Source organism: Capricornis sumatraensis, chromosome 4, assembly GCF_032405125.1.
Source record: "Capricornis sumatraensis isolate serow.1 chromosome 4, serow.2, whole genome shotgun sequence".
NCBI classification, from domain to species: Eukaryota; Metazoa; Chordata; class Mammalia; order Artiodactyla; family Bovidae; genus Capricornis; species Capricornis sumatraensis.
Window position 1 is genome coordinate 18,364,841 of NC_091072.1, and position 248,930 is coordinate 18,613,770.

Genomic DNA, 248,930 nt, shown 5'->3' on the forward strand with positions numbered 1-248,930 from the left:
CATAGTGTAAATGCCTGAAAGTTCGCCTTTTTGATTTAATACCAGTGTCTGACATTAAGCTTTGATTGTTGAGGCATTCACTTCAATAAACACATTGCCAGCTACGTAACTGAAGAGCCAGGCCGCCCCACCCCTGAAGCTCCTCTGTTCTATTTATTTTTATTGGTGCATAGATGCAGAGAATTTCCTTTGTTTTAGAGATCTTCTGTTGACTTAGATAACTGACCCTATTTGCTTGTTTTGCCTTTTCCATCTTTAATTCCCACTCTTTAACATTTAAATTCAACAGGAGTGAATCTGTGAAATCCTAGGTACCCCACCCTCAGCCTCCAAAGAAAGAATTCCAGGCCCACGTTGACTCTGTCTACCAGAGAGCTTACTGCGCAGTTCCATGTGTCCTAGACGCCATGCGCCGTCTAGGACCTATTGGTAACAAACTTTGTTTTTCAAAAGTTCCCTGATAGCTGTTGCTGACTGTAATAAAGTATATAAAATGTGTGTGTGTGCTCAGTCGTGTCTGACTCCTTGCGACCCCATGGACTGTAGCCTGCCAGGCTCCTCTGTCCATGGAATTTCCTAGGCAAGAATACTGGAGTGGGTTGCCATTTCCTAGTCCAGCTGATCTTTCTGACCCAGGGATCGAACCCGGGTCTCCTGCATTGGCAGGCAGATTCTTTACCACTGCACCACCTGGGAACCCCATACAAAACACAGACGCTACCATTTTAAGTGTATAAATCCATGGCATTAAGAATATTCAGTGTTGTACAACCATTCACCACTATCCATTTCCAGAATTTTTTCATCTTTCTGAACAGAAACTCTATATCCGTTAAATACTAATTCTCATTCCCCTCGCCTCCTAAACTCCTCCTTGATAACCTCTGTGTGTCTTGCAATCATAATAAGATCCACAACAGCCGGTGTAACCACACTGTTGATGCTGAAAGGAGAAATGTCTTTGTTGGCTCCCCTGGGAGTGCCCCAGGCATCTCTAGCCCGTAGATCACTATGGATAGGTGAGACCAACAAGAAACCGCCAGCCTCTGATGGCCCCAGAGAAGTCAGCTCCCTCTTCCACTTGTCAGATGTCAGTCACTGCTTGCTCACATCCCTCTCTTTGTAGGCTCAGCCCTACGCAGTTTTGAAACCCATGAAAACTCAGTCAGGCAAGAAATGAGAGCTTTCCCCAGTAGTGAGTAGGAGCATGGAAATAATTGCTATACCAAAGATGCAGAGACTCCTGATGTGAGCACTGAGCAGAAGCCTGCCTCTGATCCTACCCCCAGCAAAGAGACACTCACGTGGCTTCCAGGTATAGCCAGTCTGTCTGGTTTGCCCACTAGAGTTCTCTGCCCCCAAGCAACTTCCCCAGTGGGAATGAAGCTTGACCCTGAATCCGTGCTAGGTAGACCATAACTCAGGTTCCCTTCACTAAGTGTATTCTGCTTACTTCCCTTCAGTCAGTCAGTTAAGTCCCTCAGTTGTGTCTGACTCTTTGCGACCCCATGGACTGCAGCACACCAGTCCTCCCTGTCCATCACCACCTCCCGGAGCTTGCTCAAACTCATGTCCATTGTGTTGGTGATGCCATCCAACCATCTCATCCTCTGTCGTCCCCTTCTCCTCCCGCCCTCAGTCTTTCCCAGCATCAGGGTCTTTCTCGATGAGTCAGTTCTTCGGATCAGGTGGCCAAAGCATTGGAGCTTCAGCTTCAGCATCAGTCCTTCCAATGAATATTCAGGACTGATTTCCTTTAGGATGGACTGGTTGGATCTCCTTGCAGTCCAAGGGATTCTCAAGAGTCTTCCCCAACACCATAGTTCAAAAGCATCAATTGTTTTGCACTCAGCTTTCTTTATAGTCCAACTCTCACCTCCATACATGACTACTGGAAAAACCATAGTTTTGACTAGACTGACCTTTGTTGGCAAAGTAATATCTCTGCTTTCTAATATACTGTCTAGGTTGATCATAGCTTCCCTCCAGGACTCTTGCTATTCCTTGCCCTGACTCTACTCTGAGTCCTCCCTGACTTATAAATCTGGAAACCCATCTGACACTGAGAATCACTGCTATCCAGAAATCCTGTGCTGTGCCCAGTTTTCTGAGTCAAGTTCCCCCTCTTGGAGAGTACCCATTGACCTAGAGTAACCTGGAGTTTGTTCCATCTCCATGGACTTGTTGATTTGATGGCACATCTCTTTTCCAGAGAGAGCGTGTCCTAGGGGTTTCTCTACAGCACTGCCACTTTCTGACAGTGGAATGTCCCAGCATGCTGTGCAGCACGGGCTGTGGATTGTGACATGTGATTGAAAGAATATTAGAACTGGAAGGAATCTTACAGATCATCTTGTTGACTGTTCCTCTACCTTTTCTTTGAACCACACAGGGAAAAACACAAATAGCAGTGGGTGTCTGCTCTTTACAGACAAGAAAACAAGCCCAGTAACTAAGTGCCTTACCAAAGGTCTTAAAGCAAGTTAGGTTTAAGAACTAATTGCCTAGCATTTAGTAGATTTTATATATCATTAACAGTTGGATCTTTTTTCTGGTGACTTGAGCTTATTACTGATGAGAATTTTCAGAGTTAGTGTGCACAGAATTAAATTCAACTTTTAAAATATCTGCTCATCTCTTTCAGGGATCATGCTAGGAACTGAAACTATAATATTTAAGACAGAATTCTTTACTCCTGAGGTTTTAAAAAAAACGTCAGTGTGTTTAACAACTCCTGCATAGAAATGGTAACCTTGATAGACTGATGGTGAGGGTCACCATTTTCCAAAGATTCAGATGAATAAAGCTAATACAGAGCATACAAAGAAGATAATAAAAATGTGCATGGATTCTAAGGTATTTTAGCAATTTGGTTCTAAACCAGAGTCTTAAGCTGTACTTTTCCCAACTAGTTTTTTCAAAGAATGAAATAACATTGTACATTTTTCTCAGTCTCTTATCTAAAGAGCAAAAGACTGACTTTTAATAAAAGCTAGCAAGATAAAAATGATAAGAAGTGATTGAAAGAGAGCAGGATTGAGAACAAAAAACAGAGATGAGACTGATGATTGAATAGAATGGCTTGAAAAAAGACAACAGGGGATCGCAGTTTAATAAAAAGAGAGGCTAAAAGAAAGATGCTAGGACATTTGTTTGCTTGGACTGCCGCACGAGAACACCACACACTGGGTGGTGTAAACAACAGAGATTTACTTTTTCAGTGTTCTGGGGACTGTAAGTCCAAAATCAAGGAGTTGGTAAGATCAGTTTCTGCTAAGGCCTCTCTTCCTGACCTGTAGACACCTGCCTTTCCACTGTGTCTCTGTGGCTTTTCCTCTGTGAGTTCAAAAGAGAGAGAGATCTCTAGTGTCTCCTTATTAGGACATCAGTTCTACCAGATCATGGCTCCACTCTTTTGACTTCATTCAACCGTTACTACCTTCATAAGGGCCCAACCTCCAAATATAGTCACATTGAAGGTTAGGGCTTCATATGAACTGGGGGAGGGGAGCGCATTTCTGTCCATAACAGGCTCTTGTTCAGCATGTTTTCAATAGTATATCCACTAAACTTACTCCTTTTCCTGAAAGTTGTCTCATGTATTCGAGGGAGAGACAACAAAGAATTAGTGTTTGTCGGGGTAACAACAACTCTGCCATCCTTGCACAATGTGAGTAATGGGCTTGTCAGCCCCCAGGGAGCATGCGATACCTGAATTCATCTCCTATTCACATAAATGCGATACAGACGATTTGCTACTTGTCATATTCCATGACAACCCACTCTGCACTGATCAAACCAATTATTAACAACTCTCAGCCATACCCATAATTTTGTTCAGGCCTGTGCTATCACTGAATAGCTTAGTTTTATTTTCTCTTCGGGCAATACTGTGAGTTGTCTACATATGGTTATATTGACAGCATATAGGATAAAACTGATGCAATGGATTCTTTGTATCTGATACAGTAGAAAAAGGCAAATACTGCAAAGGCCATACAAACCCAAATGTTAAAAACTACATTTCTTCTTGAGCATCGAAGTTAATAAAAAAAAAAAATTCTGTTGGTTATTTTGTGAAGCTTTTTATGTAAAATTCAATGCTGTAAATATTAATATTTATATGAACAAATAATAAATATCGATCAACTATGCATTTATCTCAAGAAACAAAAAACAACTAAAAGAAAGTAGATAAAGGAGTATTCTAAGCCATATACTAAAATAGAAACCATAAAGGAAAATGTGGACCGATTTGACTACAAAACTTATTTTTAAACTTCTGGAGCAAAACAGGTCATAAATAAAAATCAGATACAAGTAACAAACTGGGAAAAATACATGTAACATGGTAAAGATATAATTAAAACACTTGATATATACAAATGATTTTCAAATTAATAAAAATCAGCAAACACATCAATAGAACAATAAATGCAGATCAAACTAAAAATTGACAGAAACAGAAACTAACTAACAAGCTATTACAAAGATGGAAAATACAAAATCCATATTTGACAAAAATACAAATCAAAAGAAAATGAAAATAGTTTGAATCTATGAATATATGAATTTAAAGTCCAGATTTTGCCAGGAGCTGACATGGGAATGGGGAAGTTGACCTGCTCATCTACTATTGATAAAAGTGTAAACTAGTGTAAATTTTATTTTAGAAGGTTGTATTGAATATTTTGTCACTCTTATTGTTTTCCAGTCACTAAGTTGTGTCCGACTCTTTGCGAACACTGAATATGTGTTTTGAATTTTAAAATACATATTAACTTGCTCAAGGTGGTGACCTAAGCAAATGTGTTTCTCTCTCATATCTACCAGATACGCACTGAAGAATTAGAAAATACATAACAGGAAATTTTTTTGCCTGATGAGGAAACTGAATAAGAAACCCATTGTCCAAAATCAAGGCCTGATTCACAGCTGAACACCACCTCCCCCAATGGTTTCTAGGAGGAACTCCAAGTTCAGAGTGAGTGAAAGCTGAGATAAGTCATGGAATGAGATAATTTAATTAATTGTACTGTTTATAGATAGAATACCTAGTGGAGGCGTTTGCTTGCAAGTTAGATATAATCAGAAAAAAACTCTAAATATGTAAAAGGGGAAGACTGCCAAGGAGAGCACTGGAACCCAAGAGAGAAGTTAAATGAAACCCAGGGAAGCTTTGCAACCCCACAGCAGACACAAAGGGAGAAAGCAAGTGGAGCAACATGCTGGGCATGAAATACACAATAGCACTCTGATGCCACGTCAGGGCTTTCTTGCTGCAGCAAATAAGGGACCTAAGCTTAGCTGGCTTCTCCCACCTGTGCCATCTTCACCCCCTCTGAATGGAATCCTGTCTGTCAGCACGTTCCTGACCACTCTCCTATGGTGAGAAAAGCCATCATGCAGGTGCCCTGGGGTACCTGGGCCAACCTGAATGCTGCATGACCAAGTCTGTCATTGAAAAATATACATGAACAAGTTACCCAAAGCAGATAGTCAAAGCAAAACAAGAGCCTGAAGAAAAGCTTTAAGATAAACAAAATGGAACAACCCACTCCAGAAGAAACGGGTATTTCATGAATACAAGAGGCCATAAAACACTTCTAATTATTGTTCTCAAATCTGAAGACACAAAGAACTTGAAAAGATTCAAACTGCCATAAAATTTTTTTGTAAAGGATGTTGAGAAAGGAGAGTTCTTGGAGATTAAAAATGTTTATCACAAAGGTTTATTTGAGAATTATAAGATTGACTCAACACTAGAAAATGAATTCATAGTGTGTATTACTAACCTAGTAAAGAGAAACCTTAGGTTATCTCAATGAATAGGGACATATCTGGATAAAATTCAAAATTCATTTCTTATTTAACAATTTATTATTGAATGAAGAATACAAAGAGAAAAGGTAAAATACATTTTGACATGAGAAAATGTCCGTGATACATTATTAAGTGTGACTACAGAACTGAATACAAAGTGTGCTCATATAGATCAGGGGTTCCCAACCTCAGCCCCGTTGACATTTTGGGCCAGGTAATTCTTTGTCGTAGGGGGCTGTCCTGCACGTGGTAGGATGTTTAACACCATCTCTGGACCCAGTACATCAAAGGTCTTTAGTATTCCCAATGGTACTTCTCTCCTGACCCAGAAGTGACAACCAGCAAGTCTGCAGACAATGTCGGATGTGCCCTGGCGGTCACAGTGACCCTGGATTGAGAACCACTAATATCGGTCTGGGGCTTCCCAGGTGGCACAGTGGTAAAGAATCCGCCTGCCAACGTGGGAGATGGAAGAGATGCAAGTTCAATCCCTGGAGAAGGAAACAGCAACCCACGCCTGTATTCTTGCCTGGACAGAGGAGCCTGGTAGACTACAGCCCACGGGGTCGCAAACATGACTTAGTGACACTTAGTGCTAACACTTAGTCAGTAACTTAGTCAACATCTATACAAAGTGCAATATAGCTGTAGGGACGAGTATGGCCCTATCTAGATCAAAGTCCTAAAAATGAACATTAAGAATAGTGGAAGATGTGTGAGCCTTTCCCACAGACTGATCTGGATCCTGTATGAATTGACACAGGCACGGGAGTTGGGGTGGGAGTGGAAAGTGGCTGGAATTGCTGTAATTAGAGAGCTGATGGTTTACAGTTTTTCAAGCTAAGAATGCTGGATCGCTATAATGGACAGGTTGCTCTATACAGTACTGTGGGCACAGCTGCCCTCTACTGGAGAGAATGACAATTTGCCCAGGTTCATTGAAACTGGAACTAATTTCTCAAGTATTCATTTTGTTGCTGTTTAGTTGCCAGGTCATTTCCAAATCTTTGCAGTCCCATGGACTTTAGCCTGCCAGGCTCCTCTGTCTGTGGGATTTTCCAGGCAAGAATACTGGAGTGGGTTGCCATTTGCTTCTCCGGGGATTCTTCCTGACCCAGGGATCAAACCCAAGTCTCCTGCCCTCTGGGCAGATTCTTCACCACTGAGCCACCAGCTAAGTCCCAAGTACCATTTAGCATTTAACAAATATGGCTATCTTAGGTTCTGGGTTGAGCTTCAGGGATACAGATATGGGGAAAACACAATGCCTTCCCTCAGATAACTCACAGAAAATTGGGGGAGACTTAAGAAAATTGATGCTTGCTGTACAGGGTACAGTGCTAAAATAGTAGTAGGCACAAATACTAGTAGATTACAGACAAAATATTCTTTATATTCTACTTTGGCTTATTAACTGGTATGACCCATGTTTAAACTCTCATCTGACAAAATTATCCAGAAATTCCTTAATTTTTACTTTGGACGTGGGGTGTTGAAAGATTTAAAAAAGTACCAGTTAAATTTGAATTTCAGATAAATATTACACAGAACATACTTCAACTGAAAAAGTACTTGTTTATCTGAAGTTTAAATTTAACCTGGCCTCCTATATTTAGGTTTGTTGTTTGCTGAATCTGACCACCTCCCTAACCATGATTTGTCTAAGGACTCCAGGAACTTAGTAAGTGCGATGCATGCATGCATAGCTCAGTCGTGTTCAACTCTTGGTGAACCCACAGGCTGTAGCCCGCCAGGCTCCCCTGTCCGTGGGATTCTCCAAGCAAGAATACTGGAGTGGGTTGCTGTTTCCTCCTCCAGGGGATCTTCCCAACCCAGGAACCTGTGTCTCTTTCCTGCATTGCAGGCAGATTCTTTACCACTGTGCCATCTAGGAAGCCCTTGGAAGTAACAGAGGGGCCACTTTTGCTTCAGGAAGGCTACCTGGAGAAAGAACTCAGTGATCAGCATGCTGGTGAACTGTTTCTGGTTTCTTCTGCAGCCAATGGGTCTGTCATAGCCAGCACCACTCCTGTTACTCCCAACCTCTGCACCCCTGCTTATGTTTGTGATAGAGCCACTGATCATCTAGCTTCTTAAAGATGTAGAGATTCTTCAAGAGGAAAGAGTCTTTTTCTCCAGTTTGATGTCCCAAGCTTGTACTCCTTAAAGCTACACAACCCCACTATAACACCGGAATAATCCCACATTGTCTGGAAGAGCTTCCACATTCAAGCCAGGCTGAGTATAGAAGCTGGCCATTCTCACCACAGTTCCCCATCCTTCATCCTGTGCTCATCCTTGGGGGTCCTTCAGGGAGCTGTCCTTTCAGCATATCCTAGTAGTGACATCTAAGTTCATTAGAGAAGTTTTATATTGACCTTAGAGTTAATCAAGGCCTCCATCTCTTTGCTCTCAAGTAGCTCACTTGTTCTGGACTAAATCTGTACATATTCTTCCCAGTATCAAGATTTTCACACCAAGAGGGTAATGGAAATTGCAGCCATTTTTAAGTCATGGAAGAGTTACCACTACACTCTTTCTGTAAGGAATTGGGTGCATATTTGCCATAATTACACAATTACTCAAGTGATTATATATGGAGAAGATGCTGAAAAGTTTTACATGATAGATTTCTTCCCAGGAAATTAATAACCATTCAAGAGAAAATATTTCTTTGGATTTAAGTCAACAGCATTTGTTGAGCAGCTTTTTCAAGTGCCTAGCACTGCCCTGATGGAGGAGGCAATGACACCCCACTCCAGTACTCTTCCCTGGAAAATCCCATGGACGGAGGAGCCTGGTGGGCTGCAGTCCATGGGGTCGCTAAGAGTCAGGCACGACTGAGCGACTTCACTTTCACTTTTCACTTTCATGCATTGGAGAAGGAAATGGCAACCCACTCCAGTATTCTTGCCTGGAGAATCCCAGGGACAGAGGAGTCTAGTGGGCTGCTGTCTAAGGGGTCACACAGAGTCGGACATGACTGAAGCGACTTAGCAGCAGCACTGCCCTGAAACTACAGTAATCATCTTACAGAATATCAACGACCTGAACTTATGAAGGTTATAACATTGTTAGGTGCTAAAAACTTTGACAAATAAACTACCTCTACTTTTGAAATTTGGTTAAAAAAATTAACTTATTCTTTTCAAATTTCTGTTCGGTGTAGTATAATGGAAAGTGGGTTTTAGAGCCAAAGCTCTTAGATTTGAAAGCTTGCTCTATCCCTTATTAGCCGTGTGTGCTTAGGAAATTAGCTGATCTGAGCCTCAGATTCTCCAACTGTAGAATGAAATTAATGTCACTTTTTCAGGATTGTTGTCAGAAAAAGATAAGAATATGTAAAGGGCACAGTTTCTGATAACACATACAAAATGTAGTGTCCCTCCAACATAATTTACTGAAGCCCTTAAGGACTAGAAAATATTCAACAGAAAATCGACTTGATCTGACTGAAAGTGTCAAAAGTTAGTTTTATCTTGTCTCTATGTTGGAGAGAGAGGGAGAGAGGAGAACAGACCAACATTTCTTTTTTTTTTGGCAGTGATGTGGCGCATGCAGGATCTTAGTTCCCCAAACAGATATCAAACCCACGTCCCCTGCACTGGAAGCGCGGAGTCAACCACTAAACCGCCAGGGAAGTCCCCCAGACTGATATGTCCTGATACAAGGATGTTTGGGGTGAAAACCCAGTTAGATAAATTAACTATCCATGAAATATACCTGGAAATTGACACTGTCTTTCTGTATAGAAAGACATTGAGTCTTTCAATAACCCATTTCTCTTCAATCTAGTTTCACATGGAGTACAGTATGTGGGGAGTAAGGGATTTCTTACTAGGAAGAAAAGAATATGATTTACTTAAAAATATTTAATAAAGTAATAGCTATATGACTTTGGGCAAGTTACTTAACATCTGAGACCTCGGTTTCCAGAAACACTAAAGTACTTGCCAACTCTTCAACATGAAACTTTTCATGCCTGGGAGGTAGATTATACTTGAAGTTCACCGTTACCTTGGTAAAATCTTATTGTTAACCCTACAGCCTTTTGATTAAAAAAAGATACCTGGTGATACCTGGTGGCTAGTGACATCTAGAAAAGAAATCAGAGTTAATCTTAGAAATTATTTTTAAAGCACCTATTTAAAGTTAGAATAGAATTTTAGAATGAAACAATATTTCCACATTTAGGATGAAAGGTATAGAATAAAGGAAAATTTCATCCCAGTAACAAGAGAGACAGAATGAGCTGACAATATTTGAGGAGTTCCCCGATAGAGCAGATGTCAATCAGCAACCAACTCAGGAAATAAGAAGTCTGTTGACTCAAAGGAAGACAAGTCAGGCTGGAAGAAAAATGAAATCCTCACCTATATCCAGTGAAATTTAAGTAGAAAAAGATTCATCAGGATATTTGTTGCTTTCAAAACTCACCTCATAATCTGGGTTGTGGAAAATAATTCTGTTGGTGTCTGGGCCAGGAGACTTTCTGTTCATTAAGAAACAGCAGAAAGAGGCTTCCCTGGTGGCTTGGGGGTAAAGAATCCACCTGCCAATGCAGGAGACATCAGTTCGATCCCCGATTTGGGAGGATCCCACATGCCAGGGAGCAACTAAGCCCGTGTGCCACAACTATTAAGCCTGTTCTCTGGAGCTCAGGAGCCATGCCTACAGAAACCCGAATGCTCTGGAGTCCATGTTCCACAACTAGAGAAGCCACCACAAGGAGTGGGCTACACACCACCACTAGAGAAAGCCTGCACAGCAATGAAGACTCAGCAGAGCCAAAAATAAATAAATTAATGAATTGTATATGATTGTATATAAATTTCTTTTTATAAAAAGAAACAGCAGAAAGCGGACAAACTGACGCCTGAAGTTATATGGAAAAATAACCCAGATTGTTCTTGTTGATATCATTATTTTCTTTGCAGGTAAACATCTTTCAAAACCAAGAGATTTAGAATTAGAGAATGAGCTTATGGTTGCCACAGAGAAGGATCGGAGAACAGGATAGTTCGGGAGTTTGGGATGGACATGTACACAATGCTATATTTAAAATGGATAACTAACAAGGGCCTGCTGTATAGCATGTGGAACTCTGCTCAATGTTATGTGGCAGAGTGGATGAGAGGGGAGTTTGGGGGAGAAAGTTTACATGGATATATACGGCTGAGTCCCTTTGTTATTCACCTGTCACTACATTGTTAATTGGCTATACCCCAATACAAAATAAAAAAGTTTAAAGTAAATAAATAAAGGCATGTGATGATTACAGAAAACAAGAATTAAGTATAAAAATGTTTAAGAGAATTTTGGCACTTTAATACATCTACCTGATTAGTCTTAGGAATGTAGTTGAAACTGTATAATTAAGTAATCAATGTAGACTATAATCATAAACTTAACTCTTAAGCTCACAATGAGTTGCCTTACAAATCTTATTATTCAATTTATAAATGTAGTAAATTATAAAAATTACTTTAAAGGACATTTGTGAAACATTTGGTCCCATTTGTAAACTTAGATAATTGAACTCACTTTTGAGTTGCACTCGTTTTTTTTTTCTATGTATTAGTTGTGTGATGAACTTTCCCCAAGTATTAAATAATTTTTATAATGCTAAAAATTTAAACATGAGATTATAACTCAATTGCTGTTGTTCAGTCACTAAGTCATGTCTGATTTTTTGTGACCTCATGGACTATAGCCTGCCAGGCCCTTCTGTCCATGGGATTTGCCAGGCAAGAATATTGGAGTGGGTTGCCATTTCTTCTCCAGGGAATCTTCCCATCCAAGGGACTGAATCTGCGTCTCCTGTACTGGCAGCCAAATTGTTTACCTCTGAGTCATCAGGTCAATAGACTGTGGTAAAAAGTAAGCCGCTGCTGCTGCTGCTAAGTCGCTTCAGTCACGTCCGACTCTGTCCGACCCCACAGACGGCAACCCCCTAGGCTCCTCTGTCCCTGGGATTCTCCAGGCAAGAATACTGGAGTGGGTTGCCAATTCCTTCTCCAATGCATGAAAGTGAAAAGTGAAAGTGAAGTCGCTCAGTCGTGCCTGACTCTTAGCAACCCCATGGACTGCAGCCTACCAGGCTTCGCCGTCCATGGGATTATCCAGGCAAGAGTACTGGAGTGGGGTGCCATTGCCTTCTCCGAAAAAGTAAGCAGGGAGAAATAGAAATTGAATTAGTAGTCAAGTGGAAGAAATGGCAGAGTTTTCATTTTTTATGATTAGAAAGAACAAATCCTATTATTGTTTAGTTAACAAAAGTATCTGTAGCTGCCAAAACATTAGAGGAAAACGAAAGAAAATGTAGTCCATGTATCAAAAGATATAACACAAACAAAAACACCCCAGCAAAAGTGTGTGGAAAATAGCATCCTCACCATTAAAACCTCTGCCTGATTTCTGCTCCTCCTCTGGTGCCACCCAGGGTGATATGTGACAGCAAAAGAGATGGTGAAGGGCTGGGAAGCAAGGAAAAAGTGATTTTTGTCCTCGAGCTATTAGGGCCAATCCTTCCAGTTCATTTCCACAGATTCCACAGAAAGAATATCTAAGGAGTTGAGACCAAAGCCACAGGAGAGCCTCCTCCCGTCTGCTAAGGTCCGGTGTTACCAAAGGAAGGAGCCCATTGCCCTTGCAATCTGACCAGATCCTAGGATCCCGACCTAGGAATTCATCCATATAGACCAGAGGCACAGCTGTGACACGGACTCACTTTCGAGCCATTGGCCCCTGAGGCAGGCAGCTAAGAGAGCAACCTCTAGCCTGAGAGACATTCTTGGAGCCAGAGCTCCACCCAGCTCCCGAATATGTGCCTGTCTGCCGTGTTTTTTGAAAAGACAACCCAGGTGTAACTTTTGGCTTCTAGCAAGACTAGGTGCTTGGTAGCTATCAATCTAAATTTGAGGTCTAAGTAATCGTACAAAGTAACAGCATGGATGGCAAGTCCTTGAATGTCTATGATTCAACAGATTAGTAGTTTCAATTCCCCAGGCAGTTATGAAATGGTCAAAGAGACCAGGAGAAGTTGACAGAGAAAGGAAAGTTTGGTCCACATGCTTCACCCATTTCTGGTTGCTCCCCTCGTGGGGACATTGGGTCCCTCTTGGCACTGGCAGGTCAGTATAAACCCACTACAGCCTCCCCTTTTGGGCATACCTTCAATTGTTACGAGGCGTCTCGGAACCGCAAAGCCGGGATTAACTCTAGTTTTGCACTTGTTTTGTGCATCTCTGGCTTTCAGTCAATCACTCATGCAGGCACACCAGAGAGTCAGTAAAGTAGAATAGAAAATGTGTTTACTAGGAGAACAAAAGAGCTAGAGCTCGAAGTGTCCTTCAGTTCAGTTCAGTCGCTCAGCCGTGTCCGACTTTTTGCGACCCCATGGACTGCAGCACACCAGGCTTCCCTGTCCATCACCAACTCCTAAAGCTTACTCAAACTTATGTCCATCAAGTCAGTGATGCCATCCAACTATCTCATCCTCTGTCATCCCCTTCTCCTCCTGCCTTCAATCTTTCCCAGCGTCAGGGTCTTTTCTGATGAGTCAGTTCTTCACATCAGGTGGCCAAAGGATTGGAGTTTCAGCTTCAGCATCAGTCCTTCCAATGAATATTCAGGACTGATTTCCTTTAGGATGGACTGGTTGGATCTCCTTGCAGTCCAAGAGACTCTCAAGAGTCTTCCCCAACACCACAGTTCAAAAGCATCAATTCTTCAGCACTCAGCTTTCTTTATGGTCCAACTCTCACATCCATACATGACTACTGGAAAGACCATAGTTTTGACTAGTCGGACCTTTGTTTGCAAAGTAATATCTCTGCTTTTTAATATGCTGTCTAGGTTGGTCATAGCTTTTCTTCCAAGGAGCAAGTGTCTTTTAATTTCATGGCTGCAATCACCATCTGCAGTGATTTTGGAGCCCTCCAAAATAAAGTCTCTCACTGTTTCCATTGTTTCCCCATCTATTTGCTATGAAGTGATGGGACGGGATGCCATGATCTTAGTTTTCCGAATGTTGGGTTTTAAGCCAACTTTTCACTCTCCTCTTTCACTTTCATCAAGAGGCTCTTTAGTTCTTCACTTTCTGCCATAAGGGTGGTGTCATCTGCATATCTGAGGTTATTGATATTTCTCTCAGCAATCTTGATTCCAGCTTGTGCTTCACCCAGCCTGGCATTCCACATGATGTACTCTGCATATAAGTCAAATAAGCAGACAATACACAGTGACAATACACAGCCTTGACGTACTCCAAGTGTCCTTACCTTGTCTTGAAGATCCTGGATGAGCCCCCAAGATGATAGCTTATGGTGAATGGTGAACAGTGCTCCCAGATTCATGGTCTCCAAAGAAGATTTAACTCTGGGACCGACAGTCTCAGTCACTCAGAACTTAGTGTCGATTTTATTTAAAGTGAAAGTGACAGAAAAAGCTTCTGACATAGACATCAGAGGGGGGCAGGAGAGTACCCGCCTCACTAGTTGAAGCAGGGCCTTATATACTTCTCAACTAGCTGCTGAGAATAGATAAAAAATACTTCAAGGTTGCGAGAATTTTGCCCAGACCTTTTCCCAGTAACATACATCCTGGGACGACATCAGCATGAGAATAGCCAGAAGGAACAGCTTAATCGAGAGCTCAAGGCTGTGGAAGTTTTCCCCAGGCCTTCTCCTGTAATGTTCATCCAAAGCTCAAAAAAGACATGTCCTTGAACTAGAGATACTGCTGCCTACAAGGCCTACTTATCTAAGGCAAAAGAATGTGAAAAAGAAAGAATGTTCACCTCCTCCTCAAAGGGGACTTAGGCTTGAATTCCTTATCAACCTGCAGAAGTTAACTCTCTCAGCATCACTTGGGTTTCCTGTTCCAAAATGAATAGAGAAGGATTGTGCAGGCCCGTGAATGGAAAGTTAAGTTTAAGTGACTGGACTGGAGTAGCTAGATTCTATGATCTAGATAATCCTTGAATCTGGCTATAATAGGCCATGGTGGCTCAGACGGTAAAGTGTCTGCCTATAATGCAGGAGACCCAGGTTCAAGCCCTGGGTTGGGAAGATCCCTTGGAGAAGGAAATGGCAACCCACTCCAGTACTATTGCCTGAAAAATCCCATGGACAGAGGAGCCTGGTAGGCTAGAGTCTATGGGATGGCAAAGAGTCGGACATGACTGAGCAACTTCACTATATATAATTAATTAATGCAAGAAGTCTTTAAAATCTTGTCATTTTCATCCCTCAAACTTGTTGTGAAGTGTTTACTACCTCCAAGCACAAGCTTCAGCTAAGGCAGTTGGTCTTTGGCTGTCTAACAAACACTGTTTTTCAAAAACTTTTTGAATTACAGTCATCAAAAATGTACCAGAATGGCCCCTTCTGCGGATGCCTGGAAACTTATTTTCTTTTTCTTTTTTAAATATTATTGTTTTTATTTTTATTTTTACTTTATTTTGCTTTACAATACTGTATTGGTTTTGCCATACATTGACATGAATCAGCCACGGGTGTACATGAGTTCTCAATCCTGAACCCCCCTCCCACCTCCCATCCCATATCATCTCTCTGGATCATCCCGGTGCACCAGCCCCAGGCATCCTGTATCCTGTATCGAACACAGAAGAAACGAATCGCCAGTCTATGTTCGAAACTTATTTTCACAGTGCCCACTCTACTCAGTTCTGTGGAAGAGAACCCAGGCCCCCAACAGAGTGGAAAGGATGCCAGTAGCAGGCATAGACAATGATCTTTATTTAAGGTCTACTGTGTGCTTCCCTGGTGGCTCAGACTGTAAAGAACCCGCCCGCAATGCGAAAGACCTGGGTTCGATCCCTAGGTTGGGAAGATCCCCTGGAGAAGGGCATGGCAACCCACTCCAGTCTTCTTGCCTGGAGAATCCCGTGGCCAGAGGAGCCTGGGGCGGGGGGCGGCTACAATCCATATGGGTCTCAAAGAGTTCAACAGACTAAGCGACTTTCACTTCACTTTCACATGTGCAAATAGCGTATGTGGTGAACACCCTTTTCACGTTGGGACACTGAACCCATGCTCAGGGTCCAATCGCCCCTTCCCCCCACCCCCAATACCGCCCCCCTCCGCCCCCATCCTCAGGTTCCGCCCCCATCCTCAGGTTCCGCCCCCGAAGGCTGGCTCCTGTCTGCGCAGGCTCAGATGTGACATCTTCGGGGCACAGAATCCTCCGCGTGCGTAGGTACACGTGTCTGAGGAGCGCCCGCTTCCTTCCTGAAGCTTCTTCGGCTGCAGGTTGGTGGAAGTTCTGTATCGACTGTATAGCCTCGAAGATTTGGATTCTGAAGAACTGGCCGGGCAAAGGATGTTCAAGGTTTGTGGGGCAAATGTGGCGTTTGTGGAGAGGCGATTTAGAAGCCACCAAGGTGCCAGGTTGAATTCAAGAGAGAATGTTAAATTATCACGAAGTTCAGCATTTGGACCCAAAGGTGGGGCCTGCGAGGGGAGTGAACGCCCCGATGCCTAAAGTGAACTTTTAGCTTCTCTTGGGTGACGCCGAGGCAGCGGGAGGGGGAAGGCCCATAGCTCGGACGCGGCCTCGCCCGCGCCCGGAGAGCCGCGGTTCTCTGTCGCCCGAAAGCGGTGAAGAGCGCCTGGAATCCTGCGGGCCTTGGGAAGGAAGCCACTCGCGTTCGTCGCGGGCCGCAGAGGCTGAAGTGGGGGATGGGTGGGTGGGGATTGTTGGCGGGGGGGGGGGCATCCTGGGGGCGGGGCCGAGGCCGCTCTGGTGGGCGTGGCTTCTCCGGGCACAGACCGCCCCCTCAGGTCCACACGCCGCCCCCTCAGGTTCACACGGAGCGCGAGACGCCGAAAGCCGCCCGAGTGACAGCTGCTCTCGAGGCGCCCCGAGGCGCTGCGGCGCTGAACCGCCCGGGCCGCTTCGGCCGTCCGCGCGCCGCGTCGCCTCGGGGCAGAGCCCGCGCTCTCCGGACGATGCCCGCCGGCGCTGGCCTTCCGCTGTCTCGCTGCAGGAGCGGGTGGACTTGGGGTCGCTCGGGTAGGCGAGGGCGGCTCGGGAGCGGGGCGCGAAGGGCGTTCGGGCACCGGCGAGGGGTGAGCAGCCCCGCCGGGCGGGCGGACCTAACGCGCACGGCGATGCGGCCGCCGCGTGTCCCGAGCGACGCGGCCGTTGTAAGGGCTGGGTGGAGTGTTTGCGAGGCTGCTGTGTGGTCGGTAGTTCTTGACTCCTTGATTCAGTTCTCTGAACTTCGTGAAACGCCTAAGATCCCACGGTGGTGTGGGTGCAAAAACGTCTCCCCACTGCCAGGTAGTTTAGTTTGAGCCATTTCCTAAACTCGCGCCCACTTAGATCTTTCAAGGCAGTTTCCATCCTTCCCTTGCTTAGGGTTGAATTTTCTCCATTTGTTTGGAATGCTCAATATTCCAATTAGTTTCTCAGTATTTATTTGATGTACTTGGCCGCCGTCATGGCTGTGTGGAAAGAAACGACTTAGTAGTGATTGATGATGTTACAGAAAACCTGCTGAGGTTGTTGGTAACTGCAAGTTCCCTCAAGTTTTCAAAATTGTGGATTCCAAGTGCAGTGTGAAGCATCCCAACTGTGAGTGCATTATTCGCTTTTGGGAGCGACAGATGAATATGGGACTCTTTCAAAGTATGAAATCAGAGTGGCACAAAATTATAACTAAATTTTTGAATTCTCTTTTCGACAGTGTGTCGTGTATGTGTAGAGGGAATAGAAGTAGTACAGGCTTTAAATGTTTTTGAGTTCAGGTTTAGAAAACTGTTAATTTCGTTTATGAGATATTCTTAAAAGGTTTTAGGCTTCATTCAGAAGATATTGTTGATTGGAAAGGAGGGTACCGTTTTAACATTTGAGGCCCAAGGGGACTGGAGGAGTGAAGTCAGAATTTAGAAACATTTTCGATACTCGTTCATTGCTCAGTTTCTTAAAAGCTTTCAATTAAAACAAAAACAAGTCTGCTTTATTGCCCAGATCCTTAAATAGCCAAACTTTACTGAAACATAAAGATGTCAAAATTTGGAGAGAATGCTCAAGTATCTTGAATACCCATGCACATTTTCCTTTTAAAAAACATATGGAAGAATTCATATGACTGGGGGGAAAAATAGGAATTATCTATAGAGTTGTTGAACAATGAGAAAAAAATAGCGTAACTTTTGTTTACATTTTCTGGAATTTCTACCTAGTGGCTAGTGATAATATCAATTTTAGTATAATTTTTAGCCGTTTTTTACTTTTATCATTTAATATGTTAATGTTTTTACCACTTTGCAGTATATACATATGGAATGTTGTACACCTGAAAGTGATATGTCAATTATAGCTCAGTGTATGTCAAGAATATGTAAAAATTACTTTATAGAACCAGTAAAATATAGTACTTTTGTTAATAAAAAATATTGTTGCATTTTTACTCAATGACAAGTTATATGAGAATCACTTTTTTTCTGGTACACTTTTTCTCTAGTACAACTAGTGTACATGGGCACTTTTAAGTTGTAAAATTATGTTTTATTATGCTGAAGGCATGGACATGAGTTTGGGTAAACTCTGGGAGTTGGTGATGGACGGGGAGGCCTGGCGTGCTGCGATTCATGGGGTCCTGAAGAGTCAGACACCACTGAGTGACTGAACTGAACTGATACTGAAGGCTATCATAATGTGGGCTTCACAGCGGTAAAGAATACACCTGCCAACTCAAGAGATGGGGGTTCTATCCCTTGGTCAGGAAGATACCTGGGAGAAGAAAATGGCAACCCACTCCATCCCAGGAAAGATGGATGTGGAAGCCTGGCGGGCTACAGTCCATGGGGTTGCAAGAGTCGGCCAGGACTTAGTGGCTAAACAACAATAATCATACTATACTTGGGTTGCAGAATCTTAAGTTTGGGAAAATAGTCACCATTTTCACAGTACTTAATTTTAGAAAACTGGCAATTACGGTTTTTTGGTAAGCATACTACTTTGGTTTGCTTTTCTATGTTCCTGTTTCCTTTCTCATTTATTTAGAAATATCTGTACTTCATTGAAGGATGATTTAGAGGGTTTGAAATGCCTGCACTTTTTCTGTTGGATCACAAACCATGACTGTGTTGCACAGTTGAAATTGCTTTTCCTTTAAATCTTTGTTTTATTCCATTCATATTTTGTTGCTTATACTTATTATTTTAAACAGTGATTTTTTTTGGTCCAACAATTATTTCCAGAGCAGCAGTATTTTATTTGTTGATCTGATGTGTCTATTTAAGTGATGTTCTTGGGTGGTTGGTTTTTACTTTGTAATGCTTTGGTTTTTAAAATTAGTCAAGTAGTAGAGTTAGAGTGTCAGAACTTCTATAGAGATCTCTGTTTTACATGGTTAGATAAAGTTGCACAAGTTAAGCGAAGTTTAGAAAAATTTAAACACATGCATAGAGAAAATTTGATTAAAGATCATCCCTGAGGTCTGGTAGCAACTCTGTATGCTTGAAATGTGTAATCCACATAATGCAAAGCCTTTGTAATTACAGCACTTCAACACTAATGATAGCTGCTCCTGAGGGTCTGTCTTTAATTACAACAGCTGAGACTCTGGCAAAGCTCTTGCTACGGCTTCCGGCAGTGTGGCTGTGAACATATCAATGGTTCAGTCCTTATCAGAACCTAAGTTTCCTTTTTGGATAGCTTTGGTAGTGCTTATTAGACCCTAGATACACACAAATTTTTTTTTTTTAAGTGTCTTCAAGAGGCTTACTGTAATTCAACTTGAGAATTTTGAGGACAATACTGCGTGCTGGCTCAGACGGTAAAGAATCTGCCTGCTATGCAGGAGGCCTGGGTTCTATCCCTGGGTCGGGAAGATCCCCTGGAGAAGGGAATGGCAACCCACTCCAGTATTCTTGCCTGGAGAATCCCACGGACAGAGGAGCCTGGCCGCCTGTGTGGGCAAGTCCATGTGGTCACAGAGTCAGACTTGGGTGAGCGACTTTCAGTGTAATAGAGAAAATCACTGATTTGAGGGTCTAGCTTGTCCGGATAGAAATAGCAAACGTCCCAGGTGAGCACATACTCCTCAAGTGGGGGAAACACTTTCCTTTTGCTGATGAGGATGAAGTGGCGTTTCCTTTACAGTTTTCTAAGCAAAACCTTATTAGCGCTGGTATATTTACAGGTTGAACAGCAAAACTGCGAAATGTGGGGGTAATGAAAATGGGTAAGTGTCATTTTCTTATATTAAATCCGCAGGTACCATCGTAATTGTCTCATTTAAAAGTTTTAAACTTGGGATACACGGATGTCAGTGAGTACAGAAGTTCCTAATTCTTTGCCAAAAAAAAAAAAAAGAGTGAATTGTGTTCATTTTTTTGTGGAGAAGATATATAGCTTAACAGACTTTCTAAAAAGTGTGAGACTCCCTCCTCCCAAAATAAATTTAGCAGTGAACTTGAGAGAGGTTATTTTCAGAACACGTTTTCGGTGTTATAAGCTGAAATAGCTGGTTAGTAGCAGAGCAGGAACCTCAAGCCTAGGTTTCTGACCGCCAAGCCTTTGTTTTTCTCACTAATCCACATTTATTGCACCTTCGTGTGACCTCTTGTTTTGATAAGGCAGTGTTCTGTCCTCTGACTTACAAGTAAAGCCTGGTTTAGAGCGATTTTTAAAGCTCACATGAGCATTTTAATGCTTGATCTGAACAGAAACTATGAGCAAAAAATGAATATCATTCGTAAAGGAAGATATGCACAAATACTTCCTAATATAGATGAAAACATTACCACTCCTTTGTGCCATTAGTAATTGAACAAGTCCAAAAGGGACAAAGCTTTTGTAAAGTCAGATTCTTTGTTAGTAGAATTACAGATTGTAGTGGTGGTCAGGGAAGTCTGTAAGCCCTTTTGACCTTGAAATGACAATCTTGTTTAAAGTTTATACATCCCTTAGGTTCTGTGGGGTGTGTTCGTATGGTATCATATTTAGCCAGGGAATAGGAAGTAGCTTCAATGAACACATTTTAAACATTCCACAATCCATCTCTCTGTCTTTACAGTACCCAGATTTTGTGTTTGCAGGCATCTTTCAAAGCCTCATCCAGTCAATTAAACTAAGTATTTTAGTTTCTTCAAATACTTTGCGCCTATCCATCTGAGGCATTTAGCCCCTAAAAATCCTTGTTCTTTCTTAAGGCTGAAAAGAGCATAGGGCTTCACAGGTCAATAAATAATGTAACTAGAAGAAAAAGGATGGAGGAATGTTAGATGTTTAATATTCAACTGTAAGGATTAAAAAATTACACTTCTTAATGTTAAATATACGCCAGTAATAGCCAACACTTACAGAGCACTTGAAATCATTTTTCTGGGTTGCATATATTAATTCAGTTAACCAGTACCATAGGAGAGTGTTGATTAACTGAATTAACTTACTGGGTATTTTAAAATATTTTTTGTTTATGTCTTTTTGTCTTTGCCGGGTCTGTGCTGCTGTGTGGGCTTTCTTCCCTCCAGCTGGGGCTGGTGGGGCTCCTCTCTAGTTCCGGGGTGTGGGCTCCTCACTGCAGTGGCCTCTCTTGTGTGGCACTGACTCTAGGTCTGAGGGCTCAGCAGTTTGGGCTCCCGGGCTCTGGAGTAATCGTAGCACTCGGGCTTAGTCGCTCCATGGCCCATGGGATCTTCCCTGATCAGGGATGAAACCTGTGTCTCCTACACTGGCAAGCAGATTCTTTACCACTCAGTCACCAGGGCAGCCCCCGAATAGATACTAATTTTCCTGTTTTTATATATGAAGAAGCTCAGGCACAGAGAGCTTCAGGTTAAGTGGTCCAAAGTTCCGCAGTTAGGAAGAGGCAGAACAGGATTTTGAACCAGGTGATCTGGCTTTACCAAATTGCTGGTAAAAATGTATTTATCTCTGATCTAGGGCATGAGTTAAATAATAATCTCTTTAAAACAATCTGTATGAACTATTTATGCTGATTTTTTAAAAGAATTATTTGCTACAACTTTGCTGAGTCTGAAGAAAAGCTAATAGCACATTATTCTGTTTTGGTCACTGTGGTATTTACGGACTATCCAAAAGTGGGACTGAAAGTCTAACAAAAGAATAACATCACAGAAGTCAAGAAAGCTGATCCAAGTTCACTTCTATGCCTAAGGTGCTATGACTTGCATTCTAGTTCCTTTTTACTGGGAACTCGAGAATATTCGAGGTTTGCCTGCAGGTTTCTTAGAAGCCTTTTAAGTTTCTAGTCTGTCTGAGTCTATGTCTGTCTTCCCTCTCCTCACTGGTAGACTACTTGTTTGTTCTTTATATATTAAAATCTATTCTGATGTTAGTAAGGATGCACATTTTATTAGTTTGTTGCTAATGTGAAAGAATATTGGATAATTGCTGGTTGTTACCTTCTCAAATTTAAACATGGGAAAAAGATTAATTTTTAAGTGAATTGTTTGCCTCTTTCATGAGAACAGTGGATAATTAAATAAATTTATTTAGAAGTTATAATTGTGTATTAGTGTTTTCTGGACATGACTCCATTACAAATATACATAGTTTAGTATTAACTATTAAAAAAAATTTCTTTACCTTGTGTTTCTGGCCTCAGCTGTACATTTCTTACTTTGACATTCAGTGGACCATATTAGGTGAATATGATTGGTGGCTATATTTTCCATACCAAGAAGTGTAGAAAATTAAACTATTGTTGAATTCTTTGGACCAATAAAGAAAGATAGCTTAATATTCTTAAACAAGAGGAACATCTTGAATAGCAAGAATGATTCAGTGGACAGTTCATTGATCTAAGAGGGCAGTCTGAAGAATCTCTTGGTTTTTAACTAGAAAACAGGCCAGTGCAGGAGGAAAAGTTGATTCAGCATTGGTTCAGTTCTAGTTAGATACTTACCAAGGGATGCCTCACATCTAGTTATCTTTCCTACATAAATAAAAATGAATTGTGTGGGGAACTTCCCAGGTGGTCCAGTGGTTAAGAATCTGTCTTCCAGTGCAGGATACTCAGGTTCAATCCCTGGTCAGGGAACTAAGATCCCACATGTCACCAGGGCAACTAAGCCCACGTGCCACAACTGAGATCCGATGCAGCCAAATAAATAAATATTAAAAAAAAAAGAATTGTGTGGATTTTAGATCTGACCAATTTTAGAGATTATTTTGTTATTAGAGAAAGTAGCTCATAATCTTTCTACCAGGATTATAGGATGCTTTTATTGTTATTTCTCTTCCACAGTTTTTTTTTTAGCCTCTTGAAAATTGTATGTCATTATCATTAGTCATCTGATTATTACTTCGTATTTCCCTAATGTCTTTTAAAAAGTCTCATAGCCGTAATAGATTACCTACTAATTTTAATCCCTGTGCTTTTCAACAATTCCCTGACTTCTCTTACAAATAATTTCCATCTGCTGAGCAGAGAATGCACTCAAGATTGGGGTTATGTTGATCCATGTTTCATCTTTCACAGTCTGGTAACACAACTTACATGTTTTACACTTTTCAGCAAAACATCTACTTTCCAGGACTTTGGCTAAGCAATCATCTGTCTTCTTGTTTCTGCATAGAGAGGACAAGAAGTAACTTTAAGCAGGCAAGGTGGCAACTTTCTAGCTGTTGTCATTGACTTTCCACTGTATTTACAATACAGTATGTTTCAGTATCTTAGAGCAAGGCATTCTTTAATACTTGGGCTCACTAATAGTAACAGTTACTCCCAAGTTGTATTTATCTAAAAGTATTATAAAACAAGGTTGATATGGACGATAAGGGTAAATAATCCAGTTAGGTAATCCAGGTTATTTTCCTTGTTATGCAGTAGGTTTCAAGTTATCATTTGCTAATTTACTCCATAGTTGAATGATTCTGTTTGGGTCTAGCCAGTCAGAATTTGGCATTTGAGAAGACTGAAGGAAGGACTAAGGACTGGAGGATTGAGTTAGTGAAAGTTGATCTGTTTTCTCATCTTTGTAGCCAGAATGACTTTGACCTCTTTGTGGAACTTGATCTATTTTTCTCAAAGCTTCTAGACTCTAAAGGGAAAGGAACCAGGGGACTCCTAAGCCTTGGGGACTACTTAACTTTAATTATTCTCCTGTTGAAAAGCAGCTGAACTGGAAGTGCTCTTTCCCCATAGCCCAGGCTCTTGGGATAGTCTTTAAAGCATGTAAATTACTTCTAACTTTACTCTCATTTGGCTGCATATAATTAGGTAGATACAGGATTTTCCTTGGACCCGAAGGGAGAGCTTGTCTCAAATTTTTTAGAGAAGTCCATCCGTATAATACAGAATATTAAAACAAGATTTGGATTTCTGCATCACAATTATGGAAATATTTGAGGACCCGTTTTTGCTTCTAGTTTAGGAAATCCCTCAAATTGGAGATTTATTGATCCACCGTAGACAGCTGATCACAGTTTATCATGATAAAATTGCTTAAAAGGTAATCTCTTTCTTGCCTATTATCTTTGCCCTGAGGGCAACAGACTAAATCTGAGCAATAAATACAATTGAAATAAGTCTTGAGGAATGTACTGGCAATCCCTAGACTTTTCCTACGTGGAATGCCCACATTTTTTTGTGCTTGATCGTCTAGATTGGGGATTCTCAAAATGTGCTTCCTGGACCATCAGCATCACATGGGTATTTACTAGAAGTAAAAAATTGGGAGCCTCAGAATACTGAGGTTGGAAACTCCAGAGATGGGACCTAGGAATCTGTTTTAATAAGCCCCCTAGGTGATTCTGATATATATTAAAAGTTTGAGAACCACTGGTCCTAGATCATCTGGGATAAACCACGGTTTTTTTGCTTTGCTAGTCCATTGCTTTCAATCTATATACCTTATTACTCATGTGGGTGTTACTGTCTAGGTGTACTCCAAGAATAGACAGCCTGTTATTAGTAATACACTGATTGTTGGTGGATTTCAGAGTTCTTCTCTACTTCCTTATCTTTCCTTCTTGGTGAGTGCCTGGAACAAAGTAGCTGCTTGTTAAATACTTGTTAAATGAATAATTGCCTCCCTGCCCTTCTCTGAAACAAAACCACATTCTTATAAAATTTCTTTTGGATTCGTCCTTTACAGGAGCATTAAGTCTGAAAGTGAGGTTCCCAGTTAAGAGCATTTCTTTCACCTAATAGTGATATCAGTTAAGAGATTGCTAACACTAAAAAGAAGAAAGAAAAGAATGGTTCTTATGTAGCTGATTGGATGTTTTCCTCAGCATTATCTATCAGTAGATCTCAAATTTAGCTTACATCAGAATCACCTGGAGAACTTGTCGAGTCACGGATTGCTGGGCCCAGCTCCAAGAGTTTCTGATTAATAAGTCTAGGATCCAGCCAGAAGATTTTCATTGCCTGTACATTTCCAGGTGATACTGACCCTGCTGGTCTCGGGACTGTAATTTGAGAACTGCTGCCTTTGGTTCTCCAAGACTAGAAATACAGGTCATTTCATGCATGTGAATATTTATTCCTGGTGTTTGCATAGCCAGTGATCTGTAATTGGAAAGTACATGTACTTGGCTAACAAACTTACTGAAGAGTATTTTCCTCCCAAAGGTGTTGTTAAGATCTTTTTTCTCAACACAAGACTTTCTTTTTTTCAGACTTCTTTAAAAACTACTTTAAAACTCACCTATTTAGATGACTGCACTTAATTGACTGAAATAGAATCTTTACCCAAATCTTGCCACACTGATCATTTCTCTGCTTTTCATCTCAAGCTTGGTTGAGAGTTTAGCTAAGCTACTCCATGGTATTTCTTGTTGGCATCCATTTGGTTTGGCCCAGCAGCCAGCAGTGACCTTAAACTGACACTTGTCCCCTCAAGCAAGTGCATACCCTGCGTGGTGACACTCAGAGTCACAGGAACATGCAGGTTTCTGACAGGACTGCTAGTCAGCTGTGCCCTCTCCCTCCCACTGCCTTGCCCTCCTGTGCCCATGTGGCTTACCAAAACCCTGGTCATTTGGTTTGAGTTTATCAGTATAGGCTTAACCCAGGAAGCGCTTCAGTTCAGTCGCTCAGTCGTGTCCGACTCTTTGCGACCCCATGAACCGCAGCACGCCAGGCCTCCCTGTCCATCACAACTCCCGGAGTCTACCCAAACCCATGTCCGTTGAGTTGGTGATGCCATCCAGTCATCTCATCCTGTCGTCCCCTTCTCCTCCTGTCCTCAATCTTTCCCAGCATCAGGGTCTTTTCAGGTGAGTCAGCTCTCCGCGTTTCACACAGACACTAAGGAAGGCATGTGCCTCAGGTCTTGTCTCTCTGTCTGCTCTCTGCCTTGACCTCCCCTTGTGGTTCCTTAAGGCTTGTCAAGTACTTCCTCTAGGCCTTGTGAAGAACGAACTTCTTTATTTCATTTCCTCTTGTGATCTGCTGTTGAACCTTGGCTTACCACCCAGCTCCCTGTGCTCCACTTAACGTGTTAATTTGACAAATTCATAACACACTTAGTAATTTTCCAGTGTAATTTTACACCCAAACACGTGTTGTTTGTTTATCTTCTGGAGTTGATATTTGTTCCTCTGTTTTCTGTTCTCTAATACAACTTCCCAAAGAATGGGAAAGTTGACATTTCTTTCATTTGGGTTTTTTCCCACAGCTGAACACAATTTTCTAGTATTTCTTAGCATCTGAAACAGATTAAAATGAGGTGAAACTGAGCCTTTTTCCCAACTCTTTTGTAAGACATTTTTTTCTTGCTAAATTGTTGTAAAGAAAAAAATCTCAAAAGGCTCAATGAATACAGAATTCTTAAGTTTATTGTTGTTTTTTTTTTTGTTTACTTGTTTGTTTCTTTGCTTGTATGTAGGATCTCAGTTCCCCAGCCAGGAGTTGAACTCAGGCCCTCAGCAGTGAGAGCTGAATCCTAACCTTGGACCTCCAGGGAATCTCAAGAATTAAGTTTAATAGAGAGTTTAGTTAGATGTTTTAGCCATACCCATTCAAATCAAATGCATGCATCCTCTGCAGATTCAAGTCGGAGTTTCTATCCTAGATAGCTTCTAGTAGAGAAAAAAAGTCTTGAAGACACTTCTGTTAATAGTTTTTCTCTTAATAGACTGTCTTCCATGAATTTGTGGAAAGGCTTACCAGATCCCTACCATCTTTGTAAAAACCTGTGGCTGATGTTGCTCTGTAATTTCACTGTCTCCATACCAGTATTTTCTTGTTCCAGGGGTTTATTTGCCATTCTTTTACTCTTCCAGAAAGCCTGGGACAACTCTGTGCAAAAATCATAATGTTAACATCCTTCCTTGAGCAACATTCTTGATCAAATTAAAAGAAAATTGGAAATGTTTATGTATTTTTTAGACATGCCAGTCATATTAGTTTACAAGTTTGCTTCAGCTTCTTACTGTTGTACTGACTTAACAATTATATTTTAACTTACTGTAATTATAGTAGGTAAACATTTGCTACTAATCATTAACTTCCAAATGTACATATCCATATAAGTGTTACTAAATATTTCATACCATTTTTTATATTCTTATGTGACTGCCAGCTCACACTTTAGGATGAACCATCACTATCAGATTGCTCAGAATTTCTATTACCTAGATTATTTAGCATTTCATTTTATGCACTAGACTCTCATCCTTATTGCCTTGATACTTCATGACTACTCAAGGGCTTCCTGGATAGCTGAAATGGTAAGAATCTGCCTGCAGTGTGGGAGACCTGGGTTTGATCCCTAGGTTAGGAAGATCCCCTGGAGCAGGGAATGGCAACCCACTTCACTATTCTTGCCTGGAGAATTCCATGGACAGAGGAGCCTGGCGAGCTATAGTCTATGGGGTCACAAAGAGTTGGACATGACTGAGCGACTCACACTTTAACTTTCCTGATTACGCGTACCCTTGATTATTTGTATTCTCTCCTTTTATTTGGGCTTCCCTTGTGGTTCAGTTTGTAAAGAATCCGCCTGAAATGCAGGAGACCTGGGTTTGATCCCTGGGTTGGGAAGATCCCCTGCAGAAGGGAACGGCTAGGTCCTTCAGGGCAGACTCCAGTGTTCTGGCCTGGAGAATTCCACGGACTGTACAGTCCATGGGGTCACAGAGTCGAACACAACTGAGCGACTTTTGCTTTCACCTTGTATTTATTTTGGTCTCTTGGGCAATGACACTTAATTAAAGCAGTTGGGTGAAACATAGGCAGTAAATTCAGTAAAGGGTAAAATTTTCTGTTTATACACTGAGTTTTAAAATGTGTAGTAATGGGGAATTCCCTAGTGGTCCAGTGGTTAGGACTTGCATTTCCACAGCTATGAACCTGGGTTTGATCCCTGGTTGAGAAACTAAGATCCCACAAACCGCATGTTGCAGCCAAAAAAAAAATTAAAGTGTGTGGTCATGATTTTTTCAAAAAGGGATCTATGGTGTCTGTTTTAAATACATTTTTATATTCTTGAATGTTTAATTTACTGAAAGAAAAAAATGTAGATTTTAAAGTTAGTCAAAAATTTTGCTGGATGTTTTCACTATGAAAAGATATCGTATCTTAGAGAGGGCTTCCCTGGTGGCTCAGTTGGTAAAGAATCTGCCTGCGGTACAGGAGACCCAGGTTCAATCTCTGGATCAGGAACATCCCCTGGAGAAGAGAATGGAAACCCATTAGACAACATGTAGCATGGACCCGTACTAATGTATGGATTAGTGACGCGTAGCTACTACCATTTAATCAGTAGTAGTATCCTGAAATCTAAGCATAAGTTGGTATTTCATAGTAAGGGCATAAATAGTATTATCTTGAAATTAGGGTTTAAATGGCTCTAGAAAGAAATTTAAGAACTGGTTGAGATAATGTAGTAGTTTAGAATCCAGACATCAAGCCTGGACTTGAAAACCAACTTCACAGTTGGGTAACCTTAGGCAAGTATTTTAACTTTCCAAGTCTCTGTTTTTTCAGCAGGAAAATGGGAATAATACTATAGCCAGTGGAAATTGCATGAGATACTGTATATAAAATACCTACACAGAGCACAGCGTGTGTCACAGCTGTTCACAGTGACTGTTAACCACAACTGTGACATAAAACTATCTGTGTTATTTAGTGTTTTGTGCTGTTTGTAAAAATCCAAGGGCCAGCTCATCTGTTGTCGCAGTGTCGTTTTCCCTCCTAGGTGGCTGGTGGTGAGCTGATTCTGAAAAGCAGGTGAGAAGGTACTGAAGGGGAGAGAGAGACTTAGTGGGGAAAGACGAACGAGGGAGGAGAAGAGACTGCAAGGGTGTAAGAGAGAAGACACTGAGACCTGCAGAACATCAACCCCTCTTCTCCCCAAACAGGAGGGAAAGGCAGGCAGAAACCAGAAGGAAAAAAGTGAATGAAGAGGACAATGAAGAGGTGAGTCTGGAAGGAGTTAATGACTGTAATTCTCTACATATTTCTGCCTTTCTTTTTTTGTAGTTACTCCTTTGTCATTTTTCATGTATGAACTGAGTCTCAGTCATAACCATATTATGGTAAATTCCATTGAAGAGTGATAAGTATTTCAAATAACAGCTTCACTGCTGCTATTACTTATAATACTGTATCTACTTTTTTGAACCCACTTGGATAAGCTCTTCTACTTTACAATTCATATACATAATTGGCAATAAAAAAAGATACCTGAAGTTGGAATATGTTAAAGTATATACGCATTTATCTTTTGCAGTGAATATTTATTGGGTACTTATTTTGTAAGGAACTATGGTTGGTGCTGGAGATAGAAAAATGGGTAAATTGTAGTCCAGTGGAGAAGACTAGCCCATACAAAAGTGACTTTAATTTAACAAAGATATTGCATTTTTTAATAAGTTGGAAAGTCAGGTCAATATGCAAATATCACTTAGAAGATTTGTGGTATTCAAGATTTGGAACTGTCTTTTGAATCAGAACATAAGCAGAATAGGAAATTTAGTTCTTTTGTGTCCAGATTTTTTTCTATTTTTACATATTTTTAATCAAAAATGGTATTGCCACATTTCATCACCCACATATTAATCAGATGGGTTTTAAGTGATATTTAGTTGATTCTAAAAACAAAACGTCTCACATGATGGAAACTGAACCAACTGTTGACATTTAAAAACTAAAAAAGTGCCATAGTCATAGACAGAAGTGCTCGAGGCAAATAGATTTTCTAAGTCACTTGAAAGTTAGAGGAGGGATCAGGAATGTTTAACTTACGAAGCTATCAAACTTTTACGGCTTTGGCTTGCATACAGTATACAATTTCTTGCATATATATGGAACTAAAGAGAAGGTGAAATTAAGTGGAAGAGAGAAAGGCACAGTTTATAATACAGCCTTAACCCTTCCTGAAGCGCAGATGAAGACAGTAAAGCGTAGGAACAGATATGTATAGTGAGTGGCAGGATTGGGACAAGAAATCCTTGTCTGCTGATCTCGTTTCATGCTCAGTTGCTCAGCTGTGTCTGACTCTTTGCACCCCATGAACTGTAGCCCGCCAGGCTCCTCTGTTCATGGGATTTTCCAGGCAGGAATACTGGACTGGTTAACCATTCCCTTCTCCAGGGGATCTTCCCAACCCAGGGATCAAACCCGCGTCTCCTGCGTTTCCTGCATTGGCAGGCGAATTGTTTACCACTGAGCCATCAGGGAAGCCCTCAATCTCTTGTATATCATAAATACTGATGAAAAAAAATTCTTTTACAAACCAGTTTCATAAGATTTAGAAGGAAAGTGAGCAGTTGGATTAAATCATGAGTGTGAGCTGTCTAGCCAGGTTACCCTCAGCTTTCGTAACTGGGGCTGGCATTTAGATTTTTTCCTCATATTTTAACTGGTCACAGTGATCAGTTCTGGACTTTTTTTTGCATTGGGGAAAAATTGTTTTTTCAACCCTGGTTAAGTCTTCAAAACAAATCTGAGAGCTTCTCTCAGATTTTTACCTGTTAACATTCTATAGTATGTTTATTAAGGTCACTCCAAGGAAATAAGATTTTATTCTCTAAATAGTTCAAGATGGTAATGTTCTACTGTACATTTCTAGGAGTTTAAAGATATAGTGTGTTCTAATGTCTGATACTTAATTTTGATAACAGCATGCTTCCCGGGGAAGTGGCTGGTACGGGCACTGATTTCAGAAGTACACAATTCTGTTTGTCTAAATCTTTTAAACCTAGTCAAACAAGTAGAGCTGGTCAAACAAGCAGAGCTATTCTCTTGGGAGTTTTTGGCTTTTTTTTTTTTAAATCATCCTTGTTATTTTCTCCAGTGAGTCCAGATAGCTTCTAGAATTACTATGTGGTTGTTTTAAGCTTGTCTTGATTTAGAATAATGCCCTCTGGGGAAGTAGGACTCAACAGATGGCCCCTGTTCTCCAAAAGGATTTGATGATATCCACATGATGCCTTTCTGAAAGATTGAGATTTGGCAGTGACAAAGTAAATATGATGAGTGGAAAGAAATGAGAAGATAGTCCTAATGGCCATTTTTAAGAAAATTAAAAGCAAAATAAAACTATTTTTGAACTTCCTTTGCTGTTTTATTTCCAATTTGGGGTTAACTTTATATGAAGAGGATGGAGATGTTATAGAAAACATTTTTGATTCCATAATTTCCACCTTCCCAGGTGTGGTGCTAGTGGTATAGAACCTGCTTGCCAATGCAGGAGAATTTAGAGACACAGGTTTAAGCCCTGGGTTGGGAAGGTCCCCTGGAGGAGGGCGCGGCAACCCACTCCAGTATTCTTCCCTGGGGAATCCCATGGACAGAGGAGCCTGGTGGGCTACAGTCCACAGGGTCGCAAAGAGTTGGATACGTCTGAGCGACTTAGCACACCTTCTGTGGATAAGACTGAGGGGCAGTTTACCTAAACACAACTGTATGATGCACATGCTGCATTCAGGCACCCCAGATGTCCTGCTCTGCTCCCAAGCTCTAAGTTGCCCATTGCTAGACCCCAGGTTGAAGAAGAGCTCAAGAGAGAATTAAGAATAGAACTTTCTAAGTTACTACAGTGAAATCGAGCTTTCTTTAAATACATGTGTTCACACGGTGTTGACATTAAACCTTTTTTTTGGCCAAAGTATAGTTATTTTTAATGTCCAGAGTTTATAATTCAAGGGCCAGGGGCCAGAGCTTTCTCCTAGACCCAAGCTTATAAATTTGCAATAGGCTTTAGAGGCCAGTAGGGATATTTCTTGTCTAGTTTGGTTTCTGGGAAAACTTCATTCACATGCTCAGTGGTTGTCTGATCAGATGGAATTAGTGTTCTTCATCTTCTCCAGCTCTTTCTCATGTCCTTCGATCCTGGTCTCTGAGAGAGACAAAAACTCAGCACAGTTTTTCACATCTTATTCTTCTTGAGCATCCACCTGGGCAGTATATTTATTTTCTGGTTCAGAACCTTCAGGGCCTTAAGCTTCTCAAAGTCGTCTGCCAAACCAGCCTTGGCCACGTTGGCCTTACAGTAAGCCTAGCCAGTGGCAGGTGGCTTCTCAGGCACAGGAGTCTGCCTGGAGGTGAGAGTCCCACCCCCGGACTTCAGGGAGTTAGTCGTGGCCTCCTGCTTTCAGGACATGATCTCCCCCAAAACTACCCAGTCAGTGGTTTCTAGAGCAAGTTTCTGCCTAGCCACCGTGAGATCTTCGTGACAAACAGACCCTAGGCAAGGAGCCTAAGTCTTTTCACTGCCGCCTCTGTTGCCAGGAGGACCTGGGGCTGGGCTCTGACCAGATGCGCCCTGCTTTCAGGCACACTCCCGGCCTTCACACCCCTTCTTTGCTCCTGGGCTTGACCCCACTTGTGGTGACATTCTTCTCACTGGTGGGCTCCTCTGGCCAAGGACATTAAACCTTTTGAACAATCTCTAGAAATATCTACTGAAACATGTGACATGTAATCATGGTTTCATGGATGTTGAATTTTGAATTAATTAAGAAGAAATGATCTGATTTTCGGCCAGATGCTTATGCCCAGGTGGCGTGAGTGGTAAAGAACCTGTCTGCAAATGCAGGAGATGCAAGAGACGCGGGTTCTGTCCCTGGGTTGGGAAGATCCCCTGGAAGAGGGCATGGCAATCCACTCCAGTCTTCTTGCCTGGAGACCTGTGGACAGAAGAGCCTGGGGGGCTACAGTCCATAGGGTTGCAAAGAGTTGGGCATGACCGAAGCGACTTAGCACGTACAATCCTGCCCATATTAATGGGCAAATAAAGGTCCATAACCTTCTTTAGGTGAAAGAAGAGATTATTTAACAGATGGCTTTTAATGATAGCAACTTAGAGGCATTCTCTGCCCTTCAACAAAATTTGGTTTCAAGCTTCCCAGCCCATGAAACCAATGTATTGTTTGACTTTCTCTCCAATCCCCTCTCCCCAATTCAAGAGACATGTATTGAAAATCTGTTTGCATAAAATTAGGTGTTAACCTTATATATTTAACATATCTGTATGTTAACATTATATATTTCTTTCATCTGAGACTTTTCCTTCCCATCATATAGACCTTTGCTCTCTAATGATCAGTGCAACCTGATGTATTGGAAATCTTGTAAAAATCCTCCAGTATTCTGATTTTCCCTCTTAGTGTTCTATTTGTTCATTGTGACATCACAAGGAATGTATCCTTCTGGTTTTCTGTCATCTTCCTCTTCCTTTCCATGGGCGTGGATCCTTTTGCGTTTGGCCTCCTCAGTGTAATGTTTCATTCCCACTTGGGAACTCATTACCAGAAGCTGACACTGTTCTGGAATTGCACACACTCTCTTAACCTTTTTAACCACAGTCTTTTTTCCCATACCTCCCATTTCATCTGTGCCCTAGTCCCCTTAGCTCCACCATCATCTCTGTCCCTTTCACCATTGTATTTTTAATCTTTTGGCATATTTTTTAATCATTATTGAAGCTGGATTTGTTCATGGTCACTCAGTTCATTAATAATTTTTCTAACATTGTAGATTTCCTTTCCCCTGAAATGCCGAGTAGTGCTCGAGTGTCATAATTAATTCTACCATAACAACTTGAATTTTTTATATTATGTTCTCAGGGATCTAGTCTTGTTTTTTAAAAAATAACCATTTGTGTTGGCACTATTTAATAAATAAACCATCTCTTTCTTAACAATTTGACAAGATACCTTTATGTATTAAATTTTCATATGTGCTAAATCACTTAGGTCATATCTGACTCTTTGCGACCCTATGGACTGTTGCCCGCCAGGCTTCCTGTCCATGGCAAAAATACTGGAGTGGGTTGCCATTTCCTCCTCCAGCAAATCTTCCCAGTCCAGGGATTTAACCTGTGTCTCTTACGTCTCCTTGTATTGGCAGGTGGGTTCTTTACCACTAGCACCACCTGAGAAGTCCTAAATTTTCATAGATACTTAGATTTATTTCTGGATTCTCTTCTGATTCTGCTGTTTATGTATGTCCTGAGCCAATACTTTATTTTTTGTTTATAGTAACATAATAAATTTTAATAACAGTTAAGGATATTGGCTATTCTCAGGCACTTGTTCTTCTGCATGAATTTTCCAATCATTTTTTTCTAACTGGAAAAAAATTTTTTTTCCAGGGATACATAGAAGAATTGTGGTAAATTCGTGTCTTAAGCTTTAGCAGTATTTTTAAGATTTTTTTTTTTTGGCTTTTACAAAGAAACAATTTTTGTCTTTTGTTTGTTTTCTCTATTATAAGTTTGTTTGCTTTCTCTAATTTTAAATGAGACTTAATGGAGAGTGAGTTAAAAGTTAAGAACTCTGTAAGAGAACACACTACTCAGGAGACTGGGAGAGAGGGGAATTAACACAGCACAATGGCAGCAGTCCTTGAAAAAGTAGATGTCACACTGTTTACAAAGCAGTGAGTGAGACTCTTCCCCAAACCAATGATTCCTGTATCCTGACAGCCTAGAAATTAAAACATGCACTTGTAACTTAAGTCTGAAGTTAAATCAGTATGTTCATCCTTCTATGTAATGTAGGGCTATAGAACATTCTTAGCTCTATCCCTCTGAACTTAATATGTTAGAAAATAAAATATAAAAGTAGACCGTGAAAAGGAAATTTCCAGTAACCTAAGGTATAATTAGTGTTTAACTTTTGTTACATTACCTGCCAGTTTTTTTTTTTCCTTGCTGAATTTACATTGTGACCCATGGTATTTCCATCTCATAGAAACAAGCCAGTCCTGCTTAAAGCGTCCCAGACTGTCTCCTCATGCATTCTTTTTAGTGAAGAATTGCGTGACAACCCAGACCTTGAGTTTAAAGTCACACATTTACATTGAAAAGCTGTTACTGTGTGTAGTTCTTATAGTGGGCAGGTAGGAATATGGCAAGAAGAGTTCCTTTCCAGGTAAATTGTAGTGAGAAAAGATTTATTTAAACTTTGTTCAGGCTTCTTTGTCTAATCTCTGTTTCTTCAAGATTTTGTTGCTTAAATAAATGCACTTAGCGGTGAACACTTTTCTTTTACATCCTAGCTTATAGTTGTTGTTCTTTTAGCCTTAATTTTCTTTCATATACAAAATATTACTACTTTATATTTAGCATTAGTGATCTAGACAATTCCAAAAGACAAACATTGCTTATAAAAAATGTCAAGTGTATTCCAAAAACTAAATGATACATATAGCCAAATACCAAAAGAACATAAATATTTATATGACAGTAACAATCACCACCACAACAAAAACAAACTTTCCCCCATAATCTCAGGATGTTACCTGGATCTGTGAGAACTCCTTGACATATGATACCAAAATTCATGTTTTTCCATCAAAGTGAATACTCTTTTTCTTTCTGAAAGATGTTATACTGTTCTTCCTAGATACTCTGATTCTTATCAAAGTTGTCACCATATTTAATGGCATAACCTTATATCTTATTTTTCAATTGAAGTGTAATTTATAGTATTGTATACAGCAATAGAACCTAGGTCTATAGCATAGTGGTTGAGTATTTTTGCAGATTATATTCCATAATATGTTATTACAAGTTAATGGGTATCATTTCCTGTCCTATACATTATATCCTTGTTGCTTATCTGTATATGTCAGTTCAGTTCAGTTGCTCAGTTGTGTTCAACTCTTTGCAACCCCATGGACTGCAGCATGCCTGGCCTCCCTGTCCATTGCCAACTCCCAGAGTTTACACAAACTCATGTCCATTGAGTTGGTGATGCCATCCAACCATCTCATCCTCTGTCATCCCCTTCTCCTCTTGGCTTCAGTCTTTCCCAGCATCAGGGTCTTTTCAAATGGGTCAGTTCTTTATATTAGGTGGCCAAAGGATTGGCGTTTCATCTTCAGCATGAGTCCTTCCAATGAATATTCAGGACTGATTTCCTTTAGGATGGATTGGTTGAATCTCCTTGCAGTCCAAGGGACTCTCAAGAGTCTTCTCCAACACCACAGTTGAAAAGCATCAATTCTTCAGCACTCAGCTTTCTTTATAGTCCAACTCTCACATCCATACATGACTACTGGGAAAACCATAGCTTTGAGTAGATGGACCTTTGTCATCTTAAGTAGTGTCTCTGCTTTTGAATATGCTACCTAGGTTGGTCATAGCTTTTCTTCCAAGGAGCAAACGTCTTTAATTTTCAAGGCTGCAGTCACCATCTGCAGTGATTGTGGAGCCCAAGAAAACAGTCTGTCACTGTTTCCACTGTTTCCCCATCTATTTCCCATGAAGTGATGGGACCGGATGCCATGACCTTAGTTTTCTGAATGTTGAGCTTTAAGCCAACTTATTTACTCTCCTCTTTCTCTTTCATCCAGAGGCTCTTTAGTTCTTCACTTTCTGCCATAAGGGTGGTGTCATCTGCATATCTGAGGTGATTGATATTTTTCCCGGCAATCTTGATTCCAGCTTGTGCTTCTTCCAGCCCAGTGTTTCTCGTGATGTACTCTGCATATAAGTAAAATAAGCAGGGTGACAGTATACAGCCTTGATGTCTCCTTTCCCTATTTGGAACCAGTCTGTTCTTCCATGTCCAGTTCTAACTGTGGCTTCCTGACCTGCGTACAGATTTCTCAAGAGGCAAGTCAGTTGGTCTGGTATTCTCATCTCTTTAAGAATTCCCCACAGTTTGTTGTACTCCATGTGGTCTATGTGGTTTGGCATAGTCAGTAAAGCAGAAGTAGATATTTTTTCTGGAACTCTCTTGCTTTTTTGATGATCCAGCAGATGTTGGCAATTTGATCTCTGGTTGCTCTGCCTTTTCTAAATCCAGCTTGAACATCTGGAAGTTCATGGTTCATGTACTGTTGAAGCCTGGCTTGGAGAATTTTGAGCATTACATTGCTAGCATGTGAGATGAGAGCAATTGTGTGGTATTTTGAGCATTCTTTAGCATTGCCTTTCTTTGGGATTGGAATGAAAACGGACCTTTTCCAGTCCTGTGGCCACTGCTGAGTTTTCCAAATTTGCTGGCATATTGAGTGTAGCACATTCACAGCATCATCTTTCAGGATTTGAATACCTAAGCTGGAATTCCATCACCTCCACTAGCTTTGTTCATAGTGATGCTTCCTAAGGCCTACTTGACTTCGCATTCCAGGATGTCTGGCTCTAGGTTGGTGATCACACTATTGTGATTATCTGGGTTGTGAAGATCTTTTTCATATAGTTCTGTGTATTCTTGCCACCTCTTCTTAATACCTTCTGCTTCTGTTAGGTCCATACAATTTCTGTCCTTTATCGTGCCCATCTTTGCATGAAAACTTTCCTTGGTATCTCTAATTTTCTTGAAGAGATCTCTAGTCTTTCCCATTCTGTTGTTTTCCTCTATTTCTTTGCATTGATCGCGGAGGAAGGCTTTCTTATCTACTTGCTATTCTTTGGAACTCTGCATTCAGATGCTTATATCTTTCCTTTTCTCCTTTGCCTTTCACTTCTCTTCTATTCATAGGTATTTGTACAGCCTCCTCAGACAATCATTTTGCCTTTTTGCATTTCTTTTTCTTGGGGATGGTCTTGATCCCTTCCTCCTGTACAATATCACGAACCTCCGTCCATAGTTCTTCAGGCACTCTGTCTATCAGATCTAATCCCTTTAATCTATTTCTCACTTCCACTGTATAATCATAAGGGATTTGATTTAGGTCCTACCTGAATGGTCTAGTGGTTTTCCCTACTTTCTTCAATTTAAATCTGAATTCGGCAATAAGGAGTTCATGGTCTGAGCCAGTCAGCTCCCGGTCTTGTTTTTGCTGACTGTGTAGAGCTTCTCCATCTTTAGCTGCAAAGAATATAATAAATCTGATTTTGGTATTGGCCATCTGCTGATGGCCATGTGTAGAGTCTTCTCTTGTGTTGTTGGAGGAGGATGTTTGCTATGACCAGTGCATTCTCTTAGCAAAGCTCTGTTAGCCTTTGCCCTGCTTCATTCTGTACTCCAAGGCCAGATTTGCCTGTTACTCTGGGTATTTCTTGACTCTCTACTTTTGCATTCCAGTCCCTTATGATGATAAGGACATCTTTTCTGTGTGTTAGTTCTGGAAGGTCTTGTAGGTCTTCATAGAACTGTTCAACTCCAGCTTCTTCAGCATTACTGGTCATGGCATAGACTTGGAGTACTGTGATATTGAATGGTTTGCCTTGGAAATGAACAGAGATCATTCTGTCGTTTTTGAGATTGCATCCAAGTTCTGCATTTTGGAGTCATTTGTTGCATTTTGTACTCATTTGTTGACTATGATGGCTACTCCATTTCTTCTAAGGGATTCTTGCCCACAGTAGTAGATACAGTGGTCATCTAAGTTAAATTCACTCATTCCAGTCCATTTTAGTTCACTGATTCCTAAAATGTCAGTGTTCACTTTTGCCATCTCCTGTTTGACCACTTCCAATTTGCCTTAATTCCTGGACCTAACATTCCAGGTTCCTATGCAGTATTGCTCTTTACAGCATTGGACTTAATTCCATCACTGGGCACATCCACATCTGCGTGTTGTTTTCGCTTTGGCTCCGTCTCTTCATTCTTTCTGGAGTTGTTTCTCCACTGATCTCCAATAGCATATAGGGCACGTACCTCCAGTAGCATATTAGGGAGTTCATTCTTCAGTGTCCTGTCTTTTTGCCTTGATACCCCATACTGTTGATGGGGTTCTCAAGGCAAGAATATTGGAGTGCTTTGCCGTTCCCTCTTCTGTGTCGTAGTTTGTGAATCCCATACCCCTCATTTCCCCTTCTCCTTTCCCTCCCCCTTTCCCTCTCCCCTTTGGTAACCGCAAGTTTGCTTTCTCTATCTGTGAGTCTTGTTTCTGTTTTGTATATATATTCATCTGTATTTTCATCAAAATATGAGCTATAGACACTTCTTAACTTTTGCTTGTAATCAAATTAATGATTATTTACAAAGTCACAGGACTGAAGGTATATACCGAAAAGCAGTCGTCCCTTGCCCCAGTCTCTTCTGTTGCTAGTTTTACTTCCTAGGGGCCGCCAGCCTCAACTCTCAGAGGTACTCTCTTGGCTCTTCTCCACACTCAGAGATAGTGTGGGTTTAGTAGTATTTCTTGACTTAATCAATTATGGAAATTATCCATTGATAATTGGAATCATGCTTTAATCTTTGTAACTTGATTTGACGTTTTGTTTCGTATGACGGTGGTTCATTCCTTTTCACCCATGTGTTGTTATTTCCTGTCATATATACTGCAACATGTTTATCTGCTGGTTGGTGATAAAACATTTTAGTTGTTCAGTGACAGTGCTGCTTTGAACGTTCCTCTACTTGCCTCTAGGTAGATATATGCAAGAGCTTCTCTAGGGCAGTGATTCTCAGAGATTTTAGTTAGAAACCGCTAACATAATTAATACCATAGATTCCCTACTGATTAGAAATAGCAACGTTAACATCTTCACAGTCATAGGATTTTTTGGACTTTTTCCGGACCACAGTGTCCAGTGTTTATTTTTGAGTCAGTGGCACAGTTTCAAGTTGCCTATTATTCATCATCCCCTTTCTTATTAATAGAACCTGGATTTAATTGAGTAGTTGTGTACCAAGCTAATTATAATTACTGTAACTGTTAACTAAATTTTAATATTCAGTAGTGCCATTTTTTTTGGAGAAGGCAATGGCACCCCACTCCAGTACTCTTGCCTGGAAAATCGCATGGACGGAGGAGCCTGGTGGGCTGCAATCCATGGGGTCGTGAAGAGTTGGACACGACTGAGTGACTTCACTTTCACTTTTCACTTTCATGCATTGGAGAAGGAAATGGCAACCCACTCCAGTGTTCTTGCCTGGAGAATCCCAGGGATGGCGGAGCCTGGTGGGCTGCTGTCTATGGGGTCGCACAGAGTCGGACACGACTGAAGCAACTTAGCAGCAGCAGCCGCAGTGCCATTTTTCCTCCTCCAATCATTTCTTGAAATTTCCTTGATCATTCTGTTTTTTCTTCCATATAGCCATTAGTATTATTTTTGTCACCTTCAAGGTTGAATCCACTTTAAGACTGAATCAACTTTAAAGGCTTAATATGAGAAGATTTTTGCCTATTCAATATAATAAGTATTCCTTCTCAAAAATTAAGTGTGAGGATATTCTCCTTTTAAGCAAAAATTTTATAACCCTCAAGTCTTTTAACAAGTCTTCATATCAGCCCAGGCCATTTTAAAATTTATTCTTAGATATATTTTTTTTGTATCTATAGGGAGGGAATGAAGGGAGTCTTCACTAAGAGTGAAGGAAGTCTTCCAGTTTTTTAGAGGATATATATTTATAAAGATAAGATTTAAAAGATAATAAAGGTAGAAACTGATAAATCTCCCTCCTCCCCATTCCTAAATTTTCTAGTGTTCTGTTCTCCACAGGCAGCTGTTTCTCTTGGATAACTCATGCACATTTAACAAGCACTCTTATAGTTCTGTTTTTATTATGGCAAAATGCAAACATATGTCAAAATATTAGAACAGGTGCCTAACAAGGCTTCTGGATAGTTAATATGCAGGCATCAGTTTCACTGAACGTCAGTTTGCCTAGTTGTTGAGTGCATTCAGTCTGATGCCAGACTGCCTGACTTTGAATTCAAGATTCAACACTTTCTAGCTTTGTGTCTTGGGAAATGTAGTTTAACTTCCCTGGACTTCTTTTTCTAATTAAAGAGAAAGCATATTTCATAGGGATATAATGAGGATTAAATGGATCAATCTATCTAAAACACTACTAAGTGCTGTTATTATTGTCAACACTGTTTAAAACATTAGCAGTGAATAAAATGTAAATTTGAAAAATCCATAGTATACCATGTAGTGATTTAAAAATCATAAAGTGCCTTGGAATAAATTCTTTAAAACACAATTGCTGTGGCTAGGACTTCCAAAACTGTGTTGAATAAAAATGGGAAGAGTGGACATTCTTGTTTTGTTCCTGATCTTAGAGGGAGTGCTTTCAGCTTTTCACTGTTGAGTATGATGTTAGTGGTCTTGATGTGGTTCCATGTTTTAAGTCTTCAGCTGTAGAAGATCTTTTCTGGTAGGTCCCAGTCTTTTTTTATTAGTGGTTATTCTGCAGATAGTTGTTATTTTGGTGTGCTTGTGAGAGGAGGTGAGCCCAGGGTCTTTTTACTCTACCATCTTCAGCACTTCTTTCTTAAAGATGATCAAAAGTGAAAAAGCACCAATCTAAAGGAAAATCTATAATTTTGACTGCATTAAAATTAGATCTTTTTGTTTAAAGAAGTATAACAGCAAGTTTTAAAAACATGGGAGAAATTATTTGCAACAAGTATACTTGGTCAAGAGTTAGTCTCTCTTTTCTTACAAATACATTGAATAGAATAAACAGCTTTACAGAAAAGTGAGAAAAAACTTAAACAGGCATTTCACAAAGGTTTTCACCAAATGACCAATAAATATTCCCAGGAGATGACTGATCTCATCAAAAACCAGAGTAGCACAAACTAACCACAATGAGATATGTGCATCATATTGACAAGAATTAAAGTTTGCCAATATGAATGTCAGTTAGGGTATTGAGCAACTGGAACTCATATGCTTCTGTTGATAATATAAAAATGCAGTATACTAACAGACTGAGAAGTTCAGTTCAGTTCAGTCGCTCAGTCGTATCTGATTCTTTGCGACCAGGCTTCCCTGTCCATCACCAACTCCCAGAACTTGCTCAGACTCATGTCCATCAAGTCGGTGATACCGTGCAACCATCTCATCCCTAGACTACACAAAAATTAAAGTTTTTCTATGGGAGGAAAATGCTGTCAACAAAACTAAAAGACAAAAATGCTGCAATACTGATGACAGAAGTTAATTTCTGTGTATATAGAGTCCGTACAAATCATTAACTAAAAGACCATTTTAGCTGAAAAATGAGAAAAAGATTGGAACAAGTGATTCAGAGAATAAACAGGATGACTCAATCTCACTAATAATGAAAGAAATGCTAATTGAAACCACTGAGTATTATTTTTATTATTTACAAAGATTAGTTTGGTAAAATACTAAAAGAAAATTTAAGATAATATTTTTAAATGTATCTTATACAAGTAAAACTTAAAATAAAGGCCAGGTAAAGACAGGTGAGTTGCTGAGAGACTAAGAAAACATGCCTGAGCAGTAGCTGTAAAATCAGGATTATGAAGTCACAAAAGGCAGGGCATTATTTCAAATCAGGCTTTTATTTCAAGAAGAGACTGGTCACCAGTTTCAAAGGTAGAGGGGCCAAGTAAGCTGTGAATCAGAAACGTTCTATGTGAATGAGAGATTGATGTGGAAACCACTGGTGACTGAAGACTGCTGTTTAGGTAGAGTAATGGAGGTACAAATAGAAGTAGATTGCGGAGAAAGTAGGAAGTGATCTCAGTTCAGATCAGTCGCTCTCTTTGCGACTCCATGGTGATCTAGAGAGGGGCAAATCTGACCCTGGTGGGTTTTGTCTGTTTTGCTTTTTACTTGATCAGGTGTGAACCTGGTTAAACATGGGGGTAGATACAGAGAAGCAAACTGGGTGGGAATGAAATTCAGGATACAGTGGAGAAATAATTGAAAACAATGGGAATGTAGGAGAAAAAACCCTAAAATGGAAGTTATAAAGTCTAGTTATTATCATCCTGATTCTTTGATACTTAGTTGTTTCATTTACAACAGGGGTTGGCAAAGTTTTTCTGTAAAGGGCTAGATGGTAAATATCTTAGTCTTTGTGTGCCAAGGGTCTCATATTTACTCAACCCTGCTGTTCTAGTCGGAGAAGGCAACGGCAACCCACTCCAGTACTCTTGCCTGGACAATCCCATGGACAGAGGAGCCTTGTAGGCTGCGGTCCATGGGGTCGCTAAGAGTCGGATACGACTGAGCGTCTTCACTTTCACTTTTCACTTTCATGCGTTGGAGAAGGAAATGGCAACCCACTCCAGTGTCCTTGCCTGGAGAATCCCAGGGACGGGGGAGCCTGGTGGGCTGCCGTCTATGGGGTCGCACAGAGTCGGACATGACTGAAGCAACTTAGCAGCAGCAGCAGCTGTTCTAGCAGGAAAGCAGCCATAGACAGTAAGAGTGGCTATATTCCAGTAAAACTTCCTACAGATCCTGAAATTTGAATTTCATATAATTTTTCAAGTGACATGAAATAACTATCCTTGATTTTTGTTTTTAACTGTTTATCTGTGAGCTCTACAAAAACTAGTAGTGGGCTGGATTGTACAGGCTCTATCTAGTTTGCCAACCCCTGATCTATAAAATGAAAAGTTGGACTAAAACATATTTCATCTTGACATCATATTGTCCTAGCTGGGGGATTCTTGACTTAACCTCATTAAATGTGTATGTAGTTTATCATGTATAGATCTGATTGAACCTTTTATCAGAATTCTTACTTTGAACTATTTAGAACTCTGCTGAAGAATTTAGAATGTATGTGTTTGTGACTCAAGTTCCAAGACTATTTATTCATCATTTATTTACTCATCAGATACTCTTTCCTGAGATTACTGAAAAAGGGATGATCTTTGCTATACCTGCATATCACCATTACAATAATGTCTTTAATGTTTTATAATAGACCTACTGTTTACTTAAGTATACTTGGGGTGGAAAGTAAGTAGAAAATCAGTATTACTTATAAAAATCAAAAACATAATTGTAAAAATTAGATGAAAGTGTCATTTGCCAGAAGATCCTGAAACTGAGACATTGTTTCTTTTTGTTAAAAAGAGATTAGTAAACTTTTAGAGATGTTAAAAGTAAGTTAGCAAGCTAATGTGAAAGTTTGAAAGAGAACTGAAAAAAACTTTCCAACTGGATGCTTCATTTATTACAGTCATCTTTAATTGCTTTATACTAGGAAACCTAACTGATAGCACTTGAGTCTTATTAAGAAACTAGGGACTTCCCTGGTGGTCCTGTTGCTAAGACTCTGAGATCCCAATGCAGTGGGCCTGGTTTCGATCCCTGGTCAGGGAACTAGATCCCACATGCTGCAACTAAGACCCAGCACTGCCAAGTAAATAAATAACTCTAAGGCTCTCTAAGTCATTCAATTGAAATACGAAGTTATGTTATTAAGGATTTTTGGATAGTAATCAGGTAGAAGACTTTGGAGGTCTGTGTACTGCTGCTGCTGCTGAGTTGCTTCAGTCGTGTCCGACTCTGTGCGACCCCATAGACGGCAGCCCCCAGGCTCCCCCGTCCCTGGGATCCTCCAGGCAAGAACACTGGAGTGGGTTGCCATTTCCTTCTCCAGTGCATGAAAGTGAAAGTGAAGTCGCTCAGTCGTGCCCGACTCTTAGCGACCCCATGGACTGCAGCTACCAGGCTCCTCCATCCATGGGATTTTCCAGGCAAGAGTACTGGAGTGGGGTGCCATTGCCTTCTCCAGGTGGTCTCTGTAGTAATCTATAATTCATAACCAGTGGTCTCAAGTCCTTAATTTTTAATGATAGTCTTAGGAAACTCAGCACAAATATTCTTTTAAGAAAACTTTACAAGGCCTGTCTTTAGACTGTCTATTTGACATAGAAGGGATTTATTCCTTTGCCACTGAGTTGCCTCTGAAAAGTGTGTTAGGATTCATAATCCCAGCACAGTCATGCACTACAAAGTATTCAGTAAAGTAAGTTTTCTAGAAAATTGTTAGAGGAAATAAAGTTGGTTAATTGCAGATTGAGAATTAGAACCATTATCACTTGACTTTGAACCTTCTTCGCAGTACTGCTTCTTGATGAACTCTGTAAGTTGTTTCCATATTATAGGCTTCAGGCTATCAGTTAACAGTTCATAGTATGCAGTTGTTTTGTACCAGCTTCTGCAACCATGTGAGGTATGGATACTATTAGGCTCAGAGAAGTTAGACTTTTTGCTGCACACAGCATATCTAATTAATGGTAGAACCAAAAATTGAAACATTGTGATTTTTTACCTGTTTTAAGTAAAATTCATTCTTAATCTGTGTTGCTGCTGCTGCTGCTAAGTCGCTTCAGTCATGTCCGACTCTGTGCGACCCCATAGACAGCAGCCCACCAGGCTCCCCCGTCCCTGGGACTCTCCAGGCAAGAATACTGGAGTGAGTTGCCATTTCCTTCTCCAATGCATGAAAGTGAAAAGTGAAAGTGACATCGCTCAGTCATGTCCAACTCTTAGCGACCCCATGGACTGCAGCCTACCAGGCTCCTCCATCCATGGGATTTTCCAGGCAAGAGTACTGGAGTGGGTTGTCATTGCCTTCTCCATATTATTTGAGTCTAATCTTTCTCTTACAAGCCAAAAATCATTCTCTTTCACTCCCAGAAGTTCTCAAGCCCTTTTCCTTTCCCTTTCAGCTTTTTAGTTTTTTTATACTGTTTATGTCTTGTCTTCTGCCCTTATGAGCACCTCCAGGACATTGTTCAAAGGAGGCAGAGATAGTGGTATCCTTGTTTTATTCTAAATTTAAAAGGAGTGCATTGGATATTTACCAATTTACTGTAAATTTTTGGCAGATAACTTATCAAGTTAATGAATGCTTTCTTAAGACTTTTTAAAATAATAAGTGAATTTTGAATTTGATTGCTGATTTCATTTATTGAGATAATCACTTTGATTTTTTTCCTCCTTCAATAGGTTTATATTAGTAAATAAAACATACATATTAAATCTCTCTTACATCCTTGGATATACTTGGCTTGCTTATGATATATTAATATCATTATTTTTATCTTTAGAATCAATTTGTAATAACTGATTCAACTTCATTTTAATGTGATAGGATGATGCATTATGTTAATTTCTTCTTGCAACTTTAGTAAAATAATTTTTTCTAGAATTTATTGTTTTGTATAATCTTTAAGTGTTTTGGCTTAAAGTTGTTCATAATATACACACCCTTATGATCTGTATGAACGGACATTTTAGTTGTAGGGGAAGCTTTTTGGTTTTGGTTTCTTTGTTTGATCTTCAGTTCATTCATTCATTCGTTTTAGTATCTGTTAAGGACTTACCAAGTTCAATGTCCTGTGCATTAACTATTCTTAAAGTTTTTAGTGTTGATTTTTTTTTCTTTACTCTCACCCAGATAATCCAGGACCTTATAGGACAGCCATAATATGTGGCTGCATACTTCCTGATTTTATTTTTGCATATAGAAAAATAAACTATATATAAATATACAGATAATGATTATAGGACTGTTGTATATATTTCACAGTATAGTGTGATGTATCTTTGCCTCTGTATGTAAAACTAAATAATATAAATGGATATAGGACTGTGATATATGAGCATGAAGAAATTATAAATTTGTTATCACTTTAATGTGGCTGATTTGTTTGGGTTGAATTTAAAGATGTATTATTCTTACTTGAAAGGTTACCCTTGAAAACTTGCTGGATACAACTTAATGAAGAAAGTTGAATACTGTTGTTCCCTGAATATTCATCTTTCATCAGACAGTTTTTAACATACATTTTTTAGCCACTTTGTGGCTAAGTATTATCCCAAGCACTGAGGAACAAAATGAGTAAATCTCAGAAGTCTTTACTGTAATTCTACTAGGAAAACATTTTATAAGGAACCATACAGCTGAAATATTACCCACCTTATCTGAAAATACAGTTTAACTGTAGTTAAAGAAAATATTGTCACAGGATGAAGTTCTTCAAGTAAAGTATATTCAACGTGGTTGTATACCCTTGTGTGGAGTAGGTATAGATCACAGTAAAGAGGTTTTTGTAATGTGAGTTATTCTATAAATTATTCTTTTTTGCCTCATGAAACTTCCATGGAAGTCTTGACAAATATTTCTGGAGCTGGTATATCTTAGGGGGATTCTTGTTAGTAGGCACCACCACTGGTGTGTCTCCATGTGACTGGGTGAGAGAAAGGCTGGTTTTCTTCTCTTTCTAGAGATCTCATTCCATTCCCTATTTTGAACCATGTTTGTGAGATTGAGAGATCACCTTTCACAAAGAATGAAGGAGTATGGATTGGGAGGGTAACTGCTTGTGAACCTTCTATAGAATCTTTTCCTTTGTGACCCTTCTGTAGAATTTTGGCAGCTCTTAATTTGGAATGTGATGTCATATTTGTGACTCTGGGTTTCAGGAGGCCCAGATCCATATTATGAAATGGCATGAAAAATATATCTTTGCATATATTTCTCTGTGTGTGGGCACCATAGGTTTCCTTTGATGTTGTGTTTGAGTTCTACTTGGAAGGTTAATTTTAATGTATGTGTGTATGTTTGGGGAAAAGGTTGAAAGGAGGAAAAGGAATAGTGGTATGGCAATATATAACGTCTTAATCCATTGGTAGTGATGCTGTGGAACAATAGCGGTTGACTGTTTTAGCCCATAAGTTGTAGGGATACCAATGCAGATTTACAACCTTCATAAACGTTTTTCCAAAAGCCAACGTTCTAGTTTAGAGAATATGTTAAATTCGCAGAAGCCCATAGGAAAAATGTTTTAAAAAATAGGTACTTGGCAAGAATCTTACCAAATGTTAATAAATATTGTTGTTTAGGAGATATTCGGAGAAGGCAAAGGCAACCCACTCCAGTACTCTTGCCTGGAGAATCCCAGGGACGGGGAGCCTGGTGGGCTGCCATCTGTGGGATCGCACAGAGTCGGGCACGACTGAAGTGACTTAGCAGCAGCAGGTGTTATTACGCTTTTTAGAAACACAGAAGGTTTAAACTTCCAGGAAAATGTCTGTTAGAAACTACAAAATAGGGACTTCCCTGGTGGTCCAAAGGCTAAGACTCTGTCCTCCCAATGCAGGGGGCCTGGGTTCGATCCCTGGACAAGGAGCTAGATCCTATATGCCACAACTAAGACCCAGTGCAGCCAGATTAAAATAAATAAATAAATGAGTAAAAAAAAAAAAAAAAACTAGAAAATATTTTAAATAGTATATAAAATCTAAAGTTAGTTCATTTTTATTTTGAGTGACCTGCAAAATGAGATTGAAATCTGTTGTTTGACTAAAAATATATCTTTATTCAATTCCATATAAGAACTTTTAAACAGTTTTACTGCCATTGCCTTTTGTTATTTATTGACCTTTTGTTTAATAACTTTGGGTTGATTTTAGGCCACCAATAAAATGGAAATGAAAGAGATTGCTAAATACAAGAGTCTATGGAAAATGAACTCAACCAGTCAACCTTTATTTGTAACTAATCCTTTGAAAAAATTCACCATTCCCAAGATCAGGAGGACAGCTGGGAAAGGTAATAATTCTATGGAATATGGGATTATTTCATAACTATTACTGCATTCTCTGATCTTAGTTCATGCTCATCTTCAATTTTGACTCTTCATAAAATTAGCTTCAGTTAGGCCTTTAATTCCTTAAACACACATGTACTTTTTTCCCACACAAAGTAAGATAGACACATGTCTCCTATCACTCCCACTAAGTACACAGTTAAAAACACTGGACATCACACATAAACAAGACTTTGAAGGGTAGAGAGAGGAAGATGAGCCTGTGTGAGTCTCAAACTGGATGACCACAACTGAGAAATGCCATCTCTTACAGACACAAAAAGCCCTAAGAAAAGTCTGTTCTGTTTTGCCAAGGACTGGGAGTAGGGTAACTTAGAATGTCAACCTATTTGACAGTGAACACTCTATTCCTGCAAAATACCTGGAGGAAGAAACAGCAGAGTGTCTCTTCCTTTTCTCAGCAAAGTGTGAACGGAGGGCCTAAACGTCCGCCTCCCCCTCCGCCCGTGCCAGTGCCTTTCCCTGCATGGACCGTCATATGGCCCCCTCTCTGCTGTCCCCACAGTGTCTGTGGATTTCTGCTCCTGCCCTGTGGTGAGGAGTTGCCGGTGGGGATGAGACACTCAGTGGGAGCAGAGTCAGTGAAGACCAGGAGGGGAGCCGAGATTCTGTCACACACACCGGTAACGGTAGCGGTCCCCCTCCCACAGTGTCAGTGGAGGCTGAGTCAGGAGCATCGACTTCTCCTGATAACAAGACAGCCGCCTGCCCCGCCCCAACCCCACCCACCCCCCGCCACCCCCACTCCGACCCACCCCCAACCCTCACCCCCGTCACCACCAGGGTGTCAGTGGAGACCCTGTGGAGAGCCAGTACTTCCTGGTGGTAAAGAGTTAGTCTCCCCACCCCCAGCCTTCTGCTACAGGCACAGTTACCCCTGTGACTTAGTCTTAGTAGAGGCTTATTACCACAGAAGATTGACTATGATCTAGAGTCTCTTCGCTCAGTCGTGTCCGACTCTTTGCAACCCTGTGGACTGTAGCCTACAAGGCTCCTCCGTCCATGGGATTCTCCAGGCAAGAATACTGGAATGGGTTGCCATTTCCTTCTCCAACAGTATCCCAAATGACCAAAATATTTAAAAAATCATCTTACCACCCATCAGGAAAGTCTCAACTTGAATGAGAAAAGAAGAATCAACAAATGCCAGCAACACAATAAAACAGATGTTGAAATTATCTGACAAGGCTTTTAAACCAGTCATCATTTCTACCAATTAAAAAATTAAAGTCATTCTAATGATGCTTAAACAACCAATTACAAACACTTTTGAAACAAATGGAAAATTGCAAGAAAGAAATGAAAAATGTAATAAAGAACTAAGTAGAAGTTTTGGAACTGAAAAATGCAATAATTGAAATAAAAACTAATTGGATGGGTTCCAGAGAAGAATTGAGACGATTTTGGAAAGAAGTAGTGAATTGGACGATACAGTAACAAATTACCCAGCCTAAACAACAGAGAAGACATCAAATAACAGAGCCTCAGGAACCTGTGGAACAATAATAAAAGACCTAATTTCTTTGTTCTCAGAGCTTCAGAGCATAGAGCTGAAAGAACATTTGAATAAATACTGTCTGAAAGTTCCCCAAACTTGGCAAAAGGCATAAACCTATACAGTCCCAGCTGGTGCAGTGGTAAAGAATCTGCCTGTCAATGCAGGAGATGCAAGAAATGTGGGTTTGATCCCTGGATTGGGAAGATCCCCTGGAGAAGGAAATGGCAACCCACTCCAGTTTTCTTGCCTGGAAAATCCTGTGGACAGAGGAACCCAGCAGGTTACAGTCCATGGGATCACAAAGAGTCGGACATGTCTTAACAACTAAACAACAACATACAATCAAAAGGTCCCATTTTCCCTTTTCCCATTTTATCTTAAAGAGGATAAAGCCAGAGAAGTCCATCACAAGGCACATCATAATCAAACTTCTGAAAATTAAGAACAGGAAAAATCTTGACAGCAGCTAAATGTTTTTATTGGGGAAAAATTGAATGGCAGATATTTCATTAGAAACCATGGAGCCCAGAGGAAGTGGCACAACATTTTTTAAGTGCAGAAAGAAAAGAAGTATACCCAGAAAAATATCCTCAGGAGGAGAACTGAAATAGACATTCTCAGATAAAGTAAAACTCAAAATTTTTCACTAGTAAATCTTGGTGTAGAATGGCTAAACAAAGTTTCCAAGCAGAAAATGACAAAAGAAGCTGGGAACATTAGGAATGAAGGAGGGACAAAGGAGAGGAGAAATACAGGGAAATACAATTGACAGTCCTCCTCTTGAGTTTTCTAATTTTGTCTGACAGTTGGAACAAGGACAGAGGAGCCTGGTGGTCTGCAGTTCATGGGGTCACAAAAAGTTGGACACGAGCACATGTACACATAGTTATCTCAGAATTAAAAGTTGTTTATAAAGACATTATGGATAAATCAAAATGGAATTTTAAAAATGTTCATGTAACCCACAGGAAGGCAGAAAAAGTGAAATAGAGAATTGAACAACTGAGGGGAAAATAAACAGTAAAATGGCAGGCTTAAGCCCTATTGTATCAGTTATATTAAGTATAATTTATCTCATACCAGTTAAGACGTTTACACAATGGATTGAAAAAAAACCCATGACCCAAGTATAGACTGTTGGCAAATGCACTTTAAATATAGGGATATAAGTTGGTTTAAAGTAAGTGTATAGAGAAAGATAAGCCATGCAAACAATCAGAATAAAGCAGAGTGGCTATTTATACCAGTAGACTTCAGGGGAATGAAAATTCCAGGAACAGAAGGGGATATTGCATAAATCCACTAGTAAGATGCAGGAGTCCTAAATATGTATCCCTAAATGACAAAGCTTCAGAAGCCGTGAAGCAGCACTGATAGAACTAAAGGGAAAATGGGCAAGTCTGGAATGGCAGCTGGTGATTTCAGTACACCTCTCTCAACAACCAGTAGAACTGCAGAGACAAAAAAAAATCAGTGAAGATATAGAAGAACTTAACTCTTGTCAACTAACAATATCTGACGGACATTTGCACATTATTATGACATTATACTCCACACAACAACAGTAGAACAGACATTCTTTTCAAGAACTAATTTGATGTTCATCAAGATAGATGATGTGTTGGGCCATGAAACACATTTCAGCATATTTAAAAGAACAGATGCATTGGAGAAGGAAAGGAAAACCCACTCCAGTGTTCTTGCCTGGAGAATCCCAGGGACGGGAGCCTGGTGGGCTGTCGTCTATGGGCTCGCACAGAGTCGGACATGACTGAAGTGACTTAGCAGCAGCAGAAGTCAAATAATCTGGAAATTAATGATAGAAAGCATTAGATAAGTCTTTGAACACGTAGAAAGTAAACAATACATTTCTAAATATTCATGAGATTTCAGAAATATATTGAATAAAAAAGGAGACCAAACATCAAAATTTGAGGGGAACAACTGAATCATGACTGACAAATTTATAACACTAAATACTTCCGTTAGAAAATAGGTTTCAAACAAGTAGTCTAAGTTTCCTTCTTAAGGAACTACAAAGAGAGTAACAGGATAAGCCCATAACTAGCGCAAAGAAAAAAAATGAATTAAGAAGCTGGTTGCAAAGATAAAAAAAGAAGTTGATAAACCTGTAGTGAGACTGACAAAAAAAGACACAAACTACACCTCTCAGAAATGACATAGTATATCACTACTGAGCCACAGAATTGGAAGCGTAAGAAGAGAATATTATGAATAGATCTAAGTACATAAACTTTACAATTTAGATGAAAGGGCCAGTTTGTTAAAAAGTACAAATTACCAAAACTCACACAGTACTAAATAGACCATTTAATAGCCTTATAACTACAGGCATTCTTCATTTTGTTGCTCTTCACAGATACTGTGTTTTTTACAAATTGAAGGTTTGTGGCAACACTGTATCAGGCAAGTCTGTTGATGCCTATTTTCCAACAGTAATCACTCACTTTGTGTCTCTGTATCAAATTTTTGTAATTTTCACAGTATTTCAAACTTCTCTGCTGTTACATTTGTTAGTGATCTTTGATGTTACTGTTGCAAAAAGATTATTCACTGAAGGCCCAAATGATTGTTAGCATTTTTTTTAGCAATAAAGTATTTAAAATCAAGGTTATATAAATTGTTTTTTAAACATAATGCTGTTACATACTTAATAGACTTTATTGTGGTGGTCTGGAGCTGAACACACAACGTTTCCAAGATATGTCTGTATTATAGAAATTGAATTCATAGTTGAAAAAAATCTGTTGGAAAAGAAATCCCCAGGCCCAGATGGTTTCACTGGAGAGTTCTAGTCAACATTAAAGAAAGGAGCTAATACAAATCCTTTACAATTTTTTCTATAAAATAGAAGAGGAAAGAATAACTATTAGTATAGTGTTATCCTGGAGAAGGCAATGGCACCCCACTCCAGTACTCTTGCCTGGAAAATCCCATGGATGGAGGAGCCTGGTAGGCTGCAGTCCATGGGGTTGCTAAGAGTCGGATACGACTGACTGACTTCACTTTCACTTTTCACTTTCATGCATTGGAGAAGGAAATGGCAACCCACTCCAGTGTTCTTGCCTGGAGAGTCCCAGGGACGGGGGAGCCTGGTGGGCTGCCGTCTCTGGGGTCACAGAGAGTCAGACACAACTGAGGTGACTTAGCAGCAGCAGTATCCTGGTACCAAAGCTAAACAAATGTAATACAAAAAAAGAAAACTACAGACCAATACCCATCATGAACCTTAACACACAAATTCTATACAAAATATAAAGAAGTAGTATTCAGCAATGTATAAAATGAATTATATATTATAACCAAGGGAGTTTTGTTCAAGGGATACAAGACTGGTTTGGTATCTGAAAGTCAGTCTATATTCACAAGACAAGGAATAACAATCAAATGATCATATAAATTTATGCAGAAAAAACTTGACAGAAAGCAACATTCATGATAAAGACTCAGCACTCTAGGAATACAGAACTCAGCTTGATTGAAAAGAAAAATGTAAAAAATACATATAGCTAACCTCCAGAAGGAAAACCACAGTCCCAGAAAACCAACCAAAATGATCACATGGACCACAGTGTTGTGTAACTCAATGAAATTATGAGCTGTGCTGTGTAGCACCACCCAGAATGGATGGGTCATGGTGGAGAGTTCTGACAAAACGTGGTCCACTAGAGATGGGAATGGCAAACGACTTCAGTATTCTTGCCTTGAGAATCCCATGAAAAGTATGAAAAGGCAAAAAGATACGGCACTGGAAGATGTGCCGCCCCCCCCCCCCCAGGTCAGTCGGTATCCAGTATGTTACTGGTAAAGAGTGGAGAGAGAGGCTCCAGAAAGAATGAAGAGGCTCAGTCAAAGCCAATGATGCCTAGTTGTGGATGGGCTTCCCTGGTAGCTCAGTTGGTAAAAAATCTGCCTGCAGTGCAGGAGACCTGGGTTCAGTCCCTGGAGAAGGGAGATCCCCTGGAGAAGGAAATGGCAAACCACTCCAGTATCCTTGCCTGGAAAATACCATGGACAGAGGAGCCTGGTGGGCTGCAGTCCATGGGGTTGCAAGGAGTCAGGCAACTATCACAGTGGTGTTGAGAGTAAAGTTCAGTGCTATAAAGAACAGTATTGCATAGGAACATGGAGTCTTAGGTTCATGAATCAAGGTAAATTGGATGTAGTCAAACAGGAGATGTCAAGAGTGAATGTCAACATTTTAGGAACCAGTGAACTAACATGGATGGGAATGAGCAAATTTAATTCAGATGACTATTATATCTACTATTGTGGGCAAGAATCCCTGAGAAGAAATGGAGTAGCCCTCAGAGTCAACAGAAGAGTCCGAAATGCAGTCCTTGAGTGCAGTCTCAAAAACGACACAGTGATCTCTGTTTCAAAGGCAAACCATTCAACATCACAGTAATCCACATTCAACACCACAGTGCCCCAAACTGTTAATGCTGAAGAAGCTCAAGTCAGACAGTTCTATGAAGACCTATAAGACCTTCTAGAACTAATACACACACACACACGCACACACACACAAGATTTTCTTTTCATTAAAATGCTAAAATTTAAAATTTCATTAAAATCATTAAAATGCTAAAGTAGAAAGCCACACCTGGAGTAACAGACAAATATGGCCTTGGAGTACAAAATGAAGCAGGGCGAAGGCTAATGGAGTTTTGCCAAAAAAAATAAACAGGTCGTAGCAAACACCCTCTTCCAACAACCCAACAGATGACTCTACACATGGACATCACCAGATGATCAGTACTGAAATCAGATTGATTATATTCTTTGCAGCTGAAGATGAAGAGGCTCTATAGAGTTAGCAAAAAAAAAAAAAGACCTGGAGCTGATTGTGACTTCAGATCATGAGCTCCTTATTGGAAAATTCAGACTTAAAAGAAAGTAGAGAAAACCACTAGGCCATTCCAGGTATGACCTCAATCAAATCCCTTATGATTATACAGTGAAAGTGAGAAATAGATTTAAGGGATTAGTTAGGTCTGATAGAGTGCCTGAAGAACTATGGATGGAGGTTCATAGCATTGTACAGGAGGCGGTGACCAAAACCATCCCCAAGAAAAATAAATGCAAGAAGGGAAAATGGTTCCTTGAGGAGGCTTTACAGATAGCTGAGAAAAGAAGAGAAGCAAAAGACAAAGGAGAAAAGGAAAGATATACCTATTTGAATGCAGAGTTCCAAAGAATAGCAAGGAGAGATAAGAAAGCCTTCTCAAGTGAACAATGCAAAGAAATAGAGGAAAACAATTGAATGCAAAAGACTAGAGATCGCTTCAAGAAAATACCAAGAGATACCAAGGGAACATTTCTTGCAAAGATGGGCACAATAAAGGACAGAAGCGGTATGGGCATAACAGAAGCAGAAGATATTAAGAGGTGGGAAGAATGCACAGAAGAACTGTACAAAACAGGTCTTAGTGACCCAGATAATCACTCACCTAGAGCCAGACATCCTGGAGTGTGAAACCAAGTAGGCCTTAGGATGAACCTAGTGAAGGTGATGAAATCACAGCTGAGCTATTTCAGATCCTAAAAGATGATGCTGTGAACATGCTGTACTCAGTACACCAGCAAATTTGGAAAACCTGTGGCCACAGGACTGGAAAAGGTTAGTTTTCATTCCAGTCCCAAAGAAGGACAATGCCAAAGAATGCTCAAACTGCTGCACAGTTGAGCTCATTTCACATGTTAGCAAGGTAATGCTCAAAATCCTTCAAGCTAGGCTTCAATAGTACATGACCAAGTACTTCCAGATATACAAACTGGATTTAGAAATGGCAGAAGAGCCGGAGATCAAATTGCCAACATCCTTTGGATCACTGAAAAAGCAAGAGTTCCAGAAAAACATCTCCTTCATTGACTACACTAAAGCCTTTGACTGTGTGGATCACAACAAACTGCAAAATTCTTAACAGTTGAGAATACTAGACTACCTCGCCCACCTCCTGAGAAGCCTGTAGGCAGGTCAAGAAGCAACAGTTAGAACTGGACATGGAACAACAGACTAGTTCAGAATTGGGAAAGGAGGAGATCAATGCTGTATATTTTCACCCTATTTATTTAACTTATATGCAGAGTTTATAATGAAAAATGCTGGGCTAGATGAATCATAAAGTGGAATCAACCAGAAAACAGGAAAAAGACATGAATAGTCATTTCACTAAAGAGAATGTATAGATTGGCAAATAAGCACAAAAACAATATTCAATATCTTAGCCATTAACAAAATGGTAATGAAAACCACAATAGGGGCTCCCTTTATTCTTGTTAAAGCAGCTGAAATAAGAATAGCAATGCCAAAAGCTAGGAAGAATAGGAGAAGCCAGATCAGTCATGCAACCAATGGAAGCGTAAGATAGTTCAGCCACTTTTTGAAAAAGTTTAATGGTTTCTTGAAAAACTAAACATAAAACTACCATATGACCCTGCTGTTGTACTTCGAGGCATTTATCCCAGAGAAATGGACGCTTAGGTCCACACTAAAACCTATATGGAAATGTTTATAGCAGCTTTATTTGTAGTACCCAAAAATTGTTAATCACCCTGATTTCCATTGAGTGGTTAAAGTATGATGCATCAATACTGTAGGATACTTAGCAAGTTTAAAAAAAAAAAAGATTTACTGTATCAGCAGCTTAATTGAATCTCAAAAGCAATATGCTGAATTTAAAAAGCTAGTCTCCATAGGTTATAAATATTAATTGTAAATATAACAGAACTTTATTAAAGTTCCATTTACAAAACATTCTTGAAATGATGAAAGCATAGAGATGGAGAACAGATTGGTAGTTCTAGGATTTAGAGGCAGAGAGGAGGAATAAGGTTATCAGTATTACTATATGTAAAGGGGTAGAATAAGAATGATCTTTGTGGTGATGGAATCGTTGTGTATCTTGATTATAGTGGTTGTTATATGAATCTACACATGTGATAAAATTGCATAGAACTACCCCCACACACATAAAACTAGTAAAATATTAATGAGATCTGTGTATTATACCAATATCATTTTTCTGGTTTTCATATTTCATTATAGCTACATGAAGTGTTTACACTGGGGAGTTTGGGCTAAGAGTGTATATAGAGAGCCTCTATAAAAATGTCATATGATCTATATTCACTTAAACATAAGTTAAACAAGCACACATGCCCAAAGTCATATATCTTATGAAATGACCAAATTTTGTAACGAATTGTTAACAAATATTAAAGTGAAAATTAAATGGAAAGGAGGTGAAGAATAAGTTGTTTTAGAAAAACAGAGGTTTGTAGTATTTTGTGTTAGTTTTGCCACTGTCTTATCCTGTTAATACAGAGGACCATTGTTTATGTTAGATTCATGTATACAGAAATTGCCTTAAGTTATATATATCACTGATCCTCATTATTCACAGATTCCGTATTTGCCATATTTTCAAATTCTCCTACTTGCTAAAATGTGTTTGTAATCTCAGCACCAGTACTCAGCAGCAGCACTTTCAGTCATTTGCAGGCATATGCAGAATGGTGAAAAATTTGAGTCACTTGATGCACTTTTGTATCCAGATGAGACAGTGCTCCGCATCTTATTCCAGCTGTCATCTTATAATTAAGTGTCCATTTCATCACCTGTTTAGTGCTGTGTTGTTTGCATTTTTATTGGTGATGTCACCATTTAAAATGGCCTCCCATTTTAACACTAGAAATGCTGTCTAGTTTTCCTAAGCTCAAGAGGTCTAAGATGTGCCTTACAGAGAAAATGCATGTTACATAAGCTACACTGTAACATAAAGTTACAGGACTATTGGCTAAAAATATGGCACATTCAGAAAAAGGAAAACAAAATTCACCAACTTGTACATCAAGCCTCTCCAGAAAGTGTTGAAGGAACATTTGAGTACCTTTCCTGTGGAGAGAATGGAATCTACATTTGTAGATTCATGAGATGACCACCACTAAAAAGCTTGTAGGCAGCGTTGTTGGAAGGTGAAAAGCCAAAGAGACATTTGATCATGGCACCAAGGGTCAGGAGAATGTTAAGCCCTTCTTGGCTAGAGCTTGCTGGCTCCCACGTTTCAGAAGGTGATAATGAACAGGAGACTGGGGAAGAATTTCAAAGACACCTGCTAAGTGTTTTACAGGAAAAGGTTATGTGGCAAGTTTCCAATGAGACTGGCTCGTTTTACAGAGATGTTGGCAGGCAAGCTTACTGCACATGGCATTCCAGTTATCAAAAATGTCACCAGAGGCCTACAGGAACCTAACCCTGTATTTCTACTAAGACTAATATTAATAGTTCAGTATTCACTGATTCAAGGTTGGCAGCAACTTTAATATACTGTAACTTCCACAAATAACAAGAATCAGCTGTATTCCCCAGTTTCCTCTGGGTCCTTTTCCTTAAGGGTTTTGATTCTTTAATGCATCTACTTAATATAACAATGCTTAAAACATTGCTCACTGTCCTCCAAAAGACTCATGCCACCATATCAGTCAAGAGTTAACAAAGATGTTCTGATATTATTGCAAGTCAAAATAACCAAATAGTTTACTAGTATATAGGTTGCCTTATTTGGGGGAAATACAACAAATGTGGTTTGTGTAATAATGTATGTTGTAGAGCCTGTACATCTTAAGTTGAAAATGAGTCACCTATATACCATCTAGTATATCTGTGTCAGCTTTTAAGAACTCCCAGTAGGAAAGTGGAGTAAGACAAGGTTCCTATTTTCATTTATACTGGGTATAGGAAGTCTGTATTACTGTTATAAAGTCTTAAATATAAATGCCTCCAGATGTTAATGAAACTTCCAAGTACTTGGTTATTTTGTGTCTTATACATATCTATAGTTGTCATTGTGCAGATGTACAGTGATGTTATTTTATTTTTTATAACACCAAAAACATTTTGTATTACGGTATAGCCGATTAGCAATGTTGTAGTTTCAGGTGAACAGTATAGGGTCTTAGCCATACATACACATGCATCCACTCATCCCCCAACCCCTCTCCCATCCAGGCTAGCACATAACATTCAGCAGAGTTTCATGTACTGTCCAATATGTCTTTGTTGGTTGTCCATTTTAAATATAGCAGTGTGTACATGACCTTCCCAAAGACCCTAACTATCCTACAATGATGTCATTTTAAACACAAATAACCGCTTACCCTTTTCTTTATTTTTAGTTTACTTGTCACCTTGTTACACCAATACTAGAGAGTATAGTTTCATACATGATACTCTCAACGAGTGCCGGCTTGATGTAAGCACTGACCTACAGTCTTCATGGCAGTTTGGGGATACAAAACTGATTCACAATGAGGGTCTAGAAAAAAATTTTACTTCTAAGAGGTAAGTTACTGTGACCCAAAGATGTTTGAGATTTTGTTTGCTTTTTCTGTGAGGTGTTTATACAAATTTTTTATTTCTGCCATTTGAGATTTTATAAGTGTTACCAAGAAAATAAGTACCGAAGTGTTTTATTCATTATTTTGTTGCCATCTCATAGCTTTTTGTAACAGTGAAGAGGTACATGTGAGATTTGATTAGTAAGTTTTATACATTATTGTAGCCAGGTTTCAGACACACCCTTCTAATTTTTTAATCTTTGTAAATTTTTCAGAAGCATAACATCAGCACATTAATTAAATAGCTATTTTGTAGATGCCTTGTGCCTCTTGCATAATATAAAACAGCATTAAAGTATTTAGAATGTACCTTTTTTTCTTGATTCAGTCCTTCAGAGACTGAGTTGATGTTTTAATCTGGCACAGTTGTATCTGGCTGTTTCCAACTATCCCTCTAGAGCCACAATTTCTGACACTTAACTTTTAGAAAGTACCCATTCTCCGACTTCCCTGGCGGTCCACTGGTTAAGACTCCGTGCTCCCAGCGCAGAGGGCACTGATTCGATCCCGGGTCGGGGAACTAGATCCCACATGCCGCATAGCAGGACCAAAAGAAAAAAAAAGTGCCCCTTCTGTTTTGAGGAAAGACACATTCCATTAGGTAATTTTGATAAGAAAAAATAACAGGACATGGGAAGTTCTCATTGTAAACATTTTGTATTTATAGGTACAGATCTTGTGTGAACACGGTTCAGCATTTTCATTTCCTGAACTTGCTTCCTTCACCATTTTGCATTTTAAGTTAGACCCTAACTGTAGCTTGATGGATTCACATTGAGAACTCGTTTCGGAATGTGTTTGATCTCTTTATTTTGTTTTAGAATCAGTTCTTCTTGACTCAAACATGCTACCCAAATTGGTATCAGTTGGGGAGAATGGATAGAAATGACAGAATTAGTTCATGGCATAGTCTTTCCTAAAAACCACAGTTTTGAGCAAAAGTAGAATGGACTGACTATATGCTGCCCCCACCAGATTGAAATAATGGTTTGATCAAAAATTAATTCTTGCATTGTTCCTTGATTGAGTTATATTAGGCATTTTAATTTGTGTCCTTTTTCACAATCCCCCCTAATACTTCATTTCAACCATTTATTTCTCCCTGTTAACATTACAAAAGAGTTAAAACAACTCCCCAACTATGCAAGACCTAACAGAACATTCTAAATGACTAATAGGTGTAGGATTTATGTATTTGCCCAGTTAGACGAACTCATTTATATCCCGTAGTATTTGATACTCATTTTACATTGGTTTTGTCTGATTTCCTTACTACATTATGAGTTTTATCTTACTTGTTTTTGTGTCCATTGTATGGAACTGAGTCTGGCAACACAGTGGGCAATTAATTGTTAAATTAAGCTACATTTTAATGTCATCATTTTAAATGAGTGATGCTAGAAGATACCCTTAAGTAGCCTTAAGGCATAGGTTTTTTTTTTTTTTTTTAAGAATGGTTAGTGGAAGAGAAGAATAGGATAGACAGATAAAAAGAGAAAGTGTTAATAACATTGACTTCCTCTAGCTTTTCTTTTTGTTGTTCCCCTTAGAGGAGTTTATAATCTCTATCTTATCAAAAGCAAGTAGTTCCAAAAATGCACCAGTCTCCATTTGTCATCCACATTGCATCTACTACTTCTCAAGTGTGAAATCAGCAGAAACATGTTAATCATCTAAATATATGTGTATCCAGTCACTCATTGAGCATTTCAGTGCCTACTGTGTCAGAAAATGTATTTAATTCAGTTCAGTTCAGTTCAGTTGCTCAGTTGTGTCTGACTGTGACCCCATGGATTGCAACATGCCAGGCTTCCCTTCCATCACCAACTCCCAGAGCTTACTCAAACTCATGTCCATTGAGTTGGTGATGCCATCCAACCATTTCATCCTCTGTTGTCCCCTTCTCCTCCCGCCTTTAATCTTTCCCAGCATCAGGGTCTTTTCAAATGAGTCAGTTCTTCATTTTATCACCCTCAGAGAAAAATGAATGTTTTCTCCTCTTCCTAAGAGTCTTGAGAGGTGTTTAACTGGTCTCAGTGGATAATAGAGAACTGAATTCAGTTCTTAAGTATATTGCCCTATTTGTATCAGTTTGACCCCTTTTTGTTTTAAGATAATTCTCCTTTAAACATTTCAAATTTTCGTGAAAGGGTATCATTTTAAAGATTGTCAATACCTATCTTGACACTGAGGTTGAATTTGTACTCGGCATCTCAGTTTACATTCCACCCCAGATGAGCAGACTGAACCACCCATGCTTAATTTCATTTACTATATCAATGATTGGTTCCAAGATGAAGTAAAACTAAATCAGTTTGGGCCAGTGACACCCTGGAAAAAGGGGTAAATCCTCTCTGTCTTTTTGGGAGGATCAGTTCCTGGAGGTTTACTGTATTCCTTCAGTGGAGTCTTGTTTCCCTGACTCTCCACAATCCTGTATCCTTGGTTAGGTGTCTGCACACTGAAGAAAAGACTTTATGGACTGACTTTGCTAAGAAAAGACCTAGTCCCCTGTGAGTGGGGACATGCTGAAGATTGCTGTGACACTGGGTTAATGGTGCAGAGTTCCCTGTGAAGGGGCGTGTGTGGCTACATGTCTCAGGGATTGTGGTGTAACTCATTGGATTAAGCCATTGGGATCCACAACACTGACAACTGTGTGATCTTTGGAAAGCACTGCCAGGCGTCTGCAGAGGCTCCGAGGACTGTTGGGGTTCTCAGTGACACCTCCTTGTCATAAACGAGGGAGAGCACCAGAGCAAGCAGCAGTAGTGGGCCAAGCTGCCTGGTGTGCACACTCTGGGCCACACAGGCCAGGCACAGGTACCTGTGTGGTGACGGAGCTGGTTATAAACACACGTGTAGCCCTGGTGGCCACAGCTGGTATCAAGGCAAGTGCCAGTGGCAGGGGTGCTGACGTCTATGGGGGTCCTGGCTGTTGGTGTGCAGCACTATGACTACTGGATCTTGCCACAGACACATAGCTGAGGAGGCCCGTGATGGGGAAATCCAGGTGCACCAGACGTATCCAGGTGCATAGCTGGAGGGGCTAGCTGCAGGTGAGCTTAGAGGTGCGGGCCAGTGACTCAAGACAGGGCTGGATCTGGACCCACATGCTCCTGGCCCTGGCTTTCAGCAGGGTCTCACCATGGTGCTCACATAGCAATTTAGGTTGGTGACAGTTGTAAGTACACACTTGGAGGGACTAGTACCAGGCACCTATGTGGTTGTGGGTGTCAGTTCAGGGTGGTGTGTTGCACTTCTGCAGTAGAAGAGGCACAGACTGGCTGCTGGTCGGGGATCCAAGAGAGGAGAGGGTAGGGAGGGACTCGGGAGACAGGCATCAGCAACTGAGAATACTTGTGGACAGAACCTGGTGAAGTTTGCAGGGGTCCAGGCAAATCTGTGCTGGCTTTTGGTTTCTTTGGTGGTGAAAGTTGTCAGGGTCATTTGTAGAGCAGGTCACTGGGAAATACAGTCTCTTGCTGTGTGGCTGCTGGGTAGTCCCTGCCTTTCTTCTCATTCCTAGCATCAGTATATGCCCTGGCTTTGCCAGTATATTCATTTCAGTTCAGTTGCTCAGTTGTGTCCGACTCTTTGCAACCAATGGACTGCAGCATGTCAGGCTTCCCTGTCCATCACCAACTCCCAGAGCTTTGCTCAAACTCATGTTCATTGAGTCGGTGATGCTATCCAACTATCTCATCCTCCGTCATCCCCTTCTCCTACCTTCAATCTTTCCCAGCATTAGGGTCTTTTCCAATCAGTCAGTTCTTTGCATAGGTGACCAAAGTATTGGAGCTTGATCTTCAGCATCAGTCCTACCAATAAATATTCAGGACTGATTTCCTTTAGGATTGACTGATTTGATCTCCTTGCTGTCCAAGGGACTCTCAAGAGTCTTCTCCAAGACTACAGTTCAAAAGCATCAGTTCTTCAGCACTCAGCTTTCTTTATGGTCCAACTCTCACATCCATACATGACTACTGGAAAAGCCATAGCTTTGACTAGATGGACCTTTGTCGGCAAAGTAATGTCTCTGCTTTTTAATATGATGTCTAGGTTGGTCACAACTTTTCTTCCAAGGAGCAAGCGTCCTTTAATTTCATGGCTGCAGTCACCATTTGCAGTGATTTTGGAGCCTAAGGAAATAAAGTCTGTCACTGTTTCCACTGTTTCCCCATCTATTTGCAATAAAGTGATGGGACCGGATGCCATGATCTTCTTTTGCTGAATGTTGAGTTTTAAGCCGGATTTTTCACTCTCCTCCTCACTTTCATTAAGAGACTCTTTAATTCCTCTTTGCTTTCTGCCATATGGTTGGTGTCACCTGCATATCTGAGATTATTGATATTTCTCCTGGCAATCTTGATCCCAGCTTGTGCTTCATCCAGCCCAGTGTTTCTCTTGATGTACTCTGCATGTTAGTTAAATAAGCAGGGGGACAGTATACAGCCTTGACGTACTCCTTTCCCATTTGGAACCAGTCCATTTTTGCATGTCCACTTTTAACTGTTGCTTCTTGACTGCATACAGATTTCTCAGGAGGCAGGTAAGGTGGTCTCGTATTCCCATCTCTTTAAGAATTTCACACAGATTGTTGTGGTCCACACAGTCAAATGCTTTGGCATAATCAGTAAAGCAGAAGTATATGTTTTTCTGGAACTCTCTTTCTTTTTTGATGATCCAACAGATGTTGGCAGTTTGATCTCTGGTTCCTCTGCCTTTTCTAAATCCAGCTTGAACATCTGGAAGTTCTTTGTTCACATACTGTTGAAGCTTCGTTTGGAGAATTTTCAGTATTACTTTGCTAGTATGTGAGATGAATGCAATTGTGAGGTAGTTTGAATATTCTTTAGCATTGCCTTTCTTTGGGATTGGAATGAAAACTGACCTTTTCCAGTCCTGTGGCCATAGCTGAGTTTTCCAAATTTACTGGCATATTGAGTGCAGCACTTTCACAGCATTATCATTTAGGATTTGAATACGTCAGCTGGAATTCCATCACCTCCACTAGCTTTGTTCGTAGTATTGCTTGCTAAGGCCAGCTTGACTTCGCACTCCAGGATGTCTGGCTCTAGGTGAGTGATCACACCATCATGGTTATCTGGGTCATGAAGATCTTTTCTGTATAGTTCTTCTGTGTATTCTTGCCACCTCTTCTTAATATTTTCAGCTTCTGTTAGGTCCATACCATTTCTGTCCTTTATTGTGCCCATCTTTGCATGAAATGTTCCCTTGGTCTCTCTAATTTTCTTGAAGAGATCTCTAGTCTTTCCCATTCTATTGTTTTCCTTTATTTCTTTGCATTGTTCACTGAGGAAGGCTTTCTTATCTCTCCTTGCTATTCTTTTGAACTCTGCATTCAAATGGATATCTTTCCTTTTCTCCTTTGCCTCTCCCTTCTTTTCTCAGCTATTTGTAAGGCCTTCTCAGACAACAATTTTGCATTTTTGCATTTCTTTTTCTTGGGGATGTTCTTGATCACTGCCTCCTGTATAATGTCATGAATCTCTGTCCATAGTTCTTCCGGCACTTTATCAGATCTAATCCCTTGAATCTATTTGTCACTTCCACTGAATAATCGTAAGGGATTTGATTTAGGTCATACCTGAATGGTCTAGTGGTTTTCCCTACTTTCTTCAGTTTAAGTCTGAATTTTGCATTAAGGAGCTCATTATCTGAGCCACAGTCAGTTCTTGGTCTTGCTTTTGCTGCCTGTATAGAGCTTCTCCATCTTTGGCTGTAAAGAATATAATCAATCTGATTTTGGTGTTGACCATCTGGTGATGTCCATGTGTGCAGTCTTCTCTTGTGTTGTTGGAAAAGGGTGTTTGCTATGACCAGTGTGTTCTCTTGGCAAAGCTCTGTTAGCCTTTCCCCTTCTTCATTTTGTACTCCAAGGCCAAATTTGCCTGTTACTCTAGATATCTCTTGACTTCCTACTTTTGCATTCCATTCCCCTATGATGAAAAGGATATCTTTTTTGGGTGTTAGTTCTAGAAGATCTTGTAGGTCTTCACAGAACCATTCAACCTCAGCTTCTTCAGCATTACTGGTCAGGGCATACATTTGGATTACTGTGATATTGAATGATTTGGCTTGGAAATGAACAAAGATCATTCTGTTGTTTTTGAGATTGCACCCAAGAACTGCATTTCACTCTTGTTGACTGAGTGCTACTCCATTTCTTCTAAGGGATTCTTGCCCACAGTAGTAGATATAATGTTCATTTGAATTAAGTTCGCCCATTCCAGTCCATTTTAGTTCACTGACTCCTAAAGTGTCAGTGCTCACTCTTGCCATCTCCTGTTTGACCACTTCCAATTTACCTTGATTCATGGACCTAACATTCCAGGTGGATCACAAAAAACTGGAAAATACTTAGAGAGATGGGAATACCAGTCTACCTTGCCTGTGTCCTGAGAAATCTGTGTGCAGGTCAAGAAGCAATAGTTAGAACTGGACATGAAACAACAGACTGGTTCCAAATTGGGAAAGGAGTATGTCAAGGCTGTATATTGTCATCCTGCTTATTTAACTTATATACAGAATACATCACGAGAAATGCCAGACTGGATGAAGCACAAGCAGGATTCAAGATTGCCGGGAGAAATATCAGTAACACAGATGACACCACCTATATGGCAGAAAGCAAAGAAGTTTTAAAGAACTCTTGATAAAAGTGAAAGAGGAGAGTGAAAAAGCTGGCTTAAAACCCAACATTCAGAAAACTAAGATCATGGCATCCAGTCCCATCACTTCTTTGGAAATAGATGGGGAAACAATGGAAACAGAGATTTTATTCTGGGGGGTTCCAAAATCACTGCAGATGGTGACTGCTGCCATGAAATTAAAAGACGCTTGCTCCTTGGTGAAAAGCTATGACCAATCTAGACAGCATATTAAAAGGCAGAGACATTACCTTGCCAACAAAGGTCCATTTAGTCAAAGCTATGGCTTTTCCAGTAGTCATGTATGGATGTGAGAGTTGAACCATAAAGAAAGCTGAGGGCCGAAGAATTAATGCTTTTGACCTTTGGTGTTGGAGAAGACTCTTGAGAGTCCCTTGGACAGCAAGGAGATCAAATCAGTCAATCCTAAAGGAAATCAGTCCTGAATGTTAATTGGAAGCACTGATTCTGAAGCTCCAGTGCTTTGGCCACCTAATGCAAAAAACCGTTTGGAAAAGACCCTGACGCTGGGAAAGATTGAGGGCGGGAGGAGAAGGGGATGACAGAGGATGAGATGGTTGGATGGAATCACCGACTCATTGGACATGAGTCTGAGCAAGCTCTGGGAGTTGGTGATGGCCAGGGAAGCCTGGAGTGGTGCAGTCCATGGAATCACAAAGAGTCACAACTGATTGACTGAACTGAACTTAGATCATAAGAAAAACCAGAAGAGAAATTAGGAAAACAGAAAGAAGTTTCTTCTGACTGTTAAGAATATACCTTAACAATCAAACATAGAGATCTTAATGGTTTATAGAGCCTGACATCAGGGTGAAAACATGAGCAGGAAATAACAACAGTGGAGTTGAAAGTTAAGGCTGACATCTCTGGGAAAAGAGAAGTGATCATGATCTCATCAGTGAGTCTTGCTTGTAATTTTGCTGTGTGTTTTGTTGCCATGGCTGTCTACTGTTAAAGGTGAATTATTCTTGCATATAAATATTAATATTTGTGAGTGGTGTCCCAGGAAATAATAAATATTAGTAGCATGTGGTGTTCAAGAGGAGTTTTCCTTTGATTTGTATACACATTACTTTCTAGATTCTATAGCTTCTCCATTGCTGATAATCTTTTGGAATTACAGCTCTGTCCTAGTGACTGAACCACGCTTGTATCACCGGGTGTCGCAGTTGCTACTGTTACTACTGCTGAGCAAGCCGTGTAGAACTCCTTACCTAATACACCAGTGTTTCAATAGTTCTTGTGGAATGTAGGTGAGATTTCAGGAGTTTAGATTATAATTTTTGTTTTCTATCTTTAGCAAGCTTGAAGTATTTGCCTTCTTGAAAATTCTGTTGATGGTCTCCTTTAACTATTCACTGTTTTGCTTTAGGTCAGAGATGCGTGAGAGTGGAAGGCATGGCAGAGAACTTGAAGAACATTTCTGCTTTTTAGCACTTCGTCAGAAGGATGTGGCAGAGATATATCACAATGGAATGAGTACCAAAGCATCTTCATTGAGGATACTAGGAAACCCTCTTCTTGGAATTTATATATTTAGACACATTGATGTTGCCTTGAATTATGCTCATAGTAGAAGCATTACTGTAGAAAGTATTATCATGTTTAAGGTTGGTAGCACAAAAGAACTGTTATATTCAGTTTGCTTTAATTGACCTAAACATTATTTTACTTTCAGTATGAATTATTGTTTTAAACTCACATTGTATAAAATAAATAATAGTTATCATCATCATCACCATTTGAAATTTTCCCCTATTTTTGACTCTAGTGGGTATGCAGCATAAAATCTTCAAGTAAGCAAAGGCAGGCTTTATCATCTTGGTTTCCTAATGTATATTTCTTGTTCTAATTGACTTTATTCTCTTTCTCTCTCTCTTTTGTTCAGACTGTAATTAATATCAGAGTGTTTTCAGTGTCTTTTTCCAGAACATTGGTGTTAATAATTCTGGTTTAGCTAAAGTTATTAAACTCCTATTTATTTTAATTAACAGTGTTAGACAATATTAATTACTTTGTTTTGATAATTTTACTATCTTATATAAGATGTTAGCATTAGGAAAAACTGGGTTAGAAGTATATAGACCTCTGAATTTTTTGCAACTTTTTTGAAAGTCTGAAGTTATTCAAAATTGAGAAAAAAAAAATCAGTCTTACAGTTGAATTGTAAACATCAACAGACACAAGTAGGCTAAGATATACTTTTTGGTTAATTGCAGCTTTGCCAAGAGTACTAAAATCACAGTAGGTAGACAAGACCCTCAGTTATGTAACTTAGGATGTGTATACATCCACATAAAACCAATGGTTCATTTGGTATTATTTAGTTATTTTTAGATCTTGGGTATTATCAAAGTCATAAAGTATAATTTATATTAGAATACTGATTTTAGGAAATTTGGAACATACTCAGAAGCTCCAAAAAGGCCATTGATAATGATAGTTAATTTTTTTGTATATCTATACTTCATCTTCTGCTCATATTCATGGATATGCATTGTACAATGGTCATTAAAATACATTACTACTTTTATACTGTATAACTTTTTTATTGATTATAAAATCAATATTTTCCATACCATTCAATATTTTTTGTAGTATCATTTTGGATGACTATATAATATTCCACTGTATAGCACTACCATAAATTTTTTACCAAATTTTTCAAAGTTGGGATATAAATTACTTTTGCTTTGTTTTGTATTTTCAAGTAGTACTTGGATTATTCATGTAGGTACATTTTATACACACCTGTGATTATTTGCTAAGAATTAATTGATTAATTCTTATGTATCCAGTTAGGAGTCACAGGTATGTGTACACTTTAACAGCTTTTGATATGTAATGCCCAGTTGTCCTGAGAAAGGTTATACTAACTGCCATTCCTATCCAAAGCATGGGAAATGTTTATTATCTCTTATCTTTACTATCTCTGTGTATTATATTTTTTAAAAAAATATTTGCCAGTCTAATATGTGATAGTTTCTCATTGTTAGTTCAGCTTTTTCTTTTTCATAGTTATTGCTGAGCTTAACATTCCACACGTATTCACTGATAATGAGTGAACTGCCTATTAATAACTTTTGCTAGATTTTTGTTTTTTCTGTTTTTCTAATTGATTCATCAGCATTATCAATTCGTTAAAGTGAATCTTGAGAGCAAGGGTTTTCGTTGTATAATGTTTTATCACTTAGTGCTTTCTTTTTTAAAATAAAAAAGTTTTAATAAACTTTTAATTTTGGAATAAATTTAAATTTTCAGGAAAGTTATAAAGATACTACAGACAGTTCCTATATACAGTTTTCTCTAATGTTACCATTTCAGGTAACTATGGCAACTCTGTTAAAACTAAGAGTCTAATAGTATATATATACACGTTTTTGTATTAACTGCACTTTTACCCACCTTTTATCACTTAATGGTTCATAGATTTTTAACATTTTTATACTCATTTTTTAAAATTTACTTTTTAATTGGAGGAAAATTGCCTTACAACTGTTGTGTTGTTTTCTGTGATACAATTTGATCATTTTTTTGTTATGTACAGAAGTTTTGGACTATTTTACAAAGAAGCATGGTTTCGGTTTGTGGGTTTTGGCAATATGGTTAGAAAAAAATTCTCTTTAAGAGTAGATAAATATTTGTATTTCTTTCTACAGTGTTTACATTACTTAAATATTTAATTTATTTGGTATTTATTTTGGTTTGTAGATTAAGAGACAAATTTAATGTTTTTCATGTCCACACCATTTAGTGAATAATCTGGTTTTGCTTCATCTGTTTCAAATGATGCCTTTAATATTATGCTGTATTTTTATAGCTTCTTGGACTTATCTGGACTTTTTACTTTGTACATTTTTTTCCATATCTGCCATTTTTGTGGTAGTATTCTTTTAAAAAGTACTTAATATCTGGAAGTACGTGTCACTTTTCCTGTTCCATCATTATTTCTGATTCAAATATTTTTTTCAAAAATTCTGTAGGTTATTCTTGTTTCATCTTCCAGGGAAGTTTTTAAACTAAAACTCATTTCTATAAATGGATTTTATGAAATTTTTGTTAAATTTTGTTACTATAGTCTTAGAGTTTGATATAGGGAGGAATTGACACAATTCTGATAAGTCATCCCATTCATCTGGGACATGAATTATCTCCCCATTCTAATTTCTTTCCTTAAAATAGAAGTTAGTTTTACTTTCCTGGTATGAGAGTTTAAAATGTTCTGGTATATCTTTATTGACTTTCTTTTTACCTTTTCCTCCCCAGGTTCTTTTTGGAAAAGTGAAGAAAATTCAGCCTTCACTAGATAAAAGCAAAGTTTCTTTGGATCCTTCTCCTAATTTTGACTGCCATATGTCAAGAAATACACCTTCTCTAAAGGATACCATTGAACTACAAGCCTACAGTTCAGCAGTATGTTAACTTTTTGATTCACTTGACTATTTGAAAGTCACTGGCCTCACATTGTATGATACAGCTCTTAAAACAACTGTCCAAAATATTAAGTGGAAATCTAAGCTTCTAGATTTGCATTTAATTTTGATCCAAGTAGCTAGTTTTATTTAAATGTTTCATATTAATGCCTAGCTTGCAAAAGAAAGATACTTTGAAATAACCTTACTGATCCTTTGTACTTTGTAAAAGGAGAAAAGGCTTATGTTTTAGTCATTAGATAGTAGAGTAATTATTAAACAGTAATTTTCTAACCTTTTAACCTTTTATAGAAGATTAAATTATAAATATCATTATGTATAATCAAATATATATGATTAAATGAGGATATTTTAGAGGATATATATATATGCTCCCACATATAAGATGTATTAAGCTATTGTTATTTTTCTAGTTGGCTTTTCCTCCCAGATGAAATACAGTATAGTGGTTCCTAGCATATGCAAGGCATTGCAGTTTTAATGGAGAAATGCTTTTTTATTTAAATATAGATTGTATCTGTTTCTGCTGACATTCAAAGCCTATCAAGGAAAAAATATGTTGTGGAGAAAAAAATTCATCTTCAAGAAAACTAGAGTTGAAGAAGACAGGGAGAGGGGAGATGTACAAAAGATGGTTAATAAATAGCAACATGGAGTTAAATAGAGTTTTAAAATAGAAACTTATTCAAGTCTGTAAAAATTAATCATCATAAAAATGTTCTTTATCTTTTAGGTATATTTGTATGAATATAATATTCTTTCAAAGCCAGTAGATAAACCTAGGCAGTGTCTTCCATATGCAATAGTAACAGTAAAATTTATTGGTCAGAAAGTAGATAATGGACACTTTATGACATCTTTGAGATCCCTCTCAACAGGATTTCCTAAGAGAACTGGTAAGAAACATATATTTTTCTACTTTAGTAGCACCTGTGGTGGTCTTACTGCTGAATATTATTTTCTAATACATCATGAATCTCTAAACAAAATAGGTGCGCTTTCCCTGTTTTTGATTTTATGTATCTAGAATTAATGCTGTAACTACTTTTGTTACTTCTTTTTCTCAGCGTTATGTTTGTGTGATTCTTCCATGTTGATATATAACCATATTTCACTCATATATATATATATATATACACACACTCACACACATAATATTCAATTTTATGACTATACATTATACCTCTGAGTATATTTGGACATTTTGTGGTTTTCTTCATATTCCAAGTGTTGCTGTTTTAAACATTCATAAAAGTGTCTCAGTGCATATGTGCAAACTTTTCTACAGAGTATATATCTACATCAAGAGTGTACCACTTAATCTAGAAACAATGTAATGGTTTTCAAAAGTGGTGGCATCAGTTCAGTTCAGTTCAGTCGCTCAGTCATGTCCGACTATTTGTGACCCCATGAACTGCAGCACACCAGGCCTCCCTATCCATCACCAGCTCCCAGAGTCCACCCAAACCCATGTCCATTGAGTCGGTGATGCCATCCAATCATCTTATCCTCTGTTGTCCCCTTCTCCTCCTGCCCTCAATCTTTCCCAGCATCAGGATCTTTTCAAATGAGTCAGCTCTTCGCATCAGGTGGTCAAAGTATTGGAATTTCAGTTTCAATATCAGTCCATCAGGTTACCTTAATTACTCTCTATCATTGCCAGCATGATATACTTAAAAATATATATATTTCTGCCAGACTCACAGATTTAAAAACAAACATATGGTTACCAAAGGGAAAGGTAAGGGGGAGGGATAAGTTAGGAGTTTGGGATTAACAAGTATACATTAATATATATAAAATAGGTAATCAGCAATGACCTACTGTATAGCCCTGGAAACTCTTCTCAGTAACCTATACAGGAAAAGAATATGAAGAAGAATGGATGTATTTTTATGTATAACTGAATCAGTTTTCTTTATATCTGAAACTAACACAGTATTGTAAATCAGCTATACTCCAATATAAAATAAAAATTAAATTTAAAAAGTTTCTGCCAGCATAATGAGTGGGATATGTTATCATTATCAGCTCAAAAGAGAATATTTACCCATTAAAAGCTATTATTTTTCTTTTTCCCCAAGTCCCACACTACCCCTAAACAGTCACCAATCTGCTCTCTGTCTCTAAAAGCCTATTCTGGCCATTTCATATGAGTGAAGTCATAAATAGTAGCCTTTTGTGACTGGTGACTTTTGCTTAACAGAGTTTTCAGGGCTCAGGCATGTTGCAGCATGTATCAGTACCTCATTCCTTTTTGTGGAATAATATTCTGTTACATAGATACATTACATTGTGTTTATTCATTCATCAGTTGATGGCCATTGGGTTGTTTCCACCTTTTAGCAATTATGAATATTTGTGCTAAGAACTTTCTTGTACAAGGTTAGGTGTAGATGTGTTTCCTTTGCTCTTAGGTATATAGCTAAGAGTCATGTGATCAACCATTCAAGGAACTGCCAGACTATTTTCCAAAGTGGCTGCACCATTGAAATTTACCTTAACAATGTATGTGGGTTAGAATTTCTCCACTTTCTTGTTAACACTTGTTATTATCTAACTTTGATTATAGCCATTTTGTGGATACAAGGTGAGGTTTTCAGAGTATAAGTTTTATACTTCTTTTGTTAAATGTATTCCTAAGTATTGTACTCTTTTTGATCCTCTTGTAAATAGAGTTATTTTCTCAATAGTAATTTCCTTGGGATTTTCTATACGCAAGATAGGGTCCATATGCAAATAGAGGTAGTTTTACTTCTTCCTTTCCAATCTAGATGTCTTTTATTTCTTTTTCTTGTCTAATTGCATTGTCTAGAACCTCCAGTAGAATGTTAAATAGAAGTGTTAAGAGTGGTCATCTTTGTCTTGTTCCTAAACTTAGGGGAAAAGTGTTTATTTTTCCCCAGTAAGTATCATGTTAGCTGTGGGATTTTTTTAAATGTCCTTTACCATGTAGAGGAAGTTCCTTTCTATTCCTAGTAAGTTGAGTGCTTTTATCTTGAAAAGGCAAATTAATTATCCCTCAGAATCTTAAAAGGTTTTTTAATGTGAATCTTCTTGTGCATTTAGTGGGGTTCGACATCTTTTTGTATTTGTTGACAATTTTTATTTAACCCATGATTTTCTTAGTCATATAGTTTGCCCAGCTGTCTATTGTATTGTCTTTTTATTAATCTTTTGAAGATACTATATATTTTTATGTATTCCAATATATGTAATAATATACTGTTAGTCTCATCCCTATTTTTGAACATTTCCACTATAGCTTACTATAATTGAAAGTATAATCACAATGGTTATATAATTTGGGAATCTTTAACCGAGCTATTTTTTTAACATTTTGTGAAAACTAAATGATATATTCTCAGTGATATGATTATGATTTCATATATTATTCATGAGCAGTTTCTCATTGTTAGTCTATTTTAATAATGGTATTTTCATGGTACTGCTTACCTATGTACCCAATAGCTCAGTTGGTAAAGAATCTGCCTGCAGTGTTGGAGACCCTGGTTCAATTCCTGGGTCAGAAAGATCTGCTGTAAAAGAAATAGGATACACCCACTCCAGTATCCTTGGGCTTCCCTTGTGGCTCAGCTGATAAAGAATCCTCCGCAATGCAGGAGACCTGGGTTTGATACATGGGTTGGCAATATCCCCCAGAGAAGGGAAAGGCTACCCACTCAAATATTCTGGGCTGGAGAATTCCATGGACTGTAGTCCATGGGGTCGCAAAGAATGGGACATAACTGAGGACTTTCACTTTCATTGAGCTCTGAATGCTTTGTGAACATTTTACTTGCTCATTATGCATTTTTATAAGTTCCTTTGTTATTCTGTGAAATTCTTTATGAAGTTTTAGGTATAATCTCTAAAAAATTGAAAGAAAATTTGCTTGTATTTTCCAGGTTTTTATTTACATATATTATTTGCCAGAATATTTATTTCATAGTGGAGCAGGGGTAGTGGCTTGCTTTGGCTTCTGGGAAAGATTTTTTGTAAACTTTTTGATCTTCCACCCACCTCCATTTTTTTACCTAATTCCCTATTCCTTTCTGTTTTTGTTCTCCTGTGGTAGAGGGAAATGAAGCAAGGTAACAGTAGATACAGGGAGATAATCTGACCTAATCATATGTAGACTCTATTATAGACTACCTGCTTATAGTAAACTAAGAGAAGAAAGACCTAGTCTGTGATAAAAGTATGTTTTTATTCCTGTTTAATTTTTCTATTTCTTAGTGTTTGTCAGAATTCAAATTTTTATGGGAAAGACATGTTAGTAAGGGGCCTATAAGACAGAATTTCATGCTACATCAATTATACTTTATTGGTCAGTTACTCATCCTCTTCTCTTCTTGCTTTTTCTGCTGAGAACATACTTTAATCATTAGATTATTTGATAGACTTTTAGTCAGTGCCACTCATGACATGGTTTACTTGCATTAATAGAGTTGCCTGTAGGAATACTTCTTCTTCCTACTTTTCCTTACTTTCTTATTATTTCCACAGAAAGGACATGCTCTCTGAATAACTGTACAGTGGCCAAAAGAATTGGAAAAGGAAAAGATGCTACTGTCATCTTTGAGCATTTCAGGAAACCTATAGATCCGTTTGTTCAGGAAAACTGTTCATGCACTGTGTCAAATTCAGAAATAATAAATCCTTCCAACTCAGATATTTCTAATTGCTATGGAAATATCCAAAATGGAAACACTTCTGTACTTGAAACATACAGTGGACATATGGAGTACAATTCAGCAGAATGCAGAGACACGTCTCAATTACTTGCATGTGATTCAGGCTATTCATTTATTCCCAGTAATACCAGAGAAAGTGTTAACAATAGTGACCTCCTAAATTTGACATGTCTTAAAGCTATTTTAAGTAGTCTTGCTGCTGCTTTTCCCCTTCATAACAATACTGACTCAAGCACAGTTATCACTTCAAAACTCATCAAAGACCCAAGACTGATGAAGAGAGAAGAAAGCATGGGAAAAGATAATACTGTTACAGGTTTAAGTGAGATTTTGCCATTTGAGAAGAGTCTAGATTTTGTTAATTCAGAAATAAACTTGTCATCTATGCCAGCTAATCCTGCCTCCACATCTGAAGGCATGCCTGGTGATCAGACTATTACTAATGGTTTGGATGCCTCTTGCTTCAGAATTTCTTTGGATGATTCACAAACCCAGGCTCACAACCTGGGATCTAAGACCTATGATTGTACAGCTCTCAGTAAAATTACCATGGCAGGGCAATGTGAGAACCAGGATGATTTTTCCTTCCCAATGTTTTTGTCAAATGTAGTTTCAGAAGCGGAAATCCAAAAACACAAGGAAGGAAAAGCTCAGAGATCCCAGCAGAAAGACACCATCCCATTTTTAACTGATGAAAGCAGTGAGTCACATGACTCTTGTGAACCAGTGGATATTTGTACAGACAAGTACAGTGGTCCCATCTCTCCAGAATCACAGTTTTCTAATTTTAAAACTGTATATGAGACTGGTCACCAAATGTCTACACTTTTCCCACTCCAAAGTGAAGAAAGCATACATGAGTACATTCAAAATACTGGAAAGATGAGAAACTTCACCGAGCCAGAAGACAATGCCAAACATGAAGAAAAGCAAAGTTTGTGGAAAGGAAGTGATCATTCTTTTACTAATAAAAGAAAAATCGGTCCAATAGACAATTACATTTCTTTGAACCAAGACAACAAAGAGAATGAGAGCCTTGATTATTTGCAGGAAAATTGTGATCAAATATTAATTACTCAAGGGTTAGAAAAAACAAAATCTTTGCCATTTACCACAGAGGAGAAATGTGAGCTAGGTCACCTAGCATTGGAAATACAAAACAGTCTTACTCCAAGAGTGGAGAAACTTCCACAGAGGCCTCCTAAGAACTCTTTAGAGTGTAAAGATAACATTCATACAAATTTTGCCATTTCTCAAAAACTAATGGAGCTAAAATTGGAAAAACCAGATCAAAACTGTGTTAGCATTATGGCTGATGCTTTCCAGGATGCAGAAGACATTCCCCAGACCACACAGCTGCCAGCTGTCACTTCATGTCATGATATTAGAACAGCTCATGATGCCAATTGCAGCATAGCTAGTGAACATCTATGTGTTCAGAGGAGAAATGAATATGATCCAGTGTCCCTAGAAAACATTCAAAGAGACTGCAAAGAAACTCCTCTAATTAACAGTAAAGGTCAGCATCATACTCAGTTCTGTATTACACAATTGAACAATGATGTGCACCTGAATACTGATTTCAGAGAACAAAGAGATAATGATAAAGAAAGCCAGAATGAGGCTGAAATGGAGAACATTGCTTCATCTATAGAAAACAACATAGGGAATATATATGGAGATGAGAAGCAGAGTTTTCAGACACACAAAACAAAATTTTTTACCAACATAGGTGAAAGGAGGGTGAGTAAAGATGATGATAGCTTTGAAATTTTGAGTTCTGAAGAATTTTCTACTGCTCTTAACTTAACTAGTGGAAAAAAACATGTATGCACTGAGTCTGCATCATTAGAAAATGAAGATTCCATTACCGCCATAAAAGAAAAAGATATTCAAAATACTGAAAGGACTGGAGAGCATTTGATTTCCACAGCATTTCTTCAGAGTGCAAGTTCTTCGGTACATGTAGCCTCACATGCTGCAGCTGAGATAGCCGATGCTGCAGTGCCTGTGGTAAGCACAAATCCTGAAGATCACCAAAGAGCCCAGTTTAACGAAACTTGTTCTGAGAGTACAGATTTTGGTTTGTTAAGCAAACTTAAGGTTTCTGCTTCTGAAATAAATACAGATGAAAATCGATTCCACAACTCATTTTATCAAACAGTAAGTGACAACTCAGTTCTTCAAAGTTTCGAATTGGGTAATGAAACTGAAGTAGGATCAGAAGAGAGTGATGATGCTTTTCCTGTGAGTATTCCACAGGATACTCATAGCCATGGAAATGTACTTTATGAAGAATTCGAGGACCCCTATGAGGCTCTGAAGTCTCGCATCGATTGGGAAGGTCTGTTGGGAAGCAGTAATGGGGAGATGGAAGTTTTGAAAACCACCGCAAGAGGTGAGAATTGGGACCAGCATTGCTCTGAGGAACAGAGTTGTGATTTTTCCTCTACACAAGATGATGAAGCAGAGCTCGTCGAACCAATTTTACTTCCTAATCTGCAAGTTACGATTACTAATACATTTGTGAAAGGATTCAGTCCTACTGTTGAGTCCCTTGCATCGAAAGATGATTTCTGCAAGTATGTAACTGAAGCCACAAAATCAGAAATAAATGAGGAGGAGGAGGAAGAAGAAGTTCTAGAATTTGAAATTCATTCTCAGTGTTCTGCTGAAAATTCAGATCATCCCTCTGAAAATGAATTTGGTAATATAAGGCAAGAATCTGGACTAGCAAGTAAATCTGAAACCTCACTTTCTTTTGACTTGAGTCATACTATGCATGAGAATCACATGTCTGAAAAACAAAACAGACCTTTGCTATTTGGACCTTCTGATGGCACAACAGTAAATAAGGAAAACAGATGTTCCCTGACAAAGTCAAAAACCAGTGGTAATGATACTAGAAGTGAAAAGGAGACAGGATCAAGAATTAGCAAAAGAAAGCCCCATACACCTTTCAGGGACCAGAAGATACCAGATAAAAATTTAAGACATCACAAAATTTGTGAGAAGAGGAGAAAGCTAACAAGTCAAGACTCATTGGAATGGTTTTTTTTGTTATCCCAAGAACGAATTAAAACCTTTTCACAGTCAGAAAAACACATTGGGAGTGTCCTGGATATTCTAAATAGAGAAGCATCTTTATGCAAAAGCAAATGTCTTTCCAGAAAACTTGACAGAGCCATTCTTCACTTAAAAGAAGCTCACAGAAGAGTTCACACGTCTTTGCAGCTGATAACTAAAGTGGGAGAAAAAAGAGGGGGCCCTTTACCAAGAGCATATGCAGTAATATGTAATAGTTTCTGGGAAAGTTGTGACCTTCAAGGTTATAGTTCTGTGTCTGAAAGAAGGTATCATTCCACTAAACATTTTCTGTCAAAAAGAAAATACGATATACCTGGAGAGAATAGAACTTTGGGATTTGAAGCTGATACTCATGTATCAAAGCACAAGTTTTATAGAACAAATAGAGAGAGACTCACAGAGTGCCTTTCTGAAAATGTGTCCGGTGTCTCCAGTAGTCACACCACAATTCACATGAGAGAATATTGTGATCAAGTGTGTCCGGAATCACAGTTAGCCCTGTGCTCCATGTCTCAAAGTACAAGTCAGTCGGCTTACACTAATAGCAGTGTGAGAAATTCCAAGTCATCAAAACTTCAGCCTTTTTCATCAAAACTTCAGCCTTTTTCTAGAAAAACTGGATGTCTCTTTTCCCCAGACTGCCCAGATGAGAAACTAACTAAAAAAGAAAATCGAACTGATACAGAGTTTTCATCTAACATTAGTAAATGTGAAAAACTTGAGAACCATTCAGCACTTGATAATAGTAAGTATACAACAAAAGTAAACAATTCTGAGGCTAAAGAAATAATAAGTGAAAGGAATTTGATGTCTTTAAGTTGCATAAAAGAAAACAACATAAGTTTTAGTGTAGACCAAAATAATGATGCAACTTGTACAGCCCACACAAAAGTGAAAACTGACACAGTTATTTCCGTCTTAGAATCAAAGGTGAAGCGTTTTTTTGACATTGATATCTACAAACCAAATAACCTTATTTTATCTGGTTATAAAGGAAACCTGGAGGTAAATTTTCCTATAGAAAAATGGACAACTCCTAAGGAGAGCTCCAAACCAGGCATTATTACAGGAAACTTCCTTATGGATCCATTAAGTCAAACTCTGATAACAAGCAAAAAGTCTAACAGTATTCCTCAATCGTTATCACCCGCTCTAGCGACAGACAATGAGGGAGAATCTTCGAAGTCTTCCATGGCTACACAGAGCATTACTGCTGTAGACTTTCCAGCAGTGTCTACCATTGCACCACACTGTCTGCAAGGATGTGGTGGAAACAAACTTCAAAAGACAGAATATTGCTCTTCAAGTAAATGCGTTCATATCGATGGGAATGAAACAGATGCTGAGAATTCTGAGGTGACTGTCGCATCAGAAACTGAAGAAAGTAAAGACAGTGCGATGAAGAAAGTATTTCCCGATGATAGTTTTCTGCTCGTAAAAGATAACATAAAGGGCTCTTCTTCCCAAGAAGGTATTGGAGAGAGAGACATTCAGGACAGAAAAATGTGGAAAGATAAACAGGCAGAAAAAGGAAAGGATTCAGTTCACATGAACGTGACTGAAGGATCAAGTGTTAAGACTGAGTACAAAGCTCAAAAGAATAATATATTAGAAGGCTCCTCCTGCTTAAGTGAGAAAACGATGCAAAATAACTTGATTGATTCTCACGTACAGATTAAAAAGGCTACGGAGGCAGTCTCTTTGAGAAATATTGCTTCTAATCAGCTTAACAAAAGAAAGAAGGAGGAGGGAAGAGTTAGCCAAGACTCTCAGTGTGACTCCTCATTGCGTTCAGAAGTAGCCTGTGACTCCAAACCAGGCATTACAGGAAGGAATCATATGCCTCATCTGCGTGGCCAGTCTGAACCCTCCAAAGTCTCTCCTCCTCCTCCAAAGAAGTCTACATCATACATGAATGAATTCAAAGAAAAACATTGTTCAAGTAATAATTTGGCTCCTACAGTTAAGCTCACTCAAATTTTAAGGAGGGCAGATGAAACATCATCTGTACAGATTCTGCAGGAAGAAAGTGAAGTTTGTCAAAATATTCTTCCTTTGTTTGTTGAAGCTTTTGAAAGAAAACAAAAATGTTCATTTAAACAAATCTTGATTTCAAGAGACCTGTTGGTAGAAGAAAACCTGTGGAGTAACTGCAGACACAGATTAAAACCATGTGCTGTTGACTCCTTGGTAGAACTCCAAATGATGATGGAAACTATTCAATTCATTGAAAACAAAAAAAGGCTCCTGGGAGGTGAACCAACATTCCGGAGCTTGCTCTGGTATGATGAGACACTGTACAGTGAGCTGCTTGGCAGACCACGTGGATTTCAGCAACAACCCAATTTCTATCCGGCTTTTCAAGGCAGATTAAAATATAATGCCTTCTCTGAGCTGCAAAGCTATCATGGTCAATTAATTGAACTGTTTGAAGAAACCAAAAGGAGAAACAATTCATACTACACATACTTAAAATACAAGCGACAAATTGATGAATGTGAAGCAGTAATGAAGCAGTGTTCAGATTGCTTTGACTTTTCTCTTTCTGTGCCATTTACCTGTGGAGTTAACTTTGGAGATAGTTTAGGAGACCTAGAAACCTTGAGGAAAAGTACATTAAGCCTGATCAGTATGTATGGGGACTGTCCCCAAATTGATTCCTGTCCAGGAAAACAAGACCATCTGTGGATTATCATAGAAATGATCTCCTCAAAAGTTAATTTTATCAAGAGCAATGAGGCAGTAAATATTAAAATAGCTCTTTATGGTCTGGAACATATCTTTTTTGATGCTTCAAAAAGTCTTGTTTGGGAAGAAAAGAAACAGTCTTTCTGCAAAAATTACTCAGAAAGGAACAAAGAAATACTACTTAGAATGAATCAATGTGCAGTTTCTAAGTTGCAGAAGATATATGATACATTGTCTAAAGATTTAAGCATTGAACAAATTTCCACTATTGGACTTGAGAATTCAGTGATTGCTTCGATAAAGTCAAATGCTGTAGTAAACAAAGCAACAATTAGCATAGAAAACTCTAGGCTTAATGGTACTTTGCTTTCACATCCAGATATCTGTTGTGTTAGTGAAATATTGGATCAAGCTGAATTTGCAGATGTGAAAAAATTACAGGAACTCACTTTGAGATGTACCAATGACTTAGAAATTTTTAAAAAATGTTTTCAGTTGCTGCAAGAAGACAACATAGATGATATTTTTATCACCGAAGAAAATAGTTTGTACATGATGAAAAACTACAGCCATAAGGCAGTAATTTTAAAACCTGCGGCCATTGAAACCTATATTGAAATCGTCATGCTCTCAGAAACAATTCACTTTCTTAAAAACTCAGTGGCAAAGAAACTAGACAAGCAGAGGTTTCGAAGTATGCTCTGGTTTGATATGTCACTTCTTCCTGAACTGGTTCACTGCCAAGAAAAAATGACTTCTTTCTCATTTCTAAAAGGTAATCCAACAGATTGTCTTTGGAAGGTGATAGAGACTTCTATTTCTGAACTTAAGAAAGATCTGGATATTATCTACAAATATAATGAAGCTGTTAACAGCTCCTATGCTGTTCGTTTGCTGTCAAGAGAACTTGAAGAACTTTCAGAAATAAAAAACCTTGTTAAGAAATCGGAGTATTCCATTTCCACATACATCAACTTTGTGCCATGTATAGCATCCGTAAATTACGGAACCACTGTGACAGAATTAGAATACAACTACAGTCAGTTTTCCACACTGCTTGGAAGTATAACAGCCACCCCTCGGAAGGATGTAGGGAAAATGGTCCATACTATGAAAGTCATGAAAACGATTGAACATATGAAGATAATATGTGTTAAAAATGCTCAGTTAACCATTTCCTTTATCCTGTGCCAAATGCTACACAACAGAAAGACTTTGCAACCGAAGAGAAAGAAAAATGTGAGCAGTCATATAAATCGTAGGAAGAGTATCAGAAAGTCCATTACCTGTGGGAAGGTGTCTTTAGTTTCAGAGTACATAATTAAAAATGTTTCAAATTCCTCTAAAAAACGACCTCTCACTGTAGACAAATGTGGAGACTCTCAGGAACAAGAGAAAGATACTGCTGTTCCCAGTTGTAAAAAGCAAAAGGTAATGAATGTTTTAAAATGAGTTTTGTAAGTCTAAGCAAACTTGTTGAAGCAAACAAGTATGTAGTTTACAGAATTGTAAAAATTAAGAATGCTTTAAATGTTGCCTTGCAAAATGAATTTACTAATTAAACTATTGGATTAAACCATTCATATTATCTGTAAAATGATACGAATGACTGTGTATATGAGAGATACCTTAACAAATGTCTACCTTTAAACTTACAAATTAATTATTTTATTAGAAAATGCTTCTTGGAAGGTTGTGAATTTTAATAATTGCTTAAGAGAAAGTCTATATTATGAGTGAGCAAGTATTGAGCGAGTGACCAAGTATTTACTGAATAGCTTCTCTACAACAAGGCTATACTTAACGTTATAAATAAAAATTGACAGTGAAGTCTGTGTTCTTGACTGTTATCACCCACACAGAGAAACAGTAGCAATATTTTAAAATATTTAATTATGAAGGAGTTAGAAGTTGTCGTACATAAGTGCATTTTGTTTAAAAGATTTCATACAGCATTTATTAAATAGTTGGCAATGTTCTAATGATTGTACAAACATTAACTGTTTTTATTCTTCACAAAGTGCTTTTTCCATGTTTTTTCAATGATTTAAAGGGGAGAGATTCTAAATATAGTTGTAAGTAGTAAGTCACCCGGGTCTTAGGAAAAAAGTACTGTTTTACAGAATAAGAAAGAAAAATCCACAGTTGACAGGCATTACGTACCCTGGGACTAGGTGACTGGCTTACTGAAAAGGATATAAAACACAGAGCAGGCTTCCTACTTGTTGTAAGATGTGGGTAAAGAGAATGTTGCTAATTGCTTTTTTACAAAATGTTTCCAAACATTTTTCAAATATGAGACATTCAACACAGTCACTAATTTTTAAAGGAGAGGATCATTAATGAAGATAGTTTCAGATGGTGCATTTTAGAGGATGACAGAACAAGCAATTGCAGATGTCTGGTAAATAAAATAATGAATATATTATACTTTAAATCATCAACAATGTAGGTCTTTGTATTTTTTAAACATAGGTTGGCATGAAACATGTCACAGAAATCAAAAGAGAAAAGTCACCATTCGAGCATGCAAGGTAGGAGTTGCCATCAGCCCTTTTTGATGAAAAACTGAATAAAATTGAGCATGTATTATGGAGCAAGACTTGAACGGGTCTACATGTAACTTCAGGGACAAGAGTGTGCTAAGGAGGTGGGGGTTGTGTCAGTCTCTTTAGTTTGAATTTCATTATGCATCGAAAGGGATGTCCCATGAAAGATGTTTTTACAGTGATTTAAAGGGTAAGGAGTGACTAAGTTCAGTTAAGAGTAGTAAGTCAGCTAGGGCTTAGAAAAGAGTGATACTTTACAAAATAAGAAAGTAAAGGTCATATTTGACAGACATTATTTAATGAATTGATGGGGCTTCCTGACTGGCTTAGTAACAAGAACATCAGAATGGGGCAAGTGATCAAATAGAGGTTTTTAAACTTGTGAATTTCACAGACCTGTCAAATTTCAAGACTGGTTTAAAAGATACAAATTGCCAAGTTATATTACTGAGAACTTAAGTCAAATATACACATATTATAAGTATACTACTATTCCATGAAAGGATTGTATTAACACCACAGTACAGAAAGACCATGACTTCAAAATGCTAGATCTTTAAATACTTTTTTAATTCATTATTTTTAGTAAAAACAAACTGCATTATTTATATTTTTCTCATTTTGACATGAAGTAGCACCACTGGACTTGTTGACCATTTCTTGTTTCATTCCACTCTGTAAGATTTTCAATTTATGACAAGCTGCATTTTTACCATTTTTTTTCCATCCTATGAAGGAAAATGAATAATAGGAATGAGAAAAGAGAAGCATGTCATCTGTCTTGTTTGGTTGTCTTCTACCTGGCACAGATGACTCTGAATAATCATGGAGTGGCATAAAGATGAATAGGCTCTCAGAGGCCCTTCCCTGGTGGTCCAGTGGCTAAAGACCCTGTGCTCCTAATCCAGAGGGCCTGGGTTTGATTCCTGGTCAGGGAACTAGATCCCGCATGCCACAACTAAGACCTGGTACAGCCAAATAATTAATTTTATAAAGATGAATAGGCTATCAGAAGGATAACAGAAACCAGTTCTGTAACCATCTCAGTTTTGTTACTAAGTATAGGTAGGTACTTGCTATTCAAAGAATCAAACTCTGTCTCACCTGGCAGGGGAATGAATTCTAATATAAAGTTAATATAGGGTGTCATTGTCATAGAAGAACATTCTCTAAGAGTGTGCCTTAGGTGTATGGGTGGTTCAGTGGTAGAAATCTTGCCTGCCACACGGAAAGCCTGGGTTCAGGTCCCAGCCCGTGCAGCCACAGCATCCCCTTTACTGCTCTTGTGGCTCAGCTGGTAAAGAATCCACCTGCAATGAGGGAGACCTGGGTTCGATCCCTGGGTTGGGAAGATCCCCTGGAGAAGGGAAAGGCTACCCACTCCAGTATTCTGGCCTGGAGAATTCCATGGACTGTATAATCCATGGTGTCGCAGAGTCGGACACGACTGACTGACTTTCACTACACTACTAAAAGGACAGATCATACAGGCAGCTGTCAACCTGAAAGGTTGAGACATCACTGAAACATCATTGGAAATGTGATAAAATCAGAACTGCACTTTGTGGAAACTGTCAAATATTATATTGATGACAATGCAGGTTGTCATTCGAGTGCCTCTTAAGGAGGCTGGACTAAGTAAAATAAGGGGTTTTTAGTTTCATGAGTGGGGTATACAAATTCCAAGCCAAAGATGAATTTGTCTTGACTGTGCAAGAATGGTCACCTTTATCTTTCAACGTGTTCTTTTCCACTTGTAATTCAAAGAATTGGTTGAGACACCAAAAATTACGATTACCTTGGGGACCTATTTGAACTCTTTTGTTCTGGACATCCATAATGAATGCTTCCTTCAGACTTCATCGAGCCTGTCTCATTTAGGTAGGGATGCCAAGGATGTTCAGTTGACAAGCAGTTTTGGAAGTCTGCTTCTCCTGTTCTTGACCTTAAACAGACAAAATACCTCAGTCATTTGTGAAAACAGAAGATAATCTTTGAGCAGGGAGTCACAGCTAGTGGTTTCACCAGCTCTGTATCACTAGGCTGGAGGTATATGAATTAGAAACTACTGCAAGAAAATTAAAATCAGGAAATGTCTGAAGCATAAAATAATTTATTACAATATTGACAGCACTCTATATTTTCAGATGTATTGGAAAAATATTTGAAATGTGGAATGTATCACCTTCAACATGAAAAGTAGCTCAATTTAAATCAAGGGAATAAAACTGGGGAAATGTTTCTTGTATAGTGCCAATACAAAGAGGAAAATGTGTAATCTTAATCCCACTGCTGGGCATACACACCAAGGAAACCAGAATTGAAAGAGACACTTGTACGCCAATGTTCATCACCGCACTGTTAATAATAGCCAGGACATGGAAGCAACCTAGATGTCCATCAGCAGATGAATGGATAAGAAAGCTGTGGTACGTATACACAATGGAGTATTACTCAGCCATTAAAAAGAATACATTTGAATCAGTTCTAATGAGGTGGATGAAATTGGAGCCGATTATACAGAGTGAAGTAAACCAGAAAGAAAAACACCAATACAGTATACTAACGCAGCAATGGCACCCCACTCCAGTACTCTTGCCTGGAAAATCCTATGGATGGAGGAGCCTGGTAGGCTGCAGTCCATGAGGTCGCTAAGAGTCGGACATGACTGAGTGACTTCACTTTCACTTCTCACCCTCATGCATTGGAGAAGGAAATGGCAACCCACTCCAATGTTCTTGCCTGGAGAATCCCAGAGATGGGGGAGCCTGGTGGGCTGCTGTCTACAGGGTTGCACAGAGTCGGACACGACTGAAGTGACTTAGCATCAGCAGCAGCAGCAACGCATATATTTGGAATTTAGAAAGATGGTAACGATAACCCTGTATGCGAGACAGCAAAAGAGACACAGATGTATAGAACAGTGTTTTGGACTCTGTGGGAGAGGGCGAGGGTGGGATGATTTGGGAGAAGGACGTTGAAACATGTATAATATCATATATGAAATGAATCACCAGTCCAGGTTTGATGGAGGATACTGGATGCTTGGGGCTGGTGCACTGGGATGACCCAGAGGGATGGTACGGGCAGGGAGGAGGGGGGGGGGGTTCAGGAGGGGGAACACGTGTATACCTGTGGCAGATTCATGTTAATGTATGGCAAAACCAATACAATATTGTAATCAACCTCCAATTAAAATAAATCTATTAAAAAAATAGAAAATATGAAATACAACTTATACATGTGTCTCTGGGGCTAAGAGGATAATGTAAGACAATGCACAGATATCACTACTGAATATGGGCCCTGTAGCTTAGCCAGGGGGCTTCCCAGGTGGCACTAATGGTAAAGAACCTGCCTGCCAGTGCAGGAGATGTAAGAGACTTGGGTTTGATCCCTGGGCCAGGAAGATGCCCTGAAGGAGGGCATGGCAACCCACTCCAGTATTCTTGCCTGGAGAATCCCATAGACAGAGGAGCCTGGAAAGCTACAGTCCATAAGGTCACAAAGAGTCAGACATGACTGAAGTGACTTAACACGCATACACAGACCTTCTGCAGGACCAGGCTTCTCAAGCACAGCCTATATTTCCAACATTAGAATCACATGGGCTCCACTTACAGATGAAGGTTTCAGGATCTCATCCTAGACCTAAGCATCCAATTCTCTGGGAGTACATTTTACTAATAGTAAATAGTCCATGTGGTCCTGGAACATAGTGATGTCTAAGAGCCATAAATAAAAGCTCAAAGTGGTTCAAGAAACCAAGTAGAAAGAGACAGGGAAGCACCTCCTCCCTCTGGCTCAGGGACTCAAGGCAGAGGCTACTGTGTTCACAGAGATTCAATAAACTACTTCATCTGCATTTCAAAAAAAAAATTATTCTCCCAAGTAAAATTTTCAAATATGTCTTCATATTGAAATTTTATGACACAGTATTTACAGTTGTTTGTATATATGTATTACACGTAACAGGACTATGAGATCTCATTATGAAAGTGAAAATGAAATAGGACCAGATTCATCTGACAGTCTGGAAAGAAGCCATGTCTCTCCAAAACAAGTTGAAACTCAAAGATCAGTACCTTTAATGAACCTGAAAGATTCAGAAGATGAAATAGATTTAACTAATATTTCATTTGCTACTTCAGAAGATTTCACCAGACAACAAGGGAAATTAAGTAGCACAAAGAAAAGAAATGGAAATTTTAGTGCTGCTCAAGCAAAAAGTGAGAAGAAAACTTGTTCTCCTTTGGCAATTTTTGACCAAAAAAGTATAGATGACACATTTTCAAAAGACCAGGAGATGCCTCCACAGAAATTTCTTAAAAATCCCCCAGATACTGCAGAGAAATCCTGCCCCTCAGACATAAAACCAGGAACTGATGCTTCTCTTTTGCTGAATGCATCAGAACCTAGTTTCTGTTTTGTGAGTGATAGCCATGCCACTTTAGAAATGACTGACTTTGAACCTCAAGATAATGAAATATTCAATTCATCCATTAATTATACATGCACCGGTTCTCCAGAACCCATGAATATCCAGAACAAAATTCCTGTTGTGCAAATAAATAAAGCACGACCTGCAAAAACTGGGTCAAAAGAAAAATACATGAAGGATACATTGAATTTCAGTACTATACCTGTAGAAGCCTCTGAGAACATCACCCTTAATGTGAATCAAAGAGTAGAATACTCTTTGTCTGAACAACAGAATTCGAAAGTCTTAGTTCAGAATGCTGCCACATACTTGAATGAAATTCCACAGTCTGCGTGTACCCCAGATATGACTCTCTTTCTGGGTACTCACTTGAAACTTCATATCCTTACTGTTCTTGGTGTGTTTATCATTACAGCAGCAGCAGTGACAGTTCCATTACCCAGACATCCCAGGGAGCAGCGTTCTATGAAGTACAGCCACCTCCTCCTGGGATGTTGACTGCAGTTACGAGTAACATTCAGAATACCCCTTCTCCTCTTTTGTCCTCTCAATATTTTGAATACTTTGATGAGGAACCACAAGCAAATGCCTTAGTGCCAGTGAGTGACTATTTTCCACCTCAAACACCTGTTTACAACGTTCAGCAGCCAGTGTTGTCACAGTATACTCCCCATCAACCATCCACTCCATACCCTTCCTCTCCTGATTTGGATGCGCTTCTAGAAGTTCCTTGGACTTACGGTGAGTTTCACAAGTCTTAATGCTTGCTTTCTAGAGTTTTCACTTTTATCTTTGTACATTTTTGTAAGTGGAATTTACAGCAGGTGGTGAGATAACATTTTTCTGTGAAGGCCTGAAGAATTGTTTAAATATCAGGCAGTTGAATTATGTTGTCAGTGGACACCTAGTTATCAAAGACTGAGAGGAAAAAATAAGTAATATCACTAATCTGTCCTTCAATGAAACCCAACTTCAAGGAATAATAGTTACATAAGTTATAGTTAATGAAATATGATGCAACCATTGAAGGGTTTATAAAAGTTTCTGGTGACAGTTTTCAAAACTGTATCATATAAATTTACTTATGTAAATAAATGGTTAGAAATACTGAAATAAAATACAATAATAATTTAACTTGTCTCACTGAGTGATAAAATTTTGGGTTTGTGGAGAGTGTTCTTTATTTCCTAGGTTTCCTATTGTGAACATACATTTTTTGACAAATGGAGGAAAAAATAGAGTAAAAAGAGGTAGAAAAGGGAAGTTTAATCAGATATATAATATTCTAATATAATATCATGGCCTAAGTGAATGGAAGTTAGTTGAAGTGTGTTGGTAGAACAACTTGGTAGATTGCCAGTGGAACTTGAAGTGTTTTTTCTGAAACAATTCTGCTTGTAGAATATAGTTTTAATTAAAATGAAAGGCATATTTACCATAGTTAAAGCAAAATTTGAAAACAATTAGTAGTAGTTCTGCAAAAACTACAATTATCCATTAACACGCAGGTAATTCTACCATCAGAGGTAAAATGTACTGTATGTAAAGTTAATCATCTCTTAATGTCTTAAACAGGGAAATAAAAGAGATTTTCTTTTAAATTGAAAAGTTGTTTCTCAAGCAGAATCATAGTTCTGTAAGTTGTGTGTGTCTTCAGATATAGAAGGTGAAAAATACCACTTGCAAATTAAGCCAAAAACTAGTTTTGAACCTTTGATTTGACTTTTTGCTTCTACTTGGTATTAACTGCAATATAAAAGAAGGAAGAAAATATATTAACACTATCAAGGGTTTGTATTTGTTAAAATAGAGTTCAGTAAACATGTTGAGAGACTTCTCTGGTGGTCTTAACGATTAAGACTCTGCCTTCCAATGCAGGGGACGTGGCTTTGATCCCCAGTCAGGAAACTAAGGTCCCACATGCCATGGTGTGTGGCTAAAAATTTAAATAAATAAATTGCTGAATTGTGTTTTTTAAAAAAGTTCTTTCTCAATCCTGGGATCTCTTACAAACTAAAGGAGAAAAATTTATTGAATTGATTATCATTCATTTGTCTGAATAGGGCAGGGTAGGGTAGTTCTGTTTCTAATTAGGGAACCCGATCACAGCAGCACCTGTATATTGGAGTTGCCACCAGTGCCCATTAACCTATAGGACAAAACTCAAATAGGTTAGCTTGGAATGCAGGGCCCTTCACAGCCCTACATACACAGCCTCATTTCCCATCACTTCCACCTTTGTATCCAAACCACAGTGAACTCCTTACTGTTCTCTCACATGACATTCCTCTTGTATTTCCATAGTCCTTTTTGTGTGCATTTCTCACACACAAAAAAGTGTTATGTGGTGGTGTGATTATTTATGTATCCTTTCGTTCCCATCTCGCTCCACCAAGTAAGTTTAAACAAGATTGGAAAGTTTTCACCTAAATCATAGCCTGAAAAAAAAACTATAGAGGAGAGAAAGAAGTGGGGGTGGGGGGAGGGGGGTATATGACTGTGCTTTTTCCTTTTTGCTCAATTTGATACATTGCTGTTGCTGCTTTAATGATAAACACAGTGTAGTAGACATGGCAAACCTATGAGTTAAAGAAGACATTTGAAATTTCAGAGTAGGACATTTTTGATGTAATTGCTCCATAAAGGTTTTCATAGTTTGAACTTTCTTGTGTTCTTAATAATTATTGTGATGCTAAAAAAGCTATCTCTGGAATCAAATCCAGCTTTGATTCTCAAAATTTTTAATTGTTATCACTTTGACTTGTTCATTTGCTAAAAGTTGTGTCCACCTCTTTGTGACTCCATGGACTGTAGCCTTCCAGATTCCTCTATCCTCCACTACCTCTGGAGTTTGCTCAAATGCATGTCCGTTGCATTGGTGATGCTATCTAAGTATCTCATCCTCTGTCATCCCTTTCTTCTCCTGCCCTCAATCTTTCCCAGCATTGGGGTCTTTTCCAATGAGTTGGCTCTTCCCATTGGGTGGCCAAAGTATTGGAGCATCAGCAACAGTCCTTCAGATGAATGTTCAGGGTTGATTTCCTTTTGGTTATATTTGGTTATATTATTATTATATTTGGTTACATGTTTCCTTTGGTTATATTATAGCTCAGTTGGTAAAGAATCTTCCTGCAATGCAGGAGACCCCAGTTTGATTCCTGGGTCAGGAAGATCTGCTGGAGAAGGGATAGGCTCCCCACTCCAGTACTCTTAGGCTTCCCTAGTGGCTCAGCTGGTAAAGAATCTGCCTGCAATGCAGGAAACCTGGGTTTGATCCCTGGGTTGGGAAGATCTCCTGGAGAAGGGAAAGGCTACCCACTCCAGTATTCTAGCCTAGAGAATTCCATGGACTATATATAGTCCATGGGGTTGAAGAGTCAGATACCACTGAGCAACTTTCACTTCACTTACATTGCTGCTGTTAGTCGTGTCCGACTCTGTGCGACCCCATAGACGGCAGCCCACCAGGCTCCCCCATCCCTGGGATTCTCCAGGCAAGAACACTGGAGCGGGGTGCCATTGCCTTCTCCGTCACTTATATTATTGTGAAAATAAAAGGAAAAGAAACAACTACCTACTTATAAATATGTGCCTCTCTGTGCACTCAGTCATGTCCAACTCTCTGTGACCCCATGGACTGTAGCCCACCAGGCTCCTCTGTTGATGGGATTTCCCAGGCAAGAATCCTGGAGTGGGTTGTCATACTCTTCTCCAGGGGATCTTCCTGACCCAGAGATCGAACCTGTGTCTCTTGCTTTTCCTTCATTGGCAGGCAGATTCTTTACCTCTGTGCCACCAAGGAAGCACTTACTATCGTATCAAAGAGTAACTCAAAAATTAGAAGACATTAAGCACATCTTTTAGTTTTTGTGAGTGAAAATAATCCATAGAGATCGCATCACACTAAAAACAAACCATATCCTTCTGAAGATGTGAGAAGCCCTGTGACCCACTTCCTTGCTGTTCTTGCTGTTTGTACGTAGCACCATAGTGGAACTAAAGGGAGATCTGAGAGAGCCCTGTGTGCAAGACAAGTTACATCCTTTATTCCACTTAATTCTCACAAGATACATGAGAGAGATACAAGGATGTCATTGCCCTTTTACAGATGAGGAGGATTAAATATTGTAATTTTGTCAGGATCCCATGGGTAGTGAAGGGCAGATGTGCAGTCCGAACTCTGGTTTCTTTGGCTATAACTTAACTGGATTCTTTCCACTTTCCTATTAAACATACCGTCTGTCTGCATCGTTAACTTCATCTCAAATCCTCATGTTTTTTTTTTTTCTTCCAGGTCCATGCCATGAAGAACCCTTTGAGCCAGGACAATGAGAATTGCCTTCTGTCTGCTGAAATAAAGGGGGTTTAACAAGTTTATCCAAGTATTTTTTTACTTATGTATTTTTTTATTTTTAACATTTAAAAATATATGGCAATTGGTAAGAAATTATCAACATTACAACCTTGATAAAACATTTAAATGCAATAGTATATCATATAATGAAACAAGAAATCAACCTCTGACGTTTAAATGCCAAAAGAATTTCCATGCATTTAATTTTGTGAACTCCGTACTAGGCTATTTTCAGTACTCACCTAGCCTTTAGAACAAATAACTATATTGTGAAATTTATTTTTTGAGATGTTGTTATTAGAGCTGTTATAATTATATAAAGTATCTCTTTGGGATTATTCTAATGGAATAAGGAGAGTAAATGTAACATTTAATATGATTAAGGGTAAGCAATAGTAGTAATTCTTGAAAACAAGATTTTTGTCTTTGATATTTTTGGATACAAATTTATGGTAGTATTGTGCCATCCAACTTAAGCATTTTTTTTTTACTTAGATCAGTCATTAGACCAATAATTTTATAATTTTTGAAACTTCATATAATTTATCAGTCTGTGTCTAATATGACAAATACCTTTAATTTCAATATTTTCTAATTTTAACTGGCAAAATATATTTTAACAGAAAACAAGGTTTGCATATTTTCAGTGTTTGTCCTTGAGTAGAGACTTTAAAAATTGTTATGTTTGAAGCAATTTTAGATCATGATATTGAAATTTAAAGCACATTAACCCCTTTTTCCAGAAAGAGCCCTTTCTACCAGATTCTTTTTTATTTGTTTTTTACAATTGAAATGGCTCTTCTAGTGATTTTATAGCAAAAAATGGGAATAATGTCTTTAGCCTGTGCCATTAGTTGAGTTATATTTCAGTAGTTAAATAATGCAACACAAGTTTTTTAATGGTGTGATCATAGATTTTTTTTTCCTTTTCAACATTCCATGAAAGTAAAAATTATTTGAGAAATAATCATCCTTAAACAACAGGGCTTAGTGTGTCCAGCAAATGCTCTGCCCACCAACAACCATTCCCTGTCTCTGTAAGATCCCAGTCAGAAAGATCCCTCACAACTGGATAGACTTTCCCAAGTCTGAAAGTCAAAGTGTTAGTGGCGCAGTTGTGTCCAATGCTTTGCTACCCCATGGACAGTAGCCCACCAGGCTACTGTCTGTGGAATTCACCAGGCAAGAATACTTGCAGTGGGTAGCCATTAAATTCTCCGGGGGCTCTTCCCCACCCAGGGATCAAACCCAGGTCTCCCACATTGTAGGCAGATTCTTTACTATCTGAGCCACCAGGGAAGCCCCTTCCCAAGTCTAGTGGGCCCTAAAATGTGGTAAAGAGATTTGCATTGGCTAAATCTAAATAACTAGCAAAGCTAAAGTGTTTTTTCAACTTTCTTTTTTGCAACCTTTTTATGTTAGCTAACTTTTTATGTTATCTAGTATAGCTATCCAAAGAGAGTGTGATTCAGCCAAATTTATTGTAGAGTAGCTAATTTTTCAATTTAGAAAAACACTAAGATCTTCCAGGGTAAGTCTCATTAGTCACATTAACCAAATAAGATGGAATTCAGAGTATATCAGGGTTCTTCTTTAACAAATAGATTTTAAAAGGGGAAAGTCAAGCAAAGAACTGCAACTGAAACAGGAATCAGAAAAATACTCTAGAATTAAAGTAGTACAAAAAATAACATAAATATTTTGCCCAGATAATTTATATATTTGGAAAAATTCTGTAAAAATCAGAACTCCTGAAAAGGTATTAAAGCAGTAATATCAGCTGTTTTTCAAAGAATGACTTTGCTTTTCCCATTTGTTTAGTGTTTGGTTAGGGAAAGATGTTGCAGATTTATTATTAAAACTTTTTCTATTAGGTTAATCAAAAATTCAATATTCTGATTAAAGATGCTTTCTTTAAACAACTTACAGATTTTGTTGAATATTGGCTTTGTGATGTTTTTATTTCATGAGTTTTAATTTCTTGCAAAAAGGGTAATAAAACCTTATAAATATTGAGTTACGTTTTAAAACCTGCACTTTGAAACAGAACATGAAAAAATGGAGCATTTCTTCCCTTCAAGTTTGTGTTTTGGCTCTAAAAATAAAAATAGAACAAATTAAAGTTTGAGCAAACATTATTAATAAAAAACTGCTTGTCTGTAAATATTATTGTCTTGGAACTTGAAGAATTATGTGAATAAACTGAATTCCTTCTAGTCCTTCTAGTTTCATGGGTTTTTTTTTCCCTTTTGTGTTTCTTGACTAATTCGGAAATATATGGATGATCTTTGGTTTGTGCATACACTCATTGCAAGAAAAAGAGCCCACAGATTGCTGACCAAAGTAGGTTAAATAAGCTGTTGGGCATCCTTCTATTCCAGCTGCGTCTGCCTTCACCTCCTCCTTCCCTTTCCTGACTCTGACAAACTTCCTTCCTGCCCAGAGTTCACAGGACCAGCCCAAGTCCCTGCCCTCATGCCATTCTCGCTCCAGTCAAGACAGCCAAGTATCAAACATATAAGTAATTTATTTCACATTGTGAGAATTGACACATACGGAATACAGTAATGCAGTAGAGCCTGACTGCATGACCCATAAGCTGAGCTATTCAGGGGGGCCTCTTCGATGAGGTAATCAAATTAACTTCATATATTTTAATTCTGTCACTGTGCCTTCTGTTAATATACCTAGTATAAAAGTGCTTCTAAAACTTGAATTCTGAATCCAGCCAAATGTAAGGCTATACTTTGATTTCTCTGATGAGAGAATTCCTCAAAAAAGTTTTTTGGTAAACTTGAATATATAAACTTTTAGAGATATGTATGTTTAAATGTCAATTGTATGTTATATTAAAATGCATTAACTCATAAACAGATGGATTCAAGTCCTCTTTCTGCCTCCAATGCGGGAGACCCGGGTTCAGTCTCTGGGTCGGGAAGATCTCCTGGAGAAGGAAATGGCAACCCACTCCAGTATTCTTGCCTGGAAAACCCCATGGATGGGGGAGCCTGGTGGGCTACAGTCCATGGGATCGCAAAGAGTCGGACACGACTGAACAACTTCACTTTCATTTTTTATGCACATTTGACATCATCAGATCCTTTTGGAGCCCTGTTACAGAACTTTCCAAAGCATATCATCCTCACTTCTAAATTCTTTGAGATATATGCTTTCTAAACCTGGGTATGTATCTAAAATTGCTTTTGGTTGAAGTCATTTCAAGTTAATTTCCTTCCCAAAGACCTTGCTTAAAGTAATGATTGAAGACTTCAAACTAAAGTAAGCCTCCATTTTCTTCTCAGTGGGAATAATTTTAGGAGAAAAACTGACTTGCATTCAAGTATATGTGGTATTTTAAAGCTATTAAATTTTTTTATAGGCATAGTTTGATTTCAGTTTTACCATATTGATATTGCTTGAGTAGTGTGATTAACTCCCAGTTATCAATGTAGTTTGAAAAAAAGCAATGTGGAGGAAGAAAATTAAATTATTTTTACAAGACAAGCATTCCTTAAATTACATCTGATGGACACAGTTCTAAGAGGAGTGACTGCAGAGTCATTAAAGAATCCCTCTGGTATTTATAAGAAGTCTCCTTTAAAATACCCTGTGGAACCCCTAAAACACACTGCATTCTTGTCACAGGAAACTGCATTTATCTTAGGATTTATAAGTCTATATTTAAGTCTGTTTTCCTTGGTTAGATAAGAATAATTTAGATCTATGACAGATTCATTTCTTTTTCTTAAATGTGAGAATCTATGTTTTGACTGGTATAGTCAGTTGAGCATGTTTGGTTATTTGAAGGTTGTGTTCAGTCAGCAGTTATTGAACATCTGATTTGTGCTTCAAGTATTCTGTTTTGCTTGTGTGCATGCATCAACTAATCTTTATATCAGCCCCATAAAGGCAAATGTTACTCCCTTCTTTTATAAATGCATTCATGAAGAAGGCCCTTCAAGATATTTTGCCCCTCGAGTCATCTTTGTGAACATCAGTTAATAGTCTTCAGTATTGTTGGTTTGAAAAGAATATAAGACCTATCTCAGTGTTACTTGCTTTCTAATTCCAGTCATCAGCTTGCTAACCTGATACATATAATCCCTTGAAAATTGTGAATACATAGTGTGCAAAGAGCAATACAGTAACTTGAGATTTTTCGCACTTAAGAAACAATTGCTCTATGTGCATACAAATCTAGTCCCTTGGCAAAGATCATTTTAGTTGTACTGAGAAGTGAATTATTTCTCATATTGAGAGTTATGCTAAGTCAAGTAGCTAATAACTCCTAATCCACTGATTCCCAACCAAGGTGTTTACAACTACATCTGAATATTAATGAAAACAATTTCCTCAAAATTGGCTGTGTTCCCACTTTGTCTTTTCAAATGTTATCCCGAAGCTTATCCTCCAGTAAGCTTTGGTGAAAGGCAGACTCTCTACTTTCCATCCCTCCCTCACTTCTGTGACAAGACCGTTCATTTCTGTGACAGTTTCTTAAAGATACACCCACCCTCTTAACCTTTCATACAGGTCAGTCATAAAAATGTTTCAGATATGTCATCTATTGAAAATGAACACAGAACCTGCTGAGTCAGCTAGGTTACTTTTGTGGTCTTCCACTTGGTGGAATTTTTCAGGGCAAAATATTAGGACAGACTAAAGACTAATTTTATTGCCTGGCTTTCTGGGTTCTTGACCCCAGGAACCAGCAATAATGAAAAAATTTTTCTTACAACCTCTACTCATATCCATCAGATGACAAAGTAAAAATAATCTGTTAATGAATGATACTTCATCATGAGTGTTTCTTTTGGATCAAACCCTCCCAGCACATCAATGTGTTCACCAACTTGGAAGCTCCACAGAGATGGAGTGACCGGAGTTTTTATTGGAATTTAATTACATGAATGTGTAATTACATCCTTGCTCACACAGATGAGTTCAGTCCCCAGCCCTATGCCCTCCCCTAAGGTCAGGCTTTTCATACTGTTCATGGGGTTCTCAAGGCAAGAATACTGAAGTGGTTTGCCATTCCCTTCTCCAGTGGACCACATTCTGTCTGACCTCTCCACCATGACCCTCCCGTCGGGTGGCCCCATGGGCATGGCTTAGATTCATTGAGTTAGACAAGGCTGTGGTCCTAGTCTGATTAGATTGACTAGTTTTCTGTGAGTATGATTTCAGTGTGTCTGCCCTCTGATGCCCTCTTGCAACACCTACCATCTTACTTGGGTTTCTCTTACCTTGGACGTGGGGTATCTCTTCACGGCTGCTCCAGCAAAGCACAGCTGCTGCTCCTTACATTGGATGAGGGGTATCTCCTTACCACTGCCCTTCCTGACCTTGAATGTGGAATAGCTCCTCTAGGCCCTCCTGTGCCTGCGCAGCCACTGCTCCAGGTCAGTAAGTGCCCAATATGCTACTGGAGATCAGTGGAGAAATAACTCCAGAAAGAATGAAGGGATGGAGCCAAAGCAAAAACAATAACCAGTTGTGGATGTGACTGGTGATAGCAAGGCCCGATGCTGTAAAGAGCAATATTGCATAGGAACCTGGAATGTCAGGTCCATGAATCAAGGCAAATTGGAAGTGGTCAAACGAGATGGCAAGGGTGAACATCGACATTCTAGGAATCAGCGAACTAAAATGGACTGGAATGGGTGAATTTAACTCAGATGACCATTATGTCTACTACTGCGGGCGGGAATCCCTCAGAAGAAATGGAGTAGCCATCATGGTCAACAAAACAGTCCAAAATGCAGTACTTGGATGCAGTCTCAAAAATGACAGAATGATCGCTGTTTGTTTCCAAGGCAAACCATTTAATACAGTAATCCAAGTCTATGCCTCAAGCAGTAACACTGAAGAAGCTGATGTTGAATGGTCCTAAAAAGACCTACAGGAACTTTTAGAACTAACACCCAAAAAAGATATCCTTTTTTATTATAGGGGACTGGAATGCAAAAGTAGGAAGTCAAGAAACACCTGGAGTAACAGGCAAATTTGGCCTTGGAATACGGAATGAAGCAGGGCAAAGACTAATAGAGTTTTGCCAAGAAAATGCACTGGTCATGGCAAACACCCTCTTCCAACAACACAAGAGAAGACTCTACACATGGACATCACCAAATGGTCAACAACAAAATCGGATTGATATATTTTTTGCAGCCAAAGATGGAGAAGCTCTATACAGTCAACAAAAACAAGACCAGGAGCTGACTGTGGCTCAGATCATGAACTCCTTATTGCCAAATTCAGACTTAAACTGAAGAAAGTAGGGAAAACCACTAGAGCATTCAGGTATGACCTAAATCAAATCCCTTATGATTATACAGTGGAAGTGAGAAATAGATTTAAGGGCCTAGATCTGATAGAGTGCCTGATGAATTATGAACGGAGGTTCGTGACATTGTACAGGAGACAGGGATCAAGACCATCCGCATGGAAAAGAAATGCAAAAAAGCAAAATGGCTGTCTGAGGAGGCCTTACAAATAGCTGTGAAAAGAAGAGAAGTGAAAAGCAAAGGAGAAAAGGGAAGATATAAGCATCTGAATGCAGAGTTCCAGAGAATAGCAAGAAGAGATAAGAAAGCCTTCTTCAGCGAGCAATGCAAAGAAATAGAGGCAAACAACAGAATGGGAAAGACTAGAGATCTCTTCAAGAAAATTAGAGATACCAAGGGAACATTTCATGCAAAGATGGGCTCGATAAAGGACAGAAATGGTAGGGACCTAACAGAAGCAGAAGATATTAAGAAGAGGTGGCAAGAATACACAGAAGAACTGTACAAAAAAGATCTTCACAACCAAGATAATCGTGATGGTGTGATCACACACCTAGAGCCAGACATCCTGGAATGTGAAGTCAAGTGGGCCTTAGGAAGCATCACTATGAACAAAGCTAGTGGAGGTGATGGAATTCCAGTTGAGCTGTTTCAAATCCTGAAAGATGATGCTGTGAAAGTACTGCACTCAGTATGCCAACAAATTTGGAAAACTCAGCAGTGGCCACAGGACTGGAAAAGGTCCGTTTTCATTCCAATCCCAAAGAGAGGCAATGCCAAAGAATGCTCAAACTACCGCACAATTGCACTCATCTCACACGCTAGTAAAGAAATGCTCAAAATTTTCCGAGCCAGGCTTCAGCAATATGTGAACCGTGAACTTCCAAATGTTCAAGCTGGTTTTAGAAAAGGCAGAGGAACCAGAGATCAAATTGCCAACATCCACTGGATCATGGAAAAAGCGAGAGTTCCAGAAAAACATCTATTTCTGCTTTATTGACTATGCCAAAGCCTTTGACTGTGTGGATCACAATAAACTGTGGAAAATTCTAAGAGAGATGGGATTACCAGACCACCTGACCTGCCTCTTGAGAAACCTGTATGCAGGTCAGAAGGCAACAGTTAGAACTGGACATGGAACAACAGACTGGTTCCAAATAGGAAAAGGAGTATGTCAAGGCTGTATATTGTCACCCTGCTTATTTAACTTCTATGCAGAGTACATCATGAGAAACGCTGGACTGGAAGAAGCACAAGCTGGAATGAAGATTGCCAGGAGAAATATCAATCACCTCAGATATGCAGATGACACCACCCTCATGGCAGAAAGTGAAGAGGAACTAAAAAGCCTCTTGATGAAAGTGAAAGAGGAGAGTGAAAAAGTTGGCTTAAAGCTCAACATTCAGAAAACGAAGATCATGGCATCTGGTTCATCACTTCATGGGAAATAGATGGGGAAACAGTGGACACAGTGTCAGACTTTATTTTGGGGGGCTCCAAAGTCACTGCAGACGGTGATTGCAACCATGAAATTAAAAGACGCTTACTCCTTGGAAGAAAAGTTATGACCAACCTACATAGCATATTGAAAAGCAGAGACATTACTTTGCCAACAAAGGTCCATCTAGTCAAGGCTGTGGCTTTTCCAGTGGTCATGTATGGATGTGAGAGTTGACTGTGAAGAAAGCTGAGTGCTGAAGAAGTGATCCTTTTGAACTGTGGTGTTGGAGAAGACTCTTGAGAGTCCCTTGGACTGCAAAGAGATCCAACCAGTCCATTCTGAAGGAGATCAGCCCTGGGATTTCTTTGGAAGGAATGATGCTAAAGCTGAAACTCCAGTACCTTGGCCACCTCATGTGAAGAGTTGACTCATTGGAAAAGATTCTGATGCTGGGAGGGATTGAGGGCAGGAAGAGAAGGGGACGACAGAGGATGAGATGGCTGGATGGCATCACTGACTCAATGGATGAGTCTGAGTGAACTCTGGGAGTTCGTGATGGACAGGGAGGCCTGGCGGGCTGTGACTCATGGGGTTGCAAAGAGTCGGACATGACTGAGCGACTGAACTGAACTGAAGGTCAGTCTGGCCCAAAGTTGGCTGGCCTGACATGGGGTTGATCTTCCTGGTGACCAGCCCCCATCCTGAGTCACCTCATCAGTATAACAGATACCCTCACTCCAAATATGAAGGATTTTGGCTGCTCTGTGCCAGCTGGTGATTTAGTTGCTAAGTCTGGTCTGACTTTTGTGACCCCACAGACTGCCTGCCAGGCTCATCTGTCCATAGAATTTTCCAGGTAAGAATACTGAAGCGGGTTCCAGGAACCAGGGACAAAGGCCAGATATATTCTTTATTATAGCATTGCTGCTTATAAAAAACATAAATGGAGAGATGAACCTCATACTTGAATATTGGACAGAGATTCACCAGATGATAATACATTAAGGAAAAATTTCAGAGCAATAATTTATAAAGTTAATATTACTATGAATACATAATATGTAAATATATTACACAAAATACTAAAGTGTAGTACAAAATACTAAAGTGTAGTTCAAAATTGGAAAAAAAATTGCATAATTTTGGAAATCCAGAAATGGACAAATGGGATTATTATGGGAGATTTTTCACCTTATTGACCTGTGACACTAGATTGAGTAAAGCCATAGAAAAAATGACAATATATACAAATAGGCTCAGAGGAACTTTTGTCATTCTAGCATTTCAGTGTTATGATCAGTGGGCTCATGTGGAAAAACATGGAGCAGTTTCAGGTGATTTAATCTCAGTATCTGTTGACTCATAGATTATTGCTGGATACTCCTCTCAAATGTTCTCCATGTTTTTGTTTTATGTATCTCCCCAGAAACAGCTGTCAGAATCTCAAGCGATACATCAAGTGAAATATTTCACTTCTGCCTGTACTTAATGTATTTCCTGCTTTTAATTCTTAGCCACAGTGTCTTGCTGTATGGTACTCACAGTTGCAAACAGAATCACATGTTACTGTCCTCCCCTTTGGTCATCACTTTTTGGTTATTTGTATCCATGTTTCTGTTTGATCACTCTTGAGGTCTTTCTGGTTTCCAGTTTCCAGTAACCCTTAGCCTTCAGATCTTAATTTTCAAAGTGTATCTCAAGCCTAAGTTTTGAACAATTTTATTATTTTTAAGTGAATAATAACCATTTAGTTTTGACATTTGCTTCCTACCTTGCCAGTCCATTTTAGCACTTATAAATGTAGCAGGATGTTTCCTAATTACTCACTGGATTTTGGCATCTTCATTTCCTTGAGAGGTCAGGTGAGAACACCTGTGTGTTTGTAGTACTCTCTTCTTCACCTACCCATCAGCCATTATCCTTAGTCATAACTGCGTTCTTTTCTGGATCTTACTGAGATTTTAAATTTTTTTTCAAAATTTAAAATTTAAGTTATTTTATAGTTATAAAATGACTTTGTAGTCATTGTAAAAATTTCACCAATACAGTAGAGAATTCCAATACAGTCTCAGAGAAGGCAATGGTAACCCACTCCAGTACTGTAAAAATGTCACCAATACAGTAGAGAATTCCAATGCAATAGAGAATAAAAATCTGACAAAACCTCTACATCTCTTCCCAAGAAATAGCACCTATTCCTATTTAGAGGAATATCCTTCTAGTTATTTTCTCTGTGGCATATTTGTGTGTGTGTAGTTTTACAGGAATGAGACCGTGCTATTTGGGCAGTCTCTTTTTCACCATTTAATATAATATAGAGACCTTTTAATAGCAATACATACAAGTCAATTTATATTTTGATACCCATCTGGAATTCCAACAAATGTATTCCTTGGCTGTTAACCAAACCCTGATTTCAGATCCTGGAAGGAGAGTGCTTGAAATTAAGGGGTGATACATCCCTGCTCCAGACCTAGGGAATTATTAGCAAATGAATAATACAGTCATAGTAATCTAGTTTTAGGAAAAAATGAAAAAAGCAGAAATGCGAATTAAAAATACACTGAGATACTATTTCTCACCTGTTGTATTGGTTCTGATTCGAAGCTGGACCATGTTCTCTGTTGGAGAAGCTGTAGGGAAACAGGCCCTCTTCATACTGCCTGTGGGCATGTATAAACAGGTACAACATCTAAAGACAGTTTTCAATATTTAATGAAACTACATATGCCTTTAATCTCTGACCCAGGACCCCTACTTCCAGGGATTTACCCTGATGGAAACTCTCCACTAATGTAAAAATATAAATGTATTACTTGTAATTGGAAAATCTTGGAAATTATAAAAATCTCCAAACAACACATTGATTGAGGAAACTGTTATACACACCAGTGGAAGACCATGAATTTGTAAACAGAAAATGAACAATCCATAGGAACCATTAAGGAGTGTTTTCTGTGAAATATATAATATTTTTGACATGAATACATAAAATGTATTACCCATTGCATAAGAAAAAATATATGTGCATATTTTTGCATAAAAGAACAGTAAAAATGGAAAATAGTGAAGTTGATTACTACAAAGAGTAAAGGAGAAAAGAGTGAAAGGGGTATAAGAAAAACGTTTTCTGAATTCACCTTTTAGTATAAACTTTACTTTGAGAAGTTCCTGTAATGTTCTATAGACCGAAAAGAAAATTAAATCAATAAGAATGGGAGTAAAACTATATGCAAGCAGAAATAAATTAGCCATTAAATGACTCCTATAACCACAGTGAAATGAAGAGTGGGGAGAGACCAAACTAAAGTAAGTTGAGCACAGCCCTTGGGCCATAAACCCTCATTCTAAGGAGATTTGATTGAATCTAAGATGTCATTGGTTGCAGGGTGGGACTCAATTTCAGAGATGTTAAGCTGCGAGAAAATGGAATCTTATATGGGAAGATGAAAATTAGAATTCAATCAATAATCCAGATAATTCAAGTGTATCCAAACAGGACTTCCCTGGTGGTCTAGTGGTTGACTCTGTGGACCCCTAGTTGGGGAACTAAGATCCCAACTGTCAAGTGGCCAAAGGGGGGAAAACTTTTTTAAAGTATCAGAATAAGAATGCAAGGGATTTCAGAAATCCTTTGCATTCCTATACACTAACAATGAGAAGACATAAAGAAAAATTAAGGAAACAACTCCATTCACCATTGCAATGAAAAGAATAAAATACTTAGGAATAAATCTACCTAAAGAAACAAAAGACCTATATATAGAAAACTATAAAACACTGATGAAAGAAAGATGACACAAATAGAGGGAGAAATATACTGTGTTCATGGATCAGAAGAATCAATATAGTGAAAATGAGTATACTACCCAAAGCAATCTATAGATTCAATGCAATCCCTATCAAGCTACCAATGGTATTTTTCAGAGAACTAGAACAAATAATTTCACAATTTGTATGAAAATACAAAAAAACCTCGCATAGCCAAAGCAATCTTGAGAAGAATGGAATTTGAGGAATCAACCTGCCTGACTTCAGGCTATACTACAAAGCTACAGTCATTAAGACAGTATGTTACTGGCACAAAGACCACACACCTATGGACACCTTATCTTTGACAAAGGAGGCAAGAATATACAATGGAGAAAAGACAATCTTTTTAACAAGTGGTGCTGGGAAAACTGGTCAACCACTTGTGAAAAAATGAAACTAGAACACTTTCTAACACCATATACAAAAATAAACTCAAAACGGATTAAAGATCTAAATGTGAGACCAGAAACTATAAAACTCCTTGAGGAGGACATAGGCAAAACACTCTCTGATATAAATCACAGCAGGATCCTCTATGACCCACCTCCCAGAGTAATGGAAATAAAAGCAAAAATAAACAAATGGGACCTAATTAAAAGCTTTTGCACAATGAAGGAAACCATAAGGAAGGTGAAAAGACAGCCTTCAGAATGGGAGAAAATAATAGCAAATGAAACAACTGACAAAGAATTACTCTCAAAAATATACAAGCAGCTCATGCAGCTCAATTCCAGAAGAATAAGTGACCCAATCAAAAAATGGGCCAAAGAACTGAACAGACATTTCTCCAAAGAAGACATATGGATGGCTAACAAATATATGAAAAGAGCCTCAACATCACTCATTAGCAGAGAAATGCAAATCAAAACCACAATGAGGCACCATCTCACACTGGTCAGAATGGCTGCTATCCAAAAATCTACAAACAATAAATGCTGGAGAGGGTATGAAGAAAAGGGAACCCTCTTACACTGTTGGTGGGAATGCAAACTAGTCCAGCCACTATGGAGAACAGTGTGGAGATTCCTTAAAAAACTGGGAACAGAACTGCCATACAGTCCAGCAATCCCACTGCTGGGCATACACACCAAGGAAACCAGAATTGAAAGAGACACGTGTACCCCAGTGTTCATCGCAGCACTGTTTATAATAGCCAGGACATGGAAGCAACCTAGATGTCCATTAGCAGATGAATGGATAGGAAAGCTGTGCTACATATACACAATGGAGTATTACTCAGCCATTAAAAAGAAAGCATTTGAATCAGTTCTAATGAGGTGGATGAAACTGGAGCCAATTATACAGAGTGAAGTAAGCCAGAAAGAAAAACACCAACACAGTATACTAATGCATATATATGGAATTTAGAAAGATGGTAACGATAACCCTGTATGCGAGACAGCAAAAGAGACACAGATGTATAGAACAGTCTTTTGGACTCTGTGGGAGAGGGCAAGGGTGGGATGATTTGGGAGAATGGCATTGAAACGTGTATAATATCATATATGAAATTAATAGCCAGTCCAGGTTCAATGCAGGGTACTGGATGCTTGGGGTTGGTGCACTGAGATGACCCAGAGGGATGGTACGGGCAGGGAGGAGGGAGGGGTGTTCAGGATGGGGAACACGTGTATACCTGTGGTGGATTCATGTTGATGTATGACAAAACCAATAAATATTGTAAAGTAACCTCCAAATAAATTTATATTTAAAAAAAAAAGAAAGCTGTGGTACATATACACAATGGAATTACTCAGCCATTAAAAGGAATACACTTGAATCAGTTCTAATGAGGTGGATGAAACTGGAGCCTATTATACAGAGTGAAGTAAGCCAGAAAGAAAAACACCAATACAGTATACTAATGCATATATATGGAATTTAGAAAGATGGAATGATGACCCTATATGCAAGACAGCAAAAGAGACACAGATGTAAAGAACAGTCTTTTGGACTCTGTGGGAGAAGGCAAGGGTGGGATGAGTTGAGAGAATAGCATTGAAACATTTATATTATCATATGTAAAATAGATCACCAGTCCAGACTCGATGCATAAGACAGGGCACTCAGGGCCAGTGCACTGGGATGACCCTGAGGGATGGGATGGGGAGGGAGGCGGGAGGGGGGTTCAGGGTGGGGGACTCATGTACATCCATGGCTGATTCATGTCAATGTAGGGCAAAAACCACTACACTATTGTAAAGTAGCCTCCAATTAAATAAATTAATTTTTTTAAGTGTCAGAATAAATGCCAAGAAATGCTTCTCAGGCTAAGGGCTCTTCTGATATTTATGATAAGTAATATAGAAAAGTACGTGTGTGTTAGGGGAAATAGTGGATTATTGTTTAATCGGTACAGAGATTCTGTTTGGGATGATGAAAAAGTACTGAAATGATTGTCATAAGTGTTGCTCAACACTGTGAGTGTTCCTAATGCTATTGATTTATATGCTTTAAAAGGGTTAAAATAGTAAATATATTTTACCACAATTTAAAAGTTGCCCCCAAAAAATTATTGTAAGGAAATTTTAGTAGAAAATTTAGAGTAAACCCTGTGTGTCATTTATATATGTATATAAAATACATAATAAGATACCCATGTAATTTTGAGGCAGAGGAGGCATTTTAAATCTCCTTAAAAGTTATTGACAGGACTGGTGGCAGAGCATAACAGACCATGGGTCTGGCTACCCGGTTTCATTTCCCAGCTCTGAATGTTTGGGCCCAGGCCCCTCACTTATTTTCTCTACCTCAGTACCCTCATTTAATTAATTGAAACTATAATGATAGCACCTACTTCATAAGATTGCAGTGACACAACTAAATGAGATAACAATCTAAGAAGTTAGAATACTGTCTGGCATAAGAAATACTCTTATTATGAATGGCAAGACTCTTATAAACCAACATAAAATCCAAGGAACACTCTGTGTGAAATATTGAAACAAGTATGTCAAACAGCCTAGAAATCAATCATAAGGATGTGAAAAAGCTGCTGCTACTGATAAGTCACTTCAGTTGTGTCCGACTCTGTGCAACCCCATAGACAGCAGCCCACCAGGCTCCCCCATCCCTGGGATTCTCCAGGCAAGAACACTGGAGTGGGTTGCCATTTCCTTCTCCAATGCATGAAAGTGAAAAGTGAAAGGGAAGTCGCTCAGTCGTGTCCCACCCTTAGCGTGAACTGCGGCCTACCAGGCTCCTCCATCCATGGGATTTTTCAAAGAGTACTAGTAAACACTCAATTCACATACACAGTATAGATGTTCAAAAAATATTTTTAAAAATCATAATTTTTCACCTATTTATTTAGTCAATGCTAAAAATCAGTAGTATCTGAATGTATCATTCAGGCTTGTGTTTAGATGTCAGTAACAAAATGCCCAAACGTAGCTACAACAAATTATGAGTTTTCTCTTTCACTCATTTCTGAAGCATCGTCCTCATAAACTCAGCTCCGTACTCTCAGCTTTAAGAGCATTCTCTCACATTAATCTCAAACACATTTGCTTATATGTCAAGGACCTCCCTCCCTAAACACAATCTGTCCTTCCCATTTCTCCTCAAGGTATATTTTGGTTCTCAATCCATCTTCTCTAGGAACTCCAAAAACACTATTCTTACTCTCATTTCATTCTGAGCTTGCCAGGTTTAGCTGAAACTCAACCTTTCAACCTTTATAGACGAACCTCCTCGGAGACCGCAAATCTCCTGAATCACGGCAGGTATCCTGTTTGTTCAGTACTGTTTGGCCATCTTTTCACGTTCTGTCCTCAGCTGCTTTGCTGCTATTTACAAGGCACTTGAGAACAGGAGCTTTCTAGCCATATTTCCCACCATATGACTGACTTCTGACGCTAGGAGTATTTATAGCTTCCCGAAAAGACCTCAGTCTTTCACACATTTGTCCTCTGCCACCGTCCAAAAAACAAATCGGTGTAATTTCTTTCCCCTTCTCCAGGCAACTTCAACGTTTTGCCCCGGGGAGAAAAGCTTTCGGTAGCTGTTGCCTAGTAGGGATAGTAAGGCAAGGAACATGAGTTCCATTCTGTACTATTGGATAAGCTCTTGTAGAATTTAATCTTCACAACTTGAAAAGGCAGGCCTTACCGCACCTTTGCAACAAATGAGGACTCAGAGGCTGGGGGCAATCTGGTCATTGTCCAAGGTCACAGCGAGGAGGTTGGCGATGCCAAGAGGGGGCCCTTGCCTTCTGATAAAGGATGCTGCCTTCCGCCACTTGTCTAGTAGAGGAAGTATGCTTGGTGACCACCTGCTCTCCAGGGTATCTGGCAGTTAGCAGTTGCTCGATGAACATTTGCTGAGTGAACAAATCAATAGAGCTCAGTAAACACTGCATAAATGTGGTGAAGAATGCTGGAGCTGGAAGGGACAGCTGATTGATAATCACAGAGTAATCGATTCGTTTTTCTGATGCCTAAAGGGAGGATTCGAGATGTCGGTGCCCTACAGCTTGGTTAATGACAAAGCTAAGATATGGAAGAATTTACGTTTGTATCTGTTTAATAGGTAATGAACGCCGGCTATGGGACAGTGCTAGACTCTGGGGAGACTATGTGGTCAAGGAGAAGCACAAGCTTCCCAATTCTCTCTCCATAGCGCTAAAAAAGAAGAAGAAGAAGAAGAAATTCTCAGAGAAAAGAACGTAAAGGGAAAAGCGAGGAGAGACTGGTCTGGACCCGAGTGGAGAAGTACGATACAAAAGGGAAAAGCGAGACAGCGGCGCGCCCGTCGGCCTGTTTCTCCGCCGCGCCACACGGGGGCGCTGCAGGCCTTCTCGAGTCCCGGGCCCGGCGGCGCCGCCCGCTCGCCTTTTTTCCCGGCGGAAATGCCCGGGCGATGACGGAAAGCCGGAGGGAGGGGAGAGAAAGAGCGAGAGAGAAGGAGCCAGGGAGGCGAGAGCGGCTGGCGGGCGGCAGGCGGCGGGTGCCCATCCTCCGGCGGCAGCTGCGCGGAAGCCCCGCACGTCCCCGCGGCCTTCACCGACTCTCGGGGCGCGCGGGCCGGGGCGGGCGGGGGTCTCCCGGAGGCCGCGCGCTCGGAGCCGCCCGAGGGGCTTGGGCGGGGCGCGGGGTCCGCAGTGCCCGGCTCCTCCCTCCTCCGCCGGGAGCTGGCGGCGGCGGCGGCGGCGGGGGGCTAGGGGAGCGGCGCCCGGGGCTGGGGCGCGCGGGGGGCGGGAGGAGGCGGCGGCGGAGGGGCGGGGGCCGCCATGGACGACAAGGCGTTCACTAAGGACCTGGACCAGTGGGTCGAGCAGCTGAATGAGTGTAAACAGCTTAACGAGAACCAAGTCCGGACGCTGTGTGAAAAGGTGAGCGAGAAGAGGGGCGAGGTGCGGCCGGGGAGCCTCGGCTGGGTGCGGGGTGGGCGGTGCGGGGACCCCTCCTCTTTCCCCTCCCGGGCCGCCCGCCCGCCTTCATCCCGGGCACTGGGTCCAGGCGGAGCTGCGTCTCATGCTCGGCATCAGCCCCTGGGCGGGGCCGGGCCTTTCCAGGACCCCTCTCGGGACACAGCCCTTGGTTAGGCCCGGACCCCCCCACCCCCCCATCCCCGCACCGCTCCGGATCCAGACCTAAGGCGTCTGGGATGGGTGGGCGGGGGCTCCGTGGCACCTGGAATTCATCACCCAAGTGTGATTGTGGGGTGACCGGCGCTCTAGTGAGGATTGCTGACAACCCCAGCATTAACCCGGGCGGACTGGCAATCCCGAAGCTTCAGCCGCCAAGCAGATTAATCTCCTGCAGCCTCGTAATGGAAAGTGCACCGAAATGAGCCTGGGTGTTGTGAATTATCAACGCGCGTGGTAATAATAAACAGGCTTTTTCTCAGGTGACTCGGCCCTTCAAACATCGCTAATACTTGGTAACGCGTCAGGCATTTGTTTGTAGAGAGGTGGGTGTGATGGCAGACTGTGATTTTTTAAAATAGAAGTTGACTCTAGTTGAGACAGATGGTGGCTGGTCTTCACGTTGAGAGGCTCTTTGGAAGCAAAAATGTTTGATTTTTCAGAAACAAGACGGCAAGTCTTAAGTTTGGCAACAGTGCTTACCTGAAATGATAAGTGGGGTATGTGTTTCTCCTGGAGGGTAGCACTTTTCAGAAGGTTATTTCTGTTGCTGTTACATGTAAGGTTTTTTTTCATTTCCAAAAAGTAATAAAATATGCAGGTGGTTTACTGTTTTCAGTCGCTCTTGATTGTGTGATCGTAGACAATCTTCTGAATTCTGTATCCATTTTTTTCTTAACCACTGGAATTATTTTGGACTTTACATTTTTTCTCATTCATCTTTTATAGCCTAGACTATTTTTATGTAAAAAGGTCTCGTGGAGGAGTAACAAAATTATTTATTCTTTAATACTTTTGAATTGTTATGTATTTTTAAGCCATAATCCCTAAGACTTTCTTGATTTTGTTTGGAAAGCAGGATGCCTCAGAAAGGCATTGAAGGAAAGATTTTATTAATATTATTTATAGAGTACCCTTAAAATTAAATGTCTTAGGAATGGAAGAGTTAATACTAAGTTTAAAATAGTGTTTTATTTTTGAAATTAAGTGTAACGTTGTTTTGGGTCTTTATGTACTAACAATTTTTTTTTTTAAGTATAATGTTGCATTTAAGTGTTCAACAAACTTGTTCAGCTATAAATATACAATATTCTTTTTCAGGTTCTTTTTCATTATAGGTTATTACGTGACATTGGGTATAGTTCTCTGTGCTATACAGAAGGTTCTTGTTTCTTTTACATAAAGTAGTGTGTATATGTTAATCGCAAACTGCTAATTTATCTCCTCCCCATCCCCTTTTGGTAACCCTTAGTTTGTTTTCTATGTCTGTGAGTCTACTAAATAACTATTTATTGGTACAGGAGGATGTATTTCTGTAAATAGAACTACCAAAAAGTGGTATATTTGTGTTTCTGAGACAAATTGCTTATGGACTGCTTCAGGTTCTGGCTACATTCAGTTTTCTTGTGTGATAACCTGTAATTTCACGTTTTAAGATTGATGTTTTAAATCGCTGTCTCTCTTAGGCTTGACTGTCGGGTGAAATACCCAGTTGTGAAATTAGCTGAGTCAGTTAACCTCTCTGTGACTAGTAGACATAGACTTTAAGTGGTGGGCAAAGTTGGTAGTTGAATCAGTTTTTCCCTCTGACTGTCTGATAACTTTAAGACGTCTTTCGGGAGAAGAATGTTGCACCCCTCCTCGATCACACTTGATCCTTCATCACCTGAGCAAGCTTTCTGAATTTGTCCAGAGAGATTATTTTGACTTCAGCTCCTAAATAAATTGAACTGCCAGTCCCTAGGAACTTTGAGGTATATTTAAGCTTATATCTTACCCACTTTTTTCTCTGAATATTTGTACTTTTCCACCGAACACGAATTTTTAAGTGGCAGTGCTTTGTCATTTATCTTTATCCTCTGCTTTTGCCAGGGATGTGGAGGGCTGGAGCAGAGTGGCGTTCCCCCCGCGGCCCCTGCCCTTCTCAGCGGTGCTTAGTGTGGAGCCCCTTTCCAGCAGCTCTGGCAAACCTTTGTGGTGTTGATTTTCTGTCATCTAACCTTACAGCTCCATTTTACTTCCCTACCTCTGCCCTCCTTTTTCCTGCTGAGTGCAGCATTTGTTTATAATGGCCAGCCTGCATTCAGACCCTGGCTCCACAGCTTGATGGCTGCCCAGCCCTGCCCCTCCTACTCCTTATCGCTAAGGCTGGGGTGATCGCTGACCTCCTGGTTTGCTGACCTCCCGAGGCAGTTGTATTAAGACTCCACTGGAGTGAAGTCCTAACAAGAAATTTGCAGTAGATACTAAATGAAGAAAACAAAAAAAAAAACAAATGAAAAACAGACAAAAAAAACCCAGCTGTTCTGTCTTCTTTTAAGTGTCATCCTGTTTTCTTTTGGAAGAAGCTGCAAAATAAATGGATTTGTCGATGTGACTTCTCTGTGGAGAATGTACTTCAAGAGGGGTTTTCCATCTAGTGGCTCTAGAACTCTGAAAAATAGTTTCGTTATTTCTTGTGGTCCCTGTTACCTGAAGCACAGACTGCTGGGATTAGTAGTAGTTCCTCATTCGGTCTACTTAATATATGTTCTCCCCTTCCAGGTCAAGAATGGCAGGCATAAAGAAAGAATATAAGAGAAAATGAAAAGTTAAGCCTAATGTTTTAAAACTATAAAAATCACCTTTTTGTTTAATTTTTTGTGACTAGATTTTAGTTTTTTTAATATGATTTTTTTGGGAGTCTATTAGAAATATTATTCTATAGAAAGTTACATCATAGGATGGTGATTTCTCCCCCAAAATTAAATTTCTGTTCTAACCCAGATTGCCTGAATCACAAAGAAATCAGCTGAAATTAAAGACCAGAGTGGTACCAGGAAATAGCCCTGTTTTGAGGCAGTGGCGAAATAAAATCCATCCAAATGCCGATTGGAGAGTAACTATTGATTAAAAAATATATATGAGTATGAGTGATATGGTATGTCTGGCCTTCAAGTTTAGTTTCTGTCTAGAGAAAAACTGTTTGCATAAAATAGTTGAGACATGTCTTCCAAGAAGATGACCAGCTCTTAACATGAACTTAAATTAGCAGTCCAGGGGCTTCCCTGGTGGTCCAGTGGTTAAGACTCCTCCTTGCAGTGCAGGGGACACAGTGTCGGTCCCTGATCCGGGTCCCACACGCCACGGAGCGACTAAGCCTGTTAGCCACAACTTCTGAACCCACGTGCTGCAACCACTGACGCCTGCATGCTCTAGGGCCTCTGCTCTACAACAAGGGGAAGCCCATGTGAAGCAGCGAAGACCCAGCACAGCCAAAAATGAAATTTAAAATTTTTTAATTAAAAAAAAAAAAAAAAACGAGCAGTGGAACTTTGGGGCCAGTGGCACGTTTTGCCCCCTTAGTGTGTAGAGTGGTTGCTTCTGCGTTTGTGCACAGTGTGCACCGTGATGTATAAAGATAGGGTGCCTGGAGAGCCAGCCTGGCACAGCTGAGGACATTCTGTGACTAGAACTATATTTAACGTTTGGTAGAGTCTCAGGAGGAGACATTTTTAGGCTCTTCGACCTGATAAACTTTATTTTATGCTGTAGAACCTTGGTGATGATATTCTAAGCAGGGAGGGAAATTTTTGCCCATGTGTGTGCGAGCAGAGCTTTATGCTGATTATACAGTGGCTACTTAGAAACAGTTTGAGGTTTGTATAGATACATATGTAAATTATGTATTGGTCTAATGGATATGTTCCTGGGTCCTGGCCTCAGCCTTGAAAGAAGCAGAATTCTCTGTAGGGTATTACTTCACTGATGTGAAATAGCATGTGTAAATTCATGAATGCCTAAAACCATCTTAATGAAAATTAGGTCCTGGTAAAAATGATTTTTCTGAGTCAAGAAAAGCTCTCGAGTAGTTTTCTTTAATAGTTTGTACTTAAAATTGGTGTTAACAGCCAAAAAGCCTTGTTACTTTCATTTTAACTTCCCTTGAGCAAGTATTGGTGCCAGCTCTGGTGGCCCATTGATAGAGTTGAAAAGGCAGTGATGTAGAGGACGTCCCTGGTGGTCTGTTGAGGAAGCACCTGCCTTCCAGTTCAGGGGCGCCGTTCGGTCCCTGGTCAGGGAGCTAAGATCGCACATGCCGCAGCGAAACAGCCCACGAGCTGCAGCTGCTGAGCTCCCGCACCACACCCAGGACCTGACACGGCCGGATACAAATAAGTCATTCTTTTAATTCAGTGATCGAGATAGAGAGTAGCGTGTTTCTTTCTCACTATAACAAAAAATAGTATGACTATGCTGAAATACGAGGTTAAAACCCAGTATTGCCGACTGAACAAATCATTTTCCATGCTTGTCTAAGCCATCCTTCGTGTCAGACAGGTAAAGAAACTAAACCAGACTAGACTAGCATGAGCTACTGCTTCTGACTAGATAGCAGCCTTTTTAAAAATCAGTTCATCATTTCTCAGATGTCCATAGGATGTGTAAAATCATATTCACAGATAAAATGAAGATAATTATAAACCACTTTCACATGGAGTAGTTTTATTTGCAACCTATGTCATTTATTCTGCTTTGAAAATCTTGCAGAGATTTTTTTCTTCATTTTTTTTTTAGGACAAATGCTAAGAAGGACTTGGTGGATGGAGCCTTCTTTGATTAAAGGAAATCAAAATGCTATAAATTGAAGCTAAAATTAATACCAAAACAGTCACTGCATTTTAGACTATATAAACTATGTGTATTTCTTGGACTTAGTTTTTCTAACAAAAATGGCATTAAATTCACTGTTGTCCTTTCCTGGCAGTCCAGTGGTTGGGACGCCACACTTTCACCGCAGGGGATACCAGCTGAGTCCCTGCTCAGGGAGCCAGGATCCCGCATGCTGTGTGCTGCCAAAAAAAAAGATCCCTGTCATCTCTCCAAGAAGGCTAGTTCAGAGCTACAGCAGTGTTTCACATTTAGGTTTGGGCTTTCCTTGTATGTTGAAATTGAGATACAATTCGTATACTATAAACGTTTGCCCTATAAAGTGTACAACTCAGTGGTTTTAGTATATTCATAGTTTTGTGGTTATCTCTACCATATAATTCCAGGACATTTTCATCACTCCAGAAAATAAACCTTGTGCTCACTAGCAGTCACTCCTCATTCTTTCTTCTCCATCCCCTGGCGGCCACTGATGGACTTCTGTCTCTATGAATTTGCCTGTTGTAGACACTTTATGTCAGCGTCATCACGTGATACGTCATGTTTTGTGGCTGAATAACATTCCCTTATATGAATATAGCATGCGGTTGTTTTCATAATTAGGTTATTGCCATTAGAATTTGTTTCAAAGTTGAAAAAGTTACTTTTTCTGATTGAAAAAGTGCTTAATCGCCCAGTCGTGTCCAACTCTTCGTGACTGCATGGACTGTAGCCCGCCAAGCTCTTCTGTCCATGGGGGTTCTCCAGGCAAGAATATTGAGGTGGGCTGCATACTGTCCTCCAAGGGATCTTCCCAACCCAGGCATCAGTCCCAGGTCTCCTGCATTACAGGCGGATTCTTTAACATCTGAGCCATCAGGGAAGCCCATTGAAATAGTAATACTTTTTTTTTTTAATTTAAGTATCTCAAAAATGTAGGGAAGGAAACCAGCGGGCTCCACTGTTAAATGCACCTTCCCCTCCCATTACCGCCCTACCTCAGGGACAAACCTGAGGTTGTTTTCCAGGCTTTTGTTTTCTCTGTGCAAAAAGCCTGTGTTTTGTGGGCTAGGAAGGATGTTTGTGGTGTGCTGTTTTTATTAAAATGGGATCACAGTTATCCTAAAACCTTTTTAACCACACAGTGTCTTGTTCTGTGTACATATGCATGCCTCATTCTTCCTTAATTTTAACAGAGTATATGATTTTTTTCTTACTTGTGTTTCCAAGCTTGATATTACTTGGTATATAGACACTTGAGTGGCATCAAACTGAAAGAAAAAGTTTGTTCCATTAAAAAAAAAAAAAAGTCAATTCTCATTTACGGAAGAAACCTTGTAACTGTAGGAGGCCAGGCCACCATGCTTACATTAACCTTGCCCTGTAGGATTTAGAGGGCTTCCTTTGTGGCTCAGCTGGTAAAGAATCCACCTGCAACGCAGGAAACCTGGGTTCAGTCCCTGAGTTGGGAAGATCCCGGGGAGAAGGGAAAGGCTACCCACTCCAGTATTTTGGCCTGGAGAATTCCGTGGACTGTATAGTTCCTGGGGTCGCAAAGAGTCGCGCATGACTGAGTGACTTTCATAGGATTTAGAAGTTTATTTAATCTCATCTTTTTCAGAGATCACTCTGTTCTATGGCTTTCTTTAGATGAATTTGCCTAGGAGTAAGAGGTAATCACTTTTTAATAGCAGATGATTTATGTGTAAATAGAGGGGAAAGGAATTTGTATGCTGGCTATCCCAAAACCAAATTCAGTAGCTTTGTGGTATTTTGGCTCCAGTGATGGGCACCCGCACAGAAATAGAGATGTCAATAGCGTGTCACCTGTTGAGGGGCTGGGGAGACTTGACATTTCCATTTTCCATATTCTTAAAATATGGGTAGAGTAAAAATAAAGAATTATATGTGAATGTCATTTCCAAACTTTTATTTTTTCAGTTCTGTTCATAGATTTGACTTGACAGCAAAAGAAAGAATGTTTTAAGTGGGTGAGAAAACAAGTTTGAATGGGTAGGAATATAACAGTGCATGCAGTAATAACAGCTGTCTGCCTGGATGCATCTGGGCCAAGTGGCATTTTCCATCACCACGGTCCTGAAGGTCACAGTTTTAACTAGGTCTTATCAGAGTCTTGGGGATGTTCTTGATCTCTGTCACCTGTACAGTGTCACAAATCTTCGTCCATACTAATCACTTGAATCTATTTGTCACTTCCACTGTATAATCATAAGGGATTTGATATAGGTCATACCTGATGAAATGATCAAGACCATCCCCAAGAAAAAGAAATGCAAAAAGGCAAAATGGTTGTCTGAGGAGGCCTTACAAATAGCTATGAAAAGAAGAGAAGTGAAAGGCAAAGGAGAAAAGGAAAGATATACCCATTTGAATGCAGAATTCCAAGGAATAGCAGGGAGAGATAAGAAAGCCTTCCTCAGCGATCAGTGCAAAGAAATAGAAGAAAACAATAGAATGGGAAAGACTAGAGATCTCTTCAAGAAAATTAGAGATACCAAGGGAACATTTCATGCAAAGATGGGCACAATAAAGGACAGAAATGGTATGGACCTAACAGAAGCAGAGGATATTAAGAAGAGGTGGCAAGAATACGCAGAAGAACTGTACAAAAAAGATCTTCATGACCCAGATAATCACGATGGTTGATCACTCACCTAGAGCCAGACATCCTGGAGTGGAAGTCAGGTGGGCCTTAGGAAGCATCACTATGAACAAAGCTAGTGGAGGTGATGGGATTCCAGTTGAGCTATTTCAAATCCTAAAAGATGATGCTGTGAAAGTGCTGCACTCTAAAGTGTCAGCAAATTTGGAAAACTCAGCAGTGGCTACAGGACTGGAAAAGGTCAGTATTCATTCCAATCCCAAAGAAAGGCAATGCCAAAGAATGCTCCAACTACCACACAGTTGCAGTCATCTCACATGCTAGCAAAGGACTTCCCTGGTGACTCAGACCGTTAAGCGTCTGTCTACAATGTGGGAGACCCGGGTTCAATCCCTGGGTCGGGAAGATCCCCTGGAGAAGGAAATGGCAATCCACTCCAGTACTATTGCCTAGAAAATCCCATGGACAGGGCAGCCTGGTAGGCTACAGTCCATGGGCTTGCAAAGAGTTGGACACGACTGAGCGACTTCACTTTGACTTTTCACTTTCGTGCATTGGAGAAGGAAATGGCAACCGACTCCGGTATTCTTGCCTAGAGAATCCCAGGGATGGGGGAGGCTGGTGGGCTGCCGTCTGTGGGGTCGCACAGAGTCAGACATGACTGAAGCGACTTAGCAGCAGCAGCAGCAAGGCTATATATTGTCCCCCTGCTTATTTAACTTATATGCAGAGTACATCATGAGAAATGCTGGACTGGATGAAGCACAAGCTGGAATCAAGATTGCTGGGAGAAATATCAATAACCTTAGATATGCAGATGACACCACCCTTATGGCAGAAAGTGAAGAACTAAACAGCCTCTTGATGAAAGAGGAGAGTGAAAAAGTTGGCTTAAAGCTCAACATTCAGAAAACTAAGATCATGGCCTCTGGTCCCATCACTTTATGGCAAATAGATGGGGGAACAGTGGAAACAGTGTCAAAGTTTATTGGGGTGGGGCTCCAAAGTCACTGCAGATGTTGACTGCAGCCATGAAATTAAAAGACGCTTACTCCTTGGAAGAAAAGTTATGACCAACCTAGATAACCTACAAGCAGAGACGTGACTTTGCCAACAAAGGTCCAGCTAGTCAAAGCTGTGGTTTTTCTAGTAGTCATGTATGGATGTGAGAGTTGTACTATAAAGAAAGCTGAGTTCTGAAGAATGGATGCTTTTGAACTGTGGTGTTGGAGAAGGCTCTTGAGAGTCCCTTGGACTGCAAGGAGATCCAACCAGTCCATCCTAAAGGTGATCAGTCCTGGGTGTTCATTGGAAGGACTGATGCTGAAGCTGAAACTCCAATACTTTGGCCACCTCATGCGAAGAGCTGACTCATTTGAAAAGACCCTGATGCTGGGAAAGACTGAAGGCAGGAGAAGGGGACAACAGAGGATGAGATGGTTGGATGACATCACTGACTTCAATGGATATGAGTTTGAGTAAGCTCCGGGAGTTGGTGATGGACAGGGAAGCCTGGCGTGCTGCGGGCCACGGGGTTGCAAAGAGTTGGACACGACTGAGTGACTGAACTGAACCGAACTATCAGTCTTCATGCATGTTCAGTCATGTCCAAATCTTTGCGCCCTCATGGATTGTAGCTTGCTAGGCTCCTCTGTTCATGGGATTTCCCAGCCAAGGATACTGAAGCAGGTTGCCATTTCCTCCTCCAGTGGATCTTCCCCACACAGGGATAGAATCTGAGTCTCCTGTGTCTCCTGCATTGGCAGAAGGATTCTTTACCACTAATCCACCAGGGAAGCCCCTATCAGAGTCAGAGAGAGAATCAAACTTTGAGTTCTAAGTCACATTAAAGAAACACTCATGAGAATTACGTGCAGAGTTAAACAGTGTACAGAAAAGGGCTGGCATAGCAGCCCCGAGACCACTGTCTGTTTAAAAGCTGGGTGTCAAGGTTCTTGTTGGTGTCTGGAAACTTGGATTTGGGGAGGGTTCGCACCATTCCCTGTTGAGAATTGCCCACTGTGCCTAAACTGTTCATGCACACAGTGTGATTTATGCTGGACATGTGGTTTTCTTTGGATGTCTAGTACTTTGGTACATCATAGAGGGACCAGCTCCCCGTCTGGGCTCCGAGGCTGAAGAGCTTCCCTGTAACGGGCAGGTTGCACACGGGCGTCAGGTGTGTCTGTGCAGCTCCGCCGGGAGAGGACTCCTGAAGCCTGCCCTTGATTTGCTCGGGGCCGTGCCTCTGCGCCTTTTCCTTTTGCTGATTGTGCTGTGTCTGTTTTTACTGTCGTAAGTCATAGCCGTGAGTACACCTGTGTGCTGAGTTCTCTGGATCGTCTTTTGTGAATCACTAGCAAACCTGGGGCGCTTTTGGGGACCCCTGACACTCAGGGGTTTGTACATTGAGAATTCCAGCTGTCTACAGGTGAACTGTAACTTCTGCCAAGCCAGCCCACCCTTTGCTTGAAGGGACCCCAGAGTGATTGCAAAATAAGAGCACTTTACAATAAAGAGTGTGAGTTATAAATCATTTAGAAACATGAGGGATCTGTACCATAAAGATAAAAATTTGTCTGGCCTGATGAAGTACTTCAGTGCTATGTAGATAAAAGCTCAGGAAGTATTGCTGTTAATGTAAAGCAAACACACACTGTGAATCATGTCTCTTAACTCATCTTCATAGTTGTTTAAAACCTGTGCTGGGTTAAGATAACCATATGGCCTTAAAAGAACAGTTGAATTGGATAATATTTACATTTTGGTACTTTTTATTTCCATGTTTAAAATAAGGTACTGAAGATGTGTTTGTATGTGAAGGAGATTTCCTGTTTAGATTTGGAACCATCAGCTGAATGTTGAGGGTTTTTCCCAATAATAATAAATACAAGACATCAGGTCCAGGGACTTCCTTCATGGTCCAGTGGTTGACCACTTTCCAACGCAGGGGACGTGGGTTTGATCCCTGGTTGAGGAACTAAGATCCCACATGCCCTGGGGTAACTCAGCCTGTACACCACAAAGAGCCGGCACAGCCAAAAAAAAACCAAAATAGACATCAGGTCCAACTGAACTCTGATTTATGTTCCTCAGTTTGATTTGTTTTTCCTGAACAAAATTAGGAAGCTATTTTTATGGACTAAACTTGATAAAAATGCCGTTTCATTTGTAAACTTGGACATTTCTGAGCCATTTGTCAAACCTAGGAGATACTTGATAATCTCTAAAATTCCCTTCAGTGCTAATTGGAATTACACCTTGCAGCAGCTCTGCCCTCCTCCTTGCCCCATCCCAGTGACTGACTGGGCAGCAGGGAGCTCGTGTCTCAGTTGGTACATCTCCTTTTACCATATCTGCTCATTACTTCAGAGGATTTTTTCATTTACTTTCTGATTCTGGGCTCTTATTAGGAAAAGTTGTTAGATAAATGAGGTGTCATGAACTTGAACTTAGTCAATATATTTAATTTGTCACTGTTTATATATAAATTCTGTACTTTAGGGCCTCCAAACAGTAACTTGAGTCATTAAATATAGAATAGTTGAAATAAAGTTGAAAATTGTCCTATGAGTTGCTGTAAGGTGTTTGTGAAAGAATTAGAATAATTGTGACTTTTTCTTTAATATTGATATTTGTTAACCTATAAATAATATTGTTCGTTTAAAAAAACCAGCTTTGAGGTGAAATTTCTATGCAAGTCTGATTGTGAGTGTTCAGTTCACTGGCTTTTAGTACATTCGTAAATATGTGCATCCATCACTGCCCTATTAGAATATTTTCATTACCCCTAAAAGAAATCTCTTGCCCCTTAGTTATTACCCCTCAGCCCTACCTAGGCAGCCCTGATGTTCTATCTTTGCAGGTTTGTCTGTTCCGAACATTTCACATCAATGGAGTCATCCAATATGACCATTTGTGACTGTCTTTCACTTAGTATGTTTTCAAAGTTAATAGCGTGTAATCAGTCTTTCATTGCTTTTATTATTGGATAATACTCCATTGAACAAATAATACCATTATTTATTCATTAGTTAGTGGGCTTTGAGGTGGTTTCCGCTTTTTGTCCATTGTGCGTAATGCTGCCATGAGCATGTGTCAGCTGCAGTTTTCGCCTCTCGAGTCTCTGTCTAGGGATGGAATTGCTGGGTGACACGGTAGTTCTGTGTGTAGCACTGGGAGGAGCTGCTGGACTGTTTGCCACAGCAGGTGTACCGTTTTAGATTCCCACCAACACTGTGAACGTTCCCAGCTTCTCCACATCCTCAAAAACACTTGTAATTCTTTTTTATCGAGCCATCCTATGATGTGTACAGTCGTCTCTTCTTGTGGTTTTAGTTCTACGATTTTATAGTGCACATTTCAGTTGATTTTTTTCCTCCACATTTTCTTAAATAGACAAGAAGTGATGCCTTCAGATTTGTGAGAGAATCTTCTTTTTTAATTGTTGATTTCATTTCTTTAACAGGCTAAGGAAATTTTAACAAAAGAATCAAATGTACAAGAGGTCCGTTGTCCTGTCACCGTCTGTGGAGATGTGCATGGTCAATTCCATGATCTTATGGAGCTCTTCAGAATCGGTGGGAAGTCACCAGATACAAACTATCTGTTCATGGGTGACTATGTAGACAGAGGTTATTATTCTGTGGAGACGGTAACTCTTCTTGTGGCATTAAAGGTATGACTAATGAAATTCATTTTTTTTTCCCAAGCTTTAAATCAGCAAAAGACAGAGTGGGCATTGTATATCGTAATGTTCTAGTTTATGGTCCATTCATTTTATAGCCCCTTAAAATAATAGTTGATTTTACATCTTTTGGGAGAAAGATATGAAAATTATGCATTAAACTTCTCTTGCCTACTTCTGGTAAATTATTGCTATAGGTAGTAATCCATAGCTAAAGTCTTAAAATCATTTTTAATCAACTTATCCCACATATATAGTTAATTGATACTCTATTTTTAAAATTCTTGCCTTGAGAAATCTGTTATTTCTGTCTTTTCTATTTTTACTGTCATTTAATGCATATCTTCATCATGTCACTTTAATTAGTACAGTAATGTGGTAACCTACATTTCTCTCTCCAAGACCTGACCTCTCCAAATCTACCTTGCATATGCTGCCAGATTAAATCTCTCATTTAACTTTCATCTTACTTCAGTGTTCCCAACTCTTCAGTGATTTTGTGTTACCTTTAGAATCAAGCTTACGTTCCTTGACTGATCCTGTACTGTCTAGCCTGAATTTGCTGGTCAGAGTTGGTAGCATAAACTTTTTGCCTCAAATCAGAGAGTTTAAATGTGCTGTCTGTCTCCAACTACTTCCTTATCTGATTTCTTCAAAAGATTGGTCTCTCTTATTTCTTACCCCTCTGCCACAACGCGGCTCAAGTCCTACTGCTCCATGTTAGCTTTCCTCTTTTTTCTCTAGATTATCGTGAAACTGGCTCTCACATCCCTTATTTATGTCACATAGTGGTTTATTGCCTTGTTTTATTTATTTCCCATCCTTCCTTAAGTGAAATTAGTCCCCAACCAGCAGAATTCATGTATTATATTTCTGTGGAACTGGCATCTGGCTTTGAACTCTGTGCTCAGTGTTGGACACACAGTGGTTGCTTAGTAAATATATATGAAATATGCACCTGCAGCTTTTTGGTTTACAGAATCTGATGCTTTTTCATACTTCTTACCAGACACATTCCTAACTAAAAATTATGCCATAAAGTAGATCTCTATGTTCTGTCATGGAAAGGAAGCTATAAATACATTTGAAATTTTGCCCAGATTTTTCAGGGCCTGTTTTTGTGTTTTGTTGGCAAATACATTCTTCCTGTGGGAAATAAAAAGGAGGAAGAGTATGTAGAGTTCATCTCAAGTCCAGATCTCTGGTCTGTGTCCACTGAGCATTAAAAAGTCTTAGTGTTCTGGAAAGACTGGGAAGACTAATGATAATTTGAGTATGAAAAAAGGGTTAGAGACAAAGAATCAGGTACAATTATCAGTTAAATAAGGAATTCCAGCGAGGGGAGTACGAGTACATAGTAATGAAGAAAGATGACCATAAAAAAATATTCAAAGTAATCAAGAGGGGACCTAGTGATGAATAAGACAGTTTTTTATTCTGAAAAAGAATTAACATTTAATGTATTGGCCATTAAATGAAGTGGGTCAGAGGTTAATGTGCTTAACTAACACTAGTAGCTACCAGGTATACCATGGGTTCCTTTTCCTTTCCCTCCAGGTGCGTTATCCAGAACGCATTACAATACTGAGAGGAAACCACGAAAGCCGACAAATTACCCAAGTATATGGCTTTTATGATGAATGTCTGCGAAAGTATGGAAATGCCAATGTTTGGAAATATTTTACAGATCTCTTTGATTATCTGCCACTTACAGCTTTAGTAGATGGACAGGTATGTATGTGGGGGTGGATAAAAGATGTTTATTAGTAATTTAGGGTCTAGGTTTATGTGACATTCTTTCTGCATCTCCCTGGCCTTTTCTGTGTCTTTAAGTTTCAGAACAGGGCATTGGGTAAGTTTTATGTGAGACAGCAAATCCTTTTTTTCATCCTTCTTCTCCTTCCTGCTTCCCTTTCCATCTATTGATCCATCTATTTATACACCATGTGTTAAGTGACAGTCTGATTCTAAGTAATCGGACAGATCGCCCTCCTTGGAAACTTTCACAGTCTTCTACTAACACTCATAAGATAAAAATTATTTCCAGATAGCCAAGTGGAAATATGGTGCAAACTGAAACTTTTAGATGTTGTAAGGGATGCAATGCAGGGAAATGCATTTATTTATAAATCACATTTTATCTGTAGAAAAATAGAAAAGAAATGTAAAATAAACATTTAATTCAAAGAGTGAAACAGTAAATAAATTTAAAGGGTTAATTCAAAATAAAAGCAGAAATGGATACCAACAAATAGAGTTGATGAATATAGCCAAAAGCAAGTTTTGAAAAGTCTGTTTGGGAAACGTAGAAACTGATCCAGAAAAAGAGGAGGAGGTCGCATAAAACACTGGGATTGAAAAATGAAGCATTACTGATAAGTATGGAGGTACTTGGATATCACAGGTATAGCTTTACTTCAATAAACTTGAAAAGATAGGTGAAATTTATTATGGCAGAATATTATTAAACTGCTTTGAAGAATTTAGACCAATGTAAATAACTACCAGGCTAAGAAAAAACTGAAGAGTAACCAGATCTAGATAGTTTTATAGGCAGTTTCTACCAAACCTTTAAGAAATACAACATTTCCATGTTTTAGAGCTTAGGAAAAGATGGACAGCTTAAAACTCTGTAAAGCTAGTATAGCCCCAACATAACGTCAGACGTGGCAAACACAGAAAGATAAAATTGGACCAAAACCATCTGAATGCTGTATCTTTGAAGCTCAGTTAAGGAGTGAAATAGCATTAATTGGATTGAGAAAAAAAAAACGATACTTATAAGCAAGACATAGAAACCTCTTCAAAATCAGGAGGAAAGTGTCCTCTAAAACTTTATTATTATTATCTCTGACTAAGAATCCCTGGAGGCTGGACCTGGGAGTACTGTCTCCCCTCCCTCCCACCAAATCTTTTATTTTTCAATTTTGTTTTTGTAAGTCTAGCCAATGCACTGAGCAGTAAAAAAAATTAAAAGGTATAAATGTTGAGAAGTGAAAGTGAAAGTCGCTCAGTCGTTTCCAACTCTTTGTGACCCCCATGGACTATACAGTCCATGGAATTCTCCAGGCCAGAATACTGGAGTGGGTAGCCTCTCCCTTCTCCAGGGGATCTTCCCATCCCAGGGATCAAACCCAGGTCTCGTGCATTGCAGGCAGATTCTTTACCAGCTGAGCCACAAGGGAAGCCCAAACATTTGAGAAGAAAATAACAAAAATATATTTGAAGGCAACATGATTATGTACTCAGAAAACTCTTAAAAAACTGACAGGCTGTTTTATTAGAATCATTAACAGGCATCAGTAGGATCTTTGCTGTAAGAAAAATTTTTATCTGTCAGCAGTAACCAACAGAAAAGGTAACGGTGGGTGGTCACAAGCACAGAAATTGCATTCTAGAGAAAGCAGAAACACACTACATAAAATACCTAGGATTATAAAGAAAAAAGACAGAAGAAATAGATTTAAATATTAACTGCTTTCTCCGACAGTGTTTTTTTTTTTTATTGTATTTTATAAAATTTTCCACTGTGAATATTATGAAAGATTATTTTGAAAAGAAAAGCTACTAAGATTGATATTTAGCATTTAATAAAACAAGTTCATTTTCTTTTTAAATTCCCAAACAGATATTCTGCCTCCACGGTGGCCTCTCTCCATCCATAGATACACTGGATCATATACGAGCCCTGGATCGTTTACAAGAAGTTCCACATGAGGTGAACTTAAACTTAGTTTTAATGAAAAAGAAAGATATAACCACGTTGTGGTAACCCTAGGTTAGTCACCTGTGAGTGCTGATGAGGTATGCTTTGTGCTCCATTTTCTTTGCCAGGGCCCAATGTGTGATCTCTTATGGTCGGACCCAGATGATCGTGGTGGGTGGGGTATTTCACCACGTGGTGCTGGCTACACATTTGGACAAGATATTTCCGAAACGTTTAACCATGCTAATGGTCTCACACTGGTTTCTCGCGCTCACCAACTTGTAATGGAGGTATGTCCTTCTCCTGTAGGATGGTGATCTTTGCTTCCAATAACTGTTTCGATAGTAAGGCTCCATGACTTAGAATGTCAGAAACATCCCTCCCCATTACCTAAAGGAAAGGAGAAAAAACTTGGCTCCTTTTAGCAAGTAAGGCAAATATTGTTGACCAGAGCAAAATTGTAACTCACTTTAAGACTTAGAGAAAAGTTGCAAAAATAGTAACAAAAAAATTCTTTGTATCCTACACTCAGATTCCTTGAGTATACTTTAATGTTTGCTTCATAATTCTGTCTCTCCCTTCCTGTTCCCCTTCCCCCTGACTTTTGAACTGTTCCAATGTTAGTTGCAAGTGAAATGCTCCTTCACATCCAAATTTCCATGTGTATTTTGTAAGAATAAGGACTTTCTCCTAAATAACTACGGTATACTTAATCACAGTCTGGAAATTTTCATTGAGAAAGTACTATTATCTAAATACTTCATTCAAATTTTTTTTATCTCACCAATGTCCTTATAGCAAAATTCAACTGTATTTGTGCGTGTAAGTCTAATATAGGCTTATGCTGTATTCAGTCCCCTTTGACGTGGACATAATTCCTCAGATTTTTTGTTTTGGATAATCTTGACATTTTTAAAGACTACCAGCATTTTGTTTTGTAGAAATCGCCTTTGTCTGTGGTTTGGCTGATGTTTCCTTATGATTCAGGACAAGCATTTTTGGCGGGCATATCACAGTATGATATGATGCTTGTATCCTTCTCGGCACATCATAGCAGGTCATGAGATCCGGCCCACTGCTGGTGGCATTAGCTTGGATCACTTAGTGAAGGTGGTGCCTGCCAGATTTCTCTACCATGATGTTAAACTATTTTTTTAAACACTAAAGGAATATAAATAGCATATAATCCTTCCAAACCAGTAGAGAGTGGCTTCAGGATGTTAGAAAAAACTTCTGTAATCCAATAGAGTCAGGTAGGGTAACAGCATGGTAAATAAAGAACATGAATTCATGTGGTAAAGATAAACCTAATTCTATCAGTCATCATAAGGAATGTGAATGGATGAAAATTTGTACTTCCCTAAAATGCTGAGACCTTCAGATTGGAGACATAATCAGAATTCATCTGTTATTTGGAATTTACCTAAAACATAATGATACCATAGACCAGAAGTACAGGGATGGAAAATGGTGTATCAGTATATCAATTAGATAATTATCCAAAGTATAGCTAATAATATGAACAAGGCTTTAGATACGTATAAATAAAAAGAAGGCTTCACTGATGAAAACTGATCTGGTTCTACGGGAGGGAATAATTGTAAATTTTAGTTTACCTAGTAATACAGTCAAAATTCATAAAGCAAAAGTTGACATAATTTATGAGGAGGAATTGAGACCTCTTCCATCATTGTGGGAGGAATCTGAATACACATCCTAGCCCTGATCTCAAACATCGATTAAGCAGAAAAAGGTACTGAACCCTAAGTAACAGAACCCTGTGTCTGCAGGTGAGCCTCAGTGCAGATGTCTAGTGTAAAAGATGGGCACCACATCAGGTGCACACAGAACGCTTGCAGCCTTCACGTTTTCGAAGGTTACCTCTGTCAGTATGACAGTTTTATGGTGAAACACTGATTTTGATGGGTCGGTTTTTTTTTTATATTGCAGGGATACAATTGGTGTCATGATCGGAACGTGGTTACCATTTTCAGTGCACCCAATTACTGTTATCGTTGTGGGAACCAGGCTGCTATCATGGAATTAGATGACACTTTGAAATATTCCTTGTAAGTACCTTTAAATTTTAATTGTATGGAATCACTTTTAGAAGGAGAACTATAATGTAGATTATGAAAATTAGAGGTAGAAGATTTCTGGTTTTGGATTAGTGGGCTAAGAAACATAGCAAACCCTCTCCCCAGCAGAAACCACCATTGGACTAGAGAATGTGACATTAAACTGTTATTTCACGTTTTTGATATTTGTCCTAAATGTATACAGCAAATGTAGACACACTGATTCTAGAAGATCTGCTGACTCTCAGCATAACACCAGAGTCTGTGGAATTTGAGTCACAGTGTGTTTGTTCTCTCCCCTGTTTCCAGATCCCTGGTACAGAAGCTACTCCGTAGGTGTGGCCAAGAAGATGGGGCTTCTCCCCCGACACAGGCAGATGCCAGCATATCTCAGCCTCCCCAGTCTGGTTCTGCTCAGTCAGTCTGGCTGAGACTTCTTTCCCCTACCTGGTCCTAGGGTGGAGGCTTTATTCCACTTGTGCATGTTAGGAGCAGAGAATGCTGTATCCCTGATTCTTGCCAGCACCTGCTCTAGAATAGGAGATGCCACTAAGAAGTGGGCCTTCATACCTGCCTGCATCTCTCAACAGTGAAATAAAAGTTCTGTTCAGAAAGATGCAGAAAAAAGTTCCTCACCTTTGCCTGAGGGGACTGACCTCACTTAGAACAGAGGGTCAAGAATTGCAAGCCTAAGTATTGTGTGGAAGACAATGGGTAATATGGTGGAGACCAATAAAGAAGGCTCTATAGCTCCCACAATATTAGTAGCAATAAGCAAGAGAGGAAAGCAAGGAGAACTTTAACAGATAAAACCAGGAAAAGAGAAGAAGAGCTTTCCTGAGATCATCACAGTCAACTCTGGGAGAAAAGAAGGCTGTACTCAGTTAGTAGGCTGTATGGACACAGGAGTAGTCAGACGCATCACGGTCAAAATGCTGAGAGTCTAAAAGAAGAAATCCTGGTGACAGAAAGAGAAAAATGACTTAGAAAAGAGTACCTCAATGGAGTAATCAGCTGACATCACCTCAGAGAGGCAATGAAACTTTCTTAAAGTGCTAAAAATAAAACAACCCAGGTCATATCCAGCACAACTTCAAAGTGAATGCAAAAAGGGCATACTCAGATAAACAGAAATGGAGAGAATTGCGTGCTAGCAGACCTGCCATACAAGATATACTTTCAGCACTTAAGGCTGAAAGCAAGGGACACCAGACAGTAAGTCTGCTACACACAGAAAATAGTAATTGTACCTTCTTAATGAGTTTAAAAATCAGTTGCATGACACAGCATGGATGTATTTATAGTATAGTTGAACTTATAAGTAATGGAATGTACAGAAATGTAGATTTGACAGTAACAGCACAGAAGAGGTTGAGGGGAACAAAGCTGTACTAAAGTAAGGGCCACCAGATGGTAAATTTGAATTAACGGAAGTATATGAAGAAAAAATGAGAAAGATATTTAACAAAATCTATAAATGTATACTCTCCTCTCTCGGCTTAAGGTTGTAAGAGTATGTAAAATAGTAATTATATAGTATTATATATAATTTAGGGGTTTGTAACATATATACTCTATAAGATCAGTAGCAAAAAAAAGGAAGTGGAAATGGAAAGGAGCTATATGCTATCTAGGAGTGAACACCTCTTAATTCACTAGAATTTACAAATCTGAAGTAGAATTTTACAAGTTGTATAGTCTAGGTTCTAGAGCAACTGCTAATAAAAATAAGTGTACAGTTATTAAGGAATTTAAATAGTATGTTAGAAAATAATATTTTACTACAAAGAACACAGAGCAGGAACCAAGAAACAAAAGGCATAATTTAAAAAAGGAAAATGAGTTGATATCAGTAGTACCGAATGAGTCATCAACACAATGGTATCAAAGGGCAGAAATTATCAAGCTGATGTTTTTGTTTTTAAATCTCTAGTTTTATAATGTCTATAGGAAATATAACTTATATTCAAAAACATGAATAGGTTAAAAGAAGCATGATGAGAAAAGATATGCTATGCAAATAGGAACCACAGAAGTGCTGTACTGGATATACTAATATCAGACCAAATAGATTTCAAAACAAAAATTGTTACTAGACATGAAGAAGTGTATTTCACAGTGATCAAGAGTCTGACTATTAGGGAAATATATCACAAAGATATGCACTTAATAGTGGAGCCTTGAAATACATGGAGCAAAAACAAACAGAACTGAGAAAGAAACAGACAATTCAACAACAATAGCTGGAGATTTCATTATGCCACTTGGCAATAACAGAAGTACACAGAAGACTAGCAAGAAAATAGAGGACTTGAGAAACATTTTACCTCACATCTACAGAACTCTGCACCCGGCAACAGCAGAACAGTCTTCTCAAACACACCTGGAACATTGTCCAGTACTGACCGTGTGTTTGGCTGTAAGCCAAGCCTCAGTAAATTTAAGAAGAATGGGATCATACAAAATATATTCTCCAAACATGGTTGGATGAAATTAGAAATCAATAGCAAAAACTAGGAAAATGTATAAATAGGTAGAAATTAAGACACTCCTAAGTAACCTTTCAGGTAGTCAAAAAGAAAATGAGATGAGTGAAAATGAAAACAGTGTACCAAAACTTACGGGATATCCCAGTGGAAGCAGTGTTTTCAGAGAAATTTATGGTAGTAAATGCCTATATTAGAAATCAGGTAGAATTAGAAGTTGACAGTCTGTAACCCGGAAGAGGGCTTTCACCAGAACTCACTCATGCTGGTACCCTCATCTCCAAATCCAGCCTCCATAACCTACCTTTACATCTTATGGACCTAGAAAAAGAAGAGCAAGTTAAAGTTATTGCAAGCATATGGAAGGAAATAAAGTTAGTGGTGGAAATTAAATAGAAAAATAGTGAAAACCAGTGAAACCAAACGTTGTTTCTTATTGATAGAATTGAAAAGCCTTAAGTAGATTGGCCAAGAAAAAAAAGAGTTGAAGACCCATCATTAGCAAAATCTGCACAAGCCTTACTGAAATAAAGAATTGTAAGGGAATACAAGGAATAACTTGGGGGGCAAATTAGGTAACTAGGATAAAATGGATGAATTCCTAGAAAGACAAAAAGAAAAACTACCAAGACTGACTCAGAAGTAGAAAACTTCAATAAACTTGAAGCAAGTGAAGAAATTGAATTAATAATTTTAGGACTTCCTACTAAGAAAAGCCCAAGCCCAGTTGGCTTCAGTTGTGAATTGACCAGATGATTAAAAAAAGGAATTAGCACCAAGCCTGCACAAACACCTCCAAAAAACAGAAGAGGAAGGATTACTTCCTCACCCATTCTTTAAAGATATTTCCCTAACACCAAAATCAAAGACATTTTAAGAAAACTACCGACTATAGTCTTTATGCATATATAGATGCAAAAATTTGCAACAAAATAGTAACCAAGTCCAGCAGTATATAAAAAGGATTATACACTGACCGAGTGGGATGTATCCTAGGATTGCAAAGTTGGTTCAGAATAGGAAAATCAGTTTTTACAATGCTGCTGCTGCTGCTAAGTCGCTTCAGTCATGTCCGACTGTGCGACCCCATAGATGGCAGCCCATCAGGCTCCTCCGTCCCTGGGATTCTCCATGCAAGAACACTGGAGTGGGTTGCCATTTCTTTCTCCAATGCATGAAAGTGGAAAGTGAAAGGGAAGTCGCTCAGTCGTGTCCGACTCCTAGGGACCCCACGGACTGCAGCCTACCAAGCTCCTCCGTCCATGGGAGTTTCCAGGCAAGAGTTCTAGAGTGGGTTGCCAGTGCCTTCTCCAAGTTCTTATAATAAACCATATTAATAAAGGGCAGAAACCACATGATCTTCTCAGTAAGGCCAGAAAAAGCCATTTGTCAAAATCCAGCACCCTTTCACAATAAAAATGCAGTTGACCCCTGAAGGACACAGATTTGAACTGCATGAGTCCACTTATACGTGGTTTCCTGTTTTAGTACTCTAGTATTACAGGATCCTTGGAACCACAGGTAGGAACCACATATACAGAGGGCTTGGCTATAAGTTATACTCGGATTTTCAACTGCAGAGGGTCGGGACCCCAACCCCCACCTCTTTCAAGGGTCAGCTGTGCTCACCTAGTCAAAGAAGGGAACTTTCTCATCCTGATAAAGGTCATCTACAAAACCCCCACAGCTAATTTCATCATTCTTAATAGTGAAAGACTGAATGCTTTTCCCTTAAAATCTAAAACAAGCATGTCTGCTCTCATTGCTTCCATTCAACTGAATGTAATATTACAGACCTCTTATGTCAGATGTGAGCCAGACAGCTTCTTAGCTTAAATCTTCACTGTAGCTCAGCTGGTTTTATGGACGAGAACACTTGCAGTGACTTACCCAGGGTCATAACAGAGAAGGCGAGAGACGAGCACTGCTCTTTCTGCCTCAATGTCTGTTCTTAATTGATTTGTTTGCCTGCAAAGTCAAAACCTGTAACCAGTTGCTTTCTCTCTTTTTTTTGCCATTTATAGCCTTCAGTTTGACCCAGCACCTCGTCGTGGAGAGCCTCATGTGACCCGGCGCACCCCAGACTACTTCCTGTAAATCTCCCTTGGGAAAACCCGCCTTTGTATGTGGAAGTATATCTGGCTTTATATATATATATATATATATATATAAACAAAACAACAAAAAAAGCAACAGTAATCTATGTGTTTCTGTAACAAATTGGGATCTGTCTTGGCATTAAACCACATCATGGACCAAAATGTGCCGTACTAATGATGAGCGTTCAGCACAATTTGAGACTGAAATTAGTTCAACACTATTCTAGATCGGTCGGTCTTAACAGTTTGCCTGCTGTATTTGTAGTAACCATTTTCCTTGGGACTGTTCAAGCAAAAAAGGTAACTAACTCCATCTCTTGTACTTACTGGGAAATTTTAGTTGAGAGTGTTTAACTGGCATGGATTAATAGGGTTGGATTTTTATTTTTAAGAAAAATTCACAAGCTAACTTCCACTTAAGTCATTACCATTTATTTTATTGAAATGTATAATTAACTGAAAAAAGGATTCTTGGGAGTACGTTGTCATAACATTTAGAGATTTCCCTTCTTTAAAAATAAATTACTGTTTTATGTTGATCTGCATATTTCTGTATATTTGTCATGATAGTGCTTGCATTCTACTTGGTGTACTGAGCAAATAAACTTCCTGTTTTAAACAAAAACATGCTGAGTTACTGTGGTACACTTTAAGTGAACATTTTACCTGCTCGAAATTTCAAGATCTCTTACCTGTAATAAATAGTTGTGTTGAGGTACTTTAAATGTGGTGTTCTTTGTATAGAACTTATTTTCAGAAGAAAAAATTTTGATAGTACCTGATAACTTTTAGGCCATAAAAGATTATTATTTGTAAACATCATCTCATTAGGTAATTTGTATTATGCAGATTTTTTTAAAGTCTTTATTGAATTTGTTACAGTATTGTTTCTGTTTTATGTTTTGGTTTTTTGGCCATAAGCTATGTAGGATTTTAGCTCCCACGTGAACCTGCAGCCCCTGCATTGGAAGGCGAAGTCTTAACCACTGGACCACCAGGGAATTCCCCCTGTTATTCATATTTTAAACTATAGATTATATGCTAAAACTGTAGGATAACATATGGCTGAGTAGACTCTTTTACCTTTTAATCTAGAAATGAGAATAATCTCCAGATAAGCTTTAGTACAACTAGTAGGACTAGTTAAGTGTATAGTGTAAATCCCAAGTAGTAGAAAGGAAAATACAGTCGTTATGTGCTGTGAGGGAGGAAGAAGGGGGGGGGGAGGAATTGAATTTTTTTCACCTTTATATAAGAAAATGACATGGTAAAAATAGGTATAAACATCTCAAAATTATAATCAATGTAAATGAACTGTATTTTCTAGTTGAAAGACAAAGGGTCAAGTTTGATTTTTTTAGAAAATTACAGCTGTATGACTGATTGTCAGACACATACAATAGCAAATTATTTGGATAGGTTGAAATTAAAGACATTAGACCAAGAAAAGATGCTAAAAAGGGAAATCTGGAGTAGCTATATAAATTTATTTAAAACAGTTGGAGACAATTTTAAGAGTATAAGATCAATACAAGTTGAGTTAACACATAATTTAAACTTATATGCACATACCAAAATAGCCTCATATATGTTAGAAACAAAAAGCCTTAGAAATGCAGATAAAGATTGACAAGTTTGCATTACAGTGGCAGATTTCAACTCACTTCTCTGTTATTATACAATAAAACACAAATTGTGGAAGATTTGAAAACATTTGAATAAAATTGATAGAATAAACATATATACATCTCTGTATCCCAACAGAGAATACACAGTCTTGTCAAATTTATATGGGACATTTATAAAAATTGGCAATTATTAGGCCATAAGGCAAGTCTCAGAAACTTTCAAAGAACTGATACGTGACAGCAGTTCTCTGACTAGTGCAGTTAATTTAGAGGTTAATAGTGAAATTAAAAAATAAGGGTCAAAGATGAATTAAAGGAAATTTAAAATTCCATAAAATAGAATTTAGAAAAACTGGTTATGAAAATACATATAAAATTATGTAAATAAAATACCTAATTTTTTTTTGTGACCTCACCTTGCTGCACATGGGGTCGATAGTGCCCCAACCAGGGACTGAACCCACCCCCTCTACATTGGAAGCACGGAGTCTTAACCGTGGACTGCCAGGAAAGTCTGGATGAAATACCTAGAACAGCCAAAACAATTTTGAGAAACAAGAACAAAGAGTACATTTTCTTCCCTATGTCAGAATTTAACAATACATTTTTCAAGACAGTGTAGTTTAAGAGTAAAGATAAAGATCAATGAACAGAATTGAGAATCCAGAAATAAATCCTTCTATTTATAGTCAATAAAAGTAGTGAGGTAATTCATTAAGGGAAGAATTGTTCAACAAATGTTGTTGGGAAAGTGATGTCCACGTGCAAAAGGGTGAACTGAGGTGCTTAACCTATCATACACAAAAATTCAGTAACAATGGGTCAAACAAACTTTAAAAAGAAAACAGAACTCCTTTGAGAATGGGTTAGGCCAAGATTTTGGAAATTATTACAGAAGAATGGTGCATAAAATTTTTAAGTTGATAAACGGCCTCATTAGAATTCAAAACTTTCATGCTTCAAAGGACAGAATTAAAAGAAACTAGAAGATTGCATCACATATCTAATAAGGGACTTGTATCCAGATTTTAAAAGAACTCTTACCACTCTGTAACACAATGCAGTTAGAACATGGGCAGAGGATGTGAATAGACATTTCACTAAAGATACACAAATAGCTAACAAATAGCTAATAAGCATGTGAAAAGATAACATCAGTCATTAGGGAAATGAAAACTGATGCACAATTGAGATTTCACACTCATCAGAAAAAGTGTACTGATTTTCTTATTTATTCACAAATAACAAATATTGGTGAGAATGAGGAGAAATTGGAACCCTCATACATCACTATCAGTTAATTTAAAAAGATGCAGCCACTTTGGAAAACTTGACAAGTTCATAAACGTAAATTAACTATGCCCCAACAATTCCACTCATTCATATCTTCCCAAGAGAAAATACATGCATGCAAATGTTCATTAATTATAGGCCCAAACTGGAAACATTCTAAATGTCTGTTAACTGCTCAGTAAGTAGATAGACAAAAATGTTATAGAGTGGTAAACCACCACTAATAAAAAAGTTAACTGAAACATAACAACATGGATGAACTTCAAAATATGCTAATGAAAGAAGCCAGACATGAGACACTACACGTATTTCATTTCTAGGAGATGCCTAAAAAAGGCAAACTTATGACGACAGAAGAAGATAAGTGGTTGCCTAGCCAGTGGGAATGGGAATTAACTAGATAGTCACAAAGGTACGTGTTAGAATGAAGGAAATGTTCTAAAACTGGTTCATGGCCACAATTGCTCCTTTTGGTCAATTTACGAGAAATCTTTACCCTTGAAACGGGAAAATTCCATATGTAAAATATACCTCAATGAAGCTGTTCACAGAAATAAAACTTGTGCAATGCAACCAAACCAGGCTCTACAGGAAATTTATAATTAAGTGCTTGTAATAGAGGAACAGCTAAAAATTAATTGAGCTGTGTTTACTATTCCATAAAAGAGGATTTAGAGAAAGTATTTTTTAAAATTTTTTTAAATTAAGAGCAAATATCAAAAGACTCCAAATATCAACAGAATGAAAGTACTTCAAAAAATAAAATGAAGGAAAGCATTCAGGGAGCACCAAAAAACCCATGAATTTGCAAAAAGAAATGATTAAAACATTTAGATGGTAGTATGAATAATACTTGCCAATACCTTGGTTGGATGGCATCAATGGACATGAATTTGAGGAAGCCTGGAGATAGTGATGGACAGAGAAGACGCGTGCTGCAGTTCATGGGGTCACAAAGAGTCGGACACGGCTGAGCGATTGAACAACAACAACGATAAATTTGAAAACAAGTAATGAGCAAATGACTAGGATATTTTAATCTTATGAAACTGATGCAGGAATAAATGAGTCTACACAGACATAAAGCACAGACCTGTGGCTGGCAAGGGAAATGGGGATTGGGGGGGGATTGCGGGGGGAGAGGTGGACTGGGAGTTTGAGACTAGCAGATGCAAACTATTATATATAGAATGGATAAACAGGTCCTATTGTATATTCAATATTCTGTAATAAGCCGTAATGGAAAAGAAAACAATGCAACCTACTGTTACTATGAAAGAAATTGAATCACTCATTTAAATTTTACAAAGAATACACGAGGTACCAAAGTTCTTAGTAGTGTTATTCACAATAGCCAAAAAGTGGAAATAACCCAAATGTCCATCAGTTGGCAAAAAAATTAATAAAATATGGTGTATACATACAGTGGAATACTATTCAACCATAAAAAGGGCAGATTCTGATACATACTACAACACAGATGACCCTAAAAAACATGCTAAGTGCAACAAACCAGGCACAAAAAAGCAAATATTGTTTTAATTCCACTTATATGAGGTACCTGGAATTGGCAAATTCATAGATACAGAAAGTAGAATAGAGATCCCCAGGGACTGGGGAAGAAGGGAATGGGGAGTTAATTTTTAATGCCTGGTGTGTTTGCAATGATGAAAAAATTCTGGAAATAGATAGTGGCACACCATGGTGAATGTACTTAATACCACTGAATTGTACACTTTAAAATGGCTAAAATGGTAAATGCTGTTACACATATTTTACAACAATCAAAAAAAATTTTTTTAGAATCAACTTTTATAGTCATACACGCAGAAGAAAAAAAAACACCTGCTAGGATTTTGACCAGGACTGCAGTATCTATCACTGGGGGAGATTAGATGCTTTCACCTAGAGTCTTCCAGTCCATGGAGATGGCACATACCCCCTTCAAGTCTTAGCTTCTCTCAGCATCATACTATACTATTTGGTGTATAAATCTTGCCATCTAACATTGTTTTTTTGTGTATCTTTTGGTCCCTCAACAACCTCAACACTTGGAATCCTACATATGTGGGAACCAGGAGAAACTAAAAATCATCTAGCTATCTCCTTCTTCCCACCTGTTCCAGACTGGTTGATTGTGGTCCAATTTTCAGTTTCAATCTTCTGTCTCCAGCCACAATCTGTCTTCTGAACTCCAGACTGCTTCTGCAGCCCCTCAGCCAGGATGCCCCACAGTCCCCGACTCTGAGCACATCCAGCACCTCCCCAACCTCGTCCTCCTCCAGGCTCCCCTGACCCGGTGAAGCACATCACCACCAGCCCCTGCTGCCAGGGCCACAGTTTGGAGAGGCCCCTTGCCACCTCCTACATCCTCCCACCACCTCAAACATCAAGGTTGGTAGTTTCCACCGCCTAATTCACAAATCTTTCCAAGTCCCCTCTGCCTACTTAGTTTAACTGTCTCACAGCTCTCAATGGACCCCATGCAAAAGTCTCCTTATTACACCCCTAAGTCTGTTAGTTCCTTGTTCCAATCTGTAGCTAGAATGACCTTTAAAAAAATGCTGCTTTCTGATTTATAATATCTCCTTTCCTGAAAGCCTTCCAACAGTTCTCCACTTTGAAAAAAAAAAATTGCTCTTATTGTTATTATAGTTAACACATACAGAAAATCTATTATGTCCCAGGACCTGTTCTATGGTCTTTATACATAGTAACTCAGTTAATCCTCATAACTCTAAATATTCCCATTATACAGATAAGAAAACTGAGGCTCAGAGAACCACTTCCAAGGTTTTTGCATCAGCTCTTGCCCCATCGTATTTCTTTTAGGCAGCATACAGTTGGGCACTAATTTTTTTAATCCAGTTTAACACTCTGTCTTTAACTGGGAATATTGATAGTATTTACATTTAATTGTGATTATCAGTACAGTTAGGTTTATGTCTGTCATCTTGCTATTTGTTTTCTATTTGTCTCATACATTCTTTTTTTCTTAATTCTTCTGGATTAATGGAATATTTTTTATTCCATATATCATTTTAGTGGCTTATGAGCTTATAATTTTGTTACTCTAACTGGTAGTTTTAGGATTTGTGGTATGCTTTTAACTTAAAACAATGTCTTCAAATAGTATTACACCATGCCACATACAGAATTAGAACCTTATGTTTATCCCCACCCAAACTTTGCACTATTGTCATACATGTTGCTTTTGCACATATTAAAAATCATATATTACTTTGTTTAGACAAGGTTATTATTTAAAGAATGAATCACTAGTCTAGGTTCGATACAGGATACAGGACGCTTGGAACTGGTGCACTGGGATGACCCAGAGAGATAATATGGGGAGGGTGGTGGGAGAGGGGGTTCAGGGTTGGGAACTCATGTACACCTGTGGTGGATTTATGTCAATGTATGGCAAAACCAATACAGTATTGTAAAGTAAAAAAATAAAATTAAAAAAATAAATAAAAATAACAAAACAAAACAAAGAACTATAAATAATAATGTTTAAGACTTTTATACATGTATTTGCTTGTTTAAATGTAGACTATTTCCCAGACTTCTCATACCTTTATTTAGGTTCATATTTTCCTTTGGTATAGTTGTTCTTCTACCCTAAAGACTTACTTGTAGTGCAAGTCTACTGGTGAGCAATTCCTTCAGCTTTTGTATGTCTTAGAAACTATCCCATAATTCTTTTATTTATTTTGTGTGTGGCCGTGCCTTGCAGCTTGTGGAATCTTAGTTCCCTAACCCGGGATCAAACCTGGGCCCTCAGCAGTGAAAGCACCAAGCCCTAACTGCTGGACCACCAGGAAATTCCCTCAAGATTCATTTTTTGAAAGATATTTTCACTAAGTATAGACTTCTATTACTCATAGTCTCAGGGCCCATAGGCCTCAAATTCCGTTAAAAGTGGGCAGGCTGCTGTCCCCTTGTGCTCAGGGTAGGTGCTGGGTGTCAGGTTTCCTGGGGTCCCTGTGCCCCCCTCAGCTTGCCACTGTCCCCGCATACATGCTTCAGAGAGTCTTCCTCTGGGCTCTGACACCTTCCCCGGTTGTCCACAGCTGTTGCTTGTGACTCTGGTGCTAAGCTCGTGGTAGGACCAGGTGAGATTGTTTTGTCCCAATTCAGCCTCAAATCTCAGGCAGGCCCTTCGTACTCTGGCTTCAGGGGTGAGGTTTTCCTGGCGTTCCTGTTCCTCCTACCCGTGGCCTGCAAATGCTGCCTTGTAACTGTGGTGGTCTGGAGTGGTTGTTTTCCATACACACCCCCCAGGAGAGCAATCACCCGGTATTTGTACTTGCCCCACCAACAGGAGCAGAGACTTCTGGCTTCTACCCTCCCCCTGAGGCAACAAGTCTTTGCCCCGGGGAAAAGGAGTACGTCAAGGCTGTATATTGTCACTCTGCTTGTTTAACTTCTATGCAGAATACATCATGAGAAACACTGGACTGGAAGAAACACAAGCTGGAATCAAGATTGCTGGGAGAAATATCAATAACCTCAGATATGCAGATGACACCACCCTTACGGCAGAAAGTGAAGAGGAACTAAAGAGCCTCTTGATGGCATCCGGTCCCATCACTTCATGGGAAATAGATGGGGAAACAGTGGAAACAGTGTCAGACTTTATTTTGGGGGGCTCCAAAATCACTGCAGATGGTGACTGCAGCCATGAAATTAAAAGACGCTTACTCCTTGGAAGAAAAGTTATGACCAACCTTGATAGCATATTCAAAAGCAGAGACATTACTTTGCCAACTAAGGTCAGTCTAGTCAAGGCTATGGTTTTTCCAGTAGTCATGTATGGATGTGAGAGTTGGACTGTGAAGAAAGCTGAGCGCCAAAGAATTGATGCTTTTGAACTGTGGTGTTGGAGAAGACTCTTGAGAGTCCCTTGGACTGCAAGGAGATCCAATCAGTCCATTCTGAGGATCAGCCCTGGGATTTCTTTGGAAGGAATGATGCTAAAGCTGAAACTCCAGTACTTTGGCCACCTCATGCGAAGAGTTGACTCATTGGAAAAGACTCTGATGCTGGGAGGGATTGGGGGCAGGAGGAGAAGGGGACGACCGAGGATGAGATGGCTGGATCACTGACTCGATGAACGTGAATCTGAGTGAACTCCGGGAGTTGGTGCTGGACAGGGAGGCCTGGCGTGCTGCGATTCATGGGGTCGCAAAGAGTTGGACACCACTCAGCGACTGAACTGAACTGAACTAGGAGAGGCAGATGGATTTTACTTCTGCCGCTTCTTCAGAAAGTACCACCCCCAGCACGTCATGACTTGGGCTCTGCAGAGGAGAGGGAGTCCGAGGACGTAGTGCGGCTTTGAGCTTGCTCCTCCACAGCCCCAGTCACCTCCTCAGTCCTCCAGAGCCACCAGTCACCTTCACAGCCACCAATCATCACCTTCACAACCACCAATCATCACCTTCACAGCCACCAATCATCACCTTCACAGGAACCAATCACCTCCTCAGTCCTCCACAGGAACCAATCACCTCCTCAATCCTCCACAGCCACCAAGCACCTTCACAGCCACCAATCACCTCCGCGTTTGCAGGGAGATCATCACTGCACGCTCTCCTCCTCAGAGATGCCTGGTGAAGGCGGAGGGCGAAGAGCTCTCAGGTAGGTGAGAACTCCCTTTATTTCTGAGGACCGGCTTCAAGGCACATGATCTGTGCGTCACAAACAGCCCACACTTTGAAGATCCTTGCAGCTGCTTTCAGGCTGTGCCATCACCATCCTGAATTCTTTATTTTTGAGCAAAAGTTATCGTATTTTCCTTTGGCACTAAGACCCACAGATGAAGTAGCCAGTCCTGTTCCAAAGTGATGTGGTAGCCTTCACAGATGCTAAAATCTTTGCTGAGTTTTAGCTACCTTTTGTCCCATCCATGTGAAATGGAAAACAGTCTGTCCTGTCTCTCTTCCCAGTGGATTATGTTTGAGTTCAGTTTCTGTGGTTGCCTTGCAACCTCTGAGGGCTCAAAAACGTTGCCATTGTGTCTTTCATCAAGCTGTGTTTTAGGGTAGGAGAAACATTTTTTGTAGGTTTCTAAGGGAATTTTTTTCACTTCCTAAGTGGAAGTCCAAAACTGCTGTATGGTTCAAAACTTGCTCTTTTCAGGATCTCAAAATTTCAGCCAATAGAACAATTATCTGATTAAGGCAAGTCTTCCCTCTCCCATCCCTGGCTCCCCACCCCACCCCACCCCTACCTTAAAAGGGAATATCACATTTCTTTTAAAGTTTCCTACAGAAAAAAGATGGTTTTATGTTTTTTATTTTCTGCCCACAACAAAATATGTGTTAGTGTCACTGTCAATAGTAGAACAACCTGAAATGACAAGTATAGTATTTTGATAATAGGCAGCTATGGTATCATGAAACCCAGTTACTCAACTGATCTCCCCCGTTAGCTCATAACAGGGAGAAAGTTACAAAGTGAAGCATGAACAGAGAGGAGGAGTAATAAAATTAGGGGAAATTCTCTAAGTAAGGATATGTGGCTTGTGCTCTAGAGATAAATAGGTTATATAGTACACGTATTGACTGCACACTTTTAAAAAATACTCTTGCCAGCTACAAATTGGCATATGCCATCTACCTCGACAAGGATTAAATCATGAGCTGCTGCAGCTGCTGACCTTCAACACCCCTGAAAAGAGCTCAGGGTGAAAACAGGTATGACCTACTCTGTGTTCTGGGAAAAACTGGCAGAACAGGTCTTCAGATAGATATTTTTAGAAGACTGTATACCCATGGCGGATTCATGTTGATGTATGGCAAAGCCAATACAATATTGTATGAGCCCAATTCTTGGGTCTCCTCATAATTAGAAAAATGCTAACATCATTAATGGTGACACCTGCTCCCTACGACTAGCAGCAAGCCTCTGACAAAATGTGAGCTTGACTGCACTGAGCCCGTCACTGAATTCATATATGACACTGACCTTCCCCCCTGCCTCTTGGTAGCAATTTCTCAGTGCAATTTGAAATGCTATCTCCTGGACTTTAGTCCTCATTTTGCCCTCAAATAAAAACATAACCCACAACTCTCATGTGCTTTTTTTTCAGTTGCTACGCAGACTCTTCGTTAGTACACTAAAGATGAATGTCTTCTAAATTTTTCAGTATCACTCCTTCACTGAAGGATATTATTAAAAACAATAATACATAGGCTAAGTTGAAATAGGATTCAAGTTAGTTTTCCCTCAGGCTATTCTTTTTTTAAAAATCTAAAGCATTTTAAGTCACACTTCTCTTAGAAATCACTTAGACAAGTTATAAGTCTGCTTCTTTTTCTGTCTTAAGCTGGTGATATCTTTAAACACTATCATTTACACAAAAGTAGAAATAAGAGTGCAATGGCACCCCACTCCAGTACTCTTGCCTGGAAAATCCCATGGATGGAGGAGCCTGGTAGGCTGCAGTCCATGGGGTTGCTAAGAGTCAGGCACGACTGAGCGACTTCACTTTCACTTTTCACTTTCATGCATTGGAGAAGGAAATGGCAACCCACTCCAGTGTTCTTGCCTGGAGAATCCCAGGGACCGGGGAGCCTGGTGGGCTGCTGTCTGTGGGGTCGCACAGAGTCGGACACAACTGAAGTGACTTAGCAGCAGCAGAAATAAGAGTATAAGGTGCCTCAATGTATCTTTTACTTAAATTTAACATTTATTCATCTATATCCCTACCTACTGTCCCCCTCCGATTATTTTGAAGCAGATTTTGACCATAATTCCTATCATATTGTAGTATATATCTTTAAAGGCTTTCCTTTTTTCTCACCCAACCATGATACCATCATCACATCTAGAAAAAAATGTCCTTAATCATATGTTTCTAATTTTTCCAACTCATTGCAAGAAGACTACAGCATAAGAGAATGGTATTATTAACCAAGAATCTGAAGATTTAAGACATCTGCAGTTTCCCTAAATTAAGAAGAATTAGCTTTTATCACCAAGGAAACAATTAACCATCTATTTTTAGCGCTTTAGCTGTCCATGCAACTCATAGTGCTTTTTCTTTGTGTTAAATACAAATGTATTGCCAGGCAAAGAAATGGCCTTAAAGTTTTTGTATTAAAAATCAGGGATTAGAGGGTTGGAGGAATATTTATCCCACAAATTTTAGGATCTATTTGTTAATGTCTGGAATTTTAGCTTAAAAAAAAAAAAACAGATCTTTTTTAAATGGTAATAATTCTTTTCTGCAGCCAGTATCCTTGGAAATGGATGTGGATGGACAACTGAAAATAGAACCTGTGATAAGAACAGGTAAACATGGAAATATTTGGATTTTCTTTCTTTTCCATTTCTCTTTGCATTTGCATCTATTTCAAAGAATAATGGAAGCTTCCTGAGTCTTTGAAAGAGATCCTGATTAAGAGATCTAAACAGCTAGAGGAACCAAAGAATCAGGAAAAGTAAAAAGTCATTCCTAAGGACGAAGGTCTTTATATTGCTGGGGACAATGCCCTGAATATTGCTTGTACTAGTTAGTTATTGCCACATAAATTTCCCCAAAACAGTATAGCTTAAAACAATGTATATTCTCTCTCCCACCATTTCCATGGGTCTGGAATCCCAGAGCACCTTAGCTGGGTGGTTCTGGCTCAGGGTCTCTGATTAGAGACCTTCAGTCAAGTTATCAGCCAGGCCTGCAGTCTCTGGATAAAACTGAAGCTGGAGGATTCTCCCCAAGCTCACTTACAGAGCTGTTGGTGAGAGGCTCCCGTTGTCTGACCCATGGTCATCTCCACCAGACTGCATACAGCAGTATGATTCCATCAGAGTAACTGATGAGACAAAGCCAGGGAGAGAAGCAGCTGTCCTTTGTCATCTAAGGTAAGAAGGGACACAGCATTACTCTAGTTTATTCTATTGGGCCTGTGATCAACCCTGGTACATTGTGGGCCAGAACAGTGCAGAAGTGTGAATACCAGGACAGAGGGACCACTAGGACCACCTGGGAGGCTGCCCCCTCCCAAGGAATATGAAAGTCTCCACCCATTCCAGCATCAGCTCAGAGTTCAGAATCTTATCTAAATCAGGTCCAGGTGCAGATGGAGCTATGAGGATGTATGCACAGTTCCTCCAGTTCTGTAGGCCTGTGAACAGCAATGGTATTCCCCCTCCCTGTGCCCAGTACACATGCTTATCAGACAGGATGATTCCTGCTCAGAAAGACAGAAAATGAATAGCACACAAAAGTTACTGGTCTGTGAGTAGTTCTGAAATCCAGCTGGGCAAGTGTTAGAAATTCCTTGACTAGAATTCAGTCTTGCTGCCAGGAAGTGACTTTCAAATGGCTTTTGACCTGGGCCCTTGGAGTCTTTGGCCTCATCTTCTGAGTTATCCTTTTACATGAAAGGTTTATGGGGGAGCCATTTTCTCAGCTTGCTTCCCACAAGTAGAATCTTCAGGGTCCAAAGGCCTCCCTGTATTTTCACTTCTCTTGTCTCTTTTGGTCCAAGTTAACCACGTTCCTGCTGATGTATTTTTAAAACTTTGAATCTTCTTTGAGTCTTATTCTGAGGCATCATTTTTTATCTTTTTTCAGATCTTAACAAATGACTTTACAGTTGTAGTCTTGTGCTTTCCTAAGAGTGTTAGCTTCCATGATGGCTGAGACGGTAAAGAATCTGCCTGTAGTGCAGGAGACTTGGGTTCAATCCTTGGGTCTGGAAGATCCCCTGGATAAGGGAATGGCAACCCATCCAGGTATGACCTAAATCAAATCCCTTATGACTATACAGTGGAAGTGAGAAATAGATTTAAGGGACTAGATCTGATAGAGTGCCTGATGAACTATGGATGGAGGTTCATGACATTGTGCAGGAAACGGGAATGAAAACCAACTCAAGAAAAAATGCAAAAAAAGCAAAATGGCTGTCTGAGGAGGTCTTACAAATAGCTGTGAAAAGAAGGGAAGTGAAAAGCAAAGGAGAAAAGGGAAGATTGAATGCAGAGTTCCAAAGAATAGCAAGGAGAGATAAGAAAGCCTTCTTCAGCAATCAATGCAAAGAAATAGAGGAAAACAACAGAATGGGAAAGACTAGAGATCTCTTCAAGAAAATTAGAGATACCAAGGAAACATTTCATGCAAAGACGGGCTCGATAAAGGACAGAAATCGTAGGGACCTAACAGAAGCAGAAGATATTAAGAAGAGGTGGCAAGAATACACAGAAGAACTATACAAAAAAGATCTTCATGACCCAGATAATCACGATGGTGTGATCACTCACCTAGAGCCAGACATCCTGGAATGTGAAGTCAAGTAGGCCTTAGGAAGCATCACTACGAACAGCTAGTGGAGGTGATAGAATTCCAGTTGAGCTATTTCAAATCCTGAAAGATGACACTGTGAAAGTGCTGCACTCAATATGCCAGCAAATTTGGAAAACTCAGCAGTGGCCACAGGACTGGAAAAGGTCAGTTTTCATTCCAATCCCAAAGAAAGGCAATGCCAAAGAATGCTCTAACTACTGCACAATTGCACTCATCTCACATGCTAGTAAAGTAATGCTCAAAATTCTCCAAGCCAGGCTTCAGCAGTACATGAACCATCAAATTCCAGATGTTCAAGCTGGTTTTAGAAAAGGCAGAGGAACCAGAGATTAAATTGCCAACATCTGCTGGATCATGGAAAAAGCAAGAGAGTTCCAGAAAAACATCTATTTCTGCTTTATTGACTATGCCAAAGCCTTTGACTGTGTGGATCACAATAAACTGTGGAAAATTCTGAGAGAGATGGGAATACCAGACCACCTGACCTGCCTCTTGAGAAACCTGTATGCAGGTCAGGAAGCAACAGTTAGAATTGGACATGGAACAACAGACTGGTTCCAAATAGGAAAAGGAGTACGTCAAGGCTGTATATTGTCACCCTGCTTGTTTAACTTCTATGCAAAGTATATCATAAAACGCTGGACTGGAAGCACAAGCTGGAATCAAGATTGCCGGGAGAAATATCAATAACCTCAGATATGCAGATGACACCACCCTTATGGCAGAAAGTGAAGAAGAACTAAAGAGCCTCTGATGAAAGTGAAAGAGGAGAGTGGAAAATGTTGGCTTAAAGCTCAATATTCAGAAAACAAAGATCATGGCATCTGGTCCCATCACTTCATGGGAAATAGATGGGGAAACAGTGGAAACAGTATCAGACTTTATTTTTTGGGGCTCCAAAATCACTGCAGGTGGTGATTGCAGCCATGAAATTAAAAGACACTTGCTCTTTGGAAGGAAAGTTATGACCAACCTAGATAGCATATTAAAAAGCAGAGACATTACTTTGCCAACAAAGGTCCGTCTAATCAAGGCTATGGTTTTTCCAGTGGTCATGTATGGATGTGAGAGTTGGACTATAAAGAAAGCTGAGAGCTGAAGAATTGATGCTTTTGAACTGTGGTGTTGGAGAAGGCTCTTGAGAGTCCCTTGGACTGCAAGGAGATCCAACCAGTCCATCCTAAAGATCAGTCCTGGGTGTTCATTGGAGGGACTGATGTTGAAGCTGAAATTCCAATACTTTGGCTACCTGATGCGAAGAGCTGACTCATTTGAACAGACCCTGATGCTGGGAAACATTGAGGGCAGGAGGAGAAGGGGACAACAGAGGATGAGATGGTTGGGTGGCATCACCGACTCGATGGACATGGGTTTGGGTGGACTTGGGTGTTGGTGATGGACAAGGAGGCCTGGCATGCTGCAGTTCATGGGGTTGCAAAGAGTCAACACGACTGAGCAACTGAACTGAACTGAACCCATCCAGTATTCTTGCCTGGGAAATCACATGGACAGAAGAGCTTGGTGGGCTACAGTCCATGGGGTCGCAAAGAGTCAGACACGACTGAGCGACTAACACTTTCACACTTCCTGAGAATGTCCTTGATTTAACTTTGCTCTGAAGGCATTTTGTCTGGCCTTATTTGGGATCTTCCAAACCAGTGAACCCTGGTTCCTTTTTAAGTCCTTTCTTGAACTTCTCTTCTCACAGTTTACTATAAGCAGCAAGAAGAAACAGGCTGATGTTTTCAGTACTCTGGTTAGAAACAGATTTAGCTGGATACCTTGTTAGCTGCATTTTCCATTTCCCACATAACTGCACAAGCTCCTTCCCCTTGCTGTTGGCTTCACTTGCTTGCCACACATGCCTCTCCATGAGGCCACCCACAGTATGACTTCTTTCTCCATTTCAGTGACCATTTGCCTATGTCAAAAGCTTTCTCTATCTCCTTTCTCTATCCCCATTATCTCCTTTAATAAAACTTTATTACACAAAAGCTCTGAGTGATCAAGCCTCGTCTCTGGCCCCAGATTAAATTCTCCTCCGGGGGCCAAGAATCCTGGCGTCTTTGCGTAATACAACAGCCTTTCACAGGGAGCATGGGTTTGACCTCTGATTGGGGAACTAAGTTCCCACATGGCTTGGGGCATGGCCAAACAAACAAAAAAATCTATTAAAAAAAAAAAAAGAGTGATAGCATGGGAAAGGGAGTGGCTGGAATAGACAGCCTTTAAACCATCCTTGGAGTTTGAACTTGTTATTAGTGTGAATACACCATTATAGAAGTATAACCACGGAAATGAAGTGCCCAGATATATTTTTAAAACTCACCTTCACTTTGTTTTCATTGTTTTATCTTTAAAACACCTGGAATGTTGTAAATGTTATCCTGATCCACCTGGAATGTTGTAAATGTTACAGTTCAATGCAAGGCAAAATAAATCTCAAACATTAGTTAAGTAAACATGAGCACAATGTTTACTATCGAAAAGAACTCTGAAGTCTAAAAAGAGCTTTGAAACATTTTCAAAGTTTAATTTCTGGAAATACAGCAAACTAAACATTCCTACTTAGAAGACCTTAAAGAGTTTGAATGGTGAAATGTTCACTATGGCAAGGCCAATGAAAGAAACTGATAAATGACGTCAGCTGGGGAAAATACAAATTAATGAGCACCTTACTGTATACATTTCTATCTCATCCTCATTTGGTACATTGTAATATGGCACACTCCCTAATTATTATATGTAGAGAGCAATCCTTTCGTAGTACTTTATGTCCATACATTTCCATGGAGATCAACATTGAAATGTTTATGGCCTTGAGCTCAATCAACATATGGCATGATTTTAATGTGAATCCTCTATTGTCCTCTAAGGTCATGGTGTAACTGATTTCATGTAAAACAGCTAGTTGGCATTTCTAAACTAGCTGCTCTGCTCTTTCTCTTCCACGTTGAGTACAGTATCCACAGTTATTCCAATGTCCTGCAGTGACCAGCCTCCCTCCACTTCCAGAGGCCTTCTGGGAAAGGAAGTGGAAAGGCTGTATAGGGATGTGCTATACCCAATCTTCATCATCCAGTCAAACAAGACCTAGAAGAGAAAAAGCTTCGTTATAAATAACTGCTCACGGTTGTGTCCCTCATGATAGTTTATGATCTCTCATTGTTAAATCATGCCCCTAGGAGTCATGAAACAGAACTTTCATATCTTTCAAAGGAACTTTCCAGTGTTTAAAGCAAAACAGCATGCCATGAATTTTGAGATGTGAATGACCCTTGATAACCTTTTGTTTCAAAGAAGGCCTAGGGACTACTGACACCTACAGGCAGCAGAAGTATTAAACAATTAGGAAATCTCCAATCATAGGGAACGGGGAGATTATTCACTAAAAAGGTTAAGAACAAAAGGTTAGCATTTGGGAAAAAAGTCATTTAGATTACAATGAAAGCCAATAGTCCACATCAAAATTACCCAGGAACAGTCAAAACAGACGTGTCCATGGGCCAGAAACTCTGCCTTTTGATAAGAGGCCATCCCTATGAATGTACTGCATTTCCTGTCATAAAGATTCCCACTGTAATTGTCCAAATTTCCACTAAAACTCCTGCTGAAGGATGGTGTGTTGCTTTAGGAAGAAAGCTGAATGACAGAATGTTCTCAGGGGATGCTGGTATCACTTATACATATATCAACTTATATCAATAATTATACTTTATATCAAAGTGATACTTATATCAATTATAAGTAACCCTTGACTTCTACCACCATCCATGTCCCTGTTGATATTCCATGTAATAAATGTGCATTATGTCATACAATGCCATAATTTTCCAATATATGAATGAGCCTTAGTTTAACCAATGCCTACATAAGCACTTATATTATTACCTTTGATCATTTGTCATTATTTCCAAAGAATAAATTCTCATAAATGAAATTACTGGGCCAAAAGATATATTTTAAAATATATACTGATAAATTATCCTACAAGAACAGCAGTCTAAATTACATTTACATGAACAATGTGAATGTAATTTAATAAGAATCTCTGTTTTCTGCACACACTGCCCCAAACTGGGTACTCTTCTTTTTTATCTTTGACAATTTGATAGGTAGCAAATGGTACCCATTTTAATATGCACTTCTCTGATTCTAAGTGAGACCAAACATTCTTTTCATGTTTATCACTTGGTGTTTAATTTTTCAAATTTTTTTAGCTAGCAAATTTTTTTAGCTCCATTACTTTATAAATATTTATTAAAGTGTTGTTGTTTGGTTGCTAAGTCATGTCCGACTCTTGCAACCCCACGGACCCCCACCAAGCTCCTCTGTCCATGGGATTTCCCAGGCAAGTTTTTTTTCTCTAGCTAGCATAATCATTACTTTATAAATAATTATTAAATTGTTGCTGCCAAATTTTTAACTTGATGAGCTTTATAGAATTTAAAATTTTTATGTAGTCTAACCTACTAGTATTTCCTATTATAGTTTATAGCAGTCTAGACATAGAAGGTTAAATGCAGCAATAAGGAGAAATTTATTTAGATAATTACTTAGATTTTTAATGCATGCATAATGATAAATTCAAATGTACTTAAAATCAGAAATACACCAACATATTAGTAATTGGCTTTGGTGTCAGATGGCAAATCAAAATTGTTTTTCACTCTAGTTTTCTATATTTTCCAAATCATTGCTAGTGAACACAATATTGTTTTTAAAAGAAAAAAAAGGCTATTAGAACAAAAAGAAACAAGCTTTAGAGAATGATCTGAAAACATATGCAGTGGGGCTTCTTATATTAATATTATTAACAATCCATTATTAATAATATTAATAATCCATTAGGGCTAATAAGAATAGAGCTAATAATAGCTGCTTCCTAAAGATTTGAAAGCATCTTACCACTGAGCTGTGAAAATATAATTTAAAAACAAATTAAAACAAGGAAGAACTGAAAAAAATCTGAATGCAGAAATCACAATTCAAGAAGCCTCAGCATGCCTAATTCTCCAAATTTCTGTCACGTAAAGTATACATAAATCCCATTTATCTTCAGCTGATGGCAGTGCAGACAACAGACAACACATCCTCCCTGCATGGGAATAAACTATTGCCAAATTCAACACAAATATTTCTCCAAATATGATTTTTCCTCACCTGTGAACTGCAAGACTTAAAAAACCTTCTCCTCAGGACACGCCCACTTGGACAGCGGAGAGCTACAGTCACGACCTGAGGAAAAAAGTGTTCAGATGAGAATTCCAACTACGGCTGTTTGTAATTCCAAAATCACTACTCCTGTGAAACACCTGTACCTAGTTCTAAGCACTCATGTGGGGTTTTGTAGAAATTTAGCTCTCAGAATTGTACGCCAACATTAAGGTCCAGAGAAAATTCACCTTAAACACAGAAATAATTCTTCTGAACCTGAAAAATATCTTCCCACTGCTTGAGGAAACCAGTGACAAGAGTCTTCCAGAGAGGGCGCCAGAGACCCGAGGTTTCTGTCTGCCAAGACAATATCAAGACTGCAGCTGGGCTTTGAAAGAGGCCTTACCAAGCCAAGATGATCCAGAGCCACCTCAGAGTCTGCAGGGAAGACAAACACTGGACTGGAAGGAAACAAAACGTTACCCAGGCCACCCCATCACCGTAGGCTGGGCACCATGTCTACCTCATGAGAACAAGAGATGAGCCTGGAGTTAGTCCTGGCTGCTGGGGGTCTTGGAGACCCCCTTTTCCTGGGAGCAACTTTGTTCTACATATTGAGTTCCCCCACAATTTTTCCTCTGATGAAAGTGTTAAATAGCTAAAAAGAGCTTGCAACATGCTAGTAATTTAAAGAACATTCTAAAAGAGAAAAGAGTGGGAAAGACCTAGAGATGACCATACTAATAAGCAAAGTAAGTCAGAAAGAGAAAGACAAATACCATATGGTATCATTTATGTGGGGAATCTAAAAACAGATGCAAATGAACTTATTTACAAAATTGAAACAGACTCAGACATAAAAAACAAACTTAACGGTTACCAAAGTGGAGGGCTAAATTAGGGGTTTGGGATTAGTAGATACAAGCTACTATATACAAAATAGATGAACAACAAGGTCCTACTTGTATAGCACAGGGAACTATATTCAGTATCCTGTAATAAACCATAATGAAAAAGAATATGTATATATGTATAACTGAATGACTGTGCTGTCCACCAGAAACACAACATTGTAAATCAACTATACTTCAATTTTAAGAAAAGAAAAGATGACAAATTAGTCATTAATTCTGATATTCATTATTCACGCTCAGGAAATCCTTTCTGATGGTCCTATGGAAAGTGTTTTAACCCTTTCTTATGGGTAAGAAAGGCACACTTCCCAGACTAGAATGCTATCTTTTTCTTGTTTTTAACTTTTATGAACGTTACCCTAACTGTCCTGGGAGTTTTTTTGGCAGCACAGTTACAGAAATGGTGGAAATGGTTGTTTTATAGTAGCACCCACCCACTTCAGGAAAGCCATGTTAGCAAATATTTCCATGCAAGCAGGTAGAGTGTTTTATTCACATCCAGATTGGTGCGATGTTGAGCTCTGTTACTACTTCTACTAAAGGAAAAGTTTTATAATAAAACAAAACACAAACTAACAATCACAAAAGCCAACTTTGCTTATTTGTAGAACAATAAAACCTAACTTTTACAGTGAGGTTTTTTTGTTCAAACTTTAATGATCTACGGGGAGAATTAAGGCCAAATGCTTTCAAAGAAACTAAGGTTAAAATATAGTGACTTAATATTTACCATTGTGAGTAGATAAATATTTAAGCGAAATCAACAATCACTGTTTGAAACCTAGTTACTGTTCCATTATTACAATTACTGTTAAAGGTGGGTGTGTAATTTCTCCTAAGATTACTGACAGTCTAGTGGACTGACCTATGAACAGGTCAAAGGCCTGGAACAGAGTCCAAACTGTAAAGTAAATCTCTGTCCCAAACACAGATTGTTACATGAAATCTAAATGAAAAGGGGCAGCACTAATTAAAATTTGGCTCCCTTTAAAATGAAATAAGATAGCATACAGCAATGAAAACAGTTGCTATGGTATTATGGTAATTACATGAGGATTTACAAAACTCTTCAAATTATCTTAAATTCTACAGTTATTGTCTTTTCAGTTTACAAGTAGAACAGTAACATGTGGTGACTATTCTGTTGTGAATTCTAGACTACTTATAACTTTCGATAGTAGTAATATGAAATACATAACAAGCACTTACTTAAATCAGAGTATAAGGCTTAAGAATGGCATTGTTTCAGATACCGCCCCCCTTTCAGAAATCTGTGTCAGCCATTAGTTCACTCATCTATTAGTCTGCTCCTAAGTCCAAGGAGGCTTCCACTATGACAGGAATTTTCTCATATGGCTATTGCAAAGCGTGCAGAGCCACAGGCTACATATATAGGATACACACTCACACAGTGAAAACTTCACCCTGTTCTGATAACCTTTAAGACGAATGTTAGTCCCTTCCCTGAGCAACAAAGATTTATTAAGATGTCCCTCGATTCTGTGGGTGACACCACACACTTAATGGGCCTAACTTTAATAAGAAAATAGAGAATGTCCTGAAAATGAAAATCTCCAGTATTGCTAAAGGTGAAATTATTCTTTTATATATGGATTCATGAAACAGCTGTGTGGCTTAGGGATTAAAATATATTAGTTATGATGGGCAAGCTTTATGTATGATGATAGAGCATGATTATGGTATCAGAGCAAAGCTTCGAAGTTGACAAAATACGAAATGGTACTTTGCAGACAGCCAGAAACAAGTATGACTATGTGACTGGCAAAGACAAACATCCTAAAATCTGGGGTAACTGTGGCAGAGTGCTCACTGCCAACTCCAGGCGTGCCTTTTTAACTTGGAAAGCACTTTTTTGGGGTGACGGGGTGAAGGGTAGGTAGGAAAGGCACACTCTCCAAACTAGAATGCTTCCTTTTTCTTGTTTTTAACTTGTATCGTGATGATGACATTCCACGCCTAATGTCTACTTTCATTATTATTAAACAGTCCAACTACAACAGAGGGGAAAGGTCAGGCAGAGACACCTGGAGGGACCAGGCTAACTGCTCAGAAACAGCTCATTAGATCAAAGAGTTGGTGACCAGGTCAAGGAGTATAAACTGGGACACCCAGAGTCATCCAGGGAGGTAAAAATAAGGGCTGATGAATGGCTAGCAGGGAATTAGGAATTCATCCTTTGAATTCTAAGAAATCTATGCACAGTAGCAACTGCACAGGTGGAAAACACCTTGCCCAGTGATGATTCTGACAGAATCAAAATCTTCCAAAATGTATTTTCTTTTCTTGATTAGTGTAGAATAGAATACACTAGACAAATATCAAGTGGTATTAACTATACATTAGTGGCATTCTTCACAAAACTTTATTATATAATTTAAAGTTGCTTATACCTGATTGATACTATGTATGTGATTCTCAGGTAACATGTAATTCTCAAGTAACAATTTTTTACCATAATTTTGTTGACTTTATTAACCAAAAATAGCAAAGAGGACCAAAAATCAGAGCACGGCCAAAAGAGAAGCAAATAGGAGCAAGGAGAAGCAAATAGGGATAGTAATGTTTCTAGAGTAAACAAGGGAATTAAGCCCAGAGGTCTCATGCAGCCAGAGGGCCTGGGCTCCCCCAGGAGGGACCTCAAAATCCTGCCTGTGGCTTCCGCCTCAAGTTGAGGAGATGGGATGAAACTTGACTGAGGTTCATCCCAGCTCTAAAACTCCATTACTGTGACAGACACTTTAATGAGTGTAGCACAGAAGGTCATCTATCAAGTATGGGAAAAAGGCAGAAAAGAAACAAAATGGAATGACTATGAATAACTCTTAATAAAGTGGAGAGCAACACCAACTGCCTCCAGGTGGAGATGTGTTGACCTTTCTAGGGTCACAGACCTGAGATTCTGAAGAGTACCCTCCTTCTACCTATAGTCGCAAAAAGGTACAATTTCAAAGGATTCACTGACCACCTGACGTCTGTCGTCACTGGTGACACACTGGTGTTCTGTAGGAGTAAGGTCATGTGCTTTAAAGCTGGAGAAAAATCTTAAAAGGCGTTCCCGTCAACCTGAGCTGTACTTAGTTACTCCTGTATTTTAAGTGGTTGTCATGGATACCAACCCAGAGCTTGAGGAGAGGTGAGGATGTAGGAGGGTCAGGACAGACATCATGGGTGTGGATGTGATGGGTGTAACAGGGAGGAATTAGACCTTTCGTTTTTTTCTTAAATTGTGTTTCTCCTGGGACTGTGATTCTCCTGGGATTGATTGCACACTTCATTGTCTCTATTTCTATAAGACTTTCAGCATTTTCCTCAGTATTTTAGTATCCAAAATACTAACTTATGTGCTGCAAATGTGTTGGCAAAAATGAGACCCTCCAGCGCGTTCATGGCTGCCTCAGAAATGGTTTTCAGGGAGTGTAACAGTCGCTGAGAGTCAAGAAATGGAAAACCATCCAGCTTTCCTTTGCCTACGCCATTTCACGGCTTTAAAGATGTGCTTCTGTACATTAGAGACTTAGTGAAACTGAGCTGGGCAACCGCAGGAAGGCGGCACAGATTATGGCAAAGCAGTTGGGCAGGGGACACAATGCCAAGTCGGGATTCAGTCCAACCCTGACCCCAAACAGCAAACCATCTTTCAATTCAAACACCTACAAAGTAGCTGCATCTTTCATTTTCTCCTTTTTAATGGAAAAACTACAATTTGAAGTCATCTGCCTATTTTGATTCTATTTTAATAGGCAACTCATGTGATGACCTAACATTCTGGAAAATACCACATATCCAATCTCTGCCCGATGAAGTGGGAGGGCTTTAAAACACAAGCTCAGCAGATAGCAGGCTTCCAAAACAGGGCTTGACTGAAGCATTTGATACCACCACATATTTGAAACAAGACCTAATCATGGTGCAAACACATAAACACTGTACTATTTTTTCTTTCTAAACCCAAATGTAGGTAAGATGTATTTACTTGATGTTAAAGAAAATTAAAAATACATTGATTTTCAAAGAAAAAAAAGATAAGCTTACTTCTTCAGCTGTTTCAGGAGGTTCTTCAGGAAAATCAAGAACCTAAAGAAAAGTTAAGTATTTAGTAACAGGAATGTAAACAGAAGAAGAAAAAAATAACCTCAAAGAGAAAGAGTTCCTTTCAACATAGAGTTTGGACATATCTATGCTTAATGAAATCTTTTCTTTTAATATACATTTATAAAATGTTTACAATGAGAGACTCAATAAACATTTTTGGATAAGCAACTCTGTGCTAACAATACATCATAAAAACAGGATTTGAAAAAAAAACATCTCAGATGAAAGCTGCTAATCTATACACATTTAAAGAACATTATGTTTATGCTGTTCTAAGATATTACATTAAAATGTACTACTAAAGAAACAGAGGATAAAAATTAAGTTCAGTAAAACCCCTCAATTATTTAGGTTCACACATATATGCATCAGGATGAGTACATATATATTTCTCTTTACTGGTGCCTTCTAAGGGGCTGGAAAACCACCATTCACTTTGGTTGCTTTCATGATTTATCCATATTTCCCTATTTCTGTTAATCTATTAAAACACCAGATGTACATAGCATTTTCTCTCACTAAAACAGTGTACAACAATTTCACCTTCAAGGGATGCTTTTTATTTTTTAATACCATAGAGTCCATATTTTATAACATTTTATCTAACAAATATTCATTGCATTTATTAAATAAATCATTTCTTTTTGTTTGGTATCAAAAACATATGTGATGGTCAATTAGAATTTACCATCAGCATGAGATAATCTATGCTATTAACACATAACAAAGAATCTTACAAATGTAATGAGTCCATGTAGCTCTCTAGATCTTTTTCAAATGTTAGAAACAGTTCAAAGACCCAGTTCCCACCCTCAAGCTCCATGAAGGGACCAGGAAACCTCAGACTGAGAAGCAATACATTGGAAATTACTTTTAGGGAATACACAGCTTAGCAGCTTTACCTAAGACTCAATAGAAACACACTTATTTCAACCTTAACCAGCTCCAAATTGGTCTTAGGGATTAAAGATTTGAAAGAAAAGAAGGAATAATAAACCTGGACATCGCTCCAGAGTGAATGGTTGCTAACTCATTCCCTAAAAGGGGCACTGAGGACAATGATATATTCATGTTAATAATGATAGCTACTCAACTAAGCTCCAATACTTTGGCCACCTGATGTAAAGAGCCGATTCATTGGAAAAGACCCTGATGCTGGGAAAGACTGAAGGGAAAAGGAGCAGGGGGCAGCAGAAGAAAAGATGGTTGGAAGGCATCACTGACTCAATGAACATAAGTTTGAGCAAACTCTGGGAGATAGTGGAGGACAGAGGAACCTGGCATGCTGTAGTCCATGGGGTCAGAAAGAGTTAGACACAACTGAGCAACTCAACAACAAAATATATGACTTCTTGTATATTAGCTGCCCAAAGGAATGTCTCCGTTAGTAAATATTGCATTTTTTGTTTCTACATAATTAAATTACTTCCTTAAAAAGAACTATTTACTAATTGTACTATCGTTTATCTTCCTAGATTCCTTGTAAGTTTGGCTCAGAATGCTAGTATTTAATAAGAAGTGATTCTTAATGGAGCTGAAGTGATTCTTAATGAAGACACCATCTGGATTCCCTCAATATACCACTTCCACCAAAAAAACAATATCCCTACTGTACGCAGATACAGCTCAGTGAACAGGTATTAAGTAATGAACCTCCTTCTTCGTGGGCTGCTCAGTGGGTGGTAAAACTTTGGTTACAGGCTTAGGCAAGTTCCGTCTCTTTGCTGCTTCTCTGTTTGATGTTTCAAAAGACGTCTGATTCTCACTATCAAGCTCCAAATCTTCATCACCCTGGTCAAAAGCAAACTCAATTCAGAAGTGAAGTCACTACAAACAGCAGTTGTATTTTATGTTGCCATCTTTCACATTACCTTTCTTACCAACCCTTGACGGTTTCATGGCATATTTACCATTATGAAATGGATACAAACATTCTGCTTCATTGTCAGAATCCTGTTTACCCCTACTGGATCATCTTCTTTATGAGATGATGAGAGGTACAGTGTAAATAGAAAGCAAAAAAAAAGTCTTTGGGACAGAAAGCATCTTACACAAAAAAATCTGCAGCCAGTTCCTCTAAAAATGAATTTCTTTATGAATATCCTTTTTTCGCTGAAAGAAAACTTAACATTGTAAACTACCACTTGCAAATGACAAAATTCATATTCAATGCCAAAGGAAGAGAGTCAAAGGTCAATTTGGCTTCAAAAAACAGAGCTAAACAGAATGAATATAATGTGAGCTTACAATACCCAAGAGATTTGGATGCCCTCATATAAAAGATGTGATTTAGTCAACAGTTTTCTCAGACTGTCTTAAGATAGAACTTTTCAAGGATCTAAGTTATATGCTCTTTAGGCACCAAAAACCACTTAAACATTTGACATAAAAATATGATCAATAAAAACTATATATATATATATAACTGATATATAAGCATTCTTAATAAAGACTCCTAAAAATAGACTGGAATAATAATTTGAAATTTTTAAAAAAAATTAGTATATGTTAAAGGGAACATAAACAATAGCAGGATTAAAAAAATATGAAATGAGAATATTTTCTAACCCCAAGTTTATGACCATTGCTTAACTTCCAGGTTTCACCCGTCATCTGATAAAAGCGTTCTTCCAGCTTTTTCAACTTCATTTCCTGGCTAGGTTTTAGAACATTCTCTATGTATCTGCTGACCTGTTAAAAAAAAAAAATCAGGTGACTATACATTAACACCCCTAAGATTTTATTTACAGTCTATAAAGTTGTAAATAAGAACCAGGTAAGAAGTGGTGTTTTAACACTAATTCAGTTTTGCCAAAAAACCTACATCCTTCACTGTTGCACTACTCTCTAAAAATTTGCATTTGTATACAATGCAAAGAAAAACAAATGTTCTATCCTTCTGCTTGTATGGCAGTCTGCTGATACATCCTTTAATGGGTTTTCAGTGCAACAAAAACTTACTAGGGTTGGAGATATAAGTATGCCCAAGTGCTACCTGATATTTCAAGATCATGAAAATAACTGTTAGATGATCATCCATGGTAAATGCAACTTCTAATTAGCAAAACCAATCTTGGATAGGATGAAGCAAAAGCAGTGCTCAGAGGTAAAGTTATGGCTATAAATATCTAATTAAAAAAGAAGAAAAGATATCAAATCATTAACTTTACATCTTAAAAATCTTGAAAAAGGACAAGTTAAACCACAAAGCTGGCACATGAAAGCAAATAATAAAGAAGACATAAAAACAGGGAATAGAAAAACAACAGAACCAATGAAACCAAAAAGTGGTTCTTTGAAAAAAAATTAACAAACCTTTAACTTGACTAAGAAAAAGAGATGACTACCAAAATCAGAAATAAATGTAGGGAAACTGAGACCCTCAGAAATTGCTGGTGGACATACAAAACGGTGTGGAAAATAGTTTGGCAGTTCCTCAAGAAGTTAATATATAGAATTACCATATGACCCAGCAATTCCATTTCTATGTATATACACCCAAAGAATTGAAAATAAGTTCTCAAATATTTGCACACAAATATTCACAGCAGCACTATCCACAATAGTCCAAAGGTGGGGACAACCTAACTGTCCATCAGTGAACAGATAAACAAATTTTGATCCATCCATACAGTGGAATATGACTCAGTCCTAGAAGGAATGAAGTGCTGATTTATGCTATATGGATGAACCCTGAAAAACATTAGGCATGGGAAAGAAGTCAGACACAAAAGGTCACACGTTATATGATTTCACTTGTATGAAACATTCAGACAGATCCATACAAACAGAAAGCAGATTGTTGGTTGCCAGAGGATGGAAGGAGTGAGGAATGGGGAAATAACTGTTTAATGGGTTTGGGGTTTTCTTCTGGGGTGACGAAAATGTTTTGGAACTAGACAGAGGTAGTGGTTGTACAACATTGTGAATATTCTAAATGCCACTGAATTACGGGCTTCCCTTGGTAGCTCAGCTGATAAAGAATCCGCCTGCAATGCGGGAGACCTGGATTTGATCCCTGGGTTGGGAAGATCCCCTGGAGAAGGGAACAGATACCCACTCCAGTATTCTGGCCTGGAGAATTCCATGGACGATATAGTCCATGGGGTCGCAAAGAGTTGGACACGACTGAGCGACTTTCACTTTCACTTCTCAATGTTTATACCTTTTAATTCTTTTAGATGGGCTAAAAGGGTGATAGGCAGTAAGGCCAGGCGTGAAGTCTGAAGACTTCTGAAGTGAAGTGAAAGTCACTCAGTTGTGACCTAAATTTGAAATTCCCCCAGATATTTTTGTATTTTTGTATTTTCTCTATATAATACTTTCCAAACAGTAGGCTTTACCTTTTCACCTTGTGCCTCTTGTTGTTTTTTCCTCACAAGTTTTTGCCTTTTCTCGTTCTTCTCTTCTTCTTCTAAGATATCAAAACATACAAGTGCTTTTTAATTCCCATGTATCTGTAAGTTGAATGTTATTTTCTCTGAAAATAATCTGCAGATTTTCACATTTGGGGAGAGAAAAGCTTTCAAAAAACAGATTTATTTTTCAAATAATAAAGATCAAATAGACACAGACAGTTGAAACAAAGAAATCTGCAAGAAATTTCTTTCTGTAAGAAATGTCAATCTGTAGGAAAAGGTCTGTTCTGAAATAAAAACTTTCTGACATGTATTAATGTTGTGTGTTACAGTTTTGGTAGGGAGATTTCAAGAATAATGATGGTGGGGTTTTTTTCTGAAGGTGCCGGATAGGGTTTTAGCAGCTCTACAGAAGCCCATTCCCACACATGAGGTGTAGAATACTGTGCTCTAGCTATCTGGTCACCCTTGGACATGACGGTAAAAGCAATACACCTAGATTCTCAACGTGGGGTGTGAGTGGCAACCCTTTCAGTGACTTAACCAATATTAGATTATAAGCCACTGAATGTCAAGAGAAGGGATCTCTGCTGTTGTATAGACTTTTTAAAGTTTGGGTTAGAAATGACATAGTTTCAGACGTATATACAAGAAAAAAGAACAATTTCTCATAAAAATATTGGGGTATAGCCCATTCAAAATTGTTAACTAAAGCTGTAAGTATTACTCTACCATAAAATTACACAGCACAAATGAATGGTAAAATAATGCTTATTGTGCAAAAGTTCTCGAATAAAGGAAAGAAATTTTAGTAGAAAAGTATAAAAGGGTAGCATAAACAGTAAACTTACCTTTCAGATAAACTTGGGAAGGTTTAAACGAGTTAACCCATGAGGTAGTCACAGAAATAATTAATGTAAGAAGAGCAAGCAGTAGGAAAATCCGGCCACACAGCAAAATTAGATCTTTGATTCCTTATAAAGGTTAAAAAAAATTACAATTACAATTCAAAACATTTTTCTTGATACTAATAATGAGTACTAATACATTAGAAGATTATCTGTCTAGAAAAGTAGAGTAAAATTTAAGGTATGTAACTGTCTTAAGATTTTTCATATAGTCTCCTTTGGGCAACAAAATTCATGACTGTCATTACCAGAACAAGTTTTCAGAAAATGATTTTAGAACATCTTATCTCTCAGGAATATAAGTATAATCTGAGTGACTGGCTATATTATAAATATATGACTATCAATAATGCATAAATTCTGGTTTCCTTTCTGCCCAGAGAAAGAAAATAATCCACATAATTGGGAATTAAATTGTGATAGTATCCTATTATCAGATTCTAGTTCTATTTTAAAAAAGGCACTCCCACTGAAACACCAAATTCTTCTCACGGATAAATTATGCAACTCTGTACTTCTCTATTGCTCAATATTTACTTCATCATTTGTAAGTAAATTTACTAGATACATGTTTGCCTAGAAAAAATTAAAATTTCAGTACTTGATTTTTATTAACCAAATGAAAATTAACCAGCAAAAATGTAACAAGTACCTTCTTTGTGTAATACATTTTGCCAAATGGTAGAGAGTGTACGTATAAAGTTGGATTAAAAATGGTTTCCACCCTCCACAAATTTCTAGTTTTGTTTTGTAATTCTCAAAAGTTACCAGGCAAAAGTACAGAGGAACCATCTTACCAGTGTGATGGGGGCTGGCAGTTAGTCAAATAACTAAGAATTAACAAAGGAATCATATATACAGATTTAAATATTTTATTTTTAACTGAAAATATATATACACGCACACATACACACACACATATATATATATACACACACACGCATACATATATCATCCTTAAAAAATAAGCAATTTAAATTTGTTTAAAGTTTTTTTGTTTTCTTTTGCATTACAGCCCCTTCAACCTTTGCCAGCATTAGCTACTGATTCAGGTATTGTTCAATATGGTATGTAATTAACTCTAGAGTAACTATGATCATTTCAAAAGTAATTTGATACCTAGAGTATTCATATTTAGAGAAACAAATGCTTTATGGAATTTATGTTCCATAACACTGCTTTTTGTTCTAACAAGCAAGCAATTTCAAATGGGAATACAGAAGAACTAGATTTATGTGTACACCTCTCAAGTAAGAAATTTTTTAATTAAGTTGAGGTGTTTTGTTTATACTATGCTCAAGAGCCCATATGCAGGACACTTCAAAGGATAACAAACGTGATGAACCAGCATTAAAACACTTAGCTTAAGTATAAGTAAAAATGTATCCGCACTGTACAGAGTAGAAAAAAAACGGATCATTTCTCAATATATGTCCAAAAATATAGCACAGGTGAATGAACATGTCTGAATTCTCTTTGGTAATTCAATTAGCAGTTCCAGCTAAAAGTAGCAGTATCTCTAAGTCCTGGTCCAAACATAACTAGCCCTGCAGCTGTTGCACTGAGATGTATGATTTTTAAAATAGACTAAAATATTGTTACTGGATATTTGCAGAACCAGTAACAAGAAACCAAATTAGACAACCACCAGTTCACAATTGTGAGAGGATTCTGGAAGAAAGGAGTTAAGTGAAAATGTATAAAACTAAGTGGAAAGGCTACCAGGAGCCCAGTTGCATTTTCTAGAATTTTTTACTTTTATTAAATTAGATATTGTGGTAAGTGATGGGAATACAAAAAAAGAAGAGGGGGGCCCTCTGTGCTCAAGAAGTATATTATCCTGTGGTCAGAGCTTATCGTGTGAACATCTCCTTCTGCAATCCTGAGTAACTACCTTCTCATTGACTAGTGACTCAAATAATAGTGCAAAGTAGATTATAGATGAACAGAGTAATGGTGAATTCTGTAAGGTAAGGAAGCAGGTAGATTCTGGAATAAGTGTGAATTTAACATTTCTGTCTATCATTTAGATAAAGGTCTTGTTAGAGTCCAATATGGCTGGAAACTTCTAGAGAATGTAGATTTTTTAAAAGGCATTTTATTTTAATTTCTTATTTCAAGCAACATTCTGGGTACCTGACTTCTTGGAGGTAGGGTAACGAGAGGAAATATACAAAGTTAAATTTCATCATGGTCTCTTAATTCCCTTCTTCCCTCTCTCTTTCCTTCTCATCCATTCATTGATTTATGGATGCATGCAGCAACTAGAGATTGAACACCTGCCTTCTGCAGCGAGAGTGCAAATCCTAACCAATTCCAGGGAATTCTCATAGTGGCCAATTTTAGAAGTGGTTTAATAAGGGAGACAGACATGTAAACACATCATTAATAGGAAAAGGAGTGTGTCAAGGCTGTATATTGTCACCCTGCTTATTTAACTTCTATGCAGAGTACATCATGAGAAACCATGGACTGGAAGAAACACAAGCTGGAATCAAGATTGCTGGGAGAAATATCAATAACCTCAGATATGCAGATGACACCACCCTTATGGCAGAAAGTGAAGAGGAGCTAAAAAGCCTCTTGATGAAAGTGAAAGAGGAGAGTGAAAAAGTTGGCTTAAAGCTCAACATTCAGAAAACGAAGATCATGGCATCCGGTCCCATCACTTCATGGGAAATAGATGGGGAAACAGTGGAAACAAATCACTGCAGATGGTGATTGCAGCCATGAAATTAAAAGACGCTTACTCCTTGGAAGGAAAGTTATGACCAACCTAGATAGCATATTGAAAAGCAGAGACATTACTTTGCCGACTAAGGTCCATCTAGTCAAGGTTATGGTTTTTCCAGTGGTCATGTATGGATGTGAGAGTTGGACTGTGAAGGCTGAGTGCCGAAGAATTGATGCTTTTGAACTGTGGTGTTGGAGAAGACTCTTGAGAGTCCCTTGGACTGCAAGGAGCTCCAACCAGTCCATCCTAAAGGAGATCAGCCCTAGGATTTCTTTGGAAGGAATGATGCTAAAGCTGAAACTCCAGTACTTTGGCCACCTCATGTGAAGAGTTGACTTATTGGAAAAGACTCTGATGCTGACAGGGATTGGGGGCAGGAGGAGAAGGGGACGACCCAGGATGAGATGGCTGGATGGCATCACTGACTCGATGGATGTGAGTCTGAGTGAAGTCCGGGAGTTGGTGATAGACAGGGAGGCCTGGCGTGCTGCAATTCACGGGGTCTCAAAGAGTCGGATACGACTGAGTGACTGAACTGAACTGAACTGAATATGTCCAAAGATGAACGAATTCTCCACCAGTCCACGTTTCCTTTCATTCTTCACTTTATCACTGGTACCACCAACTGCTTGAAGTTGTTTTTTTGCCACATGTAGGAGTCATCCTTGAATCTCTCCTTTCCATCACTCAAATAATTAATCCATCAACAACCCTGCTGATTCTACTTGGCTAAAATCCCAAATCTATGTGCATTTCACCTCCTCTGTTATCCTAGTCCAGGCCGACTGTCATCATGACTTCCCTCCTTTGGAAGCCTAACATGGCTCACTGCTTCTGCTGTAGCATCCTTGCAAAACATTCTTCACGCAGAACCCAGTGACCTCTAAAAAGCCTTAAGGAAGTCCCTTAACCTCACTATATCTCAGTTTCTGCTACTCTAATGACAAAAAGCAAAGAGGAACTAAACAACTTCTTGATGAGTGTGAAAGAAGAGAGTGAAAAAGCTGGCTTAAAATTCAGCATTCAAACAACTAAGATCATGGCATCCAATCCCATCACTTCATGGCAAATACATGGGGGAAAAGTGGAAACAGTGACAAATTTGATTTTCTTGGGCTCCAAAATCACTGCGGATGATGACTGCAGTCATGAAATTAAAAGACACTTGCTCCTTGGAAGAAAAGCTATGACAAACCTAGACAGTGTATTGAAAAGCAATGACACCACTTGGCTGACAAAAGTCTGTATGGTCAAAGCTATGGTTTTTCCAGTAGTCATGTACATTTGTGCGAGTTGGATCATAAAGAAGGCTGAGGACAAGACTTGATGCTTTCCAGTTGTGGTGCTGAAAAAGACTGCGGAGAGTCCCTTGGAATGCAGAGGAAGAAAACCAGTCAATCCTAAAGGAAATCAACCCTGAATGTGCACTGGAAGGACTGATGCTGAAGCTGAAGCTCCAATACTTTGGCCACCTGATGTGAAGAACTGATTCATTTGAAAAGACCCTGATGCTGGGAAAGACTGAAGGCAGGAAAGAGGGTGACAGAGGATGAGACAGTTGGATGCCATCACCGACTCAGTGGACATGAGTCTGAGCAAACTCCAGGAGATAATGAAGAACAAAGAAGCCTAGTGTGCTGAAGTCCATAGGGTCGCTGTCAAAGTGTCGGACACCACTTAGCGACTGAACAACAAAAATAGGGATTATAATAGTAATCCCATCTTTTTGCCTTTTCATATTGATTGTAAAGCGGATTAGATGAAATAATGAATGAACAGTATTTAGAATTTGGCGCTAAATGAATGTTACTGATACTATCTTGAGCCAATCTCCCTCTAGGTCTCCTTGATCCAGCCTCAATGGTCTTCATCCTTTTCCTCCAACGCGTCGCAATTTCTTTGTCTGGAATGTTTTCCGGCTTTTCAAAGGGTTGATCCCTTATCATTTAAATCTCGGCTTAAATTCCTCAGCAGGTTTACCTCACGTCAGTTTATTTCCTTTTGAGCATTCAACACAATTTGAAAGTCCTGTATATGTTTGTTTCTGTGCTTTCTGCCTCTGTTCCCTTACACTCAAACCTTCACCAGATCAAGGGCTACTTTTTCAGCCACCGGCAATCAATTTCCTCAACGCAGCGGGAATCTTGCTTTCCCCCTACCAGACCCCTACCCGGACCACGATCCAGACCTGGATCCGGAAGAGGGAGGCCGGCGCGGTGCAACCTGGGAGTCGTAGTCAAAGCCACCCAGAGGCATCGCGGCTGGGAAACGGAAATTCATTGCAGTGTTCATGGGGCTGTTACCCGAGTATGAGGGTCAAAATGGAAAAGCCAACACTTACCCAGATCTGGTATCCCACGCCGGAGCTCCAGACACAAGAGGGGGAGAGCAGAGAGTAGAAAAATACCAACAACCCAACGAGAAGCCATAGTGACGGGAGCCCCGCTTCCGGGCGGAAGGCCCGCCCCTTCCGGCTGCGCTTCCCTGGGAAAGTGGAGTGGAGGGAGACCTTGTTAAGGGAGGAATTCGGTAAGACAGCTAGACCCTGAAGCCGAGTCGTTGGTCAGATTGAGATGAGCCCAGGTTTTTGAACTCATAATCTGTAGCGTTAGAACAAGTGCAGGACACCTCACGTCACGTGGGCGGTGAGACGGCCTCGCTGGCGCCCGCCTAGTCAAGTCCTGTCAAACGTGCTCGCTGTCAAGTCAAACGTGGGCTCTGGCGAGCCTGTCCGCACCTGGATTCCGGAGGTGAAAAAGAGTTGTCAAGAGTAAAATGAGGCGTAATAGAAAGGGTACGGGCAGTTGACGCTGTGAGGAGGCAGCCTGGTCCTTTGGCCTTGTGTCCGCAGAGGGTGCTTGTGGACTTTTTGGTCGGAGCAACTGAGCGCCACTCTGCCGAAGCACCTTCTTCATCGCCTCAGTGGTCTCCGGCCCATTTCGTGGTCTCTGGTTCCTGTGGAAAGACGATTCAAAAGTGGGACCTGGCACCTAATCCTGGAGACCCGCCACCCCTTCCCCGCTCCGGGTTAGTTTTGCCAGCAGGGTTATTGTTAAAGACTTAACTCAGCTTCACAGTTCTGTGACCTCATTGCCATCCCGTGACTCACCTCCAGGTCGCTGCTGCCAACCTACAGCGCAATTAAGCTAGGGAGATCCTTGCAGGTTACAAGCTTTCTTGCTTTGAAAGTTCATTTTCTGACCTAGCCATCAATTTTCCCACCCTGGCATTTAGTTTAGCTAACATTTATTGAGCCCCACAGTCTGGTGCCCGGAGGATTTATGAGACTCAAATACATGTAAGTTAGTGAATTTGCCCCCAGGAAGCTCAGAAACTCAGTTTAGTAGCCTTGTAAACAGATAAATACAGCGAGTGCTTGAGTGTTGTGATAAGGATGGGCACGCGGCTGTAGAACCCTATCCCCAGCGAGGGCTTGAAGGCTTTCCTGAAGGAAATCATGCCTAAATTATGTCCTAAAGGTTAGGAATTGGGAAAGGCGGCAAGAGGAAGAGTGGGATTTCAAGTTTAGGAAACTGAATGCAGAAAAGGCAGGAATTAAAATATTGCAGTTTCAAGTTTGAGTGGAGGTGCCTAGAGGTAGGCAGTTAGGAGCACACAGGGCTTGGCTTTGTAGGCTAAGAACTTTATCCTGGAAGTGAAGGTGCAAAATAGGAGGGCACAATCTCAAAATCAGTCTAGATGAAGTATTATAAATTTTCATATGGCATACCAATGAAGTAATTAACTATATTGACTCAGAGCTCTCGTTTTTTTTTGTCTGCATGAAAAAAGGAAAGAAAGGAAGTTCCACACTTGTTAACTGTCTTCATTTTGGTGTGATTTCCTTGTTTAGGCATTTTGCTTCCTCTCTCTGTATTCTTTGTATAATCTGTTGATGACAGCAATGAGTCTGTCAGAACAGTAAAGTGGAGCTTCCCACATACTCTAAGATTTGCCTGAGGTTGTAATACATTTTCCAAACTTTGTTGATTGTGAAGTCTCTTCACCGCAGTTATCTACTTCTGTCCACCCCTTCCTCCCACCAGACCACCAAACTAACCTATTCAACTAAAACCAAGTTTCTCACTGCATTAAGGGAGAACACTGATGTATCATGATTTTTGTAGTGTCTTAGAGGGGAATTCAAGGATGATTTTTATAAGGCTTTTCAAATTTAGGTTGAGTTCAGTTCAGTTCAGTTTAGTAGCTCAGTCGTGTCCGACTTTTTGCGACCCCATGAATCGCAGCACGCCAGGCCTCCCTGTCCAGCACCAACTCCCGGACTTCACTCAGATTCACGTCCATCGAGTCAGTGATGCCATCCAGCCATCTCATCCTCTGTTGTCCCCTTCTCCTGCCCCCAATCCCTCCCAGCATCAGAGTCTTTTCCAGTGAGTCAACTCTTCACATGAGGTGGCCAAAGTACTGGAGTTTCAGCTTTAGCATCATTCCTTCCAAAGAAATCCCCGGGTTGATCTCCTTCAGAATGGACTGGTTGGATCTCCTTGCAGTCCAAGGGACTCTCAAGGGTCTTCTCCAACACCACAGTTCAGAAGCATCAATTCTTCGGCATTCAGCCTTCTTCACAGTCCAACTCTCACATCCATACATGACTACTGGGAAAACCATGGCCTTGACTAGACGGACCTTAGTCGGCAAAGTAATGTCTCTGTTTTTGAATGTGCTATCTAGGAATGGTTTAAGGTAGTCTTTTGGATCCAAGCTCTAACTTGGATTTGACATAGTACATGGTATAAGAGTTTAGTTCTGGTGGACATAGCAAGATGCAGGACTTGAAGGCAGATGTGGCCTCTTTTGATAAGAATGGGAATTTGCCCAGTTGAGTGACCAATTCAGCTTCTTAGTGTAGTGCATGAGAGGGAAGCTTTTTACCCAGATGAGTAACCTGTTGTTCACATAATTAGATTTTCAGGAAGTTTATAAGGCTAACAATGAAGACAATTAAGTTATGTGCTGATTTACAGCTAGCCTTGTTGGCAAGAATTTCCTGGAACAAATAGGAAAGTCATTTTGATTGATGTAAGGTCACAGTTCTCAGTGATCATAATTAAGCTATTGTTTATAGATGTTTCAGTTAATAAAATCTTATATGAACACTGAGTATTGTATCAGAGGAAGAAATGATGTGTTAGTTGCTCAGTCATGTCCAACTCTTTGTGACTCCATGGGCTGTAGCCCACCAGGCTCCTCTGTCTGTGGGATTTTCCAGGCATGTATACTGGAGTGGGTTGCCATTCCCTTCTCTGAGGGAATCTACCTGACCCAGGATTGAATCAGGGTTTCCTGCATTGCAGTCTGATTCTTTACCATCTGAGCTACCAGGGAAACCCTGGTATAAGAGGAAGGGACTTTAAAATCTTGATAGTTTATGTTAAGTCATTCTCTATTAGCATTATTAAAACACAAATTTCACATTTTTTTTATATTTAAGAAGTGATGCTACCAGTTTTCTTCATGTTTAAAAAAGTAGGATTGTTGAGACTTCTGTGGTGGTCCAGTGGCTAGGACTCTGTACTCTCAATGCAGGGGGCTGGGGTTTGGTCCTGGCTGGGGAACTAAATCCCACATGCCACAGCTTGGCGTTTACATCCTGCAACTAAGGATCTTGTGTGCTATATATAGCTGGGATCTGGTGCAGCCAAATAAATTAAAAAAATTTTTTAAAGTAGGATTGCCATCACATTTTAAAATCTAATCATATCTGGTTGGGGGGGGAAATGTTTATTAACATGTAGCCTGAATTGTATGTATTAAGAGTATCCACACTCTGGAGGATGGTGAAGGACAGGGAAGCCTGGTGTGCTACAGTCAGTGGGGTCACAGAGTGACACGACTGAGTGACTGAATAACAACAACAAAACTGCTTATGTTACCTAATATTTGGAATTTTTGTATTTTAAAAAAACTAGTTAAGTTTTTCAATAGCTTATGAAAATTTTCAGACAAAAAAGTTGAATAAACTTACAATGACTATCCATATACCCACATTTTATTATGTTGTTTGTTGTTTAACTGCTAAGTCATGTATGACTCTATGACCCCATGGACTGTAGCCCGCCATGGGGTTTTCCAGGCCAGAATACAGGAGTGGGTAGCCATTTCCTTCTTCAGGGGATCTTTCCAATACAGGGATCAAACCTGTGTCCTTGTGTCTCCTGGTTTGGCAGGTGGGTTCTTTACCTTTGAGCCACCCGGGAAGCCCACATTTTATTATACATGTTATCATATATCTGTCAATGTATCCATTCATCCATAGGTCTTATTTTGATGCATTTCATATTTGGAGACTTTAGAACATTTTCCCCAAGACACTTCAGTGTGCGTATCATTAACTATATCATATGTGTCTGCATACTTCATATATATACTTCAGCATGCATTTCATTAACTACATTGAAAAGCTAACATCTTAACCCTACCCTTCCTTGGGTTCCAACATAATCATTGTTAAAAGATAAACTGAAACGTTAAAAATTTTGAGAGCTTGAGCAAAAGTTGATTCAAATCTTCTATCCTGATAGAAAGGAGCTCTGGGGAGCTGAGAAAATGAAGGACTTTACTAGCCAAAAGGGAACAGGAACACGGAAGTTATCTTAGGCAAAACAGCAGGTTGGTTATTGCAAGGCTATGATGGCAGGGGTCCAAGAAGTAGATTCCCTAACTAGTGCTGATCAGGTGACTCCATTTCTGGGAGAGCTGAAGCTGTAAGTAAATTCTGCATTTGGTGGTGTGGGGATTCTCATAATCAATCTGTTTTAGGCCTCTTGTCTTGTTTCTTAACCTCATATACCAGTGCAAGATACAAGATTTTTCCCAGAAAGTAACCATTGTTTTGATTTTTTTTCCTATTATAGATTAGCTCTGTCTCTTTTAAAACATCTAAAATCCTACGGACAGAGAAGCCTGGCAGGCTATAGTCCATGGGGTCACAAAGAGTTGGACACAACTGAGCAACTGAACACACACAGGACTTCTATAAATGGAATGATAGAAAATGTGCTGTTTTCATTAAGCTTTCTATACACATCACAATTTTTAAAACTTTATTTTGAGATAATTCTAGATTCACATAGAGTTATAAGAAATAATTCAGAGGGAGCACATGCATTCTTTACTCAGTTTCCCCCACTGGCAAATTCATTCAAAATTATAGTACAGGATTTATATAAACAGGAAATTTATATTGACACAATCTATCAAGCTTACTCAGATCTTACCAGTTTTACATACACTCATTTGTGGGTGGGCATTTCACTGTATACAGTGTTATTACCTGTGTTGTTTCCTGTGACCTCCACTAGTCAAGATACATAACACATAATAGCTCCATCACTATCTCTTGCCCTATCTTTTTATAGCCACAGGCACTTCATTTTCTATCCTTCATCACCACCATACCCCAGGCAACCAGTAATCTGTTCTCCATCTTTTTAAGTTTGTCGTTTCAAGAATATTATGTGAAGTGAAATTGTACAGCATTCATTGACATGAAGTGAAAGTCGCTCAGTTGTGTCTGACTCTTTGTGACCCCATAGACTATACAGTCCATGGAATTCTCCAGGCCAGAATACTGGAGTTCATTAACTACAATGAAATGCACATCTTTTTTTTTTTAATTCACTTCTCTTAATTGTACCATTCCTTGAGTACCCATATAAGCATGTTTAAAAACAAACTAGTGACTGTGACTCTTGTGCTCCCAATGCAGGGGGCCTGGGTTTGGTCCCTGGTCAGAAAACTGGATCCCACATGCTGCAACTAAAGCCTGGCATAGCCAAATAAATAAACACTTTTTAAAAACTTTTAAAAAATTGAGCCATATTAAAATTTTTAATATTGGCTTTTAAGATAGGCTTTTTTTACTCAGTATACTCTCCTTGAGATTTATACAAGTTAAGTGTATCATTATTTATTCTCTCACAATGGAAAGAGTGAGAGACTTTATTTCGGGGGACTCCAAAAACACTGCAGATGGTGACTGCAGCCATGAAATTAAAAGACGCTTGCTCTTTGGAAGAAAAGCTATGACCAACCTAGACAACATATTAAAAAGTAGAGACATTACTTTGCCAACCATGGTCCTTCTAGTTAAAGCTATCGTTTTTCCAGTAGTCATGTATGGATATAAGAGTTGGACTATAAAGAAAGCTGAGCACAGAAGAAATGATGCTTTTGAACTAGGGTGTTGGAGAAGACTCTTGAGAGTCCCTTGGACTGCAAGGAGATCCAACCAGTCCATCCTAAAGGAAATCAGTCCTGAATATTCATTGGAAGGACTGAAGCTGAAACTCTAATCCTTTGGCCACCTGATGCAAAGAACTGACTCATTTGAAAAGACTCTGATGCTGGGAAAGATTGAAGGTGGGAGGAGAATTGGACGACAGAGGACAAGATGGTTGGATGGCATCATTGACGCAATGGACTTGAGTTTGAGTAAACTCCGGGAGTTGCTGATGGACAAGGAAGCTTGGCTTGCTGCAGTCCATGGGGGTCGCAAAGAATTGGACATGACCGAGTGACTGAACTGAACTGATAGTAAACGCATTTTTAGTTTTGTAAGAAAATGCCAGCCTTCTGAATGGGAGAAAATAATAGCAAATGAAGCAACTGACAAACAACTAATCGGGGTCGCAAAGAATTGGACATGACCGAGTGACTGAACTGAACTGATAGTAAACGCATTTTTAGTTTTGTAAGAAAATGCCAGCCTTCTGAATGGGAGAAAATAATAGCAAATGAAGCAACTGACAAACAACTAATCTCAAAAATATACAAGCAACTTATGCAGCTCAATTCCAGAAAAATAAACGACCCAATCAAAAAATGGGCCAAAGAACTAAATAGACATTTCTCCAAAGAAGACATACGGATGGCTAACAAACACATGAAAAGATGCTCAACATCACTCATTATCAGAGAAATGCAAATCAAAACCACAATGAGGTACCACTTCACACCAGTCAGAATGGCAGCGATCCAAAAATCTGCAAGCAATAAATGCTGGAGAGGATGTGGAGAAAAGGGAACCCTCCTACACTGTTGGTGGGAATGCAAACTAGTACAGCCACTATGGAGAACAGTGTGGAGATTCCTTAAAAAATTGCAAATAGAACTACCTTATGACCCAGCAATCCCACTGCTGGGCATACACACCGAGGAAACCAGAATTGAAAGAGACACATGTACCCCAATGTTCATCGCAGCACTGTTTATAATAGCCAGGACATGGAAACAACCTAGATGTCCATCAGCAGATGAATGGATAAGAAAGCTTTGGTACATGTACACAATGGAGTATTACTCAGCCGTTAAAAAGAATTCATTTGAATCAGTTCTGATGAGATGGATGAAACTGGAGCCGATTATACAGAGTGAAGTAAGCCAGAAAGAAAAACACCAATACAGTATACTAACACATATATATGGAATTTAGAAAGATGGCAATGACGACCCTGTATGCAAGACAGGAAAAAAGACACAGCGGTGTATAACGGACTTTTGGACTCAGAGAGAGAGGGAGAGGGTGGGATGATTTGGGAGAATGGCATTCTATCATGTATACTATCATGTAAGAATTGAATCGCCAGTCCATGTCTGACGCAAGATACAGCATGCTTGGGGCTGGTGCATGGGGATAACCCACAGAGATGTTATGGGGAGGGAGGTGGGAGGGGGCTTCATGTTTGGGAACACATGTAAGAATTAAAGATTTTAAAATTAAAAAAAAAATAAAGTAATGAATGGAAAAAAAAAATAAAGACAAAAAAAAAAAAAACAAATGCTTCAGGAGAGAAGAAAGCATATGTGGGGTGTGTGTCTATGTTAAGAGGTGGGGAGAGGAACAGAGGAGGAAGAGGGGAACACTGGAAAAAAATATTTTTGATAATGCTATTTTCAAGGCAACAATTGCTGAAAGAAATTCAGAACAAAAGTAATACCTATTCTTTGAGAAAAGGAAATTCCTCTCCAGAGTTTATCTTTAGTTAAACTATATTGTTGGCCAAGTACAGCAAATATATATACATATATATGTGTACTGGTTTACCATTCATCTAAGACTTAGTATAAGGAAACTGAAGACCAAATGATTTGTAATCCACCAGTAACTAACAGGCAATTCCAATCTGTTTAGAAAAGTAACTTAAAGAAGAACACCGAATGTCAAAATATGGATGAACTTTTAAAACATTATGCCAAGTGAAAGAAGCCCCTCATAAAAGACCACATAATACAGTAAGTCCCCAACATAAGAACCTTCAAGTTGCAGACTTTCAAAGATGCCAACGTGTGTGCCAGTCCCTGTATGCCAGCTGCTGAACTGTGCTACTGTACTTTTCAAGATACTATATTGTAAGATTAAAAATTTTTTTTTTTGTTTAAAAAAAAAAAAAAGAAAATGCCATATTTATTTTTCAGAGTGACTCCAGAAATCTACTTGGGATCCTAAGCTCCACAGTTGGAGGGAGAAACTCCACAAGGGCAGGCAAAGACAGATCAGGGAGCTGTAAGGTGATTGAACCATACAGCTCACGTAGGTAAGGAAACATTTAGACTCCAACTGACCAGTATGGAAGTCCTCCCCAGGAAAGGAATAAACAAACATTGTATGTAAATGACCAGGTACTGGTCATTTCTATAAATGAGTAAATAGCAAATATTTTAAGCTTTGCAGGTCATGTAGGCTTTATCTCAAACACTTAGCTCTACTATTGTGGCACAAAGGCAGCCATTCATAATAAATAATCAAATGGTTATGGCTGTGTTCCAATAAAACTTTATTTATAAAAACAGTCCATTGCTAGATTTGGCCTGTAGACCATGGTTTTCTGACCATTCTGTGAGGCATTTATGAGACCACAAGAGAGTTTTACTTAAAGGCTTCTTTAGAACTGCTCTAAAAAAAACTTTAGAAAAGAAGTCACAAAAGGATCAAGTTGATCCATAAGTAACAACTTTCTGCAAAAACAAAGAGCAACACTTTTTAAAGAAAAAGAACAAAAGTCAGATATTCAATATCATGTTAACCATTAAATTTTTTAAAATACTTTTTTTTTTTTCGCTGTGGCAGGTTTTTTGGCTCTTGCAGCATGTGGGATCTAGTTCCATGAAGTGAAGTGAAGTCGCTAAGTTGTGTCTGACTCTTTGCAGTCCCATGGACTGTAGCCTACCAGGCTACTCTGTCCATGGGATTTTCCAGGCAGAGTAGTGGAGTGGGTTGCTATTTCCTTCTGCAGGGGCTCTTCCTGAAACAGGGATTGAACCTGGGTCTCCTGCATTATAGTCGGATGCTTTACCATCTGAGCCACCAGGGAAGAGCCTAGATCCATGACCAGGGATCAAACCTGGGCCTCCTGACTTGGGAGTCTGGAATCTTAACACTGGACCACCAGGCAAGTCCCTAAGCCATTAAATTAAAAAAATTACTAGGTATGACAAGAAGCAGGAGAAGGTGACACATAAGCAGAAGAAAATCAGGGGAAACAGACTCAGAAATTACATAGATGATTGAATTAGCAGACGTGACTTTAAAATAGGCCAACAAGGAAAAATGGCTACATCAGAGAGGTGAAATTATGGATGATTTTTTAAAATTTCTAAATATTTATATATATATAAGGAAAAGTTTCAAATGTTAGCATATTATGTAACTCTAAGTAAAATAATATTGTTTTGCAAACTTTAATATATTCTTTTCTCATTTAACATTATGTTAAATTGTTCAAGGTTAATTTGTGTAGCCCTAATTTATTTTCACTTATGCATAGTATTCCAATATAAGAACATGGATGTCTGTTTTTCTGATGAGGGACATTTAATTCCAAGAAAAGAGAAGTGATAAAGACCCAGTTGAGGATACTGATTACCTCTGAGGAGAGGAAGGAGGATGGAAAAGGGATGGATAGTTGGAGCTATACAGTGTGGTAAAACTTCATTTCTTAAGCCAAAATGTGTGGATGTTCACTGTATTATTCTTTTTTCCCCTTTTAAAACAATTGAAAAAAGAATAAATAAAAAATTGAGATATAGTTGAGGTATAATATTATATGTTATAGGTGTACAACATAGTGATTCACAATGTTTGAAGATTATACTCCACTTATAGTTATTAATAAATATTGGCAACATTCCCTATGTTGTACGGTATATCCTTGTAGCTTATTTATTTAATACCTAACAGTGTATCTATTTGTACCTCTTAATCCCCTAATCATATCTTGCCTCTTCTCACTTCTCTCTCCCCACTGGTAACTGGTAATTTGTTCTCTATATCTGTGTCCTTTTTGCTATTATATACACTGCTGCTGCTAAGTCGCTTCAGTCATGTCCGACTCTGTGCGACCCCATAGATGGCAGCCCACCAGGCTCCCGGTCCCTGGGATTCTCCAGGCAAGAACACTGGAGTGGGTTGCCATTTCCTTCTCCAGTGTATGAAAGTGAAAAGTGAAAGTGAAGTCGCTCAGTCATGTCCAACTCTAGCGACCCCACGGACTGCAGCATACCAAGCTCCTCCGTCCATGGGATTTTTCAGGCAAGAGTACTGGAGTGGGGTGCCATTGCCTTCTCCAGTTATATACACTAGTTTGCTTTATTTTTATATTCCATATATAAATGATACCATACAGTATTTGTCTTTTTTAAAAATGTATTTTAAATTGAAGCATAGGTAATTGCTTTACAATATTGTGTTCCTTTCTGCCATACATCAACATGAATCAACCATATGTCTTCTCCTTGAGCCTCCCTCCCACATCCCACCCCTCATTTCACTTAGCATAATACCTTTCAAGTCCATCCATGATGTTACAGATGGCAAAATTTCATCATTTTTTATGACTGAGTAGTATTTCACTGTGTGTATGTATATATATGTGTAGTATATAGAACTAATTATATATATAGTTCTAATAATTTTTTGGTGGCATCTTTAGGATTTTCTAAATATGGTATAATTTGCAGGGACAGATTTACTTCTTCCTTTTCAATTTGAATTGCTCTTATTTCTTTTTCTTGTCTGATTTTTAAATTACTGATTCAGTTTCCTTACTGGTAATTAGTCTGCTCATATTTTGTAAGTTTTACTGGTTCAGTTTTGGGATATTGCACATTTCTAGGAATTTGTCCATTCCTCCTAGGTTGCCCATTTTATTGGTATATAATTGGTCATAGTAATCTCTTATGATCCTTTATATTTCTATGGTGTCAACTATAATGTCTCTTTTTCATTTTTTATTTTATCAATTTGGGCCTGCTCTTTTTTTTTTTTTCCTTGATGGATCTGGGTAAAAGTTTGTCTGTTTTTTTATTTTTTTCCCCAATCTTTTCAAAGAGCCAGCTTTTAGTTTCATTGATCTTTCCAAATGTTTTTTTAGGTCTCTATTTATTTCTGCTCTGATCTTTCTTATTTCTTTCCTTATATTAACTTTGGGTATTGTTTGTTCTTATTTTTCTAGTTCCTGTAGATATAAGGTAGGTTACTTATTTGAGGTTTTTCTTGTTTCCTGAAGTAGGTTTGTATTGCTATAAAATTCCCTCTTAGAGCTTCTTTTGCTTCACCCCATAGATTTGACTCAGGGGTAAAGAATCCGCCTTCAATGCAGGAGATGCATCAGGGGCTGCAGGTTCAATCCCTGGGTCGGGAAGGTCACTCTAGTATTCGTGCCTGGAAAATTCCATAGGCACAGGAGCGTGGTGGGCTATAGTGCATGCGATTGCAGAGAGCCAGACATCATTAGTGATTAAACAGCAACAGCAATAGATTCTGAATCATTGTGTTTCCATTTTCACATATCTCTAGGTATTTTAAAAATTTCTTATTTGATTTATTCATTGACCCATTGGTTGTTTAATAGCATATTGTTTAGCCTTCCATGTATTTGTGCTATTGTGCAGGTTTTTTATTAACTTAAAAAGTTACATAAAAGCTCAGTTGTGTCTGATTCTTTGTGACCCCATGGAATAGTCCATGGAATTCTCCAGGCCAGAATACTGAAGTGGGTAGCCTTTCCCTTCTCCAGCGGATCTTCACAACCCAGGGATAGAACCTAGGTCTCCCACACTGCAGGCAGATTCTTTACCAGCTGAGCTACCAGGGAAGCCCATTAGCTTATAGTTGATTTCCAGTCTCATAGCATTGTGGTAGGAGAAGATGCTTGATATAATTTCAGTCTTCTTAAATTTATTGAGACTTGTTTTGTGGCTAGCATGTGATGTATCCTGGAGAATGTTCCATGTGTATTTGAAAAAAGAATGTATTCCACTACTTTTGGAAGGAGTGTTACATGTATCCGTCTGATCTAATGTGTTGTGTAAGGCCAGTGTTTCCCTACTGCTTTTCTGTCTGGATGATCTGTCCAGATATATCTGATATAATATCCCAAGTATACAAAGAACTCCAACAACTCAACATCAAAAAAACCAAACAACCTGATTTGAAAATGGGAGAGGATCTGAATGGACATTCTCCAAAGAAGAGATACAGATGGCCAACAGATACATGAAAAGATGCTCAACATCACTAATCATCAGGGTGATATAAATCAAACCCACAATGAGATATCACCTCACACCTGTGAGTGGCTATTATAAAAAAGCTAACAAATAACAGGTGTTGGTGATGATGTGGAGAAAAGAGAACACTTGTGTACTGTTGATGGAAATATAAATTGGACAGTGACTATGGAAAACAGTGTGGAATTTCCTCTAGAAATTAAAAATAGAAATTAAAAATAGGAACCTATGATCCAGCAATTCCACTTCTGGATATTTTCCCAAGGAAAACAAAAACACTAATTTGAAAAGGAATATGGACCCAGAAGTTCATTCTGGTCTTATTCAAATAATCAAAATAAGGAAGCAACCTAAGTGCCCATGGATAGAGAATGAAATGGAATACAACCCAGTCATAAAAAAGAATGGAATATTGTCATTTGGGATAACATGAAGGAAACTAGAAGGTACAGTGCTATGTAAAATAAGTCAGACAGAGAAAAACAAATAGTGTATGATTTTACTTATATGTGGAATATAAAAAGTAAAACAAATGACACTCAAAACAGAAACCATCATATACACAGAGAAGAAACAGGTGGCTGCTGGAGTGGGAGGTGATGGGTAGATGAATGAGCAGGTGAGGGAGATTAAGAGGCATAAACTTACAAAACAAGTAAGTCATGGGGATGAATATACACTGTAAAAAAAAAGAAGTGATTACAGAAATAATAAAACATGTTTAGATTCAGAATAGGTGTATGTGTTATTTCTAAAGCTTTTTAATAATCTCCCCCACTCATATTCTCTGAAAATACATCAGTAAAACAATTAGAGATCAAAAGGGTGAAAAAGGAAATCAGTGCATATATGATTTCTGTCTAGACATATCTTCTGAGGGAGTGGCCCATTTTCCAACAAAGGAGCCTTGCTCTTTCCCTTGGAAAAATTCCTCTTATTGTAAAACTTGCTTTTTGTTAATCTCACATTCAATTATAGTTACTGTTCTCTGTCTCTTCAGTATTTGTTTTCTCAATATGAAACAATGAAATTGTGTAATTGAGTAATCCTTATATTATTTCTTTTCTCATTATTTCTATCCTTATAAATAACTGTAATTATTTTCACATATGCATCATGAGAAATTTATATTTCATTGAGAAACTGGGATGTGCAAGCTTCCTTGTGTACTACTATTTCCGGTACAGACTTCTCAGATTGTTTACTGAAGTACCATTTCTACCTTCCTTCTAATAATAGCTCGTGACAATAGCTTAAAAGAAGACAGAGTTGTAATATAAATGTCACTTATGAGTCATGAATACATTTCCTATAAATTACACTTTAGAAAAAAATGCATAGTGAGAGGCTACAATTAAAAGAATTTGTTTTCATTCTAACAGTTTTTAATGAAAGCTGTAGACAAGATGACTTTATTCCTGAATCTTCTCAATTGTTTCTTCCTTATATTTGCCCTTTTCCTTTCCTACTTGGCAAGATTTGGGTTTACGTTCAAGGATCTTTTGGCAGTCTTTGTCCAGTTTTAGTCAGGTGATAACTACCTTGCTGGGGTGAATGCCCACATGGACAGTCATGCCATTAGCCTTCTCCCACTGCACTCATTCAATGTAAATGACGTATTTCTTCCTGTAAACCCGAACTATTTTGCCAATTTGCTGCCCTTTGTAATGCCCTCATACAACCTGAACTCCATCATCCTTTCGGATGGGCATGGATTGAACGTTGTACTTCTGTCTTTTCTTTCTTTAGAAAGAGGAGAAGACATAAATTTCCTGAAAATGTGGGAAGGCACACTGAAATGCCTTTTTCCGTTTTTGCTTCAGTCAGAAGTCACAAAGGGACTGAACTGCATTTTGGCCGATAGTGCTTCAGCGATGGCCACAGAAGGGAAGAGCAATTTGTAAAATTTCTTATTGGGGTTGCACTGGGTCTTTGTTGCTGTGTGAGGGCTTTCTCTAGTTGTGGTGAGCAGGGGCTACTCTCTGGTTGCAGTGCTTGCGCTTCTCAATGTGGCGGCTTCTCTTGTTGCAGACCACGGGCTCTAGGCGCATAGGCTTCAGTAGTTGTGGTGCATGGGCTTAGTTGCCCTGAGGCATGTGGGGTCTCCCCAGACCAGGGAGCAAACCAGTGTCTACTGCATTGGTGGGCAGATTCTTAACCACTGTACTACCAGGGAAGTATGAGGCTACAAGTTCTTTCAACAAAATAAAAAGGGATATTCAACATTTTCTCCTACAAAACAAAAACCCTCTTAAAAATCTTGGATCTTGTATTTTCACTGAGACGATATCTTTGATGATTTCTTTCCAGTAATGGTTAAGAAAATATGGTTAGAGTCAGGCCTCCAGGATCTGAATCCCAGCTCTGCCATTCACCAACTGTGTCATCTTATTCAAGTTAAGGCATTTACTCTCTTTGCGCCTTGGTCTCTATTTTCAAAATGGAGATGATAATATTATTTATTTCTTGGATTCAGGAGGGGTTAACAGAAAGCTCTTACCATCATGCTTAATAAAGCTATTTTTTAAATATATATATATTGATTGATTCATTTGGTTGTACCAGGCCTGATTTGTGGCATGTGGGATCTTCAATCTTCATTGCAGCTTGTGGGATCTTTAGTTGCAGCATGCGGGATCTAGTTCCCTGACCAGGGATCGAACCCAGGCCCCCTGCATTGGGAGTGCGGAATCTTAGCCATTGGATCACCAGAGAAATCCGTAAGAAAGCTCTTCAGGACGGTGTTTGGTTCAATCCATATTAATCACTGGCGAAATGGCAACCCACTCCAATATTCTTGCCTGGAGAATCCCATGGACAGAGGAGCCTGGTGTGCTACAGTCCATGGGGTCACAAAGATTCAGACACAACTGAGTGACTAACTTTCACTTGTACTTTATTACTTTGACAAATATTTCACAGAGTCTTTGTGGAAATCACCTAAAATTGTCTAGTGGTCAAAAGAAAAATTAATGATGAAATTATTAAAACATGAAATAGATGCTTTCCTCTGCTCTTCCTTACAAATTATGGTAGATTATAATGATGTCGTAAGACTGCCACCCTTGAATAGCTTAGTTGATTTTCATTCTTAGCATCCTGAAACTACCTCTTATTAGCTACATTTACTAAATTTTTTCTTTAACTGACATTTCTTTGCTTGAAGAGAAAGTTTAGGTACAGTCTGAAGTCTTCAAGTGCTGGGAATATGGCTACCTGTTCCTTCCCACCTAAGTCAGAAGTTCAAAAAGGAAAAACATTTACATGAACATAATATATATTTTAAAATATTTTAATTTATTTATTTACCTGCACTGGGTCCTTAGCTGCAGGTAGTATCTTCAATCTTAGTTGCAGCATGTGGGATCTAGTTCCTGGACTAGGGATCGAACCTGGGTCCCCTGTACTGAGAGTATACAGTCTCAGCCATTGGACCACCAGGGAAGTCCTGACCATAAAATATTTTAGATTCAAATAATACATTATGGATCTTTGTTCAACATATTGCATGGGATTATGTACTTAGGGGATGGAAAGTTTTCTGTATTAAAACCAGCAGAGATGTAGACCTTGACCTCCTTTCATCATCTTTATATTTGCTTTATGGCATTATTGTCCTCCCATATTTCCTGGTTCAAGACTTGTCATCTTTGACTCTTGCGCCCTCTCCCCAATCTGTCAATTTCACTTTGTTAGTTTGTCCAATCTGTTCCTTCCTGTCTGTTCTCAATACTGCCACCTATTAGCTTTGCCTCCTACACTGCCAGTTTCACCATTTCCAATCCATTTCATTTATTTCCAGGGAAAGACACCTCTGAGAAATCTCCAGAGGCTACTGCCTGTGGAATAATGTCTAAACACCTTAGCCTGCTTACTAGCAAGGCTTTCCAGGACTCCTCCACCCATCTCCCATCGCCCCCTTCAAGCTGCCTATGGTTCAGCCAATCAGCACTGCTCTGCTTACTACTTCCTCTGCTAGCTCACTTCCTCCACTCTAAGTTATTTTCTTTGTTTGACATGCCTGTCTTCTTTCTGTCAGTCTTCCTACTTCACACATGAAGAAAATGACTCTCAGAGGAATTAAGTGACTTTGATAGCGCCTTTGTGGGGGGAGGGGGAGTTGAGTTGGATATGAAACCAAGTTTCTCTGACTCAGACTCTTTACTCCTAAGTACTTGCGAATATTTCTTAGGAACAAGGATATTCTCTTATTTAGCCACAGTACAATGCTCAAACTCGGGTAACTTAACATCGATGTATTATTATTGTATATTGCTAAGTCTAAGTCGCTTCAGTCGTGTCCGACTCTGTGTGACCCCATAGACGGCAGCCCACCAGGCTCCCCTGTCCCTGGGATTCTCCAGGCAAGAACACTGGAGTGGGTTGCTATTTCCTTCTCCAATGCAGGAAAGTGAAAAATGAAAGTGAAGTCGTTCACTCGTGTCCGACTCTTAGTGACTTCATAGACTGCAGCCTAGCAGGCTCCTCCATCCATTATACAGGCCATATTCAAATTTCACCAATCATCCTTTATAGGAAAATTTCCCCATCCAGAATCCCATCTAGGATCAAACCTGGCCCTTCATTCTCTTAGTTCTTCAATCTTCTTTAACCTGGAATAGTTCCCGAGCTTGCTTTGTTTTTAAGACACTGATAGCTTTTAAAGAGTACAGGTCAGTTACTTGTATAATTTCCCACCCTGTGGCTTTTTCTGAATAGGTTCAGGTGGCTTTCATGAAAAGATTCAGGTTATGGATTTTTAGCAGGAATACTGCAAAAGTGAAGTTGTATTCTTCTTACTGCATTGCATTGCCAGGCACACGATAAGAGCTGTCCCACTATATTCACCTTTGACTACTGGAATAGGGTGGTGTGTGGAGTACTGTAAAGCCACCAGTTTCCCTCTTATGATCAGTAAGCAATCTTTGGGGACATATTCTGACTGTGTAAATAACTTTTTCCTCCTCAAACTTTCACCCAGTGGTTTAATGTTTAATGACACAGCGATCACTATGATAGCTGTAAAATGATTTTTTTTAAAAAACTCAGGTTTCATCTACATTTACTACATGGCAGTTTAGTGAAAGAAGGAACTTCCCTATTTTTTTCTCTATTCCTTTTTAATCAGGAAAAGAAAACAAAAATAATCCAAACAAAATCTTAAAGAATTGGATGCTAGTCTAACTGGAGAGCGGTTGATTCTCCTTCCCCTGGCACATGTGGGGCCTAAGCTTCTCTCAGACCGGACCTTTACTCCTCTGCCTACAACGCTCTCGGCCTCGTGAGTGGCGGGCGCTGGCCACACAAAGTGGTGTGGAGCTGAGAGCCTCCAGATATTCTAAAATGACACCCCAGTCTGTACAGCCTGGGAGGAAATGCTTTTGTGTGTCCACCTCTACGCTATCTTTGTGCTTCAACTTTTGAACACAAAAACATTTGTTCCAAAGCCTCCCAAACCGTGCTTAAAGTATCATCTGGTGGTGGTGATGGGGGCTGGGTGGAGGGTTTAAAATGTAGATTGCTCGGGTCCAGCCCCAAAGCTTCCGATTTAGTAGATCTGGGTTAGGGTTCAGGGATCAGGTGGCCTGCGGATTAAACCTTGAGAAACATCACCCTCAAAATGATTGTGGGCAAGTCTTTCCTGGAGAAGTCGGGCGCCACTGGCAACTCCCAAGGGGCTCGCTCAGAAAAGGCTGGGGGAACAAAAAGGGGCATTCATCCTTCCTCCACCCATCCGACTTCAGAAACCTACATCCGGCTGATGCCACTCGGGTGCGGGGACCCAGGTGCTGGGGAGAACACGTAGGCGGCGAGATCGGGAAAGACATCCACCTTTGGAGCAGGGAGAGCTGGCTCGCGGGCACGAGGGGACGCAGAGGGGTCGACACCGCCCCTCGGCGCCAGTCCGCTCTAGCGCAGCCGAGCCCGAGGGCTCCACCCCCACCCCGCCTTGCTCGCAGCGAAGCACCGCGCGGCAGCTGAGTGCTTAGTCACGGTGAGGCTGCGCCGGCCACGGGGCCCGCACGCCCCCGCCGCCCTTCCCTGGGCCCGCCCCGGGCCGCACCCCCAAGGCGCGCACTTCCGCGCGCATGGCCCTGCTGGCCCGGAGTCTAATCGCGAGCGCGGGACACGGCTGGCTGCGGGCGGCGCGCGCCTTCCCCACCTCCGCGCCACCCCCGACCGGGCCAGCCCGCGCCTTCTCCCGCGCCATGGCGTGCAAGCAGGAGCCGCAGCCGCCGTGCCCGCCGCTCAGCGCCGGCGCCGAGATCTCTTACGACTACCTGGTGATCGGCGGCGGCTCGGGCGGGCTGGCCAGCGCGCGCCGGGCGGCGGAGCTGGGCGCCCGGGCGGCCGTGGTGGAGAGACACAAGCTGGGCGGCACATGCGTGAGTACCCCTCGTTCCTGGCGCTTCTCCTCGTGCCTGGGTCCCTGCCGAGCAGCGTCCCGAAGCCCAGCTTTGTGTCCGCTGCTTTCTGCAGAAACAGCCTCCGTTCTTCCCTAGTGCGATCCACCCCCACCCCCTGCCCCATGATGGACCCCCCCACCCCCACCCCGCCTCCAGCGCAGCGCTTTCCGCTTCGCCTAGCCGGTCCGAGTCAGGATCCCAGCGGGTGTAGAGGTAGGAAGTATAAAGGGACTTATCCGCGACCCTCGAAGCTAAGCTTGCATCCTTTTTGGCGCAGGTGTCATCCTAACGGTGGCCCGAGGTGATTAAATGTAACAGAACTTTCCTACATCCTCACTTCTCTAGGTGGAAGGGTATGATTGTATTCCACGCTGGATCTTAACACCCAGACCCTTGAAACAGAAAACTGCCGCTCGCCCGCGTCTCTCTGGGGCGGGGGGAGGAAAGATGGAGCTTGTGCAGTTCACTGGGGATCCTGGGGCTCTCCCTTCAGTTTCAAGGGCAGAATGAGTTACAGCAGCGGTTCTCTCTCTTGGCTACACATTCAAGTCACCTGAGGAGTTGAAAAAAATTCTGCTTAACCCGGGTGCAACCTCGGCTTTGGCGATTCTGAATTGCAGCCAAGGTTGAGAATCACCGACTCCAGTTTACGTGGATGTAGGATTTACTATTAAATGATTTTACAGATCTTTCGTTGGGGCGGGGGCGGTGGTTTAAAACTACCTCTCCGCCAAAGAGGGTTGTAAATGCGGCGATTCAGAAACTATTCATTTAAAAAATAAGTTTAATTTCCAAGTTATTGATGGCTTTTCTCTCTCAGGACTTGGGTGAGGTACTTGCTGTTGGTATTAAAATATTGTATCCGAGGGACTTTGCCGGCAGTGCAGTGGTAACACTCCGCGATTCCGTTGCAGGCGTCGTGAGCTCGATCCCTGGGTCGGGGAATTAAGATCCCGCGTGCCAAAAAACCCAAAAAGTTGTATCTAAGAGTTCCTTGACTTGGGAATGGGTTCTTGAAGTTCCTTTGGAGAGAGATGCTTAAATGATACTACATTGGGAACTCCTTAAAGGCAGAAGCGGGTTTGTATGTTTTTAGCCTCTTATCACTTTAACAAAGTCCCTGCTCAGTAATTGTATGTGAATGAAACTCAAAATTAACAGTTGTGAAAGGTTAAAGGAGACAGGACACTGTCTCCAGTGTCCAGTGCTCATTTTTGAAGTTCAAAACGGAAGTGAGAACGACGGAAGGAAAAATCCCGGTTTAATGATCAACTTGTACCTTGACACCTTAGTCCAGACAGAGCCTCGGAGAAGTCTGATTGCAGAAAGCAGATGGAGGGGTGCCAGTAAGAGGCCCCCGGGACAGCCAGTGACATCACGATAGCTGCCCATCCTAGTCCCGCTCTGCTTTTCTGTTTTCCTTCTTCCTCGTGAGTGTCCTAATCAGCCTGGGCATCCTTTATCATTGCCTTGATTAATTGGTATTAATCAAGAAGGGGATGCCCCCACTTTTAGATTCCTGTTAGAAATGTAAATAGATGAATTAAGAGATCAGCTACTTCCAATTTTAAAAAAAAGGTCAACTACTTCGGAGAGCTAGCAAAGGACAGCTTAGGAATTAGCCACTCACCGCTTCGTTATAAAGAACCTGGCTTTGCTTATCTTCGGAGAAGGCAATGGCACCCCACTCCAGCACTCTTGCCTGGAAAATCCCATGGACGGAGGAGCCCGGTGGGCTGCAGTCCATGGGGTCGCTAAGAGTCGGACACAACTGACCGACTTCACTTTCACTTTTCACTTTCATGCATTGGAGAAGGAAATGGCAACCCACTCCAGTGTTCTTGCCTGGAGAATCCCAGGGACCGAGGAGCCTGGTGGGCTGCCGTCTATGGGGTCGCACAGAGTCGGACACGACTGAGCGACTTCACTTTGCTTATCTTGGACTTCCCTGGTGGCTCGGACTTCCTTGGTGGCTCAGACGGTAAAGCGTCTGCTTACAATGTGGGAGACTGGGTTCAATTCCTGGGTTGGGAAGATCTCCTGGAGAAGGAAATAGCAACTCACTCTAGTATTCTTGCCTGGAAAATCCCATGGATGGAGGAACTTGGTAGGTTATAGTCCATGGGGTCGCAAAGAGTTGGGTTGGACTGAGTGACTTCACTTTCACTTTCCTTATGTCATTCTGCTACTACAATTTAGTTTTCAGTAAACACTGATCTCTTGGGGAAAATCCCCTATTTCATATTTTTATGATGCGCCATTTGGGCTTGTATCAAACTGGATTTGGTTTTGAAATGCCAGGAAGGGTGTAGTATGCCTTGACTATCAGAGAAGATAATAACTAATTGATAGGATTCTCGCTATCTGGGTCATCTGCAGGTGCCATAACGAACTCCTTACATGCAGTGATTTCCAGACAGGTGTAGGGAAAATGGAAGCACATTTCATTTGTTCCTGTCTTCACTTCGCTTCTCTTAAGTGCGAAGTATTTGGACTGGAGGTGGTTGAGAGAAAAGGGTAGATACCAAGATTTGTAGACAAAGGTATCTTCCCTCTAGAAATTTACTGTATGATAGGGGAGCAAAATGTATTGTAGACAGTCAACCCCAGAGTGCGATGGCACCAGAGTAAGATTCCCTTAGAGTAGCTGAGAAATGATCACGTCTGCTTGGACATATTGGATAGTTTGGGGATAGAGATAATAATATCTTTGTGAACTTGAACTGAATGTATATCATTTTTTGACAGGGTAGGGGCAGAGGCACAGAGGCAGGGTGTGTTGTGTAATCAAATTTGACTGGAGCAGAGGTGTCTCCAATGAGAGACAGAAGCTGATGGGAAGGGGTAGTAAACATATAGAGTTTCTGGAAGCACAGTTAACTATGGAAGGATTTTGAGCAGGAAAAGGACACTGTAAAAGTGGTTTTATGGTCAAGGTATTAATACTGTTGAGAGATGTCCCTTGGGAAATTGACATAGATGTTTATTTTTGACTCTTCAACCAGTTTTTTTCTTAAATATATAAATCTAGGGACTTCCCTGGTGGCACAGTGGATGAGAATCCTTCTGCCAGTGCAGGGGACATGGGTTCGATTCCTGGTCCAGAACTCCCACATGCCACCGAGCAAGCAACTTAGCCCGTGCACCACAGCAACTGAGCCGCGTGCTGCAGCTACTGGAGCCCTGGCGCCTGAGCTCTGTAACAAGAGCAGCCACCACAGTGAGAAGTCTGCGTGCGCAGCGACAAAGACCCAGATCAGCCAAAAATAATGAATAACTAAATAATTCTTAAGAGCATAAACTTTAAAAAATATATAGATCTCAAGTTTGGTGGATTTTTAAATTTTTTGCTGTGGGTGAAGTCACACAAAAGTTTCAAGTTAGGGCCTTCTAGTGGCTGTGGTGATTTACAGGGAGTGTGATTACGTTTTGTTTTTAATTATTTGCTCGTTTATTAGTATACCAGGTGTATAGGTACATTTTTAGGTGCTGTGGTCATAGCAACAGACAAAGCAGATAAAAATCCCCATCCTCATGGAGCTTACATTGTGATCAGTATATGTAATTTCTAAATTTTCCATGCGATTTTTAACAAATAAAAAAGTACACGTTTTTGTTTTTAGCTTTCCTTCATGAAATCTTAGACTCACTGATTGATGAAGTTGGAAATGATTTTGGAGTCCCACTAATTCAGTCTTCCTATAGTTTTTTTTTTTAAATGGGAAGCCCTAACATAAGTGTGCTGACTCAATTTTTTTTAATGACCATTTGAAAAAATTGTATTACTATCATTTTTATCAAGAATTTTTTTAATTAAAAGTAGGAAGCTTATAATTTTAAGTAAAGGACAGTTCTTTATTTATTTGGCCATGCTGTGCGGCTTATGAGATCTTAGTTTCCCGCCCAGGGATCAGTCCCATGCCCCCTGCAGTGGAAATGCGGAGCCCTAACCATTAGACTGCCAGGGAAGCCCTGACAGTCCTTTAAATTAAATACTTTTAGGTTTGTGTAGGAGAAGGCAAGGCACCCCACTCCAGTACTCTTGCCTGGAAAATCCCATGGACGGAGGAGCCTGGTGGGCTGCAGTCCATGGGGTCGTGAAGAGTCGGACACGACTGAGCGACTTCACTTTCATGCATTGGAGAAGGAAATGGCAACCCACTCCAGTGTTCTTGCCTGGAGAATCCCAGGGACCGGGAGCATGGGGGGCTGCGATCTATGGGGTCGCACAGAGTCGGACACGACTGAAGCGACTTAGCAGCAGCAGCAGCAGCAGCAGCTTTATGTAAATGGGGCATGGGCCTTGTTGCTTTCATTTTATTAAGGATCAGACTCACATAGAACCTTATAGGAATTTAGAAGCATTGTTCTAGCCTAGGACCCTCATTTTTACCAAGGAGCAAATTGTCAGCTGAAATGTGGTTGGAAACAAACCAAGCATAAAATAATCTATGGAATTAGCAGCCCAGCCATCAGAAGCTGTGGCTTTGGTGTCATTGTGTGGAGTAATTTATGACTTGATGAACATTTTTAATCATTCTTAGCTACACAGAAGGAAACTTCTTCTGCTTCTTAGGAATCAGTCATCATTTTGTGGCTAAGACTCCACTCTCCCAGTGTGGGGATCCTGGGTTCGATCTGAGGTCAGGGAACTAGATCCCACCTTCCAAAACTAAAGAGCCCCGCATGCCACAACAAAGATCCTGCAACTAAGACCTGGTGCAGCCAAATTAAAAAACAAAGCAAAACAAAAAACGCTTGCTTTGGAATCTACCAGGTGGGTGTCCACTTCAGAGCTGATTTAGCAGGTCTGGAGTGAAGCCCCAGCAGGTGTATTTTTATGAAGAGCCCAATTCTGATTCTGGTGTACTTGAGCCAGACACAATGCTGCAGGCTTCGTGGGAAGCAGGAACTGTGCAAAGACTGAATTCGACCCCATGGAAGCACAAGAATGAATCTGGTGAACCCTGCACAGTTGTCGGGGTCAGATGATAATGGGTTTGGTCCAAGAGTCATTTCCTGCTCTCATCATTTCATGCTTCCAGAGTAAATGCCTTCCGTGGGTGTATATGTGGTGTGACTGCTTGCCACATGTACAGTTTTCCTTTTCCTGGATGCTTTTTGTCCCTTCTGTGATACAATGGGGACGGCCCCTTCCGAGGAGACAACGTATTTTCAGGATGAGTGACCTATATTGGTATACTGAGAGTTCACTTTTCTTTGATGGAGTTTATCACCTTAAACTGTTACAAAGCTCAGGTTTGAGAAGACTGTGTCCTATACTGTGTACTGTAGGGAAGGAAAAACGTTTCCTCCACCCGTTTATGTTCAGTAGCTGGGGCCTGCAAATTAAACTTGACAATGGGCAGATTAATGGAACAAAAGGTTTATTTCACATGCACACATGAGTGTCACAGAAAAGAATTGGGAAAAAAGGAACTCGTAGGGAAAAAAGGAACTCGTAGACCTGGAAACTTAATACAAATTAACAGAGGGTGACAAATTGTGGAAAAGTGACCAAAGGAAAGGGGATTTGGACATCTAGAGGCAATAAACTGTGGGAAGGTAAATATATGGAGGGAAACTAATGGAAGAGAAGGGTTACTTTAATAAGGGGTGTGTGTGTGTGTGTGTGTGTGTGTGTGTGTGTGTGTGCGCGCGCATGCGCGCACAGATTCTTTTCATGGCTACCTTTCCATCTCCAGTGATAAGAGTTTTTCTCCAGCTAGTATAGGATAGGGTGGGAAACACCTTCACTAAGGGAAATATTAGCTTTGCTTTTCAGCAGAAAGGTGGGGAGATCAGAGTTCCTCATGTCTGCTGTTTCTAAATTGTCTTCACCTCAAAATAATGCTAGAGGAGTGGCGTGGGCAATAGGGTGGCCCACTGTTTTGGAGTAGCACATTCTGTTGCCCTCAAGTTCAGTGTGGAAATAAGTGAAGGCTAGTACTGCTACTAAACGTCTAGTGGATGAACTAGGGGAAAAGGCTTGTGCAGCTCTAATAACATGATCCCTCTCTTAAATTAGTCTTTATTTTTCTGGATCAGGTTAGACATTAAAAATGGGAAGCTGAAAGAAATCATCTTTTTAGCATTCAATTAGAAGTAAGTAATCTTGTATTGCCTCCTGCAAGTCATTCATTTCTGAGGGCTAGAGAATACATGAGATAATTTTAGAGTTCATTCTGTGGAGTCTCCAAAATGGTAAATAGGGATGTAACTCATTTTGTAGCATTTTGCAGATTCTGTGTTTGTTTTTCCTTTTTACAAACTGCAGGCTTGTGGCTACCCTGCGTTGCCCACATCTCTTAGTGCCATTTTTGCAGCAGCATTTGCTCACTTCATGTCTCTGTGTCATTTTAACTCCCGTGGTATTTCAGACTTTTTCTTCATTATTGTATCTGTTATGGTGGTCTGCCATCAATGATCCTTGATTTTAACTACACGACTTGGTGAGGACTCAGATGACGGTTAGCATTTTTTAGCAATAAAGTGTTTCTTAGTTTTGTGCCTTTTTTCCCAATGCTGTTACACACTTAATTGACTACAGTGTAGTGTAAACGTAACTGTTGTATGAACTAGGAAACCAAAAAATTTCATGTGACTCTTGGGGTACTCACTTTATTTCGGTGGTCTGGAGCCAAACCCGAAATATCTTTGAGGCCTGCCTGTATCATGCTTGTCTCATGATCAAGTGCAGACCAAGGGAAAATGCAGAGGTTGCCCAAAGCCAAGGTGAACTAGAGCCTTCTGGGAGCTTGGTTGCTGTGGTTCAGGGCCCTTCTTTCTGACTTACTATTCCCTTGCCCCAGGGCCTGCAGGAGCGCGTATTTCAGTGTTCTTGCTGACTGTACTGATGTAGCGATAAAGACTAACCCAGTTTTAGTGGATCAGTGTGAGGTTCTTAACCAATGAGAGCGAGTAAGGGTTGATCCCTAGACAAAAAGTCTTTTTTTAAATAGAATATTACTTTCAGATAACTTGAAATTTGTATATATTGTGAAATGATCACCACCATAAATGTAGTTAACATCTGTCATAATACATAGTTACAAGTTTTTCCTGTGAACTTTTTTTTTCCACTGTTCAAAATTTATTTTAATTAATTTATTGGACTGAGCTAGGTCCTAGTTGTGGTATGCAAACTCTTAGTTGCGGCTTGTGGGATCTTAGTTTCCCAACCAGGGATAGAACCTGGGCCCCCTGCGTTGGGAGTGTGGAGCCTTAGCCACAGGACTGCCAGGGAAGTCCCCTCTTGTAAACTTTTAAGCTCTGCCCTCTTAGCAGCTTTCAAATAGTGTTATTAACTGTAGGCACCATGCTGTATGTAGTTACATCCCCGTGACTTACTTACTTTATAATGGAAAGTTTGCACCTAGCAGAAGTCTTCTTGATCATTAATGTCACAGTGAGCTGTGCTGTACACACCAGTTGGGGAGGCCAGCAGGAGAAGTGGAGGCTTTAAAAGAGGCCTGAGAAACAGCCATCTGGTGAATTGTTGTCTGTATTCCTCTAAGCTGTTTACAGGGCTTCCCTAGTGGCTCAGATGGTAAAGAATCTGCCCCTGGTTGGGAAGATCCCCTGGAGAAGGAAATGGCAACCCACTCCAGTATTCTTGCCTGGAGAATCCCATGGATAGAGAAGCCTGCTGGTTTACAGTTCATGAGGTCGCAGAGAGTCGAACATGACTAAGCAACTTAACACTTCTTCACTTCAGGCTGCAAACAATTATGTGGTATAACAGGTAAATCATACACTAACTTGGAGGTAGTCGCAGGTACTTTGATATTATAGTATCTGTAGCCCCAGTAGGCTGAACATGCATATTTTTTAATGGTAAGAATACTTAACATGAAATCCACCCTCTTAACAAAATTGTAAGTGTACAGTACTGCATCACCGACTCGATGGACATAAATTTCAGCAAGCTCCAGGAGTTTGGGAGGCCTGGCGTGCTGCAGTCCATGGGGTCGCAGAGTCAGACACGACTGAGCAACTGAACAACAACAGTATTGCTGACTGTAGGTACAGTGTTGTACGACAGATCTTTAAAACATCCTGCTTATCGAGATTTGGAGCCCATTAATTGGTAAATCCACATTGCCCTCTCCCACCCCCAGCCCTGGCAGCCACCAGTCCACTGTTTGATTCTTTGAATTTGGCTGCCTTAGATCCCTCATGTAAGTGGAATCATGTAATAGCTATCTTTCTGTGACTGTCTTATTTCACTACGATGTTCCAAGGTTGGTTTCCCTGGTGGCTCAGATTGTAAAGAATCTGCCTGCAGTGTAGGAGACCCAGGTTCAATCCCTGGCTCAGGAAGAGCCCCTAGAGATGGAAATGGCAACCCACTCCAGTATTCTTGCCTGGAGAATCCCATGGACAGAGGAGCCTGGCAGGCTACACAGTCCACGGGGTTGCAAAGAGTTGGACACAGCTGAGCAACTGACACTTTCCCAAGGTTGAACATGCATTTTTAAATGAACATTTACTAAAAGCAGAGCTCAATTTAGGGAACCTTGCCATTAGTTCCTTCAGTATTGACAAAGATCCCTCAAAACCAGAAAATAATCCTGATTGTTTCATGAGTTGAGAGTTTCGTAAAATGAGGCACACCTATGTTCATAAGTGCCAAAGAAAGGAGTAATCAGAAAGGGTGGGGTTTGTTGAAGCAGGCAAATCCTATTATTGAAGTCTTTTGATTTACCTTGTTGATTGTATAATCTTTTGCAACAGTTTTAGTAATGTTGCTTTGCCATCCACCTCAGAACCCACTAAATTTGCAAGGCCAGTAAAAGAAAGGCTGCTTCTTAATCCTTCAAAGTTCCTGCTTGCGTGTAAAAGGTATTTTGCACAAGTAGCAACAGAATTTTTCTGGTCGGGTGGAATTAAAGAATTTTATGGAAATATGAGTGACCTTCCGCATTTCTAAGCAGATTACACACAGTCACAATTAATAACCGTTTATTCACTGAGTGTTGCAACATGAGATATTATAGGATATGGGATCCTAGATCCTTTTTCTTTTGGGGGTGCGCAAGAGCTGTGGGGCCAGATAACACTCAGTGGGTGTCAGGTGGTAGAGAAAAGTGATACCCTAGAGGAGCTTGTCTCACATAGCTGAATCTGGTTTCCCCTGGTTGCCCCAGAGTAGCAGTTCATTTGTGTTTGATCCCTGGGACTGGGAGATTACATGTTAATCTAAGGATCCGCTAAAATAAGAATTGAGCTCAAACAATTTTAGTTCTAACATTTGAATACCTCTTTTATAAGTTCATTTTCTTGCTTTAGATTCTGTTTTACATAGAATACTTTCACTCTTCTTTCAAGCTAGATGCCTTCCCAGACTAACTTTCATCTGAAATTTGAAGGTAAAAGACATGGATATTAAACGTTTAATATGTGCTAGGGTATGATAATTGGATTTATAATAAGAAATACGTATTTGATCTTTATTCCCATTTCTGGCACAGAGCTCCTAAAACCTTTGGAATTTACTATATGATGAGTGGTAAAGGTGCCTTGACATTCAGCCTCACCTGGGTTTAAGTTAATGAAGTGTCTGATGGAACGAACATAAGCATGGGTGCTGGTTGGCAAAGGAACCAGCCTAACCCTCTGACCTTGGGAAGACAAGGACAAGGGTTTGGAGGTCAAATAACACCAGTGGCCAATGATGTAGTCAACCCTGACTGTGTAATGGAAGCCTTCAGAGAAAACCAAAAGGACAGAGTTCAGAGAGCTTCTGGGTTGGTGAACACTTGGAGATTCGAGGAGAGTGGAGTGTGCCCAGAGAGGGCGTGAAGGCTCCACACCCCTTCCTACATAGCTTACCCTGCACATCTCTTCCACTGGTCTGCTCCTGAGTTATGTTATAGCTTTTTATAACAAACTGGTAATCTCATGAGTAAAATGTTCCATCACACGTTTCTCTAGGTCCTGTGAGCCACTCTAGCAAATTAATCAAAACCAAGAAAGGGCGGTGGGAGGTGGAGTCATTGAAACTTTGGATCTATAGCAGGTTGGTCAGAAGCACAGCCGTTAATCTGGACTTGTGTTTGGTGACTGACATGGGGGATAGGGCAGTCTTGTAGGACTGACCCCTTCACCGCTGAGATCTGATCCTGTCTCCAATGGATGCTGTCAGAATGGAGCTAAATTGTGGAGAAATAAAACACACATCAGGAGTGGTCAGAATTGTGAAGGGACGTGGGTTAGTGGTGTCCAGGGGCTTATTAGTTGTGGATGTAAAGCTGGTGACACTTGCCAGAGACAGAGGTCTTTATCTCTTCTGTTCATCAACACTGAGCCCCTAGAACAGTGTCTTGTGCAATATGACTGAAAGATTGTGCTGAAAGAAGCTGTTGATGAACCGATAGTGTTTTGCTCAGTGAATGGCGATTTGTCACTTGCTAAGTGCTCCTGCCTCAGTCCTGAACTAGATTTTAGGCTGTGAAGAAGGAAAATGGATGGACGAAACCACAGGCAACCCGTGATGGGAAACAGTAAGGGGGAAACCAGAGGAAGGAAGCTTACTGTTACTTAAGCACCAGTGACATTCTTGACCCGTGAGATTGCAAATTAGCCAAGTTACTGTGATGTTTTTACTTGTCTGGGCAGAATTTAGGTGAGAAGGCCAGACCTTGGTTAAATGGTGAAGCTCCTGAATTTTGCCACAGGTATCACTGGACTCTCAGGCTTCCTAGGTGGCTTAGTGGTATGGAATCTGCCAGCCAATGCAAGAGACATGGATTCGATCCCTGGATCGGGAAGATCCCCTGGAGGAGGAAATGGCAACCCACTCCAGTATTCTTGCCTAGAGAATCCCATGGGCAGAGGAGCCTGGTGGGCTATAGTCTGTGGGGTCTCATAGTCAGGCACAACTGAGCGACTAAGACACACACTTTTCCATATGGCTTTTATACACCAGAAGAGCTGGCAGACTGCAGAAATAATTCAGAGAGGTCAATGGCATCATCAGAACTATCATGAATTAGGAAACAGGTGCTTTACATACATCATCTCTGATCATCTCAAAACCTCTACAATATAAGTATTATGGGATACTAATATCCCATAAGTAATATAAGTCCCGTTCTATGGGATAGGAAACCGAGCTCAGAAGGGTTTAGAAACTTACCCCAACAGCCAGCAAGTAGAGGATTCAAGCTCCTGTCTGTCTGACTCTATGTCTGTGCTCAACCTCAGCTAGAGTGGGAAGGAGGGTTGACTAGGGCTGCGTAGAGCTCTCCAACCCAGCTTCCTCAGCTTTGTAGGTAATGAATCATTTTCTCCTTCCACATCAAAGAGGCATTTGATAGTGGGGTTGCGCTGAAGTGTTTGAGGTTTTGGAAACCAGTGGAAACCCCTGGAGGCCTGTCACTAGGAGCTGCCAAAATAGGAGGAGCACGTCAAGGTCATGGGTTTCCATTCAGCCCTAGCCCCAGGTCCTGAAGTGTGCTAGACAGATTCTCTGGCTCCTAAAGCTCATAATTTTCTACCAGCTTCCTCCTCTGACTTTGGGCCCAACAGTCTGCGACTTTAGGGAATGTGGGTGATTCTGCTGCTGCCTCTGGAGTCAGCTTCCTGGACAGGCCAAGCACCTCCTTCTGGTCGGGACTGTGGCTCCGGGAGAGCAGAGTCTGCCTCCATTTAGTGCTCTGATTTGCGTCATTTCTGAGCACTTAATCAGTACTTCTGAATGAATGAATGGTTAAACTTCTAAAAAATAAACTACTCAAAAGTCATACACTTGGCCCCAGACCTGTAATGTTTAGGCATCCAGAGAGCCTGCCTAGTTCTCTATGGTCGTGGTCAGCAGAGGTTATGAGCACCTGATATAAATCATTCCAATGTAACAAATGTTTCCATGTAAACGAAAAATAATTGTATAGTAGAAAATGCTGAAAATAGATAAGAGGGATCAAAGAATCAACCATCTAAATTCCAATACCCAGATAAAATCATTTTGGTTTATTTCTTTGTCTAAATGAATTACACAAGTAAGGAATGACATTACAGAAAGCATATGGAGTAAAACATGAACTTCTCCCTCCCCAGAGATGACTACTGTTAATAACATGGAGTATGTGCTCAAAGTGTTTAATTGTATGTGCACATTTTCAAATATATATAAATGTAAATTGGAATATACAGAACCAATTGTTCTGCAGCTTTCTTTTTGTCGCTTAATATTCTAAGAAATCCTTCTGTAACAGTAAATAGAAATCACGGTGGCCTTTTAAAGGACTGCAAAGTATTCCGTAGGCTCAGTGTACAGTAATTTCCCTATAATAATGCTTCCTTAATGATGGATAGTTACCTTGTTTCCTGTTAATCCCTGTCACAGTGAATGCACGTCCTTATCTATGTATCTTTGGATGCTGGAACATAATATGTGACCGTTTAAGTGTAATACAGTCCTAAATTTAGAATTGCTAAACTCTAACGGTGTGTGCCAAATATTATGTGCAGTTTTAATGGCTTTCTCTTTAAAAAATACATATTTGTAGTCGAATAAGTTTGATGTGTAACATCGTGTAAGTTTAAAGTGTATAGCCTGTCACTTTGATGTATTTATCGATTGTAATATGATTGCCTAATGTAAGAATATTTATCATGTTACATAATTATAGTACAATATTGCTGCCTAAGTACTAATTAGTCTTACTCTTAGCCACAGTTTTTTTCAAGTTATAAATTTTAGGGTGTGATCAAAAGGAAATAAACAAATGTACACAAAAACGTGTATGTAAACATACATCACAATTTACAAGGACTGTTGGGGGAATTTCTCTCTAAGGAATTTGAATAGTTATATGTTTTTTTTTATGAAGAATAGTATACTTTTAAACATCTGGCTGGTTTTTACTGAAATCTTACTATCTGTGTTCTCCTTTGTATTGGCTGCTAGAAGACTAAGTCAAGTTTGTGGTCTGTTTCTAACATACAGATGTAAAGGTCTATACATATACATGAATATAAGTGTATATATGGTGTATTATCTTCGTGTATATAAGCAGAGAGAGAGATAATGGATGAACTTTACTGCTTGATTCATCATCATACTTTGATCTTGAAAAATAATGTAATTTTCTGCTATAGATTTTCTCAGAGGAAACATTCTGGGTGTTTTACCCAGCATAAGCCATAGTAAATTTCTCAGAAATCCTCCAGGACAGCTGCTCGAACGATTCAGTTGCCTTTATTCAGCTGGTGGGTCCTCTCGCCACTGCATTGCTCTTTCTCTTCTGCTGTGTCCCTCTTGGCTTGTGCAAGCTCTGACCTTGGCTACCCCCTGATCTGTATCATCGCTGGAGTGCCTCCCTCCCCTCTGCCCTGCCTCAGGAATGGAATTGTTCCCCCCTGCAACCCACTGCTCTTCTTGACAGAATGCTGATAAGTAAAATTCTCTGCCTTCTCATACAAGGAAGTATTGTTCATAACTTTTTCAACTCTATAATAGTAAGTCTCCGGGGTGGATGCTTGGGTTTCATCTTTTGCAGGTTTCTTTGATGGTTTTGAATTGAATATTCCTAAAATATGTCCCTCTCATTTTTTTTTCTAGGTTAATGTCGGATGTGTACCTAAAAAGGTAGAACTTTTATTTCTCCTTCCTTTCATTCCCCTTGGGCATATTTGGTGAATCGTGATCAGAATAAGGTTATTTTCAGATGTACCAGTTAAAATCCTTGCCACAAAAAAGAGCTGAGAAGCCTACTAATGGTGGCTTAAACCACAGGATAGTTTTTATTTGTGTTTTTAAATATCATTTGGGCTTCCCTGGTGGCTCGGTTGTGAAGAATCCACCTGCAATGCAGGAGATTAGGGTTCGATCCCTGGGTCAGGAAGATCCCCTGGAGAAGGACATGACAACCCACTCCAGTATTCATGCCTAGAGAATCCACATGGACAGAGGAGCCTGGTGGCCTACAGTCCAGGGGGGTCACAAAGAGTTGAACACAACTGAGCGACTGAGCATGCACAAATAACATTCATTAAGAAGCGTGAAGAGGGAGAAAAGATGCCTGGGGATAGGTATCTGAAAGACCCCTGGCTTCTCTCCATCTTTCTGCTCTGGTATCCTCGATGTATGATCAGTAGTATCATCCCCCACCCCCTCAAAGCCACAGGATGGCTGGTGGACCTCCAGGCAGAATGTCCTCACTCAGCACTTTCCCTGCAGATGGCTTTAGATTCTCCTGGCCAGGGCAAGCTACCCCTGCAGAGGAGACTGGGCAAGTGAGAGGCATATTCAGGCCAGAAAAAGGGAGGGAGGGGCTGCTGCAGAGATAACCACAGAAGTATTAGCTCCTGGATACTAACTGCACCATACATACAAAGGAAATTCATCCTGGCCGTTCACCTTGTGGTTAGGTTCTCTCAGGGACAAAGTTCCTTTGGGGACACAGCGGGGAGATAACCAGGAATAGAACACAGTGTCGTCTCCAGCTTCTGATGGTCTAGAAGGAACAAAGGCCAACCAAATATGTATAGTCATGATGTCAAAGAGAAGCATTATCTGTCTGCACAGGATAACCTTTTCTCAATCGGGAGGTCCAGCCAGGAAATAAAAACGATTATATCCAACTCTAAGCCCAAGTGCCGAAATGAGCAAGACCTAGTACATGAGGGTAGCAAATGGATGGGTGTGCCTCACGCACGTGGCTTCAGTTAATACCTGGAACCCTCAGCGACTTTGCACCGAGTTGGGTGTTTGCCTCAATCCTTCCGGTCTTTCACCTGCTCCAGTGCAGCTCTGAGTTTTTTTCCTGGAGAGACTAGAATGGTTTTTCTCCTGAAAAGGTGTGTCAAGATTGTCGGGGTTGTTTTTTTTTTTTATCTTGATGTTGATAGTTTTTGTTTTTCAGCAGAAATCTATTGCCCTGTAAATTATCCATGTTAAAACCATGCGTCATGTGACTTGGGGTATCTCCTGGCCATTCTAAAATTGAATTTCTCAAGTTGCTTGAATGATGTTTCTGAGGATAGTATTTGGATGCCATGGTGGTAAAAAAGAGTCCAGCAAAGTCATCAGTTTATTCTTTTTGAGGCACACAGGGAGAAAAGCATAAAGAAGAAATCAAAGGCTTGTTAAAAGTGGAGTCTTGGGCATTTCTGACCAATATAATGGCAGTTTGCCATCTAGACTTCTGGATGCCAGTTTTAATTCAGTTATCATGACAATCAGTTGGTATTAAAAGCTTTTACAGATTATAGGCTACATCCCAGTCAAATCTTGTGAGTTCCAGGTGTCTGATTACATATATCCTTACAAAGACATGTTTGTAGTTACCGGATACATACTCTTACATAGTAAGAGTCCATTCTTTTAAAGTTTCCAGTGCTCAGTTTTATCTCACAGTTTCCTTCTAAATCACTTTAAAGTTGTAGATGCAAGAGGTTAAAGACATCTGAAACTTAAAACAAATGTAAGCAGTAGTGAATAGAACTGTGAGACATATACTATTTTGCTTTTATAGAGCTTATAAACTCGGGAATGAATTCAAGAGCAGAAGTAATTTCCCCCAACATTTCAGAAGCCTCACTAGAAAATCTGTCTGGTCATATTTCTGAACTTCTCTTTAAAAATGTTTAGTTTTATTTGTTATTTATTTATTTTTCTTATGATTTTATTTGTGACTTAAAGATCAGTATTTTTATCTATTGTTATATAGTTACCTTTCTATAGGAAAAAATTTCTCTTTTCTCTCAAGACTCATGCACCACTTTTTTTTTAAATATAGGTAATGTGGAACACTGCTGTCCACTCTGAATTCATGCATGACCACGTTGATTATGGCTTTCAAAGTTGTGAAAGTAAATTCAATTGGCGGTAAGTATAAATGCTGAGACGGTTCTGTTTATAAGTGCAAATTTTTTCTTTCATAATGAAGTGAACCATAAACTTTTGGGGGCATATTATTATTATTATCATGGTAAACAGTATATAACAAGCATTTGGAGGTGATGGATTATGTTTATGGCATTGATTGCAGTGATAATTTCATAGGTGTATACTTGTCTCTAAACTCATCGAGTTGTATACATTAAATACGTACAGCTTTTTGTATCTCAATCATACCTTAATAGAATGGTTTTGAAATACATATACAACATACAAGGTCCATGTTAGCTATTTTAAAGTTGTTGATTCAGTGGCATTAGGTATATTCATAGTGTTATGCAGCCATCACCAACATCCATTTCCAGAACTTTTTCAGCCTCCCAAGCAGAAACAGTGTACCTGTGAAACAGTCTTCCCTCCCACATGCAAACCCCTAGTATCTCTACTTTATCTTCTGTCTCTATGAATTTGCCTATTCTAGGTACCTTTTATGCCTGGCTTATTTCACTTAGCCTAACATTTTTAGAGTTCATCCATGCTGTGGCATGTGTCAGAATTTCATTCCTTGTAAGGCTAAGTGACAGTCCCTAATGTTTACATACCGTGTTGTATTTATCCATTCGTCAGTGGACTCCTGGGTTCTTTCCCTCTTTTGTCTGTTGTGAATACTGATGTTATGAACATTGGTCTGCAAGTCCTGTTTTCAATTCTTTTGGGTCTACACTTAAAAGTAAAATTGCCGAGTCTTGTGACAGTTTATATTTTAACTTTTTTGGAAGTTTTTATACCTTTTATTTATTTTTATTGAGGTATAGTTGGGCTACAATATTATATAAGTTTCAGACGTAGATCATAGTGATTCACACCTTTTAAAGGTTATGCTACTTTTGTAGTTATTATAAATCATTGGCTGTATTCCCTGTGCTGTCCAATATATCTTTGTAGCTTATTTTATGCATAATAATTTGAACCTCTTAATCCCCTATGTTTAACTTTTAAAGGAACTGCTATAAACTTTTTTTTTTTGGTCTCCTTTTGGCTGCATCTTGCAGCATGTAGGATCTTAGTTCTCCAAGGGATTGACGCGTGCCCTCTGCAGTGGAAATGGGGAGTCCTAACCTCTGGACTGCCAGGGAATCCCCTCGTATAAACGTCTCTGAAGCCATACATTTAAAAAGTTAGCTTATTTATTCATTTATTGAGCAAATAATGAGTGGCCATGACATACTAGGCTTTGTGCCAAAGCAGTGCTCCTTGCTTTTTGTGCAGAAAGGAGTTTATGAACAGTTTGTGTTAACTGAACGTTTTCCCTGGAGTAGATTAAGGTTTCTCTGCATGCATACGGAAAGCAGACAGACACAGGGGAAGGGGCGCCTGCCTTTAGAGACACTCACCCCCAGGGCTCTCGTGGACAGTCTGATTCTCTGCTCTGGGGTGTTCATGGTCAGAGGCCCTAGTTACCACTGAGCAAGGAGACTACGGATCCTCAGTACTGACTCTGGTTCATTGCAGGATTATAAAGGAAAAGCGGGATGCCTATGTGAGCCGCCTGAACACCATCTATCAAAATAATCTAACCAAGGTGAGTGTGTCAGGCTTTGAACTTTGAGAAGAAACTGTTCTCTGCTGGAGAACTGAATCTGGCCAGACTGAAACACAGCCTTTACATTTATCTCTTTTCTTTCTTTGTGATTAATGGTTTTGATGTTGATCTGTCAGAGCATAAGTTGGACTTGGCAGATCAGTCTTGTTTCTGTTTCTGTGGAGAGATGGTGGTATGTGCCAGGTCTCACCGAATACCTGCCTGCACCTGTCTGACCCTCCACTCAGTTCCGGAAACCAAGCACCTAAGAGCCTGATTATGTAACAGTGAGCCAGTTTGTGGATTAAATTCAGGACCATTATCTGGCTGGAACGCTGCCACTGCTCACCTGCTCAGAACACCCTCGTCCTTGGTGGCTGGATCTACTCAGGACATGCTGTGGTTCAGAAGGACATTTTTGTGAACGTAGTTCGGTCAGCAAAATTAGGCGGACATAAACTGGGCTCTAGATGTGCTCGTTGCTGCTACAGTGCTATTGGTTTTAGGCCCTCTCAGCCAATGAAGAGATACATATGTTTGTACTTATCTATGTATATATTAATAAACGTATCTATGAAGAGTCTAAAAGTGAAAGGAAAAAAGAAAATCAGGCAGCGGTGTGTTTGCTTTCAGCACACTTTGGTGTTCTTTGCTATCCTGAGGCCTTTCCCACCTTGTGTTACCGCCTGAGCCACCAGGGAAGCCCCCACTTTGTGCTTTCATGTCACCCCTTTTCCACTGCACTGTGCCGGAGACATTGACGAACTGTGCACCACGAACCATCCAGCTCTCCTTCCTCCTTTTTATTTATTTATTCTAAATTAATTTATTTTGGGCCACACAACCTGCAGGATCCTAGTTCCCTGACCGGGGATTGAACCCACAGCCTCGGGCAGTGAAAGTGCAGAGTCCTATAACCACTGAACCACCAGGGAATTCCCAACCCTCTTGATGGCATGACTCTCACCATCCTTCGGTGGTCTTTGTGGTCTCACTCTGCAGCTTCTAAGACTTCAGCATCGCTTAGGTTAAGTTAGATCAGTATACTTGGGGTTATATTTGGGCCACTGTAATCTCCTTAGCAGCACGTTTATATTTTTACATTAATTCTTTTCATTAGGTTTCTTTTTGAGAAGGTAGTATTTTCTGACCTTAAGCCCAGTTCAGAGGGAACATATTTGGTCTTCAGAGTTCACGGGATTTTAAGGCTGATAGACATGAATGTGAGATGCCATTTGCTATACTAAGATACCCTCGTTAAAAAAAATTTTTTTTTAATGGAACTTGTTTAAAATACTTTTGCAAAAGAGAATGGAAAATTACTCAGGAAACAACATTTTTTAATACTCACAAATCTTGGTGTGTAGCAGAATTTCCATGACCTCATGTGGGAAAAGAACCATGGGTCATCCAGAAATTCAGAATAGGAAACTTTCTGTTAAATATCCTAGGGAATGAAAATTAAAATTTCATCAGTTTCTTTCCTAAATGATTACCTATATTTATTGCTACTTGACTCACTCCCTTTTTTGTCTAACACCGCATAGGAAATCATTACCTCGTGAAGGAAGGTGTTTGGGGAAGGAGCCTCGTGGCTTTTGGCATCAGTCTTGTTTCACCTTGATTAACGAGGGCATCTGCAGAACAGGGCTGGAGGGCTGATTAGAAATGAGGAAATAGCTCAATTTAGAACCAGGTGTGCTCAAACTTAAAACGTCCTGTTCTGTGATCGTGCTTACAGGATTCCAGTGTCCTTGTGGGTTGCCCACATTTCTGCCTGTGCATGTATCACGGCTGGCAGAAACTTGCTGGCAGTTCAGACTCAGTCCCAGGCATGGAGGCTGCCAGTGCGAGCAAATCAAATCTGAGTTCTCAACACCTTCTGTGTAAAACTTCACAGTCATGTGATTGTGATGTTCTTCCCCTTTTTGTTTGAGAAAAGAGAAGGACGGCATTTCTCCCCACTTGGCCAGAGTATTTCCCTTTGCCTCAGCTCCCTGCACCTTTATTCTTCTTGTTTTTCTCAGGCTTCTTTCCTCCAGACACATCATTCTTCAGTGTGTTTTCATTCCAAGTGAGGAAGGCTTTCTCCTTCACCTTTTGAGAACAAACATGTAATCTTCTTCCTCATGGGATGACTTGCATATATATTTTTTTAGTTTCTGGGTTTTCACCCAAGATTCCATCTTTATTTCTACTTACTGTGTACTTCAGCATCAGTGGCAACCCCCAACCTAACTGTCAATCAACAGTTAGAAGTTCTGCAGAAACTCGGACGTCACAGAGTTGTCTTGACATCAGCAAGCCATAAATCAAAATCCTCCATAGAGACTGGAAAAAATAAGTTGCTACAAGTTTTGTTTCGCTTTTTTTTGGGAGGGGGGTTCTTTTTTTTTTTGGCTGTGCTGTGCAGCTTGAGGAATCTCAGTTCCCCAACCAGGGATCAAACCCTGGCTCTGGCTGTGAAAACACTGAGTCCTAACTACTGGATCACTGGGGAATTCCCTTGTTTTATTTTTTTAATCTTTTTATTTAATCTTTGTCTTAAAAAATTTAAGTATAGTTGATTTACAGTATTCTGTTAATTTCTGCTGTAATGCAAAGTAACTCAGTTATACATATATATATTTTTCATATTGTTTTCTATTGCAGTTTATCACAGAATATTGACTATAGCTCCCTGTGCTATACAGTAGGACCTTGTTGTTTATCCATCCAGAATATAATAGTTTGCATCTGCTACCCCCAAACTCCCAATACTTCCGTCCCCACTCCCTTGTTTTTCAGTCCTACCAACAGGCTAATGTTACTGTGCTGTCTTCTCCAGTCCCACATAGACATCATCCATGGCCATGCAGCTTTCACGTGCGATCCCCAGCCCACAGTGGAGGTCAACGGGAAAAAATACACCGCTCCTCACATCCTGATCGCCACAGGCGGCGTGCCCTCGGTTCCTCAGGAGAGCCAGATCCCCGGTGAGTCATCCAAAGGCATCTGCTAACAAATAACAGTCAGACAGCCCTTACCATTGTTTCCCACCATACCCACCACACCAGGGCATCTGCCGCTTGCCAGTTCTTTGTTTTGGACACCTGAGAGGAGGTCTCTGCAGAACCTGAATGTAACTGGCTTAAGTGGTGCCTAAGTGACAGGGCTGGGCTTCCCAGGTGGCTCAGACGGTAAAGAATCTACCTGCAATGAGGAGACTTGGGTTCGATCCCTGTGTTGGGAAGATCCACTGGAGAAGGGAATGGCTTGCCCACTCGTTTTCTTGTCTGGAGAGTTCCACGGACAGAGTCTTAGTCCATGGGGTCGCAGAGAGTCGGACATGACTGAGCGACTAACACTTTGACTTTTCAGTGATGGGGCAATGAAAGATAGATTTCATCCAGCTCCAGGCTGCAGGTAACACGGGAGGAAAAATCAGCAATTGCCCCATCCTTCCCCTCTCGGCACAGTGGAGTCTGTTTCCAGCCTCAGTTTGTTGTGAGATATTTACTGTTTTGTTTAAAGGAGAGAAATCCTGTATAGATGTAATTTCATCAGCTAATTAAGTCTTCTTATATGCATATTTTTCTCTCGTGTAAAGAATTAGAAATTAAAGCAGTAATGAATCTCCAACAGTCATCTGCCTTTACTTTGTATACACAGGGATGAATCATAAGGTACTGCCTTGTTCTGCCATAGGAAACACTGTCTGTATCTTTTTCCCCAACTAGTTATAAGCTCTTTTATTTAATAGATGATGATCGTGGTTTATACAACTTTTATATTCTCCATGGATTGGCTTCTTCTGGTTATTTTTGGCCATGCCGTGTAGCACGTGGGATCTTAGTTCCCTGACTAGGGATTGAACCCAAGTCCCCTGCATTGGGTGCACAGTCTTAACCACTAGACCAACAGGGAAGTCTCTCCATGGATTGACTTCTGAAGACCCACGACTAACCTGAACTGATATGGAAAATTTTGAGTTTCTATGCATGTAGGTATTTCTTTCTCTTTGGAGAGGGATCTGTAAAATTTCATAAGTTTTTAAAAGGGATATGTGGCCCAAAAGCTAAAGAACAACTAGTGTAAAAAAAAAAAAAGTTAAAGATACTGTTGTCAAATAACTTAAAATTTAGTTGGTGAGATGGGATATAAACATCCTGATAGGGAACAGCTTTCAAAGTGGATCGTTTAGAGAAAGAAAGCAACGCGCGGAACAATGTGTATAATATGCTGCAGTTTATGTCTTTTTAAAAAGGCAGGGAGACTGTGCAGATGCACCGGGGTCTCTGGAAGGGTGCACTGAACCCTGCAGTGCCCACTCCCCCCAGGAGAGGACCAGAGCCCTGGGTGGGAAAGCAACCTGCTTTTCACACAATGACCTGTGGTGCTTTTAGAATTTTTTAAAACATACATTTATTAAAAACATGTAAAAAAAAATAAATGCAGAGAAATGTAAATATTCCAAGGTGATTGCCAGTGAGCATTGGGTCGCTGAAAGGGGGGGTGCTTTACTATGAGCTAGCATGGACCAGAAAGACTTGCCAGGAGAAGGGCTTACAGATTTGGGTATTATGTGCTGAAGAAGAAAAAGGCCAGAAGAACCAGTGCATGATAAATAGGTCTTTAAGGGACATTCAGTCAATTCAACCAGTTTTCTAGTGGTGAAATCTGGAAGCGAATACACTGAACTGGGACTTGCCTGGTGATCCAGTGGTTAAGACTCTGCCCTCCCAAGGCAGGGGGCTCGGGTTTGATCCCTGGTCAGGGAAGTCAGATCCCACGTGCCACATGGTACAGCAAAAAAGCCCCCCAAAATACATTGAACTGAAACTGGAAGAAGCTTAGGGCCAAATTGTGAGGACTTAAAGTGAAATTAAGGAGTCTCTGTCATTCATGAAAACCGATTATTAAGAGCTTATAAATAGGGTAGTAACAAGATCTAAGTGGTAATTTTAGAAATCTAATCTGACAGTGATTTACAGAGGAGGAAGGCCAGTTAGAAAGTTGTTACAGTAGAATGTGCAGGAGGTGGTAATAGGTTCTGAACTACAGTGTTATTGTCTGAAATGTGGTGGAAGAACTCAGTTCAGCTCTGCAGACGTTACTGAGCCACTGCTCTATGCCAGGCACTAGGAGAAGAGAGCAGACAGGAAACACAGAAGGAAAAGCCAGCTACTGTATTTCATTGATTCCAAGACACATTTTTAGAAAATGTTCAATACTTCTGAAATCAAGCTGTGTCCTTAATCATTGTGCATTAAATTTGGCAAAATGTATTTTTAATAACTGATGAGATGGTTGTTAAAAGAAGGAATCACAATTGAGAACTCAAGACTTTGGATTATTTGTTTTCTTAAATAATTTATTTATTTTTGGCTGTGTTGAGTCTTCGTTGCTGTGTGCACTTTTTTCTAGTTGGGGAGAGCGGAGGCTACTCTGTACTTGTGGTACAAGGGCTTCTCATTGCGGTGACTTTTCTTGTCACAGAGCACGGGCTCTAGGGCACGTGGGCTCAGTACTTTTGGCTCCTGGGCTCTCGAGCACAGGCTCAATCAATAGTTGTGGTACCCGGGCTTAGCTGCTCTGGGGCGTGTGGGAATCTTCCTGGATCAGGGATCAAACCCATTGTCTCCTGCATTGGCAGGCGGATTCTCTCCCACTGAGCCACCAGGGAAGCTCGAGACTTTGGATTATTGATGGAAGATGGTTTTTAACTGAAGTGGTAAATGAGAAAGGGATATAGTTCGGGAGATATTATAAAGCTTAAGGTTCAATTTGGAAAACAGCAAGTTTGAGGCAGAATAGAATCTTATAGCAGGAAAGTTAGAAATACGGAACTGGAGCCCGGGGAGAAGGTAAAAACTGAAACTATGCATTTGGAAGTCTCCCCGCAATGAAGGGAGAGTTGGTTAAAACCTTTGAAGGAAAAAAGGGAGGGAGAAGAGAACCAAGATAGTGAGCCATTTGGGGGTGGACCTGAGATCTTAATTTCTCAAAGGAATTTAATAGTTATTTAGTCATCACGGCAGAGGAAATTAAAATGTTGACTTTGGGAAGATTTGATTGGCAGCTTCCTGAGTGGAGACTCTAACAGAACTCATCGAAACAGTGATGAGCTGAGAAGGTGTTTGGTTTGTGCATAGAATATGATTCTTTTACAAGAGAAAGCTCCGTTGGTGTGACCTATATTGCCTTTCCCTACATAGGTGCCAGCCTAGGAATAACCAGCGATGGGTTTTTTCAGCTGGAAGAGTTGCCTCGGTAAGCCGCTTTCCTCCCTGACCTCCGTGTCCATTCTCCCTCGGCCTCCTAACGTTTCTTCTCCTTCCTCTTCCCAGATGTTATGTGTAGGGGTTTCCTGGATTCTCTTCTCCCAGCTCTTTTCTTTTTATGACCTTGGGTCTCTCATTCATGAACGCCCCTCAATAAGCGACTCAAATCTTTTCATGCTTTCGGTCCGAGGCCATGATAAGATGTTTAGGACCAGACTCAAACGCAGGGGGAGGTTTGAGAATAAGCACTGAAATCCTAAAACTATCTTCTCTCTTCAGCGTGACAGAGCATACGTTGATAATGTGTCTAAAGTGACTCATTTCAGGTTTTCAGAGCAGCTAGCGCTGAGGCCTCTGGATAAATGAAGCCTCCGTCAGTCACACAAAAATAGGTTTCCTGAAGGTGTCATTTATATGTGTTTATCCAAATAACCTTTGTAAACCTCTGCCACTGGTTTAGATACACACAGAGAGAAAATATAACAAGGAAGATGGTTTCTCTGTCTTTTGTTTTTGGCTGTACCACGCAGCACATGGGATCCTAGTTCCCCAAGCAGGGATCAAACCCACAGCCCCCGCAGTGGAAGCATGGAATTCCAACTACTGGGCCACTAGGGAAGTTCCTATGGAAGAAATGGCCAGTTGCAGGCTTGCTAGATGAGAGGGGTGCTCCCCTCACTCATGCTAACTGTGAGGGTACCGGGGAACAGGAGGAGGGGCCCTGTTAGCCCAGAGACTGGTCTTTATCTCCTGTGAGTAGCGCTTACTCACTCCTGGAGTCATTGTTACTGTTGCTCAACTCCGCTGCTCCCTCAGTGGGCGCTGCCAGTCCACTGTGAGGTCTTAATCCCGAGCTTTTACATAAAGGCTTTCCTGGTGGGTGACTCATAATCCCTGCTCTCTTCTTTACTTTGATTCACCTGTAGCCACAGACTGTTCACAAGGGACAAGAGGGTGTCCTGGCATTTTCATGGCTGCTGTGAAAATGTCCCATTACGATATTCAGACCAGGTCATCTTCTGACTTAGAGAAGAGCAAGCAGGTTGTTTAGGTTTGCTGGGACATGGCAGCATGTTAAGAGAGCAGCCTTTTTTCATGATCTTTTTAGTTTTAGGGATGATGGATGTGAGACATGAGAATATACACAGAAATGTGGTTGTGACTCATCGTGTTTAAATGATATAATTAAGTCTAGACTCAGAGAAGCTTCATTCTAGATATCTGTTACATATTTTTAAACCATTTATGAAACTCCTATAGGTAGCAATGCAAGTTTCAGAAGTGAATATATATATTGTGTGTTATAAATAAGACTCTGGAAACACAGGAAAATAACGATTGGTATATGATTTTTGTCTTTTTTTAAGACTCCTTTATCACTGTTATGTTGGTAAGTAAGTGAATAATCAAAGAAGGAACACATTCTATAGGTGAGGTTAACACGTGCTCTGGGCTGTATGATCCAGCTTTGCCCTAATTGGGCTTATGGTGAGGGGAGGCTTGAGCACAGACCCTGTGGAATACTGTGGGGCAGGGAATTCTGAGGGCCGTAATGAGGGAAAGAGAAGAACTCTGGGGACCCAGCAGAATTTAAGACTGTTTCCACGTGGTGGAGGCCTCCCATGGGTGGCAGCCAAAGTGTCTGTGTCCCCAGGGTGAGCTGTGGCCACCCCCCTCCTCTCCTGGAGACTCTCCAAGACCTGTAGGCATTTAGGGTAAGAAAGGGAACGTGGAGGTTGTTCTTGGTTCACAATGTTTACCTAACTTACTGAGTTTTCATCTACTGAAAATTGGTGTTTTAAATCAAGACTCCACAAGCCTGGGTGTCCGCCCCCCAGCCATAGCTTCAGCTTCTTAAGACCATGCCACTGGGTCTTCATTCCCCTGGCAGTCTGTATCACAGTGTGGAGCCTGGGAATGAAGCCAGCATGAAGTGCAAAGCTGAGCATCTTTAAGGGACCACAGCGTCTGAGCACCTAGATGCAGCCGTACCTGAAGCCAGAACTTCTTGGTTACATGAATCAATAAGTTCCTTTTTTTGTTCTAAACCAAAGCAAATGAAGAGATTGTTTCCAGTGGTTACTTTAGTGGTAAGAAGTGGACAAGATGGTCCTGTGGAAGCTGAGAGGGGAACACTGAGCTCCTTGAAGATTTTTCACCTATTTCTCACCTGTTTCTTGTATATCCATTCTGCTGAGAATACATCTCCAAATCAGGAGTGTTTCCTGTGACCTCTCCCATGCAGGAACTGCGTGTCATTTTCTGTGCTTTAGCAGACCCCTGGGTGCATTTCCCCTCAGGAATTCCTCAAGTTCGGGGATTGCTACCCATGGCGTCCAGCGCAACACTTAACAAAAGTAGGACTTAAATAAGAAATGTTTGGGCAGGAGAGAGAAGATGGAAAGGGAAAAAGAGGGACTCAGGAGCAAAGACCCAAAGAAAGGAATGAGTCAACATATAAAAGAAAAAGGGACGGTAGAGAGGGAAGAAGAGCTATTTCCTAGTTTCCGAATTAGACAGTTCTCTTTTTGTACACTGGGTTGTATGAGAGAGTTCTTACCTCTGATCATACCATTGCGAGAACTCCCTGCTCCACAGTATTCCACAGGATCCGTGTTCCAGCCTCCCCGCAGCCACTTGGGTTCATTCCAGATCCTCCATCCAGACTGAAGCCCTCTAAAGACTGGGACTCACAGCACGGATACCCTACCTGTGGTGGTGGTGGTGGTGGTGGTTTGGTTGCTAAGTCGTGTCCGGCTCTTATGACCCCATGGACAGAGAAGCCTGGCAGGCTACAGTCCATGGGATTCTCCAGGCAAGAATACTGCAGTGGGTTGCCATTTCCTTCTCCAGAGGATCGTCCCAACGCAGGAATCGAACCCAGGTCTCCTGCATTGTAGGCAGATTCTTTACCAACTGTGCTACAAAGGAAGCCCACCTTACCTGTAGAAGATACTAAAGAAAGGTTTCCTTTCTTCTCCCCTGATTGCTTACTTCTTACCCAAGCATTGTACTGGTAGTATGACTGTGTTCAAAGCTTGAGAGAACGCCAATCCCAAAAGGGGCCGAGGGGGCACTTTTTCTGTAGGCTGCAGTGGGGAAGTTAGGAACTGGGGTTAGCTTCCCCGTTGTGGACTCAGACCTTCGTCCAAACATTTATCTAGTGTTTAAGTTGCTTTCTTAGACCAGAATTTATTCAGGACATCTAGTTTCATTGCAGATCTATCCTACAAGTTAAAATGGCTTGCTTAAATTGGCCTTTCATCATCTTGGAAAGACTGATAGGATTTAACAGTGATCAAGGAGAAATACTGAGCTAGAGGGGAATAATAGTGGTTAGAACTATGCCAATTTTAGTTTTAGGTATGAAGATCATTGCGTAAGGAATCATCTCTAGCTTCAAAGGCTTTTTATTTCCTCTCTGAAGAAACGAAGCTAAGGAATTTTTTAAACACCTAAAAATATATTTCCCTTCTACAGAAGGATATTTTCTGCTTAAGATGACTATGTTATCCTGAACTGGACAGAAAAAGGAGATGAATGGAAAGACAGATGAAATCTGAATAAAGTCTGGAGTTTGGTCAACAGTAATGTGCCAGAGTCAGTTTTGACAGTTGTACCACGGTGTGTTATTGTTCAGTCACTCAGTGTGCCCGACTCTTTGCAACTCCATGGACTGCAGCACTCCAGGCTTCCCTGTCCTTCACTATCTCCCTACGTTTGCTCAAACTCCTGTCCGTTGAGTCAGTGATCCCATCCAAACATTTCTTCCTCTATTGCCCCCTTCTCCTCTTGCCCTCAGTCTTTGCCAGCATCAGGGTCTCTTCCACTGAGTTGGCTCTTTTTTAAATTTATTTTTATTTTATTTTATTTTATTTTGAGTTGGCTCTTAGCATCAGGTGGCCAAAGTACTGGAGCTGCAGCATTAGTCCTTCCAGTGACTATTCAGGACTGATTTCCTTTAGGATTGACTGGCTTGATCTTGCAGTCCAAGGTACTCTCAAGAGTCTTCTCTAACACCACAGTTCAAAAGAATCAGTTCTTATTGGACCACTCTTTATGGTTCAACTTTCACATCTGTACATGACTACTGGGAAAAAACCATAGCTTTGACTAGATGGACCTTTGTCAGCGAAGCAATGTCTCTACTTTTAATATCCTGTCTAGGTTTCTCATAGTTTTTCTTTCAAGGTACAAGCATCTTTTAATTTCATGGCCGCAGTCACCTTCTGCAGTGATTTTGGAGCCCAAGAAAAGAAAGTCTGTCACTGTTTCCATTGTTTCCCCATCTATTTGCCATTATGTGATGGGACCAGATGCCATGATCTTCGTTTTTTTGATTGTTGAGTTTTAAGCCAGCTTTTTCACTCTCCTCTTTCACCTTCATCAAGAGGCTCTTTAGTTCCTCTTTGCTTTCCACCATAAGGGTGGTGTCATCTGTATATCTGAGGTTATTGATATTTCCCCCACCAATCTTGATTCCAGCTTGTGCTTCATCCAGCCTGGCATTCCACATGATGTACTCTGCATATAAGTTAAATAAGCAAGGTGACAATGTACAGCTTTGACGTACTCCTTTCCTAATTTTTAACCAGTCTGTTGTTCCATGTCCAGTTCTAACTGTTGCTTCTTGACCTGCATACAGGCTTCCCAGGAGGCAGGAAAGGTGGTCCCATCTCTTTAAGAATTTTCCACAGTTTGTTGTGATTCACACAGTCAAAGGCTTTAGTGTAGTCAATGAAGCAGAAGTAGATGTTTTTCTGGAATTCCCTTGCTTTTTCTGTCATCTTGGATATGTTGGCAATTTCATCTGTGATTCCTCTGTCTTTTCTAAATCCAGCTTTTACATTTGGAAATTCTCAGTTCACCTACTGTTGAAACCTAGCTTGAAAGATTTTGAGAATTACCTTACTAGCATGTAAGATGAGTGCAGTTATGCAGTAGTTAGAACATTCTTTGGCATTGAAATGAAAAGTGACCTTTTCCAGTCCTGTGGAAACCATGGTTTGTAAGATGTTAACTTTATTTTTTTTAATTAAAGTATAGTTGATTTACAATGTTGTGTTAATTTCTACAGCAAAGTGACCCGTTACACAATATGTACATTGTTTTTGGTATTGATTTTCTTTATGACTTCCCCCAGGACATTGAATATAGGTCCACGTGCTATACAGTAGGACCGTGTCCATCCACGCTACATCTACTAACCCCACACTCCAAGTCCCCCCCTTCTTCAACCTCCCCCCATAGCCACAACTCTGTCCTCTATGAGTCTGTTTCTGCTTGTCGATAAGTTCGCTTGCGTCGTATCTTAGATTTCACATGTAAGTGATGTCATGGCATTTGTTTTTCTCTTTCTGACTTACTTCACTTAGTATGATAACCTCCAGTTGCATCCATGCTGCTACAAATGGCATCGCTTCTTTCTTTTTATGGCTGAGTAGTATTCCATTGTATACGTGCACAACATTTTCTTTATCCATTTGGCTGTCGATGAACATTTAGGCTGTTTCCACGTCTTGCCTATTCTGGATAGTGCTGCTATAAATATAAAATGTTGACGTTAGGAAAACCTGGGCAGGGATATACTTAGCTTTTCTGTAAATCTACATTTATTCTAAAATGAGCTGATTTACCGATCGTAACCCTCTGCTCTTGTAGCCGCAGTGTCATTGTTGGTGCTGGTTACATCGCTGTGGAGATAGCTGGCATCCTGTCTGCCCTGGGTTCTAAGACATCAATAATGATACGCCATGATAAGGTAAAATCTGTTCTTGATGTTGATCTTTTAAAAACTTTACAGGGAGGACTTCCCTGGTAGTTCAGTGGTTAAGAATTTGCCTGCCAATGCAGGGGACTGGGTTTTGATCCCTGGTCTGGGAAGATTCCACATGCCTTGAGTCAACTAAGCCTGTGCTTCACAACTAGAGAGTAGCCCCCACTTGCCACAACTAGGGAAGGCCCATGTGCAACAGTGAAACCCAGAGGAGCCAAAAAAATATAGGGAGCATTTCCTCTTATGCTGTCAATAAATACAAGGTGCAGAGTGTGTATTCTGTTCCTCATGGAGCTGCATAGTAGGCAGGATTAGGACCACTATTCCTCCCCCAGCTGCTAGTTGAGAACAGTGAGCACCCTGGCTGGTGTTTCTGTCATGAAGTAGTGGGTAGTATCCGATGCCCTAATAAGGCATACAGGCTTAAACATAAATATTACTTAAATTGAACAGACTGCCAGGTTAATTTCTTATTCTGAAAATCAGTTTCATATAGTCAGATAGTATTGGATTATTAACATTCAGTCAAAATTTAGTACGTTCTTTACATTAAAAGTAAACATCAAAGATACCTGCTTACCTATGTTCGTCGCAGCATTATTTACAATAGCTAAGAGGTAGAAGCAACCCAAGTGTCTGATAACACATGAATGGATAAACAAAGGTATGGTATATCCACACAAAATGGAATATTATTCAGCTTTTAAAAGGAAGGACATTCTGACACATGCTGCAACATGATGAAGCTTGAGGACATTATGGTAAATGAAATACACCACTCTCAAAAAGATAAATATTATGATTCCACTTATATGTGGTATCTAGAGTACCTATGCTCAGAGAAACAGAAACGTAAATATTAGTTAAATTGAGCAGACTGCCAGGTTAATTTCTTATTCTGAAAGAAATTTGAAATTTCTTATTCTGAAAATCAATTTCATATGGTCAGATAGTATTGGATTATTATTCCAGTCCCTGGGGGAAGGAAACAGGGGGTTGTTTAGTGGATACAGAGTCTCAGTTTTTTTTAATTGAAGTCTAGTTGATTTCCAGTATCATGTTAGTTTCAAGTGTTCACCATTGATTCAGTTCTACATACATATATATATTCTTCAAATTTTCTTCCCTTATACGTTATTACATGATATTGTGTGTGGTTCCCTGTGTTATACAGTAGGTCTTTGTGGGTTATCTGTTTTGTATAAACTAGTGTGCATATGTTAATCCCAGCCTCCTAATTTATCCCTCCCCCACTCCCAGAGTCTCAGTTTTGCAAGGGGGAAGATTCTGGCTGCACAACAATGCGAATATACATAACACCATCAAACTGTGTCCTTAGAAATGGTGAGATGGGTAAATTTAACGTTATGTGTTTTTCACCACTGGGGCTTCCCTGGTGGTCCTGTGGCTGAGACTATGGGCTCCCGGTGTGGGGGGCCCGGGTTCAGTCCCTGGTCAGGGAGCTGGATCCCACATGCTGCAGCTCAGTTCACGTGGCACAACGAAAGATGCAGAAGAGCCAAATAAATACTTAAGAAGAATGTGTATGTATAACTGACTCACTCTACTGTACACCTGAAACTAGGACAACGTTGTAAATTAACTATATTTTAGTTCTTTTAAATGGTTAAAAAAAACTCACAGTGTGGCCATGAATGAAGAAGAAAGGGGGACTGATGCTGAAATTTCCTCCCAGGTTTGTAGCGTGTCTTTATCAGGTTTTATTCTTTCCTGCCACCCATCCCTCGGCTGCCTCTGTATACAGGTGCTTAGAACTTTTGATTCAATAATCAGTTCCAACTGTACCGAAGAGCTGGAGAACGCTGGCATTGAGGTGCTGAAGTACTCCCAGGTACGACCGAGCCCTGGGCGAGCTTACCACCCTTGGTCGTCCATCTGTCCTGCACCCCACTAATTCTATCAACACAAATTACATGTACCCCAGTTGGTTTATTCCTTTCTAGAGTACTTCCAAGTCTTTGCTTTATCCTAAGAAGCTGTATTTCACATTGATCTTTTAATGAAGTCTAAGGTATAAAAGATTAGGAATCTGGTAGTTGAATTTAGTTTAGTTGGAATGAAAACTATAATTTTTGTGCTCCAACTCCTCCTCATCAGGGAGTCCTCATCTCCCTGATGGTCCAGTGGCTAAGACTGCACTCCCAGCAGAGAGGGCCTGGGTTTGATCCCTGGTCAGGGAGCTCAGTCCCACATGCCACAATAAAGATCAAAGATCCTGCCTGCAGAAGTAAGACCCAGAACAGCTAGATAAATATGTGATAGATAAAATAATAAGTGTTTTTTAAAAATCACAGTCCTCATTGAACATCCTTATTTTTCAGGTTTATACTTTTTTCAGGAAATATTATTATGGAATCTCTTTTGAAAGCATTTCATTGAATTTTGTAGATGGAAACAATGACAAAGTGAATATATATATATATATGTATATATTGTTTTTTTTAATTCTCAGGGAATCACCTACTTGTTAGATTTTTTTCCATGAGTATGAGCCTTGTAAAAATGATTTCCCCCTCAAAACCTTTGTCCTTTCAGCATAGGCCATATCATAAGTAAAATAATAAATGTGAAGTTGCTGTGTAAATGCTGAAGTCTAGACTGGTGGTGAAAGTCAACATCAGAATCCCCTTGGGACTCTCACTAAACTTTGTATGTCCTTTACCCTCCTGACCTAATCTTACCCTCCTCCCTGATCCTAAGAGTGTCCTGGGAGAAGCAAGGATTGTGCAGTTCAGTTCAGTTCAGTTGCTCAGTTGTGTCCGACTCTTTGTGACCCCATGAATTGCAGCATGCCAGGCCTCCCTTTCCATCACCATCTCCCTGAGTTCACTCAAACTCACGTCCATCGAGTTGGTGTTGCCATCCAGCCATCTCATCCTCTGTTGTCCCCTTCTCCTCCCGCCCCCAATCCCTCCCAGCATGTGCAGTTTAGAAAATTCTTAATGAAGCTGCTACAGCCCATCTCCTCCCCCAACTCCAGTTGCAAATCACTGTGCTTAGATTTGTGATTTAAAATTTTACTGCAGCTTTGAAGTACACTTTAAAATACTTTGTTTTTAGGCTGAAGTGTTAGGGTCTTGGCATGAGTTGACATTTCTGGCCACTGGCTGTCTGATTTGGGGTCACCGAGGCTACTGTCTTGGCTCCAGAGAGTTCTATTGTGGGTGGCCTTTGGGCAGAAGTAAATTTATCAGCATGTAGGACTCATGATTGGAGAAGGAAATGGCAACCCACTCCAGTGTTCTTGCCTGGAGAATCCCGGGGACGGCAGAGCCTGGTGGGCTGCCGTCTGTGGGGTCGCACAGAGTCGGACACAACTGAAGCGACTTAGCAGCGGCAGCAGCAGGACTCATATATGGGCTTCCCAAGTGACTCAGTGGTAAAGAGTCTGCCTGCCAAGCAGAAGATGAGGGTTCAGTTCCTGGGTCGGGAAGATCCTCTAGAGAAGGAAATGGCAACCCACTCCAGTATTCTTGCCTGGAAAATTCCACAGACAGGAGCCTGGCAAGCTACAGTCCATGGGGTCTCAAAGAGTCAGACGTGACTGAGCGCACACACTGAATCCTGAATCATTTGGAGGATTCAGTGGAGAGTTTTTAAATGTTAAGAATTCTAGTTTCCTGTTTATTTGCTTTCCTTCCCATTCCCCACACCCCCAGTTAATAACTTGTATTTGCCAATAGGTCAGGGAAGTTAAAAAAACGTCTTCAGGCCTGGAACTCCGCATGGTTACTTCGATTCCTGGTAGGGAACCCACCTTCACCACTATTGCAGATGTTGACTGCCTGCTCTGGGCCATTGGGCGGGACCCAAACTCCTGGGGCCTGAATTTAAACAAACTGGTAAGTTGACCTAGTCTGCCTATGATATTCTTCCCCTTACCCCAATTTTGTTTAAAAATGGTTGATACATATTACTGAGTAAGTTTAGAGAATACAGCATGATGGTTTGATTTATGTATATTGTGAAATGATTATCACAGAAGGGTCAGCTGACATCCATCTTCTCATACAGGTACAATAAAACGAAAGTAGGAAAGAAAAAAGGAAAAATTTTTCTCTGTATGTTGAGAACTCGGGATTTACATACACTCTTCACAGCAGTGTTGTCCATAGTCATCTTGTGACTATAGACATTGCATCCCTAATACTTACTTATGTTGTAACCGGAAGTTTGTTTTTGACCGCCCTCCTTGCCTAAAACATTCTTGAATCAGTTGTAGTCCTGTGGTTTCCCCTGATCCAGTCCAAGACCCCCCCAAAACTTGAGTGGGTTCTGTTCGGTTCTTTTCATTTGTCTAATTTGTCATCAAATCCTATTGCTTCTGCCTTTGAAAGTTTTTTAAAAGTTTTTTTTTTTTTTTTTCCATTTCTGGTGCCCTCACTCTAGATCAGGTGGTTGTCTTGCTATTTCCTGCCTAGCCTCATTACAGATTTCCTTTGTACTCTGATACCTGTCTCTTTAAAGCCCGATAATTATTCCTTACCCTCTGCAGCTCTTACCGTGATGGATGGGTGTGTGACTTGTCCGGGACATTGTGGCACTGGACACAATGAAGCTGACCTACCAGTGCCATCTTTCTTACTTGTCCTTTAAAATTTAAAAGGACAGTCTGGTTCAGTAGCCTGGGGCATGGGTCCCAGTGTTTGACCCAATTTTGAACGTTATACCAGTTTCATGGCCTTAGGCAAGTCACCTAGCTACTCTTCTAAGTTTCAACTGTTTCATGGAAATATAGAAATAAAAATAGTACTTGTCACATTGGGTTAGACAGAAAGTAAATGAGAAAGTGCATGCAAAGTAGCTTGCCTAGATGCTGGCTTATAGTATGAACTCGGCAAACGTTAACCAGCTGCTGCTGATGGTGAGGATAATGATAATTGTTCTGATATGCTATATTCTTCTACTAGTAATAATAGAATATTTTATGTATTTGGTGAAGGTTTATATGGGGTGGCAAAAAAGTCAGACACGACTGAGTGACTTTTCACTGTGTATTTGATGGAGCCTCTTGAGTAGTGTGTGACAGTTTGGTTTATATTCTAATATTAGTATCTGTTTTAAGTTCCATCCCTTTTTCATTTCACTAAAAGGCATTTTTCATAATTAAAAAGAATAAAATATCCAGGGACATGTTTTCAATCTTGATTTTAGGGACTTGATTTTAATCTTATTATTCAGTGAAAGTAAAATTAGTAATTTATTTTTATATTAATGAAGCTATTCATCCAGCTTTTCACCTTTTGAGAGATGTTGTACCATTGTATAGACCTAAGCATTGCTAGTCCAGTTTTCAACTATAGTTGCTGAATTTTTAAAAAATGAGGCAAAAATTTTCCGTCAGTTCAGTGTTGATATATTTTCAGACTGCAAATTGAATGACTACTCTACACAAGTCTTGGCAACATGGTACTAGCCTACTTTAATCTTTCAAAAAAAATGTATTGGCATAGAGTTGATTTACAATTTTGTATTAGTTTCTGCTGTACAACAAAGTGAATCAGTTTTACATATACATATATCCACTCTTTATTTTAGATTCTTTTCTTATATAGGTCATTACAGTGTATTGAGAAGAGTTCACTGTGCTATGCTAGCCTACTTTATTCTTGCCAACAACTGTTTCAGGGGTAAGGGTGAGGAGCCCAGGGGCAGAGATAAGAAATTGTCCACCAGGCTTGTAATCTCTCCAGGGAATAGAGATGTCTGTATTATTTACCTCTGTATCCACAGTGACTACATGAATGCCTCATTTAGAAGTGCAAGTATTTGTCGATAAATGGGAGGTCTCATAACGATCAGTAGTAAGTGACAGAGCTGGGACTTGAACCCAGATCTCCATGCTCCAAAGGCTGTACTTTTCACCACTACACTACCTTCTCCCTATGCCTGCTGCCTCTCTACTTCTCATTTGGGCGTATATACACCTGGGATCTGCAAAACCACAAGATAAGCATCATACATCTTTTTGGAGCAAAAATTCAACTCAACGTATAGGCAGAAAAAGTTGGTTAAAGGCAACATTGATATGTTTTAGAGTAGAATACAAATTTTGCTTGGGTTTTTAAAGATAAAACTGTAAACTTCAATGAAATCTGCTTTTGATGACTGCTTCAGGCTATGCCCGTCTGAAGTATGAGTTAGCATGCTTCAGGAGCAGTGCTTCCAAGGGAGAAATGGAAAATCACTGTCTTAGATGGACTCCACAGGGATGCCAGTTTCCGTGTCTGACAGCTGAGTGATTCCTTCTAAGGCTTGTCTGGCCCACTGAATTGTACAATGCAAAGTCAAATCCTGTTAAAAGTCCTCAAAATTGGATACAGTATTTACCTTTTAAGTCCAACAAAAGACACCAAACTTGTCAACTTGCAAGGATGTTTTTCATCCTGTGGTTGAGTCTTGTGGCTTCTTAGAGATTCAGGCTGAAGACGTCCCTGAAGTGAGGCGGATCCAAAGATGTGAGTTGCTGGGTTTTGTAGATGGGCCAAATACTTACCTGATGTCCCTTTACAATTTTAGGGGATTCAGACTGATGACAAAGGTCACATCATAGTAGATGAATTCCAGAATACTAACGTAAAAGGTGTCTATGCAGTTGGGGATGTGTGTGGAAAAGCTCTTCTTACTCCAGGTAATGTTTCTTCTTTTGGGGGGATAAGGGAGGCTCTGTGTGTTATATAAATAAACTGTTGAGCTTTCTACAGTCAAATCAGCTCAAGCAAAGTTAAAAAGATGAGTGTCTTTATGATAAAAATGTTTTGAAATGGATGTTGGTTGGGTACCTGCCATTTTCTGAATAATTTCCATTTTTACTTGGAGAATGCTTTTAGTAGTATTCAATTTTCTTTCAGAGATTTTTAAAATGCTTAGTGAAGACTGAAACTTTTGTACAGATAATACAGTCACCCTCTGAACAGTGCTAGAAATTAGAATCCAAGTTGTATTCATGACCGTGGAAGGAAGTAGCTTTGGGAACTAGTGATTTAGAGTGGCTTTCTTATATTTTTATAAGAAAATATATATTTTAATCTTATATATTTCTTACATACTATTTAGTCTTTTAAAAAAATTTTATTGGGGTGTAATTGATTTACAATTTTGTGTTTAAGGTGTACAGCAAAGTGAATCAGTTATACATATATACACTCTTTTTCAGATTCTTTTTCCATATAGGTCATTACAGAGGACTGACAACAGTTCCCTGTGCTTTACAGTAGTAGTTCTTATTCAGTTCAGTTCAGTTGCTCAGTCGTGTCCGACTCTTTGTGACCCCACGAACTGCAGCATGCCAGGCTTCCCTGTCCATCACCAACTCCTGGAGCTTGCTCAAACTCATGTTCATCAAGTTGATGATGCCATCTAACCATCTCATCCTCTGTCGTCCCCTTCTCTGCCTTCTGTTTTATATATAGTGGCGTGTGTATATTAATCCCAATCTCCCAATGTCCTGCCCTATTTAGTCTTGATAAAACTAAGATTGATCGCCATCCCCTGAATCCCATGCCTCCGCCTAGTGCTGAGTTAACTGATGTTGTTTCAGGCTCTCTAGCCACTTCTGTTGGCAGCATCCCTCCATCAGCTTCATTCTGTCCCCTCTGGGGCCTCACTGGCCTTTCCATAATCGCCCAGTTCTTACTCACAATGGAAACTTCCTTGGTCACACACCCAAAGCCTTTCACCTCCTTTAGGAAGCTCTCTCAACGAAAGCAAAACAAGCAAAGTTTCAAAGACTTCATAACATAATTGAACAGCCAAAAGTTTTGTCGAAGTGGAGAAAATTTCTTCGATATCCTACTGATGCCTTACTTTGGAAAAAAAACTTTTTGTCAATTTGAAGTCAATAGAATTAAAAACCATTGCTTATGTTGAACCTCAGGCATTTGTTCTAAAAGACTGTTAGGAATAAAAACAGGCTAAGGAAGGTAAACTTTTTAAAAAATTAATAAATAAAAATAATTTTTAAAAGAAACTTAAAATATTCCTGTGAAGTAGCTGATTTTAAAGTAGAACTAAAGATGCTTGAAATAGATGCTTGAGATAGTTTACTCTGTAAATATTGTATCAAAAAGCTAATATCCTCATTAAGAGGTAATTGCCACTGGAAAACAATAGATCCCTGTATATGTATGGCTCAATCCCTTTGCTGTCCACCTGAAACTTATCACAACATTGTTAATCAGCTATCGTGTGTGCTTAGTTGCCCAGTTGTGTCTGACTCTTTGCAACCCCGGCCGGAATCCTGTCCATGGAATTCTCCAGGCAAGAATACTGAAGGCATTCCCTTCTTCAGGGGATCTTTCCAGCCCAGGGATCGAACTCAGGTCCCCTGCATTGCAGGTGGATTCTTTACCATCTGAGCCACCAGGGAAGCCCTTAAGAAGCTATATTCCAATATGAAATAAAAAGTATAATTAAAAAAATAGGTAACTGCCAGATGTTTGCGAACTTGCAAATGTGTCTCTTGGATGTGGGCGGATCGTAATGGAATGTGTAGAATTCGTATAAGCAAATTGTTTTGGATTGTTAACTAAGGCATTGATAGGTCTTTATTATATCGAAATGGATATTGTAATGAGCATTGATGAAAAACTTAAAACGTGTGTTAAGCCAGATGAATAAATGATTAGTAGAACAATTCTGCTTTGTTAAAATGAACAATAAGCTAGACACTGATTTTTTAAATATCTTTGTAGTTGCGATTGCTGCTGGCCGAAAACTTGCCCATAGACTTTTTGAGTGCAAAGAAGATTCCAAATTAGACTATGACAACATCCCCACAGTGGTCTTCAGCCACCCCCCTATTGGGACAGTGGGACTCACAGAAGGTAGGTGTTTAAAAACGAAGGTCATTTATTGGTTTCTTCCCCTCCTCTGCTAACTTCAGCTAGGTGTCTATCAGCTGACTAAATCTATCTCAGCCCCCCAAATTATAATTCTTTTTATTGGGGTGACTAAACAGTTCATTTGAGGTTTTCCATAAGATGTTACAGAAACACCTTATGCGCCAGCTTCTTATCATGTCTCCAGTTTCTTCCCCAACTGTTACTACTTTGAAAGTGTGATTCCTTTTACCCACTCCCATTTTATCTGTCTGACTTTTTAAAGCTTTTTAGTTTGAACTAATTTCAAATTTAGAGTTGCAGAAAGACCAGAGGACTCCTGTCTGCTGATCACATTTTTGCTTTATCGTTTTCTCGCTATTTGCATACACATACTTCAGTACCTAAGAACACGGCCATTGCCTTACAGAAGCAGTTTCAAATGGGAATATTTAAATACATGCAATATTATCTAAATTTTAAACCTTATTCAAATTTTGCCAATTACCTCAGATAATTTTACATTTAACATTTTCCCCCATGTCTTGGATTTATTCTAGGGTAATACAGTATATTTAGTTTTGATACCTCTTTAGTCTCCTTTAGTCAAGAGACAGAATTCCTTAGCTTGTCTTTTTCATGATACTGACATTTCTGTTGTAGAGTGTCCTTCCTTGTCATTTCAATTAATTTTCCTTCATGACTTGATTCAGGTTATGTATTTCTGGCTATCTCTCTGATTGCTCAGTGGAATTGTTTCAGTTTCTGATAGGTGCTTTTCCCCCCCCTGCCTTACAGATGAAGCCATTTATAAATATGGAAAAGAAAATGTGAAGACTTATTCTACCACCTTTACCCCAATGTATCATGCAGTTACCAAAAGGAAAACAAAATGTGTGATGAAAATGGTTTGTGCCAACAAAGAGGAAAAGGTATGGGCCAAGTCCAGTAAGCTGAAGAGTGTCTTCAAGATTGGCAGGGGTGGAGGTGTTTTCGTGAGGTGGGAAGGGAAGAGACCTAGTAAAGCTTTTTCTGGTTCAGCCAGCACAGTTGCTCTTTTATCTGTCTCTCTATATTGGAGTTATTCATAATATTTCACATAGAAAGAGGGTTCCACTGCACTGAAAATGTAAGGTGGAGAGGAATTCCCTAGCAGTCCAATAGTTAGGACTTGGTGCTTTCACTGTTGGAGCCTGCAGTCAGTCCCCAGTTGCAGAACTAAGATCCCACAAGCGACATGGTTTGGCCCCAAAAAAGAAAAGCATAAGGGGAAAAGGATGTCATTGACCAATAGGCCAGAACAGATAGGCAACTCAGAAATATTGATAAGTGTAAGAATTTAATGTAAGTTTAGATTTAATATAACCAGTGAGAAAGAAGTTTATTTAGTAAAATGTTCTGAGATAATCAATTATCTTTTGTGATTTGACATTTTGAGGAACTGCCAAACTATTTTCCAAAGTGACTGCACCATTTTATATTCCCTTTAGCAATATACGAGGGTTGCGGGTCCTCTTTACCTTCACCAACACTTGTTTTGTTTTTTAATTGTAGCCATCCTAAGGGATGTGAAGTGGTATTTCATTGTGATTTTGGTTTGAAGTTGAACAGTTTCCTTTTTTTTTTAATAATTTTAAAAATGGGTTTTGTTTTGATATTAGGTCAGCTTATTGGACTTTTCTATAAATGGAATTAAATTCTCAGATGGAACTTAGCAGTATGCCTTGGGAACATGGCTCTGTGAGAAATGATACTTGAAGGTTCAGATGTAGTTTCCAACTTTTCTTATTAAAGAGGACACTAATCTGAATCAGTGGGCCTTACACTAACAGCCGTGAGACAGGCCCTGGCTTATAAAAAAATCAGTGTCACTGAAGGTTAACAGATGCAGAGAATCAGTATGAAGAGAAGTAAGTAGGTTGGCAGCAAGATAAAAGTTGCCATCTCTTGCCCTGAACGTTCTGGTAGCCTGAGATGTCCAGTTATTGAAACAGTGAGGTCGTTACTTACCTCTTCATATCCATGGACTTCCCTGGTGGTTCAGAGGTTAAAGCATCTGCCTCCAATGCGGGAGACCTGGGTTCGATCCCTGGGTTGGGAAGATCCTCTGGAAAAGGAAATGGCAACCCACTCCAGTATTCTTGCCTGGAGAATCCCCTGGACGGAGGAGCCTGGTAGGCTACAGTTCGCGGGGTCGCAGAGTCGGACACGACTGAGCGACTTCACCTTCACCTTCATATCCATTATTTCTTTATACCGTTTATCATTCATTCATTTGGTAAACATTACCTGACAGTCAACTAAAGGCTAAGAACTGGGATATGAACAGAAATAGCATAAGACTAATGCCATCACTAGAAGCTGTTTATGACTCAGTTTAGATCACAGTATCTAAAAATTTAGCCATGTTGAATATATGCAGTGTATAATTTCGGATTTCTTTGTCTTATATTGAGATATACTTTTTTTCAAGTGTTAAAAATATATATATATATAAAACACAAAATTTGCACCTTAATCATCTTTAAGTATACTGTTCAGTTATATTAAGTATATTCCTGATTTGTTTTGAAGCGCAATATTTTTGTGGTGAAACTTGATATTCTTTAACTTTGTCTTTCAGCAGACTACGTACCCTAAAAATATTTGCTGGAGATGAACAGTAACTAGTTTTTAAATATATTTAGATGAACACTAACTAGTTTTTAAATATATTTAGAAACCTCATTGGAAAGTGTGATTTGAAACAAATGCCTCTCGATGGTCATCTGTGCAGTCAGCCAGCACGTGTGGGTTGAGTGCCTCTAAGAGCTATCTCTGTGCTAGGCCAGATGGATAGAGTGGAAAGCAAAAGTGGACAGGGTCCCCTCCATCTAGAGATTAATGTCTGCTGGGAGAGGCAGACTGTAACTGTCCATTCCCCAGGTAATACAACTTTGCAGTTGTGACAGAACCATGATGGAGTAATACTGGGACTGAGTGCTCACGTGATAGATGGTTTAACTTGGTTGGAAAGGCAGATGTAGCCATCTGAAGAATGAAGGGACTTTAACACTTGAGAGGGGAGGAAAGAGTGGCCAGAACAGAGGGAACAGCCTGTGTTCCATCAGGAGAGAGCGTGATGAATCCTCAGGCTGGGAGGAAAGCTGGTGAGGCTGGAAAGCGGAGAGCCTTTGGCAGAGCTGAGTGAGGTGGGCTGTGGAGGGATTTGGGGCAGAATTATGCAGGACTATATAGGCTGTTTTATGCTATATCAGGATTAGAGATGTAAGTATTTTTAGAGGTTTTTAAATACCAGGTATCTCTCATGACTAATAAAAAAATCACTAGTGTACAAATGTGTGTGTGCCTGTGTGGACATGCCTAGAAGGAGATTTATCACAAGGAATTGGCTCATGCAATTGTGGAGGCAAAAATTTTTTTTCTTTTCTGTTGCAGGTGGTTGGAATTCATATGCAGGGAATTGGATGTGATGAAATGCTGCAGGGCTTTGCAGTTGCAGTAAAAATGGGAGCAACAAAATCTGACTTTGACAACACGGTTGCTATTCATCCTACCTCTTCAGAAGAACTGGTCACACTTCGTTGAGAACCCAGAGACTTGTATGGCTGGCAGCTGGACCAGTAGACCTTCAGGAAGGAACCAAATCATCACGTTTACTTAACTGTTCCCACTTTACGTATTTCTTTATCGTAATCAGAATCTTCCAAGTGTGGAAATTTTCAGTCAGCTTAATTCTGTAATCAGAAATTTGTTTTGGTATTCAGGATTGATTTTTCACTTGGTCACATCTCTCAGTAATTACTGTTTGTTTTATTAGCAGCTCTGGGCTGGCTGGTTTTTGTGTTGTTTTAGCCTCATCCCAAGTATAAAACTATATGAAGTACAGTTACACGAATGTACCTGAATGAATATCGCTTGCTAATTTTATAGAGGAGGATGACAGCTGCTCTTCACATTTAAAGAATGCAAGTACAGGGTCATTTTGTTTTTTATGAAGCCAGTACTGTGCTCTGCATGTTGCAAAGCTGTTTCAAGGATGTGAGTTTTCTTTAAAAACATATAACTTAAGAGGCATACCTCCTGTATTTTATTCTTTCTTTTGTTCTAACTGATTTAAAACGATTCCTGTTAACTTTTAAGAGAAGAAGTTTATCAAATTTGGGAAAGATTTGAGGAGGCTGGTTGCGTGAGGGATATTTGAGAAGTGACTCTGGCTTTCAGAAGGAGAGGGACTCAAATACTTCAGAAGGCCTTTCCTCTGCTAAGAGCTCATAGTTCAGTGAATGGTTGCAATTTTTGTATATGTTCTTGTCATTTTATTTTTTTGAAAACTATTTCCAAAAATCTGAAAATAAAGTTGCAGTCTTTCCTTCTTATAAAATTTGTTATGAGTTAATGGGTGACAGTTCATTTTCTAAGAATATTTCAGATTGAAGGGTCAGATGGCCAAAGTGAGCTATGTTAAGTAGGCTTAAGACCTTATGGGAGAGAAAAGAGATTTTGCTTTTGTAAGACCAGAGGCATAATAGAAACATTTAGTGAATATAATGGTTGAGAAATCATAAGTTTTCAGCATTTTATTTCCATTAGCCTTTACCAGCTAGGTTAGGTAAGCTGATTACATTTTCCCCTGGCTTTCAGTAGTGACTTAGTGCTACTGACTTCTGTCATTACGCTTTTGCTGAATGTCTTTCTGGTTAGTCATGGCCAGGTTGCCGCTGCACTGACGGTTAAGTAGGTCCAGTTTCAACAAAAGAAAACTGTCACTAGTAACCAGGTTATATATCTGTCATGTCGAGAAAACAGGGTCTGAAAACCTGGACGTGAACTGACATAATCACTGCCTGTTCTCCACCAGCCAAAAGGTCGTGGCCTGCAGTCCTGGGCTCTGCTGACCTGGTGGGTTTCCTTCTATCTCAGGAGCCCTCCACACTGCCTTTTTTCTGGTTCCAGAGTAAATCAACCTGGAAATAACCTTTTCCAAATGTTAGTCTTCTTTCTCATTAATCCTCAGCTCAGTCCAGCCTGCAAGCTGATCACCCAAGTTGCTACTGAAGGCTCAGATACATGAGGCAACACGGTGTAGGTGCTCAGTAGGAAGGAAAGCTTGTAGTGCTTGGTTTCTTCAAGTAACCGTATAATCTAGCATAAGAGAAAGAATTCTACACAAATAACTGGGATTCAAAGCAGCATGTTAAGCATAGAGTGACCATATAATTTATTGACTAGAATGGGACACTTTGGGGAGTGGGAGGGGCACTCTTAATTAATTGGGACAGTAGACACAAATTTGTACTCTTGTGGGAAAAAGGGACAGTGCCATCCTAGTGAGGCTTTGGAGCAGTGGAAGGATACAAGCTCAGAGGAAGCAGAAACTACCAGTTTTCTGGGAAAACTAAGAAAGAAAGAGGTATGCAGGATTTGGAATTGGGGATTGTGGAGGAGGTCAGAGGATGTGGGAGGTTCAGTGGGGCAGAGATGGCCATGTATACATGGGGGATGATAAAGTTCAACTTGACTGGAGCTGAAGAGTATGTGTTAGCTGAATGTTCTTTCCCACTTGTTAAACCTGATGATCTGGTAATATATTGATATATAACGAACTGCTTGAAAATGGGCTTAACCTAGCAATCATTTTATTTTACTTCACAATTTTGCGGGTCAGGAATTGGAGCAGGAAGGAGCTTGCAAGGATGACTCTTCGGTTGATGTTGATAAAAATCAACTGGTGGTGTTCATATGGCAGATGGGCTGGCATAGTGAGTCTAAAACAATCGTCCGTGTGTCAGACACTTGGACAGGGATGACTAAAAGACTGGGTTTAGCCGGGGCTGTCAAGCAAACTGCCCACATGTGGCCTCTCTAGCATGGCCGTCTCCGAGTTGAAAGACTTAGATGGAAGCTCAGGGCTCCCAGACATTGTTTCAGGATCCCCAGACAGGCACTGCAAGCCCTATGACCTAACCTTGGAAGTTCTAGAATGTCACTAATACTATGTGTTATCAGTTAAGCAAGTCACAGAGGATTTAAGAGGGAGTGAATTGGACTTCAACTGTCATTGGGAAGAGGGGTAAATTTGTGGCCATCTGTAATCAGACACTAATGGCAATCTACTCATTTTACAATGCTTGACGAACACCACCTTTGTGAAGACTTTTCTTTCACAGTCTTATGCGTATGTATTCCCATAATTCCTTGTCACATTAGGCGGTCTGCACTATGTGTTCACCTCGTATATGTCACTTTCTACTTGGTGTCGATCATTTTCTGTATTCTCTATTTCAGTTTTGTAATATTCCTGGTATATTATACAGCAAATTTGGCTGCACAAGGACAAAGGTATGTGATTGTGTGATTTTTGAGACTAAGATCTATATTTAAAAAGAGCCCTGTAACTCTAACCATAACGTTTTAATCCTTAACTTTTTTTTGTGAAAAATAGGTATGCAGGATTTTCAGGCCTTCAAACTTTTCATGAATTTTTGCGTGAATCTGACCTCCAGGGAAACAGGTAGATACAGAAAATGATTTCCATTGTGCTCTACTCTGAGAAATACCCTTTTTTTGCTATTACCATTGATACAGTAATTTAGCATGTTGACTCATCAATAAAGATCAAAGTCAACATTTTAAAGGTAAGAATGATTGTATACAGTCATTTCTAGGTTTTAAATAGTGTACTTTAAGTGCTATTTAATGTCTTAGGAGAAGTTTCAAAACATGCTAGATGGTAGGTAGCACTGGTGTTAAATCTAGATTTTACATACAGTTTTTATGCAAACAATTCCCCTTAAGTTGTATAAGCAAACATTTGTCCATTTTGCATGTTCAACCTCTAAATTCCATATATTTGAGGAATCCGAACCTTACAGACCTTGGAGATGAAGCCCAACTCCCCACACAGAACCTAGAAATGCTGGATGCAAGGCTTCCCAGTCTCCCTTGCAGCTAAGGAGGAGGCACGTGACAGACTTGGCCAATCAGACTCACCCATTCCTGACCATTCACGAAATCAGTGATGCAAAGGAACGGGGATAGGAGGCTCCATCCTAGTGGTAGGTGATAGTAGTCCTGGCAGTAAAATCAAGGGGCAGCCTCGCTGCAGCTCCAGTGCCTGTCTTATTGGTTTCTAGCTATCGTGATTAAAACACCATGACACTAATGCTGACCTCGCGGGCCCATTTCAGAGTCATGGTTTTGGCCACTGTGACTCTGGCTGCCTAACTTCTGAATATGGGTCACCAGTCCTCCCAAGATTCTGTGAGCTACCCTACATAGGATACCATTCCTTTTGCTTAAATTAGTCCATGGTTGTCTGAAAGTTACACTGACCCTGTCTTATTTTCCTAAAACCATCTTGAATTTCAAGAGAGCTTGTCTATCTAGGTGCACTTGCTGCACTGCCATTAAATATTTTTCCACGTCCTTTGCTCCTTTCCAAGTCAGGGAGCACACCCTACACATTTTTGTGCTGTGTGTTCCTCTTGTTCACTGCAGCGTCCAGTACTGGTGAGTGACTGGGAGCAGTGGAAGATGACAGTAGAAAATTAGGTTGTGCTGTGCAAAGAGAACCTTGATAAATGGATGAGAAGATGAGTAAAAAGGAATCATTGAAGATCGTCAAAGGAGGAAATGTCACCAAAGTGGGGGTTAGAAGATGAAGGTGGAAATAGCAAAAAAGTAGAGAGTAGGATGGAGATCAGCAGTGAGGCCGATACTGTCTTTGTGTGAGTCCATAAAGGGCCCAGACTAGGGTGGTGGCAGTGGGAGTGGAAAGGAACACACGCAAGAAAAATTGAATTAAAATGAACCTGCAGAATTTGTGAGCTGATTGAATTTAGGGCTTAAGGGGAAGGGAGGAGTCAAAACTAGGCCTGACATTTCCAGCAGGAGGGACTGGGAGAAGGATGATACCATTCATAGAAAGACCATTAATAAAATACCAAGAACAGGCAGAGGAACTGGTTGACAGGGAGCAGATGCTCCAAGATTTGGGCATGTTGAGTTTGTGGTCCCAGTAGGGTAGTGAAGATAAGCTGGAGTTTAGAAGAAAAGTCAGGACTTGGGAGAGATTTGTGAATTACACACCTGGAGATCATAGTTAAAGCCACAAGTCTATCCATGACCCTTAGGGAGTGTGAAGAGAGACGAGGCCAGAGCATCAATAATGCCCACATTTAAAGGATGGATAAAGGGCTAAACTCTTGGAGGAAAAAGACAGGCTAGGAATAAGGTCATGGGGAAGGTGCTCGAGGAAGAGGGAGACGAGTCTTAGGCCACTGAACCTGAAGGCAGAGGAACGTTCACGGGAGTGTCGGTTCTTCAGCCAAGGAACATCGCATCTTTGAACAAGTTTTGCATGCGTGCTAAGTTGCTTCAGTTGTGTTCTACTCTGCGACACCATGGACTGTAGCCCGCCAGGCTCCTCTGTCCATAGGATTTTCCAGGCAAGAATACTGGAGTGGGCTGCCATTCCTCCTTCAGGGGATCTTCCTGACCCAGGGATTGAACCCAGGTCTCACACATGGCAGGTAGATTCTTTACTGTCTGAGCCACCAGGAAAACCCCATGCTTGAGAGTGGGGAGGAATAAATACTAGAGTGAATAAGACATGCAAATCAAAAACCACAGTGAGATAGCACCTCTAACCTGTCAGAATAGGTATTGTCAAAAAGAACACAAATAACAAAGCTGACGAAGATGTGCAGAAAAGGGAATCCTATTATACTCTTGATGGGAATGTAAATTGGTGCAGCTAACATGGAAATAAATATAGGAGGCTTCTATAAAAACTGAAAATAGAACTACCATATCATCTAGCAATTCCACTCCTGGATGTATATCTGAAAAGAACAAAAACACGAACTCAAACATACATGCACCCCAGTGTTCACAGCACTTGGAAATTATTTACAGTTTCCAACACATATGGAAGCAAGTGTGCATCAAGGGATGAATAAAGAAGATTTGGTGTATATATATGTGTGTATATATACATGTGCTGTGCTGTGCTTGGTCGCTCTGTTGTGTCTGACTGTGTGCAACCCCATGGACTGTAACCCACCAGGCTCCTCTGGCCATGGGATTCTCCAGGCAAGAATACTGGAGTGGGTTGCCATGCCCTCATATTTTACATACATACAGTGGAATACTACCCATCCGTAAAGAAGAGTGAAATAGCAACAACATGGATGGACTTGGAGGTTATTATGCTAAGTGAGATAATTCAGAGAAAGATAAATACTGTGTGATATCATTTGTATGTGGAATCTAAAAAATTAAGCAAACTAGTGAATATAACAAAAAAGAAACAGACTCACAAATGAGAGAACAAACTAGTAGTTGCAAATGAGAGGAAAGGGGAAGGGGCAATATAGGAGTAGGGAATTAAGACATACACTCAGTTATGTGGAAAATAAGCTATGATGATATACTGTACAACCCAGGGAATATACCAGCATTCAGAATAAGTATAAATGGAGTCTGAGGTCAGGGGCGGCCGGGAGGAGACACCCTGCATCCGAGGCCAGGGGCAGCCGGCAGAAGCCACCTCTCGCCCAAGGCCAGGGGTGGTGACCCTGAGGAGCCACCCCGAGCCCAAGGCCAGGGGCAGGAGCTGGGAGGAGCCACCCACACCCGAGGCCAGGGCCAGTGGCCGGGAGGAGCAACCCAGGAGTGGTGGCTGCGCAGGCGCAGGAAGGCCTAGAGGAGCTAGCCCACGTTGAAGGTCAGGAACGGCCACGGTAAGGAGAGACCCCTCGTCCAAGGTAAGGAGCAGCGGCTGTGCTTTGCTGGAGCAGCCGTGAAGAGATACCCCACGCCCAAGGTAAGAGAAACCCAAGTAAGATGGTAGGTGTTGCAAGAGGGCATCAGAGGGCAGACACACTGAAATCATACTCACAGAAAACTAGTCAATCTAATCACACTAGGACCATAGCCTTGTCTAACTCAATGAAACCAAGCCATGCCAGCCGGGCAATCCGAGTTGGGCGGGTCATGGTGGAGAGGTCTGACAGAACGTGGTCCACTGGAGAAGGGATTGGCAAACCACTTAAATATTCTTGCCTTGAGAACCCCATGAACAGTATGAAAAGGCAAAATGATAGGATACCAAAAGAGGAACTCCCCAGGTCATTAGGTGCCCAATATGCTACTGGAGATCAGTCGAGAAGTAACTCCAGAAAGAATGAAGGGATGGAGCCAAAATGAAAACAATACCCAGTTGTGCATGTGACTGGTGATAGAAGCAAGATGCAATACTGTAAAGAGCAATATTGCATAGGAACCTGGAATGTCCGGTCCATGAATCAAGGCAAATTGGAAGTGGTCTAACAAGAGATGGCAAGGGTGAACATCGACATTCTAGGAATCAGCAAACTAAAATGGACTGGAATGGGTGAATTTAACCCAGATGACCATTATATCTACTACTGCGGGCAGGAATCCCTCAGAAGAAATGGATTAGCCATCATGGTCAACAAAAGAGTCCAAAATGGAGTACTTAGATGCAATCTCCAAAACAACAGAATGATCTCTGTTCGTCTCCAAGGCAAACCATTCAATATCACAGTTATCCAAGTCTATGCCCCAACCAGTAATGCTGAAGAAGCTGAAGTTGAACGGTTTTATGAAGACCTACAAGACCTTTTAGAACTAACACCCAAAAAAGATGTCCTTTTCATTATAGGGGACTGGAATGCAAAAGTAGGAAGTCAAGAAACACGTGGCGTAACAGGCAAATTTGGCCTTGGAATGCAGAATGAAGCAGGGCAAAGACTAATAGAGTTTTGCCAAGAAAATGCACTGGTCATAGCAAACACCCTCTTCCAACAACACAAGAGAAGACTCTACACATGGACATCACCAGATGGTCAACACCGAAATCCGATTGATTATGTTCTCTGCAGGCAAAGATGGAGAAGCTTTATACAGTCAACAAAAACAAGACCAGGAGCTGACTGTGGCTCAGATCATGAACTCCTTATTACCAAATTCAGACTCAAATTGAAGAAAGTAGGGAAAACCACTAGACCATTCAGGTATGACCTAAATCAAATCCCTTATGATTATACAGTGGAAGTGAGAAATAGATTTAAGGGCCTAGATCTGATAGATAGAGTGCCTGATGAACTATGGAATGAGGTTCGTGACATTGTACAGGAGACAGGGATCAAGACCATCCCCATGGAAAAGAAATGCAAAAAAGCAAAATGGCTGTCTGGGGAGGCCTTACAAATAGCTGTGAAAAGAAGAGAGGCTAAAAGCAAAGGAGAAAAGGAAAGATATAAGCATCTGAATGCAGAGTTCCAAACAATAGCAAGAAGAGATAAGAAAGCCTTCTTCAGCGATCAATGCAAAGAAATCGAGGAAAACAACAGAATGGGAAAGACTAGAGATCTCTTCAAGAAAATTAGAGATACCAAGGGAACATTTCATGCAAAGATGGGCTCGATAAAGGACAGAAATGGTATGGGCCTAACAGAAGCAGAAGATATTAAGAAGAGGTGGCAAGAATCCACGGAAGAACTGTACGAAAAAGATCTTTACAACCCAGATAATCATGATGTGATCGCTAATCTAGAAACAGACATCCTGGAATGTGAAGTCAAGTGGGCCTTAGGAAGCATCACTACAAACAAAGCTAGTGGAGGTGATGGAATTCCAGTTGAGCTATTTCAAATCCTGAAAGATGATTCTGTGAAAGTGCTGCACTCAATATGCCAGCAAATTTGGAAAACTCAGCAGTGGCCACAGGACTGGAAAAGGTCAGTTTTCATTCCAATCCCAAAGAAAGGCAAGGCCAAAGAATGCTCTATCTACCGCACAATTGCACTCATCTCACATGCTAGTAAAGTAATGCTCAAAATTCTCCAAGCCAGCTTTCAACAGTACGTGAACCGTGAACTTCCTGATGTTCAAGCTGGATTTAGAAAAGGCAGAGGAACCAGAGATTAAATTGCCAACATCCGCTGGAAAAAGCAAGAGAGTTCCAGAAAAAACATCTATTTCTGCTTTATTGACTATGCCAAAGAATTTGACTGTGTGGATCACAAGAAACTGTGGAAAATTCTGAAAGAGATGGGAATATCAGACCACCTAACCTGCCTCTTGAGAAATCTGTATGCAGGTCAGGAAGCAACAGTTAGAACTGGACATGGAACAACAGACTGGTTCCAAATAGGAAAAGGAGTACGTCAAGGCTGTATATTGTCACCCTGCTTATTTAACTTATATGCAGAGTACATCTTGAGAAACGCTGGAGTGGAAGAAACACAAGCTGGAATCGAGATTGCCGGGAGAAATATCAATAACCTCAGATATGCAGATAACACCATCCTTATGGCAGAAAGTGAAGAGGAGCTAAAAAGCCTCTTGATGAAAGTGAAAGAGGAAAGTGAAAAAGTTGGCTTGAAGCTCAACATTCAGAAAATGAAGATCATGGCATCCGGTCCCATCACTTCATGGGAAATAGATGGGGAAACAGTGGAAACAGTGTCCGACTTTATTTTAGGGGGCTCCAAAATCACTGCAGATGGTGACTGCAGCCATGAAATTAAAAGACGCTTACTCCTTGGAAGGAAAGTTATGACCAACCTAGATAGCAAATTCAGAAGCAGGGATATCACTTTGCCGACTAAGGTCTGTCTAGTCAAGGCTATGGTTTTTCCAGTAGTCATGTATGGATGTAAGAGTTGGACTGTGAAGAAGGCTGTGTGCCGAAGAATTGCTGCTTTTGAACTGTGGTGTTGGAGAAGACTCTTGAGAGTCCCTTGGACTGCAAGGAGCTCCAACCAGTCCATTCTGAAGGAGATCAACCCTGGGGTTTCTTTGGAGGGAATGATGCTGAAGCTGAAACTCCAGTACTTTGGCCACCCCATGTGAAGAGTTGACTCATTGGAAAAGACTCTGATGCTGGGAGGGATTGGGGGCAGTAGGAGAAAGGGACGGCCCAGGATGAAATGACTGGATGGCATCACGGAGTCGATGGACATGAGTCTGAGTGAACTCCGGGAGATGGTGATGGACAGGGAGGCCTGGCGTGCTGCGATTCATGGGGTCGCAAAGAGTCGGACACGTTTGAGTGACTGAACTGAACTGATAAATGGAGTATCGAAGATCATGGCATCTGGTCCCATCACTTCATGGGAAATAGATGGGGAAACAGTAGAAACAGTGTCAGACTTTATTTTTTTGGGCTCCAAAATCACTGCAGATGGTGACTGCAGCCATGAAATTAAAAGACGCTTACTCCTTGGAAGAAAAGTTATGACCAACCTAGATAGCATATTCAAAAGCAGAGACGTTACTTTGCTGACTAAGGTCCGTCTAGTCAAGGCTATGGTTTTTCCTGTGGTCATGTGTGGATGTGAGAGTTGAACTGTGAAGAAGGCTGAGCGCCGAAAAATTGATGTGTTTGAACTGTGGTGTTGCAGACTCTTGAGGGTCCCTTGGACTGCAAGGATATGCAACCAATGCATTCTGAAGGAGATCAACCCTGGTTATTCATTGGAAGGACTGATGCTAAAGCTGAAACTCCAGTACTTTGGCCACCCCATGCGAAGAGTTGACTCATTGGAAAAGACTCTGATGCTGGGAGAGATTGGGGGCAGGAGAAGAAGGGGACGACAGAGGATGAGATGGCTGGATGGCATCACTGACTCGATGGACGTGAGTCTATGTAAACTCCGGGAGTTGGTGATGGACAGTGTAGCCTGGTGTGCTGTGATTCATGGGGTCGCAAAGAGTCGGACACGACTGAGCGACTGAACTGAACTGAACTGAACTTATAAATTTAGTATAGCCTTTAGGATTGTGTATCATTATACTGTACACCTCTAACATGTAATTTTGTACATCAACTATCCTTGAATTACAAAAACAAGAATGAAGTTCTGACACACTCTGTGATGTAGATGAGCCTTTAACACGTTATTCTGAGTGAAATAAGCCAGACAAAGAAGGACAGGTATTGTATGCGTTTACTTATACAAGGTGCCCAGAATAGGCAAATTCACAGAGACAGAAAGTAGGATAAAAATTGCCAGACTGGGGGGAGGAAGGTGTGGAGAGTTCACATTTAACAGGTGCTGCTTGGGATGATGAGAAAAAGTTCTGAAAATGGGGAGTGGTGATGGCTTCATAACATAGTGAATGTACTTAATTCCACTGAATTATGGACCTAAAATGTATTAAAATGGTAGATTTACTTTATATTTTACCTCATTAAATTTTTTTTTTAATTATGAGGGAAGAAAATAATATCTGGAACTGCCACAGCCACCTTGTGGCCATGAGGGCAAAATTTTGCCACAGTTAGAGGATGTGAAGATGGTTCATAATTACGCTGTGGTGTTGTTGAATTAATGAGACCCTGAAATATCTGTCTCTGCATTTGTTATGTGAGATTAGAAATTACATATTATTTCAGCTATATTTAGATAGATCTTTTGTTACTTGCAGTCAAAATATTCTAAACCATAAATACATTTCCATAGTTCTGAGTTTGCTTATATTATAAGCAAAAAATAAACTTTTTCTTGTAAAAATTTAATTTATAAAACTGCATTTACAAAATTGTAGGAAATACCTTTTACATTAAAGAAACTAAATAGGATTGTTTTCTATAGCAAGTTTCATATGTGATAGCATATGCAAAGTATTAGCAGTTATCAGACATTTAGGTAATACTCAGTAAAAGTTAGTTCCTTTTTCCTTAGTGTTTTAAAAATATATTTAAGTCTCAAAATTCTACTTATATAAAACCTCTGGAGTATATTGTACCACTACTGAATAAAGTAACCTATATTGTATATAAAACATCTGTAAAATACATAAAATATTTCATAAAGACTTTCTGTTGAAATTTTTTTTTCAGATGAACCCAATATCAATACCCCAGGGTTTTAATAATTTGAAAAAATCGAATATTTGGTTATAGAATTTGTAATAGTTCATAAATACTTTGAAAGCTCAGTCTGCTTTAAAGATTATTGGTATGCCTAGATATCTCTTAAATCGTAGCCTGCTTTATTTGTTTTTGTCCAACTTAAAAATTTCCTCCTTCTTTCCCTCCTGTTTGAGTTGTCTCTTTACTCACTGTCTTCATGGAGGAAAATGTCAGGGCAGAGAACAGAAAGATTTCTGAACATCAAAATTTTTGATTTTCAGAAGCTTAACTCTCTAGAAATTTAAGGATACCCTTTATCCCCTTTCTTAGGATACTTTTTTTTTCCCCTGAATAATATCTTCTTCCTTTCCTTTGAAAACTCAGATACAAACTCATCAGCATAGATGTTGGTTTTTGTTTCCAATTTGACTAACAAAAATGACATCTCATTGTGGTTATGCTTTGCATTACTGGGACTCTATGAGAGTGGATCTATTTTCATATCTTTGCTATGATGGGTTCCTGGTCTTCAAATATTAAACAGGATCAGAATGGAAAATAAGAACGAGGTGAATATAAAAACAAGAAATTTGCTAGGCCAACACTACAGTAGACAGGGAACTTTCAAGAAATTATACTTAGCATGGAGGTGGAGGGTAGACCGACTCCTCCAAGGCAAACACTTGCAGTGAGATAAAGCCGCAAAGCCTGATGAGCAGAATGGAATCTGAGTGTCTAGAGCAACTTTGTGGCATATGCTGGAGGCTCAATTACTGACTGGGAAAGGGAGAGAAGGCTGAGGTTGGGGCCCCATGAGGTGGTATTGTAGGTGGTTTATAGGGTCTGGAGCCAGGGTGCCTGGCTCTGAGCCTATGGAATACTGTTTATTTGCTGGGTGACCTTGGACAAGTTACTTAATATCTTGCTGCCTTCCTTTTTTCATATGTAAAATAGGGATAGTTAAAGTATTTACTTCACTGGGTTCTTGTGAGGATTAAATGAGTTAATGCAGGTAAAGAAGTTAGCGTATTAACTAGTGCATAATAAACTGGATTGCCCGTGACTATTCTTCGCTTTTAAATTTAATTAATTTATTTCCCCATGGGCTGTAGCCCACCAGGCTCCTTTGTCCATGGGATTTCCCAGGCAAGAATACTAGAGCGGGTTGCCATTTCCTTCTCTGGGGGCGCACTTAAGTTATACCCAATCTTTAAAGTGTTGCTGATTTGTTTTAAAATTTAATTGATTTATTTGAGCATGCCACACGTCTTGTTGGATCTTAGTTCCCTGATCTGGGGTTGAACCTGCACCCTCATCAGCGAAAGCTGAGTCCTAACCGCTGGACCGCCAGGAAGTTCCCTAAAGGGTTGTTCTTAAAATGTTCATCCTCTTTGTTGTCCTCCGGTAAACCTGGGTTTTTTCTCCTAAGAGTAGCTTTATCCATTCCCCAGATTGTTAGCTATCAGGAGGGAAAGCTCATGAATGCACAAGTGTGGTGAGAGCTGTGATAGGAAAGCTCAGGAGCTGTGGAGCAAACCATGGACAGGCACGACCCGGAGCCAGGGTCCAAGGAGGCGTCCGGATGGAGAGAATTGAGGACTTTGCTCCCTTCTCTCTCTGCATCATGAATGTCTCTTTCCTCATTGGATGAGAACCATCAACATACACAGTTCTATAATCAGCTCCCATTGATTCCAAATCCTTTCTTAACCTTATATCCCTCTCTTGCTGCTGCTTCATCACTTGAATCTATTTCTAGCAAAACCCTTAAAAGAGTTGTCTCGATGTTCAATACTCAGGCATTCATCCTCACCACACTAAGATAACTGCCCTTGTGAAGGTCACTGATGGCTACGTGGTCAACCTTTTCTTCTTGAAACATTCCTTCACTTAGCTTCTGGGATCTTCCTTGGTTCTCTTTCTGCTTCATTAGTCCCTTCTCAGCATCCTTTCTGGTCTTTCTTCAAGGGACTTTGAACTCACTTCTTGTCTTTCTTTTCTATTTTCATTTACTTCCCAGATGAACTGAGCCAGTTTCATGGCTTTAAATCTTTTTTTGGCCATGGCTCATAATTTGCCGGATCGTAATTCCCTGCCATGGATTGAACCCATGGCCCATACCCCCTGCAGTGGAAATGCAGGGTCCTAACCACTGAACCTTCAGGGAAGTCCTCAGTTCTGTGGCCTTGAATGTCATCTCTAAGCTGACTCCTGGGGCCAACTGCCTACCCAGCAGCTCCACCTAGGGATCTAACAGGCACTGTCAGCTTCATGTGGTCGAACGAACTCATTTCCTGCTCCAGAATCGCTCCTTTCCCATCTCAGTACATGGGTCACCACTCACTCAGTTATGCAAAATAAAGATTTGTAGTCATCCTTGACTTCACTCTTTGAGTGAAAGATTTTCTGTTTTATTCATCATTTGGATGTGCCCTGTGGGATCTTAGTTCCCAAACAGGGATCCATCCCACATCCCCTTCATTGGAAGGGTGGAGTCTTAACCATTGGCCTACCAGGGAAATCCCAATCGAAAGTTTTTTTTGATGACTTACAATGCAGTTGCTGCCAGGCAAAGGGTTACTGGGACAGCTGACTTTCATATACGGACCCTAATTGAGAAAAGGATGGTGTTGAAAGTAGTGAAAGTTAGTCACTCAGTAATGTGTGTCTGACGCTTTGTGATCCCATGGACTGTAACCCACCAGGCTCCTCTGTCCATGGAATTCTCCAGGCAAGAATACTAGAGTGGGTTGCCATTTCCTTCTCCAGGGGATTGTCCTGACCCAGGGATCAAACTCAGGTCTCCTGCATTGCAGGCAGACGCTTTACCAACTGAGCCAGCAGGGAAGCCACTGTTGAAAGTATAGAGACTAATTACAGCTGTTGTATGGGGAGACCAGTTGATCCCTCGGGAAGAGTCTCTGAGGACGTCAGTAGGACATAGGTTGGTGCTTAGCTCTATGGGCGCAAAAGCTAAGGTTTCAGTGCACTCCTCTAGCAGGCTAGGGATGAACCCAGTGGCTTTCAACCATAAAGTTTATTTCTCACTCATGTCTATTGTGGATGGGTCATAGCTCTACTCCATGTCATCCTCACACCAGGATCCAGTAGAAACAGTGCCCCAACCTGGAATATGGCAAGTGAAAAAAAAAACAAGACAGTGAATCACAAGCTAGCTCTTAAAGCTTCTTCTTAGTTATTACGCGTGTCACATTCCATTAGCCTAAGCAAGTCACATGCCACTCCTATGTTTAACAGGGTGCTGTAATCTTCCTTCAAGAAGAGGTGAGTAATTACGAACAATTACACAACTACCATAGAAGCCACTGGATTTGTCAATTGGGAAATCATTGGTGACCTTTGAATAGACTCACTGGAGACTTGGCTACTAATAATAATAGCTATAATTTGCTGGTTGCTTGCTGTAATCCACATACTCTGATGAATGGCTTACCTTTATGGTCTCGTTTAATCCTTATTTGATAGCCACTATGTTTGATGATCCTGGAGTGAGGATGACATAGAGTAGAGCTATGACCCATCCACAATAGACATGGAGCATGAGTGAGAAATAAGTGATGAAGTGATCACTCACCTGGAGCCAGACATCCTAGAATGTGAAGTCAAATGGGCCTTAGGAAGCATCACTATGAATAAAGCTAGTGGAGGTGATAGAATTCCAGTTGAGCTGTTTCAAATCCTGAAAGATGATGCTGTGAAAGTGCTGCACTGAGTATGCCAGCAAATTTGGAAAACTCAGCAGTGGCCACAGGACTGGAAGGTCAGTTTTCATTCCAATCCCAAAGAAAGGCAATGCCAACGAATGCTCAAACTACCGCACAATTGGACTCATCTCACACGCTAGCAAAGTAATGGTAAAAATTCTCCAAGCCAGGCTTCAACAGTACATGAACTGTGAACTTCCAGATGTTCAAGCTGGATTTAGAAAAGGCAGAGGAACCAGAGATCAAATTGCCAACATCTGTTGGATCATGGAAAAAGCAAGAGAGTTCCAGAAAAACATCTATTTCTGCTTTATTGACTACTCCAAAGACTTTGACTGTGTGGATCACAACAAACTCTGGAAAATTCTGAAAGAGATGGGAATACCAGACCACCTGACCTGCCTCCTGAAAAATCTGAATGCAGGTCAAGAGGCAACAGTTAGAACTGGACATAGAACAACAGATTGGTTCCAAATAGGAAAACGAGTACGTCAAGGCTGTATATTGTCACCCTGCTTATTTAACTTATATGCAGAGTACACCCTGCAAAATGTCGGGCTGGATGAAGCACAAGCTGGAATCAAGATTGCTGGGAAGAATATCAATAATCTCAGATATGCAGATGACACCATTCTTGTGGCAGAAAGTGAAGAAGAAACTAAAGAGCCTCCTGATGAAAGTGAAAGAGGAGAGTGAAAAGCTGGCTTAAAACTCAACATTCAGAAAACTACGATCATGGCATCCGGTCCCATCACTTCATGGCAAATAGATGGGGAAACAATGGAAACGGTGACAAACTTTATTTTGGGGGGCTCCAAAATCACTGCAGATGGTGACTGCAGCCATGAAAACATGCTTCCTCCTTGGAAGAAAAGCTATGACCAACCTAGACAGCATATTAAAAAGCAGAGACATTACTTTGCCAACGAAGGTCCATCTAGTCAAAAGCTATGGTTTTTCCAGTGGTCATGTATGGATGTGAGAGTTGGACTATAAAGAAAGCTGAATGCCAAAGAATTGATGCTTTTGAACTGTGGTGTTGGAGAAGACTCTTGAGAGTCCCTTGGACTGCAAGGAGATCCAACCAATCCATCCTAAAGGAAATCAGTCCTGAATATTCATTGGAAGGATTGATGCTGAATCTGAAACTCCAATACTTTGGCCAACTGATGCAAAGAACTGACTCATTTGAAAAGATCCTGATGCTGGGAAATATCGAAGGCAGGAGGAGAAGGGGCCGACAGAGGATGAGATGGCTGGATGGCATCACCGACTCAATGGACATGAGTTTGATCAAGCTCCAGGAATTGGTGATGGACCAGGGAAGCCTGGGGTGCTGCAGTCCATGGGGTTGCAAAGAGTTGGACATGACTGAGCCACTGAACTGACTGAACTAAATTCTTATGGGCTGCGTGTTTGTGCCCCCCTCAATTCGTACTTTGAAATCCCCAGTGGGAAGGTATTAGGGGGTAGTGTCTTTGGGAGGTAATTAGGTGGGTGGAACCTTCATGGTAATACTGGTGCTTATAAGAAGAGAAGGGAGAGAGCTTGGTTCCTTTCTTTCAGTCACTTTGTTCTCTGCCATGTGAGGACACAGCAAGAAGGCAGCCGTCTACAATCCAGGAAGCAGGCTCTCATCAAACACTGGTTCTGTTGACTCCTTGATCTTGGGTTTTCTGGCCTCTGAAAGTGTGAGATATAAATGTTTGTTATTTAAGCCACCCAGTCTATGGTAATTTGTTATAGCAGCCCAAGCTGCCTGAGAAGATCCTTTTCATCACAGGTGAGGAAGCACAGGTTTACAAAGATTAAATATTGCCTCAAGGCCATATGACTACTAGTAAGTGGTGGATCGTGCTTCCCAGGTGGAGCTAGTGGTAAAGAATCCGCCCGCAGTGCAGGAGACCCGGGTTCGATCCCTGGGTTGGGAAGATCTGCTGGAGGAGGGCATGGCAACCCACTCCAGTATTCTTGCATGGAGAATCCCCATGGACAGAGGAGCCTGGCGGGCAACAGTCCATGGGGTCACATAGTCAGACACGACTGAGCGCACACAGCAGCAGTGGCAGCCCATAAAGAAAAGCTCTCTGGGGACTTCCCTGGTGGCCCAGTGATTAAGACTCCACCCTCCCAGTGCAAAGGGTACAGGTTTGACCCCTGGCCAGGGAACTATTATCCTACATGCCACACTGCATGACCAAAGCAAACAAAACAAAAAAAAAAGGAGAAGAGAAGAAAAACTATCTGCCCTCCCTCTATTTGCTTAGAAGCGGGATATAAATTTGTGAAGGTTGCCCCTTCCTCTCTCTACCAGGAAGGCTGAAAATTAATCATTGGAGACAACTTTGGATCCTTGACATTACAGAGATGGCAGCAGAGGGAGGTAGGAGACAGACTTTACTAATGAGCCCTTCTTTTGCATTAGTTTCTCCAAATGTTTGCCTTTACACAGTCTACCATCCTAGAAAGGCTGAAAATTAATCATTGGAGACAACTTTGGATCCTTGACATCACAGAGATGGCAGCAGAGGGAGGTAGGAGACAGACTTTACTAATGAGCCCTTCTTTAGTTTCTCCAAATGTTTGCCTTTACACAGTCTACCATCCTAGAAATTCAACGTCCTTTTTGCTCAAAACTCTCATCAGTTCTCTAAAAATGTATTGTTCTTTTGTTAAGATGCTAAGGGACTTCTCTGGTTATCCAGTGGTTAGGACTCTGCACTTTCACTGCAGAGTGTGAGGGTTCAATTCCTGCTGGGGAAACTAGGGTCCCGAAAGCAGAACCGTGCGGCCAAAAACAAAAGGTGCTGAGTAAGTTCCACTTCTAACCGCCTCTTTGGGTTACTCATCTCTTGGTGCTCCGGTGTGTGTGTGTGATGCCCACGCTAATAAACTAAACTTCTGCTTTTTCTCTGGTTAGTCTGCCTTTTGTTAGTCTAATAACAGGACCCCAGTCTGAGAACTTAGGATGGGGTAAAGAGACTTTTTTCCTCTCTTACTGGGTAAATGATTGAGACGGAAGCAGGGTCCTAGAAAGATATTTTCAGGAAAGGGCAGGCTGCATCAGAAGGCAGGGTAAATTCTCCAAGTGAGCAGAGACTGTCAATGCTAGAGAAACCTACATACGTTAGCTCATGATCTGTGTGGATGTGGGCTAATTTGTTCTGTCAGCTATTTTGAGAAGGTGCTTATCTACTTAATTAGTTGAGATGGATCAACTGGTGAGGAGAGTTGAAAGGCAGTAATTATTTGATAGAATGAAGTAAATTTTGTTTTTTGTTTTACCCAGTTTTCCTCTACCAAGCAATTATTTACTGTGAAAAATAAAAATGTAAAATTAAGCCACTACATAAAAAAAAAAAAGATGTTCTGATACAGGCTATGATATAGTAAGTAAAGTAAAGTCACTCAGTTGTGTCCGACTCTTTGCGACCCCGTGGACTGCAGCCCACCAGGCTCTTCAGTCCATGGGATTCTCCAGGAAAGAATACTGGAGTGGGTTGCCATTTCCTTCTCCAGGGAATCTTCCCGACCCAGGGATCGAACCAGGGTCTACCCGCATTGGAGGCGGACACTTTAACCTCTGAGCCACCAGGGAAGCCATTATATCAACTGGAAAAGCCAGACACAAAAAGACAAACACTGTGTTGTTCCACTTATATAAAGTGTCTAAAATTAGGGTAAATTCATAGAGATATAAAGCAGTTTGGGGGACTTCCCTGGTGGTCCAGGGCTGACACTCTGTGCTCCCAATGCAGGGGCCCAGGTTTGATCCCTGGTCAGAGAACTAGATCCCACATACTGCAAATAAGACCCAGTGCAGCCAAATCAATACAAATAAGTATTATAAAAAGGAAGTAGATTAGAAGTGAGCAGGCACTGAGGAGAAGAGAAAATGGTAAGTTATCCCTTAATGGGTACAGGGTTTCTGTCTGAGGTGATGAAGACTTTTAGAAATTATGATGATAATTTCACAGTATCTTGAATGTGATTAACGCCACAAAATTGTATGTTTTAAAATGGTTGAAATGTCAAAATTATATTTATATAATTATATATATATATAATATATATATATATGAGACCTGGGTTTGATTCTCTGGTCTGGAAGATCCCTAGGAGAAGGAAATGGCGACGCACTCTAGTATTCTTGCCTGGAAAATCCCATGGGCAGAGGAGCCTGGTGGGCTACACAATCCATGGGGTCACAAAGAGTTGGACTTGACTTAGCAACTAAACCACAACCACAATATATCACAATTAAACAAAATGGTAAAAAATAATTAAAACACTATGTTGGAATTAATCATGCGGTTATATTCAGTTGTTCCTTGGGGGAAGAGGGTTTGGATAGGCCAGGAGGGAAGAATTTTTTTTTTTAATATACAAAGTATATTTCCCTGAAGAAGTCACCACACTGTCTACCAAAGTGTATGCAGTATATTTGAAGCATTCATGAGATAAGACATAAATTGCTATTGCATTAGTAGCTTGGATCCTTCTTCATATAATTTGACATTCACCACACCCTTCTGACCTGGAAATATTGAGGCTATAATAATTAAACTACTATGAAGCATTAGTCATGGAGACGGTGTATATTACACAAATAGCCATTCCTATAAATCATCACATCCCTCACCTCAGAGTGAAATGTTTTTCCTATTCCTTCCCTGAGCCCTGGCTAGAGGTTGCTTCAGAATCCATCCACATGGTGTCTATATTGTGTAACAAGGATGAGAAGGCAGAATGAAAGTCTGTGTGTTTAACCTCACATCTTGAATTGTCTGAAATCAGGCTAATTTGGGCTGATGTTTGGAAATGTGGTTATCATTCAGTCATCAACATTACCAGCAGACAAAAATGGAATCCTTTTCTAGTTCATTGGTGAGGGTGTTGTCCACGTGTAAGTATGTTTGACACAAAAATGGCCTATTTACAGGCCATATAGGGACTTAATTTTTGGTATCACTTGAAGAGTACCTTCAAAGTGCAGGATGTCACCCAAAAGTGTTTTGAATGAATGCAGTCATTGCTTTCAGTGTTATGACTTAGTCACAGGAAATAGCCAGAATAAAGAGAAATGATGCCACTGGTTGATGTTGTTGATCATTTATTTATTTTAATGATTTGCTGGGGTGTTTAGGAGAGGGTTTCAAGTTGGAGAATGATAATAATAGCTATAATTTTGGGGTAAAGGTGGGGCAGTTGAGATTTGAGGGTTTGTATTATAAGCAACATATTCTAATAATGGCATGAGAAGGGTTAACATGTCCTATAGCTGTTCCAGGGCTTCTGGGATGGCTCAGTTGGTAAAGAATCAACCTGCAATGCAGGAGACCTGGGTTCAGTCCCTGGGTTAGGAAGATCCCCTGGAGAAGGAAATGGCAATCCATTCCAGTATTCTTGCCTGGGAAATCCCAGGGACAGAAGAGCCTGGTGGGGTCCAGTCCATGGGGTGACAAGAGTTGTACACAACTTAGCAACTAGAACACCACCACCACCACACAGGTGTTTCAACTGGCTGAAATGAGACAGAATATTGAAATAAAGGAATGCTTGTGAGCCTTTTGTCCAAGTACTTAAACAAGGAGGCCATGGACTTGGGTGGCTCCAAAGCCTTGGTAAGTCTACACGGGAAACGATAACCTAAGGCAGAGTCACTGGAATCCAAAGAAATGAAACTTAAGAACAAATCACCAACAGCCAACTAGGATTTCCCAATAAGGCAGCCACTTAAGAACTGTAACCAATCAATACTTTCTTTGATTTGCTTCCTTGTCTTCTGTGTAAAAAACTTTTCCCCTCATTTCTGTGGAGTGGAATGTTAATAATTTTTGGTTTGGGGCTAATTTGAACTGGCATTTGCTCAAACTCTTCAGAATTTTAATGTACCTTAGTTTATCTTCTGACTTCCTTGCATGCTGTTCTGTCAAAGTTCTGTCAAAGCATGATTCTCTAATTGTTAAAATCCTGTCTCAAGTGATTAGTAAGGAGCATATATGTATCCAAGTTTTATTCAGTTCGGTTCAGTCGCTCAGTCGTGTGTGACTCTTTGCGACCCCATGAATTGTAGCACGCCAGGCCTCCATGTCCATCACCAACTCCCAGAGTTCACTCAAACTCATGTCCATCGAGTCGGTGATGCCAAGTTTTATTAAACCCTAGTAAAAAACGAAGACCGCTCAAATGAGAAGAGATCACATCCCTGCTACGATGTTAAGCAAGAGAGTCAGCCACCATCTCTTGCATTTAGCAGAGATTCAAAGGCAATCATGGAGCGGGGAAGCTTTATAGAGGGGAAAAAAAGCGGCGGGGCAATGCTTCTAGTATGCGCTGGAAGGGGAACTTGGAGGAAGGATGTCTGAAGTAGGGAAGTTGGCAGCTTTTAAGTAAATCTTGACCATTCTGAGCTGATTGCTGCAGAGGTTGTGGCTTGGTTTCTCAAGTGGGCCAGAGTTTTATCAGCATATATGGTCTAGCCACTGTTCATTTGTAGGAATTCTCTCATTCATTAAGAAGGAAGCTAGAAGAATGGTAGAATCGATTCCATGAGTAAATTGAGACTTACGTGGTAAATTGGTACTTACATAATCACTGGGGAAGGGATGAAATAAAAATAAATTTATACAAAACTGGCTTATGTTTCTCAGACAACATAATTTTAAGCTTTGGAATTTTTTTTCAGTGTATGACTGCTCCTCCTCATTACACCTCATCAATTTTTCCTGGGTTATAAAACCTTTGAGTCCTAATAAATTGTTATCCAAATGAAGTTATGTTTCCCGAGGGTGTCAAATGAATATCAAGTGTGTTTATTACAAAATCCTATAGAATGAAATCAATTTAAAAAAGCCATACAGGGACTTCCCTGGTTGCCTTCCAATGAGGGGGCTGTGGGTTCGATCCCTGGTAGGGGAACTAAGATCCCACAGGCTGCTGGGCAACTAACCCCTTGCACCACAAGTAGAGCAGGAGCCTGCCTGTCACAATGAGGCCTCAGCACAGCCAAAATAAATAAAATAAAAACATAAAAAAATACCCACACAACCATCTTTTGACTTTATTCCCAAGTTTTGATTAAAAATTTATGTATTATCTCATTCAGTCTTCACAACAATCCAATGAAAGTAACTCGTTGTGGTAGTTCAATTATTATTCCCATTTCCCAGATGTGAAAACCAAAACACAAGTAACTTGAGTAACCAGCATTAAGTAAAGGACAGGAATAAAATAGTAGAGCACTGGCCATGTGGTCGCTTCAGGTTGCAGGAGTGAGGCAAGGCCAGCGCCACAATTTGGCATGGTCCAATACATTGCAGGCTGTGGACAAGGACAGTTGTCCTTTTCGCCGCTTTATTTTTATTTTTACCCCTTTACGCTGCTGCTGAATCCCAAATCCTTTTCTAAGAGAGTTTACAGGGATGGGGGTTCGGAGTTCAGAAACCGGACTTTGCTTCAAAATTTGCCATTGTTAGCGGGGCTGTCTCGAGCCAGTCATTTAGTTTCACTGGGTCTCTTGTTTCAGTTGTGTAGAGAGAGAGCTGGAACAATGTTCTCCGAATTTTAGGTGATGGTAAATAGAATTTAATGTAAAGTCGCACCATTTTAGCTGCGGCTACTCAACTCCGGGAGTTGGTGATGGACAGGGAGGCCTGGCGTGCTGCAGTCCATGGGGTCGCGCAGAGTCGGATACGACTGAGGGACTGAACTGAACTGACTCAACTCCTAATTACGTCCCGCCCCCAATCATCCTCCCGTTGTCATGGAGATCGGGACGCCCAAGTGGGTAGATTTCCCTCCCGCGATACCTGGGCG

The 248,930-nt window shown here is 40.0% G+C and overlaps 4 protein-coding genes and 1 pseudogene across 9 annotated transcripts; 3 read left to right on the forward strand and 2 right to left on the reverse strand.

Moving 5' to 3' along the window:
* The first annotated feature begins 16,161 nt into the window (after positions 1-16,161).
* On the forward strand, positions 16,162-108,183 carry TEX15 (testis expressed 15, meiosis and synapsis associated). Its single transcript, XM_068970547.1, is given in 13 exon segments — positions 16,162-16,176; positions 29,140-29,197; positions 48,333-48,471; positions 59,229-59,394; positions 67,518-67,755; positions 70,412-70,558; positions 71,312-71,474; positions 75,088-82,481; positions 83,526-83,584; positions 87,575-88,380; positions 88,383-88,781; positions 107,585-107,660; positions 108,039-108,183. Coding segments are annotated over 11 exon segments (9,720 nt in total). The 5' UTR covers positions 16,162-16,176; positions 29,140-29,197; positions 48,333-48,344.
* A 982-nt stretch (positions 108,184-109,165) lies between these two features.
* On the forward strand, positions 109,166-132,413 carry PPP2CB (protein phosphatase 2 catalytic subunit beta). The gene is made up of 7 exons (XM_068970345.1): positions 109,166-109,267; positions 121,243-121,452; positions 123,019-123,192; positions 125,090-125,179; positions 125,296-125,457; positions 127,118-127,236; positions 131,756-132,413. The coding sequence occupies exons 1-7, from the start codon at positions 109,166-109,168 to the stop codon at positions 131,826-131,828; spliced, it is 930 nt and encodes a 309-aa protein (XP_068826446.1). The 3' UTR covers positions 131,829-132,413.
* Positions 132,414-147,678: 15,265 nt separating this feature from the next.
* On the reverse strand, positions 147,679-165,711 carry UBXN8 (UBX domain protein 8). Of its 3 annotated transcripts, none has more exons than XM_068971735.1 (8): positions 165,595-165,711; positions 160,463-160,585; positions 159,597-159,667; positions 157,822-157,944; positions 156,907-157,044; positions 155,194-155,235; positions 150,233-150,307; positions 147,679-148,162 (listed from the first exon to the last, which is right to left on the reverse strand). In XM_068971735.1, exons 1-8 carry the CDS (start codon positions 165,680-165,682, stop codon positions 147,995-147,997), a joined length of 828 nt encoding a protein of 275 aa, XP_068827836.1. In that variant the 5' UTR covers positions 165,683-165,711; the 3' UTR covers positions 147,679-147,994. The 3 variants fall into 3 exon arrangements, with proteins under 3 accessions (XP_068827836.1, XP_068827837.1, XP_068827838.1); XM_068971736.1 differs by having other exon boundaries at positions 160,463-160,474; positions 165,595-165,682; XM_068971737.1 differs by lacking the exon at positions 157,822-157,944.
* A 13,483-nt stretch (positions 165,712-179,194) lies between these two features.
* LOC138079339 (large ribosomal subunit protein uL24-like) lies at positions 179,195-179,634 on the reverse strand (annotated as a pseudogene).
* A 4,237-nt stretch (positions 179,635-183,871) lies between these two features.
* GSR (glutathione-disulfide reductase) lies at positions 183,872-226,890 on the forward strand. 4 transcript variants are annotated; one of them, XM_068970800.1, is made up of 13 exons: positions 183,872-184,168; positions 197,757-197,783; positions 199,936-200,024; positions 201,549-201,618; positions 204,446-204,593; positions 207,816-207,870; positions 213,543-213,642; positions 215,423-215,509; positions 217,362-217,520; positions 220,198-220,309; positions 222,372-222,503; positions 223,296-223,429; positions 225,936-226,889. In XM_068970800.1, the coding sequence occupies exons 1-13, from the start codon at positions 183,872-183,874 to the stop codon at positions 226,083-226,085; spliced, it is 1,560 nt and encodes a 519-aa protein (XP_068826901.1). In that variant the 3' UTR covers positions 226,086-226,889. The 4 variants fall into 4 exon arrangements, with proteins under 4 accessions (XP_068826901.1, XP_068826904.1, XP_068826902.1 ...); XM_068970803.1 differs by lacking the exon at positions 217,362-217,520 and having other exon boundaries at positions 225,936-226,890; XM_068970801.1 differs by lacking the exon at positions 215,423-215,509.
* Positions 226,891-248,930: the final 22,040 nt, after the last annotated feature.

Coding starts and splice junctions, on each gene's coding strand:
- PPP2CB (XM_068970345.1), top strand. CDS start 109,166: ATGGACGACAAGGCGTTCACTAAGGACCTGGACCAGTGGGTCGAGCAG. Junction 109,268..121,242: donor TCCGGACGCTGTGTGAAAAG/GTGAGCGAGAAG, acceptor TTTCTTTAACAG/GCTAAGGAAATTTTAACAAA. Junction 123,193..125,089: donor CAGCTTTAGTAGATGGACAG/GTATGTATGTGG, acceptor ATTCCCAAACAG/ATATTCTGCCTCCACGGTGG.
- UBXN8 (XM_068971735.1), bottom strand. CDS start 165,682: ATGGCTTCTCGTTGGGTTGTTGGTATTTTTCTACTCTCTGCTCTCCCC. Junction 157,945..159,596: donor AAGAGGCACAAGGTGAAAAG/GTAAAGCCTACT, acceptor TTTTTTTAACAG/GTCAGCAGATACATAGAGAA. Junction 155,236..156,906: donor AGCAGCCCACGAAGAAGGAG/GTTCATTACTTA, acceptor ACTTTTCTTTAG/GTTCTTGATTTTCCTGAAGA.
- GSR (XM_068970800.1), top strand. CDS start 183,872: ATGGCCCTGCTGGCCCGGAGTCTAATCGCGAGCGCGGGACACGGCTGG. Junction 184,169..197,756: donor ACAAGCTGGGCGGCACATGC/GTGAGTACCCCT, acceptor TTTTTTTTCTAG/GTTAATGTCGGATGTGTACC. Junction 207,871..213,542: donor CAGCTGGAAGAGTTGCCTCG/GTAAGCCGCTTT, acceptor CTGCTCTTGTAG/CCGCAGTGTCATTGTTGGTG.